The sequence below is a fragment of the Pseudophryne corroboree genome, chromosome 6, assembly GCF_028390025.1.
Source record: "Pseudophryne corroboree isolate aPseCor3 chromosome 6, aPseCor3.hap2, whole genome shotgun sequence".
Classification (NCBI taxonomy): Eukaryota; Metazoa; Chordata; class Amphibia; order Anura; family Myobatrachidae; genus Pseudophryne; species Pseudophryne corroboree.
The window spans coordinates 197,894,303-198,182,660 of record NC_086449.1 but is presented as its reverse complement, the minus strand read 5'-3'; the positions used below and the strand labels follow the sequence as shown (position 1 = coordinate 198,182,660).

Here is a 288,358-nt window from a genome sequence, read left to right as displayed (position 1 = left end):
TCTACTATTCTGATTAAACTTTCATTAATCTTTTGACTGTTTTGAAAAATGTTCATATAACTTTGCTGTTGTCTGTGCTGTTCTTCCATTAGTCTGTGCTGTTCTTCCATTATGCGCTGTAAGTTGCCCATGACCTGTGTAATGTCTGTACGCATGACTTCCATGGTATTGCCTATTCTGGTTGTTTGCTCATTTTGTCGACTCAGATTTCTTGAGATTCTTCTGAGGTGTGATTGTAGGCTTGCAAACATTTGTGTCTGCTTACGCAGGCAATCTTCATTAGTGGCCTGCTGTCTATCCCAAATAGTCCAAAACACCTGATCAGGGCCTTGTGTTCCTGGTGTTGTTGGGCTGTGTTGTGGTGGTGGTGTGCTTTGCTGTGGTGGTGTACTCACAGGTGCTGGGGGGCTCATTCCTTGCATTAATGGCAGCATTTCTAAGATGTTTGCCTCCTCCATGTCACTGTGTTGGTGTTGTTGCGGAGGGATGCTGGTCCCAGGACTCGAAGCTGAAATATTAACATATCTACGTTAGCTATCCATATGTTTGTGAAATGATTAAAAAACACTACACATGGAACACATGTCATTCACTGTTGCTTACAACTATTCTGTCTAGCAACATCATCACTCATAGCTTAAATGCATACATATGCCTGTTTGTGGCAAATGTGTCTGGTTACTTAATTGTGAAAGCAAACACTTTAGTTTTATTGGAGCTCACACATACTCCACCATAAAAAAACATTGGAATACATAATGTGTCACCGTATAGCTTTGTTCCAACAAATATAGTAATGTTTTTGAATGTATTTTGCAATGTAACCTCAAGCACACATGAGAGTTTCAGAACCAAAAAAACTTGTCACAAAAAAAAACATTCTTTTTTGTTGCAGCATCTTATACCCAATGTCATAATGTATGACTCAAGTGGACATACATATCTTTACTGGATGTGGACAAGGACATTTAGTTTGGATTCCATTTCAGCTTTTACTTACTGCGGTAAGTATTTTTGTTTTGGAAGTGTTTTGACTTAATGCGGTTATGACTGATTATGATTATGTTCTGACATTTTTCACTTTGATTCCAGTTTGATACTCACAATCAAGATGAGGGGAGTGTGGATGACGTCTTGGAGGTGTGTCCATAATTTGGAGTGGGGGCACCGAACATACGGACGATAATCTTCGTGGCGGGGTAGCCTGCTGTGTTTGTGCCGGGACAGACGACCTTGCTTTCTTTTCCGCCACAGGTTTCTTGTGGTGATGTCTTCCAGAAGAGCCACTTCTGCTGCTCCATACTTCTTTTGATGGACCTTTTAATGAAAGTGAAATTTTGTTATGGCCATTCCTTTACAAGCATACCCTATACTACAATGGACACTTTACCTGCTTCCGCAGCGTCATCATCATCAGATGTGTTAGGATTTACTGGCCGACGAGTAGTACTGCTTTTTTCAGACACTGTATAAAATGAGATATATTCATAAATCATGCTATTGTGTATACATCCACCCATTATGCTTATAAACAGTTTTACATTTAGAAATGCTTGGTTTTGAATTCAAACAAACATAAGGACCAGAAAGCCAAAAATTAAACACAAAAAACAACCAAAACACATATGAACTATGGCAACATCAAGACAGCCAAACATGTACAGGACACTGACATAGGCCACAAGTTCAAGGAAAGGTTTTTTTGTTTTTTTTTAAAACAACAACTTCATTTTGTATTGATTTAAAAAAAATTACAGATGCAATATCTAATTTGCTCTGTGATGTGGCACTCCAATGACACATTACCAGTATATGTCCCAAAAATTAAAAAAAACTACTTTTTTTGCAAAGAATATTCAGTATGGTGTCACGGTACAAATACAAGACAAATAAAATAATAAAATAAAAAAAAAACAATAACATTCTCTAAAGATGACATTACACATGTAAGTGGTTTAAAAACAACTTTCCAGTACTCCAGCCTCTAACATGACAACGAATTTGTTAACTTAAAAAAAACATGGAACACATATATAAAACATAGTCATGTTTTAAAAATAAAAAAACCCGTAGAGTTCCAGGGGGGCGTGGCTTGAGGCCTAACTGAGAGGAAGTGTCCCGAGAGAGCTCCTGCAGATCCAAACCCCTATAACCCCTCAAGTAGGCTTTTACCCCACCTGTCTCTCCCCTATACCACCCCACAGTTGCCCCTGCTAATTAGGGCACTAAGGGAGTGAGCTGCGGAGCCGGAGCACGGGCTTGCCCTGTGCTTGCGGGTTGCGGCCTTCCCTGAGAGAAGAAGCCGGGGCCTAAATTTATTCATACCCCTGCCCAGGATCGCCCGCCGCCCGGCCGCTGAAACGCTGCCCCCAGACTTACCCCATCATCACACCACCTACCCCTTGCCTGGGGAGGCCTGACAGGGCGGACGAAGAAGGAACGTGTGCTCCTAAAAGTGCAGGGCCGGAGCCGAACAGAATCGCGGAGCTCCGGTGGCGGCGGCCATATTGGGTGTGGCGTCTGACGAGACGCAGACGCTACACCGCTCCAAGAAGCCTGCTGGCCGCGGTAATTGACGGGGGGGGGACAGGCGGAGGCTGCTGAGGGGCCTGGGAGCATTTAACAGTGAAATAAACCCCTGGGGGCGCCGCTATAACTGCCCATAAGAAGTTACACCATATATTAATGACGGCGGCCATCTTGGAGGTGGCAGACCAGGCACATCCTATATCATCTGCACTCTGCTGCCCCTGCTGGAGCTGTGAAAACACAATCTCCCTATTATCATAAGGAATCAAAGCAAAATCTCAACCCAGCAGCTGCTATTTCTTATCTCTTACATCACATCTCATACAACCACGGAAAAGTGTGTTGTAAATCGTGACGCTCTCCCGTGGACTCCTCTCACTGTCTTCATAGGTTAATAGGACCAAAGACCTATAAATGATGTAATTTCACGGATGCCTGACTTCCCCCTCACCCGGACCAACTGTTGAACACGTAACATCCAAGTGGACCGTTCTTGTTACCACTCCTTAAACGGACGTTCTACTTTCACCAGATATTATGAGCAGAGCGAACACCAGAGCAAAAAAATCAGGAGCTTCTCAAGATATCTCACGCCGGGAAAAACCGTCAGAAGCTTCGTCTCCATCCTCACCGATGCCCACCCCCATCATGGATCAGACGGATGCACCCTCAACTAAGGCGGACATCCAGTCCCTCCAGAACATGATACTAGACCTTAAGAGTTCATTTACGACAGCTCTCCAGACAGCGATCGGGGAATTAAAATCTGACGTGGCGGCACTGGACTCCCGCACAACCTCATTAGAATCACGGGTGGACCACCAACAAAATCTCCACAAACAAGTGGGGGAGGACATGAGCTACCTATCCAGCGAACTGGAACTCCTTAAGGATAAAGTTGAAGACAGCGAAAATCGCGAAAGGCGTAACAACTTACGCATCCGCAATGTTCCGGAATCTATCACAGCCTCTGAATTGGAACCATACCTCCAACGCTTGTTTCTACACCTGGTCCCGTCGCTTTCAAATTCTGCCATCTCGATAGAAAGAGCTCACCGCGCCTTGAGACCTAAACCAAAGGATTCGGAGCCTCCCCGCTGTCATGATTAAGGTTTTGTGAACCCGGTGTTAGTGAAGTCTGTGCGGGCGACTGGAGGATTATATGAATACTACCACTGACCTGGTTTGGGACTGTTGTGGACTCTGGGTTTCTTCCGGTGACTGGGAAGAGGAACCGCAGCAGAGATGGCCGAATCTAGGTTCTCCTCATGCAGGATTAGGTCGGCAGACAGGAGGCATGCTGAAGGTCTCTTGAAAGACAGAACTGGAAAGGCACTGATGAATCAGTGAAGAATACCAGGTATAATTGTGCTAAAGGGCACGGGGTGCTTGGAGACACTGAGGTGCTTGCGGACACTGAGGTGCTTGCGGACACTGAGGTGCTTGGAGACACTGAGGTGCTTGGAGACACTGAGGTGCTTGGAGACACTGAGGTGCTTGGAGACACTGAGGTGCTTGCGGACACTGAGGTGCTTGCGGACACTGAGGTGCTTGGAGACACTGAGATGCTTGGAGACACTGAGGTGCTTGGAGACACTGAGATGCTTGGAGACACTGAGGTACGTGGAGGCACTGAGGTGCGTGGAAGCACTGAGGTGCGTGGAAGCACTGAGGTGCGTAGAGACACTGGGGTGCGTAGGGGTGCTGAGGCACGGAGGTGCTGGAAGCACGGAGATGCTGAGGCACGGAGGTACTGAGGCACGGAGGTGCTGAGGCACGGAGGTGCTGTGGCACGGAGGTACTGTGGCACGGAGGTGCTGGAAGCACGGAGGTGCTGAGGCACGGAGGTACTGAGGCACGAAGATGCTGGAAGCACGGAGGTGCTGAGGCACGGAGGTACTGAGGCACGGAGGTACCGAGGCACAGAGATGCTGGAAGCACGGAGGTGCTGAGGCACGGAGATGCTGAGGCACGGAGATGCTGGAAGCACGGAGGTGCTGAGGCACGGAGGTGCTGAGGCACGGAGGTACTGAGGCACGGAGGTACCGAGGCACAGAGATGCTGGAAGCACGGAGGCGCTGAGGCACGGAGATGCTGAGGCACGAGGTACTGAGCCCTGGAGATCCCAACTACAACAGCAGTAAAACTGAAACACGACAGCTGTGGTTTTCAGGGGAGAACACGGAATTCAGTACTGTGCCTTTAAGACGAAACATTGCAGCTGTACCTTTACATTGAGACTCAGGGAAATGGTGAAATCAAATGGCAACACACAAGTAAACCAAACGGTAACAAGGGAGCAGAGTTTCCACGGGAACTTAGGTACAAAGGTTACCTTTAGGGAGCTCAGCTTAAGACCCACACAAGGCTGTATGTGACACAAGGAACTGGCCCAGATTCCAACTCAGCCTCCTGATTTATACTTCCTGGTCCTTGATGATTGGTGGGCAGGATTAGGTGATGTCACTGTCATGTGACTACTCTAGCCAAGGCTGTGATGTAGAATGAGGCCTAGCAGGCCAAGAGAACACTGAAGCCTGGACTTCTGCAAAACACAGGATGCTTGCTTTTAGATTACTGAATTCAGCCTCACACAGGAGATCACCACAGGTGGAGCTGATTACCTCTCAGGCAGAGAACTCAGGAAAACTCATAGTGCTGACAAGCTGTTTAACTCCGTGAGTGAAAAGACACAGGATCCAGGACAGATGGCAGGGGTAAGTCACCAAATATAAACCTACAGTCAGGATTGTGACAGTATCCCCCTCTTCAAGGGTGGACTCCGGACACCCATCTTGAATCTTAGAGGAACTTGATGAATAACTTGTACACAAAGCTTCTAAAAAGTGGAAACCAGAGGGTCCAGAACAAAACTTAAGCTGGATTCTTTAGAAGTCTTCCTGATCTTCATCTTCAGAACAGGTAGACCATCCATCATAGACAAGACTGGAATTTCCTTCATCCGAAAGGACTGAGGAATAAACTGTAGAAGGTTCCTCTCCTCGTTTTGTAGTGCGAGAAGATTGTGCTTTCGAGGCTAGCACTCCACTGAGGCTTAAATTAAATCTTGTTCTATAACGAGGACTTTTCATACAGAGACCTGTAGAGCTTTTTGGTGATTCTGGAACCTCTTCATGCATGGAAGCATAACAGGAAGGAACAGCACCTCCCAGGAAAGGAGTAGCATCATAAACTGGATCAAATTCAGAGTCTGAGTCCAAGTCTAACGGAAAATACGAATCTCCTTTAGATACACAGTTTGAAAATGACCTAGAAGTGCACTGTAACTTTAAATTCTTTGGCGGAGAACTTAGTATTGAGCTAGGAGAGACTCCTACATGACCAACCTGAATGGTCGGATTCCTACGGAAGGAGATACTTGGACTATCTTTGGCAGGCTTAGAGGATGAAACTGAAGAAAGCTTTGGCTGGACGAGTAGGACTGGATTGGATCCGAGGATACTTGAATTGGCTGGAGCCAAAGGAGACGGACCAGGCTGGTCCTGGAGTATTGCTGGACCGGCTGTAACCGGGACGGACTGACCAGGCGGAACCTGGAGTATTGCTGGACCGGCTGGAACCGGGACGGACTGACCAGGCGGAGCCTGGAGTATTGCTGGACCGGCTGGAACCGGGACGGACTGACCAGGCGGAGCCTGGAGTATTGCTGGACCGGCTGGAACCGGGACGGACTGACCAGGCTGGGCCTGGAGTATTGCTGGACCGGCTGGAACTGGGACGGACTGACCAGGCAGGGCCTGGAATATTGCTGGACCGTCTGGAACCGGGACGGACTGACCAGGCAGGGCCTGGAGTATTGCTGGACCGGCTGGAACCGGGACGGGCTGAGCCCTTTCTTCACAGGGCTGGGCTGAGGCAAGAGCCCCCACTTCACGGGGCTGGGCTGAGGCAAGAGCCCCCTCTTCACGGGGCTGGGCTGAGGCAAGAGCCCCCTCTTCACGGGGCTGGGCTGAGGCAAGAGCCCCCTCTTCACGGGGCTGGGCAGCACTCTGTAGAATCTCTGGCTGGGCAGCACTCTGTAGAATCTCTGGCTGGGCAGCACTCTGTAGAATCTCTGGCTGGGCAGCACTCTGTAGAATCTCTGGCTGGGCAGCACTCTGTAGAATCTCTGGCTGGGCAGCACTCTGTAGAATCTCTGGCTGGGCAGCACTCTGTAGAATCTCTGGCTGGGCAGCACTCTGTAGACTCTCTGGCTGGGCAGCACTCTGAAGACTCACTGGCTGGGCAGCACTCTGAAGACTCACTGGCTGGGCAGCACTCTGAAGACTCACTGGCTGGGCAGCACTCTGAAGACTCACTGGCTGGGCAGCACTCTGAAGACTCTCTGGGGCTGGACGCTCTGAAGACGCCCCTCCTGGGGCTGGACGCTCTGAAGACGCCCCTCCTGGGGCTGGACGCTCTGAAGACGCCCCTCCTGGGGCTGGACGCTCTGAAGACGCCCCTCCTGGGGCTGGACGCTCTGAAGACGCCCCTCCTGGGGCTGGACGCTCTGAAGACGCCCCTCCTGGGGCTGTGGACACGGACTCCTCTGTGACTGTAAATGGCTTGAACATTCTTCTCTGGACACCCAACTTGGGATAAGGTCTTTTAACCACCGGACCCCAGTCATAAATTTGAGTCTCTCTCAGAAGAGTAGCCTTCTTGATACCCCCGTCAGCAGCAGAAGGATCGGATACTGTGGATGACTTGTAGACATGAGCACTATGATACTGAGATTTGTCACTATTACCTGGCTTGCGAAGAATGCAGTCTTTAACAAAATGACCAGAATTTCCACAGTAAAGACAGAGATGTAGCTCCTTACGCCGCTGACGTTCAGCTTCAGAGAGCTTGGGCCGTGGATAGCTCTGATGAAAAACTTTCCCTTGCGCAGAGGAAGAGACTCTATTAACTGGATGGGACAAAACAGGATCAACAACGTTGGTAGTATTCCTGAGGAGATCAGGCATCACAGAGAGAATACTAGGCAAAAGTTCTTGTAACTGTAGTAACATCTGGTAGAAAATCTGAAGTTGGTCAGGAGTCATAGAATCTCTGGAGGACGAATTCCGCTGCAGACACTGTGCCAATCGATGCTGAGTCGACTCCAGACCTTCCAAGCGTCCTGCAATATTGCTTAGGAGGTCATGCGTCAGACAAACACTTTCGGCCGGGTCCATGTGGCCAGTTCCTACTGTCATGATTAAGGTTTTGTGAACCCGGTGTTAGTGAAGTCTGTGCGGGCGACTGGAGGATTATATGAATACTACCACTGACCTGGTTTGGGACTGTTGTGGACTCTGGGTTTCTTCCGGTGACTGGGAAGAGGAACCGCAGCAGAGATGGCCGAATCTAGGTTCTCCTCATGCAGGATTAGGTCGGCAGACAGGAGGCATGCTGAAGGTCTCCTGAAAGACAGAACTGGAAAGGCACTGATGAATCAGTGAAGAATACCAGGTATAATTGTGCTAAAGGGCACGGGGTGCTTGGAGACACTGAGGTGCTTGCGGACACTGAGGTGCTTGCGGACACTGAGGTGCTTGGAGACACTGAGGTGCTTGGAGACACTGAGGTGCTTGGAGACACTGAGATGCTTGGAGACACTGAGGTACGTGGAGGCACTGAGGTGCGTGGAGGCACAGAGGTGCTTGGAGACACTGAGGTACGTGGAGGCACTGAGGTGCGTGGAAGCACTGAGGTGCGTAGAGACACTGGGGTGCGTAGGGGTGCTGAGGCACGGAGGTGCTGGAAGCACGGAGATGCTGAGGCACGGAGGTACTGAGGCACGGAGGTGCTGTGGCACGGAGGTGCTGTGGCACGGAGGTGCTGTGGCACGGAGGTACTGTGGCACGGAGGTGCTGGAAGCACGGAGGTACTGAGGCACGGAGGTACTGAGGCACGGAGGTACCGAGGCACGGAGGCGCTGGAAGCACGGAGGTGCTGAGGCACTGAGGCACGGAGATGCTGAGTCACGGAGATACTGAGGTGCTGGAAGCACGGAGGTGCTGAGGCACGGAGGTACTGAGGCACGAAGATGCTGGAAGCACGGAGGTGCTGAGGCACGGAGGTACCGAGGCACAGAGATGCTGGAAGCACGGAGGTGCTGAGGCACGGAGATGCTGAGGCACGGAGATGCTGGAAGCACGGAGGTGCTGAGGCACGGAGGTACTGAGGCACGGAGGTACCGAGGCACAGAGATGCTGGAAGCACGGAGGTGCTGAGGCACGGAGATGCTGAGGCACGAGGTACTGAGCCCTGGAGATCCCAACTACAACAGCAGTAAAACTGAAACACGACAGCTGTGGTTTTCAGGGGAGAACACGGAATTCAGTACTGTGCCTTTAAGACGAAACATTGCAGCTGTACCTTTACATTGAGACTCAGGGAAATGGTGAAATCAAATGGCAACACACAAGTAAACCAAACGGTAACAAGGGAGCAGAGTTTCCACAGGAACTTAGGTACAAAGGTTACCTTTAGGGAGCTCAGCTTAAGACCCACACAAGGCTGTATGTGACACAAGGAACTGGCCCAGATTCCAACTCAGCCTCCTGATTTATACTTCCTGGTCCTTGATGATTGGTGGGCAGGATTAGGTGATGTCACTGTCATGTGACTACTCTAGCCAAGGCTGTGATGTAGAATGAGGCCTAGCAGGCCAAGAGAACACTGAAGCCTGGACTTCTGCAAAACACAGGATGCTTGCTTTTAGATTACTGAATTCAGCCTCACACAGGAGATCACCACAGGTGGAGCTGATTACCTCTCAGGCAGAGAACTCAGGAAAACTCATAGTGCTGACAAGCTGTTTAACTCCGTGAGTGAAAAGACACAGGATCCAGGACAGATGGCAGGGGTAAGTCACCAAATATAAACCTACAGTCAGGATTGTGACACCCGCGATGTTATTCTCCGATTTCTGTCCTTCAAGATTAAAAATAGCATTACTCTGGCGTGCAGAAATTCAACCTCAATTTTATTTGAAGACTCCCGGCTTCAGATTTATCAAGATCTGTCACCAGTGACCATTGCTAAGCGACGTGATTTACGCTCTGTTACCTCCACACTGCGTGACAATGGTTATAAATATCGCTGGGGATTCCCTTTTCGTCTCATTGTGGAGATTGATGGCAAAATTTACACCATTCGCTCTCCTGATGATGGGGACAAATTGCTTCGAAAGTTGCAGCTGACCCCAGCTGCTACCTCATAGACGTGAAGCTCCTGCCGTTTAATTTCAATGTTTTTATAACGTTTAATCTACTCGATTTTGTTCGCAATCTTGCTCAACTGTTATGTAAGCCCTGTTTTAGGTACCGATCCATACGCAATTGCTCATTATCTCTCTTCTTAGAAGGTTCTTGCTGACAGACCTTTATGCCTCACGTAGTACTATGTTGTCGTCTCGCTGGGTTGGTCGGTGGCTGGGAGCCATTGCCGTATACATAGATTAATGGATTGAATCTTTTCCGAAGCCGTGAGGGCTGTCTCTGGCGGCCGACCTGCCCGCCCAGCGATCATACCATTGGTTTTATTGTTAACACTAAATTGTTACTATTTGTTATATGATCACTCATACTATCGGGTTCTATATTTAGGAATATCGCACCCCTGAAGTAGATCTTAGTTTGCTACACAACGGTCCGCCCGACCCGTTTATTAGTGGTTTTGGGTGAGGGGCGTCAGTGTCCTATCTTGATACCTCCTCCCCCGAATCTTAGGGATTAAAGTTATTATCACGCATAGAGGGGCAATACCCTCGTCTGTTATATTGTATTTGTGTCCCGCCAGCGAGCTCTCTCATTTTTCTCTTCTTTGAGAGCTCAACCTTGGCAGCCGAGTATCCTGCCTACTGGATACTACGTCTGCTTTATTCTTTTTTGTTCTTCTTTCTTCTGTTCTCCTCCTCTTATAGACCCCGGTTACAGTATACCTGTATATTGACACCCCTGTAACCACAGAAAGTTTGTTTAATTTAATTTAACTAACATTGTTCGTACACAGAATTATATACTCCTATTTTGCTCTTTTTTTTTTTTTTTGTCTCTTTCGCCCATGTTAGCAGAGTCCGGGACCCTAGAGATCTCCAGCGAATTACCTCCTCTTCAGCTTCAAACATGCCGCTAAAATGCCTGTCCATTAATGTCAAAGGGCTGAACACTCCCCAGAAACGCTCTCATCTCCACAGATCTCTCAAAACATTAAAAGGTGACGTGATTTTCTTACAGGAGACACACTTGAAATCAGATTCCCATCCCTCCCTGACATCTAAACAATTTCCTATGGTCTGGTACTCCAATCATACAGCAAAAAAACATGGGGTGGCTATCTTAATAAGGGGGTCCGTCCCTTTCCAATTCCTAGACTGTAAGCACGACAATGAAGGCCGATGCGTAATGGTGAGAGGAAAAATTGGACACGAGGAGGTTACCTTGGCTAACCTGTACGCTCCAAACACTGCCCAATCCAAATTCTTTCATAAGTTCTTTCATGACCTTTACTCATATAGACGAGGTAAAATACTTGTTGGTGGCGATTTCAACATGGCTCTCATGGGCATGGACAGGTCCGGACCTTTGCGTAGTAGTCAAACCCCGAATTCCTCCGTATTACACAGGGGCATGGCCGAGGCTGGTTTGTTCGATGTCTGGCGATTCCTTAACCCGACCACCAGGGACTATATACCTTCTACTCTAATCCGCACAATGTGTACTCTCGTATTGATATGTTCTTGAGTTGTGCACCTCTCTCCCGCACCGCTCGCTTTTCCTCGATAGTCCCACTTACCTGGACAGACCACGCAGCTTTGACTGCGACATTTGACATTTTTGATATCCCTGACGGTAGACCGACATGGAGACTAAACGAGACACTATTGAAGATCCCTAAGTTTCAGGACTTAATTAAGTTAGAACTTCGGGATTATTTCGCGGGTAACGTAGAAGGTGACTGCAATATAGCCACTATATGGGAAGCCCATAAGGCGGTTATCAGGGGATCCATTATCCAATTTGCATCCCGCCGTAAGAGAGACCGAGAAAGCCAAATTGCCCTGCTAACGGATAATATTGCAACATTGGATCAAGAACATAAATGCACACGCTCTAAAAAAACTCTAGCCGAACTTCAAAAGCACGTGATGACCTACAATCTCTCTTGGCAGAGAATATTGAGCGCTCGCTTCGATGGGCCATTCAATCATTTTACGATAAAAGTAACAAGGCACTTACTTTATTAGCTAACCAATTACGTGCCAAAAAAGCTAATCAATGCATCCATACTATTAGACAACCTTCAGGTAACATTACCTACAACCCCAAAAAAATTAATGGTATCTTCTATGACTATTATAGGACACTCTATAACCTTGATCCTCCGTCCGACCCCTTAGCACAGGCCGATCAGGCACAACAATATTTAGATTCATGCGCTCTCCCTCGTATAGACGAGGAAACTAATTCTGCTCTCAATGCTGATATTTCTGCTGAGGAAATTGAAGCGGCTCTGAAAACCCAGAAACCTTCGAAAGCACCCGGTCCGGATGGCTATCCGATGGTGTATTACAAAACCTTCGCCCCGCAACTCCTCCCTCATATGGCCTCCCTGTTTAATAAAATATTACGGGGTACGCCCTTCCACACTGACTCCACGACGTCCCGCATTATTGTAATCCCGAAACCTGGAAAAGATCCTTCGCATTGCACAAATTACAGACCCATATCTTTGATAAACACCGATCTCAAACTCTTTGCCAAAATACTAGCAACTCGCCTGAACGCTGTGTTGCCATCATTAATAGATCCTGACCAAGTGGGATTTATCCCTGGCCGTCAGGCCTCGGACAACACCAGACGCACTATTAATTTGATCCACCAAATAAACTCGACGAAAACACCAGCGATTGCCCTGGCGCTAGACGCCGAAAAGGCATTTGATCGCATTTCCTGGCCCTTTTTGTTTTCTACTTTATCTACGTTCGGCCTCCACGGTCATTTCATCACTGCAATAGCGGCCCTCTATTCCAACCCCTCATCTATGGTCCTGACCAATGGATTAAGCTCACCTTGATTTAATTTGAAGAATGGTACGCGCCAGGGCTGCCCTCTTTCACCCCTACTTTTTGCTCTATGCATCGAACCTCTTGCGGCCCGTATTAGACTTAATACGGACATTGGGGGGATTGCAGTGGGGCAGAACTGTCAAAGTCAGAAAAATGTCTCTATGCACGTTGCCATATTTGCACCGCACACTGGTCCGTGCTGCGCATGCGTACGCTCTCCCGTGAAGGCGCATACCCGCAATAGCGTGCACTCGCAGGCGCGGTATGCGTATTTACGGTAGAGTTTATGTAGTCGTAGCGTGCGACTCATTCGTTACATATTTTCACAATTAATGTAGTTTATAGATCATGGTCCCTTTGATAGTTTCTGAAAGTTTGGTTAATATAGAAGGTCCCTGAGCTAAGGAGTCCCTCTTTGTATCATACGAAGGGTCTAACAGGAATCATACAGCAGTGTTTGGTACCCATCGGAAGAGTATTTAATTAGCAATATTCCGGTGTTGGTTTGGAGCGTATTAATCGCTCGTGCGAATAGTTATGGACATAAGAAGTTTATGTCCATTTCTATTATTTACCCATACTCAGGTATGCGGCGGGAAACCTAGTTTCCCACCCACCTGAGCTGTTGGAAATCGTCACAGCCCACCTGTATGAATCAACCTATGACCTTTTGTTATGATGCAGGGCCGAATTCCGACGTCCAATGGACAATGGGATTGTAGGGACTGTAGGATTGCATTGTGTGTGGGGCATAAATAGGCAGGCCGACCACATCCAGCTCTCACTCTTCAACGGTTCTCATTGCTGAAAATCGGGTGCTGGATGTCCAGGCGCATGCGATCGTTTACCCTGTGCGTAAGTTTCTCTCCGTTATCATTGTCTTTCTGTGAGCCAATTTCTCTCATCTCTCTCCGTCTCTCTCTCTCTCTCTTTCCCTTCTCTCTCTCTCTCGTATCTCCCCTAGACTAGTATTGTATTGTATTAGATAGTTTTGTTAGTTCTGTGGTTAGGAAGTCTCTGTTATATTGTAGTGTATCATTTGTACTGTTATCCCCTTTTTACAAGTATACTAGATATAATACAGTTAATAGGCTTTGGAACCTAAATCAGTATCTGTGTATTTTCTATAGTGTTAAGTGTTCACTTGAGCGTCGGTGACGCTCAAGCAGCTTTGTAGTCAGTCAGGTTACACAAGGTTGCACGTACACCCTGTATTCACATTAAGGTATTCTGTGTATTTCTTTGGTATAAGGTTTAGACAATAAAGGTATAGCGTTGTGAGCGTCTGCGCCGCTGGTGATCTCCTCGTGGTCTCGAGCGTCCGCTACGCCATAGCGAATCATTACTCTAGTCATAGCCAATAACGTGTCCTGTGATCACTGGGCCGTGAGCGAACGTGACGCTTGAGCGTCTCGCCTACGGCTGAGCGATCGTTACGCAACTAGCGTACCATTACGGTACTTCTTAAGTAAACAGCGTACAGTGTTCTTAGACTTCATAAAGGGTTGTTTATACGACAAGGGAATTTAGAATTGTCAATTGGGGACTCGTCCTATCCTTCTCATATCTGCACTAGGTAGATCAGCAGACATTATCCATCAGCAAAGGGCGGGATCATATTCCTTGCAGTGCTGATTGGATAAGCGTCTGCTTCGCTTAGATAAAGAGTGCTGAAGGAATCCGGGAACCGGAAGTAAGAACAAAACGCTTGTGTCTTTTAAAACTGTTTTATTTTTCTTCTGTCTTGCGTATACACGCACGCATACATTTATCTGTATTTCTTTTTCAAATTTCGTATATCACTATTCCTGTTTGCCAAGTTTTATAGTTGATAGAAAGTGCAAAAAGAGATTTGCTGTTATTCCATAGTAGAGGTAATAGTTAAAGTATAGACCAACACACGGCTTGTCTGGGAGATAAGACAGTCAGTGTGGTGTGCGGTAAATGATCAGGGATCATCTACAGTGATAAAGGTAGAAATTGTGTTACGGTGGATCTTTGTTTTGCGTACACGTGTCCCTAACAAAAGACTTGCGTACGCAATCCAAACGGCAGACGCACGCAGCGTACATTACGCAACGTAGCGTCTGGTTACGCCCACGTAGCTCAAGTCACGAAAAGTTGAATTAGCGCAAAGCGATAATTAGCGCAAAGGCGATAAGTAACGCACAGCGGTAAATAACGCGACGCGGTAAATAACGCAAATCTATTTTTGGAAAATCTGAAATTTAGTTTAACAGATCCTGCTCCTAATTAGTAACACTGTTGGACTGAAGACAATTTCTGCGCAGAAATAGATATAGAAACAAAAGTGTACATGTGTTGAGTGAGTGTGGTTTTGTATACAAAAGTTTATATAACTTTAAGGTGGAACCAAAAGGAAAGTCGGGTACTCGTCAAGGGACACACGTGTAAGTGACATATACGGTGGCTAGGGAGGCATCCCTGGTTAAATAATATTTGAGCATTAGAGTATAGCGGACCATAAGGTAACAGACCAGGAGGTCATTAACAGAAGGTAACAAGACCAGGAGGTCGTAAGGTACTAAAGAGGTCCGCTATAAAAGTCCAGTGGCACAACGCCTGGGGTGTTGGTGCAGAACCCATATAGGCCATAAGCTCTTGCTGAAGGAATCGCGGCCGGAAACATCGATTCCATTGATCTTTCAGTACATGACAAGTAGTGCTTGTGTACTGAACGATTGGACCACACGTAATTGTGTGCAGTAGTTAGTAATCTGACCTAATACCATTAGAGTAAAGTGGTCACAAACGCTATCTGTACATTCTGACGTGATTTGTGTAATTTTTTATTTTTGGAAGGGAAGTTCGCTGGTCACTCAGGAACTATCTAACAACCTCACCTTTACTGGAAAGAGTAAGTGTCCTGCGGGTAACCCTCATATGTTCCAGTAAACTGAAGGTTCCATAGGGGCCCTGTATCGAGTACGCCAGCACCATATCGGTGTGATCAGGTCGTATTGGTCGAGGTGGGCGAGTGAGTGGGGTACTCGGTAAACCGCCACCGCCGGCCTACTGTGGAGTAATTTGGTTGTCTGTAAAGGCTTGCTGAAAACCTTGATACAGAAATCCAAGGAGGACTAAGCAACACCTGCAGACTATGGGGGCCAGTTGCTCAGGTAGGGGGCGATCAACCCTGGTTCAGGTTGATTCTGTGAACCGACCAGTTGGGTCGGCACGATATGTAATGTGTGAAAAATATGGAAGTCACACCGAATCTTTATGTGATGAATGGGAGAGAATGACTGTACAAGACAGGGACAAATTCCCAAGAATAGGTAGCTTCAGTCCAGACGTGTTACAAAATTTAAGGAGGAGGATATGTCTCGTAAAATCATCAAAGAGACGAATTCAGCATCATGATTACTTACAGTTATGGCACCAGGAAGGTGAGATACAGAGAGGTTTGGCTCTGGCGGCGGGATCTGGGGCAGTCAGGAAGCTGATAGCCACAGCTCCACCTCCACCATACATTGCCGGAGAGAAGCTGATTACGGAGAGAAACGCACTGGGTTGTAAAACACAAACTCTTAGTAACCCTGTAAATGTTAATGATGTTAACCAAATAACTCATGCAAGTATTAACCCGTGCAAGATGTACCCTGTTTTAAACCTTCCTCAGGAGTGTGATCAAGAAGAAGATTCGGCAACAATTTCAGCGCTCTCTCTAGCGGCCACCATATCAGAAACCACAGTGGGAACTGCACCACCCACGAGATTAGTGAAGGCCCCTAGCGGAGGGATAGGTGAGGTCGTGTCAACGGGTAAGTACGGCACCATGCACTACACTGAAACAATTGTACCACAAGTTGTAGAATCTACGCAGAATGAGGCTGTTAGAATTGCTCCTGTAAAGGTGATAGTAGTTCCCAATGGGAAAACAGATGCATCAGGAGCCACACCCGTCAGGAACATTGCCATGTATTGCCCGTTCACTAGAATGGAATTGAGGACCATAGTGTCTGAATTCCCAGACCCCAGAAAAGATTTAGTGGCAAGCCAAAAATACATCAGGGATCTAGGAAACACTTTAGAGCCCAATAATAAGGATTGGCAGATAGTGCTAAGAGCTTGCTTACCTTCCAATGTCGACTCAGTTAAATTCTTGGCTGATTGTGGACTAGATAAAGATGTACCGCTTACAGATGTGTACGACCAGGATAATGTAAAAAGGATAAATTTACAGCTAAAGGAGTATTTCCCAGCCGTTGTTAAATGGAATAAAATATTTTCCATTAAGCAAAAGGAGTCCGAAACGGCAGCAGAATATTTCCACCGGGCACTATCAGAAATGGCAAAATACACTGGTATAGAAGACATTAAGACCAACCCAAACCATCGAGAAGTAGCAGTATCTGTACTGATGGATGGTTTGAAAGAAACATTAAAAGCTAGGGTACAGACCACACAACCATGTTGGCGAGGTCTGTCAGTGTCCACCTTGAGAGAGGCTGCTGTTGATCACGACAAAAACATCACTAGACACAGGGAGTCGCAAAGTGATAAGTTGATGTCCGTAAGTATACAGGCGCTGACCACAAGGCAGCCTGCGTATGTACCACCGAATCCTGTGGGTAAGGCAAGTGTAATAACATGTTTTTCTTGTAACAGACCGGGACACTTTGCACGAGAATGTAGAACAAAGAATGTACAAAGATCTTTTCAACCCCCTAGACAACAACACAACACACGACATTGGGAGCAGGGTCCACAGAGGCGGAGTTTTGAGCCACATACAGGGGAAACAAAAAGATATCCCCCGAACAGAGACTGGCAGGCCTCTGGTAGTTCCCAGCTAACTCCCCCACAAGTAGTTGCTGCCAATGGGATTCAGGGAGGTCAGCATACCCAATAGGGGTGTGGCCACACCTGTAATCTGCAGCCAGTTAAATTGATTGCCAGTCTTGGAAGCGAACCAGAGATTGCAATCAATGTAGCTGGTAAAACTTTAAACTTTCTTGTAGACACAGGGGCGGCCAAGTCAGTGATAAATTCGACAGTGGGCATGAGAACCACTGGTAGGACAATTCCAGCCATGGGAGTAACAGGAGTAGTCCAGCACTACCCTGTTAGCAAACCAGCCGAGATTACAATAGGGCCTTTGCATACCAAGCATTCCTTTTTGCTGGCTGCATCGGCACCAACTAATCTCCTGGGGAGAGACTTACTATGTAAAATGGGTTGCGTCATTTATTGTACTCCTGAAGGTGTATTCTTGGACATTCCTGAGAATCACGCTCAGGAGGTACGAGACATGTTAGACTCCCCATCAAAATTAATGTCACATTCCATTATGACAAATAGGAACCCATCCCAAATAGAAGAGATGACATCTCAGATACCAGAGTCACTTTGGACAAAAGATGGACAGGACACTGGATTAATGGCAAACGTAGCTCCAGTAGTTGTACAAGTAAAAGATGGTAGGATAGCTCCAAAAATCCCACAGTATCCTCTGAAGCCAGAGGTGGAGTTAGGAGTTTTCCCAGTAATAGAACGCTTGCTGCAACAGGGCATTCTGGTAAGAACGTCCAGCACAGCCAATAGTCCCATCTTCCCTGTTAAAAAGAGTGGGGGGAGGGGTTACAGGCTAGTGCAGGATCTAAGGGGGATTAACAAAATAGTTGAAAGTCAGTTCCCCGTAGTGCCTAATCCAGCTGTCATCCTAATGCAAATTCCTCCCACTGCCAAATTTTTCACTGTTATTGACCTCTGCTCCGCTTTCTTTTCGGTACCTCTGCACCCTGACAGCCAATATTTGTTTGCATTCACATACCGAGGAGTCCAATACACGTGGACTCGGTTACCCCAAGGTTTCATAGATAGTCCAAGTATATTTTCTCAGGCTTTGCATGATTGTTTACAGTCTTTCCAACCAGACAGTGGATCAGTATTGATACAGTATGTGGACGATTTATTACTGTGTTCAGATTCACTGGAAGCATCTCTGAAGGATACGAAACAGCTCCTGTTTCATCTTTCAGACACAGGTCACAAGGTTTCCAAAGACAAGTTACAATTATGCCAAACTAAGGTAAAATATTTGGGACACTGTCTAACACAAGGACTGAGACACCTGACCGCTGATAGAATCCAAGCCATTAGAGACATGACACTGCCACAAACCCAGCAACAGATCAGGACGTTTTTAGGAATGTGTGGGTATTGCCGTAACTGGATCCCAGGGTTTTCCATATTGGCGTTACCTTTGCAGGAAATGGTCTCTTCAAACAAACCTGACCGGATTTCGCATACAGACGAATCCGAAACAGCATTTGAGAGACTCAAACAGTGCCTAACGCAGGCACCAGCACTAGGTATGCCAGACTATGGGAAACCCTTTGAACTATACGGAACAGAAAGTGCTGGGTGCGCAGCAGGTGTACTAACCCAAAAACACGGTGACGCCAGCAGGCCAGTCGCATACTACAGCGCCCAGCTAGACACGGTAGCGCGATCCCTCCCCACATGCTTGCGTAGCGTTGCGGCGATAGCATTGCTAGTGACGAAAAGCGAAGATGTCGTGCTAGGCCACAACCTCACAATCCATACACCGCATGCGGTATCTGCCTTATTGAATTCTGCCCAAACCAGACACGTCTCATCAGCAAGGTTTACAAGATGGGAATTGGCATTAATGGCCCCAGTAAACATCACCATAAGGAGATGCAGCGCATTAAATCCTGCAACATTTCTCCCAGGTGTGCCTGGTCAGACACAAAGGGTGGAAGGTGAGAGTGATGGGGAAGGAGGACTTAATGCAAAGGGAGATACACATGATTGTATGGAATATTTGACCCAAAATTTTACCGCAAGGCCTGACATCAGTGACAACCCGCTGGAAGATGCAGAACTAACGTTCTACACGGACGGTAGTTGTCATAGACAGTCAGACTCGGGAGACTTGTGTACTGGATACGCAGTCGTAGATGACCAAGACACCATAGAAGCGGAACCGCTAGGCCCACCTCACTCAGCCCAGGTTGCTGAACTGGTCGCCCTAACCAGAGCATGTGAATTGGCTAAGGGTAAGTCAGCAAATATCTACACCGATTCTAGATACGCCTTCGGGGTAGTACATGATTTCGGAGCGCTATGGCGTCTCAGAAATTTCATGACGGCGGCTGGTACACCGATAGCGCATGCAGCTCACATAAAAAGGCTTCTAACAGTGATACAGGAACCCGACAGAGTGGCTGTTATCAAATGTAAAGCACATACATATAGCCAAGACCCAGTATCCCTTGGTAACAGCCGAGCAGACGAAGCCGCAAAGCTTGCAGCTGCTACCCCCATACAGACAGACACCACACAATTGATGGTATTTAATACCATCAACACACAAAAGTTGTGTGAGATGCAGAATTTGTGTTCCACACAGGAAAGAGCAGTCTGGAAGGCAAAGGGATATGGCCAGGAGTCCTCAGGGCTCTGGACGGATGGACGTGGTAAACCAGTGGCCCCCAGGGCATACCTTCCATGTCTGGCTGAAGCAGCTCACGGGCTGACTCATCTAGGCAAGGAGGGGATGTGCAAATTGGTAAGAGCATACTGGTGCGCCCCAGGATTCTCCTCTCATGCGAGTAAAAGAGCAATGTCATGCCTTACCTGTCTGAGAAAGAATATTGGAAAAGCAATACCTACAGAACCATCCCATATCCCACCTGCCGGCGGCCCTTTCCAGGTAATACAAATCGACTTCATTCAATTACCCCCATGTCGAAATTTGAAATATGTACTTGTTTGTATAGATGTTTTCTCGAATTGGGTCGAAGCTTTTCCAGCAGCTACAAATACCGCTATGTTTACCGCTAAGAAAATTGTGCAGGAATTTGTATGTAGATATGGTATCCCTAGAATCATTGAAAGTGATAGGGGTACCCATTTTACAGGTGATGTCTTTCAAGGAATGTGTAAGTTGATGGGAATTGATAGCAAGCTGCACACTCCGTACCGTCCACAGGCGAGCGCGAAGGTCGAAAGAGTGAACAGCACTATTAAAAATAAATTGAGTAAAGTAATGGCAGAGACAGGATTGACGTGGCCAGAAGCTTTACCCATTGTTTTGTATAGCATCAGAACCACTCCCAGGTCCCCTCTTAATCTGTCTCCTTTTGAAATCTTGTTTGGTCGACAACCGCATGTCATGATTAACCCCCAGGATGATTTGAAATGTAACAATGAAGTAACTGTAAAGTACTTGATTAACATGAGTAAGCAGTTGAGGAATCAAAATGATAATCTGAAGTTGGTGATTCCTGATTTACCAGATAGTAATTGTCATGACATTGAACCTGGGGATTATGTAATGATACGAAATTTTCTACGCTCAGGTTGTCTTATTGATAGATGGGAAGGACCATACCAGGTCTTATTGACTAGCACCACAGCATTGAAGGTGGCTGAGAGAGAGACTTGGGTCCATTCATCCCACTGCAAAAAGGTTGCTGATCCAGAGAAGTCCCGTGATAAGGAACAGACGGTAGAGGTTGTATCACTGGAGTGTCTGTTCCAGGAGGACTGAGGCGGCACCTGAGCCTTGAAGACCGAAAGCAGTTGTCGACTCCCTTCTCCCTTTTATTGTTTTTCCTCACTTCCCATCCCCTCTTCCTTGAAATTTCTTTTTCCCCCTTCTCATTCTTCTCTATTTCCTCCTCAAAGATGGACTTGCCCCAAGAGACTGTGATCCGGATTTTGATGTTAACCATGATGTTGACCAGAGCAGTCTGTTCCGGCGAGAGTACCATAGAGGTCGAGAGAGGTTCTGGAATGGGTTCCGATTATGATGATGGAGGCGTAGTTTTCCAAGATCAACCAAACCAACAAGCAAAGGCGAGTATCAGAAAACGATCCGATAGAAGAAATTGTGATGGATTGTTAGCTGAAGAAAATTGTATCTGTAGGCTCTGTGATAATCTGGTTGAAGATGGATGCATAAAGAAATGCCAATCTAGTTTTAATATCCATATAGACCGGCATCCATTGAGTGACTATCACTCCTTAGTGGGTAACGTGTTAAACCAAACAGATTGTTGGGTATGCTCTCAAGTACCTCAGGGTCACAGCAAATCAGGGCTAGTACCATTTCCTTTAACGTTAGGGGAGGTACTTGAGCTAAATGGTGGGAGACCGGTGGACCGGAGGTTTAACATCTCCAGCCCTCCTAGTTTGAAGCTCCACCAATACCATGTGGATAGGTCCCTCTTATGTTTCAATATCTCCAATCCCAGAAAACCGGGAAATTGGGAAGTGTCATGGAGCAACCTTACCATGACCTTTTCACACAGAGCAGATAGAATGCCTACAGATACAGAGCTGGTACGCCACATAGCCAGTAGAGGAAAATCTTTCCGGTATCGATATACCTTAGGAAATAGGATTACTAGAGTTGGAGAGGTATCACCAGGATACTGTGCACATATCGTACAAACTGATACGTGCATTAGGCAGATGGAAGAATTAGGGTCAGGAGATTTCACCTGGAAGGTTTGTAACATGGTCATGTCCTTCTCCGTCCCATATGTTCTCCCCGATGACGCATATTTCATATGCGGGAGAAAGGCGTACAAGTGGCTTGCCCCAAACTCTGAAGGATTGTGTTATATTGGAAAAGTATTGCCTGAAGTGATGACTGTTACACATGACAAAATGAAGGACATACACCGTGGTGCCCAAGCTCCTTATACTCACACTCATTACGAGCACCGAGTTAAAAGACAACTGTCAGAAAGGTTAGAGCATCCGGCCTCTGATCTTATCCATGAATCCACCGGGATTCAGGTTCTGGTAGCGTTAGATTTCACTCGCACCGCTCGAGGAGTGATGAATTATAGATACATTTCCGCACTCGCCAATTTGTTAGATAATATCACTGAAATGTATGATGACACGTTTAGATACACTGGAAGAGAACTTCAAGCTTATAAAACAGAACTAGTTCAGCATAGGATGGTTCTTAATTATCTTACAGCAGTAACAGGCGGATATTGTGTTACATTAGCAACACAGTACGGCATAAAGTGTTGCACGTATATCACAAATAGCACCGAGGATCCGGTAGAGGTCATAGACCAAAAGATGGATGATATTCTCCAATTGAAGTGGGAATTTCGTCGAAAACACAATCTCACCCTTGCTGCTGTAGGTAATGAGCTGACTGGTTGGGTGTCATGGTTGAACCCGCGAAATTGGTTCTCCGGTTTGGGGGACTGGGCTCAAGGAGTCATAATGGATGTTGGAAAGTTTCTACTATGTATCTTGGGTGTCGTTATATCGATTGGATTGATATTTAGATGCGGGCAGGCTTTAATGAGGTGCAAACAAAGTACAAAAGTGATGAGCTTGAGGAGTGAGGAAACCGTAATTAACCTGGATTTGATTTATGACCCAATGATAGAAACCAGGATGTGATGAAAATGCGATTATACGGTCCGTTTCTTTCACCTGTTTTTCTGCTTTTCTCCAAGATACAAAGACCCCCTTGGACGAGGAAGCTGACGAGACGAGATGTATACAGACAACGGATTGACCAAAGAAGAAGATTTGACAACTTTAAATATGGACACTTGATGAACTTTGCCATGGATCCCCAGTTTCCCTAGTACTTTTAAACTCACGCTAGCCCAACATTTTTTGTAAATCTGATGGCTCAGACAAAGCTATTTGCTCATGCCCAAGGAGCAATACAGCGCAAAGAAGACGACTCTCAACAGATACCGAACACAACTTCGACGACAGATGTACATTTCCCTGACATAGAATATCATTGCATTTTCCATAAGTGTTCTTTATCTTCATCTCTACAACCCTCAGGTAATGACACACATAGACGATAGGGAATACAGGCACAGATATCAGCAACCACATACCTCCCCCATTCATGTATCATCAACTAAAATGTGCTCCCCATTTTGTTCAAAATCCGAAAAGAGCTCGGTAAAGTTTGACAGCCCATCCACAGACCTGTACCACAGGATAAGAAGGAATTCAAATGTATACTTCGCAATACCTCGAAGCTTGATTTACCACACGTACGGCACGATGATACATGACCCTCCAAACATGGATTCATACACCCATGCTTCTGCTATCTCACTAGGTCATACCCTCTTCACACCTTCTCCTCTCTCCTCCCTTACCCAACCATGGAAATCAATTAACCCCTGACTTGCATTTTTCTCCTTAAATGTTTTGTGGCAGTTATTATTGACTGCCAAAGGGTGGACTGTCAAAGTCAGAAAAATGTCTCTATGCACGTTGCCATATTTGCACCGCACACTGGTCCGTGCTGCGCATGCGTACGCTCTCCCGTGAAGGCGCATACCCGCAATAGCGTGCACTCGCAGGCGCGGTATGCGTATTTACGGTAGAGTTTATGTAGTCGTAGCGTGCGACTCATTCGTTACATATTTTCACAATTAATGTAGTTTATAGATCATGGTCCCTTTGATAGTTTCTGAAAGTTTGGTTAATATAGAAGGTCCCTGAGCTAAGGAGTCCCTCTTTGTATCATACGAAGGGTCTAACAGGAATCATACAGCAGTGTTTGGTACCCATCGGAAGAGTATTTAATTAGCAATATTCCGGTGTTGGTTTGGAGCGTATTAATCGCTCGTGCGAATAGTTATGGACATAAGAAGTTTATGTCCATTTCTATTATTTACCCATACTCAGGTATGCGGCGGGAAACCTAGTTTCCCACCCACCTGAGCTGTTGGAAATCGTCACAGCCCACCTGTATGAATCAACCTATGACCTTTTGTTATGATGCAGGGCCGAATTCCGACGTCCAATGGACAATGGGATTGTAGGGACTGTAGGATTGCATTGTGTGTGGGGCATAAATAGGCAGGCCGACCACATCCAGCTCTCACTCTTCAACGGTTCTCATTGCTGAAAATCGGGTGCTGGATGTCCAGGCGCATGCGATCGTTTACCCTGTGCGTAAGTTTCTCTCCGTTATCATTGTCTTTCTGTGAGCCAATTTCTCTCATCTCTCTCCGTCTCTCTCTCTCTCTCTTTCCCTTCTCTCTCTCTCTCGTATCTCCCCTAGACTAGTATTGTATTGTATTAGATAGTATTGTTAGTTCTGTGGTTAGGAAGTCTCTGTTATATTGTAGTGTATCATTTGTACTGTTATCCCCTTTTTACAAGTATACTAGATATAATACAGTTAATAGGCTTTGGAACCTAAATCAGTATCTGTGTATTTTCTATAGTGTTAAGTGTTCACTTGAGCGTCGGTGACGCTCAAGCAGCTTTGTAGTCAGTCAGGTTACACAAGGTTGCACGTACACCCTGTATTCACATTAAGGTATTCTGTGTATTTCTTTGGTATAAGGTTTAGACAATAAAGGTATAGCGTTGTGAGCGTCTGCGCCGCTGGTGATCTCCTCGTGGTCTCGAGCGTCCGCTACGCCATAGCGAATCATTACTCTAGTCATAGCCAATAACGTGTCCTGTGATCACTGGGCCGTGAGCGAACGTGACGCTTGAGCGTCTCGCCTACGGCTGAGCGATCGTTACGCAACTAGCGTACCATTACGGTACTTCTTAAGTAAACAGCGTACAGTGTTCTTAGACTTCATAAAGGGTTGTTTATACGACAAGGGAATTTAGAATTGTCAGAACTCATACAAAATATCTTTATTTGCGGATGACGTGCTCTTGACTTTATCTAACCCTTTGATTTCTCTGCCTAATCTACAAAAATAATTGCTACTATACGGTTCCCTCTCTGGTTACAAAATAAACCACACCATATCTGAGGCCCTTGCATTTAATATCCCACCCCAGACCCACTTGATTCTAACCTCCTCTTTCCCTTTTCTTTGGAGACCCTCGGCTATCAAATATCTCGGCATATTCATTACTAAATTCTACACCAGCCTTTACCAAACTAACTATGTTCCTATGATTAAAACTTTCACCGAAGACCTGGATAAATGGGACAGATTATTCATTTCATGGATTGGACGGATTAACGCCCTGAAAATGAATATCCTTCCCCGTATTCTTTACCTATTTCAGACCATTCCGATAATGGTGCCCCGAGTGACTTTGACCTCATTGCAATCATTGTGCAACAAATTTATTTGGGCACACCGTAAATCTCGATTAAGATGAACACTACTGACCAAAAGTGCTACCTCAGGCGGATTGGGATATCCTAACCTCCAGGCTTATTTTAATGCCTGTCACCTTAATCATATGGTGTCCTGGCATTCCCTCCAAGGGAACAGAAAATGGGTCGATATTGAGAACTCAATGTATCAGGCGTCCCGACTCTCTTCTATGGCTCCCCAGGTCCTGCAGACCAGCCTCGGCCTACTCAATCCCCACGATTAAATTCACCCTTGGATTATGGGACAAACTCCGCAGCACCTACAATCTAACCTCACACCCCTCACCTTTAACACCTATCTGGGGACATCCTGCCTTTCCCCCAGGCTGTGAACGAAAAATGGCAGCTCCATGGCAATCACAGGGTATCACAAGATTTATCCATGTTAAAGGCCATTCAGCACCGACCTCTTTTGGAGAATTTCAGGAACGCCTTGGTTTGCCATCCTCGTGCCATTACCATTACATCCAAATTCTTAGCTTTCTCAAATCTCAGCTTAAAACTACATCTTTGAAACCACTCACCTCCTTTGAACATATGTGTTTACTTTCAATTGGCAAAAAAGGGAATATCTCAACAATATACAACTCTATTCTGACCCCAGACCCCCCTGACCGTGAATCCCATGAATTAGCCTGGGAATCAGATCTCTCCCATCCATTGGAAGATGATCAATGGGAAGAAATCAGAATGCGCATTGCTAAAGCCTCCATTAGTGTGGCACTCAGAGAAACATGCTATAAGGTCTACACCAGGTGGTACTTAGTTCCCTCCAGACTTCCTTCCATTTACCCCACGACATCAAATCTGTGTTGGAGACTCTGTGGAAAGGAGGGCACCTTTTTCCACATATGGTGGACATGCCCCTCTATTCGCCCCTTTTGGGAAATGGTAGGAGCACTTATTGCTCAAACATGCGGACATAATCTAGACCTCTCCCCTGAAACTGCTCTTCTGCATGCTCCCATACCATTGCTACCCAAACCCCAAGACAAGCTTACCATGTTACTTTGCATGGCGGCTAAATCTCTGATCGCTAAATGCTGGAAAGACCATAAACCTCCCTCCAAGGCATTACTGATGACCAAGATTAATTATATAGCCAGTATGGAATATATTACAAGCCTGAGGAACAACACAGTGGCCCAGTTCCACAACATCTGGTCTCCTTGGTACCTCGCTCGGTCTTTATTGATGCCCGGACTATATTGAAATTGCTAACTATGCTAATACCTCTATCACTTCTGTTGTCCCCCCCTCTGTTATCAATACAGTGGACTGTTCCCATCCTCTTGCCTCCCGATATGTAATTTTCCCATTGTTTCCCCTTTATTAAGATATATTCTCTAGCTTCTTCTCACCCTCCCTTTCCTTTTGCTTTCCTACTCTTACTCTTCACAAGATTACACTCTGTTTTGGTATAAATTTTATACTATATCGGTAAAATAAAATGAGAAAAGTCAGATACACGTGTAGAGTTATGCAGGGCGCAAATTACTAATACCTATTGGCCTATAATTCCATGAAAATGTCTCTATTGTTCTGTTTTGGTATGTAAAATGTTTGTTTTCATGTTCAATATCATTACCCTGCGCAAGTTTGTTCTTGTTACTGTTTTGATTACTGACCAACCTCAATAAAAATTCTAACTTTAAAAAAAAAAAAAACCCAAAAGGAACACATTATTGCAGGACAAATCAGAGACACACCAAGTCCAAACTACACATGCAAAATATCTGTTTGAAAAACACATAACATATAATAAAGTAAGATGTTACATTGGCTTTTAGCTAACACATGACCCAAAACAATGAATTTGCAGACACACACTTGAAGATGGGAGTAATATGCAACGTCACATGACACAGATTACCAAATAAAACATTTTAACACAAAAAAAAAAAAACATGCTCACCATTCTTCCTTGGCCTATCTGAATCCCGGACATGGGTTGCAGAGACAACTTCAGGAGGTATTACACTCCGCATGGGCTCCTCATACTCCAGATAACTTGCGATATAGGTCTGGCCACCACCGGTTTTCCGAGCAGACTTGGCCTCCTTGGCCATTTTGGACTTGACACGTCGCTTTATGTCATAGTACCGTTTGCGGCATGTGTCCTCCGTCCACTTGACCACCCCCTCACTATTGACAGCAGCAACTACTTTCGACCACAACACCATCTTCCTCCATGTTGGCACCTTGGCAGACTCAGGGCCAAATAGCAGCCTCTGATACTTCATCAGCTCACGCACCAATGCCACATTTTCGGAAAAACTAAATTAACATTCCGCCCAGTCTTAGTAGTGGTGCGTGGCTGCGGAGCACTCTGACTGTCACTGTCACTTGAGGCTGCTGCAGCAACCTCACCCACCTCCTCCACCTCACTAACCTCACTAACACTCACCACCTCCACCTGACCGACCTCCTCCCCCTCACTCACACCCTCCACCTCTGAGTCACACATAATTGTGTGTCTACACAGTTAACACAGGAAAAAAAAAAAGACAAACAACACACTCCTCCACTACCACTGCACAACTCACACACACACACACACACACACACACACACACCCACACACAACCACACAAACACTGACAAGGGACTATAAAGAAAAATAACTTGGACTAAAAATGAGACAAAACCACAAAATACAAGACAACAAGAATGACAAGACGACTTTCAAACACAATACCACACTCAGAAATCGCTACCAACACTCCTCAACAAACCACAAATTCACCTACCTTCACAGCACAACCTCCCTCCTCCTCACCACTAACTAAACCCACGAGGTGCGGACGATTTGGGGCGTATTTATATGGTTGCGCACAGACACTCCTACCATCTGAAACACAACCAATCACGAACAGGGATGAAAATCGAAACTGAAAGTGAAAATGCGGCCGCGGGGAAAAAAAACCCTGCCGCGTTTAACTTAGGAAAAAAAACTGCTAATCCAACAAAAACACGTACGCAAACGACAATGACGGCCGTAAATGTGCCAAAAAAAAACGACTGGCATCGACATCGGAAAACTCGAAAAGCATAAAGTCGACTGCTTTGTAACTTTGCGTATATGGATTCAAAAAGTTGCATGAAAATGCACCCGATACAAAACGAGTTTAAACACTACACAAACCGAATCAAACACGAATATTAGTAAATATTGGCCTATGTGTTCATTGTGCACTATTCGGATTAAATATGTAATGTGTTTTTATGGCTTTTCCATGCGACTACAAACACTACCGTAAATACTCATACCACGCGCTAATGCGCAGGACCGCGGGAGCGACCACACGCAAATTGCGAATATGCGCACGCACGTCAGAACAAGTACGCGCATGGAGGCCATCTGTGTGTAGTTTGTACGTGATGTGTGTATTGCAATATTTTTCGACTTTGGCAGTCACCAATAACTGCCACTACCTCATCAATAAACAGAAAAATATCTATACAATATATACAGAAGCTTGGATGGTCGGGGGAGAGTTGTAGGTGGGAAATGTATGACCTAGTGGGATAGTAAAAAGCATGTATGTATGAATCCATGTCTGGGGGGCATGTATCATTGTGCCGTATATGTTCTAAATAAGCTTCGAGGTATTGCGAAGTATACATTAAATCCTTCTCATCCCATATTATGGGTCTGTAAATGGGACAACAAACACAACAGATCTCTTTTCGGCTTCTTATTCCAACAAATGGGGTGCACATTTAGTTGATGATACATGGAGGGGGAATATATGTGAGTGCTAGTATATGTGGATATCACCTGTCGACTATGTGTGCCATTAACTGGAGATTGAAGAGATAAAGATAAGACACATATATAAATACATTCACATAAACATTTTGGGTAGGGCTGACGTCTTTTCCGGTTGGATGTATCTGGGCAGAGGGGGAGACAAAGAAAAACGGGTGAAAGAAACAGGCCATGAAATTCATTTGCAATCCTTATCATAACGCTGTCTCTATGGATGGATCTTAAAATTAAATCTGCTGCTGTAACAGCGCCCTCGCTCCTTAGACTCATCAAATTTGTGCCGTGCTTGCGCCATGTTAGAATTTGAACACACCTAAATATCAAACCAATAATTATAATGACTCCCAGGATACAAAGGAGAAACCTCCCCACACTCATAATGACATTTTGTGCCCACTCTCCTAAACCTGAGAACCATTTGTGTGGGTTCAACCATGAGACCCAGCCGGTCAGTTCATTACTCACAGTCGCTAAGGTAAGGTTGTTCTTCCTACTGAACTCCCACTTCAACTGCAAGATCTCGTCCATCTTCTGATCGATGATCTCAGTGGGGTCGTCAGTGCTGTTTGTAATATATGTACAGCACTTCACGCCATATTGAGTTGCCAGAGTAACACAGTACCCACCTGTCACAGCTGTGACATAATTAAGGACCATCCTGTGCTGGATCAGTTCCTTCTTGTAGGCTTGTAACTCCCTTCCCGTATACCTGAAGGTGTCGTCATACATCTCAGTGATATTATCTATCAAGTTCGCTAGCGCATGGATATACTTATAATTTATAGTTCCTCTGGCAGTACGGGTGAGGTCTAATGCGAGAAGGAACTGAATCCCGGTGGATTTGTGAATCAAATCAGAGGCTGCATGCTCTGCCCTATCTATGAGGTGTCTCTTGATGATGTGTTCATAGTGAGTATGAGTATAAGGAGCCTGAGCACTGCGGTGAACGTCTATCATTTTATCATGGGTTATGGTCATGACCTCTGGTAGTACTCTCCCAATATAACACAATCCCTCTGAGCCCGGGGCAAGCCACTTGTACGCTTTCCTCCCACATATGAAATAGGCATTATCTGGGAGAACATAGGGGACAAAATGTAACATCACCATATTGCAAACTTTCCAAGTAAAGAAACCAATCCCTAGTTCTCCCATCTGCTCAGTACAAGTATCGGGCTGGATGATATGGGCACAATACCCTGGCGATACTTTTCCAACCCACATGGTCTTGCTTCCACGGGTATACCTATACCGGAAATACCTCCCACTGTTGGCTATTTGGCGTACAAGTTCAGCAGACAATATCCCTTCACAGTGCCTCCGAGCTCCATGACTACCATGTTTCAGATGTATTAAATGAAGACAAACACTGCATGCTAGTTCCAAGTAGTCATGTTGAACAAGGCAGCCTGGACAGGAAGTCACACCCCCATCACAAGCAGCTACATCTATATAACTCACATGGCAACACTAGGTTAGATTAACATTACACAAACATCTTCCTTTTTTTTTTTTTTTTTTTTTTATGCTGCAGATATAACATAACTAACAATGCTAACAATGTCCTCCATTACTTTGTTTATTTTGAAACTATAAATCAAGTCTGTCAGGTGGCCGTGAATGACGGCCACTACGAGTAAAAACAGGAAGTTGAGTCGGAGATGAAGTTCGTTGGGCAGGAGTCTGTATAACTCTAGCGGGTGATAATGATGGACTGCCATCTGGAATGTCTGCATGTTCCATGTTCTCATTTTCTCCAAATTCAGGTATAACAATCTGTGGCCTTTCAAATTCCTGATTCACCATTGGCGCAACCGGCTCCATAATCAAGCCAGGAACGGAATGCCCAACATTCTCATGTAGTATTGTCCCTTCAGCTACTCGCAAATCCACACGATTGCGTCTGTACAAATTACCTTCCACATCCACAAGATATGAGCGTGGTGCAACCTTGCGCACACAGGTACCAAGTCTCCAACGGCCTGTGCGATCTCCAGGAAGGGGCTTCATGCGAATTGGCTCACCAATAGCAAGTTCAGGCAACTCCTTAGAAGATTTATCATACCCCAGCTTAGAAATCTGCTTCCTCTGCTGTAGCAATTTAGGCACACCTTGGACTACACACGGATAGAGCAAAGTGCTGGCAACTGGTAAAGATGTCTTAAGTCTCCTTGACATCAGACGCTGTGCAGGACTAGTCCCAATGCCCTCGGTGGGTGTATTTCTCCAATGTAATATGGCCTTCCATTGGTCTGTATTATCACTGCTAGCTTTTTTGCACAAATTCTTTACTATCTTAACTGCAGACTCAGCTTTACCATTCGATTTTGGATAACGTGGGGATGAAGTAACATGCTCAAACTCCCATTCAGAGGCAAATCGTCTAAATTGTTCACATGCAAACTGTGGTCCATTGTCAGAGATCACTCTTTCAGGCTGGCCATAACGTGCAAATTGTGCCTTGCAGTGCTTTATTGTAGTCTCAGATGATAAGTCTGGGAGAAGCTCAATTTCCCAAAAATCAGAATAATGGTCCACTATTAACAGAAAGTCTTTGCCTGCATAAGTAAATAAATCCATGCTCACAATCTGCCATGGACGCACTGGTATCTCATGTGACATCATAGGTTCTTTCTGTTGTGCATGAGCATATTCATTGCATGCCGAGCAGTTACCAACATAGTTCTTAATCTCACTTTGCATGTTAGGCCAGTACAATGTATCTCTTGCTTGTCTGTAGCATGCATCACCTCCAAGATGGCTGGAATGTATGCGTGCCAGCATCTCGGATCTTAAAGATTTTGGTATGATGACTCTTGGCCCTTTGTACAAAATGCCATTCTGTACGCTGATCTCATCTCTAAATGACCAATAGTCCCTCACTATGATTGGTGTCTCTTCTTTTGAGTCCGGCCATCCAGCCAGTACAATAGACTTCAAAATCTGCAGGCTCTCATCAGTCATGGTGTGCTGCTGATCCTGCTGCAGTCGCCGATCAGTGACATTCAGATAATCTGTTACACAAAGGGGGCGACCCGGCACCGGTCTAAAAATAGTTTTTGATTACAGAAAAACCAAATTTGGACAATTTTCAAGTAAAATCTTTAATATAATGTCCAGTTTGGGGGTGCGCCCAGAGCCAGTGACATATGCATAAACAAAAGGGAGAAAGAAGAAGGCTCTTGTGTGGGCGCACTCATTAATGGTAGTTAAATAACTAAAATGAATAACACTAGGTTGATTAGTCAGCAGATAAAACAAAATTTATTTGGAAATATTAAGAATATAATTGCCCCTGGTTGAGGAGATGTGAATGATCCCAGATAAAAATGTTCTGGTCCTGCCTCAGGAAATGAGATGGAGAGGGGTAGAGACACTGCAAGTCATAAACCCTTTCTCACCCGGCCAGTACAGATGATCTGTGTTAATGAGATCAATTAAGTCAATTGATTTTAGATTCTGTCATAATCCTAATGAAGGAATAACAGCTATTATGGCAATGAGTAATAATAGAAACAAATCAAAGGATATACCAGGGTAAAGAAAGAAAAGGATAGGAACAAATGGTGATGCTGCTGTTGGAGTCACATACCACACATCATATGCAATGATTGATGTTCTACAACACTGAGTATTCCCTGTGAGTCTCCACCTCAGGTACTAACTCAGCCCACACTGTTTCGCTTCCAAGATCGGACGAGATCGGGCATTAGCAGTGTGGTTTGATAGTAGAAGGATTTGGTCAGACGTCCAATGAGAGTGCACCTATATAGGGGGGGATAATTAGCTGGGTCTTATAGATACAGTGTGGATCTGCTTTTTGTGTTAGGCAGGAGACATCAAGTCCCACACCGGTGGTATTGTGTCCCTGGATCACAAATGAGAGTCCACGAAAAAGGAAGATATATAGATTTATGAAAAAAACGAAGATAAATAGATTTATGAAAAAAACCCTAAAAAGGAAAATGGAGATCAATTAGGCTGTAGTTATTAGGAACGGGTGATAAAAATTACCCGTCCGTATAGATACAAATGGATAAGGAAACACGGATCAAGAAATTTTTATATATATGTGTACATTGGTACTGGTGTAAGGAACAGAAAATATGTCAAAGATAATTGTAGATACAAATAAATAGTACTGGTATATGCAATGAAATAATCACTAGTGACATGGGTGTCATTAGAAACACTTTGTGTGAATTGGAGCTGTTATAATCATTAGGATATAGGGAAATAGACATGAAATTCTCATATAACCCATGCAGCAATATGACAACAGGATCTGCAGGAGGAAAGTCAAAGAAGAATGCAGTATTTCTTTCCTATAAAATGCAGTTTTTAATCCTGATGCAATAAACTAAGATGCATAAGCCTGGAAAAAGGCATAAATGAAGCCACACAAAAAGCAGGGAACCTGGGAAGTGAGCAAGCCCCACAGGGGTGAAACATGTTTTCCATTCCAATGGGTCCTGTTTTGTCCAACTGCAAGTGATTCACTCCTAGCCTCAGGTCAGATCATTCCATCCTGCCATTTTGGGCTAATTTTTGCCCAGCTGTCATAGAAATTGTATCTATATCCGTGCAGCTTCATTTATGCCTTTTTCCAGGCTTATGCATCTTAGTTTATTGCATCAGGATTAAAAACTGCATTTTATAGGAAAGAAATACTGCATTCTTCTTTGACTTTCCTCCTGCAGATCCTGTTGTCATATTGCTGCATGGGTTATATGAGAATTTCATGTCTATTTTCCTATATCCTAATGATTATAACAGCTCCAATTCACACAAAGTGTTTCTAATGACACCCATGTCACTAGTGATTATTTCATTGCATATACCAGTATTATTTATCTGCTTTTTGTGTGGCTTCATTTATGCCTTTTTCCAGGCTTATGCATCTTAGTTTATTGCATCAGGATTAAAAACTGCATTTTATAGGAAAGAAATACTGCATTCTTCTTTGACTTTCCTCCTGCAGATCCTGTTGTCATATTGCTGCATGGGTTATATGAGAATTTCATGTCTATTTCCCTATATCCTAATGATTATAACAGCTCCAATTCACACAAAGTGTTTCTAATGACACCCATGTCACTAGTGATTATTTCATTGCATATACCAGTACTATTTATTTGTATCTACAATTATCTTTGACATATTTTCTGTTCCTTACACCAGTACCAATGTACACATATATATAAAAATTTCTTGATCCGTGTTTCCTTATCCATTTGTATCTATACGGACGGGTAATTTTTATCACCCGTTCCTAATAACTACAGCCTAATTGATCTCCATTTTCCTTTTTAGGGTTTTTTTCATAAATCTATTTATCTTCGTTTTTTTCATAAATCTATATATCTTCCTTTTTCGTGGACTCTCATTTGTGATCCAGGGACACAATACCACCGGTGTGGGACTTGATGTCTCCTGCCTAACACAAAAAGCAGATCCACACTGTATCTATAAGACCCAGCTAATTATCCCCCCCTATATAGGTGCACTCTCATTGGACGTCTGACCAAATCCTTCTACTATCAAACCACACTGCTAATGCCCGATCTCGTCCGATCTTGGAAGCGAAACAGTGTGGGCTGAGTTAGTACCTGAGGTGGAGACTCACAGGGAATACTCAGTGTTGTAGAACATCAATCATTGCATATGATGTGTGGTATGTGACTCCAACAGCAGCATCACCATTTGTTCCTATCCTTTTCTTTCTTTACCCTGGTATATCCTTTGATTTGTTTCTATTATTACTCATTGCCATAATAGCTGTTATTCCTTCATTAGGATTATGACAGAATCTAAAATCAATTGACTTAATTGATCTCATTAACACAGATCATCTGTACTGGCCGGGTGAGAAAGGGTTTATGACTTGCAGTGTCTCTACCCCTCTCCATCTCATTTCCTGAGGCAGGACCAGAACATTTTTATCTGGGATCATTCACATCTCCTCAACCAGGGGCAATTATATTCTTAATATTTCCAAATAAATTTTGTTTTATCTGCTGACTAATCAACCTAGTGTTATTCATTTTAGTTATTTAACTACCATTAATGAGTGCGCCCACACAAGAGCCTTCTTCTTTCTCCCTTTTGTTTATACATTCAGATAATCTGCCTGGTTAATCTTTGCAAAGTCAGTCATTACCGGATGCATGGTGCACACTGTGTGATAACTCTGAGCTGCTCCAGAACTCCCATCCATAGCTATTGCTCTACTAAGAGTGTCACTGATATACATCTCAGGGCCTGGCTTGTAGGTGACACAGAGATTGTAATGCTGTAATGTTAACATCATACTCTGAAGTCTTTTAGGTGCACACAGAAGAGGCTTTTTAAAGATGGCAATTAGTGGTTTATGATCAGTCTCCACTGTGATCACGTCCCGGCCGTATAGAAAATAATGAAAACGGGAACAAGCAAAGACAATGCTCAAGCACTCCTTTTCAATTTGTGCATAATTCTGCTCAGTTGGAGTCAATGCTCTTGAAGCAAATGCAACTGGTTGTCCTTCTTGCATCAAGCAACATCCCAGTCCAGTTTTACTCGAATCACTTTGTACAGTTACTGGCTTGGTAACATCATAATACTTCAGCACAGGTGTAACTGTGACCAAATGCTTTATTTCCTCCACAGCTTTATCATGCTTTGGAAGCCAGTGCCATATCGAATCTCTGTCCAGAAGCCTGCGCAGGGGTTCACATACCTCTGAGAGGCGAGGCATAAATTTGGCCAAATATGTCACAAACCCAATCAAACGTTGCACAGACTTTACATCAGTGGGCTTTGGCATTTCCAAGACAGCTCTAACTTTTTCAGGGTCAACTTTCAAACCTTCAGAGGACAGGATATGACCATGAAAATGAACCTCATTCAACTTAAATTGCAGTTTCTTCACACTAAGTCTTAATTTCACTTGTCTGCAACGATCCAATAGCGCTAGCAACTTGCGGTCATGATCAGCCTCCGCTTCCTTTACTGTCTCGCCACAGCCAACCACAAGAATATCATCTGCTATCGGCTCAATGCCGCTAAGTCCAATCAGCAATTCGTGTTGTTTTCGCTGGTAAACCTCAGGTGCTACGGAAACTCCAAAAGGAAGTTTAAGCCATCTTTTCCTACCCCAAGGGGTCCAAAAGGTTGTCATATAACTGCTTTTATCATCCAGCTTACATTGCAGAAATGCATCACGTGCATCAACCAGTGTAAAGACTTTTGCTTTGGGCAGCTTATATAAAACATCCTCCAATGTCGGCATAATATAATGAGATCTTCGCAGTGCTTGATTTAAAAATTTAGGATCAATACAGATTCTTAACTTGTCAGGCTTTGCCACAATGACCATATTGCTAATCCAGTCCGTTGGTTCAGTCACAGGTGCAATATGCCCATCTGCTTCATACTGATCAAGCAAAGCTTTCACTTTCGGTTTGAGGGCTATAGGCACATTGCGTGGAGCACACTGGAATGGTGGAACACTTGGATCAAGTTCAAAATGTACTTCCCCAGGAACAGACTTCACTGGCCACTTGAACACATCATCATAGGCCTCTATTATTTGCTCTTTCCTCAATGGTCCAGACAAATCATGTTCCATCTTATGTAACTCAGAAGGAATAGTAAATTGCATCAACCCCAAACGCTCACATGTGGAACCTGACAATAATGGTTTCTGGTGGGCCTCTACAATTTCAAAAGTAAGCACATGGGTATGTCCACTAACAACGCATTCTGTTTTGAACCGTCCCAATGATTTCATCAGCTCTCCAGAATACAGCTTCAGTTTAGTGTCACTTGGCAGTAATGGAACTCTAGGAGCCAATTTCATCTTATCTTCCAGACTCATAACATCACATGTTGCCCCTGAGTCTAATTGACATGGTTGCCTCTTATTATTCAAAGTCAGATGTGCAAACCACTTTTGGCCTTCTGATCTTATAGTACCAATGCATTCTGTTGAATAAATCACCTCAGCACTATGGGTATCAGCTCCAGGTGTTTCATCTACTATGTGTACTTTCCCTGCTTTATTCCAGCTCTTGTTTGATAAGCACATTTTAGCAAAGTGATTGGTAATACCACATGATCTACAGGTTTTCCCAAATGCTGGGCACTGCTCTTTCCCTAGCCTGTGCCTATTACCACAGTATTTACAGGCCATATATTTGGCTGCTGGTGAGTTCTGCTGCCGATTTGCACACTTTGGGCTATCCAGCAAACCACCCCTGCTGTGCTGTTGTCTGTCTGTAACATTGACATTATCAATCTGTCTGTCTATTGCTCTGATTCTCTGGTCAGTGAGCTCTGCTGTGCGACACATTTCAATAGCTGCTGACAGATCTAAATTCCGCTCTCTCAGGAGACGGCGGCGTGTGTTTTCACAATTTATGCCCAATACTAATTTATCTCGTATAAGTTCATCTTTCAATGTGCCATACTCACAGGTTGCTGCCTTTTCTCTCAGCCGGGTAACAAATTTATCAATGGATTCACCTTCCTCTTGTTTACTGCAGCCAAAAATATACCTTTCATAAATGACGTTTTTTGCAGGCTTACTGATACCAGCCTTTACTCAAGTGATGTGCTGCTCCTGAGATCCTACAAATTCGTACTCGCCATCAGAACCCATTCCAGATCCCTGCTCGACCTTTCTGGGACCCTCACCAAAACAAATTGTCCTGATCAAAAACAGAATTACTAACAGAACCGGAAACGCAGTCTCTTGTGATAGATCCATTTCGTTAGGGGAAAGAAGGAAAATAAGAAGGAGAAAAGAAAGGAAAATGCAGGGGGAGGTGAAAAAAGAAAATGGTGCGACAACCGTCCTAGATCTTATTGCTCTCCGTGCTCAGATGCCTTTCAACAGTCCTGCCTCTCAACTTTCCCGGAACAAACACTCCAGTGATACGAGGTTATCTACACTCTGCTCTTTGTCACGAGTTCTTTCCGGGTCAGCGACCTTCTTGCAGTGGGACGATTGGGCTCTTTCGGCGACCTTCAATGCTGTCGTGCTGGTTAACAAGACTTGATATGGTCCTTCCAACCTGTCTATGAGGCAACCTGAGCGTAAGAAATTTCGAATCATCACATAATCCCCAGGCTCAATGTCATGACAATTGCTGTTCGGTAGGTCAGGAATCACCAGCTTTAGATTTCTTTGTTGATTTCTCAGCTGCTGGCTCATCCCAACCAAATATTTCACAGTCACTTCATTATTACATTTCAAATCATCCTGGGGGTCTATCATTACACGAGGTTGTCAAACAAAAAGAATTTCAAAGGGTGATAAGTTAAGTGGAGACCTGGGAGTGGTTCTGATGCTGTACAACACTAGTGGCAAAGCTTCTGGCCACAACAATCCAGTTTCAGCCATTACTCTGCTCAGCTTGTTCCCATCAGTTTGCACATGACCTGAAAGACTTCACCTGTAAAGTGGGTACCCCTATCACTTTCAGTCATTCTAGGGATACCATATCTACACATAAATTCCTGCACAATTTTCTTTGCAGTGAACGTAGCAGTATTTGTGGCAGCAGGGAATGCTTTTACCCAATTGGAAAATACATCAATACATACTAACACATATTTCAAATTCCTACAGGGTGGTAACTGTATGAAGTCAATTTGTATTACCTGAAAAGGTCCGTCTGTCGGAGGGATATGGGATGGCTCTGTTGGTATTGTTTTACCAATATTCTTCCTCAAGCAAGTAAAACATGTCTCTCTTACCTGCATGAGAAGAGAATCCTGGCGCACACCAGTAGGCTCTCACCAGCTTGCACATACCCTCTTTGCCTAGATGAGTCAGACCGTGTGCCACCTCAGCTAGACTTGGAAGATATGCTCTGGGGGCCACCGACTTACCGTGTCCACCTGTCCAAAGTCATGAGGACTCCTGGCCATATCCCTTTGCCCTCCAGACTGACTTTTCCTGTAGGGAACACAAATTTTGCATTTTAATTTCCTATCGTGTGTTATCAGTTGTGTGAAGTAAACCGTCTCTGGATGAGAGAAGAGAGGGGAAAAATAGTAAAATAATTAAAAAAAAATGTCAGTTTGGCATTCACCAACAGGCTGTCACACCATCATGCATATCGGTGTCTGTACACAGTCTCCCTTCACCAGTATTCTCATTCTCCACCTTTTGAGCCTGACCAGGCACACTGCATAAGTACTGGTGTCCTTGTGCTGGTGAGATATACTGGATTTGGGCTGAACTCTGAAGGACCAAGTAGGCATGTGACGTTTGAACTGTAATCGGGTCCATGTATTGTACCCTCCTGTCGGTGAACGTAAGAGATGAGGAGGAAACTTTGAAGAAAAATCACATAGAGGTTAGTAACAGATAAGTTTATAGAGGCAAAAAGGATTTTATAAAATTTGACAACTGGATTGGGCACTATGGGGAAGTGATTCTCTACTGTCTATACCCCTAAAAAAATTCTATGTGTCATATCTCTATTGGGACTATCCCAGCCATAAATCCAGTGTCCTGTCCATCCTAAGTTCGTAGGGAACCCGGTATCTGTGAGAAAATTTCCTCTACCTGTGATGGACATGCATCTAGAACAGTGAAATGCAATATTAGTCTTCGTGGGTATCCAACATACTTTGTGCTTCCTGGGCGGGAGCACGCTATATGTATACCATATCTAACAAAACTCCTGTTAAGTTAATCAGGGACCATTTCTGCTAGAGAAAGAAGCAAAAGTTTAGAGGCCTCATCTTAACCCCAGCAAGTTTTGTCAAAAGGGTAAAGTTGCATTTATTCCGTTCTTCCCATTAACCGAATCTGTGTTTTCTATATGGCTCGTGATTCCTTACTATATGTCCCTTGATCCCGTCTATGTGTTTAATAATGTGGCTTGTTTTCTCTGTCTAGGGGTCTATATTGACTATGTGTTCTACTACTCCTACAGTCTCTGGCAAAATGCCCTTAATTTCTACAAATGTAACATATTCTCGGTCTTTTCCAACTACCAGGGTTTTGGGGTTTAGGCTGATGAGGCTTTGCTGCAAGAGCCTGTAGACTTATTGTCATCAGCTTCTCCTCCTGTTGTTCTGTGCGCCTAGCAATATTCTTGTGGTGCTCCATTGTGCACTCTCTAAGACAAGCTACTGTGGCCCCTCTCCAATTAGGCAAAGATGTTTGTACCCTGTCCCTTACTGCCTTATTGAGTCCGTCCATTAGCACAGAGACAGCCACCTTCCTGTAATTCGCATCGTTCTCTGTATCTGATATCCCAACGTATCTATCCATTATTTGCAGAGCCCGATGAAAATATTCAGATGCCATTTCATTTTCCCTCTGATTTATGGAGAAAATTTTTCTCCACTTAACAGTAGTGGGGAAATACAACTCTAGTTGCATGTTAATTTGTTCCACATTCTCCTGATTGTATTCATCAGTCATAGGACTATCCGACTCTAATCTACAATGAGTGATACATTTTTTTGTGTCAATATTAGGGGGTAGGCACGCTTTCAAAAATATCCGCCAATCTTTGGGGGTCATTCCGAGTTGTTCGCTCGTTATATTTTTCTCGCAACGGAGCGATTAGTCGCTAATGCGCATGCGCAATGTCCACAGTGCGACTGCGCCAAGTAAATTTGCTATGCAGTTAGGTATTTTACTCACGGCATTACAAGGTTTTTTCTTCGTTCTGGTGATCGTAATGTGATTGACAGGAAGTGGGTGTTTCTGGGCGGAAACTGGCCGTTTTATGGGTGTGTGCGAAAAAACGCTACCGTTTCTGGGAAAAACGCGGGAGTGGCTGGAGAAACGGAGGAGTGTCTGGCCGAACGCTGGGAGTGTTTGTGACGTCAAACCAGGAACGAAACTGACTGAACTGATCGCAGTTGCCGAGTAAGTTTGGAGCTACTCAGAAACTGCTAAGAAGTGTCTATTCGCAATTTTGCTAATCTTTCGTTCGCAATTTTGATAAGCTAAGATTCACTCCCAGTAGGCGGCGGCTTAGCGTGTGCAAAGCTGCTAAAAGCAGCTTGCGAGCGAACAACTCGGAATGAGGGCCTTTGTTAGCTGGTTCATGAGCATTACCCAGATCTCTGATAAACTTTTGACATCTGGCTAAATGCTTCCGGGGATCCGGGAATTCTGAAATGATTGACCGCAGCTCAGCTCTGGACCACGGGCAATACATTGCATTATTCCTGGTGAGGATTACTCCCTGACTATCGGTTTTCCCATTGGGAGTTACTATTTCCAGCACAGGATGTAATCCTACCATTCCGTTCCTAATCTGTTTGCTGTAAGGTGTTGTTGTCTCTGTGCAATGACCTGTCTCACACTTACCGGTAGCTGTGACCTCACCAGTTCTTTTAGTGGGGAATACTGTTACTGCTCTAACTGGATGGATAGGCCTCACCTGAGTTTCCTGCAAGGCGACTGCCTGAATGAGAGCTGCGATTTGGCTGGGTCCTTCATCTTCCTGTGACCTATAATCTTGAAAAGACTTCAAAACAGGATACATCTTGCAAAAATTAGGGTTAATACATTTCTCTTGCATTCTACTATCATTCATAGATATACCATTGACTGTAGCCATCTCTTCCCTCTCGACCTGTGTCGATAATGGTGTGTTTGTGTCCTCATTCCTGCTAGGTTTGGAACCTGCTTTGCGAGTTTGTTCCCTTTGCATTTCCCCCTCTTGTTGCCATAGTTTTAAACAATCGTTATGTCTAATCCTTTGTTTTCTGGATTTAAGCAGACATATTTTACTGCCTACATTCTGCAGTACCTCTGGTTCAAAGCTGCCTACCCTAGGGAATGATACCCTATCGTTGTCAGTCATACGTACCCATTCGTCACAGTAAACTTCAGCGTGTGGACCATATTTTCCACACATAATAAACCTTGCTGACCCTCTCAGCCGCAATTCTGACCTTGTTGGTCCCAACTCTTCTGCCTGAACCCTGGCTACCATACGTCCCTTAGTTGAGCAACTGGCTCCCATAATTTGTGGGTCTTGCCTTCTCGGCTATTCCCACAAATACCAAAATACTCAATATAAGGAGACGGTGAAAGTTCTCCGAGCGCTTCCACCCACTCTCGCCCACGTTGGCCGGTAATACCATACACTGTCGATAGCGAAGGCGATGTACCCAACTTAGGGCTCCTAATTGACCTATATTTACTGGAAGTTTTTAGGAGTAACTTACCCTTTCCAGTAAAATATCTGTCGTTGGAGATTTTCTTGAGAGAGACCAGCGAAAACTCCCTATGCACTTTATACACAAATCACACTTGCGTATGCTCTACACGGCGCTAAAGATACCTTGATTTTACGCAAAAGCTCGTAAAAAAGGGTATCAAGTTGCGCTATATATAGCACCCACAAACGCGCTGTCCAATCGCACAGCGTATGGGTACTTGTTACCTATCCACCCTACGACCACTGGAATCGAATCACAAGCTGCGAAACCTCAGCCGGAGCGTATAAAAAACTATATGGGTCACAACGTTCACAATTCCCTACCAAGCTCCTGTGTAAGTCTCATCACAACTTACGTATTCCAATCTATACTAACGTGAGTCAGCCGCCTCACGCCGCCAAGCCTCCACTCACTTGGTGTACCACACGATGGGATCCCGAAGTCCCGGGGTTCAATACGTTCACTCTTACTTTCACTCACTCAAATATGCTTTGTTTTTCTGTACAGAAAATTTTCACGCGTCCAGAGGCAATACAGTTTAAACAAGTTTTATACTAATCTGCTTTAGAAACCGGATAGTTATGTGCTATTGTAGCATGGCTACTGTCCCACCTTTTAACTGAATAAAAACTATCGTGTAATTTGTACTTATCGTCCGCACTCTTACGAACTTTGCGTAAACACGCAACCGTGCGAGTCTTTTACGCTACGTGCGCTGTTTTGTACTTTGTCTGAGACACGTGTACAAAACCGTGCGTCCGCAATAAAACAAATCCCACAACCTCTATAAATGTGAGCAATGCTAACTATAATCGCTCACAAGCACAACCGCTTGTTCTGTGTAACCTTTAACGAAAGGGCCAGACCTGCGTGTTATGCATTATATTTACTTCCTTAAACACTGTTATTTCAGTTTTAACTATATAGCAACAAATGTATCTGATTTCACACAGATATAAATGAATCTAGCAATCTGAATCTTGCTGCAACAATGTGAGAGGGTATGCAAAGTATCGGTGCCCTTTGGGTACGCTTTTGGCGCCCCCCAAAAAAATTCACAGATTTTTAAATAGCGTTTTTCCTGTTTTACGGGTTCTATCAGCACCTCTGCAGACCAGACAGAGCAGACGCAATCTAACAGCACACAAATAGGGTTATCAGCACATCCATTGACCAGGAAAAGGTTACGTAGGATAACTTTCCGCCCTTTGCTGATAGATTAAGTCTGCTATGACCTGTTAGGCTGTGAGCATGTGAAAACCGGACGATGCCACCAATTGTAAACGCTGGTTTACTTACAGGACTAAAAAGCATATACCTTAAACACACTTGATACACTTTAATATTGAGCCACTGCGGCCGCAGTAATTGACCTTTCACCTTTATATTATTCACAACCCTTACGTACGCAAGGTCGCACAGTGTACGCACTCTACGTGTGTATGCCGAAAGGGCATAGGGACTACACAGTTTGCGTACACAGGCCTATACGCTGTTAGCAAAATGCAGCAGCCCAAGTGGCTGTAAATACACTTTAAACCTTAGCAAGGAAATGGAACATGACACCAATTGTAAATCAAAACTAGGTTGGGGTCTAACCCACCAACGGTTCTTTACTTGCAGGGGGTAACAATATAAACAATACAATACAATAGAATAATGGCTACAATCAATGGTACATACTTGTTTGGTTTTGCCTGCGCTTCCCAGTCTGGTCCTCAGTCATCTAGGTAGATGACCTTTAGAGTCTGTGTTTGACCAGGCATGCAGCTGGCTCCAGCTGGCTCTTTTATACAATCTTCCAAAACCTAACACAATGGATACTGTAATCTCTTTGTCCACTGGACACAGGGATGGTCATTTACAGTACAGGAGAGGTCATAGGTTGGTTTGAATAGGTGGGCGATGTCTGTTCCAGGTGCACTTGCAGGTGGTCTCATCTGGGTTCCCGCCGCATAACAAATGTACAGTAAATAAAGTTTATATTTATATTCAGCTCCTGCGCATAACTATTCGCAGGAGCGTGCGATCTTCTGCAAACCAACACCGGAATATTTCCCTTAATATACCCTACAGCTGGATACCAAACACCACCTTATAACCTTGTTCTGTCCCCTCCTATCCTGTAAAGGTGAATCCCTTTGTTCTGATACCATTTAAACTGTTGTAACTTGCTGGTGTGATGCAGGGAGACTATGTGTTCATTGTGCACTATTCGGATTAAATATGTAATGTGTTTTTATGGCTTTTCCATGCGACTACAAACACTACCGTAAATACTCATACCACGCGCTAATGCGCAGGACCGCGGGAGCGACCATACGCAAATTGCGAATATGAGCACGCACGGCAGAACAAGTACGTGCACAGAGGCCATCTGTTTGTAGTTTGCACGTGATGTGTGTATTGCAATATTTTTCGACTTCGACAAACCACAACTGCAATCTATTTTATAGATCACATACACAGTAGTACAAGTTACTCTATCTCTCAATTTATACAATCTTCCATCATCCATTTTATGTTGAAATTGGGTTTTGGACATATGTTTACAACAAATACAATGGTTACAGGGAAAACAGTCCTCCTGATTCACCAAATGTATCTTACTTGAATTGGTGGACACCCTAATTGGTTTTAATAGACTTGGAGCCAGAATGCACTTGGTCCCCTTGATGAAAGGGGTCCCCTTGATGAAGTCCAGATAGGACGAAACGTGTTGGGTACCATACATACTGTCACGAACCTCGGGCAGCGGCGACCGCGCTTGTCCCTGCGGGTGGCCTGGTCTGCCCGGCGCCTCTCTTCCCCTGTCAGTCTCCGGCTTCAGCGGCGGGTCGGCGCTGCTCTCCGGCGGCTTCCCGGAAGCAAGGGCGCCGCCATCACAAGCGAGGGCAAGGAGGCGGAGCAGGTCTGACGTCACCTGCCTGCTCCGCCAATCAGGCTAGGGCGGGGAATTTAAAATCAGATACCAGGCAGAGATCCGATGCCTGAGTATCTTCGTTTCTCCTGTGGAAGCTATGATCCAGAGCTCCCTCGTCCCTGCAAGCATCCTGTGCTTCCAAGCATCCTGTCCCTGCAAGCATCCTGTGCTTCCAAGCATCCTGTCCCTGCAAGCATCCTGTGCTTCCAAGCATCCTGTGCCTACAAGCAACCTGTGCTTCCAAGCATCCTGTGCCTACAAGCAACCTGTGCTTCCAAGCATCCTGTGCCTACAAGCACCTCCGTGCCTCCAGTTACCTCCGTGCCTCCAAGCACCTCCGTGCCTCCAAGCACCTCCGTGCCTCCAAGCACCTCGTGCCTCCAAGCACCTCGTGCCTCCAAGCACCTCCGCGCCTCAAGCACCTCCGTGCCTCCAGTTACCTCCGTGCCTCCAAGCACCTCCGTGCCTCCAAGCACCTCCGTGCCTCCAAGCACCTCCGTGCCTCCAAGCACCTCGTGCCTCCAAGCACCTCGTGCCTCCAAGCACCTCCGCGCCTCAAAGCACCTCCGTGCCTCCAGTTACCTCCGTGTCTCCAAGCACCTCGTGCCTCCAAGCACCTCCGTGCCTCCAAGCACCTCCGTGTCTCCAAGCACCTCGTGCCTCCAAGCACCTCGTCCCTCCAAACACCTCGGTGTCTCCAAACACCTCCGTGCCTCCAAGCACCTCCGTGCCTCCAAACACCTCCGTGCCTCCAAGGGTCTCCCAGCACTCCCTGTACTCCCAGTACCTCAGTGCCTCCAATACCACAGTGTCTCCAATATCTCAGTACCCCAGCCTTCATTATTTCTACAAGTCTTGTCTTACAGGAGACCTACAAGAATTCCTCTGGGCCTCCCGCCTGCCGTCTTAGTTCTGCATGAGGAAGACCTACATCCGGCCATCTCTACTACGACCCAGTGGCGGTTCCTCTTCCCGGTCATCGGAAGAAGCCCCGAGTCCACAACACTCCCAAACCAGGTCAGTGATAGTATACTCAGGCCTCATGGACTCGGGGGATCGGAACACGGACTCTAGTGCCATCCAGAACCTGGCTTCTCGAGTGCAAAGTCAGGAAGCAGCACAAGGTCAGGTGATGCAGTACCTCCAGCAGTTGTCCGGGCGTCTGGATCAGATTCAGGCGTCTCTGGCCTCAGTAATTCCGGCTCCTGTTCCAGCAGTCGCACCAGTTGCCGTTGCCAGCAATGTTCAACCATCGGCCGGTGTCACTCCACGCCTTCAGTTGCCTACTCCGTCCCGCTATAATGGGAATCCCAAAAATTGTCGTGGTTTCTTGAACCAGTGCGAGGTACATTTCGAGCTACTTGCACACAACTTTCCTACAGACCGGTCCAAGGTAGCATATATTATTTCTCTGTTGGAAGGTTCTGCTTTGGATTGGGTGTCTCCATTATGGGAACGATCTGATCCCATGGTTTCCAACTACACCAACTTCATCTCGTCCTTTCGAAGGATTTTCGACGAGCCCGGCAGAATGACCACTGCTTCTTCCGATTTGCTCCGTGTTCGGCAGGGCGCCCGTTCCGTGGGCCAGTACGTGGTTCATTTCCAGACCATTGCTTCCGAACTACGCTGGAATAATGATGCCCTGAGAGCTGCCTTCTGGAACGGTCTTTCCGACCGGCTGAAAGACGAGCTGGTTACTAGAGATCTGCCGGATCCATTAGAAGATTTGATTTCCCTTTGCGTCAAGGTGGATCTTCGGATGCAGGAGCGTGGAAGAGAACGTAACCGTTCGGATCGTTCCAGGTTCCGGAATCCTACTCCTAGGCCGGTGGCCTCACCTAGCTCAGATGAGCCCATGCAAATTAACCGCTCCCGACTGTCTCCGGAAGAACGACAGCGTCGTCGTGAGGGTAAACTCTGCCTTTACTGTGGAGCCGCAGATCATTTTCTTAAATCTTGTAAAGTCCGTCCGGGAAACGGGCAGACCTAGCTTGTTCCGGAGGAGTCAAGCTGGGAGTTACGACAAAAGCTTCTCCAACTTCGGACTGCTTGCTTCCAGTAACTCTAGTCTCCAATTCAGTCTCCAGGTCTTGTGAAGCCCTATTGGATTCCGGAGCTGCAGGGAACTTCGTTTCTTCCTTCTGTGCCCAAAGTTTGGGTTTAAAGTTACGGCCTATCGAGCGGCCAATTTCACTGACGGCTATCAACGGGACTAGAATTTCCAAAGGTCTCATAATGTGGCGCACGGGGCCAGTTAAGCTGCGGGTCGGGGCTCTACATCAGGAAGATTTGGAACTCTTGGTAATCCCAGAAATGCCCCATGATCTGGTTCTTGGAATGCCTTGGCTGAAAAGTCATAACCCCCACATCGATTGGAAGTCGTCACAAATTCTGTCCTGGAGTTCCTTTTGTCACACTAATTGTCTTACTCCTGTTTGTCCGCTCCGTGTTACCTCCAAAACGGATGAAGAGCACATTCCGGAGGCATATCAAGGGTACAAGGACGTATTTTCGGAACAAGCTGCTGACCTGTTACCACCTCACAGGCCTTGGGACTGCCCTATTGACCTTGTCCCAGGGAAGACGCCACCTCGTGGTCGCACATATCCTCTGTCTCTTCCCGAGACTCAAGCCATGTCGGAGTATATTAAGTCCAATATGCTCAAGGGATTCATTCGCCCCTCTTCCTCCCCTGCTGGTGCAGGCTTCTTTTTCGTGAAGAAAAAGGACGGGGGGTTGAGACCATGCATCGACTACCGCGGCCTAAACGACATTACTATTAAGAATAAATACCCCTTGCCACTAATCACAGAGTTATTTGATAGGGTTCGTGGTGCCCGCATTTTTTCAAAACTCGACTTGAGAGGAGCTTATAATCTTATACGCATCCGAGAGGGGGATGAATGGAAGACTGCCTTTAATACCCGAGATGGGCATTACGAATACTTGGTGATGCCGTTTGGTCTTAGTAATGCTCCCGCGGTTTTCCAGGGATTCGTCAACGAAATCTTTCGTGATATGCTGTATCAGAGCGTTGTGGTATATCTGGACGACATACTGATTTTTTCCAAGAATCTTGTCGAACACAGGACTCAAGTCAAAGAGGTGCTACACCGTTTACAAGAGAATCATCTCTACGCCAAGCTTTCCAAATGTACCTTTGAAGTAACATCTATTCCGTTCCTCGGTTATGTCATCTCGGGGACGGAGCTTCGCATGGATCCGGAAAAGTTGTCGGCCATTCGTGATTGGACTCAGCCTCTTTCCCTGAAAGCAATACAAAGGTTCCTGGGCTTTGCGAACTACTACAGGAAATTCATTAAAGGTTTCTCCACCATTGTTGCACCCATTACTGCCCTGACGAGAAAGGGTTCTAATCCTAGTTTGTGGCCTCCGGAAGCCATTGTAGCTTTTTCTCGCTTAAAGTTAGCTTTCACGACGGCTCCAGTTCTCCAACAACCAAATTTCGAGGAACCCTTCTTCTTAGAAGTTGATGCATCTTCAGTCGGGGTGGGGGCTGTCCTCTCCCAGCATTCCTCTGATAAGAAATTACATCCGTGTGGCTTCCACTCTCGTAAATTCTCTCCAGCCGAACGAAATTACTCTATTGGAGACCAGGAACTCTTGGCAATCAAATCTGCCTTGGAAGAATGGAGATATCTTCTAGAAGGGGCTAAACATGTGTTTACCATCTACACGGATCACAAGAATTTACTGTACATCAAATCCGCACAATGTTTGAATCCTCGCCAGGCGAGATGGGCACTTTTCTTTTCCCGATTCTCGTTCATTATCAAGTACCGTGCCGGGACTCTCAATATTAAAGCAGATGCGCTTTCCCGTTCACAGGTTCCCACAGACGAGGATGAACCTCCGGAGCGGGGTTTAATTCTGAATCCAGTTTCTGTCTCTGCTGCTTTAACTACTCCAGCTCCTCCTCCTGGAAGAATGTCCGTACCAGCTAGATTCCGCCCAGGAATACTACGGTGGGTCCATAACTCCAAGTTTTCCGGTCATCCCGGCGCTCAGAAGATGTACAAGTTTCTGCAAAGGTCTTACTGGTGGAACACCATGAGGAAGGATGTACAAGATTGCGTTAATTCGTGTCCCCAATGTACACAACATAAATCTCCTCGTCTGCCTCCTGCAGGGTTACTTCGTCCTCTGCCTATCCCTGTGAGACCCTGGACTCACATTTCCATGGACTTCATCACTGACTTGCCCTGTTCCAAGGGTTGCAACACCGTTTGGGTTATCGTTGACCGTTTTTCGAAGATGGCACACTTTGTGCCCTTGACTGGTCTTCCGACAGCACCGAAACTGGCTCTATTGTTTATCCGAGAACATTTTCGTTTGCATGGGTTGCCACAAGAGATTGTTTCTGACCGTGGAGTACAGTTCACCGCCAGGTTTTGGAAAGCCCTTTGTTCAACTCTACACATTAAACTTAAGTTTTCGTCGGCTTATCATCCCCAAACAAATGGACAAACGGAACGAGTCAATCAAGATCTAGAGACTTTTCTTCGGTTGTATCTCTCTCCTTCACAGGACAACTGGGTGGAGTTGTTGCCTTGGGCGGAGTTTGCCCATAACCATTTGTTTCATTCTTCCACTGGGGAATCACCATTTTTCGTCAACTACGGGTTCCATCCCCGTGTTCCGGAATTTCCAAGCCTTCCGATAATAGAGGTTCCTGCTGTAGCGTCCACTCTACGACACTTTGGACAAATTTGGAGAAAGGTTCATGCTAATCTTAAGCAGGTTTCTGTTCGGTACAAGTTCTTTGCAGATAAGAAACGGCAAGCCGCACCTCAATATAAAGTTGGGGACAGGGTATGGCTGTCCACACGGAATCTCCGGTTGAAGGTGCCCACCATGAAATTCGCTCCAAGGTTCATCGGTCCTTACCCTGTGCTACAAGTCTTAAATCCTGTGGTCTGTAAACTGGGTTTGCCTGCCCATCTTCGCATACCTAACGCCTTCCATGTTTCTCTACTCCGTCCCCTCATACTGAATCGATTCCACTCAGCACTCCCAAGGCCAACGTCCGTAGTGGCAGAAGCTGGAGCGGAGTTTGAAATCAAAGCTATTCTGGACTCTCGTTATCTTCATAAAAAATTACAGTACTTGGTGGACTGGAAGGGTTATGGACCTGAGGAGAGAAGTTGGATTGGGGCTACTGAAGTAACGGCTCCTCGTCTGATTCGGATCTTCCACTCCAGACATCCGACTAAGCCCGGGAAGTGTCCAGGGGCCACTCCTGGAGGAGGGGGTACTGTCACGAACCTCGGGCAGCGGCGACCGCGCTTGTCCCTGCGGGTGGCCTGGTCTGCCCGGCGCCTCTCTTCCCCTGTCAGTCTCCGGCTTCAGCGGCGGGTCGGCGCTGCTCTCCGGCGGCTTCCCGGAAGCAAGGGCGCCGCCATCACAAGCGAGGGCAAGGAGGCGGAGCAGGTCTGACGTCACCTGCCTGCTCCGCCAATCAGGCTAGGGCGGGGAATTTAAAATCAGATACCAGGCAGAGATCCGATGCCTGAGTATCTTCGTTTCTCCTGTGGAAGCTATGATCCAGAGCTCCCTCGTCCCTGCAAGCATCCTGTGCTTCCAAGCATCCTGTCCCTGCAAGCATCCTGTGCTTCCAAGCATCCTGTCCCTGCAAGCATCCTGTGCTTCCAAGCATCCTGTGCCTACAAGCAACCTGTGCTTCCAAGCATCCTGTGCCTACAAGCAACCTGTGCTTCCAAGCATCCTGTGCCTACAAGCACCTCCGTGCCTCCAGTTACCTCCGTGCCTCCAAGCACCTCCGTGCCTCCAAGCACCTCCGTGCCTCCAAGCACCTCGTGCCTCCAAGCACCTCGTGCCTCCAAGCACCTCCGCGCCTCAAGCACCTCCGTGCCTCCAGTTACCTCCGTGCCTCCAAGCACCTCCGTGCCTCCAAGCACCTCCGTGCCTCCAAGCACCTCCGTGCCTCCAAGCACCTCCGTGCCTCCAAGCACCTCGTGCCTCCAAGCACCTCGTGCCTCCAAGCACCTCCGCGCCTCAAAGCACCTCCGTGCCTCCAGTTACCTCCGTGTCTCCAAGCACCTCGTGCCTCCAAGCACCTCCGTGCCTCCAAGCACCTCCGTGTCTCCAAGCACCTCGTGCCTCCAAGCACCTCGTCCCTCCAAACACCTCGGTGTCTCCAAACACCTCCGTGCCTCCAAGCACCTCCGTGCCTCCAAACACCTCCGTGCCTCCAAGGGTCTCCCAGCACTCCCTGTACTCCCAGTACCTCAGTGCCTCCAATACCACAGTGTCTCCAATATCTCAGTACCCCAGCCTTCATTATTTCTACAAGTCTTGTCTTACAGGAGACCTACAAGAATTCCTCTGGGCCTCCCGCCTGCCGTCTTAGTTCTGCATGAGGAAGACCTACATCCGGCCATCTCTACTACGACCCAGTGGCGGTTCCTCTTCCCGGTCATCGGAAGAAGCCCCGAGTCCACAACACTCCCAAACCAGGTCAGTGATACATACCTTCTCAAAGTTAAGAATTCTATTTATACATTTACATTTTTTATGCTGATCTTATTTCCAATTTTTTAAGTGTTAGGATTTTCGTCCTCTTGTCTTTTACCAGTCTAGTATTAATTGTATATGAATTTGTATACTTGTACGTAGCTCCAGAGACTTTTTACCTATGTAGTATTTTTTATTGTTTTTTATGTGTGGCTTTTTTATTCAGTTCTGTATTGGTGCTAATTATATTGTATTAAAAACATTTTTTTATCACTTTTAAACTTAGTCTCCTTAGAATTCTAAGACACCATTGGTCGCTTAAAACCACTTTAACCACTATCTTTCTCATATATATATATATATATATATATAAAAGAAAAGAAGAAATATCTCTATGGAGCGCTCTTATTCTATAATCTGATATAATTAGATGACTGTTGGTGGATGTTATATAAAGAGAGGATGACCTTACACATTTATACACCCATATTAGAATCACATATATCTCTTTATTAAAAGATTTTGATTTAAAACTTATCATAAAACTTTTCCTTTTCTTTTACATTGGAGATACAATTGTATATTTCAACATTATTTGTATAAGGAAAAAAAACAACAATATAATGAGCTTTCACCCAACGCGTTTCGTCTATATCGACTTCTTCAGGGGTGTTCTTCAGGGTGCAATCCAAAACAAAAAAATATATAAAACAAGCATGAATAAGAAGTAACATTGATGCAGAGAAGAATATGCATATCGCAATATGGTCATATTATCCCTATTTGAACAAACTGATATTGTATGTGACAATGATTTTATGAGTTATACAAGAAACTGCTTACATACTCTCTTGCACATTATTAAAAATTATTTTAAAGACCATCAAAACACATTATGATAATAGTTGTCTGCTGAATCACTCCATAATCAGTAAGCCAGACAATTGACCCATCAGTATAATTGTACTTACTTCTAAATAACAGCTCTCTGTTTATATTGGAAGAACTGTAGTATTCAAAAGGTATGAAGTTCTAATTGAACCAAAGTTGTACCTGAGTTAGAAAAGGGGAGACCAAATCTTAATATAACCCATTTTCAAATATATTGGCTAAATTGTATTTATTTTAATATACTTACTGAAAAATATTTATTACCAAGTTGAAAAAACTTGAAGAAAATTATTCCCAGAATATGATAGCATTTATTGGGATTCCTTATTATAGGCCACCTAATGAATTATATTCATATTTCATTCATTTTTCTTGGCTCATTGGGTTGGCATTTCTAACAAGAACAGAACAATAATTAATTATCTCCTACAATATTCAATTCATAAAAGTTGGAGTTAGTAACTATTTATAATTTATTTATAATTATTTTTAATTTATAAAGCTTAGCTTACCCTCAGTTTTTCAAAGTATCAGTGAAGTCCAACAGAAGGGATCCACTTGTAAACTTAGAATAAAAATATCCCTTTCATTTTCCTAATGGGGACAGAGTATTACTTAACATCTTATTTCTAACCAGACTGCAATCAAGTGAAGAGTGGCCATATTTGCTTACCAGCAGTTGTCCTATAGATCTGCCTGCATAGGTATCCAATATTGGAATGAAGACTAAGCTCACATTCTCCCTATTTAAGCTCCACAGCCTGTTACATCACTTCCTGTTATAGCTTTTTAATTGTTTAATTGATATTTTTACTCTAATCTTTTTGTCACAACTGAGGGCCTGAGCTGACGGGAGGCAGCCTCAGTTGTAGGGGCTGAGATGTACCGGAACCTGGGAGGTTGTATCAGACCCCTGGACATGTAAGTAACATGAATAATAACTGCCCGAAGGCGTGACCACGACAACTTGGATAAAAGTCAAATGATGTTTATTATGACAACTCCGCAACACAGCAGCAGTAAAAGAAAACGTAAAAGTCAGCAAAGAATAAATACAGTTCCTGGGTACTACAGGATGGCAGGAGCCACAGGGCACTGGTAGTGTGAGATAGTTCTTATGATCTTCTAGATGGAAAGTCCTTACCAGGCCCGACTGTAGCAATGGAGATAACCCAGGATTGTGCCAGCTGGTGTTCCAGGAAAAGCTGGGTTGCTGAAGATAAAACAGCTGCTGTGGATACTGGCTGGAACCAGACTGTTGTTAGCACGGAGTGGATACTGGCTGGAACCAGTTAAATAATAAATGAACTTGGGAGCGATGAAATATGAACTGAAATGTAGAACTTGAGAGCGGAGAAATAATAATACCGGTGGAGAGTGGTAAAGTGTAGAAAGGACACCGGCCCTTTAAGGGAAGCTGTACTCTGCTGGAAGCTGAGCTGGAAGCAGGTAATGTTGTAGCTGGAAACAGATGAATCCACAATGGATTGGAGAGTCAGGCTACACCGCAGGTGGAATGCTGGTGCGGGTCTCTATGGTGGAAGTCTTGAGACAGGAGCTGGAACCTGGAAGACAATCACAGGAGAGAGACAAACAGGAACTAGGTTTGACAACCAAAGCACTGACGCCTTCCTTGCTCAGGCACAGTGTATTTATACCTGCAGCAAGGAAGGGATTGGCTAGGCAATTATGCAGATTATCAATACTGAGAACAGATTGGTGGAAATGATCAGCTGACAGAATCCAAGATGGCTGCGCCCATGCAGACACTTGGAGGGAAGTTTGGTTTGTAATCCATGTGGTAATGAAAACAGTAATGGCGGCGCCGGCCACCGGAGACAGGAGGCGCCAGGCTGACAGATGCACATCCAACCACGCGGACACAGCGGAGGCCGCGGCTGACGTAATCGCCACTCAGACACTCTGCACGCAGAAGTTCAGGGACGGCGGCGGAGGCCGCGGGAGACGCCATGCCAGGTGTAATATGGCGTTTACTGTGACAGCGTCCCAGAGTGACAGGAGAGGATACAGGAATGTACACATCAGGATAACAGATGGGATCCGGTCCTGGAGCGCTGAGCCAGCCTTAGGAGGCATCTGATGGGTAAGAAATGGCGTCCAGATACCCGGATCGTGACAGCACCCCCCCCTTTAGGAGTGGCCCCAGGACACTTCTTTGGCTTTTGAGGAAACTTGGAATGGAATCTCCGGACCAAGGCAGGAGCATGGACATCAGAAGCATTGGTCCATGAACGTTCCTCAGGACCATAACCCTTCCAGTCAATAAGATATTGTAGTTGACCGTAACGGTGACGTGAGTCCAGGATCTTGGCCACTTCATACTCAACGCCTCGTTGAGTTTGGACTTTCGGAGTTGGAGGAAGTGAGGAATGAAACCGATTCAAGATCAGCGGTTTCAACAGGGAAACATGGAATGTCCTGGGTATTTTTAAGAAGGGAGGCAACTGGAGTCTGTAAGCAACAGGATTGATGACTTGTTCAATCTTGAAAGGACCGATATAGCGAGGTGCAAACTTCATACTGGGAACTCTTAACCTCAAATTCTTCGTGGATAACCATACCCGATCACCCACCTTGAGAGCAGGAACTGCTCGACGCTTCTTATCCGCAAACTTCTTGTACCTGAACGATGCCTTGAGCAGAGCTGATCGTACGCTCTTCCAGATATTGGCAAACTGATGCAAGGTGATATCCACTGCGGGAACAGAAGTTGCTGGAAGCGGTTGGAACTCAGGGACTTTAGGGTGGAATCCAAAGTTAGTGAAGAATGGTGTTGAAGCAGATGAAGAATGATACTGGTTGTTATGACAGAACTCGGCCCAGGGAAGTAATTGAACCCAGTCATCTTGAGAGGAGGACACATAGATGCGGAGGAAGGCCTCCAAGTCCTGATTCACCCTCTCGGTTTGACCATTGGTCTGAGGATGGTAAGCCGTGGAAAACTTTAGCTTGACTTGGAGGACTTGACATAAACTTCGCCAGAATTTGGCTGTGAATTGAACTCCTCGATCTGAGATAATTTCTTCAGGAAGACCGTGGAGTCGGAAGATCTCTTGTATGAATACTTGAGCCAACTTGGAAGCTGACGGAAGACCGGTGAGAGGAATGAAGTGTGCCATCTTGGTGAACCGGTCAACTACCACCCAGATGGTATTGAACTTGTTGCACATGGGTAAGTCTGTAATGAAATCCATCGACAAGTGGGTCCATGGTCGACGGGGAACGGATAGTGGAACCAGTTGCCCCGCAGGCGACTGGCGGGATACTTTATGTTGGGCACACTTTGGGCAAGATGCAATAAACTCCAAGACGTCCTTTTTCAGAGTTGGCCACCAATAGGACCTAGAGATAAACTCCAGGGTTTTTTGGATACCTGTATGTCCGGCAAAACGGGAAGCATGGGCCCAATGCATGAGCTTCTTCCTTAGCATCGGCTTCACAAAACTTTTCCCTGATGGGGGCGTAGAGTCCATCCCTACCGTGGAGAATGCCAACGGATTTATAATAGGATGCTTGTCTGAAGACTCTGACTCATTTTCTTGCTCCCATGAGCGGGAAAGGGCATCGGCCTTGCGATTCTGAGAGCCCGGACAGAACTGGAGTTTAAAGTCGAACCTGGAAAAGAAAAGTGCCCATCTGGCCTGACGAGGGTTGAGACATTGTGCGCCCTTCAGGTATAAAAGGTTCTTGTGGTCTGTAAGTATGGTGATTGAATGAGAAGCTCCCTCCAACAGATACCTCCACTCTTCTAGAGCGAGCTTGATGGCTAGCAACTCCTGGTCGCCAATGGCATAGTTGCGCTCAGCTGGGGAGAACTTCCGGGAGAAGAAACTGCAAGGGTGTAAATGGCCATCTTTAGCCCTCTGAGATAACACCGCTCCTACTCCAACGGAGGAGGCATCCACCTCTAAGATGAAAGGAGAGTCGATGTCAGGCTGTTTCAGAACAGGCGCAGAGATGAACCTTTGTTTTAAAAGATGAAATGCTTGCATGGCTTCTTCAGACCACTTGGACGGGTTAGCACCCTTCTTAGTGAAAGCAGTAATAGGCGCCACAATGGTGGAAAAGTCTCGTATAAACTTTCGGTAATAGTTGGCGAACCCTAAGAACCTCTGGACCCCTTTGAGGGTTAAGGGTACCGGCCAATTTTGGATTGCTTGTAGTTTCTCAGGATCCATCTCTAGTCCGGAACCGGACACAATGTACCCTAGAAACGGAATGGACTTGACTTCAAAGACGCATTTTTCTAATTTGCAATAGAGATGATTGACACGGAGACGGGACAGAACCTCTTTAACCCAAAAACGATGTTCCTCTAAATCGTTGGCAAAAATGAGGATATCGTCTAGATAGACCACGACATGACGGTATAGAATGTCTCTGAAGATCTCATTGACAAAATGCTGGAAGACAGCTGGAGCATTGCTCAATCCGAAGGGCATGACGAGGTACTCATAATGTCCGTCACGGGTGTTAAAGGCGGTCTTCCACTCGTCACCCTCACGGATCCGGATGAGATTGTATGCACCTCGCAAGTCCAGCTTTGTAAAGATGGTAGCTCCGCTAACTCTGTCAAAGAGCTCAGTAATCAGGGGTAAAGGATAACGGTTCTTGATGGTAATGTCGTTCAAACCTCTGTAGTCGATGCACGGCCGCAGACCACCATCTTTCTTTTTTACAAAAAAGAAGCCTGCGCCGGCTGGAGAAGAAGAAGGTCGAATGAACCCCTTTGCTAGGTTCTCTTTAATATATTCCTCCATAGAATGCGTCTCAGGCAGAGACAACGGATAAGTTCGGCCTCGAGGTGGAACCTTCCCTGGAACGAGATCAATCGGACAGTCCCATTCTCTATGAGGAGGAAGGATATCAGCAGAAGCTTTACTGAACACATCCGTGAAATCTTGATATGGAGGAGGTGGAACATCAGACGACCTGGGGGAGGAAGAACAGACAGGCAATACTTTAAACAAACATGTCTCAGCACAGGAGGAACCCCATGCCAGGATTTGCGTAGTCGTCCAATCAATTGTAGGATTGTGAAGACGGAGCCATGGAAGGCCCAGGACCACAGGATGTGTGGCTCTTGGAATCACTAAAAAAGAAATAAGTTCGGAATGAAGAACTCCCACTCTCAGACGAACTGGTAGAGTCCTTAAAGAAATAACTGCATCAAAAATTTTGCTGCCATCCACGGCAGTTAAAGAAATGGACGAAGGAAGTCTCTCGGTGGGTAGGGACCACCGTTTAACATAGGCTTCGGTAATAAAGTTCCCAGCTGCTCCGGAATCAAGGAGGGCAATGACGTTCCGATAACGTTGAGCAACTTGAAGCGAGACTGGGAGATTACAATCTTGAGGAGATGGAGAGGAGATCATTACTCCTAGCCGGCCCTCTCCTTGGCGAGCTAGGATTTGGAGTTTCCCGGACGTTTGGGACAGGCATTAATGGTGTGAGACGGAGCTGCACAATAGAGACAGAGAAACTCGGAGAGACGTCTTCGGCGCTCAGCAGGAGTTAAACGGGAACGGACAAGTTGCATGGGCTCATCTTTAGATGGTGACAGTTGACGAGGAGGAGGAGCAGAAGATTTTGGAGCAGATGATCTTCCACGCTCAGTTGCTCTCTCTCTGAAACGTAAATCAACTTTCGTGCAGAGTGAGATTAGCTCATCTAACTTAGAAGGTAAGTCTCTGGTAGCTAACTCATCTTTAATACGCTCAGATAAGCCATGCCAGAATGCAGCATACAGGGCCTCGTCGTTCCATGCCAGTTCGGATGCCAGGATCTGGAACTGTATCAGATATTGTCCTACAGTACGTGACCCCTGGCGTAAACGGAGAATCTCGGATGAAGCTGAGGTTACCCGGCCTGGCTCGTCGAAGATGCACCTGAATGTTGACACGAAGGCAGTGTAGGAAGATAGCAGGGTGTCGGACCTCTCCCATAACGGTGATGCCCAATCAAGGGCTGAGCCACTGAGAAGAGAAATAATGTAGGCAATTTTTGTACGGTCACTGGGAAAATTGCCAGGTTGTAGCTCAAACTGAATCTCACACTGGTTGAGAAATCCCCTGCAGAATCTTGGAGATCCGTCAAATTTTGCTGGCGTTGGAAGATGAAGACGTGGAGCAGAAATGGGTAAGGTGGGTGGGGTTATAGCTGGAGTCACTGTGGTTGACGCACCAGACGCGCCTGATCCACGGAGAGTTGTCTGAATCCCATCCAGCCGAGTAGAGAGATCCTGGAGACAGCGGATGATGTGGCCCTGTGCAGCCTCCTGATGTTCTAGTCGGGCTGCCAGTTCTTGCATCGGCCTGGCCGCTTGATCCTGGTCTCCGGCTGGATTCATTAGGTCAGTGCTTACTGTCACAACTGAGGGCCTGAGCTGACGGGAGGCAGCCTCAGTTGTAGGGGCTGAGATGTACCGGAACCTGGGAGGTTGTATCAGACCCCTGGACATGTAAGTAACATGAATAATAACTGCCCGAAGGCGTGACCACGACAACTTGGATAAAAGTCAAATGATGTTTATTATGACAACTCCGCAACACAGCAGCAGTAAAAGAAAACGTAAAAGTCAGCAAAGAATAAATACAGTTCCTGGGTACTACAGGATGGCAGGAGCCACAGGGCACTGGTAGTGTGAGATAGTTCTTATGATCTTCTAGATGGAAAGTCCTTACCAGGCCCGACTGTAGCAATGGAGATAACCCAGGATTGTGCCAGCTGGTGTTCCAGGAAAAGCTGGGTTGCTGAAGATAAAACAGCTGCTGTGGATACTGGCTGGAACCAGACTGTTGTTAGCACGGAGTGGATACTGGCTGGAACCAGTTAAATAATAAATGAACTTGGGAGCGATGAAATATGAACTGAAATGTAGAACTTGAGAGCGGAGAAATAATAATACCGGTGGAGAGTGGTAAAGTGTAGAAAGGACACCGGCCCTTTAAGGGAAGCTGTACTCTGCTGGAAGCTGAGCTGGAAGCAGGTAATGTTGTAGCTGGAAACAGATGAATCCACAATGGATTGGAGAGTCAGGCTACACCGCAGGTGGAATGCTGGTGCGGGTCTCTATGGTGGAAGTCTTGAGACAGGAGCTGGAACCTGGAAGACAATCACAGGAGAGAGACAAACAGGAACTAGGTTTGACAACCAAAGCACTGACGCCTTCCTTGCTCAGGCACAGTGTATTTATACCTGCAGCAAGGAAGGGATTGGCTAGGCAATTATGCAGATTATCAATACTGAGAACAGATTGGTGGAAATGATCAGCTGACAGAATCCAAGATGGCTGCGCCCATGCAGACACTTGGAGGGAAGTTTGGTTTGTAATCCATGTGGTAATGAAAACAGTAATGGCGGCGCCGGCCACCGGAGACAGGAGGCGCCAGGCTGACAGATGCACATCCAACCACGCGGACACAGCGGAGGCCGCGGCTGACGTAATCGCCACTCAGACACTCTGCACGCAGAAGTTCAGGGACGGCGGCGGAGGCCGCGGGAGACGCCATGCCAGGTGTAATATGGCGTTTACTGTGACAGCGTCCCAGAGTGACAGGAGAGGATACAGGAATGTACACATCAGGATAACTGATGGGATCCGGTCCTGGAGCGCTGAGCCAGCCTTAGGAGGCATCTGATGGGTAAGAAATGGCGTCCAGATACCCGGATCGTGACACTTTTATTATGTATTTCAAATTGAAATAAAAGAACCTTTATTAAATGGAATGGTTTTATTCATGATACCTGATTGAAATAACTGTGTTATTAAGTAGAATTAAGTTTATAATAAAGAGTTTAGACCAAATTGATTTTTCTAATTGGCATAGAAGCAAAGAGATGCTTCCTATATGAGTTCCAAGCCTCTTTGTGGCTGGGATGACATCATCGCACATCTTGGCAACTGTTGGAATTGTTTATTACATATCCCCAGTGCAGAAAAATAAAAATAAATAAATAAAAATAAATAATAATAAAAATTAAATAAATATATTAAAAATAAATAAATAATAAATAAATGGGTCAATTGTCTGGCTTACTGATTATGGAGTGATTCAGCAGACAACTATTATCATAATGTGTTTTGATGGTCTTTAAAATAATTTTTAATAATGTGCAAGAGAGTATGTAAGCAGTTTCTTGTATAACTCATAAAATCATTGTCACATACAATATCAGTTTGTTCAAATAGGGATAATATGACCATATTGCGATATGCATATTCTTCTCTGCATCAATGTTCCTTCTTATTCATGCTTGTTTTATATATTTTTTGTTTTTGGATTGCACCCTGAAGAACACCCCTGAAGAAGTCGATATAGACGAAACGCGTTGGGTGAAAGCTCATTATATTGTTGTTGTTTTTCCTTATACAAATAATGTTGAAATATACAATTGTATCTCCAATGTAAAAGAAAAGGAAAAGTTTTATGATAAGTTTTAAATCAAAATCTTTTAATAAAGAGATATATGTGATTCTAATATGGGTGTATAAATGTGTAAGGTCATCCTCTCTTTATATAACATCCACCAACAGTCATCTAATTATATCAGATTATAGAATAAGAGCGCTCCATAGAGATATTTCTTCTTTTATCTATTACCTTTTATCCTTACCGACAAAGGATTCTCTCTGTGTTGAAGCTTGCTTTCCCGTTTGGAAATATAATAGTATTTATGTTAGTAAACTCAGACACTAACTGACATAAAGTAATTAGACATTTCAGTAGTGTATAATAAGAGCGCACTAAGGGAACATACTAATATATATATATATATATATATATATATATATATAAAATAAGATTTTACTTACCGATAAATCTATTTCTCGTAGTCCGTAGTGGATGCTGGGGACTCCGTCAGGACCATGGGGTATAGCGGCTCCGCAGGAGACAGGGCACAAAAAATAAGAATTTACTCACCGGTAATTCTATTTCTCGTAGTCCGTAGTGGATGCTGGGAACTCCGTAAGGACCAAGGGGATAGCGGGCTCCGAAGGAGGCTGGGCACTCTAGAAAGATCTTAGACTACCTGGTGTGCACTGGCTCCTCCCACCATGACCCTCCTCCAAGCCTCAGTTAGGTACTGTGCCCGGACGAGCGTACACAATAAGGAAGGATTTTGAATCCCGGGTAAGACTCATACCAGCCACACCAATCACACCGTACAACTCGTGATATGAAACACAGTTAACAGTATGAAACAATAGAGCCTCTCAACAGATGGCTCAACAACAACCCGATTTAGTTAACAATAACTATGTACAAGTATTGCAGATAAACCGCACTTGGGATGGGCGCCCAGCATCCACTACGGACTACGAGAAATAGAATTACCGGTGAGTAAATTCTTATTTTCTCTAACGTCCTAGTGGATGCTGGGAACTCCGTAAGGACCATGGGGATTATACCAAAGCTCCCAAACGGGCGGGAGAGTGCGGATGACTCTGCAACACCGAATGAGAGAACTCCAGGTCCTCCTTAGCCAGGGTATCAAATTTATAGAATTTTGCAAACGTGTTTGCCCCTGACCAAGTAGCAGCTCGGCAAGTTGTGAAGCCGAGACCCCTCGGGCAGCCGCCCAAGATGAGCCCACCTTCCTTGTGGAATGGGCATTGACAGATTTTGGCTGTGGCAGGCCTGCCACAGAATGTGCAAGCTGAATTGTACTACAAATCCAATGAGCAATAGTCTGCGCAGAAGCAGGAGCACCCAGCTTGTTGGGTGCATATATGATAAACAGCGAGTCAGATTTTCTGACTCCAGCCGTTCTGGAAACATATATTTTCAGGGCCCTGACCATGTCTAACAACTTGGAGTCCTCCAAGTCCGTAGTAGCCGCAGGCACCACAATAGGCTGGTTCAGGTGAAACGCTGACACCACCTTAGGGAGAAACTGGGGACGAGTCCTCAATTCTGCCCTATCCATATGGAAAATCAGATAAGGGCTTTTCCATGATAAAGCCGCCAATTCTGATACTCGCCTGGCCGAAACCAAGGCCAATCACATGACCACTTTCCAAGTGAGATATTACAGATCCACGGTCTTTTTAGTGGTCCCAAGGTGCCACAGGAGGCACAAACGGGGGCTGAATATGCAGCACTCCTTTTATACATGTCTGAACTTCATGTACTGAAGCTAGTTCTTTTTTAAAAGAAAATCGACAGAGCCGAGATCTGTACCTTAATGGAACCTAATTTAAGGCCCATAGTCACTCCTGCTTGCAGGAAATGCAGAAATCGACCTAGTTGAAATTCCTCTGTTGGGGCCCTTTCGGCCTCACACCATGCAACATATTTCCGCCATATGCGGTGATAATGATTTGCTGTAACCTCTTTCCTGGCTTTAGTAAGCGTAGGAATGACTTCCTCCGGAATGCCCTTTTCCTTCAGGATCCGGCGTTCAACCGCTATGCCGTCCAACGCAGCCGCGGTAAGTCTTGGAACAGACAGGGCCCCTGCTGCCGCAGGTCCTGTCTGAGTGGCAGAGGCCATGGGTCCTCTGATATAATTTCTTGAAGTTCTGGGTACCAATCTCTTCTTGGCCAGCCCGGAACCACGAGTATCGTTCTTACTCCTCGCCTTCTTATTATTCTCAGTACCTTTGGTATGAGAGGCAGAGGGGAGAACACATAAACCGACTGGTACACCCACGGTGTTACCAGAGCGTCCACAGCTATCGCCTGAGGGTCCCTTGACCTGGCGCAATATCTTTTATAGCTTTTGTTGAGGCGGGACGCCATCATGTCCACCTGTGGCCTTTCCCAATGGTGTACAATCCTTTGGAAGACTTCTGGAGGAAGTCCCCACTCTCCCGGGTGGAGGTCGTGTCTGTTGAGAAGATCTGCTTCCCAGTTGTCCACTCCGGGAATGAACACTGCTGACAGTGCTAACACATGATTTTCCGCCTATCGGAGAATGCTTGTGGCTTCTGCCATCGCCATCCTGCTTCTTGTGCCGCCCTGTTGGTTTACATGGGCGACTGCCGTGATGTTGTCTGATTGGATCAGTACCGGCTGGTTTTGAAGCAGAGGCCTTGCCGGCCTCAGGGCATTGTAAATGGCCCTCAGGTCCAGAATGTTTATGTGTAGGGAAATCCACCTGACTTGACCAAAGTCCCTGGAAGTTTCTTCCCTGTGTGACTGCCCCCCCAGCCTCAAAGGCTGGCATTCATGGTCACTAGGACCTAGTCCTGTATGCCGAACCTGCGGCCCTCTTGAAGATGGGCACTCTGCAGCCACCACAGTAGAGATACCCTGGTCCTTGGAGACAGGGTTATCAGCCTATGCATCGGAAGATGCGGTCCGGACCACTTGTCCAACAGGTCCCTCTGAAAAGTTCTTGTATGGAACCTGCCTAATGAGATTGCTTCGTAGGAAGCTACCATTTTTCCCAGGACTCGCGTGCCATGATGCACCGCTACCTGTTATGGCTTCAGGAGGTCTCTGACTCGAGATGACAACTCCTTGGCTTTCTCCTCCCGGAGAAAACTATTTCTGGTTTATGTCCAGAACCATCCCCAGGAACAGTAGACGTGTCATAGGAACCAGCTGTGACTTTGGACTGTTTAGAATCCAACCGTGCTGTTGTAGCACTTTCCAAAATAGTGCTACCCCTACTACCAACTGCTCCTTGGACCTCGCCCTTATAAAGAGATTGTCCAAGTGCGGGATAATTAAAAACTCCCTTTTTTCGAAGGAGTATCATCATTTCGGCCATTACCTTGATAAAACACCCTCGGTGTCATGTACAGTCTAAACGGCAGTGTCTGGATTTGGTAATGGTAATCCTGTACCACAAATCTGAGGTACTCCTGGCGAGGATAGTAAATGGGGACATGCAGGTAAGCATCCTTGATGCCCCGGGATACCATGTAATCCCCCTCGTCCAGGCTTGCAATAACCGCCCTGAGCGATTCCATCTTGAACTTGAATTTTTTTATGTATGTGTTCAAGGATTTTAAATATAAGAAGGGTCACACCGAACTATGCGGTTTCGGTACCCCAAACCGTGTGGAATAGTAACCCCGTCCTTGTTGAAGTAGGGGCACCTTGAGTATTACCTGCTGGGAATACCGCCTATTAATTGCCTCTAGCACAGCCTCCCTGCCTGAGGGAGTTGTCAGCAAGGCATATTTAAGGAAACGGCTGAGGGGAGACATCTCTAATTCCAGCTTATACCCCTGAAATACTACTTGAAAGAAACAGGGATCACCTGTGAGCGAGCCCACTAATTGCTGACATTTTTTGAGACGGCCCCCCACCATACCTGGCTACACCTGTGGAGCACCCGCGTCATGCTGTGGACTAACAGGAAGCGGGGGAAGAATTTTGATTCTGGGAACAGGCTGCTGGTGCAGCTTTTTCCCTCTTCCATTGTCTCTGTACAGAAAGGAAGCGCCATTTGACCCGCTTGCTTTTCTGAAGCCGACAGGACTGTACCTTTTTCTGTGAGGAAACCTGAGGTAAAAATATTTCTTCCCAGCACATTGCTGTGGATACGAGGTCCCAGAGACCACCCCCAAATAATTCCTCACCCTTATAAGGCAGAATCTGTATGCGCTTTTTAAGTCAGCATCACCTGTCCAGTGACAGGTCTCTAATACCCTCCTGACAGAATGGACATTACATTCATTTTGGATGCCAGCCGGCAAAATATCCCTCTGTGCATCCCTCATATATAAGACGACGTCTTTAATATGTTCTCATATTAGCAAACTAGTATGTTTGACAGGGTCACCGACCACGCTGCAGCAGCACGATCTGCAGTTTTCAGTCTAGTACCTGAGTGTGTAAATACAGACTTCAGGATAGCCTCCTGCTTTTTATCAACAGGTACCTTCAAAGTGGCCGTTCCTAAAACGGCAGTGCCACCCTTTTTTTGACAACCGTGTGAGCGCCTTATCCACCCTAGGGGATACCTCCCAGCGTAACTTATCCTCCTGGCGGGAAAGGGTACGCCATCAGTAACTTTTTATAAATTACCAGTTTCTTAACGGGGGAACCCACGCTTTTCACACACTTCATTTATTCATCTGATGGGGGAACAAAACACTGCCTGTTTTTTCTCCCCAAACCTAAAAACCCATTTTCAGAGGTGCTTGGGTTAATGTCAAAAATATATAACACATTTTTTATTGCCGGGACCAAGTCACGGCTGTTCCTAGTGGATTTTGTATATGTCTCAACCTTGTCGACACTGGAGTCAAACTCCATGTCGACATCTGTGTCTGCCATCTGAGAGAGCGGGCGTGTTTGAGCCCCTGATGGCCTTTGAGACGCCTGGGCAGGCGCGGGCTGAGAAGCCGGCTGTCCCACAGCTGTTACGTCATCCACCCTTTTATGTAAGGAGTGGACACTGTCGGTTAATACCTTTTACGTATCCATCCACTCTGGTGTCGGCCCCACAGGGGGCGACATCACATATATCGGCCTCTGTTCCGTCACCATATAAGCCTCCTCATTCAACATGTCGACACAGCCGTACCGACACACCGCAGACACACAGGGAATGCTCTAAACGAGGACAGGACCCACAAAAGCCCTTTGGGGGGACAGAGTGAGAGTATGCCAGCACACACCAGAGCGCTATATACTGCAGGGACTAACTGAGTTATGTCCCCTATAGCTTTATATATATATAATGTATACTGCGCCTAAATTTAGTGCCCCCCCTCTCTTTTTTTAACCCTTGTAGACTGCAGGGGAGAGCCAGGGAGCTTCCCTCCAACGGAGCTGTGAGGGAAAATGGCGCCTGTGTGCTGAGGAGATAGGCTCCGCCCCTTTTTCGCGGCCTATTCTCCCGTTTTTTATGGACTTCTGGCAGGGGTATTTACCTCATATATAGCCCCCGGGGCTATATATTGAGGTATTTTTGCCAGCCAAGGTGTTTTTATTGCTGCCTCAGGGCGCCCCCCCCCAGCGCCCTGCACCCTCAGTGACCGAAGTATGAAGTGTGTGAGAGGAGCAATGGCGCACAGCTGCAGTGCTGTGCGCTACCTTGGTGAAGACTGAGTCTTCATGCCGCCGATTTTCCGGACCATCTTCTTGCTTCTGGCTCTGTAAGGGGGACGGCGGCGCGGCTCCGGGACCGAACATCAAGGCTGGGCCTGCGGTCGATCCCTCTGGAGCTAATGGTGTCCAGTAGCCTAAGAAGCCCAATCCGGCTGCAAGCAGGCGAGTTCGCTTCTTCTCCCCTTAGTCCCTCGCTGCAGTGAGCCTGTTGCCAGCAGGTCTCACTGAAAATAACAAATTCTAAGTCTATAACTTTCTAAGAGCTCAGGAGAGCCCCTAGTGTGCATCCAACCTCGGCCAGGCACGAAATCTAACTGAGGCTTGGAGGAGGGTCATGGTGGGAGGAGCCAGTGCACACCAGGTAGTCTAAGATCTTTCTAGAGTGCCCAGCCTCCTTCGGAGCCCGCTATCCCCTTGGTCCTTACGGAGTTCCCAGCATCCACTAGGACGTTAGAGAAATAAAGCTTTAGGATCAGGTGGTGTGCACTGGCTCCTCCCCCTATGACCCTCCCCCAAGCCTCAGTTAGGATACTGTGCCCGGACGAGCGTACACAATAAGGAAGGATAATGAATCCCGGGTAAGACTCATACCAGCCACACCAATCACACCGTACAACTTATCTGAACCCAGTTAACAGTATGACAAACGTAGGAGCCTCTGAACAGACGGCTCACAACAATAACAACCCGATTTTTTTGTAACAATAACTATGTACAAGTATTGCAGACAATCCGCACTTGGGATGGGCGCCCAGCATCCACTACGGACTACGAGAAATAGATTTATCGGTAAGTAAAATCTTATTTTCTCTGACGTCCTAAGTGGATGCTGGGGACTCCGTCAGGACCATGGGGATTATACCAAAGCTCCCAAACGGGCGGGAGAGTGCGGATGACTCTGCAGCACCGAATGAGAGAACTCCAGGTCCTCTTTAGCCAGGGTATCAAATTTGTAGAATTTTACAAACGTGTTCTCCCCCGACCACGTAGCTGCTCGGCAGAGTTGTAATGCCGAGACCCCCCGGGCAGCCGCCCAGGATGAGCCCACTTTCCTTGTGGAATGGGCCTTGACAGATTTTGGTTGTGGCAAGCCTGCCACAGAATGTGCAAGTTGAATTGTGCTACAAATCCAACGAGCAATCGTCTGCTTAGAAGCAGGAGCACCCAGCTTGTTGGGTGCATACAATATAAACAGCGAGTCAGACTTTCTGACTCCAGCCGTTCTTGAAATATATATTTTCAATGCCCGGACCACGTCCAACAACTTGGAATCCTCCAAATCGTTAGTAGCCGCAGGCACCACAATAGGCTGGTTCAGGTGAAACGCTGACACCACCTTAGGCAGAAAATGAGGACGCGTCCGCAGTTCTGCCCTGTCCGAATGGAAAATCAGATATGGGCTTTTATAGGATAAAGCCGCCAATTCTGACACTCTCCTGGCTGAAGCCAGGGCCAGTAGCATGGTTACTTTCCATGTAAGATATTTCAAATCCGCCGATTTGAGTGGCTCAAACCAATGGGATTTGAGAAAATCCAAAACTACATTAAGGTCCCACGGAGCCACTGGGGGCACAACCGGGGGCTGTATATGTAGTACTCCTTTTACAAAAGTCTGGACTTCAGGAACTGAAGCCAATTCTTTCTGGAAGAAAATCGACAGGGCCGAAATTTGAACCTTAATGGACCCCAATTTGAGGCCCATAGACAATCCTGTTTGCAGGAAATGTAGGAATCGACCCAATTGAAATTCCTCCGTGGGGGCCTTCCTGGCCTCACACCACGCAACATATTTTCTCCAAATGCGGTGATAATGTTGTGCAGTCACCTCCTTCCTGGCTTTTACCAGTGTAGGAATGACCTCTTCCGGAATGCCTTTTTCCCTTAGAATTCGGCGTTCAACCGCCACGCCGTCAAACGCAGCCGCGGTAAGTCTTGGAATAGACACGGTCCCTGCTGAAGCAGGACCAGTCTTAGAGGTAGAGGCCACGGATCCTCCGTGAGCATCTCTTGAAGTTCCGGGTACCAAGTTCTTCTTGGCCAATCCGGAGCCACGAGTATCGTTCTTACTCCCCTTTGCCGTATAATTCTCAGTACTTTTGGTATGAGAGGCAGAGGAGGGAACACATACACTGACTGGAACACCCACGGTGTTACCAGAGCGTCCACAGCTATTGCCTGAGGGTCTCTTGACCTGGCGCAATACCTGTCCAGTTTTTTGTTGAGGCGGGACGCCATCATATCCACCTTTGGTTTTTCCCAACGGTTCACAATCATGTGGAAGACTTCTGGATGAAGTCCCCACTCTCCCGGGTGTAGATCGTGTCTGCTGAGGAAGTCTGCTTCCCAGTTGTCCACTCCCGGAATGAACACTGCTGACAGTGCTATCACATGATCTTCCGCCCAGCGAAGAATCCTTGCAGCTTCTGCCATTGCTGTCCTGCTTCTTGTGCCGCCCTGTCTGTTTACGTGGGCGACTGCCGTGATGTTGTCCGACTGGATCAACACCGGCTGACCCTGAAGCAGGGGTTTTGCCAGACTTAGAGCATTGTAAATAGCTCTTAGCTCCAGTATATTTATGTGAAAAGACATCTCCAGGCTTGACCATACTCCCTGGAAGTTTCTTCCCTGTGTGACCGCTCCCCAGCCTCTCAGACTGGCATCCGTGGTCACCAGGACCCAGTCCTGTATGCCGAATCTGCGGCCCTCTAACAGATGAGCACTCTGCAACCACCACAGAAGAGACACCCTTGTCCGTGGTGATAAGGTTATCCGCTGGTGCATCTGCAGATGCGATCCGGACCATTTGTCCAACAGATCCCACTGAAAAGTTCGTGCGTGGAATCTGCCGAATGGAATCGCTTCGTAAGAAGCCACCATCTTTCCCAGGACTCTTGTGCATTGATGCACAGACACTTTTCCTGGTTTTAGGAGGTTCCTGACAAGTTTGGATAACTCCTTGGCTTTCTCCTCCGGAAGAAACACCTTTTTCTGAACCGTGTCCAGAATCATTCCCAGGAACAGCAGACGTGTTGTCGGTGTCAACTGAGATTTTGGAAAATTCAGAATCCACCCGTGTTGTTGCAGCACTAATTGGGTTAGTGCTACTCCGTCCTCCAGCTGTTCTCTGGACCTTGCCCTTATCAGGAGATCGTCCAAGTAAGGGATAATTAATACGCCTCTTCTTCGAAGAAGAATCATCATTTCGGCCATTACCTTGGTAAAGACCCGAGGTGCCGTGGACAATTCAAACGGCAGCGTCTGAAACTGATAATGACAGTTTTGCACCACGAACCTGAGGTACCCTTGATGTGAAGGGCAAATTGGGACATGCAGGTAAGCATCCTTTATGTCCAGGGACACCATAAAGTCCCCTTCTTCCAGATTCGCTATCACTGCTCTGAGTGACTCCATCTTGAATTTGAATTTCTGTATGTACAGGTTCAAAGATTTCAGATTTAGAATAGGTCTTACCGAGCCGTCCGGCTTCGGTACCACAAATAGCGTGGAGTAATACCCTTTTCCTTGTTGTAGGAGGGGTACCTTGACTATCACCTGCTGAGAAAACAGCTTGTGAATGGCTTCCAATACCGTCGCCCTGTCTGAGGGAGACGTTGGCAAAGCAGACTTTAGGAACCGGCGAGGGGGAGACTTCTCGAATTCCAACCTGTAACCCTGAGATACTACCTGCAGAATCCAGGGGTCCACCTGTGAGCAAGCCCACTGTGCGCTGAAATTCTTGAGTCGACCCCCCACCGCTCCTGAGTCCGCTTGTAAAGCCCCAGCGTCATGCTGAGGGCTTTGCAGAACCCTGGGAGGGCTTCTGTTCCTGGGCAGGGGCAGCTTGCTGTCCTCTCTTACCCCTTCCTCTGCCCCGGGGCAGATATGACTGTCCTTTTGCCCGCTTGTTCTTATAGGACCGAAAGGACTGCGGCTGAAAAGACGGTGTCTTTTTCTGTTGGGAGGGGGTCTGAGGTAAAAAGGTGGATTTTACGGCAGTTGCCGTGGCCACCAGATCCGATAGACCGACGCCAAATAATTCCTCCCCTTTATACGGCAATACTTCCATATGTCGTTTAGAATCCGCATCACCTGACCACTGTCGCGTCCATAAACTTCTTCTGGCAGATATGGACATCGCATTTACTCTCGATGCCAGAGTGCAAATATCCCTCTGAGCATCTCGCATATAAAGAAAAGCATCCTTTAATTGCTCTATAGTCAATAAAATACTGTCCCTATCCAGGGTATCAATATTTTCAGTCAGGGAATCCGACCAGACCACCCCAGCACTGCACATCCAGGCTGAGGCGATGGCTGGTCGCAGTATAACACCAGTATGTGTGTATATACTTTTTAGGGTAGTTTCCAGCCTCCTATCAGCTGGATCCTTGAGGGCGGCCGTATCAGGAGACGGTAACACCACTTGTTTTGATAAGCGTGTGAGCGCCTTATCCACCCTAGGGGGTGTTTCCCAGCGCGCCCTAACCTCTGGCGGGAAAGGGTATAATGCCAATAACTTTTTTGAAATTAGCACTTTTCTATCTGGGTTAACCCACGCTTCATCACATACATCATTCAATTCCTCTGATTCAGGAAAAACTACAGGTAGTTTTTTCACCCCCCACATAATACCCCTTTTTGTGGTACTTGCAGTATCAGAGATATGCAAAGCCTCCTTCATTGCCGTGATCATATAACGTGTGGCCCTACTTGAAAATACGTTTGTTTCTTCACCGTCGACACTAGATTCAGTGTCCGTGTCTGGGTCTGTGTCGACCGACTGAGGTAAAGGGCGTTTTACAGCCCCTGACGGTGTCTGAGACGCCTGGGCAGGTACCAACTGGTTTTCCGGCCGTCTTATGTCGTCAACTGATTTTTGTAATGTGCTGACATTATCACGTAATTCCATAAACAAAGCCATCCATTCCGGTGTCGACTCCCTGGGGGGTGACATCACCATTATCGGCAATTGCTCTGCCTCCACACCAACATCGTCCTCATACATGTCGACACACACGTACCGACACACAGCAGACACACAGGGAATGCTCTTATCGAAGACAGGACCCCACTAGCCCTTTGGGGAGACAGAGGGAGAGTTTGCCAGCACACACCCAAGCGCTATAATATATATGGGAACAACCTTATATAAGTGTTGTATCCTTATAGCAGCTTAAATATATAAAATATCGCCAAAAAAAGTGCCCCCCCTCTCTGTTTTACCCTGTTTCTGGAGTGCAGTGCAGGGGAGAGTCCTGGGAGCCTTCCTCACAGCGGAGCTGAGCAGGAAAATGGCGCTGTGTGCTGAGGAGAATAAGCCCCGCCCCCTATTCCGGCGGGCTTTTCTCCCGGAGTTTGAGATATCTGGCATGGGTTTAATACATCCATATAGCCTCAAGGGCTATATGTGATGTATTTTTTTAGCCATAAAAGGTATTATACATTGCTGCCCAGGGCGCCCCCAGCAGCGCCCTGCACCCTCCGTGACCTATGGTGTGAAGTGTGTGACAACAATGGCGCACAGCTGCAGTGCTGTGCGCTACCTTCATGAAGACTGAAAAGCCTTCTGCCGCCGGTTTCTGGACCTTCAATCTTCAGCATCTGCAAGGGGGGTCGGCGGCGCGGCTCCGGGACGAACCCCAGGGTGAGACCTGTGTTCCGACTCCCTCTGGAGCTAATGGTGTCCAGTAGCCTAAGAAGCCAATCCATCCTGCACGCAGGTGAGTTGAACTTCTCTCCCCTAAGTCCCTCGATGCAGTGAGCCTGTTGCCAGCAGGACTCACTGAACATAAAAAAACTAAAAACTTTTTCTAAGCAGCTCCTTAAGAGAGCCACCTAGATTGCACCCTGCTCGGACGGGCACAAAAACCTGAGGCTTGGAGGAGGGTCATAGGGGGAGGAGCCAGTGCACACCACCTGATCCTAAAGCTTTATTTTTGTGCCCTGTCTCCTGCGGAGCCGCTATACCCCATGGTCCTGACGGAGTCCCCAGCATCCACTTAGGACGTCAGAGAAATATATATATAGATATAATGTAAGAAAGGACAACATAGCATGGGCTTTCTCTGGGATACATTTTGTCATGCCCCTTCCCCATGAGGCATGCTTCTTATGTCCCTATTGGAAAAAGGTTGGGGGGGAGGGGGAAGGGTGTCGCCAATTCTCTTTCTGGCACAGGGCACCAAAAAGTCTAGTTACGGCTCTGCCCAGCATATGAAACCCCTGGCAATGATCATGACACCCAACGCATGAAACTCCTGGCAATGAGCATGACACGCAGTGCGTGAAACCCCTGGCAACGAGTATGACACCCAGCGCATGAAACCCCTGGCAATGAGCAGGTAATTAAAAAGTAGTTAGAAGCTTTACTCTAGGGTATAATGTATCATGGGCATTGTGGTGTATGGCATAATATGGTGGAAGGGGCATTACTGCGTTTGGGTTAATATGGTGGATTTTTTTTTTTCCCCTGTGGTGGTCAAGGTCTGTTGTTGCAGGGTCAAAAACTGGGGTATAAGGCAGTCTTTTCCTGCAACCCATGCCTATTTTACTGAGGCCCCACCCATTTTAGCATGGCCACGCCCTTTCACTGTAAGCGGTGGCGCAAAATAGTGTTTTTTTTTTGTCTATGGGGCAATTTTGAATGTCTATGGGGAACATTTTTTTAATGCTCACACTGGGAGCTAGAAACAGCCTTGCCTTCTGGGGTACTCCTGCAGGATACTACAGTAAAAGTCATAATGTATCTGACTAGCTTATTGTACTTTGCCACCTTTTCCCGAACACAGCGATGCATGGGCACCGCCATTTTGTTCATGTCAGTTGACTACAGATAGCCCAATCACTTTTCTCACCTGACCAAAGTTACCAAGAGCATCCTGCCCCTATTTAAAATCCTCTAGTGCGGCTGCTTATTGACAGAAGAATGGGTAATTCAGACCTGATCGCTCGCTAGCTGGTTTTTGCAGTCCAGCGTTTGCATAGTCGCCGCCCACCGGGGAGTGAATTTTAGCTGTGCAAGTGTGCAATCGCATTTGCAGCCAATCGGTACAAAAATACTTTGTGCAGTTTTTGAGTTGACCAGGACTTACTCAGCCGCTGTGATCACTTCAGCCTGGCCGGTCCCGGAATTTACATCCGACACCCGCCCTGCAAACCCTTTGACAAAGCTGCCTGGAGCAGCGAAATGCGTTAGTTGAGACCTGTGTGGACTTCTGTTGACCAGCACCACTATTGCACCACCACTTACAGTCAGGACCTTGCATTTCATCTGCCTCGGTGAACCAGGACTCCACATTGGCATTGCCATTGCCTACCACGTATATAGGAGAACCCACTTATTGGAACACGGAACATCCATTGAACTGTGAACCAGGACCCCTACAATTGCTGCCGTTGCCATACGAATCTGCATCTATGGGAGCCTCTTTAAACGGAACACAGACTTGGTAACCACATCCAATTGGATGAATTATTACACACTTGGTCCGTACTTATGACTGTATTTGTGCTGGTTTTATTCATGCCAATTGGTGCCCTGTACATAAGTTGGTGCTAATACCAATCAGGTCTCAAAGTCCACCAAAGATTCAATAGTGAGATACAGAATTGATGTAAATTTATTTCAGATTGATGTTTTTATTTGTTTAAACTATTTTAATCATTATTAAATACACATTTGTATAGATCTCACTGTGTCAATTAGCGCTGTATACCTCTTGCTTCTTTTTGTTTTTGAAAGGGCTTGACTACCCCTTATTTATTCAGCTGCTAGGATAAGCCACCCATCACAGCGCCTGTATATATACTTGATATATATATATACCCGCCCTGCAAACGCTAGGACACGCCTGCGTTTTTCCAGCCACTCCTTGAAAACGGTCAGTTGCCACCCACAAACGCCTTCTTCCTGTCAGTCTCCTTGCGATCGACTGTGTGAATGGATTCTTCGTAAAACCCATCGCACAGCAACGATCCGCTTTGTACCCATGCGACGCGCCTGCGCATTGCGGTGCATAAGCAGTTCTGACCTGATCGCAGCGCTGCAAAAAACACTAGCGAGCGATCAGGTCTTTGTTCAGACAAGTCACCTGGCTCCTTCCCTGTGCCTCTGCAGCTACCGGCTGGTAAACTCTACATCTCATAAGTACTGCACTCCCTTCACCTTCCCCTGCCCCTCCGTGCAGTACCCAGTTACCAATTAGTGGTCTGCAAGGTTCACCCATTTATATATACACTTGGGTGCATACACACCTCCATGTATTTACCTTGGCAACAGCTACCAGTGCAGGACAGCCTATACAGGCTATACCAATACAGAAGTAAATTCAATTCAGTGCGATATGAATAGCGACGGGAAGGAGGTTCCAGAGCCAGAGTCGGATTTTGGGGTCTGGCTGCCTCTAGGCACAACATTATTGGCCGCTCCCCCCCCCCCCCATAAAAAAGGATAGATAATGCCCCCACAGAATGTTTGAGCTGGTACTGGGCAATGTCACGGTCACCTGAGAAAAATAGCACTCAGAGAGCAGGAGGGCTGGGTGTAGGGAGGCCAATCCCGGGCCAATTTTTCAATTCCGGTATCGGGATTGAAAAATGGTCAATCCCGGGAGTACCGGGATACCCTGGTTTGGCATTCAACTGTGTCCGTCTATCCCTCACGCCCCACCTCTCCCCACCCTCCCCGCAGACATAGATACACTTGCAAACCTGCGGCGGGTGAGTGCAGAGGTAGCCGGCTGCATGCAGGAGGAGGAAGGAGGCGGTGGGGGAGTGCAGGGAGAGCCGGGAGCAGGTGACGGGTGAGTGCAGGGGGAGCCGGGAGGAGGCAGAGGGTGAAGACTGTCGGACCTTCCGGCTCTGCGGCTGCTGACAGTGCACCGTGACCTCACAGTCACATGTCACCCAGCGCGGGGGAGCAGAGAGCAGGGCAGCGTCTGAGCGTCCTGAGGACGCTCAACGCTGATCCCTCAATCCTCGGGATTGGAGCTTCCAATCCCGGGATTGAATCCCGGACGTTTTTGGGCCTAAATCCCGGGATCCCGCCGATCCCAATCCCGGGATTGGCCTCCCTATCTCGGTGGGTGAGACGAGGGTGGGAGAGGGGAAATATAATTACTGGGAGGGTAACAGGAGGAGGACATTAATGCAGGTTGGGTGAGTGGAAGGGGGGTATTAATTCACAGGTGAGAGGAAGGGGGGATATTAATGCAGGGTGTGTAAGAGGAGGCTCATTATTAATATCAGAGGAGAGAGGAGAGGGGATATTAATAGTGGGTGGGTGATAGGAGGGGTATTAATGCATGGTGTGTGTGAGAAGGGGGTATTAATGCAGAGTGGGTTAGAGGAGGGGCGGTAAGGATACAACGGGTAATATAAAATGGTGGCAGGATAAGTGGAAAGAGCAGGCTTGCAGGATGGGATGCAGGACAGTAATGTTGGCTGAAGGGACAGAGGTGAGTGAGGGCAGCGCTGTACTTACGCATGGAGAGATGCTGCCATCTGGACTGACTGCTCCCAGGCACCGCTCCTCTTTAGGTGATTGGGTGACTCAGGCAGCGGCCGGCCCCAGTGGTGCGGTACAGTGATCCCGCATGTGCTGCTCCTGTCCCAGTCGGTGATCCTAGCTGCTTCTCCTAACCCGCGCCGCCAGACCCGGATGGAACCCTTGATGTTCTCCCCAGGTGGTGGACCTCAGATCATGTCACTTCCTCAGAACTAGCCCCTAGGCTTAACGTGACAGACACAGGGCGGTGATGGGTGGCCAGCAGCGTGTCACGGCCAGGGCACAATATGTGGCTATGAAACAGATAGATCTCCAGTCACAGTAAGGAGGACACTGTGCTGTGCCGCCCCCAGGAGGTGCCGCCCCATGGCACGTGCCTAGTGGGAAATCCAGCACTCTCCGGAGCTATTCAGTTGACGCGCTGCTATATCGACGAATGCCGGTTCTCACACCTTAAACTGTGTGTTTAGTTGCGAGAACGGGCATTATCCGCGATGCTGTTTGTGCTGCGCTAAAGGCAGGAAACAGCATTGCGGCAGTAGTTTAGTCGGGTTTCTGCTAGCACTGCTGGAGAGGTACGACAAGAAATCCTCTGGTCGAACATAACAGAACTCTCAATTGAATAGCTCCAGAACCTCCTTAAGGTGCTATTCATATTGGAGAGAGATAAAGTGCAGAGAGATAAAGTACCAACCATTTAACTCCTAACTGCCATGTTACAGGCTAAGTTTAAATGTTTAAAAAAGACAGGAGATGGTTGACTGGTTTATCTCTCTGCACTTGAGGGTCATACTGACCTGATCGCACGCTAGCTATTTTTTGTAGCGCTGCGATCAGGTCCAAACTTGGCAAAACTGCGTATGCACCGCAATGCGCAGGCGCGTCGTATGGGTACACAGCGGATCGGTGCTGGGTGATGGATTTAACAAAGAATCCATTCGCACAGCCGATCGCAAGAAGATTGACAGGAAGAAGGCATTTATGGGTGTCAACTGACCGTGTTCAAGGAGTGGTTGGAAAAAACGAAGGCGTGTCCAAGCGTTTGCAGTGCGGGTGTCTGACATCAATTCCGGGACCGGACAGGCTGAAGTGATCGCAGCGGCTGAGTAAGTTCAGACCTACTGAGAAATGCACAAAACTTTTTTAGTACTGTTCGGCTGCATAAGCGTTCGCACACTTGCAAAGGCGGCGACTATATGATCACAGCGATGCAAAAAAATAGCTAGCGAATGATCAACTCTGAATGACCCCCTTTATCTCTTTCCAAGGCTAAGTACATAGGGCCTAATTCAGACCTGGTCGCAAGCAGGCAATTTTTGTACTGCTGCGACCAGATAGTCGCTGCCTACAGGGGGAGGGGGTATTCACTGTGCAGGGGTGCGATCGGATGTGCAGAGTTTGTGCAGCCTCTGCACAGCCCAGGACTTACTCTTGCTGTGCGATGATCGGGGCCGGAGCTGACGTCAGAAACCCTCCTTCCAAACGGGTGGACACGACTGCATTTTCCCGGACACTCCATGGAAATGGTCAGTTGCCACCCACAAACGGCCTCTTCCTGTCAATCTTCTTGCGATCACCGGTGTGATCACTTTCTTCGTTCATCCTGTCGCTGTCCGGCGATTCCCCGACGCCAGGGGGTGACAGGGGGTGACAAGCCTGCGCATTGCGGTGCATGCGCAGTTCTGACCTGATTGCAGCGCTGCAAAAACAGCTAGCGTGCGATCAGGTCTGAATGACCCCCATAGACCCATATGTGAGGGGAACACTTACCACTGGCTCCTGTCTGCAACAAATAGTCTAATGCCCATTGATCACCACGATTGATAAATTTATGTGTGGAAACTCTTAACATCCCCATTGTTTACCTTAATATGCTATATAGTGATTTACAGCCTGAGCTAAAAACATACATTATCTGGGGAACATTTCAAGATAGTTACTTCACTTGGATTAACCACACCCACAATTAATTTAATTGGATGGCCGTTATGTCAATCATCAAGCATCTTTCTTCCAATTTTTTGTTGTTGCTTTTATTGATTTTTTTCGTATGAAAGTAAACAAAAGGCTTTATTACCATTTTTTAAACTTTTTTTTTTTTAAATAAATATGCACAGATCAGCCATTTCCCACAAGCTCGCTGGTATCCGTTCACATGGTCGACCATGTTATGGTCGACTGTCATTAGGTCGACCACTATTGGTCGACATTGACATGGTCGACATGGACACATGGTCGACACATGAAAATGGTCGACACATGAAAGGTCGCCACATGAAAAGGTCGACATGAGTTTAACTTTTTTTTCTTTCGGGGAACTTTTCCATACTTTACGATCCACGTGGACTACGACTGGAACGGTAATCTGTGCCGAGCGAAGCGAAGGCACCATGCCCGAAGCATGGCGAGTGAAGCGAGCCATGCGAGGGTACGCGGTGCACTAATTGGGGTTCCCAGTCACTTTACGCAAAAAACAACACCAAAAAAAGTAATAACATGGTCGACCATTCATACCGGAACCAAGCTCGCTGCCTAGGTGTCACCCTTGACTCTAAACTGTCCTTTGTTCCACATAGTCAATCTGTCTCCAAATCATGTTAAATGCACCTAAAAAACATATCCAAAATACGCCCTTATCTTACACAAGACACTGCAAAAACTCTAATCCATGCTCTCATCATGTCTTGCATTGATTATTGTAATAGTCTCCTTACTGGTCTTCCCAAACATAGGGTCTCACCACTACAATCCATTTTAAATGCAGCTGCGAGGCTAATCTTCCTCGCTAGATGTTCTTTGTCTGCTGATCCGCTCTGTCAGTCCCTCCATTGGTTACCAGTATTCTACCGTGTTAAATATAAAATATTTTTACTTACATACAAGGCTATTAACCAAACAGCACCTTCTCCTCACTCAGAGCCGGCCATAGGCATAGGCAAACTAGGCAATTGCCTAGGGCATTTGATATGCCTAGGGGCATCAGCAGCTTCTGCTGATTAAAATGATGGGGGTAATTCTGAGCTGATCGCAGCAGGAACTTTGGCCCTCATTCCGAGTCGTTCGCTCGGTATTTTTCATCGCATCGCAATGAAAATCCGCTTAGTACGCATGCGCAATATTCGCACTGCGACTGCGCCAAGTAATTTAACAATGAAGATAGTATTTTTACTCACGGCTTTTTCATCGCTCCGGCGATCGTAATGTGATTGACAGGAAATGGGTGTTACTGGGCGGAAACACGGCGTTTTATGGGCGTGTGGTTGAAAACGCTACCGTTTCCGGAAAAAACGCAGGAGTGGCTGGAGAAACGGGGGAGTGTCTGAGCGAACGCTGGGTGTGTTTGTGACGTCAAACCAGGAACGACAAGCACTGAACTGATCGCACAGGCAGAGTAAGGTTGAAGTTACTCAGAAACTGCAAAGTAGTTTGTAATCGCAATATTGCGATTACATCGGTCGCAATTTTAAGAAGCTAAGATACACTCCCAGTAGGCGTAGGCTTAGCGTGTGTAACTCTGCTAAATTCGCCTTGCGACCGATCAACTCGGAATGAGGGCATTTGTTAGCAGTTAGGCAAAACCATGTGCACTGCAGGGGAGGCAGATATAACATGTGCAGAGAGAGATAGATTTGGGTGTGGTGAGTTCAATCTGCAATCTAAATTGCAGTGTAAAAATAAAGCAGCCAGTATTTACCCTGCACAGAAACAAAATAACCCACCCAAATCTAACTCTCTCTGCAAATGTTATATCTGCCCCCCCCCCCCTGCAGTGCACATGGTTTTGCCCAACCGCTAAAAAATTTCCTGCTGCGATCAACTTGGAATTACCCCCGATATGCGGCATGCCTATATTCTGTATGTAGCATTTCATATGCAGATACAGCCACAGTCTCACAGAGTATATTGGCATGCTGCATATCAGTTTAATCAGCAGAAGCTGCTTGTGCATCCTAGCCACATAGCAATGCAAATAAGATGAATTTTCATAAAAAAAAAGGTGCCCGACGTTAGCATTGATGCAAGATTTGTGAGGACACATTTGTATACAAGCAGAGGCAGAAGTCACAGTGTTAGTGGAAGTGTGAGTGCTGTGTGCACGTGAGGGGGTTGGTTGTGCAGTAGTGTTCGGAATATGTGTAAGGAGCATTATGTGTGTCATGTAAAAATGCATTAATAATGTGCAACATATGTGTAAAGGGCCACTCTGTCTACAACATTATGTGTATAAGGGCATTAATAATGTGCGGCATATGTGTAACAGGGTACTACTGTATGTGTGTCATTATGTGTATAGGGGCACTAATAATGTGCAGCAAATGTGTAGGGGGCACTATGTGTGTCATTATGTGTATGAGGGCATTAATAATGTGCACAATATGTGTAAGGTACATTATGTGTAAAAGGGCATTAATAAAGGTTGTCATAATGTGTAAGGTGCATTATGTTTATAAGGACATTAATGTTTTTCATATGTGTAAGGGGCATTACTGTGTGGAATTGTGTATAAATGCATTACTATGTGTGGCATTATGTGTATAAGGTGCTCTACTATGTGGCGTTGCATATAGAAAGGGCACTACTGTGTCGTCTAATGTGAATAAAGAGCAATAAGGTGTGGTGTAAAGTGAATAAGGAGCTTTCTCTATGATTGTCCTGTTGATTTTGGTTTTGGTATATATGTAAATGACTGTGTGCAGTTTTTCTTTCAAAATGTATTATAGGCCTAGTTCGCTGTTTATATACATTACTGCTGCTGCTTTGGTATTGTCCTTTGCACTGCTCGCTTCTACACACAGTGCCAATGGTAGTGGTGGTGTGCGATGTTATGCCATACCTTTTGTTGCCTATTTTGTAACCCATAAGCATTTTACATGCATTTGTACTGCATTGTTTTTTCTGCTTTTCTTTCTCTCTATGTCTTTATGTGGAAAAATCTAATAAACATATTTTCAAAAAAAAAGTGAATAAGGAGCAATTCAGTGTGATGTAATGTGAATAAGGAGCTCTACTGTGAGGAGTAACGTTTATAAGGTAAAGTGATACTACTGTGGGATGTAATATGAATTATGGACACTATCGCAAGATAAAATGTGAATAAAGTTGCAGTACTGTGTGGCGTAATTGGAATTGGGGTTACTATTGTGTGGCCATGCCCCTTCCCAGCAAGAAGATGCCCCTTTTTGGGCTGTGCGTCAAATGTGCGAACTGTTCCTATTTAAAATATAGGGGGTACAAGGACTGCTATGGGTGAGGGGTGATGGTGCTGGGAAAGAGGTGCAAGGTCAGAGGCAGAACCAGCGGTGGTGCTAGGGGGCACCAGCCAAAATCTTGCCTAGGGCATCATATTGATTAGGGCCGGCTCTGTCCTCACTCATCTCAAAATATCTCCCTACCCGACCTCTCCGCTCTGCACAGGATCTGAGTCTCTCATCCACACGTATTACTTGTTCACACTCAAAATTACAGGACTTTATCCGAGCTTCACCCACTCTGTGGAATGCCCTCCCAAGCACAAGACGACTCTCCTCTAGTCTCCAAACCTTTAAACAAGTGTTTTTCAACCACTGTGCCGTGGCACACTAGTGTGCCCTGAGTAGTCTCCAGGTGTGCCACCACATAAGCAGAGCCAGGCCCATCAGTGTTTTGCTGCTACTGAGGCCCTGGAACGAACAATACTGGTGGGTTTAGTGGTTGCAGAGTCAGCTCTAATTTTGGGCCCGGGCAGTGTTGGGTTCTTCTGGCTTTCTCAGATGTGGCTCAGGCGTTACCTATGGAGAAGCTACGACATGACATCCTAGGACACGCAACTGCACCATCATCACCATTATATTTGAGTGTGCCTTGGCAATATTTAAATCTTGTTCAGTGTGCTGCGAGTTGTAAAAGTTTGAAAATCTCTGCTTTAAACGTTCCCTAAAAACTCACCTCTTCAGACAAGCTTACCAAATTCCAGACCCACCCACATAACCTTCAGTGCTTCCCTATCTAATTACAGTATACATAACCTCACATATTTTGTCTTCCAACATTGCTGGGTGAGCATATCATACAACCCATTAAAAACCTAGCAATCTGGTGGACCATTATGCAACAGGTAGCATCTGTCCTTGTGTATCAGTGCCTATTTCCCTATAGATTGTAAGCTTGCGAGCAGGGCCTTCCTACCTCTATGTCTGTCTGTCTTTGCCCAGTTTTGTTCTATAACTGTTGTTCTAATTGTAAAGCGCAACGGAATAATGCTGCGCTATATAAGAAACTGCTGATAAAATAAAATTTTTTTTTAGTGTTTTCCTTTTGCCCACAAACATCCTTCTATATGGTTCTGCTAAGGAAATGTGTCACTTTTCTGGGGTCCAGAAAAGTCGCTCCACTTTTTCATGCACTTCTCTCACATCGCAAATGGATGACAATTGCAAATCCCCGCTGCAGGTACTGCAAATAGGCATTTTGTAATTCGATTGGAGAGTTCTCGGGATCGTGCATTCATGCAAATGTCTGCAAGTTTCCTGAAACAACTGGCAACCCGCACCTAATTGGAGTGACACAGTGAGTGCGCTGCCTATGACAGGAATGAGAGATGCTGTCATTATCTGTGGTAGTGGGTGCTATGGATGGCCATCGACCATCAATGATTGAAATCATCGATGGTCTATTACTGATGGTAACTACTTTTACCAGCTATGGGGGAGAACCAGATGGTTTCCCACCATCGATGATAAAAAAAAAAAATTCTCTAGGGTGTCAGGGACACAGAGCATAGCTTCACACCCCGAAACATGCGAAGCCACGCCCCCAAGCTCTGAGTAGCCCGCATCCAGTTCATTACCAAAGTAATGATTGGCAAAATCATCGATGGTTCCCATTTAGAGTGTTTCCCACCATCGAGGTTATCCACCGATGGTAACCATCAATGGGTAACCCACCGATGGCCTCACTAGTGGGTGGAACATGTGCGTCTAGCCTGGTTACTTATACCCCTTTCACCCCGCAAATATATCCCGGGATATTGCCGGGTTGAGCTGGTTCGACCCGGGTCGAAGTGCAGTCTAAAAGCACCACTTTTTAATATCCCAGGTCGAGTAACCCTGCATTTCAATCCGGTATAAAAGCAGTGTTAAACACGGGTTGGACCAGGGTCAATGTGCACTTTAAAGTGTCCAACCCGGGTTATTCAACCCTGCATTCATGTAAAAGTGCTGATTGGTTGTTCTTTGTGTGCCTTGATGATGTCAGCAGCCTGAGCCCTGCTACACAAGAGAGAACAGAGAGCATTAGAGCTATTAAGAATTAGGGGTGAGGCAGAGATTGTTAGGCAGCTTACTGCATACCTCCCAACTTATTAAAAGTACAAAGAGGGACCTTGGCGCTCGCTAAGTGCACCCAAAAAGGGTGTGTGACCTATATGAAAGGGGCGTGGCCTCATGGCAGAGCCTCAATCGCGAGTCACGCCCCCTTGTACCGTCACTGAGGGGGCATGCCCAGCGCTCTCTGAGCTGCTGGCATGCCCCCTCTCCCTCTGTCACTTGTGCATGCGCACAGCGTCTATTCACCGCTGCTCTGCTAAGCAGAGCAGCAGTGGCAGGAGCCTCCCAACTACCCCCCCCCCCCCCCCCCACCGCGGGACACTGCAGCCCGGGGGTGGGACAGCGGAACAGTCACAAAAAAACAGGACTATCCCGCGAAAAATCGGGACAGATGGGAGGTAAGTTACTGGAACAGTTAAAGATGTAATTGTGTATAAAAACATAGCTTTGTCAGCCATGATTCCTACAATGCTGTGAGCTGTCCCTTCCCTCTCCTTTTGTCCCCTTCTGCCACCTCATCTTTCGGAGCCCAAAAAAAGTCCATTTAAAAGGACATCCATGGTGTTTTAATTGCTGACCCGGGTTGAGTTAAAAGGAGCCAACCATGCAATATCCCGGGTTGAAAGTGTAGTGTGAAAGGGTCTGACCCAGGTTCAAAATATCGGGTCGGACCCGGGTTTGCGGTGTGAAAGGGGTATTATTTCACACAGATTAACCACACCTCCAATCGAATCTGAGCTGCAGGCCGTAATGCCAACAAACTAAACCTGGTACCACGCCCACTTTTCTACGAGCCACCTGATTGGCTAAGAATGTATAACCTCCGATTGGCTGCTACTGCTGCTCGTTAGCCTGTCACTCACCGCTTGTATAGCGGGGAAAGCAATAACACTTCATATTGTGACTGGAAAATAGTTGTAAATCTGGTCAGTACTCAGCACTGCTGCGAATAGGAGACAACACTGAGATTACCCACGTTAGTAGACACCACGACATCGCGCACTGATGGATTGTCAGGCCATGGTTATTAGTATAGTTTATAGGACGCTGAGCGCGCGGCGGTTTAGATACTATACAGACTGACAGTGACAACACCGTAGGAGCTCATAACGCCCACGCTGCGCGGATTGGCTGGCCACGGTGCCAATCTAACACTACATGCTGGATCGGTTTAGAAGCGCTCTCAATGATTGGTTGGGCCTACTGTCAATCTTTCAATACAAAGCAAGGATAGGTTATCGTCACTGACTGGTGCCTTTCCTTTACACCACCCGGAACTGAGCCTGGGAGCCGGCCTGTGACGAGAAACACGTGGGGGCACCCCCATCCATGCTGCGCTGACACCCACCAGCTGTTCCTTTGATTTCCTAAGGTGATGTTCTAACCTATTTTTGTCACACATGATGTCTGCTCATTGCAGGGCGCCGCTGCTTTGGCGGTACGTCTCCCAGGCATACTCTTGTGTGGAGTTATCGATTATATTCAAAGACTGCGCACTGCAAATATACCCCAGGCGCTTTCACTGCCTACTGGCACACTGCAGGCGTGCACGGTGTAATGCGGCTTTCTCAGCTACACTGCTTGATAAATAGCTTTTCGCAAAAGTGGACATGAATGTTTTCACTTAGAGGCGTCTATTCAGGAAGCTGTGAAAAGTGTGGAGAAGTGATCCAGTGGAGAAGTTGCCCATGGCAACCAATCGGCTGCTACCTCAACCCTGAAGTTGCCATGAGCAGCTTCTCTACTGGCTCACTTCTCTGCTCTTTTCACTGCTTTATGAATATACCCCATAGTTCCCGAAAAGCTCTTGCCAAGAGACGGACTCTGCTAGGACTCTGGGCGCAGTGTGCTAGCATAATGCATTTGTAACCCTGGGTTGGTGGAGAGGGAGCCAGAGGTACCTAAAAAAAACTGCAATTGTACATATGCAAAGTTACAGCTACCAGGAGATCTGAGGGGAGGGGTACTCGTTACCGTGGTCTGGGTCTGTTGGAGGGGTAGCGTCTAGTTTCCCTTCGTGAAGAGGACCTTTCCCATAACCCCCTGGGTCCATGGTTGATTCTATTTCGGAGTGGGAGAAGGGACCTTCTGACGTATCTAGGGGAGGAGACACGTCACCAGGGGGAGGAGCTACGGGCGAACAGGGTACCCGAAAAGTACTCTCGCGGGCTCGCTTCGCTCGCGACCTGATTACTAAAGGTAATAGTTGGTGGCGTGGATAGTAGAGGAACTATCCCGCTGGCCTAGCTCCTCCCCCTTGTGTCGTAACTCCTCCCCCTTATGGAAAAGGTCCCTTAGCCCACTTGATTCTAGCATCTACCCTGGGTCCATGTCACAAAGTATTTGGAATAGTAACCTGTGGCAAGCGGAGGGGAGCGAGACACCGAGCCCGAAGCGCGGCAAGCGTCTAATGGTGCATATAAAAAGGAAAAAAAAAAACCTCACGCGAAGGGAGAACGGAGAAAACATTTAGGTGCTGTAAGGGCGGAAGTTTTCTCCTGCCCTCTTGTTATGTCACTTCCAGGTCCTGATCACGAAGGTAACATTGGAGGGGCCTGTTCAAAGGAGAGCCAGGATACTGCTGCCCACCCTGCTGTGTGCTGGGCTGCGGAGGGTTCAGGAAAGCTGTGGATGTGGAGCAGAAGCAGTCTCCTCTTCCTGGGGCAAATGTATTAAGCCTGGAGAAGGGATAAAGCAGTGATAAGTGGTAGGTGATAATGCACCAGCCAGTCAGCTCCTGTCATTTTTCATATCTGTAATGATTGGCTAGTGCATTATCACCTGCCATTTATCACTGCTTTATCACCTTTACAGGCTTAATACGGTATCCGTTCAGATGGTCGACAATGCTAAAGTTGACACTTATTAGATCGACCACAATTGATTGACATGGACAAATGGTCGACACATGAAAAGGTTGACATGGCTTTTAAAAACAAAAATAGATTTTTAACTTTTTCATAATTTACCATCCACGTGGACTACGATTGGTAACCTATGCCAAGCGCAGAGGTAGCAGAGCAAGGCACCTTCGCGAGCCATGCAAGGGGATGTGGTACACTAATCGGAATTCCTGGTCATGTTACGGAAATAATTACTCCAAAAACATAATAAAAAATCCATGTCGACCCTTTCATGTGTCAGCAATTTTAATGTCGACCATGTCAATATTGACCAATAGTGGTCGACCTAATGACTGTTGACCTTAACATTATCGACCATTCATACCGGCTCCGCTGAATACATCCTCCCCACTGTATGATGTGCTGCTGCGCTGCTATACAGCAGCCAGTAGTAGGAGACAGGTAAGAAGTGTAACGGGGAGCAAAGTATTTTTTTAAACATTTTTATTTCTTTTTGCGGAGGTTCCCTAGCCACATGTACCCGATTTGGCCACGCTGCAAATCATGTCATCATGGCACTGTCTCCCATGGCATGATGCTGTTATTTGTGGTGGTATACTGCAGAGAGTGGGAATTTGATGATGCAAACAGAATGAGAAGATTCCAAAAGTCAACAAGTATATATCTGGGATAAGCACATGAAGTTGGCATCTCTCAGCAGTGGATTAATAATCAGCCAATTGTAAGCAATGCACTATTACTGGTGACCATCATCACTTTAGCTTTACACGTGTACAGGCGGGTCTGTGCCAGTCTGTATCTGTTTGCAAGTACTGGACTTGGACTACTTTGGAACAAATACCCCCGCTTCCCCCCCCCCCCCCCACCATTATGCCTCTCTGTTAAGTGTCAGAAAACCCCTAAATTGCACATGCATTGAGGTGGTTTTCTGGACATGCACAGAGCAAAGGAGGTAATTCCAAGTTGATCGCAGCAGGATTTTTGATAGCAATTGGGCAAAACCATGTGCACTGCAGTGGAGGCAGATATAACATGTGCAGAGAGAGTTAGATTTGGGTGGGTTATTTTATTTCTGTGCAGGGTAAATACTGGCTGCTTTATTTTTACACTGCAAATTAGATTGCAGATTGAACACACCACACCCAAATCTAACTCTCTCTGCACATGTTATATCTGCCTCCACTGCAGTGCACATGGTTTTGCCCAATTGCTATCAAAAATCCTGCTGCGATCAACTTGGAATTACCCCCAAAGTAACTTACTTTACACTGCTCAAACTGATGTTGGTCTGTCTCTGCATTAGCCCCTTAAAAAAAAAAAATATATATATATATATATATATATATATATATATATATATATATATATATATATATATATATATATATATATATATATATATATATATATATATATCTATCTCATTCACTCCAGTTATTATTTTTAAATGCACAAAGAGGGCACTTTGGGCCTAATTCAGACCTGATCGCTAGGGTGCGTTTTTGCATCCCTGCGATCAGGTAGTCGCCACCTACAGGGGGAGGGGAATTCGCTGTGCAGGTGTGCGATCGCATGTGCAGGAAAGCTGCACAAACAGGAGTTTGTGCAGTCTCTGCACAGCCCAGGACTTACTCTTCCAGTGTGATGATCAGGGCCGGAGCTGACGTCAGAAACCCTTCCTCCAAACACCTGGTCCCTCCTGCGTTTTTCCGGACACTCCTCAAAAACGGTCATTTGCCACCCACGAACGCCCTCTTTTCTGTCAATTTCCTTGTGTTCGCCAGTGCGATGGGATTTTTTGCACCATTTTGGCGCTGCAACCCGTTGCGCCTGCGCAATGCAGTGCATACGCATGAGCAGTTCAGACCTGATCTCCCGCTTTGCGAAAACACACAGCAGCGATCAGGTCTGATTCGGCCCCTTTATCGCAATGTGTTCATAGAAATAAGCAAGCACTGCAAAAACACACATTAAAATATATTTCTAGTACTCACAGGGCCTTACCTGAGTTGGACATAAATGCAGGGGTTTTTTTTTCAGCTGCAGTTTGAATTTTTTGTTTGCAAACACGTTTCAAGCGGTCAACCCTTATATCTGCTAGTCCAAGTAAATACCGTATGAATGTCTTCGTTCTGCGTTTGTTCAGTATTGTAGCAATGTTAAATAAAATGTCACTTTGTAAATGTTATATGATTGCACTAAACACAGTCTTAACTTATAATATAGTTTACAGGTCAATACTAAACAAAATGCAAATGAGTGGATTTAATTATATCCACTCATATTTAATTATAGTCCGGTCCGGAGATCCTGATCCCACTCATCCAGCCAAGCGCATCTGGATCTCACATTCCCGGGAAGACACCGTGAAGCAATAAGATCCCAACTACAACGTAGTGCACAGGACCCATCAAACAGACGCGCGGAACGCCGCAGTCTGTAACAGACATCTAGATCTGCATATAGTAACTATATCCACCAGTGTATGGACAATCTTCGCATATACTAGCTGGTTTAAAATCAATTAATTTCCGTACTGACTTTCGGACCCCCCCCCCTCCTCAATTATATCACGAGGAGTGGACTAACTTAACACTCCTCCCCCTCATACAGTTGCTGCATTTTGTGCAGAGCCAAGTTTTACAATTAAACAAACATTTTATTTAATTAAACCACTCATTTTCATTATTTTTAGGATTGACCTGTAAACTATATTATGAGTTAACACTGTGTTTAGTGCAATCATATAACATTCACAAAGTGACATTTTCTCCGGCAGGGTCTACAGGATAACATTGGGATATGATGGAGAGACAGCGGATTGGCACCAAACGATCACAAGCTTTCTGGCCTCCCAGGATGCAACGCGCTCGTCCATATAATCCCGCCACCGACTCAGTCAAATCAGTTTTTTGTTTGGTGCGGCAGGAGCCGGACCATGGTCACAGGGCTGCTGTTTTTTGTCAGCCCTAAGCTTTATTGATTTATTTTTATAGTCTTACTATGTTTTCCGAGTGATCTTTCCTAATAGCGTCTTACACGCATATTGGAAAGAGTCGCTCCAGCAACTCTCCGCCGGGTCGCGACAACGCTTACCCACGGTACAAGTGCTGTCTCGACGGGCGTCTGTGTCGGATGTAACTTGCAGGTCCAGCAGACGTTACCAGGCTGTGGCCGGAGCATGGGGAGAAGGTAAGGCATCGGTTCCGCTTAGAAGGGGAATACTGACACAGCCGCACTGATTTGGGAGGAGACTACCAAACAGTAGCTGGCGTGCCGCCACCACGGGTGCTCCAGCCCTAGGCCTTAGGAAACATAAGGCACCAGGATTAGTTTGAGGCTGCGATCCCTAGGGTTGATGTCAGCAGTGGGGAGTCAGACACTCTCCTGGTCGCCCCTCCCCCCAGTTCATGACCAGTTACCGTGCGTCTCCCGCCATGAACTGATTGCCTCACTTCCGTCTCAGACGCTACCACGAGGGGACTCTGTCGCAGCATAGGCCGCTGCGTCTGTATACACTAAAGTTTACCGCTAAGAGACCAGGTCGCAGACATGAGCGTCTGCATGCACTAGCGTTCACTGAGCGTCTGTGTCCACTAAAAGTTACCGGAGCGGCAGTGTACACTAGTAGTGTCTGGATCCACTCAGGTTTGCTAACGTATTGATCGATCCTGGAAGTGGGGTGAGTCTCCCTGTATCCCACTCTACGGAGTAAGGGTTATACAGCACTAAATTTCTATCTACTTTTTGTCAGTACGAATAGTTAAGTTTAGTGCCTATTGCAATTGCTTCTGAATACGTTAAAATAAGTGTATAGAACAGAATACAGTAGATGTACTCCTACATACTTGAAATGTGTTCGTAGTTGATAATATGCTCATATGACAAATATATGACTAATATATAACATGTGACTGACTGCTAGTGTGATTGCTGACTTTGTCAGTGTTTTTCTTCTGAACCTCAATGCTGGTGCTTGGGTTGGGTTCAGATTGATATCCCTTTTATACATGTAAAGTGATTACAGTCACAGATTGTGTAGTATACTGTGAAAAAGCTGATTGTTTATCATGTCTAAGAGCGGCAATGGTGACGAGGTTACATTAACAGTAACACTAACACTCATAACATGTTTATTCTGCAAGGTGGGGTAATCAACTCAACATCTGGCACACGATGGGTTATGTGCAAATTGTTTTGCGTTTCAGCAGATTGCAAGGCAGATCCCTGTTCAACGACAAATAGATCCACCTTGGGCTGTGTTTGCACAAACCTTATCCAGTATAGCTGACAGGTTGGTCCCTGCAGCTTCAACCTCAGGAATAGGGTACACTATTAACCCATACATGCAGCTCCCATCTTATGGTATAGCCCCTACAGCTTCTACAAATCAACAAGATGATAAACCAAGGGTAAATATATCATCAAATTCACAGGCTACACAGGATGATACAACAGATGATGACTCCATATACTCTACTTCACCATATGAAGAACAGATGGAGGGTTTTAGCTCAGAAGATATAGCTGAGTTAATTGGAGCAATGAAGGCTATTCTGTCTCTAGAGGATTCAGCTGAGCCAATAATAAAAACTAAGACTGTGTTTAAACGTCCCAAAACAGTTAGGGTCAAGTTTCCAGGGTCAAAGGAACTGACGGAAATTATGGAGGAACCTTGGGCTACGCCCAATAGGAAATATAGAATTCCAAAAAAGTGGGATTCTTACTACCCTTTTACAACTCAGGACTGTTTAAAAAGAGAAGTGCCTCCTAAGGTAGATACGCACGTCATTCGATTAGTGCGAAAATCTATTTTGCCTTTGCCATCTACGTCATTAAACAATGTCACAGACAGAAGAGTTGATGGTTTTTGAACACCATATTTTCTCTGTCAGGGGCAGTCATAAGGCCGGCTATGGCCTCAGCCTGGATGGCAAAAGCGGTAGTTGAATGGGCTGAAGAACTGGAAAATGGGCTCTCAGCACCTACTAGGGAGCAGGAGTCCCATGTAGCCCATATGAAACAGGCTGCGCTATTCCTAGAAGAAGCAGCAATGGATATGGGTACGATTGCTTCTAAAGCATCAGCCTTAACGGTAGCTGCTTGCAGAGCAATTTAGCTACGTACATAGAAAGCTGATTCAGAATCCAAAAAGGTTCTGGAAGCTTTGCTTTTTGTTGGGAACATTCTTTTTGGTAAGGAACTAACAGATATTCTGGAGTCAGAAGCTGAATCAAAGAAGGTCAGGTTTCCTGCCAGTTATAACCCTAAGCCTAAGGGCTCGGGACTTCGTCCATTTCGGTGGCAAGATAAAACAAAAGGTAAATATGAATCAGAGCAAACCCAGTACAATAAGTCTGGTAAAGCAATGGGCCACGAGAGGGCCAGATTTCAAACCAGAACAGAAACCATCAGCCTGATGGTGCGGGCCTCCACCTGGGGGACTCCAAGGTAGGGGGCCGTCTTCTTCAGTTTGCACACATATGGCAGCAGTCGATAACAGACGTTTGGGTGCAAGAAGTGGTATCTCTGGGTTATGTTTTCCCTTTCAAGAAGCAGCCTCCTCGAAAGTTTTTTTGCGCCAGCCCGTCTCATATAGAGCCGAAGGCCAGAGCCCTGCAAGAAGCAGTTCAGAAATTGCTCCAGTCCAGGGTAATTATTCCAGTACCCCCGGCACAACGGGGGCAGGTTTTTTACTCCAACCTATTTTTGGTCCAGAAGCCAAATGGGTCATTTCGGCCCATCCTCAATCTCAAAATGTTAAACAGATACATTTGGTCCCAAGGTTCCACATGGAGACATTACGCTCCATAGTTTTGGCCATGGAACCAGAGGATTACATGGTATCTCTGGATATACAAGATGCTTACCTGCATGTGCCGATAGCATTGTCCCATCAGTGTTACCTCAGGTTCGCTATCGTGCAGCAACATTTTAAATTCCAGGCATTACCCTTTGGGTTAGCCACAGCCCCCAGAGTATTTACCAAGATCATGGTGGTTATGGCAGCTTATCTCCGCAAGCAGGGGATAAGGATTTTCCCATACCTCGACGATCTTTTAATCCTGGCACAATCCCAGGAATTGCTCTTGCGCCATCTCCAACAGACAATAACTTGTCTACAGAAACACGGATGGCTCATAAATTGGGCAAAGTCGTCTCTGATTCCGTCACAACGGATGATTCACTTAGGGGCTGTATTGGATTCAAGTCTGACCAGATGGAATGGAATACATCAGACAATAAAGAAACAAATGATGGTACTTCCAGTAAAGGTAAAAAGGTCATTAGCCTGGTGGCTACAGACATCCCATCTAGACAAGGGGAGACCCTTTTGGATATCAGATTAGGAGATCCTGACAACGGATGCCAGTCTTCAGGGCTGGGGAGCAGTGTCCGGAAAATTATGGATCCAGGGACAATGGACCACAGAAGAAAGTTTCCTGCCAAATTAACCTGTTGGAACTCCGGGCCGTATACAGTACATAGCACTGATTCAGGCAAAAGACATTCTGCAAGGAAAACCAGTCCATATCCGCTCGGACAATGCAATGGCAGTAGCGTTCCTCAACCATCAGGGAGGAACTCGCAGCCAAAGAGCAATGAAGGAGGTAAGTCACATACTAAAGTGGGCAGAACTCCATCTTCCAGCATTATCCGCAGTGTTCGTTCCAGGAGTCCTAAACTGGGAAGCGGACTTTCTCAGTCGACACACCATTCGAGCAACCGAATGGGCTCTACACCCGGAAGTATTTCAGACTCTAGTAGACAAGTGGGGGATGCCAGTGGTAGATCTCATGGCGTCCCGTCTGAACAACAAAGTTCCGGCATACGGGACAAGAACAAAAGACCCCAGAGCGATCCTTGTGGACGCATTATCAGTGAAATGGGAATTTCATCTGGCATATCTGTTTCCTCCAATCTCCCTGATACCCAGGGTGGTGAGGAAAATAAAGCAAGCAAAGGGTGCCGTGATTCTAATAGCTCCGGCTTGGTCCAGAAGGCATTGGTACATAGATCTGCAGAGAATGTCGATGGATGCTCCAATTCTGCTCCCTCAACGTCCAGATCTACTAATGCAGGGTCATTGTTATCACAGGCATCTGGATCGGCTGTCTTTGACGGCGTGGCTGTTGAAACCTCTATCCTGAAGTCAAGAGGTTTTTCACAACAGGTAATTCAAACAGTGCTCAGAGCAAGGAAACCCTCCTCGGCTTGCATTTATCACCGAATATGGCAAGCCTATATTCATTGGTGCAGTGAAACAAATATGGATCAAAAATCTTTCAGAGTATCTAGAATCTTAGATTTCCTTCAGGCAGGAATGCATAAGGGTTTGAAGGTGGCTTCCTTGAGAGTTCAGGTTTCAGCATTGACTGTATGCTTTCAAAAGAAAATTGCCACTTTACAGGATGTGCATACTTTTTTCCAGGGAATGCTGCGCATTCAACCACCTTTTGTTCCTCCTGCAGTACCTTGGGATTTAAGTCTGGTCCTCAAAGCCCTTCAAGGGGCTCCGTTTGAACCACTTAAGAAAGTGGATCTTAAATGGTTGACAGCTAAAGTACTTTTTCTACTGACTATGACATCAGCTAGAAGAGTATCAGATTTAGGAGCGCTGTCATGTAAATCTCCTTTTTTTGATATATTTTTTATCCAGATAAAGCAGTTCTCAGAACTAGGTCTGGTTATCTTCCTAAGGTAGTATCTAAGTTTCACCTTAACGAAGAAATTGTAGTCCCGGCTTTTCAGGTATCGGGACTTTCTGCGGGAGAAGCATCGCTGGACGTAGTCCGTGCATTAAGAATCTACGTAGATCGTACCAGTGCCATCAGAAAGACAGATTCTCTCTTCATTCTCTACGGATTTCACAAAAGCGGATGGCCTGCTACTAAACAGACACTAGCAAGATGGCTTTGAATTACTATTTCAGAAGCATACTCTCGAGCTGATCTCCCTGTTCTGGCTAATATCTCTGCTCACTCTACACGTAAGGTAGATCCTTCATGGGCAGCACAACATGGTACTTCAGCAGAATAGATATGTAAGACAGCCACATGGTCTTCCATTAACACTTTCATTAGACATTATGCCTTGGATAACTTTGCCTCTCATGACGCTGAATTCGGGTGAAAGGTTCTCCTGTCTAATCAGGAGCATCCCCACCACTAAAAATTGCTTTGGGAAGTCTCAATGTTATCCTGTGGATAACCTGTGGACCCTGCCGGAGAAATATACGTTATGGTAAGAACTTACCGTTGATAACGGTATTTCTCCTATGTCCACAGGTTTCCACAGGGATCCCACCCTGACGCACCTGATTTGAGAATCTTTATACTCTCTAACCTCTTCCCTCTTGCATGACAGGGTGTGCATGTGTGTTCTTCTCGCCTGAATAGGGTTCTACATAATGCTCCTGCCTAAATGCTTTGGAAACAACTGATTTGACTGAGTCGGTGGGCGGGATTATATATGCATCCTGGGAGGCCAGAAAGCTTGTGATCGTTTGGTGCCAATCCACTGTTGCTCCATCATATCCCAATGTTATCCTGTGGAAACCCGTGGACATAGGAGAAATACCATTATCAACGGTAAGTTCTTACCATAACGTATATTTATTTAACATTGCTACAATACTGAACAAACGCAGAATGAAGACATTCATACGGTATTTACTTGATCTAGCAGATATAAGGGTTGAGCGCTTGAAACGTGTTTGCATATTTTGAATTCACAAGGTGGACTACCTTGTAACCTGAGCAGCACACCCTGTTACAATTAGACCTTGGTGCGCGGTCCACATCTGCATTATAATTACTATTTTAATTTTTTGTTTGCATCTTTTTGCAATTCTACGTTTTTTGTTTTTTTTCAGCCGTAAATGTGACTGGAATAGGCGTGTAGGTGTGGACAGGGGGTGTTCAGATGCAGCCAAAAGTGTGGGCTCATTGTCAAGAATTGCAAGTAATCTGGCCAAAGTGCAGATTTGATTGCTTCTGTCTTTAGCACATACAGGTTGAGTATCCCATATCCAAAATGCTTGGGACCAGAAGTATTTTGGATATCGGATTTTTCCGTATTTTGGAATAATTACATACTATAATGAGATATCATGGCGATGGGACCCAAGTCTAAGCACAGAATGCATTTATGTTTCATATACATCTTATACACACAGCCTAAGGTCATTTTAGCCAATATTTTTTAATAACTTTGTGCATTAAACAAAGTGTGTGTACATTCACACAATTCATTTTTGTTTCATATACACCTTATACACACGACCTAAAGGTAATTTAATACAATATTTTTAATACCTTTGTGTATTAAATAAAGTTTGTGTACATTGAGCCATCAGAAGACAAAGATTTCACTATCTCACTCATAAAATTCCGTATTTCGGAATATTTGGATATGGGATACTCGACCTGTACTTGATTGGCCAAGTGTTTTTATCTGCCATCAAATTCTCTGTTTCTGTTTCTGAAGGTGTTTGACCTGGTGTGATTTGCACACAAAGGATGGTGACGGATGCAGCCGTCTTCTGAATGGACTAAAATGTATCCAACGCACCCATTAAATGCAAATACGTTTACAATGCTGTAATAGTGTTTTATAAGTCCGAATACAATGCAATGAATAGTTTTACACAAATAATTATGCTGCCTACTTTGTTGGTGAAGGCTGCACATATGTTTGAGTGTTTCACACAAAACAAAATCTAGTTACATTTGCCTCTGGTTCACTTAGCAATTCAGATGCTTCTGTCCTCTTGGGTAATTATGTGCATTATAACCCCATTAAATGAAATCACCAGCATACTAAAAAATGTGTTATGCACTAGGTATTTGCCATCATAGTATTAAAATAGAACAAGTGACACATTGAGTAGCCAGCTGTTTGTATGGGTGGACAAATATCTATTTCAAAGCCAAATAAACTGTTGGCAGAGAGGGTCCAAAACAGCTGGGTGCAAAAAAATGACCTTTTCACTTTAGAATTATTTTCTATATTTCCCACGCAAGGAAGAAAGATGATTATATTGAGTCTATGGCCAGCAGCAGTCTCTATGAATGGTTATTTCTTAAAACTCAATGGGGATATTCAATTACACTTCAGTATTCAATTGCGGGCCGTTTCCGCTCGTGTCTTCTCCCATTTTGACCATTCATTTCCTACCTCTCTTATGGGTGAAAATGAATGGTTGAAAACGAGCCTTTTTCCACCGTGGTGGGGTCGAAAACACATGGATGAGTAGAGATTCCGCTTATCCATGTGTTTTTTCGACTTGTTGGAATTTCCGACGGCGGAAGAATGGCACTTCAATTGAATATTGAAGTGTCGGAAAGTTCTGATTATCGTCGGAAAGTGCAGTCTTTCCACCCTGTCGGAACTTCCGAACGTAATTCCTTCCCTGTCATCTCCCCACTCCCCCATCCACATCACACTGAACTCCCTCTCTGCCCACCTCCTGTAATTTCCCCTCCTAGCTCAGGCACCCGCACCATCACTACTCTCTCATCATCCCTGCCCTCAAAGTTAAGCTCACCTCATCGCTGCAGCAATCCTGATAATCTCATTCACATCTCTCCCACAACCTCTTACTCCCTATCCTGTGCCCTCTGGAATGCCAGATCTGTTTGTAACAAACTGGTCCCCACTTATGACCTTTTAATTTCCAACTCCCTGCACCTACTAGCCACTACTGAAACTTGGATTACTCCCTCTGACACTACTTCTCCTGCTGCTCTCTCTGCTGGGGGCCTTGCATTCACACCCCCAACCCCCGACCTGGGGGTCGCCATGAGGGTGGTGTTGGGGTCCTTTTACCTTCTAGTTACTCCTACCAACTCATACCACCAGAACCGTACCTTACATTCTCTACATTTGAGGTCCATGCTATACGCCTCTTTCAACCAGTTCATCTTAGAGTAGCTGTCATTTACCGCCCCCCTGGCATTGCTTCCAAATTCAGCGAAGACTTTGTTTCCTGGCTTCCTCACTTCCTCCCTTCTGACATTCCATCCATTATCCTAGGCGATTTCAACATCCCTATCGACATCCCCACACAATCGCCTGCCTCTAAACTCCTTAACCTCGCCTCTTCACTTGGTCTCTCCCAGTGGACCTCCTCACCCTCCCATGTGAATGGGAGCTCACTGGATCTGGTATTCACTCACCGTTGTGATATTTCTGATTTCTCTTACGTCCTAGAGGATGCTGGGGACTCCGTAAGGACCATGGGGTATAGACGGGCTCCGCAGGAGACATGGGCACTTTAAGACCTTTAATGGGCGTGAACTGACGCCTCCCTCTTTGCCCCTCCTCCAGACTCCAGTTATTTCCTGTGCCCAGAGGAGGCTGGTCACATACTAGGGGAGCTCTACCGAGTTTCTCTAGAAAATAGACTTTGTTAGATTTTTTATGTTCAGGGAGCACTGCTGGCAACAGGCTCCCTGCTTCGTGGGACTGAGGGGAGAGAAGCAGACCCACTTTCCTGGACTGATGGGCTCTGCTTCTTAGGCTACTGGACACCATTAGCTCCAGAGGGTCTGAACACTGGTGTCGTCTAGCTGTTCGTTCCCGGAGCTGCGCCGCCGTCCTCCTCACAGAGCCGGAAGATAGAAGCCGGGTGATTATAGGAAGAAAGAAGACTTCACAGGCGGCAGAAGACATCAGAGCTTCGGAAGGTACCGCGCACACACGAGGCACTGCAAGGGTGCAGGGCGCAGGGAGGGCGCCCTGGGCAGCAAAGTTTACCTCATAAAAACGACTGGCAAGCTATATACACTGCATTGCAGGGTATTTCAAACCCCCGCCAGTATAAATATTAGCGGGACCGAAGCCCGCCGTCGAGGGGGCGGGGCTTCGTCCCTCAGCTCTAACCAGCGCCATTTTTCTCCACAGCTTGGCTGCAGAGACGCTGCTCCTGGACCCTGCCCTGATACCTACAAGTAACAGGGTGCAAAACGAGGGTGGGGGCACAATATTTGGTGCTGATTTTGAGATAGAGATATATATATATATATATATTTCTCTGACGTCCTAAGTGGATGCTGGGGACTCCGTCAGGACCATGGGGAATAGCGGCTCCGCAGGAGACAGGGCACAAAAGTAAAAGCTTTAGGATCAGGTGGTGTGCACTGGCTCCTCCCCCTATGACCCTCCTCCAAGCCTCAGTTAGGTTTTTGTGCCCGGCCGAGAAGGGTGCAATCTAGGTGGCTCTCCTAAAGAGCTGCTTAGAGTAAAAGTTTTATTAGGTTTTTTATTTTCAGTGAGTCCTGCTGGCAACAGGCTCACTGCAACGAGGGACTTAGGGGAGAAGAAGTGAACTCACCTGCGTGCAGGATGGATTGGCTTCTTAGGCTACTGGACACTAGCTCCAGAGGGACGATCACAGGTACAGCCTGGATGGGTCACCGGAGCCGCGCCGCCGACCCCCTTGCAGATGCTGAAGAGAGAAGAGGTCCAGAAATCGGCGGCTGAAGACTTCTCAGTCTTCATGAGGTAGCGCACAGCACTGCAGCTGTGCGCCATTGCTCTCAGCACACTTCACACCAACGGTCACTGAGGGTGCAGGGCGCTTGGGGGGGCGCCCTGGGAAGCAATGAAAGTACCTATGCTGGCTAAAAATACATCACATATAGCCCCTGGGGCTATATGGATGTATTTAACCCCTGCCAGGTTGTCAGAAAAACGGGAGAAGAAGCCCGCCGAAAAGGGGGCGGGGCCTATTCTCCTCAGCACACAGCGCCATTTTCCTACACAGCTCCGCTGCTAGGAAGGCTCCCAGGCTCTCCCCTGCACTGCACTACAGAAACAGGGTTAAAACAGAGAGGGGGGGCACTTATTTGGCGATATTATTATATATTAAGATGCTATAAGGGAAAACACTTATATAAGGTTGTCCCTGTATAATATAGCGTTTTGGTGTGTGCTGGCAAACTCTCCCTCTGTCTCCCCAAAGGGCTAGTGGGGTCCTGTCCTCTATCAGAGCATTCCCTGTGTGTGTGCTGTGTGTCGGTACGTGTGTGTCGACATGTATGAGGACGATGTTGGTGAGGAGGCGGAGCAATTGCCTGTAATGGTGATGTCACTCTCTAGGGAGTCGACACCGGAATGGATGGCTTATTTAGGGAATTACGTGATAATGTCAACACGCTGCAAGGTCGGTTGACGACATGAGACGGCCGGCAAACCAATTAGTACCTGTCCAGGCGTCTCAAACACCGTCAGGGGCTTTAAAACGCCCATTTACCTCAGTCGGTCGACACAGACACGGACACTGACTCCAGTGTCGACGGTGAAGAAACAAACGTATTTTCCATTTGGGCCACACGTTACATGTTAAGGGCAATGAAGGAGGTGTTACATATTTCTGATACTACAAGTACCACAAAAGAGGGTATTATGTGGGGTGTGTGAAAAAACTACCTGTAGTTTTTCCTGAATCAGATAAATTAAATGAAGTGTGTGATGATGCGTGGGTTTCCCCCGATAGAAAATTATTGGCGTTATACCCTTTCCCGCCAGAAGTTAGGGCGCGTTGGGAAACACCCCTTAGGGTGGATAAGGCGCTCACACGCTTATCAAAACAAGTGGCGTTACCGTCTCCAGATACGGCCGCCCTCAAGGAGCCAGCTGATAGGAGGCTGGAAAATATCCTAAAAAAGTATATACACACATACTGGTGTTATACTGCAACCAGCGATCGCCTCAGTCTGGATGTGCAGCGCTGGGGTGGCTTGGTCGGATTCCCTGACTGAAAATATTGATACCCTTGACAGGGACAGTATTTTATTGACTATAGAGCATTTAAAGGATGCATTTCTATATATGCGAGATGCACAGAGGGATATTTGCACTCTGGCATCAAGAGTAAGTGCGATGTCCATATCTGCCAGAAGATGTTTATGGACACGACAGTGGTCAGGTGATGCAGATTCCAAACGGCACATGGAAGTATTGCCGTATAAAGGGGAGGAGTTATTTGGGGTCGGTCCATCGGACCTGGTGGCCACGGCAACAGCTGGAAAATCCACCTTTTTTACCCCAAGTCACATCTCAGCAGAAAAAGACACCGTCTTTTCAGCCTCAGTCCTTTCGTCCCCATAAGGGCAAGCAGGCAAAAGGCCAGTCATATCTGCCCAGGGATAGAGGAAAGGGAAGAAGACTGCAGCAGGCAGCCCATTCCCAGGAACAGAAGCCCTCCACCGCTTTTGCCAAGTCCTCAGCATGACGCTGGGGCCGTACAAGCGGACTCAGGTGCGGTGGGGGGTCGTCTCAAGAGTTTCAGCGCGCAGTGGGCTCACTCGCAAGTGGACCCCTGGATCCTACAAGTAGTATCCCAGGGGTACAGATTGGAAATTCGAGACGTCTCCCCCTCGCAGGTTCCTGAAGTCTGCCTTACCAACGTCTCCCTCCGACAGGGAGGCAGTATTGGAAACAATTCACAAGCTGTATTCCCAGCAGGTGATAATCAAAGTACCCCTCCTACAACAAGGAAAGGGGTATTATTCCACACTATATTGTGGTACTGAAGCCAGACTGCTCGGTGAGACCTATTCTAAATCTGAAATATTTGAACACTTACATACAAAGGTTCAAATCAAGATGGAGTCACTCAGAGCAGTGATAGCGAACCAGGAAGAAGGGGACTATATGGTGTCCCTGGACATCAAGGATGCTTACCTCCATGTCCCAATTTGCCCTTCTCACCAAGGGTACCTCAGGTTCGTGGTACAAAACTGTCACTATCAGTTTCAGACGCTGCCGTTTGGATTGTCCACGGCACCCCGGGTCTTTACCAAGGTAATGGCCGAAATGATGATTCTTCTTCAAAGAAAAGGCGTCTTAATTATCCCTTACTTGGACGATCTCCTGATAAGGGCAAGGTCCAGAGAACAGTTGGAGGTCGGAGTAGCACTATCTCAAGTAGTTCTACGACAGCACGGGTGGATTCTAAATATTCCAAAATCGCAGCTGTCTCCGACGACACGTCTGCTGTTCCTAGGGATGATTCTGGACACAGTCCAGAAAAAGGTGTTTCTCCCGGAGGAGAAAGCCAGGGAGTTATCCGAGCTAGTCAGGAACCTCCTAAAACCAGGAAAAGTGTCAGTGCATCATTGCACAAGGGTCCTGGGAAAAATGGTGGCTTCTTACGAAGCGATTCCATTCGGCAGATTTCACGCAAGAACTTTTCAGTGGGATCTGCTGGAAAAATGGTCCGGATCGCATCTTCAGATGCATCAGCGGATAACCCTGTCTCCAAGGACAAGGGTGTCTCTTCTGTGGTGGCTGCAGAGTGCTCATCTACTAAAGGGCCACAGATTCGGCATTCAGGACTGGGTCCTGGTGACCACGGATGCCAGCCTGAAAGGCTGGGGAGCAGTCACACAAGGAAAAAATTTCCAGGGAGTGTGATCAAGTCTGGAGACTTCTCTCCACATAAATATACTGGAGCTAAGAGCAATTTACAATGCTCTAAGCTTAGCAAGACCTCTGCTTCAAGGTCAGCCGGTATTGATCCAGTGGGACAACATCACGGCAGTCGCCCACGTAAACAGACAGGGCGGCACAAGAAGCAGGAGGGCAATGGCAGAAACTGCAAGGATTCTTCGCTGGGCGGAAAATCATGTGATAGCACTGTCAGCAGTGTTCATTCCGGGAGTGGACAACTGGGAAGCAGACTTCCTCAGCACGACCTCCACCCGGGAGAGTGGGGACTTCATCGGGAAGTCTTCCACATGATTGTGAACCGTTGGGAAAGACCAAAGGTGGACATGGTGGCGTCCCGCCTGAACAAAAACTGGACAGGTATTGCGCCAGGTCAAGAGACCCTCAGGCAATAGCTGTGGACGTTCTGGTAACACCGTGGGTGTACCAGTCGGTGTATGTGTTCCCTCCTCTGCTTCTCATACCTAAGGTACTGAAAATTATAAGACGTAGAGGAGTAAGAACTATACTCGTGGCTCCGGATTGGCCAAGAAGGACTTGGTACCCGGAACTTCAAGAGATGCTCACAGAGGACTCATGGCCTCTGCCGCTAAGAAGGGACTTGCTTCAGCAAGTACCATGTCTGTTCCAAGACTTACCGCGGCTGCGTTTGACGGCATGGCGGTTGAACGCCGGATCCTAAGGGAAAAAGGCATTCCGGAAGAGGTCATTCCTACCCTGGTCAAAGCCAGGAAGGAGGTGACCGCACAACATTATCACCACATGTGGCGAAAATATGTTGCGTGGTGTGAGGCCAGGAAGGCCCCACGAAGAAATTTCAACTCGGTCGATTCCTGCATTTCCTGCAAACAGGAGTGTCTATGGGCCTCAAATTGGGGTCCATTAAGGTTAAAATTTCGGCTCTGTCGATTTTCTTCCAGAAAGAATTGGCTTCAGTTCCTGAAGTCCAGAAGTTTGTCAAGGGAGTACTGCATATACAACCCCCTTTTGTGCCTCCAGTGGCACTGTGGGATCTCAACGTAGTTCTGGGATTCCTCAAATCACATTGGTTTAAACCGCTCAAATCTGTGGATTTGAAATATCTCACATGGAAAGTGACCATGATGTTGGCCCTGGCCTCGGCCAGGCGAGTGTCAGAATTGGCGGCTTTGTCTCACAAAAGCCCATATCTGATTGTCCATTCGGACAGGGCAGAGCTGCGGACTCGTCCCCAGTTTCTCCCTAAGGTGTGTCAGCGTTTCACCTGAACCAGCTTATTGTGGTACCTGCGGCTACTAGGGACTTGGAGGACTCCAAGTTGCTAGATGTTGTCAGGGCCCTGAAAATATAGGTTTCCAGGACGGCTGGAGTCAGGAAAATTGACTTGCTGTTATCCTGTATGCACCCAACAAACTGGGTGCTCTTGCTTCTAAGCAGACGATTGCTAGTTGGATGTGTAGTACAATTCAGCTTGCACATTCTGTGGCAGGCCTGCCACAGCCAAAATATGTAAATGCCCATTCCACAAGGAAGGTGGGCTCATCTTGGGCGGCTGCCCGAGGGGTCTCGGCTTTACAACTTTGCCGAGCTGCTACTTGGTCAGGGGCACACCCTGGCTGAGGAGGACCTGGAGTTCTCTCACTCGGTGCTGCAGAGTCATCCGCACTCTCCCGCCCGTTTGGGAGCTTTGGTATAATCCCCATGGTCCTGACGGAGTCCCCAGCATCCACTTAGGACGTCAGAGAAAATAAGAATTTACTTACCGATAATTCTATTTCTCGTAGTCCGTAGTGGATGCTGGGCGCCCATCCCAAGTGCGGATTGTCTGCAATACTTGTACATAGTTATTGTTACAAAAATCGGGTTATTATTGTTGTGAGCCATCTTTTCAGAGGCTCCGCTGTTATCATGCTGTTAACTGGGTTCAGATCACAGGTTGTACAGTGTGATTGGTGTGGCTGGTATGAGTCTTACCCGGGATTCAAAATCCTTCCTTATTGTGTACGCTCGTCCGGGCACAGTATCCTAACTGAGGCTTGGAGGAGGGTCATAGGGGGAGGAGCCAGTGCACACCACCTGATCCTAAAGCTTTTACTTTTGTGCCCTGTCTCCTGCGGAGCCGCTATTCCCCATGGTCCTGACGGAGTCCCCAGCATCCACTACGGACTACGAGAAATAGAATTATCGGTAAGTAAATTCTTATTATATATATATATATATATATATATATATATATATATATATATATATATATATATATATATATATATATATATATATATATATATATATATATACACATATATAAATAAAACGCGCTATACAGGTCTGGGGTATTGTTATATTTCAGACTGTGGCGGCGTTGGGTGTGAGCTGGCAAACTTCCTCTCTGTCTCTCCAAAGGACCTCCTTGTGGGTCTGTCCCCTATAATTCAGTGTGTGTGGGGGTGTCAGTACGTGTGTGTCGACATGTCTGAGGCGGAAGGTTATTCGAGGGAGGAAGAGGAGCAAAATGTGATAGTGACTGCGTCGGCACCGCCGACTGCTGATTGGGTAGACGTGGAATGTTTTGAATGCAAGTGTGGCTTTATTGCATAAAAGATTGGAAAAAGCTGAGTCTCAGAACCAAGCATGGAGTCAATCCATGGATATTGCTGTGTCTCAGAACCCATCAGGGTCGCAGAAACATCCCTTTATCCAGATAGCAGACACTGATACCGACACGGATTCCGACTCCAGTGTCGACTATGATGAGGCGAGATTACACCTACGGGTGGCCAAGAGTATTCAGTACATGATTGTAGCAATAAGGGATGTATTACATATCACAGAGGACCCTTCTGTCCCTGACACAAGGGTCTGTATGTTTAAAGAGAAGAAACGTGAGGTAACGTTTCCCCCATCCCATGAACTGAACGCTCTATTTGAAAAGGCTTGGGAAACTCCAGACAAGAGGCTGCAGGTTCCCAAGAGAATTATTATGGCGTATCCTTTCCCCTCACAGGACAGGTTACGGTGGGAATCCTCTCCCTCGGTGGATAAAGCCTTGACGCGGTTATCCAAAAAAGTGGCCCTACCGTCCCCGGACACGGCGACACTAAAGGATCCTGCGGACCGCAAGCAGGAAACCACTTTAAAATCAATTTATGCGACTACGGGAGCCCCCCTCAGACCGGCAGTTGCGTCGGCATGGGTGAGTAGCGCTATTGCAGCTTGGACAGATAACTTGTCATCTGACATGGACACCCTCGACAGGGATACTGTTCTGTTAACTTTGGGTCACATAAAAGACGCAGCGTTATACCTAAGGGAGGCTGCGAGGGATATTGGCCTCTTGGGATCAAGGGCCAATGCAATGGCAATTTCAGCTAGGAGGTCGCTGTGGACCCGTCAATGGACTGGTGATGCTGACTCCAAGAGACTTATGGAGGCTCTGCCTTACAAAGGTGAAGTGTTTGGGGATGGCCTCGCGGACCTGGTTTCCACAGCTACCGCGGGTAAGTCTTCTTTTTTGCCTTTTGTTCCCCCATAGCAAAAGAATAGCAAAAGAAAACGCCTCAGTACCAGATGCAGTCCTTTCGATCTCATAAATTTAGAAAGGGGAGTGGATCTTCTTTCCTCTGCAGAGGTAGAGGAAGAGGGAAAAGAACACCAGCTACGGCTAGTTCTAGCACTATCACCGTATCTGGAGGAAGCATGTGTCTTGGTGTGAATCCAAGAATGCTCCTACGGAGGATTTCCAGCTGGGTCGTTTTCTCCATTTTCTACAGACAGGAGTGGATATGGGCCTGAAGTTAGGCTCCATTAAGGTGCAGATTTCGGCCTTATCAATATTTTTTCAGAAGGAATTGGCTTCTCTTCCAGAAGTGCAGACTTTTGTGAAGGGAGTATTGCACATCCAACCTCCTTTTGTGCCCCCAGTGGCACCGTGGGACCTTAACGTAGTGTTACAGTTCCTTAAATCACATTTGGTTTGAACCTCTTCAAATTGTTGACTTGAAATTTCTCACTTGGAAAGTGGTCATGTTATTGGCCTTGGCTTCGGCAAGGCGGGTGTCAGAATTGGCGGCTTTGTCTCACAAGAGCCCCTATCTGATTTTCCATGTAGATAGAGCGGAATTGAGAACTCGTCCTCAATTTCTACCCAAGGTGGTTTCGTCGTTTCACATGAACCAACCTATTGTGGTGCCGGTGGCTACTGATGTCTTGGAGGATTCCAAGTCCCTTGATGTGGTCAGGGCTTTAAAAATCTATGTAGCCAGAACGGCTCGTATTAGGAAAACAGAGGCACTGTTTGTCCTGTATGCGGCCAACAGGATGGGCGCGCCTGCTTCCAAGCAGACTATTGCACGCTGGATCTGTAACACGATTCAGCAGGCTCATTCTACGACTGGATTGCCGTTACCAAAATCGGTAAAGGTCCATTCCACTAGGAAGGTGGGTTCTTCTTGGGCGGCTGCCCGTGGTATCTCGGCGTTACAGCCGAGGGGCTACTTGGTCGGGTTCAAACACTTTTGCAAAATTCTACAAGTTTGACACCCTGGCTGATGAGGACCTCATGTTTGCTCAATCGGTGCTGCAGAGTCATCTGCACTCTCCCGCCCGGTCTGGAGCTTTGGTATAAACCCCATGGTCCTTACGGAGTCCCCAGCATCCTCTAGGACGTAAGAGAAAATAAGATTTTAAACCTACCGGTAAATCTTTTTCTCCTAGCCCGTCCCAGTGCGGACTGAAATCTGCAATAATTGTACATAGTTATTGATAAGATTACACACAGGTTGTGTTACTGTTGCAATAAGGCTGTTGCTGTTTTCTGTGGTTGTTTCATACTGTTAACTGGTTTACTTATACCATGTTGTACGGTGTGTTTGTGGTGTGAGCTGGTATGTGTCTCACCCTTGATTAACAAAATCCTTTTCCTCTAAATGTCCGTCTCCTCTGGGCACAGTTCCTATAACTGGAGTCTGTAGGAGGGGCATAGAGGGAGGAGCCAGTTCACGTCCATTAAAGGTCTTAAAGTGCCCATGTCTCCTGCAGAGCCCGTCTATACCCCATGGTCCTTACGGAGTCCCCAGCATCCTCTACAGACTAGGAGAAAAATATTTACCGGTAGGTTTAGAATCTTATTTTTTCCAACTCCCCATTTCCCCTCTCTGACCACCACCTGCTCTCCTTTAACCTATCTCTCTCTGCTTCCCCATCTCTACCTCCTAAGGCTACCATCACTAAGCGTAACATTGAGGCTATTGACACCATATTCCTTTCCTCCCTGTTTGACTCACTTCTCTCTCCTATTCTCTCTCTCTCATGCCCTGAACATGCCACTTCCATATACAATGCATCCCTTACTTCTGCTCTTGACTCTCTGTTGCTCTACCAACCACTATCCACCCTAGCAAATTAACACCTCAACCCTGGCACACCAAATGCACCAGATATCTGCAAAAATGCTCACGTACTGCTGAGCGACACTGGAGGAAATCTAAGGCAAGCTTCCTCCATTTCAAACTTATGCTCTCATCCTTCAGTGCTGCCCTTTCTCTTGCTAAACAGTCATATTTCAAGAACCTCATCTCCTCCTAGTCTTCCAACCCCCTCGCCTCTTTGCCACTCTCAACTCACTCCTCTGCCCACCTCGTCTTCCTTCCTTCCTCACTCTCTGCTCTTGACTTTGCCACTTACTTCACATCCAAAATTGACTCCATACGTCAGGACATCACATCACACCAGACCATCAATAACCAGTCTCCTCCCATCCCTTACCACTCCTCCCCATCCCTCTCACCAAATCTGACATCTTTCTCCCATGCATCTGGTGAGGAAGTCATGGCCCTCATTCGTTCCTGTCCCCTCACCACCTCCCCACTTGACCCTATCCCCTCCCGCCTCCTCCGCTACCTCTCTCCTTCTGCCTGTTCCCATCTTTCCCACCTTCTCAATCTCTCCCTCTCATCAGGCACTGTCCCCTCTGCCTTCAAGCATGCACTCATCTCTCCTATTCTTAAAAAACCTACCCTTGATCCAAACACTCTCTCCAACTATCGACCCATCTCTCTCATCCCTTTTGCCTCCAAACTCCTTGAGCGTATTGTCTACAACCACCTTACTTCCTTTCTTTCCTCACACTCACTGCTTAACATATTCCAGTCTGGCTTCCGTCCTCTCCACTCCACTGCAGCTGCCCTCACAAAAGTATGCTATGACCTCCATGCTGCTAAATCTAAGGGACACTGCTCTCTACTTATTCTACTTGATCTCTCTGCTGCTTTTGACAGTGTGTACCATCCTCTTCTACTGCAAATCCTTCACACCATTGGTCTGCGTGATACTGCCCTCTCTTGGCTGTCTTCCTACCTCTCTGACCGTTCATTCTCTGTCTCCTCTCAGGACACTCCCTCCCCCTCACTTCCACTAACTGTAGGTGTACCCCAAGGTTCTGTCCTTGGTCCTCTTCTTTTCTCTCTCTATACATCCTCACTAGGTAAGCTCATTAGTTATTTTGGTTTCCAATATCATCTCTATGCTGATGACACTCAAATCTATCTTTCCTCTCCAGACCTCCCCTGCTCTCCTCACTTGTATCTCCAACTGTCTCTCTGCTATCTCTGTTTGGATGTCCCAGCGCTTTCTTAAACTTAACTTATCTAAGACCGAGCTAATCATCTTCCCTCCCTCCCTCCCGCATAACCTCACCTCCTACAATCACATTATCGATTGATAGCACTACTATCTCGCCTTGCCACCAAGTATGCTGTCTTGGAGTAATCCTTGACTCCTCCCTCTCCTTCAAAACACACATTCAGCACCTCTCACAAACCTGCCGTTTTCATCTAAAAAATATTTCCAGGATCAGACCCTTTCTGACCCAGGATGCTACTAAGACTCTTATCCACTCACTGGTCATCTCAAGACTGGACTACTGTAATCTCCTCCTGACTGGCATTCCTGACAAATACCTCTCTCCACTCCAATCTATCCACAATGCTGCTGCCCGGCTCATTTTTCTCACCAAACGCACTACGTCCACCTCTCCAATCTTACAAGACCTTCACTGGCTCCCCTTCCCTTTCAGAATCCATTTCAAGCTTCTCACACTCACTTACAAAGCCCCTGCCCACTCCTCTCCCATCTACATCTCTGACCTTATCTCCCTTTACACTCCCACCCATCCTCTTAGCTCTGCTAATGCAAGCCGACTCTCCTGCCTACGGATTACTTCCTCCTACTCCTACCTCCAAGATTTTTCACGTGCTGCACCACTTCTCTGGAATTCCCTACCTCTCCACCTCTCTACAAAACTTCAAACGGGCTCTCAAGACCCACTTCTTCACCAAACCCAGCCAAATCTCATCCTAACCCTCTGTTCCACGCTCTCTATGTAACCCGTTTGTGTCACCCCTGTCTGTCTACTACCCCCCCCCCCCCCACCTTTAGAATGTAAGCTCTCACGAGTAGGGCTCTCTTCCCTCATGTGCTTATCCTTTTTCTTACTTTAATAATCTGCAACTGCACCAAATCCAGCAGTCTTCTGCCACCTGATACTTATTCCAGTGTCATCTGCTGATGTAGCTATGTTTATTTACCCTGTTCTTGTCCTATATTGTCAACTGTAAGTTGCTGTTTTCCTGTTTGATTATTTGTTTATGTACTCTGTGATTGGGCGCTGCGGAACCCTTGTGGCGCCATATAAATAAAGGATGATGATGATGATAATAATAATTGAATATCCCCCTATGGAGAGATACCTCAGCATGTGATAGTGGGACAAGTGTTTATTACTACCAAGAAGTCCGTGACAGCGACCCCAGCCTATCTCTTAGCTGCCCAGTGGGTGAGTAGATGGGCTTGGTAAGCTTGGGCAGTCAGCGCCTCCCCAGCTCCTATAGAATTGCAAGTCCCAGGATGTTACTGTTTAGCAGGGATTGCTGCAACTTTATTGTTCCACAGGTGTCGGAGAAGCCCTCGGTCTGGCTTCCTATGCGGTGGTATTCTCTCATACACGAATCGGCCATATATGAGGAATGTTTGGGTGTTCTGATTATAATGTCTCTTGTTACAGGATGGAGGCTTCTAGCCCATGTTTCTCCTCAGAATCTGACTTCTGCGCAGACTGTGGCTCAGTGCTGCCTCCTCCTGGTGCTCAGGACACAGTTACCTGCCCCTGCTGCTCTCATCGTACACAAGTGACAGGTACTACAGCCTCAGTGTCTCCTTCAGGACCGTACCACCTGTCTACCTCCTTATTACATATCTTTCAGCAAGACTGTAGGATACTGCTCATTTGCAATCTTTTTATTGGTCACCTTGATTTTAGTATTTGGGTGACAACACATTGTTTTGTCTTTTCCAGTGTTCCTAGACAAGTATGTTCAAACATCAGTTGTATTTAACAAGCTTGACACCATTGCACTATTGAATGAGACCAATGAGACTGGAGTCTTAAAAGGACCAGTGGTAAGCTATGTTCATAGAGAAGATATGATCACTCGTAGCAGAGCCCTCAGCTGCCAAGCTTTATGCTCTATTCAATTCCGCGCAATGTTGGGAAGGATATTCATTTCAGCGCAATGTTATTGCCCGACTAGAAGATTTCTTCTCGCACCCCTCCTGGGGTGCATGCAGAAATCCAACAAAGCTATTGGCGCAATGCTGTTTTCTGCCCTTAGAGTGGCGGAAGCAGCATCACGCCAGGCACTTAAGTCGGAGAATGCCGGTTCTCAGGACTAAACACCATGTTTAAGGGGGCATTTGCTGACATAACAGAGTAATGAATTGAATAGCTCCGGGAGCTCCTTCCCAGCGCTATTTATTTTGCGCTGAATTGAATCAAGACCAATGTTTTCTTGTTACTCTTCTCCAGTGCGTGCCACCCATAGAGAAAAATAATTTCATATATTTCTTATTTTAAAGGACTACTATAGCGTACTGAAATCACCCCCTGTTTTAATTTAAATTTTTTGCTAATTTTGGACATACACTGTGGGGGTTAAAATATTTCAGCCTCCGGCACTGGTGGTCCTTTCCTGACCACTAGCTAAAATATATTGTAATGTAGAGGATTGTGTCTGTGTAGGATCAGCCAGATAATGTACAATGTATGCACGAGACCAGCCCACAAATATCGATTGGACAGACATGCCAGATCGTCCAGTGGACCGGGGAAATGTCTCCTCGCCAGGGAAGGAACCCAGCTATTGTGTGGTCATGATATCTGATGACTGTCGGATAATTTGTCTGTCTGACAGGAATTTTATCTGACTGTGTATGCCCAGGTTAAGTAGCGGTACTCAGTACTACATGTAAAACTGTCTTGGTAGAAGAATGAGTCAAGTTTATGCTACCTAATGAACTCCCGGTGTATTCTATTATCTTGCTAGGATTTTAAATTGTTTTGAATTAAGTAGACTTATTGCAGCCGTCACAAAACCATGTGTTCTAAGTATGCTCAGAATAACGTGGTCACTGACTAAACAGCAAATCACATTCGTTACATTGAATTTAATCTCCCCTTCCATGATTTTCTGAGGATGATTTCCATTTATCGACATATGTTATGCGTCTCTCTCAGCTTGATAGACGCTGCTCCCGCTGTGGGTGTGAGAAGATGGTCTATCACACAAGGCAGATGCGCTCAGCAGATGAGGGTCAAACTGTCTTCTTTACCTGTGTGCAGTGCCGGTGAGTACATCTCCATATCTTTACCTTTGTAATGAAAGTAATAGAAGAAGCCAAAATATTATCAAAGCATCAAATATACATGAATATAGCCTACTAAAAGTAAATTCAAGTAAGAAATCCTACTTATTCTGCAAACCAAATTTTAGTCCAATATTGACGTCCTGATGGGAATGAAGAAAGTGGCGGAGTTCATAAAGGTTCATATATCACAGTCTCTCTTAGTGCAGATGGATTTCTAATAGATAACAAATTTCAAGAATTTCGGGGCATATCAAATTGATCGATTTAGCCCAAGAAATCATTTGAGTCTTACCATCCACTCACATCAGCCTCACAAAAAATAGAGACTTTATTGTGTAATATATCAATACAGTGAAAAGAAACCATAGGGTTTCTTACCTATAGAAGACAGTCTTGGGCTTGACAGAGTGCCTCATTTGGACTTCAGTACATCTCCCCCCCCCCCCCAAAAAAAAAACAAAAAACGTTTTCTACCAATATTCCATAGAAGGGGTTACGTATTCATGTATAACTATATTTGATGTTAATATTTTGGTCCCCTCTATTTTTTTCAATAGATTTCACTCTATAACACTAGCACGATTATTTCTAGCAGAGGCAGCCACATATACTTATTCTTGTACATCTTCTGTACCCAGTGCTAATGTAATACCCGCTACGCACCATATTGCTGTGTATCTGACGCTGTGCAGCGCATGTCTGTCATTTCACAGGCAGACAATTCCCAGCAGCCTCTGCAGCTGCTCAAGTGGTCAGGAGGTGGTTACATGACCAGTGTCAGGAAAGTGACTGTTGAGAGTGAGCAGCAGTTGGGCAGCTGCCATTTTAGAAGGATATGAGCGCTTTGAACCTGCGACCAGCAAAGGCAGAGTAGTAGACTGTCTCTTTGCCGACATGCAGCCAGTGAGTGGTGACGCAGCACCCACACACCCCATAGAGGCAGATTAAGAGGTGGTCTTCTCCTGGACAGACTGTCAGTAGATACCGAGAGGCTGCTGAATAAAAGTGCATCATCTGTCCAGTCTCCAGTAACCAGCTCAGAGCCGAACATAAGCGCCTGGAGAGAGGTCTGTAACCCTGCACATCAGCCCACACACATCTCACATGGCTATTACAGGAAAAGGGGCTGCGACTGTGACATTGAGTAACGTTCAACAATGAACTGCCCCGTTAGTATTCTTAGACCCAGAATGATCATTATGGGTCAGGAGAGATTGAGATTACATTTCTAGACAGGAGAATAGACATAGACTGCAAGTTCTGCACACTTAGTAGCTTTACTACCTAGGAAGAACTACAGTAAGACTGAGCAACGCATCAGAAGACACTCCGTTCTTAGGGGGTCATTCTGACCCGTTCGCACACTGCAGTTTTTCGCAGCCATGCGAACAGGTCACAACTACGCATGCGTGCGGGCGTCGTTGCCCGGTGACAGCAGTCTCCAGGCAGCGACAAGAACAGCGAAGGAAGCGATTGCAGCGGCAAGCGCAAGAAGATTGACAGCAGGGAGGCGGATATGGGTGGCAACTGACCGTTTTCTCGGAGTGGTGAGAAAAACGAAGGCGTGTTGAGGCGTTTGCAGGGCGGGTGTCTGACGTCAATTCCGGGACCTGACAGGCTGAAGTGATCGCAGTGACTGAGTAAGTACAGAGCTACTCAGAAACTACACACAACTTTTTTGCCCCGCTCCCCTGCACATGCGATCGCACACTTGCTTAGCTAAAATACACTCCCCCATAGGCGGCGTCAATCTGATCGCACGGGCTGCAAAAAGTTGCAGCGTGCGATCAACTCGGAATGACCCCTTTAGTACCAAAAACAATATTAAGTTTAACCTCAAGTACAGACAGAAAAGGGAGGAACCATCTGACAAAGACACCTTCTGGAGTAAAGAGAAAAAGAAACATTGGGGGTAATTCCAAGTTGATCGCAGCAGGAAATTTTTTAGCAGTTGGGCAAAACCATGTGCACTGCAGGGGGCAGATATAACATGTGCAGAGAGAGATAGATTTGGGTGTGGTGAGTTAAATCTTCAAACTAAATTTGCAGTGTAAAAATAAAGCAGCCAGTATTTACCCTGCACAGAAACAAAATAACCCACCCAAATCTAACTCTTTGCAAATGTTATTTCTCTATCGTCCTAGTGGATGCTGGGGTTCCTGAAAGGACCATGGGGAATAGCGGCTCCGCAGGAGACAGGGCACAAAAAGTAAAGCTTTAGGATCAGGTGGTGTGCACTGGCTCCTCCCCCTATGACCCTCCTCCAAGCCTCAGTTAGATTTTTGTGCCCGGCCGAGAAGGGTGCAATCTAGGTGGCTCTCCTAAAGAGCTGCTTAGAAAAGTTTAGCTTAGGTTTTTTATTTTACAGTGAGTCCTGCTGGCAACAGGATCACTGCAACGAGGGACTTAGGGGAGAAGAAGTGAACTCACCTGCGTGCAGGATGGATTGGCTTCTTGGCTACTGGACATTAGCTCCAGAGGGACGATCACAGGTACAGCCTGGATGGTCACCGGAGCCTCGCCGCCGGCCCCCTTGCAGATGCTGAAACAAGAAGAGGTCCAGAATCGGCGGCAGAAGACTCCTCAGTCTTCTTAAGGTAGCGCACAGCACTGCAGCTGTGCGCCATTTTCCTCTCAGCACACTTCACACGGCAGTCACTGAGGGTGCTGGGAGGGGGGCGCCCTGGGAGGCAAATGAAAACCTTTTTTGGCTAAAAATACCTCACATATAGCCTCCGGGGGCTATATGGAGTTATTTAACCCCTGCCAGAATCCGTTAAGAGCGGGAGACGAGGCCGCCGAAAAAGGGGCGGGGCCTATCTCCTCAGCACACAGCGCCATTTTCCCTCACAGAAAGGCTGGAGGGAAGGCTCCCAGGCTCTCCCCTGCACTGCACTACAGAAACAGGGTTAAAACAGAGAGGGGGGGCACTAATTTGGCGTTAGAAATATATAAAAAAGATGCTATAAGGGAAAACACTTATATAAGGTTGTCCCTATATAATTATAGCGTTTTTGGTGTGTGCTGGCAAACTCTCCCTCTGTCTCTCCAAAGGGCTAGTAGGTCCTGTCCTCTATCAGAGCATTCCCTGTGTGTGTGCTGTGTGTCGGTACGTGTGTGTCGACCTGTATGAGGACGATGTTGGTGAGGAGGCGGAGCAATTGCCTGTAATGGTGATGTCACTCTCTAGGGAGTCGACACCGGAATGGATGGCTTATTTAGGGAATTACGTGATAATGTCAACACGCGCCAAGGTCGGTTGACGACATGAGACGGCCGACAAACAATTAGTACCGGTCCAGACGTCTCAAAAACACCGTCAGGGGTTTTAAAACGCCCGTTTACTTTAGTCGGTCGACACAGACACAGACAGGGACACTGAATCCAGTGTCGACGGTGAATAAACAAACGTATTCCTTATTAGGGCCACACGTTAAGGGCAATGAAGGAGGTGTTACATATTTCTGATACTACAAGTACCACAAAAGAGGGTATTATGTGGGATGTGAAAAAACTACCGTAGTTTCTCTATCGTCCTAAGTGGATGCTGGGGTTCCTGAAAGGACCATGGGGAATAGCGGCTCCGCAGGAGACAGGGCACAAAAAAGTAAAGCTTTTACCAGATCAGGTGGTGTGCACTGGCTCCTCCCCCTATGACCCTCCTCCAGACTCCAGTTAGATTTTGTGCCCGAACGAGAAGGGTGCAATCTAGGTGGCTCTCCTAAAGAGCTGCTTAGAGAAAGTTTAGCTTAGGTTTTTTACTTTACAGTGAGTCCTGCTGGCAACAGGATCACTGCAACGAGGGACTTAGGGGAGAAGTAGTGAACTCACCTGCGTGCAGAGTGGATTTGCTGCTTGGCTACTGGACACTAGCTCCAGAGGGACGATCACAGGTACAGCCTGGATGGTCACCGGAGCCGCGCCGCCGGCCCCCTTGCAGACGCTGAAGAGAGAAGAGGTCCAAAATCGGCGGCTGAAGACTCCTGAGTCTTCATAAAGGTAGCGCACAGCACTGCAGCTGTGCGCCATTTTCCTCTCAGCACACTTCACACAACAGTCACTGAGGGTGCAGAGCGCTGGGGGGGGCGCTCTGAGAGGCAAATAAAAACCTTATTAGAGGCAAAAAATACCTCACATATAGCCCACAGAGGCTATATGGAGATATTTAACCCCTGCCTAACTTCAAAAATAGCGGGAGACGAGCCCGCCGTAAAAGGGGCGGGGCCTATCTCCTCAGCACACAGCGCCATTTTCTCTCACAGAAAAGCTGGAGAGAAGGCTCCCAGGCTCTCCCCTGCACTGCACTACAGAAACAGGGTTAAAACAGAGAGGGGGGGCACTGATTTTGGCGATATTGTGTATATATATAAAAGATGCTATAAGGGAGAAACACTTATATAAGGTTGTCCCTATATAATTATAGCGTTTTTGGTGTGTGCTGGCAGACTCTCCCTCTGTCTCCCCAAAGGGCTAGTGGGTCCTGTCCTCTGTCAGAGCATTCCCGGTGTGTGCTGTGTGTCGGTACGTGTGTGTCGACATGTATGAGGACGATGTTGGTGAGGAGGCGGAGAAATTGCCTGTAATGGTGATGTCACTCTCTAGGGAGTCGACACCGGAATGGATGGCTTATTTAGAGAATTACGTGAGAATGTCAACACGCTGTAAGGTCGGTTGACGACATGAGACGGCCGACAATCTATTAGGACCGGTCCAGGCGTCTCAGAAACACCGTCAGGGGTTTTAAAAACGCCCATTTACCTCAGTCGGTCGACACAGACACAGACACGGACACTGAATACAGTGTCGACGGTGAATAAACAAACGTATTTCTCATTAGGGCCACACGTTAAGGGCAATGAAGGAGGTGTTACGTGTTTCTGATACTACAAGTACCACAAGAAAGGGTATTATGTGGGAGTGGAAAAAACTACCTGTAGTTTTTCCTGAATCAGATAAAATAAAATGAAGTGTGTGATGATGCGTAGGGTTACCCCGATAGCAAATATTGGCGTTATACCCTTTCCCGCCAGAAATTAGGGTACGTTGGGAAACACCCCTTAGGGTGATAAGGCGCTCACACGCTTATCAAGTGGCGTTACCGTCTCCAGATACGGCCGCCCTCAAGGAGCCAGCTGATAGGAAGCTGGAAAAATATCCTAAAAAGTATATACACACATACGGTGGTTATACTGCGACCAGCGATCGCCATCAGCCTGGAGATGCAGTGCTGGGTTGGCTTGGTCGGATTCCCTGACTGAAAATATTTTATTCATGTAGAGCATTTAATAGGATGCATTCTATATATATGTATGTGAGATGCACAGAGGGATATTTGCTCTCTGGCATCAAGATAAGTGCGTTGTCCATATCTCCCAGAAGATGTCAGGGACACGACAGTGGTCAGGTGATACAGATCCCATACGGCAGATGGAAGTATTGCTGTATAAAGGGAAGGAGTTATTTGGGGGTCGGTCCATCGGACCTGGGGACCACAGCAACAGCTGGGAAATCCAACCTTTTTTACCCCAAGTTACATCTCAGCTAAAAAAGACACCGTCTTTTCAGCCTCAATCTTTCCTTTCCCATGAGGGCATGCAGGCAAAAGGCCAGTCATATCTGCCCAGACATAGAGGTAAGGGAAGTAGACTGCAGCAGGCAGCCCTTTCCCAGGAAAAGAAGCCCTCCACCGCGTCTGCCAAGTCCTCAGCATGACGCTGGGGCCGTGCAAGCGGACTCAAGGTGGGGGGGTAGTCTCAAGAGTCTCAGGGCGCAGTGGGATCACTCGCAAGTTGACCCCTAGATCGTACGAGTATTATCCCAGGGGTAAAGATTGGAGAGTCGAGACATCTTCTCCTCGCAGGTTCCTGAAGTCTGCTTTACCAACGGCTCCCTCCGACAGGGAGGCAGCATTGGAAACAATTCACAAGCTGTATATCCAGCAGGTGATAATCAAAGTACCCCTCCTACGACAAGGAAAAGGGTATTATTTTTCCACACTATATTGTGGTACTGAAGCCAGACGGCTTGGTGACACATAGTCTAAATCTAAAATGTTTTGAACACTTACATAAAAGGTTCAAATCGAGATAAAGTCACTCAGAGCAGTGATAGCGAACCGGAAAAAAGGGGACTATATGGTGTCCCTGGACATCAAGGATTACCTCCATGTCCAAATTTTGTCCTTCTCATCAAGGGTACCTCTGGTTCGTGGTACAGAACTGTCAATATCAGTTTCAGACGATGCCGTTTGAATTATCCACGGCACCCCGGGCCTTTTTACCAAGGTAATGGCCGAAAAGATGTTTCTTCAAAGAAAAAAGGCATCTAAATTATCCCTTACTTGCACGACCTAAAAAGGGCAAGTTCCAGAGAACAGTTGGAGGTCGGAAGAGCACTATCTAAAGTAGTTCTTCGACGGCACGACTGGATTCTAAATATTCCAAGAATCGCAGCTGTTTTCCGACGATACGTCTGCTGTTCCTAGGGATGATTCTGGACACGGTTCAGAAAAAGGTTTTTCTTCCCGAGGAAAAAGCCAAGGAGTTATCCGACCTGTCAGGAACCTCCTAAAACCAGGAAAGGTGTCTGTACATCAATGCACAAGAGTCCTGGGAAAAATGGTGGCTTTTTACGAAGCAATTCCATTCGGCAGATTCCATGCAAGAATTTTCCAAAGGGATCTGTTGGACAAATGGTCAGGGTCGCATCCTCAGATGCACCTGCGAATAACCCTGTCGCCAAGGACAAGGGTATATCTTCTGTGGTGGTTGCAAAAGGCTCATCTATTGGAGGGCCGCAGATTCGGCATACAGGATTTGATCCTGGTGACCACGGACGCCAGCCTGAGAGGTTGGGGAGCAGTCACACAAGGAAGAAACTTCCAGGGGGTATGGACGAACCTGGAAAAGTCTCTTCACATAAACATTCTGGTACTAAGAGCAATCTAAAATGCTCTAAGCCAGGCGGAACCACTCCTGCAAGGAAAACCGGTGTTGATTCAGTCGGACAACATCACGGCGGTCGCCCATGTAAACAGACAGGGCGGCACAAGAAGCAGGAGTGCAATGGCAGAAGCTGCCAAGATTCTTCGCTGGGCGGAGAATCACGTAATAGCACTGTCAGCAGTGTTCTTCCCGGGCGTGGACAACTGGGAAGCAGACTTCCTCAGCAGACACGATATTCACCCGGGAGAGGGGGGTCTTCATCCAGAAGTCTTCCACATGCTAATAAACTGTTGGGAAAGACCAATGGTAGACATGATGGCGTCTCGCCTCAACAAGAAACTGGACAAGTATTGCGCCAGGTCAAAAGATCCACAGGCAATAGCTGTGGACGCACTGGTAACACCTTGGGTGTACAAATCAGTATATGTGTTTCCTCCTCTGCCTCTCATACCAAAGGTATTGAAGATTATACGGTGAGGAGGAGTAAGAACAATACTAGTGGCTCCGGATTGGCCAAGAAGGACTTGGTACCCGGAACTTCAAGAGTTGGTCACGGACGACCCGTGCCCTCTACTTCTGAGAAGGGACCTGCTACAACAGGGTCCCTGTCTCTTTCAAGACTTACCGCGGCTGCGTTTGACGGCATGGCGGTTGAACGCCAGATCCTAAAAGGGAAAGGCATTCCAGAAGAAGTCATTCCTACCTTGATTAAGGCAAGGAAGGAAGTCACCGCGAAACATTATCACCGCATTTGGCGAAAATATGTCGCGTGGTGCGAGGATCGGAGTGTTCCGACGGAGGAATTTCAACTGGGTCGTTTCCTACATTTCCTACAATCAGGATTGTCTATGGGTCTCAAATTGAGATCTATTAAGGTTCAAATTTCGGCCCTGTCAATATTCTTCCAAAAAGAATTGGCCTCAGTTCCTGAGATACAGACTTTTGTTAAAGGAGTACTGCATATACAGCCTCCTGTGGTGCCTCCGGTGGCACCGTGGGATCTAAATGTAGTTTTAGATTTCCTCAAATCCCATTGGTTTGAACCATTGAAAAAGGTGGATTTTAAATATCTCACATGGAAAGTGACTATGTTACTGGCCCTGGCTTCCGCCAGGAGAGTATCTGAATTGGCGGCTTTATCTTATAAAAGCCCTTATCTAATCTTCCATTCGGATAGGGCAGAACTGAGGACTCGTCCGCATTTTCTCCCTAAGGTGGTATCAGCGTTTCACCTGAACCAACCTATTGTGGTGCCTGCGGCCCCTGGCGACTTGGAGGACTCCAAGTTGTTGGACGTTGTCAGAGCCTTAAAAATATACATTTCAAGGACGGCTGAAGTCAGAAAATCTGACTCGCTGTTGATACTATATGCACCCAACAAGTTGGGTGCCCCTGCTTCTAAGCAGACGATTGCTCGTTGGATTTGTAACACAATTCAACTTGCTCATTCTGTGGCAGGCCTGCCACAGCCTAAATCTGTTAAGGCCCATTCCACAAGGAAGGTGGGCTCATCTTGGGCGGCTGCCCGAGGGGTCTCGGCATTACAATTCTGTCGAGCAGCTACGTGGTCGGGGGAAAACACGTTTGTAAAATTCTACAAATTTGATACCCTGGCAAAAGAGGACTTGGAATTCTCTCATTCGGTGCTGCAGAGTCATCCGCACTCTCCCGCCCGTTTGGGAGCTTTGGTATAATCCCCATGGTCCTTTCAGGAACCCCAGCATCCACTTAGGACGATAGAGAAAATAAGAATTTACTTACCGATAATTCTATTTCTCGGAGTCCGTAGTGGATGCTGGGCGCCCATCCCAAGTGCGGATTATCTGCAATACTGTACATAGTTATTGTTAACAAATTCGGGTTATATTGTTAAGGAGCCATCTTTAAGAGGCTCTTTCTGTTATCATACTGTTAACTGGGTTTAGATCACAAGTTGTACGGTGTGATTGGTGTGGCTGGTATGAGTCTTACCCGGGATTCAAATTGCCTCCCTTATTGTGTACGCTCGTCCGGGCACAGTACCTAACTGGAGTCTGGAGGAGGGTCATAGGGGGAGGAGCCAGTGCACACCACCTGATCTGGTAAAAGCTTTACTTTTTTGTGCCCTGTCTCCTGCGGAGCCGCTATTCCCCATGGTCCTTTCAGGAACCCCAGCATCCACTACGGACTCCGAGAAATAGAATTATCGGTAAGTAAATTCTTATTTTTTCCTGAATCAGATAAATTAAATGAAGTGTGTGATGATGCGTGGGTTCCCCCCGATAGAAAATATGGGCGGTATACCCTTTCCCGCCAGAAGTTAGGGCGCGTTGGGAAACACCCCTTAGGGTGGATAAGGCGCTCACACGCTTATCAGAACAAGTGGCGGTACCGTCTATAGATAGGGCCGTCCTCAAGGAGCCAGCTGACAGGAGGCTGGAAAAATATCATAAAAAGTATATACACACATACTGGTGTTATACTGCGACCAGCGATCGCCTCAGCCTGGATGTGCAGAGCTGGGGTGGCTTGGTCGGATTCCCTGACTAAAAATATTGATACCCTTGACAGGGACAGTATTTTATTGACTATAGAGCATTTAAAGGATGTATTTCTATATATGCGAGATGCACAGAGGGATATTTGCACTCTGGCATCAAGAGTAAGTGCGATGTCCATATCTGCCAGAAGATGTTTATGGACACGACAGTGGTCAGGTGATGCAGATTCCAAACGGCACAAAGGTGTATTGCCGTATAAAGGAAGAGGAGTTATTTGGGGTCGGTCCATCGGACCTGGTGGCCACGGCAACTGCTGGAAAATCCACCGTTTTTACCCTAAGTCACATCTCTGCAGAAAAAGACACCGTCTTTTCAGCTTCAGTCCTTTCGTCCCTATAAGAGTCATATCTGCCCAGGGATAGAGGAAAGGGAAGAAGACTGCAGCAGGCAGCCCATTCCCAGGAACAGAAGCGTTCCACCGCTTCTGACAAGCTCTCAGCATGACGCTGAGACCGTACAGGACCCCTGGATCCTACAAGTAGTATCCCAGGGGTACAGTTTGGAATGTCGAGACGTTTCCCCTGCGCAGGCTCCTGAAGTCTGCTTTACCAAGGTCTCCCTCCGACAAGGAGGCAGTATGGGAAAAAATTCACGAGCTGTATTCCCAGCAGGTGATAATTAAATTACCCCTCCTACAACAAGAAAAGGGGGTATTATTCCACACTATATTGTGGTACTGAAGCCAGAAGGCTAGGTGAGACCTATTCTAAATCTAAAAAAATTTGAACACTTACAAAGGTTCAAATCAAGATGGAGTCACTCAGAGCAGTGATAACGAACCGGGAAGAAGGGGACTATCTGGTGTCCCGAGACATCAGGGATGCTTACCTCCATGTCCCAAATTTGCCCTTATCACTAAGGGTACCTCAGGTTCGTGGTACAGAACTGTCACTATCCGTTTCAGACGCTGCCGTTTGGATTGTCTACGGCACCCCGGGTCTTTACCAAGGTAATGGCCGAAATGATGGTTCTTCTTCGAAGAAAAGGCGTCTTAATTATCCCTTACTTGGACGATCTCCTGATAAGGGCAAAGTCCAGGGAACAGTTGGAGGTCGGAGTAGCACTATCTCGGATACTGTTACAACAGCAGGGGTGGATTCTAAATATTCCAAAATCGCAGCTGATCCCGACAACAAGTCTCCTGTGCTTAGGGATGATTCTGGACACAGTCCAGAAAAAGGTGTTTCTCCCGGAAGAGAAAGCCAGGGAGTTATCCGAGCTAGTCAGGAACCTCCTAAAATCAGTGCATCATTGCACAAGGGCCATGGTAAAAAAATGGTGACTTCCTTCTAAGCAATTCCAGTCGGCAGATTTCATGCAAGAACTTTTCAGTGGGATCTGCTGGACAAATGGTCCGGATCGCATCTTCAGATGCATCAGCGGATAACCCTATATCCAAGGACAAGGGTGTCTCTCCTGTGGTGGTTACAGAGTGCTCATCTTCTAGAGGGCCGCAGATTCGGCATTCAGTTTTGGATGTTGGAGGCCAGCCCGAGAGGCTGGGGAGCAGTCACACAAGGAAAAAATTTCCAGGGAGTGTGATCAAGTCTGGAGATTTTTCTCCACATAAATATAGCTAAGGGTAAATTGATCCAGTGGGATAAAACATCACGGCAGTCGCCCACGTAAATAGACAGGGCGGCACAAGAAGCAGGAGGGCAGTGGCAAAAACTGCAAGGACTTTTCGCTGGGCGGAAAATCATGTGATAGCACTGTCAGCAGTGTTTCATTCCGGGAATGGAAACTGGGAAGCAGACTTCCTCAGTAGGCACGACCTCCACCCGGCAGAGTGGGAACTTCATGGGGAAGTTTTCCACATAATTGTAAACCGTTGGGAATTACCAAAGGTGGACATGATGGCGTCCCGTCTGAACAAAAAACGGGACAGGTATTGCGCCAGGTTAAGAGACCCTCAGGCAATAGCTGTGGACGTTCTGGTAACACCGTGGGTGTACCAGTCGGTGTATGTGTTCCATCCTCTGCTTTTCATACCTAAGGTACTGGGAATTATAAGACGTAGAGGAGTAAGAACTATACTCATGGCTCCGGATTGGCCAAGAAGGACTTGGTACCCGGAACTTCAAGAGATGCTCACAGAGGACTTATGGCCTCTGCCGCTAAGAAGGGACTTGTTTCAGCAAGTACCATGTCTGTTCCAAGACTTACCGCAGCTGCGTTTGACGGCATGGCGGTGGAACGCCGGATCCTAAGGGAAAAGGCATTCAGGAAGAGGTCATTCCTACCCTGGTCAAAGCCAGAAAGGAGGTGACCGCACAACATTATCACCACATGTGGCGAAAATATGTTGCGTGGTGTGAGGCCAGGAAGGCCCCACGAAGAAATTTCAACTCGGTCGATTCCTGCATTTCTTGCAAACAGGAGTGTCTATGGGCCTCAAATTGGGGTCCATTAAGGTTCAAATTTCGGCCCTGTCGATTTTTCTTCCAGAAAGAATTGGCTTCAGTTCCTGAAGTCCAGAAGTTTGTCAAGGGAGTATTGCATATACAACCCCCTTTTGTGCCTCCAGTGGCACTGTGGGATCTCAACGTAGTTCTGGGATTCCTCAAAACACATTGGTTTAAAACCAGTCAAATCTGTGGATTTGAAGCATCTCACATGAAAAGTGAACATGCTCTTGGACCTGGCCTGGACCAGGCGAGTGTCAAATTGGTGTTTTTTTTTCTCAAAAAAGCCCATATCTGTTTGTCCATTCGGACAGGGCTGAGCTGCGGACTCGTCCCCAGTTCTCTCCCTAAGGTGGTGTCAGTGTTTCACCTGAACCAGCTTATTGTGGTGTCTTGCGCCTACTAGGGACTTGGAGGACTCCAAGTTGCTAGATGTGGTCAGGGCCCTGAAAATATAGGTTCCAGGACGGCTGGAGTCAGGAAAACTGACTTGCTGTTATCCTGTATGCACCCAACAAACTGGGTGCTCTTGCTTTTAAGCAGACTTTTGCTAGTTGGATGTGTAATACAATTCAGCTTGCACATTCTGTGGCAGGCCTGCCACAGCCAAAATATGTAAATGCCCATTCCACCAGGAAGGTGGGCTCATCTTGGGCGGCTGCCCGAGGGGTCTCGGCTTTACAACTTTGCCGAGCGGCTATTTAGTCAGGGGCAAACACGTTTGTTAAATCCTACAAATTTGATACCCTGGCTAAGGAGGACCTGGAGTTCTCTCATTCGGTGCTGCAGAGTCATCCGCACTCTCCCGCCCGTTTGGGAGCTTTGGTATAATCCCCATGGTCCTTTCAGGAACCCCAGCATCCACTAGGACGATAGAGAAAATAAGAATTTACTTACCGATAATTCTATTTCTCGGAGTCCGTAGTGGATGCTGGGCGCCCATCCCAAGTGCGGATTATCTGCATTACTTGTACATAGTTACAAAAATCGGGTTATTATTGTTGTGAGCCATCTTTTCAGAGGCTCCGCTGTTATCATACTGTTAACTGGGTTCAGATCACAGGTTGTACAGTGTGATTGGTGTGGCTGGTATGAGTCTTACCCGGGATTCATAAATCCTTCCTTATTGTGTACGCTCGTCCGGGCACAGTACCTAACTGAGGCTTGGAGGAGGGTCATAGGGGGAGGAGCCAGTGCACACCACCTGATCCTAAAGCTTTACTTTTTGTGCCCTGTCTCCTGCGGAGCCGCTATTCCCCATGGTCCTTTCAGGAACCCCAGCATCCACTACGGACTCCGAGAAATAGAATTATCGGTAAGTAAATTCTTATTATCTGCCTCCCCTGCAGTGCACATGGTCTTGCCCAACTGCTAAAAAATTTCCTGCTGCGATCAACTTGGAATTACCCCCATTGTTGCTAAATTAGAGAAACTAAAAAAAGTGTCCATTAAGAGTAATTCACAGAGGTACTACTGAAGGAATTGGATTCACAGTCTCAACTAAATGACATAGAATCCTGTTTCAGCGACTCCATGAAATAATATAGGGCGTCAATTAGTTCTGGAGAGTGCACCAATGAGACCGCTTTAGCTGAACTGAGCTATTATAATTTATTGGGCCCCCAATCTAGAGTAATGTATATGTGTCTTTATTCAATTTTAAGATTATAAGGTGTTAATGCTGTTTCCTGGCAATTGTTCATTACATACTAAGTGAATGTTTTACGCTTGGTAATAGGTCAAGTACCTGACCATGAGAGTAGAAAGTTATATTGTTTGTTTGTTACACCAACCAACAATAAGTTTTTCCAGTGCTAAATATCTATTCAGACTAGTTCCAGTTTAATAAACATCCTAAAGAGAGCTTGTGTAATCCATTTCTGTGTGGAATATACTTTGCATTACGTGATACTTCCTACCTTAGTGTCGCACTAAGACGCAATTATTTTTCACACTGTCTTTACCTTTGTTTATGCAAACATGTATGGGCTTGTGCACAAACTCCATTGTTCTGCAGACGCGAATCAGACTTAAATGCTTGTTTGCACTGATTATAATGCAGGTAATGTTTTTATACGTTTATTCTTCAGCCTTGTCTTTATTTTATCCTCTCCAGCTTCCAGGAGAAAGAAGATTCTTGATGCAGCATTTCCCAGAGTATTTCATGTCATATGAGGTCCTCCGTTACTCTTCTTTGTAATAAAGTATTATTTTTGTTACTACTTCTCCTATAGTTACTGCTAATTGCATACATATTGTACATATTCTGCTAAGCAGAATGCCTGATGTCTTAGACTACCTCATTACTAATTATGCTTTATTTCTACCAAAGGCCATGACTTAGAAATTTCTAGGTTTGTTTTTTGAATACATAACTGCTTAGGTATGTTTTGAAATAAGCAATTTGTCCAAGACTGTAAAGGCTTCTGGATTCTGGCATGGGTGCTCATTGCTGATACTGTATACTCAGAAGCTTATTTCACTGTGATCCCTGGCATCGAAGTGTCAAAAAGATAAGTGAGATACGTTTCATAGCAAATATAACGTGAAAAATATTTGTTTAATGTGGACTCCTGCATGTTTTTTTGCTAATGCTCGCTACACACTGGACAAAAAAGTGGATGATGTGGCTGATAACGACATATCGTTCATGATATCGATGCGCTCTCCTGCGCGTCGTCAGCGACATTGCTCGTCGGCCGTACATGCATGTCTGGGCGATATTGCTAGCGAGGGCCATGCTGCGCCTGACCACCGTTGTTCGCGGTACATCGGCAAGTGTGTATGCACTTGCCGATGCTGCCAGGACCTGCCGCACACGATAATGCTGGGTACACTCTCTAGTGTGTATCTATCATCTTGCACAGGTTCTCAAACTCTGTCCTCAGGACCCCACACAGTGCATGTTTTGCAGGTCTGCTCACAGAATCACAAGTGAAATAATTAGCACCACCTGTGGACCTTTTAAAATGTGTCAGTGAGTAATTAATACACCTGTGTACCTGCTGGGTTACCTGCAAAACATGCACTGTGTGGGGTCCTGAGGACCGAGTTTGAGAACCCCTGATCTAGTGTATATCCAGCTTAAGACTAATATGAGAAATTAAAAAAATAATGTTGTACATTCTGAACCAAAAACTTTTTAAGTTTTCTCTTATGTCCTAGAGCAGGTCTGGCCAACCTGTGGCTCTCCAGATGTTGTGAAACTACACATACCTGCATGCCTTGCCACAGTTTTAGCATTCCCTAACAGCAAAACTGTGGCAAAGCATGATGGGACCTGTAGTTTTACAACAGCTGGAGAGCCACAGGTTGGCCAGGCCTGTCCTAGAGGATGCTGGGGTCCATATTAGTACCATGGGGTATAGACTGGTCCACCAGGAGCCATTGGCACTTTAAGAGTTAAATTGTGTGGGCTGGCTCCTCCCTCTATGCCCCTCCTACCAGACTCAGTTTAGAAAATGTGTCCAGAGGAGCCAGTCACAGCTAGGGGAGCTCTACAGAGTTCTCTTAGGAAAAAAGCTTTTTTTCTTTCTTTTCAGAGTTCTTTATTTTACAGGGAGGCTGCTGGCGACAGCCTCCCTGCAGCGAGGGGCTGAGGGGGGGGAGCAGTGTCCGCCCTGCGGGGTCTTGAGCCACTGCTCCCGCTGACTGGACGTTAAGCTCCAGAGGGGTCTCATCGTGCCCCGCCGCAGGGGAACGCTCGCCCCGGCAGCCGGCCGCCACCCCCTCAGGGAGCTGAAGATGTGGCGAGTGAGTCACTGTCCCCCCTTGCAAGCGGGGGGACAGTGCAAAGAAGGCGGACAGAGGGGTAAGGATCGCGGTCTTAACCGAGCTCCTGGAAGGCTCAGCGGTACTGTGGTGCGGCGCTGGGAGGGGCGCCCTGGGCCAGCGTCGGATCCTACACTGTCCACTACAAGTCTGTCGGGGTCTGCGGATCCAGGCCAGCACAACTCCTTCGGCCAGTATAATCTTTCAGTGAGCTGGAAGACAGCGCCATTGAGGGGGCGGAGCTTCTCCTCAGAGCGGACCCTGCAGCGTTCAGCGCGATTTTTCCTGCCTGCACTCACTACCAAGTGGATCCAGGTCCCTCCAGAGCAATCTCCAGCTATCTGTATGGTTTCAAGGGGGTTGTAGAAGTGGTGGGTGGCTGTATACAGGCTGTGTAACCTATTAAGGGACACAGCGCTGGTTAGGGACTCCCTATACCTTTAATAGCGCTGTGTGTGGGTTGGCTCCAATCTCTGTGTCTCTCTGCCATTCTTGGGGTGGAAACTGTCTGCTTAATACCCTGTGTGTTTGTGGGGTGTTTGACTGTGTGTGACAACATGTCTTCCCAGGAGGACTTCATTCCATGTAATCAGGATTGCACTGTTTTAGTGCAGATCCCAGCTAGAGAGCCAGAATGGTTAGTCTCTCTGAGGGGGACTATTTCTCAGATTTCTGATAGAGTTGCTAGGACTGAACATGCCACTCAGGTCCTCCAGTCCTCTATGGTGGTATGGTCTGATCCTGCCTCCTCTGGGTCCCCTGCGGTACATTCTCAAAAACGTGCACTTGCAAGTATGCAGGATGACACGGACACCGACTCTGACGCTGCAGACGGGGATGTGTTGAGGGGGGCGGCATTACTTGCCAAGGGGATGATCGAGGCTGTTAGGGATGTTTTACACATTTCAGACACCACTCCGGAACAGGTGGAGGAGGCCTTCTTTACAGATCATAAGAAGCCCCCTCTCACCTTCCCGGCATCCAAAGAATTGAATGCTATCTTTGAAAAGGCATGGGAAACTCCGGAAAATAAATTCCAGATTCCCAAGAGGGTCTTGGTGGCTTTTCCCTTCCCTGTGGAAGATATGAAGAGATGGGAGTCCTCGCCGATAGTCGAGGCATCTGTCTCCAGGCTGTCAAAACAGGTGGTATTACCGGTCCCGGGATCTACCGCGTTGAAGGACCCGGCAGATCGCAAGGTGGATGCTACGCTGAAATCCATTTACACGGCTTCTGGGGCTATATTGTGGCTTACTATAGCCTGTGCTTGGATTGCTAAAGCTATTGCCAGGTGGTCAATCACTCTGCAGGAGAAATCGACTACGCTGGACAAAGGTGACATTGATTTTTTTTTACGTAATAAAAAGGATTCTGCAGGGTTCCTGGTGGATTCCATGAAGGACCTGGGTTCCATGGCTGCGGGGATCTCCTCCATGTACGTCTCTGTTCACAGAGGTCTCTGACTGCGCAGCTGGTCTGCGGATGCGGAATCCAGGAAGTGTGTGGAGGGTCTGCCATACAAAGGTCAGGCTCTCTTTGGGGAGGCGCTGGATGCGTGGATTGCCACGGGTACTGCGGGTAAGTCTCCTTTTCTCCCCTCAGCTGCAACGGCTACGAAGAAGCCTTTTTCCTCTACCACGTCACAGTCCTTTCTGCCCGCGAGGCCTAGAAAGAATAAGCCTTCAAACACCACCTTCAGAGGTGGTTGTGCCAAAGAAAAGAATCCTGCTCCCGCAGATTCCCAGACCCAGAAGCCCGTTTCTGATACCCCTAAGTCCTCCGCGTGAGGGTGGACAGCTCGGCCTGGAGGAAGGTCAGGTGGGGGCAAGACTCCGGCTGTTCAGCCACGTCTGGGTGTCGTCGGGTCTGGACCCCTGGGTCCTGGATATAGAGTACAGAGGGTACAGACTGAAGTTTCAAGATCCCCCGCCTCACCGTTTCTTCAAGTCAGGCTTGCCTGCCCTGCTGGCAGACAGGACAATTCTTCTGGAGGCCATCAGAAAATTGGTGGTGTCAGAGGTCATTGTTCCGGTCCCACTTCAGCAGTGGAACATGGGTTATTATTCAAACCTTTTTGTGGTACCAAAACCGGATGGTTCGGTACAGCCTATTCTAAACTTAAAGTCTTTGAACCCTTATCTCAGGGAGTTCAAACTCAAGATGGAATCTCTGAGAGCTGTCATCTCAGGACTGACTGAGGGGGAGTTCCTGGTGTCTCTGGACATCAAGGATGCTTACCTCCACATTGCCATTTGGGCGCCGCATCAAGCATATCTCAGATTTGCGCTGATGGACGATCACTATCAGTTCCAGGCGCTGCCGTTTGGCCTCTCCACAGCACCGAGGATCTTAACCAAGGTGATGGCGGAGATGATGGTTCTCCTCTGCAAACAGGGGGTGAACGTAATTGCATATCTGGATGATCTCCTGATCAAGGCGTCGTCCAGGGAGAGGTGGCTGCGGTCCAACACGCTCACGACGCAGCTGCTCAGGAAGCACGGTTGGATCCTGAACCTTCCAAAGTCTCATCTGGAGCCAACAAGGCGGCTATCTTTCCTGGGAATGATCCTCGACACGGAAGTGCAGAGGGTATTTCTCCCGGTGGAGAAAGCGTTGGTGATTCAAACAGTGGTCCGGGATGTCCTCAAGCCTACCCGGGTATCGGTTCATCAATGCATATGCCTTCTGGGGAAGATGGTTGCCGCCTACGAGGCTCTGCAGTACGGCAGGTTTCATGCTCGACCCTTTCAGCTGGACCTATTGGACCAGTGTTCGGGCTCTCACCTACCAATGCACAAGAGGATACACCTGTCTCCGAAAGCCAGGATTTCACTCCTCTGGTGGCTGCAACTTCCACACCTCCTGGAAGAGAGAAGGTTCGGAATTCAAGACTGGATCCTTCTAACCACAGATGCAAGTCTAAGAGGTTGGGGAGCAGTCGCTCTGGGGGAAACCTTTCAGGGACGATGGTCGGATCAAGAGTCACTTCTCCCAATAAACATCCTGGAACTCAGGGCCGTTTACAACACCCTTCTGCAGGCAGCACACCACCTACAGGATCGGGCTGTTCAGGTGCAGTTGGACAATGTGACCACAGTGGCCTACATAAACCGACAAGGCGGAACGAAGAGCAGGGCTGCCATGGCAGAGGTGTCAAAAATCCTCATCTGGGCAGAAAGGCACGCGGTGGCTATGTCGGCAATCTTCATTCCGGGTGTAGACAACTGGGAAGCAGACTTCCTTAACAGACACGATCTCCATCCAGGGGAGTGGGGCCTCCATCCGGAGGTGTTCGAGGAGGTAACCGGTTGGTGGGAGGTTCCCCACATAGACATGATGGTCTCACGCCTCAACAAGAAGCTACAGAGGTACTGTTCCAGGTCAAGAGACCCACAGGCAGTGGCGGTGGACGCACTGGTAACACCGTGGGTGTTTAAGTCAGTGTATGTGTTCCCTTCACTTCCTCTGATACCAAAGGTTCTTCAGCTCGTGAGAAGAACAAAGGTTCTGACAATCCTTTGCTTTGGACTGGCCAAGGAGGGCTTGGTACGTGGATTTGCTGGATCTTCTGCTGGAAGATCCACGGCCTTTACCTCTTCGGGAGGATCTGCTTCTGCAGGGGCCGTTCTCTTATAAAGACTTACCGCGGCTACGTTTGACGGCATGGCGGTTGAACGCCAGATCTTAGCTCAGAAAGGTATCCCGGGTGAGGATATTCCTACCCTGATACAGGCCAGGAAGGGGGTAACGGCTAAGCATTACCATTGCATTTGGAAGAAATATGTTTCTTGGTGTGAGGCCAAGAAGTTTCCGGCGGTGGAGTTTCAACTTGGACGTTTTCTCCTTTTCCTGCAAGCAGGGGTGGATATGGGACTGAGACTGGGCTCCATCAAGGTCCAGATCTCTGCTTTGTCCATCTTCTTCCAAAAACAATTGGCTGTTCTTCCTGAGGTTCAGACCTTTTTGATCCGTGGGATCTTGATGTGGTGTTGCAGTTCCTGCAATCTGCTTGGTTTGAGCCTCTACAGGAGGCTGATCTCAAGTTTCTCACGTAGAAGGCGGTCACCTTGTTGGCCTTGGCTTCTGCACGACGCGTGTCGGAATTGGGGGCTTTATCTTGTAAAAGCCCCTATCTGATCTTCCATGAAGACAGGGTGGAACTTAGGACTCGTTCACAGTTCCTACCTAAGGTTGTGTCGGCTTTCCACATCAACCAGCCTATTGTGGTGCCAGTGGCTACTGACTCCTCAATTACTTCAAAGGCCTTGGATGTAGTGAGGACTTTGAAGATTTACGTGAAGAGGATGGCTCGTCATAGGAAAAGTGACTCTCTGTTTGTCCTCAATGATCCAAAGAAAATTGGATGTCCTGCTTCTAAGCAGTCGATTTCCCGCTGGATCAGGTAAACTATCCAGCATGCTTATTCCACGGCAGGTTTGCCGTATCCGAGATCTGTAAAGGCCCACTCTACTCGTAAAGTGGGCTCTTCCTGGGCGGCTGCCCGGGGTGTCTCGGCGGTTCAGCTCTGCCGAGCAGCTACTTGGTCTGGGTTGAACACGTTTGCCAAGTTTTGCAAGTTCGATACTTTGGCCTCTGATGACCTCAAGTTTGGTCAAGCAGTGTTGCAAGATCCTCCGCGCTCTCCCTCCCATACTGGGAGCTTTGGTACATCCCCATGATACTAATATGGACCCCAGCATCCTCTGGGACGTAAGAGAAAATAGGATTTTGGTTACCTACCGGTAAATCCTTTTCTCGTAGTCTGTAGAGGATGCTGGGCGCCCGCCCAGCGCTTTGTTTTCCTGCATTGGTTTTATGATTCAGTGTTACCTGGTTCCTAGGTAAGTTCTGCGTTTTACTGTTTCAGCAGTTGCTGAGTTGTTCCGGCATGTTGGCCGGATTCGCATGTTTGTGTGAGCTGGTATGAATCTCGCCACTATTTGTGTAATTCCTTCTCTCAAAGTATGTCGTCTCCTCGGGCACAGTTTCTAGACTGAGTCTGGTAAGAGGGGCATAGAGGGAGGAGCCAGCCCACACTATTAAACTCTTAAAGTGCCAATGGCTCCTGGTGGACCCGTCTTTACCCCATGGTACTAATATGGACCCCAGCATCCTCTACGGAATACGAGAAAATGATTTACCGGTAGGTAACCAAAATCCTATTTTCTACAACCACACCAAGACGGAGATGTATTAAGCCTTGGAGAGACATAAAGTGGAGAATTTGCCCAATGCATTCAGCTTCTGCCATTTATCAGTATTTAAAATGGCAGTTTGAAGCTGATTGGTTACTTTGGCCAAATTCTCGCCTTTATCTTTCTTCATAGGGTAGATTTATTACAGCAGTGGTTCTCCAACTCGGTCCTCTGGACCCCAGACAGGTCATGTTTTCCAGGTCACCCATCAGGCGCACAGGTGTATGGACAACTGACATATTCTGAAGATTCACAGATGACCTAGAAAATATGAAATGGTCAGGATCCTGAGAACCACCAATCATATTCTAGCTATCATTTCTCTATTGCATCCCAGAAAACGATAGATTGAATCTGATTGGTTTCTATGGGCAACATCACCACTTTTCATTTTTAGAAAATTTACCCCCAAGGCTTGATATATCTCCCCGCAAATCTGAAAAGTGTGGTTATTATGTTCACAACCTCCAAAAGAATTTATATGCTTGAATATAGTTCTCAGGTCAAAAAAACGAAATGCAATCAGTTTACCGGCTGTCTGGATCCCGGCGTTCAGGAGACCCGACACTTGCCGATAAACCCACAGCCGTCATCCGCCCGTATTTCTCACTCGGTTGTCGGGTACACACAACCAACAGAGTGGGAATAGAACCCGTGGTGTGCAAAGCTCACCACCGGGCCCGAAGCGTGGTGAGCGCAGCGAGCCCATGAGCCGCTGGTATTCCAGAAGACGGGGTGCCGTCTGCCGGGATATCGTATGTATCTCCAAAAAACATGTAATGCGAACGTTGATGTAAATATGATTGGCTGAAGTCTTAACTATCTTGGAAAGATCACATTCCGTTAAAACATAACCGGTTCTACTTCAGGCTCTTGACTATTTGTGGGACACTGCTATACTCTACAGCAGTGTTTCCCAACCTTAGTCCTCAGCAAATACACCTTTCAGACCTATCCTTTCATCTCAGGATTTTGTAGAGGCTTGCGGCTATGATCGATCTTGGCTATGAGTGAACAGACCCGACGCAGTTCGGATGTCCTGAGTCTGTGACCCTGGTTGGTACCAACCCGGGTCTGCTGTAGTGTGAACTGTGTGAGACCTGGGTTTTTAGACCCGAGTTAGGCTGAAAATACTTAATTAGCTGTTTGGGGTGCTTGCAGATGACCTCATCTGCAGGTGCTTGAGCAATGACTCGCACTGAAAGACAGGGCAGACGTTGGTTAAGTGTGAAAGGGCTTGACCCAAGAGTGTAGTGTTCAAATACCCGGGTCAGAGCCCTGGCTCATGTCTGAAATGGTTAGAACACTCCAGGTTTTAAGGCTGTCTATGCTTGAGCATTAATGGTTAAATCAAATTAACAGGTATTAATTAATTACCTGTGCTCAAGTACAAGCTATCCTTAAAACTTGGACGGTTAGCGTGCCTTGAGGGCCAAGATTGGGAACCACTACCCTACAGTGCTGGATTGTGGAGAGATTGATCTGTACATGCATTAGAAGAGGGATACATACATGGTTGGTGAAAAGGTGAAGTCATGAGAACATGGGGGGGGGGGGGGGGGGATTAATTTGCTGGTGAATGATGTCACCTGGCGAATCAGCGCGGCAGCTGCCACACTTTACAACAGCGGGATCGCACACAAAAGTGCTCGCTACCTTATGGGGCAGTGAACACTTTTGTGCAAAGTCCGCACATTCGGCTGGGCGGGCGAAATATGTGAGATTTGGGGGCGGTTGCAGGTATTTACATGCCACGGCATTGGCAATTCGCACCTTCACCTGTAACAGAATTTCTGCAGCGGGATCCACTGTGTTCCACAGGGAATACATCGGGGTGTAGAGTAGATCTTGATCCAGAGGCATCAACAGGCTAAAGCTTTAGACTGTCCCAGAATGCATTACGGTGCCTCTTCTACAAACCTTTGTCCAGGCACTGTGAGCTCCGTTTTAGAGTTGGTGCCTGCATGAATCAGGTCACTTAACAGGGGGACTGCGCTAGGCAGCCCTGAAAAAGCTTTTTTAGAAGACTTCAAGGGCTGCAGCACTTCATGTGTTTGTGTGACATACTGTGCTGCGGCTCCATCACCTCCCCAGCAGCGTCGCATACTCCCACTGGCTCTGTTCCTGGGTACTTGCGGCGGAGGTTTCTAGGCACACCTCCGCAGACGCTCACCTGGATTGCATGGCTGCTACTAAGGGAGGAGGTAAGAGGGTCCCCCAGGCGGGACCCGCCATTAAATTTGGTTCAGGTCGCGGTTTAAGGAGACGAACCGCGACGCTGGCGTGGACACTGTGATGGAGCAGGGGGGACCCCACTATCTCCACCAAGGCATAGGAGCACAGGTCGGATAGTAAAATATCCACTTTAATAAGGCTCAATAGTACCCGGTGGTGAGGACCAGCATAGGGGAAAAGGCGCTGGACCTGTAGCCACTCCCCCAGCTCCGGGTGCCATCTACTGCTGGTGTTCCCGCCCTGGAGCTGCCTCTCACTCTCCCTCACTCCCTGACTGAGAGTCTGGGTGTCATCTTCTCACAGTAGCTGCGACTGGTCTCCGGGACTGCAGGGCAAGGTCTCCTCTGTAAATCCGCCTGATTCATCAGCGCTGTGATTTTACAGACACGTATTCTACATGTCATTTTAAGACAGTGTTCGTTAAGAACAAGTGTCTGACTAAAATAATTAGCTGCATTGTCACTGTGACTGTGTATGCCTGTATCTGCTGTGTGGATTTCACTTTCAGTGTATCCCAGCTATAGCTATCACTATATTCTGTCCCATAGGGGACTAGGTGCGTCAGGGTCTAATATATAGTGCTGCGCAGAATTTACAGTTAAGTGTCGTCTTCTGTGTATTTGAGTCACCTCATACCGCATTTATTCTGTTTGTGTCCTGTATATACTGTCACATAAATTGGGGATTTATTTGCAGGTATTGTATTTGTCTGGCAATATAACGTACTCTTACGCTCTAGGATTACATTCACTATAATGTCTACCACAACAAGCGGGAAATCCACGGACGCTCCTGCATCATGCAGCGCATGCGCCAAGGATTTGCCTGAGGGGGAAGTTTTGAAGGATGGTCTATGTAATATGTGCCATACATCTCCCAGTCAGCCCGCTGCTATGGTAGCCAATCAGGAGCCACCTTGGGCGGCGTTCTCTACTATGCTTAATACGCTTGTGACACGCCTTATGCCCCCTATGAGACCTCCTGTGCCATTGCAGCCTCATATTGTCCCTCTCGTAAATCCGCCCTGGGCGGATGCTCTGTCTAACCAGATACAACAATTGATTCAATCTTTGGTTAGACAAAAACCTACCCCACGTCCCTCTGGGGTCAAGGGGTCATCTAAGCGGGCTGCTTCCTCCTCACAATCCACTGCTATCTCAGATGATACTTCTGATGAGCATGGGGAGTATACTGATCCGTCAGACACTGATACAGTTGCTTCTGACGAGGAATCTACAACTCAGGTTGATGTCCCTGACGTAGTGGAGGCTATTAAGCTGATTCTACAAATCGATGATGTTGTAGATCCCACTACTGCGTCTAACTTTGTGATAAGTTTAAACGTCAGAAGGTAGCTAAAGTAGTCTTACAGCATTCTGACCATTTAGTAGACATACTTCAGGAACCCTGGCCTTATCCAGGAAAGAAATACTCCGTCTAAAATGATGCTAGCTCGGTATCCTCTCCCTGCTGAGTTGTGTAAGAAGTGGGAAAATTGACCACCGGGGGATTCCCATGTCACCCGTCTTGTGGTGTCATCTACTCTGCCCATCGCCACACTGAAGGAACCGACTGATAAGCGTGTGGAGGGATGCCTGAAGTCTATTTACTCCCTTACAGGTGCTGTACATTGACTTACTATAGCAGCCTCTTGGGCCGCAAAAGGAATTGAAGCATGGGTTCAGGCAATAGAGGATGAGCTGCCTCAGGATATATCTGACACTGCCAGACAATATCTGTCTCATATTACCACCGCCTCCCAATATATTCAGGAGGCGTTCTCTGAGGCAGGTGTAATGGCGGTCAAGGCGTCGACTACGTCCATCCTGGCTCGCCGAATTCTGTGTTTGAGGTCATGGAAGGTGGACCTGGACTCCAAAAAGACCTTGGAGGTACTTCCTTTTAAGGGAGACATCCTTTTTGGGGAAGATTTGAATAAGATCGTGACTGCCTTAGCGGCTGCTAAGACTGCATTTCTCCCAAATACTAATCCTTCTGCACAGAAGGTAGAGAGTACCACTTTTTGTTCCTTTCGAACTCGGGGGGAAAACAAAAAGGTCAGACATACCCGAGACAGGCTTGTGCTCCCAAAACCACTAAGCCCAAATCAAAACAATCCTGGGCCGCCTGTCAGCCTGCTTCCAAACAAGACAAGCCTGCTGCATGACGGGGCAGGCCTCCCCCTGGGGATCCCAGGGTGGGAGGCCGACTTCTGCAGTTCACCCAGGTCTGGTTAAAGACCACTTCAGACGCATGGGTGCGAGAAGTCATCTCTCACGGGTACGCAGTCTCTTTCACGAGATGCCCCCCTCACCAGTTCTGCACGACGGTTATTCCTTCGGACCCGTTAAAGGCGCAAGCTCTACACCTGGTTGTGCGTTCCCTCCTTGATACAGGACTGGTAGTTCCGGTACCCCTATCCCAAAGAGGCGGAGGATACTACTCGACCCTGTTTCTAGTCCCGAAACCCAATGGGTCTTTCCGACCTATACTCGACCTCAAATCACTGAACAAATTTATGAGTGTGTCCAAGTTCCGTATGGAAACGCTGCGCTCGATTATACTGGCCATGGAACCCAAAGATTATATGGTATCCCTGGATATACAAAATGCGTATCTACATATACCTATTACCATATCGCATCAGCAATATCTGCGGTTTGCTATTGGCAACCTTCACTATCTGTTCCAGGCTCTGCCATTTTGACTGGCCACGGCCCCTCGGATCTTCACCAAGGTTATGGCCATGATGACGGCTTATCTGTGTCGTCAGGGAATCAGGATCCTGCCGTATCTGGACGACTTGCTGATCCTGGCGATTTCCCAAGATGTCCTCCTCAGTCATCTGCAACTGACTGTACGCTTCTTACAAGCCCACGGTTGGCTCGTCAACTGGAAGAAGTCCTCGCAGGTCCCGGCTCGGAGCATGGGGCACTGCTAGACACACACAGCCAAATACTGTTTCTGTCTCCAGAAAAAGTCCTGAAACTTCAGGACTGGATCAAATACTTCTTCTCTCGCCCAAGAGTGTCGATACACTCGGCGATGCAAGTACTAGGCCTCATGGTGTAGGCTTTCGACATGGTAGAGTATGCTCAATTTCATTCCCGCCCTCTACAGAGGTTAATCCTTTCCAAGTGGGATGGCCTGCCTCATCGGATCGGGTCTCAAATGATCTTGACTCTGGAGTTTCGTCTGTCACTGAGCTAGTGGCTACAGGACCAGCAGTTGAGCAGGGGCCGTCCCTTCTGGATCCCCAACTGGGTCCTACTGACTACGGACGCCAGTCTGAGGGGTTGGAGCATGGTGCTGGAGCAACACTCCTCTCCAGGGTCGGTGGACCAAGGAGGAATCTCTCCTCCCAATAAACATTCTGGAATTGCGGGCAGTGTTCAATGCTTTGACTCTTGCCCTGCCTCTGATACAGAACAGGCCTGTTCAAGTACAATCCGACAACGCCACCAGGGTGCCATACATAAACCATCAAGGCGGCACTCAAAGCCGCATGGCAATGATGGAAGTGTCAAAAATCCTTTGTTGCTGCCATCTGCCAGCAATATCAGCAGTGTTCATTCCGAGAGTCCTCAACTGGGCAGCGAATTTCCTCAGTCAGGACGTACACGCCGCAGAGTGGAGTCTTCATCAGGAAGTCTTTCAACTTCTAGTGGACAAGCGGGGTCTACCAGATGTAGACTTGATGGTGTCCCGAAACAATCACAAGGATCCGGTCTTCGGATCAAGAAGAAGGGATCCTCAAGCAGCATTTGTGGACGCACTGGCAATTCCATGGAACTTTCAGCTGCCCTACGTGTTCCATCCAGTGTCACTTCTGCCCAGGGTACTACGGAAGTTCAAGCAAGGAGGAGGAATACTACTTCAAGTCACTCCAGTGTGGCCCAGACGGCATTGGTTCTCAGACCTGCAGGGTCTCTCGATAGAGTGTCCTCTTCTACTTCCTTAACACTCAGACCTCCTCGTTCAGGGCCTTTGTGTCTACCCAGACCTGGCCAGACTGGCTTTGACGGCGTGGCTCTTGAAGCTTCACTCCTGAGGGCCAAAGGATTCTCTGAGGCAGTTATCCAAACTATGCTAAAGGCCTGCAAACTGGCTTCTGCATGGATTTATTATAGGGTATGGAATTCTTACTTCACCTGGTGTGCTGCTAAGAAATACGATGCTTACAAGTTTAGTACTTCCAGACTTCTGGCTTTTTTGCAACAAAGCTTGGATTAAGGACTTTGTCTGGCCTCCCTCAAGGTTCACATATCTTCCTTGTCGGTGTGGTTTCAGAGAAAAATTGCGTCTATACCTGACGTTCATACATTCACTCAGGGCGTACTGCGGATTCAGCCTCCCTATGTCCCTCCAGTGGCTCCATGGGATTTGTCTGTTGTCCTGAATGCCCTGCAAGAGTCTCCATTTGAACCTCTTGAAATGGTGGACTGTAAGTGGCTCACAGCCAAGGTCCTGTTTCTGCTGGCCATTGCCTCTGCTAGAAGGATGTCAGACTTAGGCGCTTTGTCCTGTTGTCCACCCTTTTTGATATTTCATCCTGACCGAGCAGTTCTTCGAACTCACCCTGATTATTTACCTAAGGTGGTGTCATCTTTTCACCTTAATCAAGAGATTGTGGTTCCGGCCTTCATCTCTACTGAATTGTTCTCCAAAGAACGGTATTTGGATGTGGTACGGGCTCTTTGTATATATGTAGAGAGGACTGCCTCTATCAGGAGGTCAGATATCCTCTTTGTACCGTTTGGTTTCCACAAACGTGGCTGGCCTGCGAATAAGCAAACCTTGGCCAGATGGATTAGAATGGTGATTGCGCAAGCTTATGTGTAGGCTGGACTCCCAGCTCCTGCTGCTATAAAAAGACCATTCTACTCTGTCTGTTGGAACCTCTTGGGTGGCCCATCATGGCGCATCCGCAGAACAATTGTGCAAGGCGGCTACATGGTCCTCAGTGAACACGTTTATAAGGTTCTATGCCTTTTGATACGTCCGCCTCCCAGGATGCTTCCTTTGGACGCCGGGTTCTCATACCTGCTAAGGTGCGTCCCCTCCATTGAGGAACTGCTTTAGGACACCCCCAATGTATTCCCTGTGGAACACAGTGTATCCTGCTGCAGAAAAGGAGATTTATGGTAGACTTACCATGGTTAAATCTCTTTCTGCAAGGTACACTGGGTTCTACAGGGCGCCCACCCCGACGCACTTAGCTCCTTTGAGTTTGTATGACATTAGCCTCTAGTCCCTTCTCCTGTCGTGAGAACGTGGTTCTATGTGACTAACATCTGCCTTCTCTTTTACCTGTTTCTGCATTGGCCTGGTTAACAAAACTGAGCTCACAGTGCCTGGAGGCAGGGTTATAGAGGAGGCCCCGCAATGCATTCTGGGACAGTCTAAAGCTTTAGCCTGTTGGTGCCTCTGAATCAAGATCCATCTCTACATACCAATGTATTCCCTGTGGAACCCAGTGTACCTTGCAGAAAGAGATTTAACAATGGTAAATCAACCACAAGTCTCCTTTTCCGCCATAGTGAAGGATGGGCCTGTTCACAGAGCGAGAGGACAATGCTAGAGTAAGAGTAGTGCATAGTTCAGAGTGAAGATTGGGACATTGGCCGGTTGTTCCCAGTGGGTGATAGCATTAGAGAAGATGTATGTTTTGAGAGCATGTTAAAGTTGTGAAAGATTCTGGGCAGATAAGGTAGGATGTTCCTTTTGTGAGGCGCAGCATGGAAGACGTCTCTGAGGTTTGGCAGTAAGGTTGTATCTGGAGATGAGGTGCAGACAGATCTAATCGGGCAAGCTATTTTATTATGTTCAAGAGCAAAATGTTGATTATGGTGTATAGTTTGAATTGGACTTTAAAGGATATGAAGCCAGTGCAGTGTTGAGCATGGAAGATCAGTCTCCTTGTAACATTTATGATGCATGGAAACAGGCACAGACAAGGTAGGAAATGAGTGTGCTGGTGTATTCGGACAATGGCCCTAATTTATGTTTGTACACAAATGCAATTGCGAAACTCTAGGCTACAGGGCTGCTAATGTTAGCAAGTGAAGCTGCCACCCAGGTGTGAAAAGACTCCCCCCTAATTCATTGCAGCTCAATCAGAAATGCATACACATGAGTAGACTATACACAATTACAGAGAACATTGAAACTAAGGGTTGGTCTATGGCCACGCCGACTGGCCACAGCAGTATACGAACATGAATTATGCCCAATGATGTGAAGGACAAGCCAGCTAGAGGGATTAGATGTGACCACTTAGCATAACAGATGAGATCAATGAAAACGTCTTACACCCAGCCCTTAAGCTAGTTATACAGTGCAGGTGTTCTGGATCTCTTTCGATGAGTACTACTGTCCCAGCATTCTGTCTTACCAGCTGTGCTCTTCACAATATTCATTAATATGAGGCAGAAATTCAGAAATGGTGCATTTTTTAGGAATAGGATAATGGAAGCACACAAATAAGTATCTTGGCAGATTACTAATGAGCCCAGTGTTAAAAATAAGATTTTACTCACCGGTAAATCTATTTCTCGTAGTCCGTAGTGGATGCTGGGGACTCCGTAAGGACCATGGGGAATAGACGGGCTCCGCAGGAGACTGGGCACTCTAAGAAAGATTTAGTACTACTGGTGTGCACTGGCTCCTCCCTCTATGCCCCTCCTCCAGACCTCAGTTAAGGAAACTGTGCCCGGAAGAGCTGACATTACAAGGAAAGGATTTTGGAATCCAGGGTAAGACTCATACCAGCCACACCGTATAACTTGTGATAAACTTACCCAGTCAACAGTATGAACAACAACAGAGCATCAACAATGGATGCCAGCATAACGTAACCCTTTATTAAGCAATAACTATATACACGTATTGCAGAAAATCCGCACTTGGGACGGGCGCCCAGCATCCACTACGGACTACGAGAAATAGATTTACCGGTGAGTAAAATCTTATTTTCTCTAACGTCCTAGTGGATGCTGGGGACTCCGTAAGGACCATGGGGATTATACCAAAGCTCCCAAACGGTCGGGAGAGTGCGGATGACTCTGCAGCACCGAATGGGCAAACACAAGGTCCTCCTCAGCCAGGGTATCAAACTTGTAGAACTTAGCAAATGTGTTTGAACCCGACCAAGTAGCTGCTCGGCAAAGCTGTAATGCCGAGACCCCTCGGGCAGCCGCCCAAGAAGAGCCCACTTTCCTTGTGGAATGGGCTCACACTGATTTTGGATGCGGCAATCCAGCCGCAGAATGAGCCTGCTGAATCGTGCTACAGATCCAGCGAGCAATAGTTTGCTTTGAAGCAGGAGCACCCAGCTTGTTGGATGCATACAGGATAAACAGCGAGTCAGTCTTCCTGACTCCAGCCGTCCTGGCTACATAGATCTTCAAAGCCCTGACGACATCAAGCAACTTGGAATCCTCCAAGTCACGAGTAGCCGCAGGCACCACAATAGGTTGGTTCAAAGGAAAAGATGACACCACCTTCGGCAGAAATTGCGGACGAGTCCGTAATTCTGCCCTGTCCATATGGAAAACCAGATAGGGGCTTTTACATGACAAAGCCGCCAATTCTGACACACGCCTAGCCGAAGCTAAGGCCAATAGCATGACCACCTTCCACGTGAGATACTTTAGCTACACGGTCTTAAGTGGCTCAAACCAGTGGGATTTCAGGAAACTCAACACCACGTTGAGATCCCAAGGTGCCACTGGTGGCACAAAAGGGGGCTGAATATGCAGCACTCCCTTAACAAACGTCTGAACTTCAGGAAGAGAAGCCAGTTCCTTTTGAAAGAAAATGAATAGGGCCGAAATCTGGACCTTTATGGACCCCAACTTCAGGCCCATAGTCACTCCAGACTGTAGGAAGTGCAGGAACCGGCCCAGCTGGAATTCCTCTGTAGGGGCCTTCCTGGCCTCACACCAGGCAACATATTTTCGCCATATACGGTGATAGTGTTTTGCTGTCACGTCCTTCCTAGCCTTTATCAGCGTAGGAATAACTTCATCCGGAATGCCTTTTTCCGCTAGGATCCTGCGTTCAACCGCCATGCCGTCAAACGTAGCCGCGGTAAGTCTTGGAACAGACAGGGCCCCTGTTGCAACAGGTCCTGTCTGAGAGGCAGAGGCCATGGGTCCTCTGTGAGCATTTCTTGCAGTTCCGGGTACCAAGTCCTTCTTGGCCAATCCGGAACAATGAGTATTGTTCTCACTCCTCTTTCCCTTATGATCCTCAGCACCTTGGGTAAGAGAGGAAAAGGAGGAAACACATTAACCGACTGGAACATCCACGGTGTCACCAGTGCGTCTACAGCTATCGCCTGAGGGTCTCTTGACCTGGCGCAATACCTCTGTAGCTTTTTGTTTAGGCGGGATGCCATCATGTCCACCTGTGGCAGTTCCCACCGACCTACAATCTGCGCGAAGACTTCTTGATGAAGTCCCCACTCTCCCGGGTGGAGGTCGTGCCTGTTGAGGAAGTCTGCTTCCCAGTTGTCCACTCCCGGAATGAACACTGCTAACAGTGCTCTTACGTGATTCTCCGCCCAGCGAATAATTCTGGTGGCTTCTACCATCGCCACCCTGCTCCTTGTGCCACCTTGGCGGTTTACATGAGCCTCTGCAGTGATATTGTCTGACTGACTGAATCAGAACCGGTTGGTCGCGAAGCAGGGTCTCCGCTTGACTTAGGGCTTTGTATATGGCCCTCAGTTCCAGGATAATGATGTGAAGGCAAGTCTCCTGCCTTGACCACAGCCCTTGGAAATTTCTTCCCTGTGTGACTGCCCCCCACCCTCGGAGGCTTGCATCCGTGGTCACCAGGACCCAGTCCTGAATGCCGAATCTGCGACCTTCGAGAAGGTGAGCACTCTGCAGCCACCACAGGAGAGACACCCTGGCTCTGGGGGATAGGGTGATTAACCGATGCATCTGAAGATGCGATCCGAACCACTTGTCCAGTAAGTCCCATTGGAAGGTCCTCGTATGGAACCTTCCAAAGGGAATGGCCTCGTATGATGCCACCCTCCTTCCCAGGACTCGAGTGCAGTGATGCACTGACCCCTGTTTTGGTTTTAATAGATTCCTGACCAGTGTCACGAGCTCCTGAGCTCTCTCTATCGGGAGATAAACCCTTTTCTGGTCTGTGTCTAGGATCATGCCTAGGAGAGGCAGATGAGCTGTAAGAACCAACTGCCGTGTTGCCGTTACACTTCCAGAGAAAGTGATATGCTGTTCAGCAACTGCTTTCTTGATCTCGCTTTTATGAGGAGATCGTCCAAGTACGTGATAATAGTGACACCTTGCTTCCGCAGGAGCACCATCATTTCCGCCATTACCTTGGTGAATATTCTCAAGGCCGTGGAGAGACCAAACGGCAACGTCTGAAATTGGTAATGACAATCCCGTACCGCAATTCTGAGGTACGCCTGATGAGGTAAATAAATGGGGACATGAAGGTATGCATCCTTTATGTCCAGAGTCACCATAAAATCTCCCCCTTTCAGGCTTGCAATGACCGCTCTTAGCGATACCATCTTGAACTTGAACCTTTTCAGGTATATGTTCAGGGATCTTAAATTCAATATGGGTCCGACCGAACAGTCTGGTTTCGGTACTACAACATGGTCGAATAATAACCCCCTCCTTGTTGAAGGAGGGGAACCTTGACCACCACCTTTTGAAGATACAATTTGTGAATTGCAGTTAACACGGTTTCCCTCTCGTGGGGGAAAGCCGGCAGGGCCGTCGGTGAGGGGGCATCTTCTCAAAGTCCAGCTTGTATCCCTGAGACACAATATCTATTGCCCAGGGATCTAACAGAGAGTGAACCCACTTGTGGCTGAACTTACGAAGGCGTGCCCCCACCGGGCCCAGCTCCGCCTGTGGAGCCAGCGACATGCGGTGGATTTTTGTAGAGGCCGGGGAGGACTTCTGTTCCTGGGAACTAGCTGTGTTGTACAGCTTCTTTCCTCTGCCCCCGCCTCTGGCAAGAAAGGACGCACCTCGGACTTTCTTGTTTCTTTGAAAGGCTGCATTTGATAATGTCGTGCTTTCCTAGGCTGTGCAGGAATATAAGGCAAAATATCAGAATTACCAGCTATAGCTGTGGAGACCAGGTCCGAGAACCCTTCTCCACACAATCCTCAGCCTTCCATATGCCTCTTAAGCCGGCATCATCTGTCCATTGCATATTCTACAGGACACGTCAAGCAGAAATCGACATAGCTTTGACTCTAGGACCCAGTATACTCCTGTCTCTTTGGGCATGTTTTATATATACATATCTCTTAAGACAGCATCTTTTTAATATATATATATATATATATATATATATATATATATATATCTATATGCATACTAGGGTCTCAATCTCTGCTGATAAGGTACCTGTCCACGCTGCCACAGCGCTATAAACCCATGCCGACACAATCGCCGGTCTGAGTAGTGTACCAAAATGTGCACGCTATCTGCAGGATCCCTGAGAATAGCTAGTGCTACCTTCTGTGCAAACGTGACACCCTAGGGGGAAGATTCCCATCACATCCTGGCCCTAGTGGGGAAAGGATACTGCCTGAGAATTTTTTTTTTTTTGTGGGAAGCTGCAGTCTCTTGTCTGGAGATTCCCGCTCTTTTTCCTCATGAGAGGAGGGAAATTTACCTCAGCTTTCTTCCCCTTAACATGTGTACCCTTGTGTCAGGGACAAATGAGTCATCAGTGATATGCAAATCATCTTTTATTACAATAATCATATATTGAATACCTTTCTGCCATTTTGGCTGTAACTTTGCATTATCGTAGTCGACACTGGAGTCAAACTCTGTGTTTATTTCAGTGTTTATTATTTTGGATAGTGAGCATTGTGAGACTCTGAAGGTCTCTGTGACATAGGGACAGACATAGGTAGATTTCCTGTCTGTTCTCTAATCTTTTGTGCAATAAATTCACCTTAGCACTTACACATATCCAAACAGGTGTCGGCGTTGTCGACGGAGACACCCTCTCACACACATATTTGCCCTATCTCCTCCTTAGGGGAGCCTTTTACCTCAGACATGTCGACACACATGTACCGACACACCACACACACAGGGGATGCTCTATTTGAAGACAGTTCCCCCACAAGGCCCTTTGGAGAGACAGAGAGAGAGTATGCCAGCACACACCCCAGCGCTATATGACCCAGGAATCACACAGTAACTTAGTGTTAACCCAGTAGCTGCTGTATATATTGTTTTTACGCCAAATTTATGTGCCCCCCCTCTCTTTTTCACCCTCTATCGTCTGCAGGGGAGAGCCTGGGGAGCTTCCTCTCAGCGGAGCTGTGGAGAAAAAATGTCGCTGGTGAGTGCTGAGGAAGAAGGCCCCGCCCCCTCAGCGGCGGGCTTCTGTCCCGCGATTTTGTGTAAAAATAATGGCGGGGGCTCATGCATATAACAGTGTCCAACTGTATATATGCTGCTTTTGCCAGGAGGTACTTAATTGCTGCCCAGGGCTCCCCCCCCTGCACCCTACAGTGACCGGAGTGTGTGGGTTAGTGTGGGCGCAATGACGCACAGCTGCAGTGCTGTGCGCTACCTCATATGAAGACAGGAGTCTTCTGCTGCCGATTTTGACGTCTTCTTGCTTCAACCCGCCGGCTTCTGTCTTCTGGCTCTGCGAGGGGGACAGCGGCTCCGGGAACGGACGACCAAGGTTAGGTTCCTGTGTTCGATCCCTCTGGAGCTAATGGTGTCCAGTAGCCTAAGAAGCGCAACCTAGCCGCAGTTAGTAGGTTTGCTTCTCTCCCCTCAGTCCCACGTAGCAGAGAGTCTGTTGCCAGCAGAAGCTCTCTGAAAATAAAAAAACCTAACTAAAATACTTTCTTATTAGCAAGCTCAGGAGAGCTCACTAAAATGCACCCAGCTCTGTCCGGGCACAAATTCTAACTGGGGTCTGGAGGAGGGGCATAGAGGGAGGAGCCAGTGCACACCAGTAGTACTAAATCTTTCTTAGAGTGCCCAGTCTCCTGCGGAGCCCGTCTATTCCCCATGGTCCTTACGGAGTCCCCAGCATCCACTAGGACGTTAGAGAAATGTAAATAAATAATAACAGAAGTACCAGTGATCAGTCACATATACATTTCTTTAATAGAGTGCATCCTATTTCACCTCCTGCGTACGTATTCTTTTTCTACATATATAGCACTAAGAATTTTCAACTTACTGGTTATGGTGGCGTTCTCCACATAAAAACAAATTATTGTGTTGAAGCTGCACTACCACCTCCATGTTACATTGTTGTTTACTTCTCTGGTTATCCCGTCCGCCTTCTCCTAGATTTTTGGCTGGAGCTAAGAGAAGAACTGGAGCACAAGGGGCAGTTATTTTACCCAGGATCTCTGTTTAGACGCGGAAGGACATTGGTAATATGTCTGCAATAGTTCCTGTGAAACATTTATATATTTATATATATATATATATATATATATATATATATATATATATATATATTTCTCTAACGTCCTAAGTGGATGCTGGGGATTCCGTAAGGACCATGGGGAATAGCGGCTCCGCAGGAGACTGGGCACATCTAAAGAAAGCTTTAGGACTATCTGGTGTGCACTGGTTCCTCCCCCTATGACCCTCCTCCAAGCCCCAGTTAGATCTCTGTGCCCGAACGAGAAGGGTGCACACTAGGGGCTCTCCTGAGCTTCTTAGTGAAAGTTTTAGTTTAGGTTTTTTATTTTCAGTGAGACCTGCTGGCAACAGGCTCACTGCATCGAGGGACTAAGGGGAGAAGAAGCGAACTCACCTGCGTGCAGAGTGGATTGGGCTTCTTAGGCTACTGGACATTAGCTCCAGAGGGACGATCACAGGCCCAGCCTGGATGGGTCCCAGAGCCGCGCCGCCGGCCCCCTTACAGAGCCAGAAGACAGAAGAGGTCCGGAAAATCGGCGGCAGAAGACGTCCTGTCTTCAACAAGGTAGCGCACAGCACTGCAGCTGTGCGCCATTGCTCTCAGCACACTTCACACTCCGGTCACTGAGGGTGCAGGGCGCTGGGGGGGGGCGCCCTGAGACGCAATAAAAAACACCTTGGATGGCAAAAAAAATGCATCACACATAGCTCCTGGGCTATATGGATGCATTTAACCCCTGCCAGAATACATAGAAAAACGGGAGATAGGCTCCGCCCCCTTATCGGCTGCCTTATCTCCTCAGCACACTGGCGCCATTTTCCCTCACAGCTCCGTTGGAGGGAAGCTCCCTGTCTCTCTCCTGCAGTCACTACACTACAGAAAGGGTTAAAAAAGAGAGGGGGGGCACTAATTACGCGCAGTATTAAATGATACAGCAGCTATAAGGGGAAAAACACTTATATAAGGTTATCCCTGTATATATAGCGCTCTGGTGTGTGCTGGCAAACTCTCCCTCTGTCTCCCCAAAGGGCTAGTGGGGTCCTGTCCTCTATCAGAGCATTCCCTGTGTGTGTGCTGTATGTCGGTACGTTTGTGTCGACATGTATGAGGAGAAAAATGATGTGGAGACGGAGCAGATTGCCTGTAATAGTGATGTCACCCCCTAGGGGGTCGACACCTGAGTGGATTAACTGTTGGAAGGAATTACGTGACAGTGTCAGCTCTGTATAAAAGACAGTGGTTGACATGAGACAGCCGGCTACTCAGCTTGTGCCTGTCCAGACGTCTCATAGGCCGTCAGGGGCTCTAAAGCGCCCGTTACCTCAGATGGCAGATATAGACGCCGACACGGATACTGACTCCAGTGTCGACGGTGAAGAGACAAATGTGACTTCCAGTAGGGCCACACGTTACATGATTGAGGCAATGAAAAATGTTTCTCTATCGTCCTAGTGGATGCTGGGGTTCCTGAAAGGACCATGGGGAATAGCGGCTCCGCAGGAGACAGGGCACAAAAAGTAAAGCTTTAGGATCAGGTGGTGTGCACTGGCTCCTCCCCCTATGACCCTCCTCCAAGCCTCAGTTAGGTTTTTGTGCCCGGCCGAGAAGGGTGCAATCTAGGTGGCTCTCCTAAAGAGCTGCTTAGAAAAGTTTAGCTTAGGTTTTTTATTTTACAGCGAGTCCTGCTGGCAACAGGATCACTGCATCGAGGGACTTAGGGGAGAGAAGTGAACTCACCTGCGTGCAGGATGGATTGGCTTCTTTGGCTACTGGACATTAGCTCCAGAGGGACGATCACAGGTACAGCCTGGATGGTCACCGGAGCCGCGCCGCCGACCCCCTTGCAGATGCTGAAGAGAGAAGAAGGTCCAGAATCGGCGGCAGAAGACTCCTCAGTCTTCTTAAGGTAGCGCACAGCACTGCAGCTGTGCGCCATTGCTCTCAGCACACTTCACACGGCAGTCACTGAGGGTGCAGGGCGCTGGGAGGGGGCGCCCTGGGCAGCAATGAAAATCCTTTTTTTGGCAAAAAATACCTCACATATAGCCTCCGGGGCTATATGGAGATATTTAACCCCTGCCAGAATCCATTTTTAAGCGGGAGACGAGCCCGCCGAAAAGGGGGCGGGGCCTATCTCCTCAGCACACAGCGCCATTTCCTCACACAGTTCCGCTGGTCAGGAAGGCTCCCAGGCTCTCCCCTGCACTGCACTACAGAAACAGGGTTAAATCAAGAGAGGGGGGGCAAAATTTGGCGAAATTGTGATTTTATAAAAGCAGCTATAAGGGAGCACTTATTATAAGGCTATCCCTGTAAAATATAGCGCTTTGGTGTGTGCTGGCAAACTCTCCCTCTGTCTCCCCAAGGGGCTAGTGGGGTCCTGTCCTCTATCAGAGCATTCCCTGTGTGTGTGTGCTATATGTCGGTACGTGTGTGTCGACATGTATGAGGACGATGTTGGTGAGGAGGCGGAGCAAATTGCCTGTAATGGTGATGTCACTCTCTAGGGAGTCGACACCGGAATGGATGGCTTATTTATGGAAATTACGTGACAATGTCAACACGCTGCAAGCCGGTTGACGACATGAGAGGGCCGGCGAACAAATTAGTATCTGTCCAGGCGTCTCAAACACCGTCAGGGGCTGTAAAATGCCCATTTACCTCAGTCGGTCGACACAGACCCAGACACGGACACTGATTTCAGTGTCGACGGTGAAGAAACAAACGTATTTTCTTTTAGGGCCACACGTTAAGGGCAATGAAGGAGGTGTTACATATTTCTGATACTCCAAGTACCACAAAAAAGGGTATTATGTGTGAGGTGAAAAAACTACCTGTAGTTTTTCCTGAATCAGATAAATTAAATGAAGTGTGTGATGATGCGTGGGTTTCCCCCGATAGAAAATTATTGGCGGTATACCCTTTCCCGCCAGAAGTTAAGGCGCGGTGGGAAACACCCCTCAGGGTGGATAAGGCGCTCACACGCTTATCAGAACAAGTGGCGGTACCATCTACGGATAGGGCCGTACTTAAGGAGCCAGCTGATAGGAGGCTGAAAAATATCCTAAAAAGTATACACACACATGCTGGTGTTATACTGCGACCAGCGATCGCCTCAGCCTGGATGTGCAGAGCTGAGGTGGCTTGGTCGGAGTCCCTGACTAAAAATATTGATACCTTTGACAGGGACAGTATTTTATTGACTATAGAGCATTTAAAGGATGCATTTCTATATATGCGAGATGCGCAGAGGGATATTTGCACTCTGGCATCAAGAGTAAATGCGATGTCCATATCTGCAAGAAGATGTTTATGGACACGACAGTGGTCAGGTGATGCAGATTCCAAACGGCACAAAGATGTATTGCCGTATAAAGGGGAGGAGTTATTTGGGGTCGGTCCATGGGACCTGGTGGCCAGGGCAAATGCTGGAAAATCCACCGTTTTTTACCCTAAGTCACATCTCTGCAGAAAAAGACACCGTCTTTTCAGCCTCAGTCCTTTCGTCCCTATAAGAGTCATATCTGCCCAGGGATAGAGGAAAGGGAAGAAGACTGCAGCAGGCAGCCCATTCCCAGGAACAGAAGCCCTCCACCGCTTCTACCAAGTTCTCAGCATGACGCTGGGACCGTACAGGACCCCTGGATCCTACAAGTAGTATCCAAGGGGTACAGATTGGAATGTCGAGAGGTTTCCCCCCTCGCAGGTTCCTGTAGTCTGCTGTACCAATGTCTCCCTCCGACAGGGAGGCAGTATTGAAAACAATTCACAAGCTGTATTCCCAGCAGGTGATAATAAATTTACCCCTCCGACAACAAGGAAAGGGGTATTACTCCACACTATATGGTGGTACTAAAGGCTAGGTGAGACCTATTCTAAATCTGAAAAATTTGAACACTTACAAGGGTTCAAATCCAGATGGAGTCACTCAGAGCAGTGATAGCAAAGAACAAGGGGACTATATGGTGTCCCGGGACATCAGGGATGCTTACCTCCATGTCCCAAAATTTGCCTTTTCTCACCAAGGGTACCTCAGGTTCGTGGTACAGAACTGTCACTATCAGTTTCAAGACGATGCCGTTGGATTGTCCAAGGCACCCCGGGTCCTTACCAAGGTAATGACCGAAAGGAGGATTCGTCTTCAAAGAAAATGGACGACCTCCTGATAAGAACAAGGTCCAGAGAACAGTTGGAGGTCGGAGTAGCACTATCTCAAGTAGTTCTACGACAGCACGGGTGGATTCTAAATATTCCAAAACCGCAGTTGTTCCGACGACACGTCTGCTGGTCCTAGGGATGATTCTGGACACAGTCCAGGAAAAGGTGTTTCTCCCAGAGGAGAAAGCCAGGGAGTTATCCGAGCTAATCGGGATCCTCCTAAAACCAGGAAAAGTGTCAGTGCATCATTGCACAAGAGTCCTGGTAAAAATGGTGGCTTATTACGAAGCGCTTCCATTCGGCAGATTTCACGCAAGAACTCTTCAGTGGGATCTGCTGGACAAATGGTCCGGATCGCATCTTCAGATGCATCAGCGGATAACCCTATATCCAAGGACAAGGGTGTCTCTCCTGTGGTGATTACAGAGTGCTCATCTTCTAGAGGGCGCAGATTCGGCATTCAGGATTGGATGCTCGTGACCACGGAGGCCAGCCTGAGAGGCTGGGGAGCAGTCACACAAGGAGTGTGATCAAGTCTGGAGAATTCTCTCCACATAAATATACTGGAGCTAAGAACAAATTTATAATGCTCTAAGCTTAGCAAGACCTCTGCTTCAAGGTCAGCCGGTATTGATCCAGTGGGATAACATCACGGCAGTCGCCCACGTAAACAGAAAGGGCGGCACAAGAAGCAGGAGGGCAGTGACAAAACTGCAAGGATTTTTCGCTAGGCGGAAAATCATGTGATAGCACTGTCAGCAGTGTTCATTCCGGGAGTGGACGACTGGGAAGCAGACTTCCTCAGCAGGCACGACCTCCACCCGGGAAAGTGGGAACTTCATCGGGAAGTTTTCCGCATGATTGTGAACCGTTGGGAAAGACCAAAGGTGGACATGATGGCGTCCCGCCCGAAAAAAAAAAAAAAATGGGACAGGTATTGCGCCAGGTCACGAGACCTTCAAGCGATAGCTGTGGACGTCCTGGTAACACCGTGGGTGTAACAGTCGGTGTATGTGTTCCCTTCTCTGCTTCTCATAACCAAGGTATTGAGAATTATAAGACATAGAGGAGTAAGAACTATACTCGTGGCTCCGGATTGGCCAAGAGGGACTTGGTAACCGGAACTTCAAGAGATGCTCACAGAGGACTAATGGCCTCGGGAGCTAAGAAGGGATTTGCTTTCAGCAAGTACCATGTCTGTTCCAAGAGGAACCGTGGCATCGGCCTTTAAGAAAGGACCTGCTCCAGCAGGGACCTTGTCTGTTCCAAGACTTACCGCGACTGCGTTTGACGGCATGGCGGTTTGAACGCCGGATCCTAAGGGAAAAGGCATTCCGGAAGAGGTCATACCTACCCTGGTCAAAGCCAGGAAGGAGGTGACCGCACAACGTTATCACCACATGTGGTAAAAATATGTTGCGTGGGTGAGGCCAGGAGGGCCCCACGAAAAAATTTCAACTAGGTCGATTTCTGCACTTCCTGCAAACAGGAGTGTCTATGAGCCTCAAATTGGGGTCCATTAAGGTTCAAGTTTCGGCCCTATAGATTTTCTTCCAGAAAGAATTGGCTTCAGTTCCTGAAGTCCAGACGTTTGTCAAGGGAGTATTGCATATACAGCCCTTGTGTGCCTCCAGTGGCACCGTGGGATCTCAACGTAGTGTTGGGATTCCTCAAATCATATTGGTTTGAACCAACTCAAATCTGTGGATTTGAAATATCTCACATGGAAAGTGACCATGCTGTTGGCCCTGGCCTCGGCCAGGCGATTGTCAAAATTGGCGGTTTTGTCTTACAAAAGCCCATATTTGATTTCCATTCGGACAGGGCAGAACTGCGGACTCGTCCCCAGTTTCTTCCTAAGGTGGTGTCAGCGTTTCACCTGAAACAACCTATTGTGGTGCCTGCGGCTACTAGGGACTTGGAGGACTCCAAGTTGCTAGACGTTGTCAGGGCCCTGAAAATATATATATATATATATAATTCCAGGACGGCTGGAGTCAGAAAGTCTGACTTGCTGTTTATATTGTAGGCACCCAAAAAGCTGGGTGCTCCTGCTTCTAAGCAGACTATTGCTCGTTGGATTTGTAGTACAATTCAGCTTGCACATTCTGTGGCAGGCCTGCCACAGCCAAAATCTGTAAATGCCCATTCCACAAGGAAGGTGGGCTCATCTTGGGCGGCTGCCCGAGGGGTCTCGGCTTTACAACTTTGCCGAGCAGCTACTTGGTCAGGGGCAAACACGTTTGCTAAATTCTACAAATTTGATACCCTGGCTAAGGAGGACCTGGAGTTCTCTCATTCGGTGCTGCAGAGTCATCCGCACTCTCCCGCCCGTTTGGGAGCTTTGGTATAATCCCCATGGTCCTTTCAGGAACCCCAGCATCCACTAGGACGATAGAGAAAATAAGAATTTACTTACCGATAATTCTATTTCTCGGAGTCCGTAGTGGATGCTGGGCGCCCATCCCAAGTGCGGATTATCTGCAATACTTGTACATAGTTACAAAAATCGGGTTATTATTGTTGTGAGCCATCTTTTCAGAGGCTCCGCTGTTATCATACTGTTAACTGGGTTCAGATCACAGGTTGTACAGTGTGATTGGTGTGGCTGGTATGAGTCTTACCCGGGATTCAAAATCCTTCCTTATTGTGTACGCTCGTCCGGGCACAGTATCCTAACTGAGGCTTGGAGGAGGGTCATAGGGGGAGGAGCCAGTGCACACCACCTGATCCTAAAGCTTTACTTGTTGTGCCCGGTCTCCTGCGGAGCCGCTATTCCCCATGGTCCTTTCAGGAACCCCAGCATCCACTACGGACTCCGAGAAATAGAATTATCGGTAAGTAAATTCTTATTTTTACACATTTCTGATAATACGAGTACCACCAAAAAGGGGTATTATGTTCGGTGAGGAAAAACTACCTGTAGTTTTCCTGAATCTGAGAAATTAAATGAGGTGTGTGATGATGCGTGGTTTTCCCCCGATAACAACTGATAATTTCTAAAATGTTATTGGCATCATATCCTTTCCCGCCAGAGGTTAGGGTGCGTTGGGAAACACCCCCTAGGGGGGATAAAGCGCTCACACGCTTGTAAGGGCTCTACCCTCTCCTGAGATGGCCGCCCTTAAGGATCCTGCTGATAGAAAGCAGGAGGGTATCCTAAAATGTATTTACACACATACTGGTGTTATACTGCGACCAGCAATCGCCTCAGCCTGGATGTGCAGTGCTGGGTTGGCGTGGTCGGATTCCCTGACTAAAAATATTGATACCCTAGATAGGGACAGTATATTTTTGCCTATAGAGCATTTAAAAGATGCATTTCTATATATGCGTGATGCACAGCAGAATATTTGCTGTATTCCCAGCAGGTGATAATCAAGGTACCCCTCCTGCAACAGGGAACGGGGTATTATTCCACACTGTTGTGGTACCGAAGCCAGGCGGCTCGGTGAGACCGATTCTAAATCTAAAATCTTTGAACACTTACATACAGAGGTTCAAATTCAAGATTGAGTCACTCAGAGCAGTGATTGCGAACCTGAAAGAAGGGGACTACATGATGTCTCGGGACATCAAGGATGCTTACCTTCATGTCAAAATTTACCCTTCTCACCAAGGGTACCTCAGGTTTATGGTACAGAACTGTCACTATCAGTTCAGACGCTGCCGTATGGATGGTCCACGGCACCCCGGGTCTATGGCCGAAATGATGATATTTCTTCGAAGGAAGGGAATTTTAGTTATCCCTTACTTGGACGATTCCCTGATAAGGGTAAGGTCCAGGGAACAGTTGGAGGTCGGTGTAGCACTATCTCAGGTAGTGTTGCGGCAGCACGATTGGATTCTCAATATTCCAAAATCGCAGCTGGTTCCGACGACTTGTCTTCTGTTCCTAGGGATGATCCTGGACACAGTCCAGAAAAAGGTGTTTCTCCCGGAGGAGAAAGCCAGGGAGTTATCCGAGCTAGTCAGGAACCTCCTAAAACCGAGCCAAGTCTCAGTGCATCAATGCACAAGGGTTCTGGGTAAAATGGTGGCTTCCTACGAAGCAATCCCATTCGGCAGATTCCACGCAAGAACTTTCCAGTGGGACCTGCTGGACAAATGGTCCGGGTCGCATCTTCAGATGCATCAGCGGATAACCCTGTCACCAAGGACAAGGGTGTCCCTCCTGTGGTGGTTGCAGAGTGCTCATCTTCTAGAGGGCCACAGATTCGGCATTCAGGACTGGGTCCTGGTGACCACGGATGCCAGCCTGCGAGGCTGGGGAGCAGTCACACGGAAGGAATATCCAGGGCTTATGGTCAAGCCTGGAGACATCACTTCACATAAATATCCTGAAGCTAAGGGCCATTTACAATGCTCTAAGCTTAGCAAGACCTCTGCTTCAAGGTCAGCCGGTGTTGATCCAGTCGGACAACATCACGGCAGTCACCCACGTAAACAGACAGGGTGGCACAAGAAGCAGGAGGGCAATGGCAGAAGCTGCAAGGATTCTTCGCTGGGCGGAAAATCATGTGATAGCACTGTCAGCAGTATTCATTCCGGGAGTGGACAACTGGGAAGCAGACTTCCTCAGCACGACCTCCACCCGGGAGAGTGGGGTCTTCACCCAGAAGTCTTCCACATGATTATAAACCGTTGGGAAAAGCTCGACAGGTATTGCGCCAGGTCAAGGGACCCTCAGGCAATAGCTGTAGACGCTCTGGTAACACCGTGGGTGTACCAGTCAGTGTATGTGTTCCCTCCTCTGCCTCTCATACCCAAGGTACTGAGATTGATAAGATGGAGAGGAGTAAGCACTATATTCGTGGCTCCGGATTGGCCAAGAAGGACTTGGTAACCGGAACTTCAAGAGATGCTCACGGAGGATCCGTGGCCTCTACCTCTAAGAAGGGACCTGCTCCAGCAAGGACCCTGTCTGTTCCAAGACTTACCGCGGCTGCGTCTGACGGCATGGCGGTTGAACGCCGGATCCTGAAGGAAAAAAGGCATTCCGGATGAAGTCATCCCTATCCTGGTCAAAGCCAGGAAGGATGTAACCGCAAAACATTATCACCGCATTTGGCGAAAATATGTTGCGTGGTGCGAGGCCAGTAAGGCCCGACGGAGGAAATTCAACTGGGTCGATTCCTACATTTCCTGCAAACAGGAGTGTCTATGGGCCTGAAATTGGGGTCCATTAAGGTTCAAATTTCGGCCCTGTTAATTTTCTTCCAAAAAGAACTAGCTTCAGTCCCTGAAGTTCAGACGTTTGTAAAAGGGGTACTGCATATACAGCCTCCTTTTCTCTATCGTCCTAGTGGATGCTGGGGTTCCTGAAAGGACCATGGGGAATAGCGGCTCCGCAGGAGACAGGGCACAAAAAGTAAAGCTTTAGGATCAGGTGGTGTGCACTGGCTCCTCCCCCTATGACCCTCCTCCAAGCCTCAGTTAGATTTTTGTGCCCGGCCGAGAAGGGTGCAATCTAGGTGGCTCTCCTAAAGAGCTGCTTAGAAAAGTTTAGCTTAGGTTTTTTATTTTACAGTGAGTCCTGCTGGCAACAGGATCACTGCATCGAGGGACTTAGGGGAGAGAAGTGAACTCACCTGCGTGCAGGATGGATTGGCTTCTTTGGCTACTGGACATTAGCTCCAGAGGGACGATCACAGGTACAGCCTGGATGGTCACCGGAGCCTCGCCGCCGGCCCCCTTGCAGATGCTGAAACAAGAAGAAGGTCCAGAATCGGCGGCATGAAGACTCCTCAGTCTTCTTAAGGTAGCGCACAGCACTGCAGCTGTGCGCCATTTCCTCTCAGCACACTTCACACGGCAGTCACTGAGGGTGCAGGGCGCTGGGAGGGGGGCGCCCTGGGAGGCAATGAAAACCTATTTTTGGCTAAAAATACCTCACATATAGCCTCCGGGGGCTATATGGAGATATTTAACCCCTGCCAGAATCCGTTAAGAGCGGGAGACGAGGCCGCCGAAAAAGGGGCGGGGCCTATCTCCTCAGCACACAGCGCCATTTTCCCTCACAGAAAGGCTGGAGGGAAGGCTCCCAGGCTCTCCCCTGCACTGCACTACAGAAACAGGGTTAAAACAGAGAGGAGGGGCACTAATTTGGCGTTAGAAATATATAAAAAAGATGCTATAAGGGAAAACACTTATATAAGGTTGTCCCTATATAATTATAGCGTTTTTGGTGTGTGCTGGCAAACTCTCCCTCTGTCTCTCCAAAGGGCTAGTAGGTCCTGTCCTCTATCAGAGCATTCCCTGTGTGTGTGCTGTGTGTCGGTACGTGTGTGTCGACATGTATGAGGACGATGTTGGTGAGGAGGCGGAGCAATTGCCTGTAATGGTGATGTCACTCTCTAGGGAGTCGACACCGGAATGGATGGCTTATTTAGGGAATTACGTGATAATGTCAACACGCGCCAAGGTCGGTTGACGACATGAGACGGCCGACAAACAATTAGTACCGGTCCAGACGTCTCAAAAACACCGTCAGGGGTTTTAAAACGCCCGTTTACTTTAGTCGGTCGACACAGACACAGACAGGGACACTGAATCCAGTGTCGACGGTGAATAAACAAACGTATTCCTTATTAGGGCCACACGTTAAGGGCAATGAAGGAGGTGTTACATATTTCTGATACTACAAGTACCACAAAAGAGGGTATTATGTGGGATGTGAAAAAACTACCGTAGTTTTTCCTGAATCAGATAAATTAAATGAAGTGTGTGATGATGCGTGGGTTCCCCCCGATAGAAAATATGGGCGGTATACCCTTTCCCGCCAGAAGTTAGGGCGCGTTGGGAAACACCCCTTAGGGTGGATAAGGCGCTCACACGCTTATCAGAACAAGTGGCGGTACCGTCTATAGATAGGGCCGTCCTCAAGGAGCCAGCTGACAGGAGGCTGGAAAAATATCATAAAAAGTATATACACACATACTGGTGTTATACTGCGACCAGCGATCGCCTCAGCCTGGATGTGCAGAGCTGGGGTGGCTTGGTCGGATTCCCTGACTAAAAATATTGATACCCTTGACAGGGACAGTATTTTATTGACTATAGAGCATTTAAAGGATGCATTTCTATATATGCGAGATGCACAGAGGGATATTTGCACTCTGGCATCAAGAGTAAGTGCGATGTCCATATCTGCCAGAAGATGTTTATGGACACGACAGTGGTCAGGTGATGCAGATTCCAAACGGCACAAAGGTGTATTGCCGTATAAAGGAAGAGGAGTTATTTGGGGTCGGTCCATCGGACCTGGTGGCCACGGCAACTGCTGGAAAATCCACCGTTTTTACCCTAAGTCACATCTCTGCAGAAAAAGACACCGTCTTTTCAGCTTCAGTCCTTTCGTCCCTATAAGAGTCATATCTGCCCAGGGATAGAGGAAAGGGAAGAAGACTGCAGCAGGCAGCCCATTCCCAGGAACAGAAGCGTTCCACCGCTTCTGACAAGCTCTCAGCATGACGCTGAGACCGTACAGGACCCCTGGATCCTACAAGTAGTATCCCAGGGGTACAGATTGGAATGTCGAGACGTTTCCCCTGCGCAGGCTCCTGAAGTCTGCTTTACCAAGGTCTCCCTCCGACAAGGAGGCAGTATGGGAAACAATTCACGAGCTGTATTCCCAGCAGGTGATAATTAAATTACCCCTCCTACAACAAGAAAAGGGGTATTATTCCACACTATATTGTGGTACTGAAGCCAGAAGGCTAGGTGAGACCTATTCTAAATCTAAAAAAATTTGAACACTTACAAAGGTTCAAATCAAGATGGAGTCACTCAGAGCAGTGATAACGAACCGGGAAGAAGGGGACTATCTGGTGTCCCGAGACATCAGGGATGCTTACCTCCATGTCCCAAATTTGCCCTTATCACTAAGGGTACCTCAGGTTCGTGGTACAGAACTGTCACTATCAGTTTCAGACGCTGCCGTTTGGATTGTCCACGGCACCCCGGGTCTTTACCAAGGTAATGGCCGAAATGATGGTTCTTCTTCGAAGAAAAGGCGTCTTAATTATCCCTTACTTGGACGATCTCCTGATGAGGGCAAAGTCCAGGGAACAGTTGGAGGTCGGAGTAGCACTATCTCGGATACTGTTACAACAGCAGGGGTGGATTCTAAATATTCCAAAATCGCAGCTGATCCCGACAACAAGTCTCCTGTGCTTAGGGATGATTCTGGACACAGTCCAGAAAAAGGTGTTTCTCCCGGAAGAGAAAGCCAGGGAGTTATCCGAGCTAGTCAGGAACCTCCTAAAATCAGTGCATCATTGCACAAGGGCCATGGTAAAAAAATGGTGACTTCCTTCGAAGCAATTCCAGTCGGCAGATTTCATGCAAGAACTTTTCAGTGGGATCTGCTGGACAAATGGTCCGGATCGCATCTTCAGATGCATCAGCGGATAACCCTATATCCAAGGACAAGGGTGTCTCTCCTGTGGTGGTTACAGAGTGCTCATCTTCTAGAGGGCCGCAGATTCGGCATTCAGTTTTGGATGTTGGTGACCACGGAGGCCAGCCCGAGAGGCTGGGAAGCAGTCACACAAGGAAAAAATTTCCAGGGAGTGTGATCAAGTCTGGAGACTTTTCTCCACATAAATATAGCTAAGGGTAAATTTATAATGCTCTAAGCTTAGCAAGACCTCTGCTTCAAGGTCAGCCGGTATTGATCCAGTGGGATAAAACATCACGGCAGTCGCCCACGTAAATAGACAGGGCGGCACAAGAAGCAGGAGGGCAGTGGCAAAAACTGCAAGGACTTTTCGCTGGGCGGAAAATCATGTGATAGCACTGTCAGCAGTGTTTCATTCCGGGAATGGAAACTGGGAAGCAGACTTCCTCAGTAGGCACGACCTCCACCCGGCAGAGTGGGAACTTCATGGGGAAGTTTTCCACATAATTGTAAACCGTTGGGAATTACCAAAGGTGGACATGATGGCGTCCCGTCTGAACAAAAAACGGGACAGGTATTGCGCCAGGTTAAGAGACCCTCAGGCAATAGCTGTGGGTGTTCTGGTAACACCGTGGGTGTACCAGTCGGTGTATGTGTTCCATCCTCTGCTTTTCATACCTAAGGTACTGAGAATTATAAGACGTAGAGGAGTAAGAACTATACTCATGGCTCCGGATTGGCCAAGAAGGACTTGGTACCCGGAACTTCAAGAGATGCTCACAGAGGACTTATGGCCTCTGCCGCTAAGAAGGGACTTGTTTCAGCAAGTACCATGTCTGTTCCAAGACTTACCGCAGCTGCGTTTGACGGCATGGCGGTGGAACGCCGGATCCTAAGGGAAAAGGCATTCAGGAAGAGGTCATTCCTACCCTGGTCAAAGCCAGAAAGGAGGTGACCGCACAACATTATCACCACATGTGGCGAAAATATGTTGCGTGGTGTGAGGCCAGGAAGGCCCCACGAAGAAATTTCAACTCGGTCGATTCCTGCATTTCCTGCAAACAGGAGTGTCTATGGGCCTCAAATTGGGGTCCATTAAGGTTCAAATTTCGGCCCTGTCGATTTTTCTTCCAGAAAGAATTGGCTTCAGTTCCTGAAGTCCAGAAGTTTGTCAAGGGAGTATTGCATATACAACCCCCTTTTGTGCCTCCAGTGGCACTGTGGGATCTCAACGTAGTTCTGGGATTCCTCAAAACACATTGGTTTAAAACCAGTCAAATCTGTGGATTTGAAGCATCTCACATGAAAAGTGAACATGCTCTTGGACCTGGCCTGGACCAGGCGAGTGTCAAATTGGTGGTTTTTTTCTCAAAAAAGCCCATATCTGTTTGTCCATTCGGACAGGGCAGAGCTGCGGACTCGTCCCCAGTTCTCTCCCTAAGGTGGTGTCATTGTTTCACCTGAACCAGCTTATTGTGGTGTCTTGCGCCTACTAGGGACTTGGAGGACTCCAAGTTGCTAGATGTGGTCAGGGCCCTGAAAATATAGGTTCCAGGACGGCTGGAGTCAGGAAAACTGACTTGCTGTTATCCTGTATGCACCCAACAAACTGGGTGCTCTTGCTTTTAAGCAGACTTTTGCTAGTTGGATGTGTAATACAATTCAGCTTGCACATTCTGTGGCAGGCCTGCCACAGCCAAAATATGTAAATGCCCATTCCACAAGGAAGGTGGGCTCATCTTGGGCGGCTGCCCGAGGGGTCTCGGCTTTACAACTTTGCCGAGCGGCTATTTAGTCAGGGGCAAACACGTTTGTAAAATCCTACAAATTTGATACCCTGGCTAAGGAGGACCTGGAGTTCTCTCATTCGGTGCTGCAGAGTCATCCGCACTCTCCCGCCCGTTTGGGAGCTTTGGTATAATCCCCATGGTCCTTTCAGGAACCCCAGCATCCACTAGGACGATAGAGAAAATAAGAATTTACTTACCGATAATTCTATTTCTCGGAGTCCGTAGTGGATGCTGGGCGCCCATCCCAAGTGCGGATTATCTGCATTACTTGTACATAGTTACAAAAATCGGGTTATTATTGTTGTGAGCCATCTTTTCAGAGGCTCCGCTGTTATCATACTGTTAACTGGGTTCAGATCACAGGTTGTACAGTGTGATTGGTGTGGCTGGTATGAGTCTTACCCGGGATTCATAAATCCTTCCTTATTGTGTACGCTCGTCCGGGCACAGTATCCTAACTGAGGCTTGGAGGAGGGTCATAGGGGGAGGAGCCAGTGCACACCACCTGATCCTAAAGCTTTACTTTTTGTGCCCTGTCTCCTGCGGAGCCGCTATTCCCCATGGTCCTTTCAGGAACCCCAGCATCCACTACGGACTCCGAGAAATAGAATTATCGGTAAGTAAATTCTTATTTTGTGCCTCCAGTGGCACTTTGGGATCTCAATGTAGTTTTTGGGTTCCAAAAGTCACATTGGTTTGAACCACTTAAATCTGTGGAGTTAAAATATCTCACATGGAAAGTGGTCATGCTGTTGGCCCTGGCCTGGGCCAGGCGCGTTTCAGAATTGACGGCTTTATCCTGTAAAAGCCCTTATCTGATTTTCCATTCGGACAGGGCGGAATTGAGGACTCGTCCTCAGTTTCTCCCTAAGGTGGTTTCAGCGTTTTCACCTGAACCAACCTATTGTGGTGCCTGCGGCTACTAGGGACTTGGAGGACTCCAAGTTGCTAGACGTTGTCAGGGCCCTGAAAAATATATGTTTCCAGGACGGCTGGAGTCAGGAAATCTGACTCGCTGTTTATCCTGTATGCACCCAACAAGCTGGGTGCTCCTGCTTCTAAGCAGACTATTGCTCGTTGGATTTGTAGTACAATTCAGCTTGCACATTCTGTGGCAGGCCTGCCACAGCCAAAAATCTGTAAAGGCCCACTCCACAAGGAAGGTGGGCTCATCTTGGGCGGCTGCCCGAGGGGTCTCGGCTTTACAACTTTGCCGAGCAGCTACTTGGTCAGGAGCAAATACGTTTGTAAAATTCTACAAAATTGATACCATGGCTGAGGAGGACCTGGAGTTCTCTCATTTGGTGCTGCAGAGTCATCCGCACTCTCCCGCCCGTTTGGGAGCTTTGGTATAATCCCCATGGTCCTTACGGAATCCCCAGCATCCACTTAGGACGTTAGAGAAAATAAGAATTTACTTACCGATAATTCTATTTCTCGTAGTCCGTAGTGGATGCTGGGCGCCCATCCCAAGTGCGGATTGTCTGCAATACTGGTACATAGTTATTGTTACCAAAAAAAAAAAATCGGGTTATTGCTGTAGTGAGCCATCTTTTCTAGAGGCTCCTCTGTTATCATGCTGTTAACTGGGTTCAGATCACAAGTTGTACAGTGTGATTGGTGTGGCTGGTATGAGTCTTACCCGGGATTCAAAATCCTTCCTTATTGTGTACGCTCGTCCGGGCACAGTATCCTAACTGAGGCTTGGAGAAGGGTCATAGGGGGAGGAGCCAGTGCACACCAGATAGTCCTAAAGCTTTCTTTAGATGTGCCCAGTCTCCTGCGGAGCCGCTATTCCCCATGGTCCTTACGGAATCCCCAGCATCCACTACGGACTACGAGAAATAGAATTATCGGTAAGTAAATTCTTATTATATATATGACCCTATTGGAGGAAAAAGTGGTTACTAACATGGTTATTAGTTAATTTCCCAAGGCTGTAAACCCGTGGCTAACTTGTGTTAAGCCATAGATTCCTGGTTATGTGCCTGGAATCTATGGGTTACCCCGTGCATTAAGCCGCAGGGGGCACATAATGTAGATTTTTCATCACAGCCTCAGAAGCTGCAAAGAAAAATCTGCATTAAGTGGAACCTCTGCGTTTTAACATGCAGGGGTAGGGACAGTAGTTGGATGGCTCAGGCCTGAGCTCATTGAATTTGCCACTAAGAGTACTGTATTTATTTAATTTTGCTAGGTGGTAACTAATCATTTTACTTTGCCCTAACTGATCTTTTCAATTCATCTCCTTTGTTAACATTTTCATTTTATTCTTGACACAACTTTTCAAATCAGCATTCCCAGTGAAGTAATGACAGTGTTCAATGTCTTTTGGTTTCATTTGTGGGATTTAGCCTGTTGGGAATATGAGAGGCTGTTATTTGTGCTCTGGTAGAAGTTCAGTGGACAGAATACACAGCCACCGTTATTTGGTGAAATACCCTGCGAACAATGAAGGGGAAGTCCAGCACTAATGTGCTTCATCCAGAGCCCACAGCAAACTACTAGGGCAGGCATGTCCAAACTGCGGTCCTCCAGCTGTTGAGAAACTACACATCCCAGCATGCCCTGACACAGCTTTAGCATTCTCTGACAGCAAAACTGTCAGGGCATGCTGGGATATGTAGTTTCTCAACAGCTGGAGGGCTGCAGTTTGGACATGCCTGTACTAGGTAGACAGCAGTGATATACTGCAAAGGTATTTTACATATGTGAAAAAAATAAAATCTATAAATGACATTCACCAATAATATATACCCATCACCCTCACCACGTGTGAATAGGCATTCATCGGTCCGGGACGAGCTGCAGAGGCGTCATCCCATATGCAGCAACTTCTGATGACATCATTCCATTCCGCCGTCGCACCGCACACCATGTGTCTATATAAACAACCATCCCCAGGCAACAGACTCCTCATGTATTGCTGTAAAAACATAAAATACATAGGAAAAATAGCTAAATGATAACCACAATTAATAAATCATCATGGGCTTAATGACCACAATATATAGCGAATTACTTGCAGTATGATAATAAAAGAGATCAATAAACATTCATGGCACATCTTTTAGCTAGCGTTATAAACAGATATTCCTTTACACAATTAAAGGGCCGGAAGAAAACCTAGATATATAAGGGCAATCTACTAAGAAACCAATAATCATGAGACATCATAGTTCAGGGTAAAATTACCCAAAATGACCAGAAAATCATCCAAAATGATTTTTAAAAAAAATCATGTATTAATAAAGGCATACTAGTACATTTCCAAATCAGCAGTCTCAATATACTTGAGTAATTGCCCACCGTTAACACACCCAGAGGGACCTCTGATCTGTGTCAAAAGTGTGCAAGCCACTCAGAGCCTACGGAAAAAATTATGGAAAACCTGATAAGCAAATGGAATCATTAAGACCCTTGGGAAATATTACATCAAGCCTGAATATCCATTCAGCCTCTCGTTTCAATAGGGCCCTACCACGATCACCACTACGACTAAATGGTGGAATGTGGTCAATCATTCGATAACTCAATGATGGCAAAGGGTGTTTAAATTCCAGGAAGTGGAGAGTCATTGGTTGGTCACTACTACCACTTGAAATAGCATTTCCTAATGGCATAGCGATGGTTGGCCATTCTCGCCACTGCACTGTGTTTTCCCTATGTAGGAAAGTCCACAAGGGCAAATCAATTGATATATAACAAAACTGCTGCTGCATGTCAGGTGGTGGCGGATTTTAAATTGTTTCCCAGAGTAGGGATGGTTATATATACTGCCCGCTATCATATAATTACAAGTGACAAATGTACATTTAAAACAGCCAAATTGTTTAGATGTCAAAAAGTGTTTTGGGGGCCGTTTTGGATTTAAAATTAGTTTTCACTAGGATATCCCGAAGATTACGACCTCTGGAATAACATTGTATCAGGGTTGTATTACTTAACCCATTTTTCTGGGTCTGATGTAACCAACGGCCAAAGGTTATTAGATACCTTTTGAATTGCTGGAGATAATGGGGTATATGCAATTAGCGGCGAATCACGGCAAATTATCGCCGTTTTTTAATTCGACAGGTGAATTCTGGCAGGTGGCTTCCGGAATTCACCATATTCAATGAAAAACGGATTCGACAGTCCCGCGGGCGAAAAACGGCCGATTTGCCGGATTTTGCCGCGATTGAAAAAAACGAGGAAAAACCTGGGAAAAAATGGCGTGGGGTCCCCTCTCCAAAGCATAACCAGCCTCGGGCTCTTCGAGCTGGTCCTGGTTCTAAAAATGCGGGGGGGAAATTGACAGGGGATCCCCGTATTTTTAAAACCAGCACCGGGCTCTGCTCCTGGTGCTGGTGCAAAAAATACGGGGGACAAAAAGAGTAGGGGTCCCCCGTATTTTTTACACCAGCATCGGGCTCCACTAGCTGGACAGATAATGCCACAGCCGGGGGTCACTTTTATACAGTGCCCTGCGGCCGTGGCATTAAATATCCAACTAGTCACCCCCGGCCGGGGTACCCTGGGGGAGTGGGGACCCCTTCAATCAAGGGGTCCCCCTCCCAGCCACCCAAGGGCCAGGGGTGAAGCCCGAGGCTGTCCCCCCCCATCCAAGGGCTGCGGATGGGAGGCTGATAGCCTTGAGTAAAATTACAGAATATTGTTTTTTCCAATAGTACTACAAGTCCCAGCAAGCGTCCCCCGCAAGCTGGTACTTGGAGAACCACAAGTACCAGCATGCGGGAGAAAAACGGGCCCGCTGGTACCTGTAGTACTACTGTAAAAAAAATACCCAAATAAAAACAGGAGACACACACCGTGACAAGTACAACTTTATTACACACTGCCGACACACATACATACTTACCTATGTTGACACGCCGACTGCCACAGTCTTCGACGATCCGAGGGTACCTGTGAAAAAAATTATACTCACCTGCCAGTGTCCAGAGATAAATCCACATCCAGAGATAATCCTCGTACTTGGCAAAAAAAACACACGAACACCCGTACCACCGGACTGAAAGGGGTCCCATGTTGACACATGAGACCCCTTTCCCCGAATGCCGGGACACCACGTGACTCCTGTCACTGAGGTCCCTTCAGCCAATCAGGAAGCGCTACTTCCGTGGCGCTCACCTGATTGGCTGTGCGCGTGTGACCTCAGACAGCGCATCGCAAAGCCTCTCCATTACTTTCAATGGTGGGAACTTTACGGGTAGCGGTGGGGTTACCCGCGGTCAGCCGCTGACCGCTGGTGACCTCACCGCTGACGCAAAGTTCCCACCATTGAATATAATGGAGAGGCTTTGCGATGCGCTGTCTGAGCTCAGACGCACACAGAGCCAATCAGCAGAGTGCAAGGACGTTGCACTCGCTGATTGGCTGAAGAGACACTTCTGTGACAGCTGTCACGGGGGTGTCTGCATTCGTGGAAAGGGGTCTCGTGGCAACATGGGACCCCTTTCAGTCCGGTGGTCGGGTGTTCGTGTTTTTTTTTTTTTTGCCAAGTACGAGGATTTTATCTCTGGACGTGGATTTATCTCTGGACACTGGCAGGTGAGTATAATTTTTTTCACAGGTACCCTCGGATTGTCAGAGACTGTGGCAGTCGGCGTGTCAACATAGGTAAGTATGTGTGTGTCGGCAGTGTGTAATAAAGTTGTACTTGTCACGGTGTGTGTCTCCCGATTTTATTTGGGTATTTTTTTCCCAGTAGTACTACAGGTACCAGCGGGCCCGTTTTTCTCCCGCATGCTGGTACTTGTGGTTCTCCAAGTACCAGCTTGCGGGGGAGGCTTGCTGGGACTTGTAGTACTACTGGAAAAAACAATATTCTTTCAATTTTGACAAGGCTATCAGCCCCCCATCCGAAGCCCTTGGATGGGGGGACAGCCTCGGGCTTCACCCCTGGCCCTTGGATGGCTGGGGGGGGGACCCCTTGATTGAAGGGGTCCCCACTCCCCCAGGGTACCCCGGCCAGGGGTGACTAGTTGGATATTTAATGCCACGGCCGCAAGGCACTGTATAAAAGTGACCCCCGGCTGTGGCATTATCTGTCCAGCTAGTGGAGCCCTATGCTGGTGTATAAAATACGGGGGATCCCTATTCTTTTTGTCCCCCGTATTTTTTGCACCAGCACCAGGCGCAGAGCCCGGTGCTGGTTTTAAAAATACGGGGGATCCCCTGTCAATTTTTCCCCCCGCATTTTTAGAACCAGGACCAGCTCGATGAGCCCGAGGCTGGTTATGCTTTGGAGGGGGGACCCCACGCCATTTTTTTTTCTGAATTTTACCATTCCATCTAAAAAAAATACAAATATTATTTAAAAAAAATATATAAATAATACTTGTGCCTCCAAAAAAGACAAACCAAGTACCTAATCCCTTCTAATATAAATAGATATGCTATTATCAATAAAAAAAACACACAAAAAAAACATGTTTTAAATTTTTTTTATTAGTTTCACCCACCAAAGTGTGGCGGATTGAAAAAGTCGAATTTACTGTCTAAAAGCACTGTTGTCGAATTTCCAAACTTCAATTGAATATACTTTGGTCGAATTGCAGCACTTGTATCATTGCAGAAAAGTCGAATTTCAAAAAGTCGAATTTTGAAAGTCCGTTTTTTGGACGGAAAGTACTGAATTGCATTGACGATTTTTTTTGGGGGGGGGGCGAAAAAGTCCCGAAATTGTCGAATTCGACAATTTCGGGAATTCGACCGCAATTGCATATACCGCAATGTGTATTGAGTTACCCATGGGAGTTTATTTGAGGTTGTGGTTTGTGTTTTCTTACACAGAGTTGGTCCCTATCCATAGATACCTTTTGCTTAGTTGTCTCAAGAAATTGCCTATTATAACCCCGTGAGACAAATTTCTCAATCAGGTTCAAATAGGGAATAGCATTACCCACATCGCTATTGATCCGAAAGACCCAAGATGGCAACTTTGATATTGCAACAAATCATTTCTGTCTGTAGATTCAGTAAAAAAATGTCGTAGGTTGTACCTTACCTTCCTTCTCAATAGGTGCATCCAAGAAGTCAATGGACTACTGGCTCATAGTGAATGTAAATTTAACAGGACGCTTTGTGGAATTATGTCTCCATAAGCTTAATGAATTTGTCCTGTGAACCCTTCCAAAGGATGAGGACCTCGTCAATGAACCTTGTTTAAAACACGATGTCCATCGATATGTCCACATCTCCAAAGATTATTGAATCCTCAACAAAAAACATGTGTTAGCATAGGACGGGCCCACTGATGAGCCCATGACACATCCTGTTATCTGTTGATAAAATGTACTGTCAAACATAAAATAATTCTTTGTAAGGATAAACTGAAATAATAAAAAAATTTCAATAGCTCTCAAACAACCTTTAGCCCAACAGAGTGAGAAATTATTGTATAGTTATAAACCATAGGTTTTCTGGTAGTGATTTTAATGATCTCAACTTATTCAGGAGCATAGTGGTATCCAAGAGAAAATGCTCTTGTTTTTTTTATTAAAGGCTGCAGTACAGAATCCAACCAAACCGCCACTGGTTGTGATAGTGAGCCCCTCACTGAAATGATGGGGCGGTCCGGTGGGGGGATAATGCCTTTGTGAAACTTGGGTAGTGTGTACATAATTGAAATGATCAGGAACTTGGGACGTAACAACAGAAACATGTTCTCATCAATTAAAGACGCATCTTTAGCCAAACATAAAATATCGCTAAGCTCTCCTAAACACAGATGTTGGATCACCACTTAATTTCATGTAAATATCAGTATCTGCAAGTTGGCGTAAAATCTCATGTGCATAATCAGAGGAATCCTTAAGTACAATCCCACTGCCTTTATCGGCTGGGCGAATAATCAATGTTTCATTATTGGACAGTGATTGTAATGCCTGCCTTTCCAAAAAAGACAGATTAGGATGACTAGGTTTACAAGTATTTGCTTTTTCAGTAACCTCATGGTCCAAAGAACGTATGAAAGTCTTTATAGTCGCATTAAGCGATGTGGGGTCAAAGCTAGATATCTCGCAAAAAATGTCAAATTCGCATTCGAATAAGGTGGCCAGTGAATTGGACAGATCGGAAATAATAAGAATTTACTCACCGGTAATTCTATTTCTCGTAGTCCGTAGTGGATGCTGAGAACTCCGTAAGGACCATGGGGAATAGACGGGCTCCGCAGGAGACTGGGCACTCTAAGAAAGAATTAGGACTACTGGTGTGCACTGGCTCCTCCCTCTATGCCCCTCCTCCAGACCTCCGTTAGGGAAACTGTGCCCGGAAGAGCTGACACTACAAGGAAAGGATTTGGAATCCCGGGTAAGACTCATACCAGCCACACCAATCACACCGTACAACTCGTGATAACTATACCCAGTTAACAGTATGAATAACAATTGAGCCTCACTGAACAGATGGCTCATAACAATAACCCTTTAGTTAAGCAATAACTATATACAAGTATTGCAGACAATCCGCACTTGGGACGGGCGCCCAGCATCCACTACGGACTACGAGAAATAGAATTACCGGTGAGTAAATTCTTATTTTCTCTGACGTCCTAGTGGATGCTGGGAACTCTGTAAGGACCATGGGGATTATACCAAAGCTCCCAAACGGGCGGGAAAGTGCGGATGACTCTGCAGCACCGAATGAGCAAACTCAAGGTCCTCCTCGGTCAGGGTATCAAACTTGTAGAATTTTGCAAACGTGTTTGATCCCGACCAGGTCGCAGCTCGGCAAAGTTGTAAAGCCGAGACCCCTCGGGCAGCCGCCCAAGAAGAGCCCACCTTCCTTGTGGAATGGGCTTTTACTGATTTAGGATGCGCAGTCCAGCCGCAGAATGTGCAAGTTGAATCGTGGAGCAGATCCAGCGAGCAATAGTCTGCTTAGAAGCAGGAGCACCCAGCTTGTTGGGTGCATGCAGGATAACAGCGAGTCAGTCTTTCTGACTCTAGCTGTCCTGGAAACATAGATTTCCAGGGCCCGGACTACGTCCAGCAACTTGGAAGCCTCCAAGTCCCTAGTAGCCGCAGGCACCACAATAGGTTGGTTCAAATGAAACGCTGATACCACCTTAGGGAGAAATTGGGGACGAGTCCTCAATTCTGCTCTGTCCATATGGAAGATCAGATAGGGGCTTTTACAGGACAAAGCCGCCAATTCTGACACCCGCCTAGCCGAAGCCAAGGCCAAAAGCATGACCACTTTCCACGTGAGATATTTTAATTCCACGGTCTGAAGTGGCTCAAACCAATGTGATTTTAGGAAATCCAACACAACGTTAAGATCCCAAGGTGCCACTGGGGGCACAAAAGGGGGCTGAATATGCAGCACTCCCTTAACAAACGTCTGAACTTCAGGCAGTGAAGCCAGTTCTTTTTGAAAGAAAATAGACAGGGCCGAAATCTGGACTTTAATGGAACCCAATTTTAGGCCCATAGTCACTCCTGACTGTAGGAAGTGCAGAAATCGACCCAGCTGAAATTCTTCTGTTGGGGCCTTCATAGCCTCACACCAAGCAACATATTTTCGCCATATGCGGTGATAATGTTTTGCTGTCACATCCTTCCTAGCTTTTATCAGCGTAGGAATGACTTCAACCGGAATGCCCTTTTCCATCAGGATCCGGCGTTCAACCGCCATGCCGTCAAACGCAGCCGCGGTAAGTCTTGGAACAGACAGGGCCCCTGCTGTAGCAGGTCCTGTCTGAGAGGCAGAGGCCAAGGGTCCTCTGAGATCATTTCTTGTAGTTTAGGGTACCAAGTCCTTCTTGGCCAATCCGGAACCATGAGTATAGTTCTTACTCCTCTCTTTCTTATTATCCTCAGCACCTTTGGTATGAGGGGAAGAGGAGGGAACACATAAACCGACTGGTACACCCACGGTGTCACTAGAGCGTCCACAGCTATCGCCTGAGGGTCCCTTGACCTGGCGCAATATCTTTTTAGCTTTTTGTTGAGGCGGGACGCCATCATGTCCACCTGTGGCCTTTCCCAACGATGTACAATCAGCTGGAAGACTTCTGGATGAAGTCCCCACTCTCCCGGGTGGAGGTCGTGCCTGCTGAGGAAGTCTGCTTCCCAGTTGTCCACTCCCGGAATGAACACTGCTGACAGTGCTATCACATGATTTTCCGCCCATCGGAGAATCCTTGTGGCTTCTGCCATCGCCATCCTGCTTCTTGTGCCGCCCTGTTGGTTTACATGGGCGACCGCCGTGATGTTGTCTGACTGAATCAGCACCGGCTGGTTTTGAAGCAGGGGTCTTGCCTGTCTTAGGGCATTGTAAATGGCCCTTAGTTCCAGAATATTTATGTGTAGGGAAGCCTCCTGACTCGACCATTGTCCCTGGAAGTTTCTTCCCTGAGTGACTGCCCCCCAACCTCGGAGGCTAGCATCCGTGGTCACCAGGACCCAGTCCTGTATGCCGAAGCTGCGGCCCTTGAGAAGATGAGCACTCTGCAGCCACCACAGCAGAGACACCCTGGCCCTCGGGGACAGGGTGATCAGCCAATGCATCTGAAGATGCGATCCGGACCACTTGTCTAACAGATCCCACTGAAAGATTTTTGCATGGAACCTGCCGAATGGAATTGCCTCGTAAGAAGCTACCATCTTTCCCAGGACTCGCGTGCAGTGATGCACCGACACCTGTTTTGGTTTCAGGAGGTCTCTGACCAGAGATGACAACTCCTTGGCCTTCTCCTCCGGGAGAAACACCTTCTTCTGTTCTGTGTCCAGAATCCTACCCAGGAACAGCAGACGTGTCGTAGGAACCAGCTGCGACTTTGGGATATTCAGAATCCAGCCGTGCTGTTGTAGCACTTCCTGAGATAGTGCTACTCCGACCAACAACTGCTCCCTGGACCTCGCCTTTATAAGGAGATCGTCCAAGTACGGGATAATTATAACTCCCTTCTTTCGAAGGAGTATCATCATTTCGGCCATTACTTTGGTAAATACCCTCGGTGCCGTGGACAGACCAAACGGCAACGTCTGGAATTGGTAATGGCAGTCCTGTACCACAAAACGGAGGTACACCTGGTGAGGTGGGTAAATTGGGACATGTAGGTAAGCATCCTTGATGTCCAGTGATACCATGTAATCCCCCTCCTGCAGGCTTGCAATCACCGCCCTGAGCGATTCCATTTTGAACTTGAACTTCCTTATATAAGTGTTCAAGGATTTCAAATTTAGAATGGGTCTCACCGAACCGTCTGGTTTCGGTACCACAAACATTGTGGAATAGTAACCCCGTCCCTGTTGAAGGAGGGGAACTTTTATTATCATCTGCTGGAGGTACAGCTTGTGAATTGCCGCCAGCACTACCTCCCTGTCCTGGGGAGTAGCTGGCAAGGCTGATTTGAGGTAACGGCGAGGGGGAGACGTCTCGAATTCCAGCTTGTATCCCTGAGATACCACTTGTAGAACCCAGGGATCCACCTGTGAGCGAACCCACCGGTCGCTGAAGTTCCGGAGACGGGCCCCCACCGCACCTGGCTCCACCAGTGGAGCCCCAGCGTCATGCTGTGGATTTAGTGGAAGCAGGGGAGGATTTTTGTTCTTGGGAACTGGCTGTATGGTGCAGCTTTTTCCCTCTACCCCTGCCTCTGGGCAGAAAGGACGCGCCTTTAACCCGCTTGCCTTTCTGGAGTCGAAAGGACTGTACCTGATAATACGGTGCTTTCTTAGGCTGTGAGGGAACTTGAGGTAAAAATGTCGACTTCCCAGCTGTTGCTGTGGAAACGAGGTCCGAGAGACCATCCCCAAACAATTCCTCACCTTTGTAAGGCAAAACCTCCATGTGCCTTTTAGAATCCGCATCACCTGTCCACTGCCGAGTCCATAATAATCTCCTGGCAGAAATGGACATTGCATTAATTCTAGATGCCAGCCGGCAAATATCCCTCTGTGCATCTCTCATAGATAAGACTACGTCTTTAATATGCTCTATGGTTAGCAATATAGTGTCCCTGTCAAGGGAATCAATGTTATCAGACAGGGAATCAGACCACGCTGCTGCAGCACTGCACATCCATGCTGAAGCAATAGCAGGTCTCAGTATAGTACCTGAGTGTGTATATACAGACTTCAGGATAGCCTCCTGCTTTCTATCCGCAGGCTCCTTTAAGGCGGCCGTATCCTGAGACGGCAGTGCCACCTTTTTTGACAAGCGTGTGAGCACTTTATCCACCCTCGGGGATGTCTCCCAACGTAACCTGTCCTCTGGCGGGAAAGGGTACGCCATCAGTAACTTTTTAGAAATCACTAGTTTCTTATCGGGGGAAGCCCACGCTTCTTCACACACTTCATTCAACTCATCTGATGGGGGAAAAACCACTGGTTGCTTTTTCTCCCCAAACATAATACCCTTTTCTCTGACGTCCTAAGTGGATGCTGGGACTCTGTAAGGACCACGGGGGGAATAGCGGCTCCGCAGGAGACTGGGCACAACTAAAGAAAGCTTTAGGACTACCTGGTGTGCACTGGCTCCTCCCACTATGACCCTCCTCCAGACCTCAGTTAGAATCTTGTGCCCGGCTGAGCTGGATGCACACTAGGGGCTCTCCTGAGCTCCTAGAAAGAAAGTATATTTTAGGTTTTTTATTTTACAGTGAGATCTGCTGGCAACAGACTCACTGCAGCGAGGGACTAAGGGGAGAAGAAGCGAACCTACCTAACTGGTGGTAGTTTGGGCTTCTTAGGCTACTGGACACCATTAGCTCCAGAGGGATCGACCGCAGGACCCGACCTTGGTGTTCGTTCCCGGAGCCGCGCCGCCGGCCCCCTTACAGAGCCAGAAGCAAGAAGTGTTCCGGAAAATCGGCGGCAGAAGACTTCTGTCTTCAACAAGGTAGCGCACAGCACTGCAGCTGTGCGCCATTGCTCCTCATGCACACCTCACACTCCAATCACTGATGGGTGCAGGGCGCTGGGGGGGGGGGGGGGGCGCCCTGAGGGCAATATAAACACCTTGGCTGGCAAATCATCACAATATATAGTCCCAGGGCTATATATGTGATAAATTACCCCTGCCAGAATCCATGAAAAAAGCGGGAGAAAAGTCAGCCGAAAAAGGGGCGGAGCTATCTCCCTCAGCACACTGGCGCCATTTTTTCTTCACAGTGCAGCTGGAAGACAGCTCCCCAGGCTCTCCCCTGTAGTTTTCAGGCTCCAAAGGGTTAAAAAGAGAGGGGGGGGGCACTAAATTTAGGCGCAATATGTGTATACAAGCAGCTATTGGGGGAAAAATCACTCAGTTATAGTGTTAATCCCTGCATTATATAGCGCTCTGGTGTGTGCTGGCATACTCTCTCTCTCTGTCTCCCCAAAGGACTTTGTGGGGTCCTGTCCTCAGTCAGAGCATTCCCTGTGTGTGTGCGGTGTGTCGGTACGGCTGTGTCGACATGTTGGATGAGGAAGGTTACGTGGAGGCGGAGCAGAGGCCGATAAATGGGATGTCGCCCCATTTGGGGCCGACACCAGAGTGGATGGATAGGTGGAAGGTATTAACCGACAATGTCAACTCCTTACATAAAAGGCTGGATGACGTAACAGCTGTGGGACAGCCGGCTTCTCAGCCCGCGCCTGTCCAGGCGTCTCAAAGGCCATCAGGGGCTCAAAAAAACGCCCGTTACCTCAGATGGCAGACACAGATGTCGACACGGAGTCTGACTCCAGTGTCGACGAGGTTGAGACATATACACAATCCACTAGGAACATCCGTTGCATGATCTCGGCAATGAAAAATGTGTTACACATTTCTGACATTAACCCAAGTACCACATAAAAGGGGTTTTATGTTTGGGGAGAAAAAGCAGCCAGTGTTTTGTTCCCCCATCAGATGAGTGAATGAAGTGTGTAAAGAAGCGTGGGTTCCCCCGATAAGAAACTGGTAATTTCTAAAAAGTTACTGCTGGCGTACCCTTTCCCGCCAGAGGATAGGTCACGTTGGGAGATATCCCCTAGGGTGGATAAGGCGCTCACACGTTTGTCAAAGAAGGTGGCACTGCCGTCTGGGGATACGGCCACTTTGAAGGAACCTGCTGATAAAAAGCAGGAGGCTATCCTGAAGTCTGTATATACACACTCAGGTACTATACTGAGACCTGCATTTGCCTCAGCATAAATAGTGCTGCTGCAGCGTGGTCTGATGCCCTGTCAGATAGTATTAATACCCTAGACAGGGATAATATTTTGCTAACATAGAGCATATTAAAGACGTCGTCTTATATATGAAGGATGCACAGAGGGATATTTGCCGGCTGGCATCCAGAATTAATGCAATGTCCATTCTGCCAGGAGGGTATTAGAGACCCGGCAGTGGACAGGTGATGCTGCCTTTAAAAGGCACATGGAGATTCTGCCTTATAAGGGTGAGGAATTGTTTGGGGATGGTCTCTGGGACCTCGTATCCACAGCAACAGCTGGGAAGAAAAATTTTTACCTCAGGTTTCCTCACAGCCTAAGAAAGCACCGTATTTTCAGGTACAGTCCTTTCGGCTTCAGAAAAGCAAGCGGGTCAAAGGCGCTTCCTTTCTGCACAGAGACAAGGGAAGAAGGAAAATGCTGCACCGGACAGCCAGTTCCCAGGATCAAAAATCTACCCCCGCTTCCTCTGAGTCCACCGCATGACGCTGGGACTCCACAGGTGGAGACAGGTGCGGTGGGGGTGTCTCGGGAACTTCAGGGACCAGTGGGCTTGCCCACAGGTGGATCCCTAGGTTCTGCAAGTAGTATCACAGGGATACAGGCTGGAGTTCGAGGTGACTCCTCCTCGCCGTTACCTTACATCAGCCTTGCCTGCTGCCCTCGGAGAAAGGGAGGTAGTACTGGCGGCAATTCACAAGCTGTACTTCCAGCAGGTGAAATCAAGGTACCCCTCCTTCAACAAGGCCGGGGTTACTATTCCAGAATGTTGTGGTACCGAAACCAGACGGTTCGGTGAGACCCATTCTAAAATTGAAATCCTTGAACACTTATATACGAAGGTTCAAGTTCAAAATGGAATCGCTCAGGGCGATTATTGCAAGCCTGGAGAATTTCATGGTATCACTGGACATCAAGGATGCTTACCTGCATGTCCCTATTTACCCTATTCACCAGGAGTACCTCAAAATTGTGGTACAGGATTGTCATTACCAATTCCAGACGTTGCCGTTGGTCTGTCCCCGGCACCGAGGGTATTTACCAAGGTAATGGCCGAAATAATTATCCCGTACTTGGACGATCTCCTTATAAAGGCGAGGTCCAGGGAGCAGTTGTTCGTCAGAGTAGCACTATCTCGGGAAGTGCTACAACAGCACGGCTGGATTCTGAATATTCCAAAGTCGCAGCTGGTTCCTACGACGCGTCTACTGTTCCTGGGTATGGTTCTGGACACAGAACAGGAAAAAAGGGTTTCTCCCGGAGGAGAAGTCCAAGGGGTTGTCGTCTCTAGACAGAGACCTCCTAATACAAATACAGGTGTCTGTGCATCAATGCACGCGAGCCCTGGGAAAGATGGTAGCTTCTTTCGAAGAAATTCCATTCGCCAGGTCCCATGCAAGGATCTTCCAGTGGGATCTGTTGGACAAGTGGTCCGGGTCGCATCTTCAGATGCATCGGCGGATAACCCTGTCTCCAAGGGCCAGGGTGTCGCTGTTGTGGTGGCTGCAGAGTGCTCATCTTCTAGGGGGCCGCAGATTCGGCATACAGGACTGGGTCCTGGTGACCACGGATGCCAGCCTTCGAGGCTGGGGGGCAGTCACACAGGGAAGAAACTTCCAAGGACTATGGAAAAGTCAGGAGACTTCCCTACACATAAATATTCTGGAACTAAGGGCCATTTACAATGCCCTAAGTCAGGCTAGACCCCTGCTTCAACACCGGCCGGTGCTGATCCAGTCAGACAACATCACGGCGGACGCTCATGTAAACCGACAGGGCGGCACAAGAAGCAGGATGGCGATGGCAGAAGCCACAAGGATTCTCCGATGGGCGGAAAATCATGTGTTAGCACTGTCAGCAGTGTTCATTCCCGGAGTGGACAACTGGGAAGCAGATTTTCTCAGCAGACACGACCTCCACCCGGGAGAGTGGGGACTTCATCCAGAAGTCTTCCAAATGGTTGTACACCGTTGGGAAAGGCCACAGGTGGACATGATGGCGTCCCGCCTCAACAAAAAGCTACAAAGATATTGCGCCAGGTCAAGGGACCCTCAGGCGATAGCTGTGGACGCTCTGGTAACACCGTGGGTGTACCAGTCGGTGTATGTGTTCCCTTCTCTGCCTCTCATACCCAGGGTAATGAGAATAATAAGAAGGAGAGGAGTAAGAACTATACTCATTGTTCCGGATTGGCCAAGAAGAGCTTGGTACCCAGAACTCCAAGAAATGATCTCAGAGGACCCATGGCCTCTGCCGCTCAGACAGGACCTGCTGCAGCAGGGGGCCGGTCTGTTCCAAGACGTACCGCGGCTGCGTGTGACGGCATGGCGGTTGAACGCCGGATCCTGAAGGAAAAGGGCTTTCCGGAGGAAGTTATCCCTACGCTAATTAAAGCTAGGAAAGAAGTGAACGCAAACCATTATCACCGCATATGGCGGAAGTAGGTTGCGTGCTGTGAGGCCAGGAAGGCCCCAATGGAGGAATTTCAGCTAGGTCGATTTCTGCACTTCCTACAGTCAGGGGTGACTATGGGCCTAAAATTGGGTTCCATTAAGGTCCAGATTTCGGCTCTATCGATTTTCTTTCAAAATGGAACTGACTTCACTGCCTGAAGTTCAGACTTTTGTTAAGGGAGTGCTGCATAGTCAGCCCCCGTTTGTGCTTCCAGTGGCACCGTGGGATCTCAACGTGGTGTTGGATTTCCTGAAGTCGCATTAGGTTGAGCCACTTAAATCCGTGGAGCTAAAATACCTCATGTGGAAAGTGGTCATGCTGTTGGCCTTGGCGTCGGCCAGGCATGTATCAAAATTAGCGGCTTTATCATGCAAAAGCCCTTATCTAATTTTTTTATATGGATAGGGCGGAATTGAGGACTAGTTCCCAATTCCTTCCTAAGGTGGTATCAGTTTTCATGTGAACCAACCTATTGTGGTGCCTGCGGCTACTTGGGACTTGGAGGATTCCAAGTTACTGGACGTAGTCAGGGCCCTGAAAAGTATATGTTTCCAGGACGGCTGGAGTCAGGAAAACTGACTCGCTATTTATCCTGTATGCACCCAACAAGCTGGTTGCTCCTGCTTCTAAGCAGACTATTGCTCGCTTGATCTGTAGCACGATTCAACTTGCACATTCTGCGGCTGGACTGCCGCACCCTAAATCTGTAAAAGCCCATTCCATGAGGAAAGTGGTCTCTTCTTGGGCGGCTGCCCGAGGGGTCTCGGCTTTACAAATTTGCAGAGCTGTTACTTGGTCGGGTTCAAACACTTTTGTAAGAGTCTACAAGTTTGATACCCTGGCTGAGGAGGACCTAGAGTTTGCTCATTCGGTGCTGCAGAGTCATCCGCACTCTCCCGCCCGTTTGGGAGCTTTGGTATAATCCCCATGGTCCTTACGGAGTCCCAGCATCCACTTAGGACGTCAGAGAAAATAAGATTTTACTCACCGGTAAATCTATTTCTCGTAGTCCGTAGTGGATGCTGGGCGCCCATCCCAAGTGCGGATTGTCTGCAATACTTGTATATAGTTATTGCCTATGAAAGCAGGGGAGAAGAACAAGCGCCATATGGTGTAGTATTTTGAATAAATAGGAGTAATGGATACGTATATATGAAATAAGTACCAGATAAATTCTTGAGATTTATGCCTGTCTGTCTCGCTAAATTCCTTGTGGCTATTCCCCACCTAGGAGACAAAAGATTATCGCCATATGGTGTAGTAACCTCAGATATACCTTGGGGTACCCTCCCCTATATTTTATGCGTACCAAAAGAAGGTTATAATAAAGCATATAGGATATGTTTGTATCCAAGTAGATCAAGTCGGTCCAATAGCTGAATCAATCGACTGCTGCTGCCTTGTATAGTATTATCAGAAAAAAAAAATTTTTAATCCATAAAATAACAATATACAAAAACAGATAAATAAAACAAATCAGAAAATCTTAGCTGATTGGTATAGGCAGTAGTCAGGTCAGTCTCAACGCGTTTCGCCTCCAGGGCTTCCTCAGGAGAATACATCATAACAAAAGGTGCACATATTTATAGTGCTTTCAGTTTCGTTTTGGCCATCACTTCCGGTTCGCGTCATTTCCGGAACCGGAAGTGCTAGGTCCGACATGAATAACAAATGTATACGTGACTGGGTATTTAGCTTGATATTTAGTAGTGGATAACATTGGTGGTTCAGTGTTAATATAGCCTTCAGAGCAAGCTGTATGGCGCAAAACGGACATACAGTCCGTATGTTCCGTGAAACCGGAAGTGACGCGGGTCGTCCCGGCCACTGCCGCGTCACTTCCGGTTCTAGAATAGAACCATCGTGCGTTCCAGCAGTGTTTACTGGGCACTTCCTGTTGGTGGTTGGCAAGCTGGTTGGCGGAAGTAACATAGATATCATAGTGATTGTGTTTTTTTAGAGAAAATAGGGAAGTCAATAGGAATTGGCTTACATAATTGATACAGATGTGACCAGTATGTAAAATTAAGAGTTAATACATGATTGAGAGATAAAGAGAAGCAGGATAAATGTGCCGAATAATAAATAAATAAAAATATAAAAATATCAATGCATAAAAAATATATATACATAAAAAATACATAAAAAATACACATAAATCACACGATTGTAAAAGACATGTAAAAAATATGTAAAAAATATGCATATAAGTAAGCATTAGAAAGGTAATAAAAAATTGTAAACATGTATATTTAAAATTAATGAATATACAGGAGTAAGTGTTAAAATGACACATGGTTATGCACACACCATCATCCCTGATATTTTACTCATGGTGGGATGTAGTATAGGTGCTTGGTCGGATTTTTGCCTGCATTAAGTCAGGTATATTATGCACAGACCCTTAAATGATCCGAGGGAGAATTGGTATTAATCCTAAGAAATACATGGGTTCCTATATTACAAGTTATAAAGATGAGCTCTTTCTCAGCGAGCACGTGGCATAATTCAATATAGCTCAAAGGAAGGGGGCAATCTCATAACCTTCATTATGGCCATGAGGTTGGAGGGTGTTTAGAGTAAAAATCCAGTACATCTCCCTCTGAGATAACTTTTTCAGAAGGTCGCCCCCTCTAGGCCCTAGTTTAACATGTTCAATGGCTCTGAAGGTAAATGTATCCAAGCTGGAGTTATGGGTTTCCGTGAAGTGTCTAGAAAGCGGGTGGCTTTCTATTTTATTTTTGATATTACGTACGTGTTCTTGAATCCGAAGTTTGAGAAGTCTTTTAGTTTTTCCCACATATTTACGATGGCATCCACACTCTATCACATATATGACCGAAGACGTGTTGCAGTTAATGAAGTCTTTCATGTTGAATTCTTTGGTTTGTTCCGAATTAAAAAAGGATCTCCTGTTTGGGTGGACAAATTTACATATAATGCAGTGTCCACATTTGTACATGCCTTTACATCTGGGAAGACTCGTGTTTGTGGTCCCCTTATTTTTTATCATGCTTGGTGCCAAGATCTCCTTTAGATTCTGGGACTTTCTGAATAAAACTTGTGGGCGTTCTGGTAGGACATCTCTCAGTACAGGATCCAATTTAAGAACATGCCAATGTTTTGCAAAGGACTTCCTGATTCTAGTTTCTTCGCAGCTATATTTAGTGATAAATGGTACGGAAAAGTTTTTGCTTGCTTCTTTTTTCTTAGGATGGATAAGGGTTTCTCTGTCTAGTTCTTTCCCACGATCTATTGCCTCTTTGATGATCCTCTCCGGGTAGCCTCTTTCTCTGAATCTATCTGCATATATTAAGGACTGTTCTGCAAATGTTTCCTGCGTCGTGCAGTTTCTCCGTAGCCTGTACATCGTTGAGTATGGGATGTTGTTTTTCCATTTAGTGGCGTGGCTGCTATTGTAGTGTAGATAGCTATTGGTGTCGACGGTTTTTATGAAATTCTTGGTGACCACTTTCTCTCCGTTGCCACTTAAAATCAAGTCCAGAAATTCCATACGGCTGTGGTTTGTTGTGCTTGTAAATTTTAGATTAAAATCATTGTTGCTGATGTATTCCATAAAACCTTTAAAACTCTCTAGATCGCCATCCCAGACCATGATGATATCGTCGATGTACCGTTTATAAAACCGGATATTCTTTTTAAAAACAGCGTTAGTGTAGATAAACTGTTGTTCCCACATGCCCATTAGAATATTGGCATAACTTGGGGCAAAAACTGTCCCCATCGCAGTGCCGCACACTTGTAAAAAGAACGTGTCTTGAAATTTAAAATAGTTATGGGTTAAAATGAATTGGATTAGGGAACATATGAATTCACAATGGTCCTGAGTGATATTTGGATCCCTCTCCAGTGTGTCTCGGCATGCTTTTGTTCCTTTTTCGTGGGTAATGCTAGTATAGAGAGCTTGTACATCGATAGTAGTCCATAAGTACGTGTCTTTCCACTGAAAATCTTCAAGGTGGTTTAAGACGCTCGTGGTATCCTTCAAGTACGACGGCAGACTCTGTACATGTGGTTTCAAGAAAATATCCACATACTCGGAGAGGTGTGACGTCAGTGAATCAATGCCGGCTATGATCGGTCTTCCTGGTGGACAGTCCAATTGTTTATGTATCTTAGGCAAGTGGTAGAAAACTGGAATAATGGGGTTATGGTTCATGAGATATTGAAATTCGTCTTTAGTGATGAGTTGTTTACGCAGTCCTTCAACGAGTATCACCCTAAGTTCTTCCGTAAATCCCTCTGTGGGGTCTTTTGGTTGTTTCTTGTAGGATGCTGTGTCATTGAGTAATCTCTGTGCTTCCTTGAGGTAGTCATCTCTATTCTGTATGACCAGGCCTCCTCCTTTGTCCGCTGGTCTGAGGATGATCTTATCAATATCTTGAAGTTCCTTCATGGCGTGCTTCTCGGAGTTACTGAGGTTGTATTTCTTTATTTGAGGAGTATCTCCTTCGATTAGATCCCTTTTGACCAGGTCATAGAATGTGTTAATATAGGATCCTTTGGATTCCAACGGATAGAACTTTGATGTTGGTTTTAATCCAGATTTCGATGCATTATAGTTCGTCTGGATGGCTGTATCCTGTCTGGCAAAATGCCGTTTGAGAGTGAGGTTTCGGACATATTTATTTAGATCTATAAAAGTCTGAAACTTATCTGGTTTTTTTGAGGGTGCAAATGTTATGCCCTTGCTGAGTAATGAGATCTGTGGCTGCGTTAGAACATGAGAGGATAGATTAAATATGCCTTTGTCTTTTGGATCCATTACTTGGTGTATTTTTTCCTTGGATTTCCGTTTTCTTCCTCCTCGTTTTCCTCGTCTTGTAGTCTTCGTTTTAAGGGTGATGCTGTATGAGTACTTTCCCTTATCCTTCCCTGTTGGTCTCTGTCCCTGTATGGTCTCTGCGGTCTTCGTTCTAAAAAATGATGGTTTTCCTCGCTGTTCACGGTGCTTGTGGTAGGCGCTTCTAAGGGCAGGAAGCGATTCTCTGTTCTCATATTTTCTTGCTTGGATAGAAACCTGGGTTTGTGGTAGGAACCTGATCTATTCCTGGGATTTTTGTCCCTAGACCAATCCCTGGAACGGTACGGAATTCTGCCCCTGTTTTGTAAAGGCATTCTTGACCAATTTTTTACCTTGTTGTTTTCATAATCCCTTTTGTCTCTTATGAACTTGTGTTCTTTATTCTTAATTACTTCTTCCTCTATTTTCTCTAGTTTTCTATTGAGGACTTTTTCATTGATTATGAATTCCTCACTGTCTTTAAATTTATTCAAGATTAGATCTTTATCTTTCAGAGTTTCTTCAATGGAAATAAGTTCTGAGCGTTTTTCTTTAACAATCAGTTTCATGAGGTTGAGTGAGCACTCATGCAGGATTTTATCCCACTCATTCATAAAATCCACTCTATCAGTACCAAATGTGGGGTTCTTATTTATTCTCAGACCTCTAGGGACTCTATTGACCTTAATGTAATGTTCTAGTCCCTTGATGTCCCACCATACCCTTATCTCCTTGACAAGGGTTTTCTCAATGTCCCAAAATAGGGAATCCACATTATCATTAATAGATATATTACTGGAGGTTTTTTTCTCATCAAAAACTCTTTGGCAGAGATCTGATCTCTTTTTGGTCAGGCCACACAAACGCAACATTTTCTAAAAAATGATATACAATAAAAACAGTAACAGTAAATAATAACACTGAAAAATTGGACTAAGACAGCAGCTCCAACCTAGAATACCAAGGAAATGTAGAGAGAGTTTTTTCAGGTCAGTGCGCTCAGTCTCACGTCCAAAAGTTCTTTTAAATGCAAGGGGTCGTCAAAAAAGGTCCTGCTGTTTGGATTAAGTCAGTTGTGAACACTCCGTCAGAAAACACCTCCCAAACTTCTTTGGTGGCTGCTCAGTTCTTCAGAATATGACTTGGGTATGTTCAGTCATAAGATTCTGTGAAAGCAGGGGAGAAGAACAAGCGCCATATGGTGTAGTATTTTGAATAAATAGGAGTAATGGATACGTATATATGAAATAAGTACCAGATAAATTCTTGAGATTTATGCCTGTCTGTCTCGCTAAATTCCTTGTGGCTATTCCCCACCTAGGAGACAAAAGATTATCGCCATATGGTGTAGTAACCTCAGATATACCTTGGGGTACCCTCCCCTATATTTTATGCGTACCAAAAGAAGGTTATAATAAAGCATATAGGATATGTTTGTATCCAAGTAGATCAAGTCGGTCCAATAGCTGAATCAATCGACTGCTGCTGCCTTGTATAGTATTATCAGAAAAAAAAAATTTTTAATCCATAAAATAACAATATACAAAAACAGATAAATAAAACAAATCAGAAAATCTTAGCTGATTGGTATAGGCAGTAGTCAGGTCAGTCTCAACGCGTTTCGCCTCCAGGGCTTCCTCAGGAGAATACATCATAACAAAAGGTGCACATATTTATAGTGCTTTCAGTTTCGTTTTGGCCATCACTTCCGGTTCGCGTCATTTCCGGAACCGGAAGTGCTAGGTCCGACATGAATAACAAATGTATACGTGACTGGGTATTTAGCTTGATATTTAGTAGTGGATAACATTGGTGGTTCAGTGTTAATATAGCCTTCAGAGCAAGCTGTATGGCGCAAAACGGACATACAGTCCGTATGTTCCGTGAAACCGGAAGTGACGCGGGTCGTCCCGGCCACTGCCGCGTCACTTCCGGTTCTAGAATAGAACCATCGTGCGTTCCAGCAGTGTTTACTGGGCACTTCCTGTTGGTGGTTGGCAAGCTGGTTGGCGGAAGTAACATAGATATCATAGTGATTGTGTTTTTTTAGAGAAAATAGGGAAGTCAATAGGAATTGGCTTACATAATTGATACAGATGTGACCAGTATGTAAAATTAAGAGTTAATACATGATTGAGAGATAAAGAGAAGCAGGATAAATGTGCCGAATAATAAATAAATAAAAATATAAAAATATCAATGCATGAAAAATATATATACATAAAAAATACATAAAAAATACACATAAATCACACGATTGTAAAAGACATGTAAAAAATATGTAAAAAATATGCATATAAGTAAGCATTAGAAAGGTAATAAAAAATTGTAAACATGTATATTTAAAATTAATGAATATACAGGAGTAAGTGTTAAAATGACACATGGTTATGCACACACCATCATCCCTGATATTTTACTCATGGTGGGATGTAGTATAGGTGCTTGGTCGGATTTTTGCCTGCATTAAGTCAGGTATATTATGCACAGACCCTTAAATGATCCGAGGGAGAATTGGTATTAATCCTAAGAAATACATGGGTTCCTATATTACAAGTTATAAAGATGAGCTCTTTCTCAGCGAGCACGTGGCATAATTCAATATAGCTCAAAGGAAGGGGGCAATCTCATAACCTTCATTATGGCCATGAGGTTGGAGGGTGTTTAGAGTAAAAATCCAGTACATCTCCCTCTGAGATAACTTTTTCAGAAGGTCGCCCCCTCTAGGCCCTAGTTTAACATGTTCAATGGCTCTGAAGGTAAATGTATCCAAGCTGGAGTTATGGGTTTCCGTGAAGTGTCTAGAAAGCGGGTGGCTTTCTATTTTATTTTTGATATTACGTACGTGTTCTTGAATCCGAAGTTTGAGAAGTCTTTTAGTTTTTCCCACATATTTACGATGGCATCCACACTCTATCACATATATGACCGAAGACGTGTTGCAGTTAATGAAGTCTTTCATGTTGAATTCTTTGGTTTGTTCCGAATTAAAAAAGGATCTCCTGTTTGGGTGGACAAATTTACATATAATGCAGTGTCCACATTTGTACATGCCTTTACATCTGGGAAGACTCGTGTTTGTGGTCCCCTTATTTTTTATCATGCTTGGTGCCAAGATCTCCTTTAGATTCTGGGACTTTCTGAATAAAACTTGTGGGCGTTCTGGTAGGACATCTCTCAGTACAGGATCCAATTTAAGTTATTGCCTAACTAAAGGGTTATTGTTGAGCCATCTGTTGAGAGGCTCAGTTATATTTCATACTGTTAACTGGGTATAGTATCACGAGTTATACGGTGTGATTGGTGTGGCTGGTATGAGTCTTACCCGGGATTCAAAATCCTTCCTTATTGTGTCAGCTCTTCCGGGCACAGTATCCTAACTGAGGTCTGGAGGAGGGTCATAGTGGGAGGAGCCAGTGCACACCAGGTAGTCCTAAAGCTTTCTTTAGTTGTGCCCAGTCTCCTGCGGAGCCGCTATTCCCCCCGTGGTCCTTACGGAGTCCCAGCATCCACTACAGACTACAAGAAATAGATTTACCGGTGAGTAAAATCTTATTTTTAGTGGTACCTGGGTTAATGTCAGAAATGTGCAACACATTTTTTATTGCCGTAATCATGCAACGGATGCCCCTTGTGGATTGTGTATATGTCTCATCCTCGTCGACACTGGAGTCAGACTCCGTGTCGACATCTGTGTCTGCCATCTGAGGTAGCGGGCGTTTTTGAGCCCCTGATGGCCTTTGAGACGCCTGGGCAGGCACTGGCTGAGAAGCCGGCTGTCCCACAGCTGTTATGTCATCGAACCTTTTATGTAAGGAGTTGACACTGTCGTGTAAAACCTTCCACATATCCATCCACTCTGGTGTCGACCCCGCAGGGGGTGACATCACATTTATCGGCACCTGCTCCGCCTCCACATAAGCCTCCTCATCAAACATGTCGACAGCCGTACCGACACACCGCACACACACAGGGAATGCTCTGACTGAGGACAGGACCCCACAAAGTCCTTTGGGGAGACAGAGAGAGAGTATGCCAGCACACACCACAGCGCTATATAAACAGGGATTTACACTATTACAGAAAGTGATTTTCCCTATAGCAGCTATACAATACAGTTTTGCGCCTAAATTTAGTGCCCCCCCTCTCTTTTTTTACCCTTTGAGCCTGGAAACTGCAGGGGAGAGCCTGGGGAGCTGTGAAGAGGAAATGGCGCCAGTGTGCTGAGGGAGATAGCCCCGCCCCTTTTTCGGCGGGCTTCTCCCGCTCTTATATTAATATTATGGCAGGGGATTTTTGCACATATATAGTTTATTAGACTATATTATGTGCTTTTTTGCCAAAGTAAGGTACTCTAATTGCAGCCCAGGGCGCCCCCCCCCCACCAGCACCCTGCACCCATCAGTGACTGGAGTATGTGGTGTGCATAGGGAGCAATGGCGCACAGCTGCAGTGCTGTGCGCTACCTTAATGAAGACCGGAGTCTTCAGCCGCCGATTTCCAGGACGTTCTTCTTGCTTCTGGCTCTTCAAGGGGGACGGCGGCGCGGCTCCGGGACCGGACGACCGAGGCTGGGCCTGTGTTCGATCCCTCTGGAGCTAATGGTGTCCAGTAGCCTAGAAGCCCAAGCTAGCTGCAAGCAGGTAGGTTCGCTTCTCTCCCCTAAGTCCCTCGTAGCAGTGAGTCTGTTGCCAGCAGATCTCACTGAAAATAAAAAACCTAATAAATACTTTCTTTACTAGAAGCTCAGGAGAGCCCCTAGTGTGAAACCGGCTCGAGCCGGGCACAGATTCTAACTGAGGTCTGGAGGAGGGGCATAGAGGGAGGAGCCAGTGCACACCAGTAGTCCTAATTCTTTCTTAGAGTGCCCAGTCTCCTGCGGAGCCCGTCTATTCCCCATGGTCCTTACGGAGTTCCCAGCATCCACTAGGACGTCAGAGAAATTAAAATGCAAGAATAAAAAAGAAAATTAGGACAAAGTACAATTCATAACAACATACAGTAAACATGAAAATATCATAAGGAAGTCGTTGAGAGATCATTGGGACATACTACTGATGGACCCTATTTTGAAAGACTATCTACCAAATAACCCTTAAGACATTTTTTCTTACGTCGTAGAGGATGCTGGGGTCCACATTAGTACCATGGGGGTATAGACGGGTCCACCAGGAGCCATTGGCACTTTAAGAGTTTGAGAGTGTGGGCTGGCTCCTCCCTCTATGCCCCTCCTACCAGACTCAGTTTAGAAAATGTGCCCGGAGGAGCAGGTCACAGCCAGGGGAGCTCTACAGAGCTTCTTTAGTAAAGTTTTTTTTTAGTGTTTATTATTTTGCAGGGAGGCTGCTGGCAACAGCCTCTCTGATTTGTGGGACTAAGGGGGGGGAGTAGTGTCCGCCCTGCGGGGTCTGAGCCACTATCTCCGCTGACAGGACACTGAGCTCCTGAGGGGATAGATCGTTCCCCACCACAGGGGATCGCTCACCCCAGCAGCATGCCGCCACCCCCTTACAGAGCTGAAGGTCAGTGGCAAATGAGCCACCGACCCCCATAGCAAGCGGGGGCCGGTGTGAAGATGGTGGCAACAGGGTAGGAGCGCAGTACTAACTGTGCTCCGGAGGCTCGGCGGTACTTAGTGTGGCGCTGTGAGGGGCGCCCTGAGCCAGAGCCTGAACCCTGCACTGGTCAGCAAGCCTGTCGGGGTCCGTGGATCTCAGCCAGCATTTTACCTTAGGCCAGTATAATCCTTGTGAAGAGCGGGAAGACAGCGCCATTTTGGGGGCGGAGCTTCTCAGAACGGTCCCAGCAGCGTTCAGCGCCATTTTCCTGCCTGCACAGCGCTGTCCAGGAAGAGCAAGTCCCTCCACAGCAACTCCAGCTCTCTCTCACGGTACCAGAGGGTTGTAGAAGGTGGGGGGGGAGGCTGCATTAAGACTGTGTAACCTATTAAGGTGCACAGTCAGCGCTAGTAGGGGTCTCCCTTTACATTAAAAGCGCTGTGTGTGGGTTGGCTCCAATCTCTGTGTCCCTTGCCATTCTTGGGGGTGAAACTCTGTCCTCCCGTGTGTGTGTGTGTGTGTGTGTGTGTGTGTGTGTGTGTGTGTGTGTGTGTGGTGTCTCCATTAAGCAATGTCCAGGGACTCTGTGTCATATGCTGCAGAGGATATGTCCTCTCAGGATGATCCCATTCCATGTGATCAGGATTGCACTGGTTTAGCACAGATACCAGCAAGGGAGCCTGAGTGGTTATCCTCTATCAAATCTATGATTTCTCAGCTTTCAAATAGGGTTGCACAAAATGAATCTGCAACTCAGGCTTTACAGAACTCTATGGCAGTCTGGCCCAGTTCTGGTACCTCAGGGCTCCCCGCTGTATATTCACATAAACGTGCTCTTGCACAGATCATATAGGATGATACGGATACCGATTCTGACACTGCAGACGGTGACGGTGACGTGTTGCGGGGGGCAGCATCTCTTGCTAAAGGGGTGTAGTTGATGATAGAGGCTATTAGAGATGTGTTGTATATTTCTGATACAACACCTGAGCAGGTTGAGGAGGCTTACTTCACTGAAAATAAGAAAGCCTCGATAACCTTCCCTGCGTCAAAGAAATTAAATGCTATTTTTGAAAAGGCTTGGGAAAACCCGGATAAAAAATTCCAGATGGCATTTCCTTTCCCGGTAGAGGATTGGAAAAAATGGGAAAATCCGCCTATTGTTGATGCGTCAGTATCCAGACTCTCAAAAAAGGTGGTTTTACCTGTTCCAGGATCTACCGTCTTGAAAGAGCCGGCTGATCGTAAAATTTATAATACGCTCAAATCCATGTACACGGCTTCTGGGGCAGTACTACGTCCCACTATTGTCAGTGCTTGGATTGTCAAAGCTATAGTAAAGTGGTCAGGCACGTTACTTGAAGACTTGGATACTATGGAGAAATGTGATATTGAATTGTTTTTACGTAACATTCAAGATTTGGCAGGATTTCTGGTAGAATCCATGAAAGACCTGGGTTCCATGGCTGAGGAAACTTCTTCCATGTCTGTATCAGCTCGTTGAGGACTGTGGTTGCGCCAGTGGTCTGCCGAAGCGGAATCCTGGAGAAGTGTGGAGACCCTACCCAGGTCAGGCTCTCTTTGGGGAAGCGTTAGATGCGTGGATCTCCACGGTTACAGCTGGTAAGTCACCTTTTCTTCCCTCAGCTACACCTGCTCCGAAGAAACCCTTTTCTTCAGCTACATCACAGCCCTTTCGGTCTACCAAGCCCAGAAAGGCCAACCCGTCCAACATCTTCTTTCGGGGAGGTCGGCCCAAGTCCAAGAAACCTGCGGCTGCAGGTTCCCAGGAACAGAAACAAAAAAAATATGCTGTGCGCTTGGTGAGTGGTGGTGTATGCGATAGTCAGCAGCAACTTGGAAAGGGAATGCCAATCCCTAATGGATACACTATATACAACAAAAACCAAGTTGCGCTCAACGATCAGAAATTACAAACGTTTATTCAATTAAAAAATGTTGACATCAATTCTCCCGGGAGTATAATAAAACAATTCAATAAAACATTAAATCTGCTGAATACAATACTCCTGTATCTTAATAATTAGTTAATGGGGACTTTCTGTCAGAAACTACCCAATGATGTAAAGTACAAAACCTCAAAAGTGTGATTAGAAAGGAGGTTAAAACAGTAATATGAGACTGTAGAAGTGGACTACAGGTCTGTATGCAGGAGAGTGTAACTCACTTGATCCATGGAAAAAAGTCCCAAAGAATCCTGGGTCTGTGGTAACACGTATCCGTTCCAATGATCCTAGAATGGTATGGGACCTTGGATGGGTTAATGGGACAATGATGGTAAGCAGAAGAGCTATATAAATGGACCCAAAACCGCTGTTGGAATGATGGCAGAGAGAGCCCGGAGTGGTCTTATTATAGTCAGCCGCTGAACCCCTGTGCGAGGAAGGGAGAGCAGGGTCCGCACTAGCCGCCGGGCTGAGATGGAATACAGACGTACGCAATGCTGGCAAATGGCTGTAATGCCCAGGCGGCGGGATGTTACCTGTGCGGCCTAATGTGAATGTGCTCTCACCAGATACGGTATGCCGGGTCTCCCATGGGCAGCTCAGGTGCAGCCTCTCTGCAAATCACCTGTGTGGAGGCGAGATGGTGATGGAGCCACAGTAAGGTTGCGCTGGTTGTATGCTGCGGCCAGCCGTACTGTGGACAGCGGTGTGGTCACTGCGCTTCTGCACAAGGCTCCGGCTGAACCTTGCTGGGGTGCACCCCCGGCGGAATAAGGTGACACCGGTGCCTGGACGTGAGCTGGGCGGTGGACAGCCGAAATGACAGCGCTCGTGATGTGGCTGATCTCCTGTAATAGCTCCAACTGAGCTCACTTCAGATGATATACAGGAGTGTGCAGGAATATTGACGCGTTTCAACGTCAGCAAGGCGTCTTTTTCCAAAAGGCAGGTATGACAGGAACTGGGAGTGTCAGATAGTTATACCTGCTACACAGGTGATACTGATTATAGATAATTACATCAGAACCATAGCCATAATGTGAAGCATTCAATGAGACTAATTTCATGCTATTTCTAAAAAAGAGGCTTTTCCCTATATAGCATATATAATAATAATAATTAATAATAATTTTATTTATATAGCGCTCTTTCTCCAATAGGACCCAAGGCGCTTAACAGATACATAGCATAATATAGTACAGAAAATAATGAAGTACATTTTCATAAAATACAGAAGCATGAAGATACTAAAAGGGACATTATGGAAATGCTTGAGTAAACAGAAAAGTCTTGAGTCTACTTTTGAAGGATTCTATAGTTGGGGCCTCTCGCACTGTGCGGGGAAGTGAGTTCCATAGAGTCGGAGCCGCATGACTAAAAGCTCGACCCCCAGATGAATTACGGTAGATTCTAGGTACTGCTAAAAGTCCTTCATCTACAGATCGCAGTAATCGAGTGGGGCAGTATGGGGTCAGAAGCTGTTTCAGGTACCTTGGGCCTTGGTCATGTAATGCTTTGAAACTCAGTATGCCAATCTTGAACATGATTCGCCATCGTACAGGCAGCCAGTGAAGGGAGAAGAGGATGGGTGTTATTTGGCTAGAACGGGGCTGGTTGGTTAATAGCCTGGCAGCTGTGTTTTGCACCAGCTGTAAGCGCTGCAATTCTTTTGCTGGTAGACCAAGGTAGAGGGCATTACAGTAGTCTAAACGAGATGATACAAATGCATGTATGACTTTTGGCATATCATCTGAGGGAATTAAGTGCTTGATTCTGGCTATGTTCCTCAGGTGAAAGAATGAGGATTTGATTGTGGCTGATATCTGATGTTTAAGTGTCAAGCCACCATCCAGGACAACGCCAAGATTCCGCACACGATCACTGGTCTGTAATTCTGAACCCCACTACAGGGTGCAGGGCGCGGGGGGGGGAGCGCCCTGGGCAGCAAGAAAAATACCTCAAACTGGCTAAAAGGGGGCATAAGTTGCCGCTGGCACAGCCCTACCCCCGCCAGTATAAATATTACAGTGTTTATATGAGTGTAAGGACGTGCCATTACGGGGGCGGAACTTCTTCCTCAGGCAGCCAGCACACTATTCAGCGCCATTTTCTCTCAGGCTGCAGAGAACACGCTGGTCCTCTCCTCCACTTCTGACAAGTACAGGGTGCTATTAAGGGGAGGGCACAAAGCGATTGTGGTGCATTTGATAGTGTATATTACTATTTAAAAAGCGCTGTTAGGCTGTGGACATATTGTGTTCACAGGAAATACTGGCGCTCGGATTGTGAACTGGCTGCTCCTATCCTGTGTCCCTCTGACAGATTTTACTGTGGGTCTGTCCCCAAAATAAGTCCCAGTGTGTCTGTTGGTGTTCTGTACACGTGTGAGGCATGTCTGAAAGAAATACACAGCAACTATTAGCGCTAGAGGGAAAACCACATCCACCAAGCACCAGGCATGTCTGAGGCAGGGAGTTCCTCCCCGGAGGAAGCCATTTTAGGGACACAGAGTTGTAATGTGGTGGCGCTACTAGCACACCAAGAGCCTGCATGAGTGAAAGAGATACGTGACAGTATGGATCTGATTAACCGTAGATTAGATAAGTCTGAATCTAAGGCTGCATGCTGGAGAAAATATGTGGAAGATGTGGTTTTTCAGGATGCTGTTATTCCTTATGCGGGCGGCCCCTCTGGGTCACATAAGAGACCATTTGCAAATATTGTAAACACTGATACCGACACGGATTCTGACTCTTGTGTCGACGATAGTGAATCCAGAGAGATAGATCATAAATTGGCAAAAAATATACAATATATGATTGTGGCTATAAGGGACGTGTTGGAGGTTACAGAAACCACTCCTGTACCTCAGGAGAAGGCGTATTTATGTAAGGAAAAGAAGTCCAAAGTCACGTCGTCCCCCCCCCCCCCCCCCCCCCCCCCCCCCGTTCACACGAACTAAATGCTCTGTTTGAAGGGATGTGGGTGAATCCTGATAAAAGATTTCGTATTCCCAAAAGGATTCACATAGCTTACCCTTTCCCGGCTGAGGACAGGAAAGAGTGGGAGTCACCCCCTGTGTTAGACAGTGCACTTTCCAGGTTGACAAAGAAGGTAATTCTCCCTGCTCCTGGCACGGCTTCTCTTAAAGAGCCGGCAGACCGCAAAATGGAAACGACATTGAAATCCATTTATGTTACCAATGGTACACTGATTAGGCTCACTATTGCCTGCGCATGGGTGAGTCGCGCTATTGAAAAATGGTCAGAAAGCGTGTCATCAGAAATTGACACGATTGATAAAGATGAGATACTCCTTAAGGTAGGGAATATCAAGGACGCTGCCGCCTACATGCTGGAAGTAATGAAGGATATTGGACTCTTGAGTTCACAGGCCGCTACCATGGCAGTTTCGGCTAGGCGGGCGTTGTGGATTCGCCAGTGGAATGCGGATGCAGATTCCAAAAGAAACATGGAGGCTCTCCCATATAAAGGTGAGGCCTTATTTGGCGATGGCCTGGATGCGTTAGTCTCGGCGGCTACCACAGGTAAGTCGACATTTTTGCCCTCTGCACGTGCACCGGCAAAAAAGACCTATCACCCGCAAATGCAGTCCTTTCGGCCCAATAAATACAAAAAGACGAGTGGTTCCCCCTTCTTTGCAGGTAGGGGAAGGGGAAAGAAGCCCACAGCGGCTCCAGGTTCCCAAGAGTAGAAGTCTACCCCTACTTCTGCCAAATCCCCAGCATGACGCTGGAGCTCCCTTGCGGGAGGCTGTTCGGGTGGGGGCACGTTTCAGACTCTTTAGCCAGGATTGAATTCTGTCTGGCCTGGATCCCTGGGTGTTGCAAATAGTATCCCAGGGGTACAAGCTGGAGTTTCAAGACGTTCCCCCATGCCGATTTTTCAAATCGACCTTGCCAGTTTCTCCGTCAGAAAGAGAAGCAGTAACAGCGGCAATCCAAAAAGTATGTCAAGACCAGGTCATAGTCCTAGTACCGTTGTCACAACAAGGGAGGGGTTTTTATTGAAGCCTCTTTGTGGTTCCGAAGCCGGACGGCTCGGTCAGACCAATACTAAATCTAAAGGATCTGAATGGTTACCTAAAAAGGTTCAAGTTCAAGATGGAATCACTTCGGGCAGTGATTACCAGTCTAGAGGAGGGGGATTACTTGGTGTCGGTGGACATAAAGGATGCTTACCTGCATGTTCCCATTTATCCTCCTCACCAAGTTTGTCTGAGATTCGCGGTTCAGGATTGCCATTACCAATTCCAGACGTTACCTTTCGGTCTCTCCACGGCGCCGAGGGTATTCACCAAGGTGATGGCGGAGATGATTGTTCTCCGTCAGAAAGGAGTCAATATAATTCATTATCTGGACGACCTCCTGATAAAGGTGAGATCCAGGGAGCAGTTGTTACAAAACATATCACTCTCTCTGTCAATACTCCAACAACACGGGTGGATCATAAATTACCCAAAGTCACAGTTCGAACCGACGACAAGGTTGTCTTTCCTCGGGATGATTCTAGACACAGAAATTCAGAGAGTATTTCTTCCGCTGGAAAAGGCTCTGGAAATCCAGAAAATGGTAAAACAGATATTAAAACCATCAAGTGTGTCGATCCATCAGTGCATTTGGTTGTTGGGGAAGATGGTGGCGGCCTATGAGGCCATACCGTTTGGCAGGTTCCATGCCAGAGTATTCCAGTGGGACCTGTTGGACAAGTGGTCGGGGTCACACCTACACATGCACAGAAAGATAATCCTGTCGTCAAAAACCAGGATTTTGTTCCTGTGGTGGTTACACAGCTATCACCTACTAGAGGGAGGCAGGTTCGGGATGCAGGACTGGGGCCTGGAAACCACGGATGCAAGTCTCCGAGGCTGGGGAGCAGTCTCTCAGGGAGAAAACTTCCAGGGACGTTGGTCACAACAGGAAGCCTACCTTCACATAAACGTTCTGGAGCTAAGAGCCATTTACAACGGCCTTCAACAAGTGGTACATCTTCTTCAAGACCGTCCCGTGCAGATCCAGGCGGACAATGTAACAGCAGTCGCATACATAAATAGGCAGGGCGGAACGAAAAGCAGAGAGGCAATGGCAGAGGCGACAAAAATCCTCCGCTGGGCAGAAAAACATCTACAAGCTCTGTCTGCAATATTCATTCCGGAAGTAGACAACTGGGAAGCAGACTTCCTCAGCAGACACGATCTCCATCCAGGAGAGTGGGGCCTCCACCAAGAAGTCTTCGCAGAGGTGACAACTCTTTGGGGAGTTCCTCAAATAGACATGATGGCGTCTCGTCTCAACAAGAAGCTTCAGAGATACTGTACCAGGTCGAGAGACCCTCAAGCAGTAGCAGTGGATGCACTGGTGACCCAGTGGGTGTTTCCGTCAGTGTATGTCTTCCCTCCACTTCCGCTGATCCCAAAAGTACTCAGGATCATAAGAAAAACAAGGGTTCGAGCAATCTTCTTTGCCCCAGACTGGCCAAGGAGGGCTTGGTACCCAGATCTTCAGCAGTTACTCATAGGAGATCCTCGGCCTCTTCCTCCTCGAGAGGACCTGCTGCAGCAGGGGCCGTGTGTGTACCAAGACTTTCCGCGGCTACGTTTGACGGCATGGCTGTTGAGCGCCGTATCCTAGCCCGGAAGGGTATTCCCGAGGAGGTCATCCCCACCCTTATTCAGGCCAGAAAGGGAGTAACGTCGAAACATTACCACTGTATTTGGAGAAAATATGTATCTTGGTGTGAATCCAAGAAAGCTCCTACGGAAGAGTTTCATTTAGGACGTTTTCTCCATTTTTTGCAGGATGGTGTGGAGGCGGGCCTCCGATTGGCATCAATCAAGGTCCAGATTTCTGCCTTGTCAGTGTTCTTCCAGAAACAGTTGGCCTCTCTTCCAGAGGTTCAGACCTTTGTGAAAGGGGTTCTGCACATCCAGCCTCCATTTGTGCCTCCAGTGGCACCATGGGACCTTAACGTGGTATTGCAGTTCCTTCAATCGGATTGGTTTGAGCCTCTACAAAAGATAGAGTTGAAATTTCTCACTTGGAAAGTGGTGATGCTTTTGGCTTTGGCATCCACAAGGGGGGTGTCTGAATTGGGGGTCTTGTCTCACAAGCGCCCTTACCTGATCTTCCATGAAGATAGGGCAGAGTTGAGGACTCGTCAACATTTTCTTCCGAAGGTGGTTTCATCTTTCCACATAAACCAACCTATTGTAGTGCCAGTAGTTACTGACACATTCACTGATTCAAAATCTCTAGATGTGGTTAGAGCTTTGAAAATCTATGTAGCTAGAACGGCTCGTATACGGAAAACAGAGACTCTATTTGTCCTGTATGATCACCACAAGATTGGTTGACCTGCTTCCAAGCAGACTATTGCACGTTGGATTAGAAATATGATTCCGCAAGCTCATACTACGGCTGGATTGCCATTACAGACGTCGGTAAAGGCCCACTCCACTAGGAAGCTGGGCTCATCCTGGGCGGCTGCCCGGGGGGTCTCGGCATTACAACTTTGCCGAGCAGCTACTTGGTCAGGGTCAAACACATTTGCTAAGTTCTACAAGTTTGACACCTTGGCCGATGAGGACCTCAAGTTTGGTCAATTGGTGCTGCAGGGTCATCCGCACTCTCCCGCCCGTACTGGAGCTTTGGTATAGACCCCATGGTCTTGATGTCGTCCCCAGGATCCTCTAGGACGTATGAAAAAATAGGATTTTGATAACCTACTGGTAAATCCTTTTCTCCTAGTCCGTAGAGGATGCTGGGCGCCTGTCCCAGTGCGTACTTTACCTGCAGTTTAGTTATTAGAGTTACACAAGTTGTGTTATCTTGGTTTCAGCATGTTGCTGCAATTGGTTCATGCCTGTTGGTGTGTGTTATGTTGAATGCCATGTGTGCGGCATGGTTGAGGTTGTGAGTTGGTAGATATCTCACCACTAGTTAAGTAATTCCTTTACTCGAAATGTTAGTCTCCCTGGGCACAGTTCCTACAACTGAGGTCTGGAGGAGGAGCATAGAGGGAGGAGCCAGTTCACACCCAATGAAAAGTCTTTAGAGTGCCCATGTCTCCTGCGGATCCCGTCTATACTCCATGGTCTTGATGTCGTCCCCAGCATCCTCTACGGACTAGGAGAAAAGGATTTACCGGTAGGTTATCAAAATCCTATTTTTTAGAGTTGTCATTATCCTTCGTATCTTTCTTGATTGAATTACTATGTATGATATCTGTATTATCCGTATTATCATCAATATGAGCATAGCTTTGTGTCTCTATCTCTGTGGAGGGTTTGCTCTTTTTAGAAAAAAGGGTATCTATTCTGTCTAACTTTGAAGCATATACCAAAGTTTCATCAAGTACTCTTTGTGGATATTCGCAATTTTTGAAGGTTTCTACCAAATCCGTTACCTGTACTTGATATTTTATATCAGATTTCTTCTAATTCTGTGTACTTGGCTCTTAGGTACATTCCTGAGCCAACTCTTGGTATGATTACTAGAATAGGGTATATAATTGCATACATCTACTGGCTTCTTAAATGGAGACACCGTAACAGTATCCTCTACCACCTCCACCGTGACATCCAAAAAATTAATCTGTGAGGGGTGGTGAGTGCAAGTGAAAGTTAAACCATAAGCGTTATTATTGATATAACTAACTAACTCAGTGACAGATAAAGAATCCCCCTTCCAAACAAAAAATAAGTCGTCGATATAGCGACCATAGAGGACCAGGTTCTTTCTGTGTTGGTTTCATTTATGTATTTCATTTTGTCATTTCCCCATGTACATTGGATATCTTGGACTTAGTCCTCTAGATATGGTACACGTCTTCGTGTACCCCCCCTCACTTTTTTTCTTAGGGATAACATCATAGTATTCTTTTTTTGTTATATTATTTAGGAAGTGAAATAGTAAACTAGAATGGGTTAATACTCTGAATTAAATATAAGTCTATATAAGTCTATTCCTAAACAAGAATTTCTCTATGAAGATAGATTATAAATATCACAGTAGTTAGATAGAAACCATATATTCCCAGTCTCATGTTCTATATATACTTTTTCTGGATATTATCATATGATGCACTTATTGTTATTCTGATATAAATAATAAAAAAGGAAATAATAATAAATTAATTAAAAAAACCTTGTACTGTTAGAGATGCATGTATATATACATGTATGTATGCATACGTGTTTGCTCTATGTATTTTTTTATGTTTTATTTATGATATCTGCTATATAGGGAAAAGCCTCTTTTTTAGAAATAGCATGAAATTAGTCTCATTGAATGCTTCACATTATGGCTATGGTTCTGATGTAATTATCTATAATCAGTATCACCTGTGTAGCGGGTATAACTATCTGACACTCCCAGTTCCTGTCATACCTGCCTTTTGGAAAAAGACGCCTTGCTGACGTTGAAACGCGTTAAGGATACAGGTTATTCTCCCTCAATATTCCTGCACACTCCTGTATATCATCTGAAGTGAGCTCAGTTGGAGCTATTACAGGAGATCAGCCGCATCACGAGCGCTGTCATTTCGGCTGTCCACCGCCCAGCTCACGTCCAGGCACCGGTGTCACCTTATTCCGCCGGTGGTGCACCCCAGCAAGGTTCAGCCGGAGCCTTGTGCAGAAGCGCAGTGACCACACCGCTGTCCACAGTATGGCTGGCCGCAGCATACAACCAGCGCAACCTTACTGTGGCTCCATCACCATCTCGCCTCCACACAGGTGATTTGCAGAGAGGCTCCACCTGAGCTGCCCGTGGGAGACCCGACATACTGCATCTGGTGAGAGCACATTCACATTAGGCCGCACAGGTAACATCCCGCCGCCTGGACATTACAGCCAATTGCCAGCATTGCGTACGTCTGTATTCCATCTCAGCCCGGCGGCTAGTGCGGACCCTGCTCTCCCTTCCCCGCACAGGGGTTCAGCGGCTGACTATAATAAGACCACTCCGGGCTCTCTCTGCCATCATTCCGACAGCGGTTTTGGGTCCATTTATATAGCTCTTCTGCTTACCATCATTGTCCCATTAACCCATCCAAGGTCCCATACCATTCTAGGATCATTGGAACTGATACGTGTTACCACAGACCCAGGATTCTTTGGGACTTTTTTCCATGGATCAAGTGAGTTACACTCCTGCATACAGACCTGTAGTCCACTTCTACAGTCTCGTATTACTGTTTTAACCTCCTTTCTAATCACACTTTTGAGGTTTTGTACTTTACATCATTGGGTATTTTCTGACAGAAAGTCCCCATTAACTAATTATTAAGATACAGGAGTATTGTATTCAGCAGATTTAATGTTTTATTGAATTGTTTTATTATACTCCCGGGAGAATTGTTGTCAACATTTTTTATTGAATAAATGTTTGTAATTTCTGATCGTTGAGCGCAACTTGATCCCAGGAACAGAAACCTGTTTCAGGTACACCAAAGTCCTTCGCATGATGGTGAACTGCAAGCCCCGGAGGTGGGGCCGGTGGGAACGAGACTCAGGCATTTCAGTCACGTCTGGGTGTCATCCAGCCTGGACCCCTGGGTGCAAGATATTGTGTCTCGGGGTACAGGCTGGATTTTCAAATTCTCCCTCACCGATTTTTCAAATCAGGCTTGCCAGCTCTGCTGGCGGACAGGACTGTCCTGCAAGAAGCCATCCAGAAGTTGGTGGAGGCACAGGTCATTGTGCCAGTACCACCTAATATGCAAAACAAAGGTTACTATTCGAACCTTTTCGTGGTACCGAAACCGGATGGTTCGGTCAGGCCCATTCTGAACTTAAAATCACTAAACCCCTTTCTCATACGTCCTAGAGGATGCTTCAAGAACCGTGGGGTATAGACGGGATCCGCAGGAGACATGGGCACACTATAAGACTTTGAATGGGTGTGAACGGGCTCCTCCCTCTATGCCCCTCCTCCAGACTCCAGTTAGATTCTGTGCCCAGTGAGACTGGATGCACACTGAGGAGCTCTCCAGAGTTTCTCAGAAAAAGACTTAGGTTTATTATTTTCAGGGAGACCTGCTGACAACAGGCTCCTTGCATTGTGTGACTGAGGGGAGAGAAGCAGACCTACTTCTCCGAGTTCAAAGGCTCTGCTTCTTAGGCTACTGTACACCATTAGCTCCAGAGGGTTCGATCACTTGGTACGCCTAGCTGCTCGTTCCCGGAGCCGCGCCGTCACCCCCCTCGCAGAGCCAGAAGACAGAAGCCGGGTGAGTAAAGGAAGATCAGAAGACTTCAGTGACGGCAGAAGACGGCTTTTGAGGTACCGCGCAGCGCGCCATTCTCCCAGATAAGTTCGGCACTGCAGGGCACAGGGGGGACGCCCTGGGCAGCATATGACCCTCAAATAGCACTGGCAGATTTGTAAACAGTGCCTAGGCACTAATTACGGACCCCCGCCAGTATAAATATGTAACTTAAGCGGGACTAAAGCGCGCCATTAAGGGGGCGTGGCTTAGCCCTCACAGTTCTGACTAGCACCATTTTCTCTTCACAGAAGCTGCAGAGACGCTGAACCTGGCCTCCCACACTACTGTACAAGTAACAGGGTGCAAAACGGGAGGGGGGGGGGGGCACAAGAGATTTGGTGCTAATTATTTAAATATAAAAGCGCTAACAGGTCTGGGCAGTCTTTTACTCGCTTCGGTACCGGGATAGGCACTGGGTTGTGAGCTGGCAAAACTCCCTCTGTGTTTCTCTAACAGGCTTTGTTGTGGGTCTGTCTCCTATAGCTCCAGTGTGGTTGTGGGTGTCGGTACGTGTGTGTCGACATGTCTGAGGCTAAGTGCTCTTCCCAGGAGGAGGCTGGAGTGGGGACAGAAAAGACTGTGAGAGTGACCGTGTCGGCACCGCCGACGGATGATTGGGTAAATATGTTGAGTGTTTTGAATGCAAATGTGGCTCGGTTGACTAAGAGATTTGATAAATCTGAGTCTAAGAGCCAGACATGGAGGAAGTCCATGGAGTATGCATTGTCACAGCTCAGATCCCTTCGGGGTCACAGAAACGCGCATTTACCCAGATAGCAGATACGGATACCGACACGGACTCTGATTCCAGTGTCGACTATAGTGATGCCAGATTGAATCCTAAACTGGCTAAGAGCATTCAGTACATGATTGTGGCAATAAAAGAAGTGTTGCATATAACAGAGGACCCTGCTGTTCCTAATACTAGGGTCTGTATGTATAAAGGAAAGAAACCTGGTAACGTTTCCTCCCTCTCATGAACTGAACGCTCTTTTTGAAAAGGCTTGGGAAAATCCTGACAAGAAGATACAGGTTCCCAAAAGAATTCCAGTGGCATATCCGTTTCCCACTGGGGACAGGGAAAAGTGGGAGTCAACCCCCACGGTAGACAAAGCTTTATTGCGTCTATCCAAAAAGGTGGCGCTTCTGTCTCCTGACATGGCAGCCCTAAAGGATCCTGCGGATCGTAAGCAGGAAAATACACTAAAATCCATTTATGTCACATGGGTGAGTAGCGCTATTGAAAAGTGGGCAGATAACTTGTCATCTAAGATAGATACCCTAGACAGGGATAGCGTGCTTTTGACTCTGGGTCATATCAGGGATGCTGCAGCATATTTAAAAGAAGCTGTAAGGGATATTGGCCTTTTGGGATCAAGGGCCAATGCCATGGCAGTCTCAGCAAGGAGAGCATTGTGGATTCATCAATGGAATGCTGATGCTGACTCTAAGAAGGCGATGGAGTCGTTACCGTTTAACGGTAGTGTCCTGTTTGGTGACGGCCTCACTGACCTGGTGTCTACGGCTACCGCGGGTAAGTCATCATTTTTACCTTATGTTCCTGCACAACAGAAGAAAACGCCCCAGTATCAGATGCAGTCCTTTCGGCCTCATTAAATAAAAAAAAGGACGAGGGTCCTCCTTCCTTGCTGCGAGAGGAAGAGGAAGGTGAAAAAGGTCACAGGCTGTGGCAAGTTCCCAAGAGCAGAAGTCCTCTCCGGCTTCTACCAAATCCACCGCATGACGCTGGGGCTCCTCTGCGGGAGTCCGCACTGGTGGGGGCACATCTCAAACTTTTCAGTCAGGTCTGGGTGCACTCGGACCTGGATCCTTGGATATTAGAGATAGTAACCCAAGGGTACAGATTAGAGTTTCAAGACGTGCCCCCTCACCGATTTTTCAAATCGTCCTTGCCAGCTTCTCTTCTAGAAAGGGCAGTAGTATGCGCTGCGATACTAAAGTTGTGTCAAAATCAAGTAATTGTCACGGTACCCCCGTCACAACAGGGGGAAGGCTTTTATTCGAGCCTGTACGTGGTCCCGAAGCAGGATGGCTTAGTCAGACCGATTTGAACCTAAAATCCCTCCATTTCTTTCTAAAAAAATTAAAATTCAAGATGGAATCTCTCCGAGCAGTGATCTCCAGTCTGGAGGAGGGGGATTTTATAGCGTCGGTCGACATAAAGGATGCCTACTTACACGTCCCCATATATCCTCCACATCAGGCTTACCTGAGGTTTGCTGTTCAGGATTGTCATTACCAATTTCAGACGTTGCCGTTTGGTCTGTCCACGGCTCCGAGGATTTTCACCAAAGTAATGGCGGAAATGATGGTTCTCCTGCGCAAGCAAGGAATCACAATTATCCCGTACTTGGACAATCTCCTCATAAAAGCGAGATTCAATGAGCAATTGCTGAAAAATGTTGCCCTTTCACTGACGATTCTGCAACAACATGGTTGGCTCCTAAACTTGCCAAAATCACAGTTGGTTCCGACGACACGGCTGTCGTTCCTGGGTATGATTCTGGATACAGAATTGCAGAGAGTTTTTCTCCCAGTGGAAAAAGCTCTGGAAATACAGAACATGGTAAAACAGATTCTGAAACCGGCAAAGGTGTCAGTTCTTCACTGCACTCGGTTGCTGGGTAAGATGGTGGCGGCCTACGAGGCCATTCCGTATGGCAGGTTCCATGCCAGGGTGTTTCAGTGGAACCTGCTGGACCAGTGGTCCGGGTCTCACCTGGACATGCACCGGAAAATAATTCTATCTCCCAGGACCAGAATTTCCCTTCTGTGGTGGCTGCACAGTTCTCACCTTCTGGAGGGACGCAGGTTCGGGATTGGATCCTGGTGACCACGGATGCAAGCCTCCGAGGCTGGGGAGCAGTCACATAGGGAAGAAACTTTCAGGGAAAGTGGTCAAGCTAGGAAGTTTGTCTACACATAAACATTCTGGAATTAAGAGCCATCCACAACGGCATACTGCAAGCAGAACATCTTCGAGGTCTGCCGGTCTTGATTCAGTCAGACAATGTGACAGCAGTGGCGTACATAAACCGCCAAGGCGGAACAAAGAGCACAGCGGCGATGGCCGAGGCCACGAAGATTCTTCGCTGGGCGGAAAGACATGCCAGTGCTCTGGCAGCGGTCTTTATTCCAGGAGTGGACAACTGGGAAGCAGACTTCCTCAGCAGACACGATCTCCATCCAGGAGAGTGGGATCTTCATCAAGAGGTCTTTGCAGAAGTGACAAGTCATTGGGGAATTCCTCAAATAGACATGATGGCGTCCCGCCTCAACAAGAAACTTCAGAGATATTGTTCCAGGTCAAGGGACCCTCAAGCGATAGCGGTGGACGCCCTAGTGATACCGTGGGTGTTTCCGTCGGTATATGTGTTCCCTCCGCTTCCACTCATTCCAAAGGTGATAAAGATTATAAGAAGAACAAGGGTTCAGGCGATTCTTATTGTTCCGGATTGGCCAAAAAGGACCTGGTATCCAGATCTTCAGGAGTTGCTCATAGAAGATCCCTGGCCTCTTCCTCTTCAGGAGGACCTGTTACAACAGGGGCCGTGCGTGTATCAAGACTTACCACGGCTGCGTTTGACGGCATGGCGGTTGAACGCCAAATTCTAGCCCGGAAGGGTATTCCCAGTGAAGTCATTCCCACTCTTCTTCAGGCTAGAAAAGAAGTAACGGCAAAGCATTACCACCGTATTTGGAGGAAATATGTGTCTTGGTGTGAATCCAAGAAGGCTTCTACGGAAGAATTTCAACTGGGGCGTTTGCTCCATTTTTTGCAAGCAGGTGTGGATGCGGGCCTAAAGTTAGGCTCTATTAAAGTACAGATTTCGGCCTTGTCAATCTTTTTTCAGAAAGAATTGGCCTCCCTTCCAGAAGTTTAGACCTTCGTGAAGGGCGTGCTGCACATCCAACCTCCATTTGTGCCTCCTGTGGCACCGTGGGATCTTAATGTGTTATTGCAGTTCCTGCAATCTCATTGGTTTGAACCTTTGCGTAAGGTTGCGTTAAAATTCCTTACTTGGAAAGTAGTCATGTTGTTGGCCTTGGCATCCGCAAGGCGGGTGTCTGAGTTGGCGGCTTTGTCTCACAAAAGCCCCTATTTAATCTTCCATGCTGATAGAGCGGAGTTGAGAACTCGTCAGCAATTTCTGCCAAAAGTGGTTTCATCATTTCACGTGAACCAGCCTATTGTGGTGCCAGTGGCTACTGACGCCTTGGCGGAATCGAAGTCTCTCGATGTGGTCAGAGCTCTGAAAATCTATGTCGCCAGAACGGCTAAGATTAGGAAAACAGAGGCTCTGTTTGTCCTGTGGGCTCCCAACAATATTGGGGCTCCTGCTTCTAATCAGACTATTGCGCGCTGGATCTGTAATACGATTCAGCAGGCTCATTCTACGGCAGGATTGCCGTGACCGAAATCTGTGAAAGCCCATTCTACCAGAAAGGTGGGCTCATCCTGGGCGGCTGCCCGAGGGGTCTCAGCATTACAGCTTTGCCGAGCTGCTACTTGGTCGGGATCAAACACCTTCGCGAAGTTCTACAAGTTTGATACCCTGGCTGAGGAGGACCTCTTGTTTGGTCAATCGGTGCTGTAGAGTCATCTGCACTCTACCGCCCGTTCTAGAGCTTTGGTATAAACCCCATGGTTCTTGAAGCATCCCCAGCATCCTCTAGGACGTATGAGAAAATAGGATTTTAATACCTACCGGTAAATCCTTTTCTCTTAGTCCGTAGAGGATGCTGGGCGCCCGTCCCAGTGCGGGCTGTATCTGCAGTTTTGTTATGATTCCGCTCATGTTGAGTTAAGTTCAGTCAGTCTGTGACTGATGTTGGTCATGCCGTTGCATGCGTTGTTGTTGAATGCCATGTTGTACGGCGTGTTTGAGGTGTGAGCTGGTATGTATCTCACCTTAGTTTTGAAAACAAAAAACATTAAATAAATCCTTTTCCTCGAAATGTCCATCTCCCTGGGCACAGTTCCTATAACTGGAGTATGGAGGAGGGGCATAGAGGGAGGAGCCAGTTCACACCCATTCAAAGTCTTATAGTGTGCCCATGTCTCCTGCGGATCCCGTCTATACCCCATGGTTCTTGAAGCATCCCCAGCATCCTCTACGGACTAAGAGAAAAGGATTTACCGGTAGGTATTAAAATCCTATTTTCTGAGGGAGTTCAAGTTCAAAATGGAGTCTCTAAGGGCAGTGATATGCGGTCTGGAGGAGGGGGAATTCCTGGTATCCCTGGATATCAAGGATGCGTACCTCCACATTCTGATTTGGCTGCCGCATCAAGCTTATCTTCGATTCGCACTGTTGGACTGTCATTTTCAGTTCCAGGCCCTGCCATTCAGCCTCTCCACAGCACCGAGGGTATTCACCAAGGTTATGGCGGAAATTATGATTCTCCTCTGCAGACAGGGGGTGAACATAATTCCATATCTGGACAATCTGCTGATAAAAGCATCATCCAAGGAGAAACTGTTACGGTCCATAGCTCTCACGACCCAGCTTCTCAGGGAACATGGCTGGATCCTGAATCTTCCAAAATCACATTTGGAACCAACCAGGAGGTTGTACTTTCTGGGAATGATCCTCGACACGGAAGTGCAGAGGGTGTTGGTGATACAAACAATGGTCCGGGATGTCCTGAAGCCAACCCGGGTGTCAGTTCATCAGTGCATTCACCTTCTGGGAAAGATGGCCTCTTACGAGGCCCTGCAGTACGGGAGGTTTCATGCTCGGTCCTTCCAACTGGATCTCATGGACAAGTGGTCGGGATCCCATCTACACATGCACCAGAGAATACGTCGGTCACCAAAGGCCAGGATTTCACTCCTCTGGTGGCTGCAACTGCCTCACCTTCTGTAGGCCACAAGTTCGGGATTCAAGATTGCATCCTTCTAACCATGGATGCAAGTCTCCGGGGCTGGGGCACAGTCACTCAAGGGGAAACCTTCCAAGGAAGGTGGTCAAGTCTGGAAGCCGGCCTGCCGATAAACATTCTGGAACTGAGAGCCGTCTACAACGGTCTTCTTCAAGCGGCCCATCTTCTGAGAAATTGGGCCGTTCAAGTGCAGTCGGACAATGTGACAACAGTGGCTTACATAAAACGACAGGGCGGAACGAAGAGCAGTGCTGCAATGTCAGAGGTAACAAGAATCATCCTCTGGGCAGAAAAACACACGTTGGCGCTGTCAGCAATCTTCATTCCGGGAGTAGACAACTGGGAAGCGGACTTAGTCAGCAGACACGATCTCTATCCAGGGGAGTGGGGTCTCCATCCGTAGGTGTTCAAGGAGGTAACAGATCTTTGGGGCGTACCCCAGATTGACATGATGGCCTCTCGTCTCAACAAGAAGCGGTATTGTTCCAGGTCGAGGGACCCGCAAGCAATGGCGGTGGACACACTAGTGACTCCGTGGGTGTTCTAGTCGGTGTATGTGTTTCCTCCACTTCCACTCATCCCAAGAGTTCTAAAGCTCATAAGGAGAACAAGGGTTCAAGCGATCCTCTTTGCTCCAGACTGGCCTCGAGGTCTTGGTACGCGGATCTACTGCAAGAAGAGCCGAGGCCTCTTCCTCTTCGGGAGGACCTGCTGCAGCAGGGGCCGTTCGCCTATCAAGACTTACCGCAGCTACGTTTTACGGCATGGAGGTTGAGCACCTGATACTAGCTCAAAAGGGCATTCCGAACAAGGTTATTCCTACCCTGATACAGGCTAGGAAAGGAGTAACGTCTAAACATTACCATCGAATTTGGAAAAAATATGTATCTTGGTGTGAGTTCAAGAAATTTCCTGCGGTGGAGTTTCAGCTGGGATGCTTTCTCCTCTTCCTACAAGCCAATGTGGATATGGGCCTGAGGTTGGGATCTGTGAAGGTCCAGATTTCGGCCCTATCCATTTTCTTCCAGAAACAATTGGCTGCCCTCCCTGAGGTTCAGACCTTTTTGAAGGGAGTTCTGCACATCCAACCTCCCTTTGTACTGCGACGGCGCCTTGGGACCTTAACGTGGTGTTGCAGTTCCTCCATTCAGACTGGTTCGAGCCTCTACAGGCGGTTGAGGTCAAATTTCTTACATGGAAGGCTGTCATGTTGGCATTAGCTTCTGCTAGCCGTGTGTCGGAGTTGGGGGCTTTGTCCTGTAAAAGCCCATACTTGATCTTCCACAAAGATAGAGCTGAGCTCCGGACACGTCAGCAGTTTCTTTCCGAAGGTTGTGTCGGCATTTTATATCAACCAACCTATTGTGGTGCCAGTGGCTACTGACTCCTCAATTTCATCAAAGTACTTGGATGCTGTAAGGGCTCTGAAAATCTATGAGAAGAGGACTGCTCGTCACAGAAAATCGGACTCTGTTTGTCCTGTATGATCCCAAGAAAATTGGGTGTCCTGCTTCTAAGCAGACGATCTCTCGCTGGATCAGGTTCACTATCCAGCATGCGTATTCTACAGCAGGATTGCCGTGTCCTACGACTGTCAAGGCCCACTCTACTCGTAAGGTGGGGTCTTCCTGGGCGGCTGCCCGGGGTGTCTCGGCTTTACAACTTTGCCGAGCTGCAACTTGGTCTGGGTCGAACACGTTTGCAAAGTTCTACAAGTTCGATACTTTGGCCTCTGATGATCTGAAGTTCAGTCAATCAGTTCTGCAGGAGCCTCCGCGCTCTCCCTCCCATTCTGGGAGCTTTGGTACATCCCCATGGTACTAATGTGGACTCCAGCATCCTCTAGGACGTAAGAGAAAATAGGATTTTGGTTACCTACCGGTAAATCCTTTTCGCGTAGTCAGAGGATGTTGAGCGCCCGCCCAGCACTTCGTTTTCCTGCTATTGTTATTTGGTTCAGTACAACTTCGTTTTAGTTGACTACTGCATTGTTACTTGGTAAGTAATGTTTCAGCGGTTGCTGAGTTTTCAAGCTAAGTTAGCTTGATGTGCCTTGTATGTATGAATCTCGCCACTATCTGTTTTAAATCCTTCTCTCGAAGATGTCCGTCTCCTCGGTCACAGTTTCTAGACTGAGTCTGGTAGGAGGGGCATAGAGGGAGGAGCCAGACCACACTCTCAATCTCTTAAAGTGCCAATGGCTCCTGGTGGACCCGTCTATACTCCCATGGTACTAATGTGGACCCCAGCATCCCCTACGGACTACGAGAAAAGGATTTACCGGTAGGTAACCAAAATCCTATTTTTAGAAAATCAAAAATTCTCAGACATTCTGCCACCAAACATTTTCCAAGATAAAAAACAGAAAACAACTGTGCCCAAATGCACAGGTTGTTATAAATGCGGACAGTGCAACATTTGCCGCTATTTACATCCGGGGAAAAAAATAATAATAATACAAAAGCAGGTAAAGAATATAAAATAAAGCAATTCAGTCATTGCAATACAACCTGAGTAATTTATGTGCTGGAATGCCCCTGCAAACTGAAATATGTAGGCAAAACCAAAAGACCAGTCAAGCTCAGAATTCAAGAACATGTCCAGAATATCAAGCATCAAGTATTTACACATGCAGTCTACAAACATTTTATCAGAGGCAGAACTCTGGGAGGCAATGGAGTCATCTGCCACCGGGCTCTTGCTCTGAAGGGGGGCTCTTCTCCCCCCATTCTGTGACACCATTGAAGTAAGTTAATTGATGGCTGCTGCTATCTTTTCACTATATGAAGTTACTTCTCTGACAATTACACATAACTTCATATAGTTACAATTCTCATGCTACCTGTACTGGAGCAAATAGCTCCATCAGTAAAGTGTCTGCTGTCAGTGGGTTCTAATCCTGGGTATGACCACTAAGAAATGTGTGATTTAAAATAAAAGACAAAGAAATGTATATATACAGTATATTAAAAAAATTCAGAACGCTCCATACACACACACACTTACATATATGCACACATACATACATCTAAATATAGGGGGGGGCAACTGTTATGAACTTGCCTCTGGGCAATTGTGACGAACTTACGCCACTGCATTTTATAACACATCATAACTCGGACCCAGACGAACTGACATTTAAAGGCACTGAACTAGTAACCCTGGGAACAAGGGTAGGAGACCTCTTTAACTTGCTATTGAAACGACAGATGTATTGGATCTTTGAACTGGACACACTTTTCCCAGCTGGTTTTAATGAGAGCTACAAAGTAGCACCGTTCCTCTGATCCATGAAAAGGGTGCTGTTGCAGCTCACACACCTCCATAACATCCCAGTCCTACACATGTATACTTCATATATATTTTTATCTTATTTTTCCTCGGATCCCAATTAATGTATAATCATGGTCTAGATTGTACCATAAACATAATGTTTGATTCTCAGTGATCGGAATAAAATATATTTGTCTGTGTACTGTTTTCTGTGTGTGTATATAATCATTCAGATTACTACAGGTTGAGTATCCCATATACATATATTCCGAATTACGGACTTTTTTGAGTGAGAGTGAGATAGTGAAACCTTTGTTTTTTGATGGCTCAATGTACACAAACTTTGTTTAATACACAAAGTTATTAATAATATTGTATTAAATGACCTTCAGGCTGTGTGTATAAGGTGTATATATGAAACATAAATTAATTGTGTGTATGTACACACACTTTGTTTAATGCACAAAGTTATAAAAAATATTGGCTAAAATTACCTTCAGGCTGTGTGTATAAGGTGTATATGTAACATAAATGCATTCTGTGCTTAGATTTAGGTCCCATCACCATGATATCTCATAATGGTATGCAATTATTCCAAAGTACGGAAAAATCTGATATCCAAAATACCTCTGGTCCCAAGCATTTTGGATAAGGGATACTCAACCTGTACAACCAAACCACACTTGTCATGCCCAATCTCATCCAATTTTAGAAGCTAAGCCAGAGGTTCCCAAACTGTGTGCTGTGGCTCCCTGGGGTGCCTCGGGACACTTGCAAGGGTGCCCTGGGTTGGTGGTCCGGGACCAATTAAAATTATTCATGGTCAATATAATAGGCAAAACCAGTGCTGGTGGCTGCCAGTCATAAAATATGTGGCCAAACAGAAGCAAATCTTGTCCCTCACCACACAACTGACCCTAAGGATGACCTATAAACGCAATCTACTTAATGTAATATTTCTTTCATAATTTCTCAATAAGAAATTTTTGGCCTAGGGGTGCCTTGAAAAAAATTCTGATATTCTAGGGCGCCGTGATTCAAAAAAGTTTGGAAACCACTGAGCTAAGCAGTGTTGGGCCAGGTCAGTACTGAGATGGGAGACCACCCGGGAAGACCTGGGGGTAAATTTACTAAGGTGGGAGATTTTTAGAACTGGTGATGTTGCCCATGGCAACCAATCAGATTCTACTTACCATTTATCTAGCTGCTTCTAGCAGATAATAGATATAATCTGATTGGTTGCTATGGGCAACATCACCAGTTCTAAAAATCTCCCACCTTAGTAAATTTACCCCCTGGTGTTGTAGGACACATATGGGTGACGTATACTCATTTAGTATACAGTTTACTAATTAATATATCCATTAGTAAACATAACATATTACGCTATGCATCTATAAAATTACCATCTTTATGGTATAAGCACATTAGAATTGGATTCATATCATATACGAATATCTACAAATAAATCAGTTGGTCCAATGATATAAAAAAAAAAGTTAATTTTCCTATTTTTATTTATATGTGTTTTTTTATTTTATTTTATAAATATGGTACCTAGTCATTAATATCATAAGATTAACGGAAACCCATGACCGGAAGTCGATGTGTGGCCCAGATGCGTTCCACTTGAACAGGAGCGTGGAAGTCATCCTTGCAAAGGACTGCACATGCTCATTCCGCCCCACGGGACACCAGCAGAAGTGAAGCAAGCGCTACTGAAACAGGAAGTCCTGTTTTCAGAAGTGTTTTGTAATGTTTAAAGTTACTTAAAAGAATTGTTTCTTACATTTGTCCACACAGACCTAGCGCTCTGAGGTTTCTAAAAACCTATATGCAGTTTCAAAGTGTTAACAGTCCCTTACAAACACCAATTTGTAACGGGAAGTGAGGTCAGCTACCTCCTCCTGATTAATGTTGGTCTAAATATCAGCCTGATGGCAGCTACTCTCCACCCCATAACAAAGTCTATAGAACAAAACGCATTGGGGACCCTGACCCTACTTCAATACTGAAAGATAAGCATTGTTTATGATCTTTATTGTCTCTCTTTTTTTTTTTATCCATCATTTATTTCAAATACTTTTCTAGTTTTTCCTTGTAAGATATTCAGAGGCGGATTGGCCATAGGGTTCACAGGGAAGATTCCCGGTGGGCCGACGCACCCGTGGGGCCTGTTTAGTTTGAGGACATGTGGTCCTTTTTATAGACATAATGAATAAGATGCTAAATAATTTGCATATATGAAAATTACTTTGCCACTTAGCCTGTGATTGCAGATGATCTAGTGTATGCTCTGTCTGCCTGCTTGGCTGACATATAAGATTGAGTGAATAGTGATTGGGATACGGTTGGTGTAATAAGCAAGAAAATATATATTTCCAAAGAATGATATAGTTTATTAAATTCTGAAGGTGTATCATATAATGTGCTCATAGTATTTAATTTTATTTCTTTTTAACTTCCCCTTTGATGCTGGACATGCCCACTATCTGGAAAGTCTTGGGGGGAGTGTGCTGCTGCCATGGCCCATGGCTAGACCTTACACCTCTGGTGCTGCCCATGTGGGGCCACTAGTACAAATTTTTCCAGAGCCGCTTTTTGTTCCCAATCCGCCCCTGAAGATATTCATTTTGTTTTTCTCACCAAAGATAGTTTTAACCACTTGAAGGCGTATTCTCATTGCATATTTTCTCTATTTTAGTGGAAAGCTGGTGGTTTTACTTTCACATCCAAGAAATGTGCGACTTGTCATATAATGCTATAAAATCACACTGATTAAGCATAACTTTAATGATATCTGAATCAGACCAACGCACAGCGGAACTACAACAGTACTTATTAATCACCTTTTTTCATGTGTATTTGTCACTTCTATTGTATTTTATGCCCATATTATTTGATGTTATAAATTGTAAAGTTCTTTTAATAAATACATAATAAAAGTTCCATATTAAACTAGTGCACCACATTAAGTCAATTTCTGTCCTTTTTTTTGTTGTATAGAATCTCTGACTTGTCAGTTTATTTTGTAGCCAGCAAAACCCAGTGTTGATTAGTATTAATTATTGTGGGGATCAATGTTGTTGTGTCAGACACGAACAAGAGCATGACAGCAAGTCATTAATAAAGATAACTTTGTTTCAATTGTGCCTATTGTAATACCCTTGTAGCCAGTCTCCTGCTGCAGTGCAATGCGATAATGAGATGCATGACTGTGCATCCCTGTCTATTTCCCTGCTGCATCTGAAAGGGGGTTGGTACGCGTTGTCAAAATGGTCATAATGTCAACATTCATCATGTAGACAGAAATGAAGAGTTGACATTTCGCATGTTGTGGCCCACCTGTGATTTACCTGCTGGCAGTGGTGACTTCCTGATCCCAGTGATTATGTGACTGTCACTAGGTCAGACTTCTGATAATAAAACTGGTAGTCATCTGGCTCATCATGCAACACACCAGAGAGGAGAAGACCTGGGTAGATTGTAGAGGCAGAGGCAGAACTATGGGAGGCAACGGAGTCATCTGCCGCCGGGCTCCTGCTCTGAAGGGGGGCACCTCTCCTCCCATTCTGTGACACCATTGAATTAAGTTAATTGATGGCTGTCGCTGTTTTTTCAGTGGCCGACTTCCTCACTGGTCCCTGCACTTTTCAAATCACACCCTCGTTATTATACTGAATATACTCCTTTTACAAGTATCACACCCAGGATTAGAAACCACAACCTATTACACTGGAAGCAGACACCTTACTGATGAAGCTATTTGCTCCTGTATAGGAAATATGAGAATTGTAACTATATGAAGATACTTACTTCTCTGACAATTACACGTAACTTCATATAGTTAGAATTCTCATGCTTCCTCTACAGGAGCAAATATCTCCATCAGTAAAGTGTCTGCTGCCAGTGTAACAGGTCATGGCTTCTAATCCTGGGTATGACTGCTAAGAAATGTGTGATTTAAAATAAAATACAATTAAATGTATAAATACAGTATATAAATTGTTTTCAGAACACTCCATACACACACACATATATATATATATATATATATATATATATATACACACACGCACACATACATACATACATACATACATACATACATACATACATACATATATTTATCTTAATATAGGAAATAGAGGGGCACCAATATTTATCTTGCCTCCGGGCGACTGTGATGAACTTATGCCACTGTGTAGAGGTACTTGTAGAAGTCGCAAAAAAACATGATTTCGCTTGGGTCATTTGTGAAAGAGTAGTTAGACTTGATCTTGTGGATCAGACCAGTTGCCTTCTATTCTGTAATTGATTAGATATCAAAGTTTAGCTTTGTCATTGAAACGTTGACTGCGTTTTTTGAGCGTATTAGCAGCACAGCATAAAACAATGGTGTTTAGTTGGCCTTTCAGAGCATCGATCTGATCAAGAAGGTGATGAGCTAGAGATATATAATGTTGGAGCAAGGAAATCTGGGTTTCCAAGGTAGACACTTATAATTTGTCCTGTTTTTCTAACATGGGGGGCTAATTTGATGAGTTTGCCTTGAATAGTGGCTTTGTTAGCTTTCCACACAGCACAATGTCAGCTGTTTCATAGTGTGACAAACTCTGTCAAAGTGGAGGAAATGTCCAAAACCAAATAGGCTTTAAGAATGAGGAATCATCTAGATGCCACCATGGACATCGTGGAGGAACCTTTAAGAAGTCTAAAAATACATAAATCCCTGTATGAAACAGGTACTATGGGCAGACCTGTCCAGAGTTGGTTCCAAAATGATAGTAAAGGCTTCATCAGTATCACTTGTCCTTGCGCAACTCGCTTAATCAGCATGACCACTTCAGAGCAAATGGTGCCGATAACAATCAGGAGTCTACCCAGATTCAAAATAGAATTGGTGAGAGTAATTAGAATCTTGTTATGAAACAAGATTGTCAGGGCCCCTCCCCCTCAGGTCCCTTTTCTCTTACGTCCTAGAGGATGCTGGGGACTCCGTAAGGACCATGGGGATAGACGGGCTCCGCAGGAGACATGGGCACTTTAAGAAAGACTTTAGGTCTGGGTGTGCACTGGCTCCTCCCTCTATGCCCCTCCTCCAGACCTCAGTTTGATACTGTGCCCAGAGGAGACTGGGTGCATTACAGGGAGCTCTTCTGAGCTTTCTGACAGAAAGTATATTTGTTAGGTTTTTTATTTTCAGGGAGCCTGCTGGCAACAGACTCCCTGCATCGAGGGACTGAGGGGAGAGAAGCAGACCTACTTCTGTGAGTTTCAAGGCTCTGCTTCTTAGGCTAATGGACACCATTAGCTCCAGAGGGAGTCAGAACACAGGTCTCACCCTGGAGTTCGTCCCGGAGCCGCGCCGCCGTCCTCCTCACAGAGCCAGAAGATAGAAGCCGGGTGTGTATGAGAAGAAAAGAAGACTTCAGAGGCGGCAGAAGACTTCATGATCTTCACTGAGGTAACGCACAGCGGTGAAGCTGTGCGCCATTGCTCCCATACACCTCACACACGGCAGTCACTGTAAGGGTGCAGGGCGCAGGGGGGGGGGTGGGCGCCCTGGGCAGCATATAAACCTCTTTTCTGGCAAAAATAGTATATATACAGCTGGCCACTGTATATATATAAGAGCCCCCGCCAGTTTTCAGTATATTTGAGCGGGACAGAAGCCCGCCGCCGAGGGGGCGGGGCTTCTCCCTCAGCACTCACCAGCGCCATTTTCTCCACAGCACAGCTGAGAGGAAGCTCCCCAGACTCTTCCCTGCTTATACCACGGTTAAAGAGGGTTTTAAAGAAGAGCGGGGGCACATAATTAGGCGCATATATACATTTATACACAGCGCTACTGGGTAAACATATGTTTATTGTGTTTTTTCCTGGGTCATATAGCGCTGGGGTGTGTGCTGGCATACTCTCTCTCTGTCTCTCCAAAGGGCCTTGTGGGGGAACTGTCTTCAGATAAAAGGATTCCCTGAGTGTGTGGTGTGTCGGTACGCGTGTGTCGACATGTCTGAGGTAAAAGGCTCTCCTAGGGAGGAGGGGGGACAAATGAATGTGGTGTCTCCGTCGACAACGCCGACACCTGACTGGATGGATATGTGGAATGTTTTAAGTGCTAATGTAAATTTATTGCACAAAAGATGAGAATGAACAGCCAGGGAGTCAACCCATGTCTGTCCCTATGTCGCAGACCCACTATCCCAAATAGTAGTCACAGATACCGACACGGATTCTGACTCCAGTGTCGACTACGATGATGCAAAGTTACAGCCAAAATTGGCTAAAAGTATTCAATATATGATTATTGTAATAAAAGATGATTTGCATATTGACAATGCTAAATTCCTTTGTCGTATAAAGAACCCTTTATGAAGCTAAGAACACTGTACGCTGTTTACTTAAGAAGTACCGTAATGGTACGCTAGTTGCGTAACGATCGCTCAGCCGTAGGCGAGACGCTCAAGCGTCACGTTCGCTCACGGCCCAGTGATCACAGGACACGATATTGGCTATGACTAGAGTAGTGATTCGCTATGGCGTAGCGGACGCTCGAGACCACGAGGAGATCACCAGCGGCGCAGACGCTCACAACGCTATACCTTTATGTCTAAACCTTATACCAATGAAATACACGGAATACCTTAATGTGAATACAGGGTGTAAGTGCAACCTTGTGTAACCTGACTAACTACAAAGCTGCTTGAGCGTCACCGACGCTCAAGTGAACACTTAACACTATAGGAAATACACAGATACTGGTTTAGGGTCCAAAGCCTATTAACTGTATTATATCTAGTATACTTGTAAAAAGGGGATAACAGTACAAATGATACACTACAATATAACAGAGACTTCCTAACCACAGAACTAAACAATAAATACAAAAAGACAATACTACACTGACCTAAATGCAATACAATACAATACTATAATACAATGAGAGATATATGAGAAGAGAGAGAGAGAGAGAGAGAGAGAGAGAGAGAGAGACGGAGAGAGATGAGAGAAATTGGCTCACAGTAAGACAATGATTACGGAGAGAAACTTACGCACAGGGTAAACGATCGCATGCGCCTGGACATCCAGCACCCGATTTTCAGCAATGAGAACCGTTGAAGAGTGAGAGCTGGATGTGGTCGGCCTGCCTATTTATGCCCCACACACAATGCAATCTCATAGTCCCTACAATCCCATTGTCCATTGGATGAAGGAATTCGACCCTGTATCACAACAAAAGGTCATAGGTTGATTCATACAGGTGGGCTGTGACGATTTCAAACAGCTCAGGTGGGTGGGGAACTAGGTTTCCCGCCGCATACCTGAGTATGAGTAAATAATAGAAATGGACATAAACTTCTTATGTCCATAACTATTCGCACGAGCGATTAATACGCTCCAAACCAACACCGGAATATTGCTAATTAAATACTCTTCCGATGGGTACCAAACACTGCTGTATGATTCCTGTTAGACCCTTCGTACAATACAAAGAGGGATTCCTTAGCTCAGGGACCTTCTATATTAACCAAACTTTCAGAAACTATCAAAGGGATCATGATCTATAAACTACATTAATTGTGAAAATATGTAACGAATGAGTCGCACGCTACGACTACATAAACTCTACCGTAAATACGCATACCGCGCCTGCGAGTGCACGCTATTGCGGGTATGCGCCTTCACGGGAGAGCGTACGCATGCGCAGCACGGACCAGTGTGCGGTGCAAATATGGCAACGTGTATGGGGATATTTTTCTGACTTTGACAGTCCACCCTTTGGCAGTCAATAATAACTGCCACCTTCTAAAACATTTCAAAAGGAGAAAAATATATGTCAGGGGTTAATTCATTTCCATGGTTGGGTGAGGGAGGAGAGAGGAGTAGGTGTGAAGAGGGTATGACCTAGTGTGATAGCAGAAGCATGTGTGTATGAGTCCATGTTTGGAGGGTCATGTATCATCGTGCCGTACGTGTTGTAAATCAAGCTTCGAGGTATTGCGAAGTATACATTTAAATTCCTTCTTATCCTGTGGTACAGGTCTGTGGATGGGCTGTCAAACTTTACCGAGCTCTTTTCGGATTTTGAACAAAATGGGGAGCACATTTTAGTTGATGATACATGAATGGGGGAGGTATGTGGTTGCTGATATCTGTGCCTGTATTCCCTATCGTCTATGTGTGTCATTACCTGAGGGTTGTAGAGATGAAGATAAAGAACACTTATGGAAAATGCAATGATATTCTATGTCAGGGAAATGTACATCTGTCGTCGAAGTTGTGTTCGGTATCTGTTGAGAGTCGTCTTCTTTGCGCTGTATTGCTCCTTGGGCATGAGCAAATAGCTTTGTCAGAGCCATCGGATTTACAAAAAAAATGTTGGGCTAGCGTGAGTTTAAATGTACTAGGGAAACTGGGGATCCATGGCAAAGTTCATCAAGTGTCCATTTCTCAAGTGGTCAAAACTTCATCTTTGGTGCTAGTCTGTTGTCTGTATAGCGTCTCGTCAACTTCCTCGTCCAAGGGGGTCTTTGTATCTTGGAGAAAAGCAGAAAAAAACAGGTGAAAGAAACGGACCGTATAATCGCATTTTCATCACATCCTGGTTTCTATCATTGGGTCATAAATCAAATCCAGGTTAATTACGGTTTCCTCACTCCTCAAGCTCATCACTTTTGTACTTTGTTTGCACCTCATTAAAGCCTGCCCGCATCTAAATATCAATCCAATAAATATAACAACACCTAAGATACATAGTAGAAACTTTCCAACATCCATTATGACTCCTTGAGCCCAGTCTCCTAAACCGGAGAACCAATTTCGCGGGTTCAACCATGACACCCAACCAGTCAGCTCATTACCTACAGCAGCAAGGGTGAGATTGTGTTTCCGACGAAATTCCCACTTCAATTGGAGAATATCGTCCATCTTTTGGTCTATGACCTCTACCGGATCCTCGGTGCTATTTGTGATATACGTGCAACACTTTATGCCGTACTGTGTTGCCAATGTAACACAATATCCGCCTGTTACTGCTGTAAGATAATTAAGAACCATCCTATGCTGAACTAGTTCTGTTTTATAAGCTTGAAGTTCTCTTCCAGTGTATCTAAACGTGTCATCATACATTTCAGTGATATTATCTAACAAATTGGCGAGTGCGGAAATGTATCTATAATTCATCACTCCCCGAGCGGTACGAGTGAAATCTAACGCTACCAGAACCTGAATCCCGGTGGATTCATGGATAAGATCGGAGGCCGGATGCTCTAACCTTTCTGACAGTTGTCTTTTAACTCGGTGCTCGTAATGAGTGTGAGTATAAGGAGCTTGGGCACCACGGTGTATGTCTTTCATTTTGTCATGTGTAACAGTCATCACTTCAGGCAATACTTTTCCAATATAACACAATCCTTCAGAGTTTGGGGCAAGCCACTTGTACGCCTTTCTCCCGCATATGAAATATGCATCATCGGGGAGAACATAAGGGACGGAGAAGGACATGACCATGTTACAAACCTTCCAGGTGAAATCTCCTGACCCTAATTCTTCCATCTGCCTAATGCACGTATCAGTTTGTACGATATGTGCACAGTATCCTGGTGATACCTCTCCAACTCTAGTAATCCTATTTCCTAAGGTATATCGATACCGAAAAGATTTTCCTCTACTGGCTATGTGGCGTACCAGCTCTGTATCTGTAGGCATTCTATCTGCTCTGTGTGAAAAGGTCATGGTAAGGTTGCTCCATGACACTTCCCAATTTCCCGGTTTTCTGGGATTGGAGATGTTGAAACATAAGAGGGACCTATCCACATGGTATTGGTGGAGCTTCAAACTAGGAGGGCTGGAGATATTAAACCTCCGGTCCACCGGTCTCCCACCACTTAGCTCAAGTACCTCCCCTAACGTTAAAGGAAATGGTACTAGCCCTGATTTGCTATGACCCTGAGGTACTTGAGAGCATACCCAACAATCTGTTTGGTTTAACACATTACCCACTAAAGAGTGATAGTCACTCAATGGATGCCGGTCCATATGGATATTAAAACTGGATTGGCATTTCTTTATGCATCCATCTTCAACCAGATTATCACAGAGCCTACAGATACAATTTTCTTTTTGAGCTAACAATCCTTCAAAGAAAATGTTTACAGATAACATGGTTGTTAGATCGTGCCCGGTACTCGCCTTTGCTTGGTGATTGGGTTGCTATTGGAAATTTACACCTCCGTCTCAGTCATTAGAACCTTTCTGGATCCTTTCTCGACCTCACTGGTACTCTCACCGAAACAGACTGCTCTGGTCAACATCATGGTCAACAGGAAAATCCATATTGCAGTCTCTTGGGGCAAGTCCATCTTACAGGAGGAGAAAAGAAGAAATTTGTAAAGGGGGTATAAGAAAACAGTTTGAGGGGGAGAGAACTTGTTACGATAATAAGTTCTCTCGTCTTGTTGTTCTTCTTGTTCTGCTGTCTTCTCAAAGGTGCTGTCTCTCAGTCTTCCAAACGAACATTCTGGTGATGCAATGTTCATTCCCAACCGACGATCTTTCTGTAAGGAGCAAAAATCTGGCATTACCATTGGTCCAACTGAGGGGTGACATACCATCTTTAAACCATGGAAACATGAGTGGGAAGAGAGAGACAACAAAAAAAAACAAAAGAGGTAGAGAACAATTCATGTGCATATATACATTACATAACTCGACAATAACCATTAATAAGAAAAGAGAAACAAAGCATTTTTAAACATTGTCAACATTAAGAAAACATTGTTAGCATTAGAAAATCATTGTCAGACTTATTAGGCTGTCATATCTATGTGTCTACTGGTCTCCTTGAGCAGTCCCTCCCCATCAGCACCTGCATTACTCCACTGTCTGTATCTGGCCAGAAATACATTGTGGCGGAGGTCATGCTGGGGTTTGGTAGACTTCTGCAAGGACCAAGTGGATATGCAATGTGTGAATTCTTACCAATACTAGTCAGAGATGGGGATAGAGAGAGAGAGAGAAAAAAAAAAAACATTTTTCACAAATACATTTACAACTTTTCACCTGGTCATTCCGGTGTCTTCAGTGAATGACCTCCCACTTTATTAACCGTTACCTCAGGCTTGCCTCCATTCCTAATAATCACCTTTCCTGCCTATGTGATCCCTGATTATAATGGTGTGTATTGTAATTTTGCTCATTTCTTGGTCTAGGGGGTCTAACTTTATGTGGGTTATTACAGTTGCTAGCATAATGCCCTTCTCTCCTACAATGATAACAAATCCTGGGCTTCCTCCACGTGTCAATGACCTGAGGTTTTGGTTGATTTGATGCCTCCTCAAACGCTCGGATGCTCATCATCATCAATCGTTTCCCCTGTACTTCCCTGATTCCTTGGATTTTATGATTATGGTGTTGTCTTTCTCTTGATCTACAATCTCTTGCAAAGTGTCCCTTTTTATGACAATTGTAACAGACTTCCATATCTGGATTTCTCACAGGGGTGTGGGGCTTTTGTTGGGGTGGTCTTGTGTTTTGGGCCTGTATATTTGCTGCCATTAACTCATCTCTTTGTGACTCTCTGTATCTGGTGATATTCTGATCATGATTAATGACGGCCTCTCTTAGTGCGGTCACCGAGATATCTCTCCAGTTTGGGTTGGTGGTCTGTACCCTTGTTTTTAATTCATCTTTTAAACCATTCATTAATACCTTAACCGCTATTTCTTTATGTTGTGCATTTGCCTTGATGTCTGCGATCCCAGTGTTTCTAGCCATTATTTGCAGTGCTCGATTGAAATAATTAGAAACATTTTCCCTTTCGTTTTGCCTTATGGAGAGAATGTCATTCCACTTGACAGCAGCTGGGAAATATATTCCTAACTGTCGGTTAATCTGCCTAATACATTCCTGATTGTGTTCTTCCATACAAGGTACCTCCGTGTTTAATTTACAATCAGCAATGAACTTTTCAGGGTCAACACTGGAGGGCAAACATGCCCTCAGCACTGTCCGCCATTCTTTGTTGGTGGGTTCTGTGGCGTTTCCTAGTTCTTTAATAAACTTTTGACATTTGACTAGATTTTTCTTAGGATCAGGAAATTCAGACACAATTGATCTCAATTCGGTCCGGGACCAGAGACAGCGCATTGCACTGTCCTTGACGGGAATGATTCCCTGATCGTCAGTCTTCCCATTGGGGACTGAGATCACCCTGGCCAGATCGAGCTCAGTTACATCATCTTGTGTTGGTCTTATATTTTGGGGTACATCTGTTTGTGCGTGATATAAAACATTGTACGTACCTGTGGACACGACCTCACCTGACCCTCCGTTAGGGGGTTCGATTATTGCCTTTACCAATTTGGTCGCGTCCACCTGGATGGCTTTTGTGATGGTTGCTGGAAGAGGTGCTGACATCGTTCTGGGCTCACTTTCTTGTTTGTATTCCTGAGGGAAGTTTGACATGGGGTGCAACTTGCATAGGTTAATAGTTGTACATTCAACAGTATTACAATAATCATTGTTACATTTATTACACTTATTCTTATAATCTATATTACAGTTGCTAAGAGCGTTTTTATTGTTCACCCTTGTGTTTTTCTCTCCGCAACCAACTCCTCTCCCGATGCCACTGTCTCTCCTCTCAAGATAAGATTCAGAAAAGTCAATTGACTCTCTTTGTAATTCACCTTCCTGTTGCCCTAACTGCACATAATCATAATGTTTACTTCGTCTCTTTGTTGGTTCAATGAGACATATCCTCCTCCTTAAATTTTGTAACACGTCTGGACTGAAGCTACCTATTCTTGGGAATTTGTCCCTGTCTTGTACAGTCATTCTCTCCCATTCATCACATAAAGATTCTGTGTGACTTCCGTATTTTTCACACATGATGTACCTTGCCGACCCAACGGGTCGGTTCTCTGAATCAACCCGAACCGAGGTTGATCGCCCCCTACCTGAACAACTGGCCCCCATAATTCTGCAGGTGTTGCTTATTCCTCCTTGGATCTTTATCTCAAGGTTTTCAGCGAACCCTTACAAACAAACCAAGATGTCCTGGGCAGGCCGGCGGTGGCGGTTTACCGAGTACCCCACTCACTCGCCCACCTCGACCAATACGACCTGATCACACCGATATGGTGCTGGCGTACTCGATACAGGGCCCCTATGGAACCTTCTGTTTACTGGAACATATGAGGGTTACCCGAAGGACACTTACTCTTTCCAGTAAAGTTGGGGTTGTTAGATAGTTCCTGAGTGACCAGCGAACTTCCCTTCCAAAAATAAAAAATTACACAAATCACGTCAGAATGTACAGATAGCGTTTGTGACCACTTTACTCTAATGGTATTAGGTCAGATTACTAACTACTGCACACAATTACGTGCGGTCCAATCGTTCAGTACATAAGCACTGCTTGTCATGTACTGAAAGATCAATGGAATCGATGTTTCCGGCCGCGATTCCTTCAGCAAGAGCTTATGGCCTATATGGGTTCTGCACCAACACCCCAGGCGTTGTGCCACTGGACTTTTATAGCGGACCTCTTTGTCTATTTTACCTGTTACCTTATGACCTCCTGGTCTGTTACCTTATGGTCCGCTATACTCTAATGCTCAAATATTATTTAACCAAGGATGCCTCCCTAGCCACCGTATATGTCACTTACACGTGTGTCCCTTGACGAGTACCCGACTTTCCTTTTGGTTCAACCTCTTAAGTTATATAAACTTATGTAATAAAAACACACTCACTCAACACATGTACACTTTTGTTTCTATATCTATTTCTGCGCAGAAATTGTCTTCAGTCCAACAGTGTTACTAATTAGGAGCAGGATCTGTTAAACTAAATTTCAGATTTTTCCAAAAATAGATTTGCGTTATTTACCGCGTCGCGTTATTTACCGCTGTGCGTTACTTATCGCCTTTGCGCTAATTATCGCTTTGCGCTAATTCAACTTTTCGTGACTTGAGCTACGTTGCGTAACCAGACGCTACGTTGCGTAATGTACGCTGCGTGCGTCTGCCGTTTGGATTGCGTACGCAAGTCTTTTGTTAGGGACACGTGTACGCAAAACAAAGATCCACCGTAACACAATTTCTACCTTTATCAATGTAGGTGATCCCTGATCATCTACCGCACACCACACTGACTGTCTTATCTCCCAGACAAGCCGTGTGTTGGTCTATACTTTAACTATTACCTCTACTATGAAATAACAGCAAATCTCTTTTTGCACTTTCTATCAACTATAAAACTTGGCAAACAGGAATAGTGATATACGAAATTTGAAAAAGAGATGCAGATAAATGTATGCGTGCGTGTATACGCAAGACAGAAGAGAAATAAAACAGTTTTAAAAGACACAAGCGTTTTGTTCTTACTTCCGGTTCCCGGATTCCTTCAGCACTCTTTATCTAAGCGAAGCAGACGCTTATCCCGTCAGCACTGCGAGACAACCTCCCACCCTTTGCTGGGGGGATAATGTCTGCTGATCTACCTAGTGCAGATATGAGAAGGATAGGACGAGTCCCCAATTGACAATGCTAAATTCCTTTGTCGTATAAACAACCCTTTATGAAGCTAAGAACACTGTACGCTGTTTACTTAAGAAGTACCGTAATGGTACGCTAGTTGCGTAACGATCGCTCAGCCGTAGGCGAGACGCTCAAGCGTCACGTTCGCTCACGGCCCAGTGATCACAGGACACGATATTGGCTATGACTAGAGTAGTGATTCGCTATGGCGTAGCGGACGCTCGAGACCACGAGGAGATCACCAGCGGCGCAGACGCTCACAACGCTATACCTTTATGTCTAAACCTTATACCAATGAAATACACGGAATACCTTAATGTGAATACAGGGTGTAAGTGCAACCTTGTGTAACCTGACTAACTACAAAGCTGCTTGAGCGTCACCGACGCTCAAGTGAACACTTAACACTATAGGAAATACACAGATACTGGTTTAGGGTCCAAAGCCTATTAACTGTATTATATCTAGTATACTTGTAAAAAGGGGATAACAGTACAAATGATACACTACAATATAACAGAGACTTCCTAACCACAGAACTAAACAATAAATACAAAAAGACAATACTACACTGACCTAAATGCAATACAATACAATACTATAATACAATGAGAGATATATGAGAAGAGAGAGAGAGAGAGAGAGAGAGAGAGAGAGACGGAGAGAGATGAGAGAAATTGGCTCACAGTAAGACAATGATTACGGAGAGAAACTTACGCACAGGGTAAACGATCGCATGCGCCTGGACATCCAGCACCCGATTTTCAGCAATGAGAACCGTTGAAGAGTGAGAGCTGGATGTGGTCGGCCTGCCTATTTATGCCCCACACACAATGCAATCTCATAGTCCCTACAATCCCATTGTCCATTGGATGAAGGAATTCGACCCTGTATCACAACAAAAGGTCATAGGTTGATTCATACAGGTGGGCTGTGACGATTTCAAACAGCTCAGGTGGGTGGGGAACTAGGTTTCCCGCCGCATACCTGAGTATGAGTAAATAATAGAAATGGACATAAACTTCTTATGTCCATAACTATTCGCACGAGCGATTAATACGCTCCAAACCAACACCGGAATATTGCTAATTAAATACTCTTCCGATGGGTACCAAACACTGCTGTATGATTCCTGTTAGACCCTTCGTACAATACAAAGAGGGATTCCTTAGCTCAGGGACCTTCTATATTAACCAAACTTTCAGAAACTATCAAAGGGATCATGATCTATAAACTACATTAATTGTGAAAATATGTAACGAATGAGTCGCACGCTACGACTACATAAACTCTACCGTAAATACGCATACCGCGCCTGCGAGTGCACGCTATTGCGGGTATGCGCCTTCACGGGAGAGCGTACGCATGCGCAGCACGGACCAGTGTGCGGTGCAAATATGGCAACGTGTATGGGGATATTTTTCTGACTTTGACAATATCAAACCCCCTGTCCCTGACACGAGGGTACACATGTATAGGGTAAAGAAACCTGAGGTAAACTTTCCCCCATCTCATGAACAAGTTATTGAAAAGGCTTGGAAATCTCCAGACAAGAAACTGCAGATTCCCAAAAATGGATTCTTAGGGCGTATACTTTCCCGACTAAGGACAGGGGCCCTCAATCCGAGTTGTTCGCTCGCTAGCTGCTTTTAGCAGCATTGCACACGCTAAGCCGCCGCCCTCTGGGAGTGTATCTTAGCATAGCAGAATTGCGAACGAAAGAAGAGCAGAATTGCGAATAGAAATTTCTTAGCAGTTTCTGAGTAGCTCCAGACTTACTCAGCCATTGCGATCAGTTCAGTCAGTTTCGTTCCTGGTTTGACGTCACAAACACACCCAGCGTTCGCCCAGACACTCCCCCGTTTCTTCAGACACTCCCGCGTTTGTCCCAGAAACGCCAACGTTTTTTCGCACACTCCCAGAAAACGGCCAGTTTCCGCCCAGAAACACCCACTTCCTGTCAATCACAGTACGATCACCAGAACGATGAAAAATCCTCGTTATGCCGTGAGTAAAATACCTAACTTTTGTGTAAAATAACTAACCACGGGGGTAATTTCAAGTTGATCGCAGCAGGAAATCTTTTAGCAGTTGGGAAAAACCATGTGCACTGCAGGGGGGGCAGATATAACGTGCTGAGAGAGTTAGATTTGGGTGGGGTATTTTGTTTCTGTGCAGGGTAAATACTGGCTGCTTTATTTTTACACTGCAATTTAGATTGCAGATTGAACTCACCACACCCAAATCTATCTTTCTCTGCACATGTTATATCTGCCTCCCCTGCAGTGCACATGGTTTTGCCCAACTGCTAAAAAATTTCCTGCTGCGATCAACTTGGAATTACCCCCATCATGCGCTCTGCGAACCTTGTGCATGCGCAGTACGCGACTAATCGCAATATAGCGAAAATCGTCAATGAGTGAACAACTCGGAATGAGGGCCAGGATACAGTAAGAATCTTCCCTAAGAGAGAAAAAAGCTTGGACACGCTTATCCAAAAAAGGTAGCGCTGCCATTATGGCTACCCTCAGGGATCCTGCTGATCGCAGACAGCAGGCTACCTGGAAGTCCATTTACACAATCTAGTACCTTACTCAACCCGGCGTTAGTGTCGGCTTGGGTTTGTAGCGCTGTAGCAGCAAGGATAGGTACCTTATCGACGGAAATTAATACCCTGGATAAGGATACCGGTTTATAGACCCTGGGTCATATTAAAGATGCTGTCTTATATATGGGAAATGCTCAAAGAGACATTGGCCTACTGAGTACTAGAAATCACCGCTATGTCGATTTCTGCTAGACGAGTCCTATGGACCCGGCAATGGACAGAAGGCATATGGAGATTATACCTTACAAGGGTGAGGAATTGGTTGGGGAAGGTCTCTCGGACCTGGTCTCCACAACTACGGCAACTGAATAAAATTTTTGCCATGTATTTCCTCACAGCCTAAGAAAGCACCACATTAACACATGCGGTCCTTTCGGTTATATAAAAAACAAGAGAGTACGAAGATAGTCTTTTCTTGCCAGAGGTAAGGCCAGGGAAAACAAGCTGCCAACCACAGCTAGTTCCCAGAAGCAGAAGCCCTCCCCGGCCTCTATAAAATCCACAGCGTGATGCGGGAACTCCGCTGAGGGAGTCCGCCACAGGGGGGGCACGTCTTCGACTGGTCAGCCACATCTGGGTTTACTCACAGGTGGATCCCGGGGCGATAGAAATTATTTCCCAGGGTTACAAGCTGGAGTTCGAACAAGTGTCTCCTCGCCGGTTTCTCAAATCGGCCTTAACAGCTTCTCCCCCAGAAAGGGAGCGACTGTTAAATGCAATTCACAAAGTGTATCATCAACAGGTGGTGGTCAATGTTCCCCTACTTCTACATGAGAAGGGGTAGTAAATCAACCCTGTTAGTAGTCCCAAAACCGGACGGTTCGGTCAGACCCATTTTACATTTAAAATCCTTGAACCTATACTTGAAAAGGTTCAAGTTCAAGGTGCAATCGCTCAGAGCGGTCATCGCCAGCCTAGAAAGGGGGAGATTTTATGGTATCCCTGGACATAAAGGATGCATACCTTCATGTTCCCATATATCCACCTCATCAGGCGTACCTAAGATTTGCGGTACAGGTTGTCATTACCAGGGTTTTCCACCAAGGATTCTCACCAAGGTAATGGCGGAAATGATGGTGATCCTGCGCAAGCAGGATGTCGCAATTAGTATCACTTTCACTGAAGGTGTTACAGCAACACAGCTGTTTTCTCAATATCCCGAAGTCGCAGTTGATTCCTACAACTGGTCTTTCTTGGGCATGATTCTGGATATGGTCCAGAAAAGGGTTTATCTGCAGATAGAAAAGGCTCAGGAACTCATGACTCTGGTCAGGAACCTATTGAAGCCAAAACAGATGTCAGTGCATTACTGCACTCGAGTCCTGGAAAAGATGGTGGCGTCATACAAAGCCTTCCAATGGGACCTACTGGCAAGTGGTCCGAATCACATCTACAGATTCATCAGTTGATCGCCCTGTCCCCCAGGGCCAGGGTATCTCTCCTGTGAGGGTGCTCATCTTCTAGGGGGCCGCAGGTTCGGCATTCAGGACTGGATTCTGGTGACCACGGACGCGAGCCTCCGAGGTTGGGGAGCAGTCACACAGGAGAAAAGCTTCCAGGGTCTTGGGTCAAGTCAAGAGACTTGTCTTCACATCAACGTCCTGGAGCTGAGGGCCATATACAACGCCCTTCGTCAAGCGGAGACCTTGTTTCGTGACTTACCAGTACTGATCCAATCAGACAACATCACCGCAGTGGCTCATGTAAACCGCCAGGGCGGCACAAGGAGCAGAGTGGCAAGAAGCCACCAGGATTCTTCGCTGGGCGAAAAATCATGTAAGCGCACTGTCAGCAGTGTTCATTCCAGGAGTGGACAACTAAGAAGCAGACTTCCTCAGCAGACACGACCTGCATCCAGGAGTGGAGACTTCATCAGGAAGTCTTCACACAGATTGCAAGTCGGTAGGGACTGCCCCAAATAGACACGAGGACGCCCTGCCTCAACAAAAAGCTGAAAAGATATTGCGCCAGGTCAATAGACCCTCAGACGGTAGCTGTGGACGCCCTAGTGATACCGTGGGTGTTCCAGTCGGTCTATGTGTTTCCTCCTCTTCCTCTCATCCCAAAGGTGTTGAGAATAATAAGAAAAAGAGGAGTGCAGACAATTCTCATTGTTCCAGATTGGCCACGAAGGGCCTGATATCCGGATCTACAGGAGAATGCTCACAGAAGATCAGTGGCATCTTCCTCTAAGACAGGACCTGTTGCAACAGGGGCCCGGTCTGTTCCAAGACTTACCGCGGCTGCGTTTGACGGCATGGCGGTTGAACGCCGGATCCTAGCGGAAAAGGGCATTCCGGATGAGGTCATTCCTACGCTGATAAAGGCTAGGAAAGACGTGACAACTAAACATTATCACCGTATATGGCGAAAATATGTTTCTTGGTGTGAGGCCAGGAATACTCCTATGGAAAATTCCTTCTGGGCTGTTTTCCTTCACTTCCTAGAAATTGGAGTGAATTTGGGCCAAGAATTAGGCTCCATTAAGGTTCAAATTTTGGCCTTATCCAATTTGTTTCAAAAAGAATTGGCTTCTCTCCCAGAAGTACAGACTTTTGTGAAGGGAGTGCTGCATATTCAGCCTACTTTTGTACCTCCGGTGGCGCCTTGGGACCTTAACGTGGTGTTGAGTTTCCTTAAGCCGCACTGTTTTGAACCACTTAAAATGGTGGAGTGAAAATATCTCACTTGAAAGGTGGTCATGTTGTTAGCCTTGGCTTCGGCTAGGCGAGTGTCGGAATTGGCGGCTTTGTCTCATAAAAGCCCCTATCTGTTTTTTTTCCATATGGATAGAGCGGAATTGAGGAACCGTCCTCAATTCTTGCCTAAGGTGGTGTCATCTTTTCATATGAACCAACCTATTGTGGTGCCTGTGGCTACGCGTGACTTGGAGGATTCCGAGTCCCTTGATGTAGTCAGGGTTTTGAAAACTTACGTAGCCAGAACGGCTAGAGTCAGAAAAAACAGAAGCACTGTTTGTCCTGTATGCAGCCAACAAGGTTGGCGCTCCTGCTTCAAAACAGACTATTGCTTACTGGATCTGTAACACGATTCAGCGAGCGTGAAACGGCTGAATTGCCGTTACCTAAATTGGTCAAGGCCCATTCCACTGGGAAGGTGGGCTCTTCTTGGGCGGCTGCCCGAGGGGTCTCGGCTCTACAGCTGGGCCGAGTGGTTACTTGGTCGGGTTCAAACACCTTGCGAGGTTTTATAAGTTTGATACCCTGGCTGAGGAGGACCTTCTGTTTGCTCAATCGGTGCTGCAGAGTCATCCGCACTCTCCCGCCCGTTTTTGGAGCTTTGGTATAATCCCCATGGTCCTTACGGAGTCCCCAGCATCCTCTAGGACGTAAGAGAAAATAAGATTTTAAACCTACCTGTAAATCTTTTTCTCGTAGTCCGTAGAGGATGCTGGGCGCCCGTCCCAAGTGCGGACTACTCCTGCAAGACTTGTATATAGTTTTGCTTACATAAGAGTTATGTTATAATTTTCATCGGTCTTGAACTGATGCTATGTTGTTTTCATACTGTTAACTGGGTAGTATATCACAAGTTATACGGTGTGATTGGTGTGGCTGGTATGAATCTTGCCCTTGGATTAACAAAAATCCTTTCCTCGTACTGTCCGTCTCCTCTGGGCACAGTTTCTCTAACTGAGGTCTGGAGGAGGGGCATAGAGGGAGGAGCCAGTGCACACCCATACCTAAAGTCTTTCTTAAAGTGCCCATGTCTCCTGCGGAGCCCGTCTATCCCCATGGTCCTTACGGAGTCCCCAGCATCCTCTACAGACTACGAGAAAAAGATTTACCGGTAGGTTTAAAATCTTATTTTTTTGTTGTATAGTAGAGGCAGCGAGGTCCCGAAAAATGTGAATGTGCATGTCACTAAAGTCCACAATGGAAGCGTGATGAGTAGCTGAAAGAATCCGTCTGTAGTAATAGAGCAGGCCTGGCCAACCTGTTGCTCTCCAGCTGTTATGAAACTACAAGTCCCAGAATGCCCTGCCACAGTTTTGCTACTAGGGAATGCTAAAACTGTGGCAGGGCATGCTGGGATGTGTAGTTTTTACAACAGCTGAAGGGCCACAGGTTGGCCAGGCCTGTAATAGAGACTGATAATTATGTCACGAGAATTTTGGTTTGCTGTGGTTTTGGCTCTCAGAGCTGTATGTGCACAATCAATCATATTGGTGTCCGAGATATCATGAAGAATATGGTGAGACAGCTCGATCTGGAAATCAAAAATATGTGTGTTAGTAACTGTTTTAACAACCTTAGATTGTTTCAGTAGAACCTATTTTCTCCTACGTCCTAGAGGATGCTGGGGTCCACATTAGTACCATGCGGTATAGACGGGTCCACTAGGAGCCATTGGCATTTTAAGAGTTTGAGAGTGTGGGCTGGCTCCTCCCTCTATGCCCCTCCTACCAGACTCAGATTAGAAAATGTGCCCGGAGGAGCCGGTCACAGCTAGGGGAGCTCTACAGAGCTTCTTTAGTAAAGTTTATTTTAGAGTTTATTATTTTACAGGGAGGTTGCTGGCAACAGCCTCCCTGCATCGTGGGACTAAGGGGGGGAGTAGTGTCTGCCCTGCAGGGTCTGAGCCACTATCTCCGCTGACGGGACACTGAGCTCCTGAGGGTATAGAACGTTCCCTGCCACAGGGGATCGTTCACACTGGCAGCATGCCGCCACCCCCTTACAGAGCCAGAAGATCAGTGGCGAGTGAGTCACCGGCCCCCCTATCAAGCGGGGAGCCGGTGTGAAGATGGCGGCATGGAGCGCAGTACTAACTGCGCTCCGGGGCTCAACGGTACATAGTGCGGCGCCCTGAGCCAGCGCCTACACTGACCTCTCAAGCCTGTCAGGGTCCCGGGATCGCTGACAGCACAGTTCCCCAGGCCAGTATAATCTCCAGAAGAGCGGGAAGACAGCGCCATTAAGGGGACGGAGCTTCTCCTCAGACAGTACCCAGCAGCGTTCAGCGCCATTTTCCTGCCTGCAGAAACGCTATCAGTGAAGAGCAGTCCCTCCACAGCAACTCCAGCTATCTCTTACGGTACCAGGGGGTTGTATAAGGGGGGGTGGGGTGGAGGAGGCTGTGTAAAGACTGTGTAACCTATTAAGGTGCACTGTCAGCGCCGGTTGGGTTCTCCCTACACCATTGAAAGCGCTGTGTGTGGGTTGGCTCCAATCTCTGTGTCTCTCTTGCTATTCTTGGGGGTGAAACTCTGTCTAGTCCAGTGTGTGTGTGTGTGTGTGTGTGTGTGTGTGTGTGTGTGTGTGTGTGTGTGTGTGTGTGTGTGTGTGTGTGTGTGTGTGTGTGTGTGTGTGTGTGTGTGTGTGTGTGTGGTGTCTGTGGTCTCCATTTAGCTATGTCCAGGGACTCTGTGTCATATGCTGCAGAGGATATGTCGTCTCAGGATGATCTCATTCCATGTAATCAGGATTGCACTGTTTTAGCGCAGATACCAGTAAGGGAGCCTGAAAGGTTATCCTCTATCAAATCTATGATAACTCAGATTTCTACTAGGGTTGCACAGAATGAATCTGCAACTCAGGTTTTACAGAACTCTATGGCAGTTTGGTCCTGTTCAGTTTCCTCAGGGCCCCCTTCTGTAGGTTCCCATAAATGTGCTCTTGCCCAGATTATGCAAGATGACTCAGATACTGATTCTGACACAGCAGACGTGATGGGGATGTGCTGCGGGGGGGCGCATCTCTTGCAAAAGGGATGCAGTTGATGATAGAGGCTATCAGGGATGTGTTGAATATTGCTGATACAACACCTGAGCAGGTTGAGGAGGCTTACTTTACTGACAATAAGAAAGCCTCGCTAACCTTCCCTGCGTCCAAAGAATTAAATACTATTTTTGAAAATGCGTGGGAAAACCCGGAGACAAAATTCCAGATCCCTAGAAGGGTTCTGGTTGCTTTCCCCTTCCCAGAGGAGGATAGTAAAAAATGGGAAAACCCACCCATAGTGGACGCGTCTGTATCCAGACAAAAAAGGTGGTTTTACTTGTCCCAGGATCTACCGCCTTAAAGGAGCCGGCTGATTGCAAAATTGATATTACGCTCAAATCCATATACACGGCTTCAGGGGCGATACTACGTCCTACTATTGCCTGTGCATGGATTTCCAAAGCTATAGTAAAGTGGTCAGGCATGTTACTTGAGGATTTGGATAAATGGATAAAAGTGCCGTTGAATTGTTTTTACGTAACATTCAGGATTCTGCAGGATTTATGGTGAAATCCATGAAGGACCTGTGTTCAATGGCTGCAGAAATATCTTCCACGTCGGTCTCAGCTCGTCGAGGACTGTGGCTGTGCCAGTTGTCTGCCGACGTGGAATCCAGGTGAGGTGTGGATAACCTACCCTACACAGGTCAGGCTCTCTTTGGGGAAGTGTTGGATGCGTGGATCTCCACGGCTACTGAGGGTAAGTCACCTTTTCTCCCCTCAGCTGCACCTGCTACGAAGAAACCGTTTTCTTCAGCTAAATCAGTCCTTTTGGGTTGCTAAAACAAGAAAGGCCAAACCGTCCAACACCTTCTTTAGAGGAGGTCGACCAAAATCCAAGAAACCTGCTGCTGCAGGTTCCCAGAAACAGAAGCCTGCTTAAGGTACGCCAAAATCCTCAGCATGACGGTGGACCGCGCGGCCCGGAGGTATGGCCGTGGGGGCGAGACTCAGACATTTCAGTCACGTCTGGGTGTCGTCCGGCCTGGATCCCTGGGTACAAGATATTGTGTCCCAGGGATACCGGCTGGAATTTCAGGATCTCCCTCCTCAGCGGTTCTTCAAATCAGGCTTGCAAGCTTTGCCGGCAGACAGGGTACCCTACAGGGAGCCATCCAGAAGTTGGAGGAGGCAAAGGTTATTGTCCCAGTTCCTCCCCAGATGCAACACAAAGGTTACTATTCAAACCTTTTCGTGGTACCAAAACCGGATGGTTCGGTCAGGCCCATTCTGAACTTAAAATCACTAAACCCCTTTTTGAGGGAGTTCAAGATCAAAATGGAGTCTCTAAGGGCGGTGATATCAGGTCTGGAAGAGGGGGAATTCCTGGTATCCCTGGATATCAAGGATGCGTACCTCCACATTCTGATTTCGCAGCCGCATCAGGCTTATCTCCGATTCGCACTGTTAGACTGTCATTTTCAATTCCATATCCTGCCATTCGGCCTCTCCACAGCACCGAGGGTATTCACCAAGGTGATGGCGGAAATTATGGTTCTCCTCCGCAAACAGGGGGTGTACATAATTCCATATCTGGACGATCTGCTAATAAAGGCATCGTCCAAGGAGAAGCTGTTACAGTCCGTAGCTCGCACGACCCAACTTCTCAAGCAACATGGTTGGATCCTGAATCTTCCAAAATCACATTTGGAACCAACCAGGAGGTTGTCCTTTCTGGGAATGATCCTCGACACGGAAGTGCAGAGGGTGTTTCTTCCAGAGGAAAAAGCATTGGTGATACAAACAATGGTCCGGGATGTCCTGAAGCCAGCCCGGGTGTCGGTTCATCAGTGCATTTGCCTTCTGGGAAACATGGTGGCATCTTACGAGGCTCTGCAGTACGGGAGGTTTCATGCTCGGTCCTGGATCTCCTGGACAAATGGTCGGGATCTCATCTACACATGCACCAGAGAATACGTCTGTCACCAAAGGCCAGGATCTCATTCCTCTGGTGGCTGCAATTACCTCTACTTCTGGAGGGCCGCAGGTTCGGGATTCAGGACTGGGTTCTTCTAACCACGGATGCAAGTCTCCGGGGCTGGGGCGCAGTCACTCAAGGGAAAACCTTCCAAGGAAGGTGGTCAAATCTGGAAGCCGGCCTGCCGATAAACATTCTGGAATTAAGAGCCGTCTACAACGGACTTCTCCAAGCAGCCCATCTTCTGAGAAATTGGGCCACTCAAGTGCAGTCGGACAATGTAACAACAGTGGCTTACATAAACCGACAGGGCGGAATGAAGAGCAGAGCTGCAATGTCAGAGGTAACAAGAATCATCCTCTGGGCGGAAAAGCACGCGTTGGCGCTGTCAGCAATCTTCATTCCGGGAGTAGACAACTGGGAAGCAGACTTCCTCAGCAGACACGATCTCCATCCAGAGGAGTGGGGTCTTCATCCGGAGGTGTTCAAGGAAGTAACAGATCTTTGGGGTGTACCTCTAATCGACATGATGGCCTATCGTCTCAACAAGAAGCTTCGGCGATATTGTTCCAGGTCGAGGGAGCCGCAAGCAGTGGCGGTGGACGCACTAGTGACTCCATGGGTGTTCCAGTCGGTGTATGTGTTTCCTCCACTTCCACTCATCCCAAGAGTTCTAAAGCTCATAAGGAGAACGAGGGTTCAAGCGATCCTCATTGCTCCAGACTGGCCAAGAAGGTCTTGGTACGCGGATCTACCGCAAGAAGAGCCGAGGCCTCTTCCTCTTCGGGAGGACCTGCTGCAGCAGGGGCCGTTCACCTATCAAGACTTACCACGGCTGCGTTTGACAGCATGGAGGTTGAACACCAGATACTAGCTCGGAAGGGCATTCCGAACAAGGTTATTCCTACCCTGATACAGGCTAGGAAAGGAGTAACGTCTAAACATTACCATCATATTTGGAAAAAATATGTATCTTGGTGTGAGTCCAAGAAGTTTCCTACGGTGGAGTTTCAACTGGGACGTTTTCTCCTCTTCCTGCAAGCAGGTGTGGATATGGGCCTGAGGTTGGGATCCATAAAGGTCCAAATTTTGGCCCTGTCCATTTTCTTCCAGAAACAGTTGGCTGCCCTCCCTGAGGTACTGCACATCCAACCTCCCAGGGCCGGTGCAAGGTCTCTCTGCACCCTAGGCAAAGCATCAACCTGGTGCCCCCTAACCTGCAACCCTCCTGCAGGAGGTGCATTATGGCTATGAGGAGCCGCCATGGGGGCGCCTCTCGGAAGCCATAGTTACATCCCCCTCCTATGTGCCTTCACATGACTTGATGTTACACGTGTCGGCACAGAGAAAGCGCTGAGGCACTATGTGGTACAGCCTGATAGGGGTGGCTGCACCTGGTTAGACCTGCAGCAGCAGGTAGCACAGTGTAAAAAGAGGAGGCCGCATACAGAGACATCTTTCAGTTTTTTGCTAGATGAAATGAATTCAGTGACGCCCTCCAGGTGCTGGCGCCCCTAGGCAGCCGCCTAAAGCTGCCTAATGGTAGAGCCGGCCCTGCAACCTCCCTTTGTACCGCCTATGGCGCCCTGGGATCTTAACGTGGTGTTGCAGTTCCTCCAGTCGGACTGGTTTGAACCTCTACAGGAGGTTGAGGTCAAGTTTCTCATGTGGAAGGCTCTCACTTTGTTGGCCTTAGCTTCTGCTAGACGTGTGTCGGAATTGGGGGCTTTGTCATATAGAAGCCCATACTTGATCTTCCATGAAGATAGAGCTGTACTTCGGAAACGTCAGCAGTTTCTTACGAAGGTTTTGTCGGCATGTCTTATCAACCAATCTATTGTGGTGCCAGTTGCGACTGACTCCTCAATTTAATCAAAGTCCTTAGATGTTGTTAGGGCTCTAAAAATCTATGTGAGGAGGACTGCTCGTCACAGAAAACCAGACGCTCTGTTTGTCCTGTATTATCCCAAGAAAATGGGGTGTCCTGCTTCTAAGCAGGTGATCTCTTGCTGGATAAGGTTCACTATCCAGCATGCGTATTCTACGGCGGGATTGCCGTGTCCTACATCTGTTAAGGCCCACTGTACTCGTAAGGTGGGTTCTTCCTGGGCGACTGCCCGGGGTGTCTCGGCTTTACAGCTTTGCCGAGCGGCTACTTGGTCTGGGTCGAACACGTTTGCAAAGTTCTACAAGTTCGATACTTTGGCCTCTGAGGACCTGAAGTTTTATCAATCAGTTCTGCAGGAGCCTACGCACTCTCCCTCCCGTTATGGGAGCTTTGGTACATCCCCATGGTACTAATGTGGACCCCAGCATCCTCTAGGACGTAAGAGAAAATAGGATTTTGGTTAACTACCGGTAAATCCTTTTATCGTAGTCTGTAGAGGATGCTGGGCGCCCGCCCTTCGCTTCGCTTTCCTGCTATCGTTATTTGGTTCAGTACAACTTCGTTTTAGCTGAGTACTGCAGTGTTACTTGGTAAGTAATGTTTCAGCGGTTGCTGAGTTTCAAGCTAGTTTGCTTGATGTGCCTTGTATGTGTGAGCTGGTATAAATCTCGCCAGCCCACACTCTCAAACTCTTAAAGTGCCAATGGATCGTGGTGGACTCGTCTATACCCCCATGGTACTAATGTGGACCCCAGCATCCTCTACGGACTACGAGAAAAGGATTTACCGGTAGGTAACCAAAATCCTATTTTTTCGCACAATTGCTGCGTACACATTCACAGCTGCTGCAGCATTAGTGTACATCTATGCATCAAGCACTGCATCCCTTCTTTGATCCAAATCAGATCATTTTCCCTCTTTTCAAGTTGCACCAATAGAATTGTCAGCAGGTAATGTGCTGAATTCATCAGTTTCAAAGAGAACACAGGCTGCATCTTGTTCATCATCAGTGAGAACCAGCTGATCATGTTCAGCATTCTAGAGTAAATCAGCAGACACTGATCATGCTCTTACACCTGGAAGCAATGTGGATCTACAATTGGACATGATTCCATTATGGTATTTTTCTGGACACGTAATATTTCTATATAGGAATCCTATCAATATGTGATACATATGGTCCGACCACTGCCCGATCACTGTCGATCTCCAATGTATTGCCCCCCGTCCTCCTCCTACCTCTTGGCGATTGAACGATTCCCTATTGCATATCCAGGAAGTTACTAACCAGATTAAAAGCTGCCTCACTGACTATTTTCTTCTTAACAACCTCCCGGAGACTTCACCTATTACTCTATGGGAGGCACATAAGGCTGTTTTACGTGGTCATTTGATTAGTCAGGCATCTAGGTTTAAAAAAGACCCAGGAAACTAGCTTCCTTTCCCTTTCCACTAAACTTCAGGCCCTTGAGCGCCAGCATAAACTATCCCCTACCCCTTCCAACCTAGAGTCCTTGCTGGAAGCGAGGTCTGCAATGTCGCTCTCTCTGTCAGAGCGTACGGCAAAGACTCTCCAGAGGCTTAATCAGACCTTCTATGAGAAGGGTGACAAAGCCGATAGAATCCTGGCATCCCGCCTTAGAGCACAGCGGTCACAGAATAATATTCTGGCGGTACACACCGAGTCTGGTGAGGTCACATATGCCCCAGAGGGTATAAACAGGGTGTTCCGGGACTAATATATTAAGCTCTATAATTTAAACTCAGCTGACTCAGGCCCCTGTCCCCCTGATGTCTTAATATCAGAATTCTTGCATCGGGCTAATCTCCCTCGGCTATCTGAATTCGACTCTTCGGAGCTGAATAAGGATATAACTGATGAAGAAATAGCTGCCATTCTGAGGAATCTCAAATCTTCTAAAGCTCCAGGTCCTGATGGCTTTTCGGCCTCATACTATAAAAAATCTGCCTCCATTTTGGTCCCCCATCTCAGGGTACTGTTCAATGCTGTACTACATGGCACCCCATTCCCAAGTAATATGCTGGAGGCCAGAGGTATAGTTATCCACAAGGAGGGCAGGGATCCTCGAAATTGCGCTATCGGCCGATATCCCTATTGAATTTGGATATTAAACTCTAAGCAAAAATTTTGGCTACTCACCTCAATGGTGTGCTCCCTGGTCTCATACATTATGACCAGGTGGGACTCATCCCTGGACGTCGGGCCAGGGACAACACTAGGAGAGCGATTGATCTTATTCAGTTGTTGAATTGCAGACAAACCCCATCTATTATCCTTTCTCTCGGGGCCGAAAAGGCGTTCGATCGTATTTTGTGGCCTTTCTTATTTCAGACACTGCAGGCGTTTAGGATATCAGCTGAATTTTTGACAGGAGTCTCTGCCCTCTACTCCTCCCCTATAGCTAAAGTCCTCACTAACGGAATTTTATCCCCTCCCTTCCCGCTATCCAATGGCACGAGACAGGGGTGTCCTCTCTCCCCCCTGGTGTTTGCCATGGTCATTGAACCCCTGGCCGCTATGATTCGAAACTCTGACGGAATTCGGGGAGTGAAGGTGGGCTCGCAAGGAGTCTAAGATTTTGCTCTTTGCAGATTATGTATTGTTGTCTCTTACTCAGCCCAGATTATAGAGGAATATGGTTCCCTGTCGGGATATAAAATAAATGTAATTAAATCCGAAGCTATGTTATTACATGTACCTGGAGATCTCAAACGCTCCCTGCAGTTCTCCTATGACCTTCGCTGGCAGGCCACTAAGATTAAGTACCTCTGTGTTTATATTACTTCTCACTAAAACTCTCTGTACTCTAAAAATTTCCCACGGCTATTGACCAAGATCAAATCTGATTTGGCAAGATGGAGATCACATATTATATCCTGGCTGGGTAGGATTATTGCCCTTAAAATGACAGTCATGCCACAACTTCTCTACCTTTTTCAAACTCTACCTGTGAGGGTTCCGGAGAGGGTTCTTAGGGATGCCCAGGCCTCATTCGTGAAGTTTGTCTGGAACGACAAACCCCCACGGATAGCCTTTACTGTGCTCCGGCTCCCTCGCTTGGAGGGAGGCCGAGGATTTCCCGATGTTAAATTTTATTACTTGGCTAGCCATCTAAGTCAAATGGTGGCCTCCTTTGCACCCCGTGGCTCTATTGCCTGGGTTGACTTTGCAGCACTTTCTTTGGGACTTCGCTCATTGGCTTCGTTATGGGGTCTGGGCAAACCACATCAGCTCACTCTGACTAACACCTCTCCTTCTCTTAAATTCCATCTTTCTATTTGGCATAAATCTCTCACGAAATGTAATCTGTCCTCCTCAAGCTCCCCTCTAACACCCCTCTGGGACAACCCTGATTTTCCCGCTGGGGTCTCAGCCTATCGGTTCACACCCTGGTTTAGCGCCGAGATCCATGTGGTGCATGATATCTCAAGGCCATTGGATGTCAATAGACGATATCAAATGTAAGTTTTCCTCGCTATCCCCTCCCTTTTTTTAATATTTTCAGCTCCGTCATTTCCTTCTCTCCCTGCCTCAAGCTGACGCTCTGCGGGATTTTACTACTTTTGAGTCTCTATGCACTACAAAACCCATATGTAGAGGGCTAATCTCGCTGATCTATTCTATGTTGGTTGGAGTTTCCTCGGGGCCACAGACTCGCCATGAGCGGGAGTGGGAGAGGGACCTGGATCCCCCACCAGACGATACCTGTTGGGAGGAAGTACGGGAGGGTATTGCTAAAAGCTCTATCTCTACCCGACTCAAGGAGACATCCCATAAACTATATTATCGGTGGTATTACACCCCGGACAAACTATCTAGGATGTTCCCCTCTGCCGCCCCAGTTTGTTGGCGGGGATGCGGTCAACGTGGAACTCTCTTCCATATTTGGTGGACCTGTCCACGTATTGTTCACTTCTGGAATAGGGTACTCGATATACTGAACTCCTTATCTGGATTAGCGCTCGAACTGGACCCGTGGATGTTTTTATTGGCCAGTCCACATCCAGATCCTGACCCTCTTTTGAATAAACTGTTTTCCCATATATTAGTGGCTGCTAAATCATTAATAGCTAAAAATTGGAAAACCTATGCTGCTCCTACTATCCCAGCTTTAAATAATTATATTTGGTTCGTTGCTAATATGGAAAAAATCACTTATTATCTACATGACTGCCCCCACAAATTTGAACTCGTTTGGGGCCCCTGGTTGCTTGCGATGTCTCCCCCAATTTGATGTTCAAACCGTTCTTTTGTCCCCGTCTTCTGAATTTCTAGCCATGCTGTACCTGGACCCTCCTTCTGGACGCCGTCCTGTCCTCCCTGGTCCTTATTTGTTATTGAGCAGTACCTAGCCCGAGTGTCTATATCTACATTGTACTGTGTATGCACTATTCATAGATGCATTTGTTGTTCTTTCCCTCTCATGGCATAGATCGGTCCTGTTGTTCTTTTTTTCTGCATCTGCCCTTCTCCTCTCTCTCCCCGTTACCCCCTTTTCCTCTCTTTTTTTATTCTTCTCTGTTCTTTTCTTTTTATGCATATGGTTCCCGCTTGGGGGACATCTTTGTTTGTTTGACTAAATGTGCACAAAATTATTTGAAAAAAAAAAAAAAAATTCCGTGGAGACTGATTTTCACCTTTTATTATGCAACTGAATCTGTATTGTATACTTCTTTGTTTCTCCTGGTATAAATAAAGAGTTTAAAAAAAAAATATGTGATACATATGCATTCTTACTTTTTATTATTTATTAACATTTATTTTTCACACTTTTTTCTGATTTTTATATTTTCTGAGTTCGTGTACGATCTTACTCTTTTGGATCCTGTGTAGTCTGTGGCACCAGATACCATATGTCAGGATGCGTGACCGGCATCCGCATCCTAAACACTCACCAGTGTCAGTTCAGGTGCGGCGTGTGGTCCGTCGGGTCCTCTGATAGGAAAACTCCGGCATCTGGCAAGCTATGATGATCCTCTGCAGATCTCCTGCGGACTCGTGTTTGCTGTGCATACTAGTTTCAAACTGCAGCACCTTCCCAGGCTGATTACACAGGTGCACGGAATCCTGATTGCAGCAATGTCCTCAGACCAGTTTGTAACCATTTGTGTGCCTGAGGTTTATTCAAGCTCATGTCTATGATATTTTCTGAAATTGCTGCATTCCATCTTTAACCATTTGTGTGCCTGAGGTTTATTCAAGCTTATGTCTATTATATTTTCTGAAATTGCTGCATTCCATCTTTTCTAGCTGATCTCCACTTCACCAACCCAAGTCTCAGTCCATCCTGCCAGTTACCCTGCAGCCAATCACAGCCCAGCAAGGGGTTTAAAGGAAGTCCAGCTGCAGCATTCTGGGCCTGTGCAACTAGTTACATTGTATGTGTGACAAGTGAACCTGCATTTTGTCTTCTGTGCAGTTACCAGGTCGATTGTCATCTCTTCAGCCGGTAGCCAGTCTGGTTCAGCTGTATTTCTCAGTTGGCAGCCAGTCCGGTCCAGCAGCATCTCGTCAGCTGGTAGCCAATCCAGTTCAGCTGTATTCCTCAGCTGGTAGCCAGTCCGGTCCAGCAGCATCTCATCAGCTGGTAGCCAATCCAGTTCAGCTGTATTCCTCAGCAGGTAGCCAGTCTGGTCCAGCAGCATCTCTTCAGGCAGTAGCCAGTCCGGTTCAGCTGTATTCCTCAGCCGGTAGCTAGTCCGGTCCAGCAGCATCTCTTCAGCCGGTAGTCAACCGGTTCAGCTGCATTCCTTAGCCGCTTGCCAGTCCAGTCCAGCAGTGTCTCTTCAGTCAGAAGCCAGTCCGGTCCAGCTGTATTTCTCAGCCGGTAGCCAGTCCAGTAGCATCTCTTCAGCTGGTAGCCAGTCCAGTTCAGCTATAATTCCTCAGCTGGTAGCCGGTTCCGGAATAAAGCCACTTGGTGGTTCATTACCTGAAATCTATACCAACGGCAGTTCTCACTGCTGCCCAAGTCCCATGCAAAAGAGCTGTATACAGCTTCCTCAGTTTCAGCCCAGAGTCGCAGCCGCTGGACACCAGTTATCACCTGAAGCAGGTAATACTGTTCATCATATGTTTTTGTATCTATATTATATGTATATACCTGTGGCTTAACTCTGTGACACTTAGTGGGTGCTGATTGCTCTATTTGGATAAATGCCTTTCATGATCTATTTGCCAACTAGCACACCCCAATTGGGTGGTGCTTTCAATTAACCTATGAATCACACCACTGGTTCGCATTAGGTATATTTTTGGTACCTGGAGCATTTTAAACTTATCTTGACAAAGGTCTGTGTGGGGACCAAAATGTCGGCATGCTACTTATCCTATTCACCTGAATCAACTGCAAATCTTTTCAAGCCTGGTGAGTGCACCCCTTATTCTGCTTTTTGTGTCTGATGGAGGTGTTTAGTCTCCGACTATGGGTAGCTACCCAAGAAAATAATACCAAGTGGCGTGAGTGTGGACCTGATGGACTCATATTATTACAGTGTGTATGTATGTGTATATATATATATATATATATATATATATATATATAGTGGGGCAAAAAAGTATTTGGACAGCCACCGATTGTGCAAGTTGACCCACTTAAAAAGATGAGAGAGGTCTGTAGTTTCCATCATGGGTACACTTCAACTGTGAGAGACAGAATCTGAAAAAAACAAAACAGGAAATCACATTGTATGATTTTTAAACAATTTACTTGTGACTTCCGGGGGCGGAGCCAGCGAGTATGGCTGCTTTTTAACGTGGCTCCCTGAGCTAAAACTGAATCCTCCATGATCCCCTAATCCTGGCAGTAATTGGGACTTTTAGAGTTCACATTTTTATTGCCGACACCTCAGGGATCTCAGGTGTACCAATATTGTGGAGGAGGATTGCTAATTGCCCCGGAGTCAGGCCATCGGGAGAGACGGCCAGCATGTTCACCAGCATGGCGTGGGCGCGAAAATGGTGCCAACTGTATAGCTAGGCATACGTGACCTAAAGGCTCACCTCTATTGTGGAATCGGAGCCCTCTCATCTTGCAGCCCCTGATGACCTGAATGTGAACAGTTCTGCGAAAGACGGACCCGGGGAGCAAGTCGCAGGAAGGGACTTCACCAGGTCAAGCGGGTCGAGCGCGCCACATCCCGGATGGGTGACCTCCCCTCTGATAGCGCGGGCACATGCTGCTTTGCCTGCGGGTCTCCAAGGAAGCCAACCACCTGTACAGATGGAGACTGTGTGACCGCCTACAAGCTGATCCCTGCCAAGCCTGCAACACGCTTGCCGAACGCTGCTGAGACCTGTGGAGGATTCACAGCGCCCACACACATCGATACGAAGCGGCAGTGCTACCCGGCCGTTGACTGTGACAACCGCGGAGTGGTCGGAGCCCGGCTTGATATATGGCAGTGTGAGCGCCCATGCAGCGCTCCTCCGTGGTCCACGATCTGCAAGCCTCTGATACTTTTCTTTTACTCAGGTACTAATTCTGTCTGTATAACCCCCCTTTTCCTTTCCATTAACACTTTTTGAAACTGCCTGCGCCCTCCCTGCACTTCAATCTGTTCCCCCCTTGTGTGTTTCCCTTACACCCCCCCCCTCCCCCTTGCTTCCCCTCCTCACCTCACGATCCCTTTTGCTGTCCCCCCTTCCTCTGATCTCTGCATAACTCCGGGACAATAGAGTTTTCACTGTGACTGGGCTACTGCCACTTCATGAACTGTGATCAAAGGGAACCGCAAGGAGGGCTGCTATGAGCCATTCTCTGAACTGATTATAGCCTGGATCTGATTTCTCCCCACATCTACCTGCATGAGTGGACTGCCCGATGCACTAGTGGAATATATACTTGATCTCTGGCAGTGAAAGACTTTGTGGATCCCCTTTCCCTTTATTTATTTATTTATTTTTTTATTTCCTCTCTTATCTTAAGGCCACAGAGATAGTAACACTCTCAGTTGTGACCGTATTGCCACCTTGTGGCTGGACTGTAAATAATTCTTATCAGAATCCCACTCATATGCTACCGCCCTCGTTTTAGCATAACTACTTCTTATAGGGTCCGCATTGCTGTTACGCTACGCGCTATCCTGGTACAAGTTGAATAATTCTATTCATTTATTTTATTTTTATACATTTTTATTTATTTATTTATTTATTTATTTATTTTTCTCTCTTTTTTTTTCTCCTCATCTCACGAACCAATATAATCCTTGCTTATGTTATTAGGCTATGTTGTAGAGTTAAGTATCTGTTTTGTGAGAGGCAGCTGACAAGTCTTTGATTTGCTAATCATTTCCTTCCAAGTGCTGGGAAGACTATTGGTCTTCTCACCTCTGGTTTTGTATATCTATAAAATACCTTTCCAGATATAAGTTACACACTCCGTGTTAACATGTAATTAACACTACACCTTCAGGGTCTAACCTACACATCTAAGTAAGATTTATGTATGCATTTTAGTGGTTATTTTACTACTGCAGTAATTATTGTTTGAATCTGCTCTGCTCCTACCACTGGTCCGCCGTGGTATGGACAAATATTTGTCTAAACACCAAAATCCACCCGCAGACATGCCTAGCTCCGCGGCTAAATCTGGCTTTAAGCACCAAACCAACCAGAAAACAAGTGTTTCTCACCCGTCTTCTCCTCCTCCATTATCGGGAGGGGATGAGAACTCACATTCTGGCCATATAGCAATTCCGTCACCAGCGGATAATGCCAAAGAAGTTATTAACATGCTAATGCCCCTCATTGATAAAAAAAAATTGAGGACTTACATGCTCGACTTGACACTTCTCTAGCTAAGATAGAATCGAACACAGCTAGAATAGACACTCTAGAACAACGAACCAGTGACGCTGAGGACTCGGTTCACGCTTTACAACAAGAACTAGCGATTAAGTCTCAAACTATACACACCATGGTCGAGAAACTCGATGACCTGGAAAACAGGAACATGAAATGTAATATACGATTTATTGGCATTCCGGAGGAGATTGCTGACACGCAATTGCAGAATTACGTCGGCAACCTCATCCCGGCTGCTCTAGGTTTGCTAGACTCTGACTTGCCATTGCCAGTAGAGAGGGCGCATAGGCTAGGTGCAATTCGTAGGGATAGAGGTAACCAATCTAGGCCTACTATTGCTAAATTCTTAGATTATAGGGACAAGGAAAAGTTGTTGCAGGCTTACCGCGCTGCCCCTGAGCTGCGAGTAGGGGGTCAAAAGATCTTGGTGTTCCAAGACTTCTCGGCCTTGGTCTCACAGAAGCGTAAGGCATTTTCGGAGGTCTGTAAGTTCTTGGTGGACAAAAAAATTAGATTTGCTTTACTTTATCCGGCCAAATTGAAAGTGACTGAAAATGGCCACACTCAGCTGTTTACTGACCCCCAACAAGCGAAGTCACATTTCCTTAGACGTGATACCCCCTCGCCAGCCCGCTCTAATGCCAGTTCTCGGGATTAAATATGTTACACTCACTTAACCTCTAATTACTTTTTCTTGTCACGGGGGGAGGGTGCTTGGCCGTATCCTCTTGGTAGCCATACCCTTACAACTTTAGTTAATTTCTTTGCTACTGAGTCAATGAATGGGGGGGCTCCAGGGGTGTGTTTAGCCGGGCACACTTCCCCCTTATGCTAGGTCTTACCAAAGATTTTATTATTTATCTAGACTCTGATTGACGATTCTTTTTTTTTTTTTCTTCTCTGTGTTTTTCATTAATGATGTTTCATGGATTCTCTACGACTGTTCTACAATATTTGTTGTTTGTATTGTTTTTGTTTTATGGACTGAGCATTCTCTCCATTGCGGTGGGGAATCCTCAGTTTGTTGACATGGGCCAGTTGGACGACCCATGTTTAGTTATATATTTAAAAAATGGATATGTATTGCTTCACTTAACCTTACTAAATGTGATAACCTGTTGTGTCTCCATTGCGGCCTCTCTGGGCTATGTGGAGGGAGGAGGGGGCTGGGGCCTGAACGCCATAGACTTTAGGACCCTTACTGTTATACTCTTTGAGAGGGAACAGTTTCTCCCCATTGGGGATGTTTGGGACACGTCGGGATACCCCTTTTACCTCTCTACTCACAATGATGGCGGATAATAGTGGCCACACATCTCCTAGTCATGATGCCACACATTGTTCCATACTGTCTTGGAACGTTGGTGGATTAAATACCCCGATCAAAAGAAAAAAAGTACTTATTCACCTTCGCCGGAAAAAAAACATCTATTACCTTCCTCCAGGAAACTCATTGGAGATTTGGTGATGAGTCTACTTTACATGCCCCCTGGATAGCAGAATGCATACAGGCCTCTTACTCCTCAAAGTCCAGAGGGGTGGCAATCTTGTTTCACAAACACTTGAGATACGAGATTCTCCATACCCTGGCGGACCCGGAAGGCCGATATTTAATTCTTGATGTAGTACTTGAGGGTAAAAAATTTACCTTAGTGAATTTATATGCACCCAATGTGGCAACCTGGGAATTTTTACGTAATCTTACACAAATTTTAGCAAGCAGAACTAATTACTCTTTAATAGTTGTCGGGGACTTCAACACGGTTGATGATCCCATACTGGACAAGTCGTTCCATATCACTAGACTGACCTCCCCGTGTTGGCAATTTATACAGGAAATGAAGGAACTCTTAGAACTGAGTGACCCATGGCGTTTATTACATCAAACTGACAGGTCTTATAGTCATCTTTCTAGGGTGCATGGTTCTATGTCCCGGATAGATTATATATTGCTGGCCAATCATCTATTGGATCAGATGAAAAATGCTGCATTGGACGATATTGTTATCTCGGACCATGCTATTGTACGATTGGAGCTTTATGTTGGTACCCGGGGGGCTGCGGACTGCCTTTGGCGTTTCCCGGATCACCTTTCTAATTCCGAAGACTTTAAGAAGTTTCTACTACATGCCTGGCATAACTATGTAGATGATAACATAGAACACTGGGATGATACGGTGCTGTTTTGGGAGACATCGAAGGCGGTGTTGCGGGGTCATATAATTGGCTATGTAGCAAAATTGAGGAAGGATAGCTCGAGGCAATATCATATTTTACACAACGCGATGTCCCGGAGCTTCAACATTTATAAATCCATTCCCTCGGAGGAACATTTAGAGGGATATGTAAGAGATAAAAACTTACTTGATGCCTTTTTGACGGCTCAAGCGCAACAGCGCTAGGACTACACCAAATTTCATTATCACAAGTGGGGCAACAAAGCTGGTAAACTCCTGGCCACAATGTCTAAACCGAGGAGACAACGCTCCTTTATAGCGGCTTTGAGAGACAACTCCCGGGACAAAACCTACACAACGACGGATGACATTTTAACACACCTGAGTGATTACTACACGGACCTTTATAGCCCCATATCCCCACATGAGGAGTTGCAGAGGGAATTACTGACTAGGGCGAATTTACCTCAACTGAGTACTGATCAGCAAGAGGTGCTCAATAGAGACATAGAGGAGGAGGAAATAAGGGGGGTTATTGCTTCTTTACAGCCACATAAATCACCTGGACCCGATGGATTCACAGGGACTTATTATAAATTGTTGCAACGGGAACTAATACCGACATTGCTAGAACTTTTTAATAAAATCTACAGGGAACACCCAAACTACTCTTCTTTTTCTCAGGCATTCACAACCCTAATTCTCAAACCAGATAGGGATTTACAGTTAGCCGATTCGTATAGGCCCATTACTCTTTTAAACTCTGATTTTAAGATTTTTACGAAAATAATGGCCAATAGGTTACAACTAATTCTCCCTGACCTACTGACGGATCACCAATATGGCTTTGTTCGGGATCGCCAGTCAGTTAAAGCCATCCGAACAGCCATAGCGGCCACAATTGCATCTAGGAGTTCGCCCCTTTCAGAACATATCCTCTTAAGCCTCGACACACACAAAGCTTTCGACACTGTGGCATGGCATCATTTATTTCACGTGTTGGAATGCAGGGGCTTCAGCAACAGGTTTGTGAGCCTCATTAAATATTTATACACTGCCCCGAAAACATCGTTATTGGTTAATGGCAAACGTGGCTCTCAAATAACTATGCAAAGGGGCACTAGGCAGGGTTGCCCCTTGTCCCCTCTTCTTTTCAATTTGTCTATAGACCCCCTCTTCCGAGTTTTACAAGACTCCGCTATTTATGAGGGTATTCCTATTGGAAACATGGAGATAAAATTATCTGCTTTTGCGGATGATGTCCTATTATATATAGGGAACCCGAGGGAGTCTTTACGGGATACTTTGGGATTGTTAGACGATTTTGGTAAAATATCGGGCTTTCAGGTTAACTTGGCCAAGTCTGTGGGTTTATATTTAAAAACAGGGAAAAGAAGTCCGGGATGGGGAGGTCAGTTGCATATCAAGTGGGCTCCCACATGTATCACATACTTAGGTGTCAAACTTCCTAAATATCCGTCGGACTTATATAGGCTAAATGTTAAGGCGGCAATTGACGACATAGCAAAAGAGCTGGAAGCTTGGAAGGGCTTGATGCTCTCGTACCTGGGACAAGCTAATTTGATCAAAATGTGTACGTTCACCAGACTGTTATATATCCTGCAATCCCTCCCTGTACTGCTTAGTAGATCTGACTTGGCACACATAACCAAATTGTTCAGACAATTCATATGGAAGGGCAAAAGGCCACGTATTGCTATGCATAAATTGCAACCGCCTAAGGCTAATGGGGGAATTAATTTTCCAAACATTCAGAGTTACAACCATGCTTCTTTATTGAGATTTTTAAGAGACTGGTTACATAATAGTGATACTTATGCTAATACACAGCTGGAGGCACAATTTGTAGGGTCCAGTAACCTGATATCTTTCCTTCACGGGGTGGAAGCGGAATTCGAATAAGACTTGAGAGATAACCCTCTTCTGTGGACGGTATATCGATTGTGGCATATTCTTAGACGTGCTAGGAATTTAGGTGGACACAAATCCTTGTTTCTGACATTCCTGGGCAATCCGGAGTTCCAGCATGGGGAGGCGGTCTTTCCTTTCACGCTGTTCAGTAAAAGGGGCCTGCAAAACATACGACACGTGATTGATGAGGGCGGAAGGAAACCATTAACGTTTGTAGAGGCGCGGGAGATTTATCCACACATTTCTGCTTTCCCGTTAGCATTTTTTCAGATGCAACATTATGCCAGCTCAGTGCTTACAACTCTTTCGGCGGCGGACCTCACTAACGATTTAGATACTATGCTACTGACCCCTCCTGCCACGAAACGAGCTATGTCCATACACTATAGAAAACTTACCACTCTATTAGATCATTCTATATCACAATCTGGGATGCAAAAATGGACATCTGATTTCCCTAGGCTTACCTGTGAAATGCTTTTAAACAGCTTGCTTCAATCCTGTAATTTACTGCCTTCGGCACAGTATCAGGAAATGTTCTATAATATTATCCATAGGGCCTATTTCTCCCCGTATAGGCAATATATGGCAGGAATGACGGATTCGGATAGATGTCTGAAATGCCGTACACCCAAATCTGATCTCATGCACTGTTTTTGGCTGTGCCCAATGATCCGCCATTTTTGGCTGCAAGTACGGCGATATGCCATGGATGCGCTGATTAATTTTATTCCCTTCACTGCGGAATGGGCAATTTTCGGGATACTCCCGTCGGGGCAGAGGGTTACTAAGGGATGCAAACGGTTACTCTTGGCAATAAGTGCGGCTGCTCGAAAGGCGATTTTACAGTCCTGGATCCACAAGGATCCTCCCACCCTACTTCTATTCAAAGGGAAATTACACCACCTATTTCAAATGCACTGGATTGAAACTACTATTCAAAAAGACAAATTGGTGGGGCAGTTTTTTGAGTCCTGGGAAAGCTACATCGCCACCCTCCCCACTGATTTTCAAATTAGAATAAAGAATTAATTGAAAGGAACAATGTGGTATGAGACTAGATCGGCTATTGGTGACCCTCCCATAATGATAGCAAATTGAGGACTGGTGGTGTTGTATGGTCCCGGTCTCCTCATGGCCCCATAGCATGGAGACTAGCAGGGTTTTTCTTTTGTTCTAATGCTTGTGACCTAATTACATTGATATGCAACTAGGGGTATTACGATGTGTACATGACACTGTTCATTACCGCACCTGATAGTACACCGTGGATCTAGTGTTAATTGACACTGATGATCTTTCTACTCATTGTATTTGGTTACTTGTATGTATTTATCTATTTTTTCTCATTGTTGAAACTGCTGTTCTTTTACTGTGAAGTGATGCATTGACAATAAAATTGTTACGTTAAAAAAAACAAAAAAAACAAAACAATTTACTTGTATATTCTTGTGAAAAATAAATATTTGGACACCTACCAAGCAGCAAGATTTCTGGCTCTCACAAACCTGTTACTTCTTCTTTAAGAAGCTCTTCTATCCTTCATTCGTTACCTGTATTAATGGCACATGTTTGAACTGGATATCTGTATAAAAGACACCTGTCCACACCCTCAAACAGTCAGATTGCTACCTCTCCACCATGGCCAAGACCAGAGAGCTGTCTAAGGACACCAGGGACAAATTGTAGAGCTACACAAGGCTGGGATGAGCTACTCGACAATAGGCAAGCAGCTTGGTGAGAAGAGATCAACTGTTGGCGCAATTATTAAAAAATTGAAGAATTACAAGATCACTGACAATCTCCTTCGACCTGGGGCTCCATGCAAGATCTCACCTCATTGGGTATCAATGATCTTGAGAATGGTGAGGAATCAGCCCAGAACTACACGGGGGGACCTCGTCAATGACCTCAAGAGAGCTGGGACCACAGTCACAAAGGTTACCATTAGTAACACAATACGTCGTCATGGATTGAAATCCTGCAGTGCCCAAAAGGTCACCCTGCTTAAGCCAGCACAAGTCCAGGCCCGTCTAAAGTTTGCCAGTGACCATCTGGATGATCCAGAGGAGGATTGGGAGAATGTAATGTGGTCAGATGAGAGCAAAATCGAAGTTTTTGGTATAAACTCCACTCGCCGTGTTTGGAGGGAGAAGAATGATGAATGGCATCCCAAGAACACCATACCCACTGTGAAGCATGGGGGTGGAAACATCATGCTTTGGGGCTGCTTTTCTGCAAAGGGGACAAGGCGACTGATCCGTATTAAGGAGAGGATGAATGGGGCCATGTATCGTGAGATTTTGGGGAAAAAAACTCCTTTCCTCAGTAAGAGCATTGAAGATTGGACGTGGCTGGGTCTTCCAGCATGACAATGACCCCAAACACACCACCCGGGAAACTAAGGAGTGGCTCCGTAAGAAGCATTTCAAGGTCCTGGAGTGGCCTAGCCAGTCTCCCGACCTCAACCCAATAGAAAACCTGTGGAGTGAGTTGAAAGTCCGTGTTGCCCGGCGACAGCCCCAAAACATGATAGATCTAGAAAAGATCTGCATGGAAGAGTGGGCCAAAATACCTGCTACAGTGTGTGCAAACCTGGTCAAGAACTACAGGAAATGTCTGACCTCTGTAATTGCCAACCGAGGTTATATTACAAAGTATTGAATTAAACTTTTTGATTGTCCAAATATTTATTTTCCACAAGAATATACAAGTATATTGTTTAAAAATCAGACAATGTGATTTTCTAGTTTTTTTTCTTCAGATTCTGTCTCTCACAGTTGAAGTGTACCCATGATGGAAATTACAGACCTCTCTCATCTTTTTAAGTGGGTCAACTTGCACAATCGGTGGCTGTCCAAATACTTTTTTGCCCCACTGTGTATGTATGTGTATGTATATATATATATATATATATATATATATATATCTAGAGAAAAAGACAGAGGGGGCGCTCCATAGTGCAGTAAGGTTTAATTCATAAAAGCACAGAACTCTTGTTAAAATCACAACGTTATTGCTCGTACCAAAACAACCTCCGCTGTGGGCTTAATACCACATGATTTAAAACACACACATCCCCAGCAATACTGCAAACCTCCGGTGATCATCCAGGACAGGACCTCAAACTCGTGCCGCTAAACCGCTACAGTCAGCCGCCGCACGCCGGGACACCGTCACTCGCCGATACCAGGGAAGGCAGCAGGGGGCTCAATCGCACACGTCAGCAGGCCACGCCCCTACGCGTTTCGTCACAGACTTCGTCAGAGGGCTGACCTGCTGCCCGTGTGCCCATCCTTTTACAGCCGGCTACCGCCAATCAGCTACTTAGTTTCACTAACATCATTTACATATTTACAATGTATCCTTGGTGGACTTGTTCTACCACTATGTTTACTAATACGTAAATGACTTCATTCACAACAAAAATATAATAACAATATAGGTGCGCAAATAGAACTTTGTTATTTTACGTATAAAAAGAAACCAGTTCAATAATGATCATTAGCTTTAACCTCGGCATTCCAGCCCGCACCTGATAAATCTAACCAGATCATTAGACACATCTTTTCAAAAGGACTTTCATTTGGCAAGAATAGCTACCTTAGTAGCCACTAGAACCAGTCTAGCATGGATACATTTTACACATAAAAGAACCCTCATCAAATATTTTTACATTTTTTTACCATTTTAGTGCGGCTTCTGTTTATAACAAATTGATTAGTAATAATATGCTATTCATAGCATTTTTCATATAAAAACAAGAAAAAGAAATAAACATATGTAAAACTGAGAAGGAGAGGAATATACCATACATGATTTTATATTCGCATTTTTCAGTCTTATCAATTCCTAACATATATAGGCAGCATGATAAAGAGAAGGCGGAACATTTTTATATATCACCTAAGGACTAGAGAAATAGGGACATAGAGAGTAAAAGCACCAGCAACCCCTAGTCAAAGGAGATGCTATCTTTCTTCAGTATATGGAATTAAATGCATAAGCAACATAACATAGAGATGGACAAATATCCGTATATATAGTACCACCAAATAACAAGAAAAAGTAGGAAATAAACAGGAAGTAAAAGCACCAGCGAACCATAACCACAGAGGATACTATCTTTCCTCAATAAATGGAGTAAGTTCATAGTTTTCATTTAACCCTTTTGGTATTAGAGTATCTAGTGTTACTATCCAGTAAGTTTCTCTTTTAATCAATTTCCTATCCCGATTCCCTCCTCTTGGATCTTGCACCACTTGCTCAATCCGTTTAAACTTCAGGGTTCTTTTATGTGTAAAATGTATCCATGCTAGACTGGTTCTAGTGGCTACTAAGGTAGCTATTCTTGCCAAATGAAAGTCCTTTTGAAAAGATGTGTCTAATGATCTGGTTAGATTTATCAGGTGCGGGCTGGAATGCCGCCGAGGTTAAAGCTAATGATCATTATTGAACTGGTTTCTTTTTATACGTAAGATAACAAAGTTCTATTTGCGCACCTATATTGTTATTATATTTTTGTTGTGAATGAAGTCATTTACGTATTAGTAAACACAGTGGTAGAACAAGTCCACCACGGATACATTGTAAATATGTAAATGATGTTAGTGGAACTAAGTAGCTGATTGGCGGTAGCCGGCTGTAAAAGGATGGGCACACGGGCAGCAGGTCAGCCCTCTGACGAAGTCTGTGACGAACCGAGTAGGGGCGTGGCCTGCTGACGTGTGCGATTGAGCCCCCTGCTGCCTTCCCTGGTATCGGCGAGAGACGGTGTCCCGGCGTGCGGCGGCTGACTGTAGCGGTTTAGCGGCACGAGTTTGAGGTCCTGTCCTGGATGATCACCGGAGGTTTGCAGTATTCCTGGGGATGTGTGTGTTTTAAATTATGTGGTATTAAGCCCATGGGGGGGGGGGGTTTGTTTTGGTACGAGCAATAACGTTGTGATTTTAACAAGAGTTCTGTGCTTTTATGAATTAAACCTTACTGCACTATGGAGCACCCCCTCTGTCTTTTTCTCTAGATGTCTTTTTCCCGTGGAATTCCGGGCCATATGTGACGGTGGGGAGCAACGGTTTAATAAAGAAAGGAACACTAGTGCTTTCACTCCCTATTTTTATATAGGAGTAGTGATTTTAAAGTCTTAAAGTGAGAGACTGATCCCTGTTTTACTGAGCGCACCTGATTATCTTTCTATATGTTATATATATATATATATATATATATATATATATATATATATATATATGCAAATTTAGAACGCACACACCTTCAGTAATTTTAGTTGGGTGCTCGGTTAAATTTAACATCCAGACATTGTGACAATAATCCACAAGAACCAGCACACCTTATGCAGCAGTAGATAATTTACTGAGTTTTCATTTTAAAGTGCACCGTGCAAATAATAATACAAAGTGAATACTTAGCAGTTCAATGCATATTGGCAACTCCGCATATTGGCAACTCCAACAGCTGTTTTGGTGCAGCAGCACCTTCGTCAGGGAGAGCCAGCAGTATAACTAACCATCACCAAACACCACCTTTATATACACAGAATCAAATACAAACAATTACATACACCTGTTCATTCTAATCAAGTTGCAAGTCATGTGATCCTATGGTCCAATCACGGACCAGGGTACTACCCACTTCTCCGGCGCCATGGCAACACAATACAAAAGGTGTGTATACTTAACCATAAGCTCTCGGCCGGCGGGACATATGTCATTCAATCACACCTGTCAAGTGGCGGGACGCGCCTCACCCGACGCCACAACAACACAGCCACATTAACTGTATGCACCCAAAGCCGGCTACTTCCGGCATGTGGAACCAATTCAGTGCAGCAAAGTTGGCGGGGACCTAGCAGCGGGACGCGTCACCCGGAAGTGACGCGATCTCGCTGGTGTTGTGGAGGCATCGTCCCCATGGCAGTGGGACGCGTCACCCGGAAGTGACGCAATCGCGCTGGTGTCATAAGAAATACCATCCCTTAGCCAGCTCTATATGTATATTATGGTGCACACCGTCATGGGAAAACCATCCAATAGCGCAACATATGGGACGTGGATAGTAAAAAGTAAATAAACAGATAAAAACCAATCCTCCTGACTCCGTCAACCGGGCCAAAGGATCACACGACAGACTTGTAAATCACAAAATTATAAATACATAATAAATCTTACAATAAAACATAAACAAAAAAGAATGAAGTGTGGTCATAGATATCATCACAATAAGGCCAAGCTGACTGTGTCTCTTACAGCTCAGTGTAGAATAATATATTAGATCATCACCAGGCTACAGCAACATAGATATACTGGGTCCACCAGACTAATAAAATAACCAATGCAAAAAAGGCCTATAAAAAAGGCGTAAAGGACAGTTCTTCATTTAACCCTCTCGGTGCCATCGCCTCCAGATTATAAATCCATTTGCATTCCTTTTGCAAAAGAGCTTTGTTCCTATCTCCTCCTCTACGTGAAGGGGGAACTTGCTCTATGGGCATAACTTTCAAGTCCTTTATCGTGTGCTTAGCTGCTGCAAAATGACGAGCTACTGGCGGTGTGCTGGTGTCAATTTTTATTAGTGCTTTTTTGATGGAGCTGCGGTGCATTGCCACTCTTTCCTTGAGCATTCTCTGGGTTTTGCCCACATATATCATTTTGCACGGGCACCAAATAACGTACACGACATATTTGGTATCACATGTCATCCGTTGTTTAATTTGATATTTCTTGTCAGTGATGGGATTGATAAAAGTGGTCCCCGTATTCATAAAGCTACAATTGGCACATCCCGTGCACTTGTACACTCCTTCTTGTAACTGCAGCCATCCACTTTTAATCATAACTTTTGGACTAATGTCAGAATACACTAGTCGATCCCTCAAATTGGTGCTCCTCTTATAACAGAACAACGGCAAGTTCTTACAGGCCTGTCCCAGAGTCGGGTCACTTTGAATGATGTGCCAATGGGATAGTATTGACCGTCTTATGGCTCCTGATGTGATCGAATATATGCTGGAAAGCATCAATCTGCCGGCTTCCTCTGCCTTCTCTTTAGGAACCAGCAAGTCTTTCCTATCCAATTGGAGGCATTTTTGTATCGCATCGTCTACCTCATTCTTTCCATACCCTCTGTCTAGGAATTTTTTTCCCATGTTCCATAGGGATTCAGGCAATTTATCGGAATCGGAGGTGGTTCTAACCACCCTCACCATTTGTGAGTAGGGTAGACCCCTCTTCAATGGCTGTGGGTGGAAGCTGTCAAATTGTAGCAGTGTGTTTTTATCGGTTGTTTTGCGATAAATTTCAGTCATAAAATGCCTTTCCATAATGCTCACTCTAACATCTAAAAATTCAATAGTAGATGGACTACTATTGTAAGTAAATCTGATGGACCCCTCAATGTTTTTGAGCCTGGTGACAAATTCGTTCAACTTATCACTATCTCCTGTCCAAATAAGGAAAAGATCATCTATAAAACGGCAATAACATTTGACATATTTAGAAAATTCAGGGTCACCGTGAATATGTGCTTCCTCATAGTTGTACATAAACAAATTTGCGTATGATGGGGCCATATTTGACCCCATCGCGGTCCCGCAAAGTTGCAAATAAAATGCATTGTTAAATAAAAAAATAATTTTTGAGCAGTACAATTTCCATGAGGAGCATCAAATATTCTATCGGTGGACCACTGTAATTGGTACTAGAAGAAATCACTGTTCTAATTGCATCCATACCTTCCTTGTGATTGATATTAGTATAGAGACTACACACATCTAGTGTCACCAGCAGACAGCCTTCAGGCGGTGTTCCATAAGTCTCCAATTTGTTCAAAAAGTTTGTCGTATCCCTTAAATAATAGGGAGTATTTTGAACAATAGGTTGTAGGTGCACGTCAACATATTGTGATAAAGGTTGACTTAACGAACCCCTGGATGAAATTATGGGTCTTCCCGGGGGCTTACTTAGTGATTTATACACTTTCGGCAATATGTAAAGAACAGGGACTCTGGGGAAATCTTGATGTAGGAAACCAGCAGTTGACTCATCTATCCAACCATTGTGAGTGCCCATGGAGATGATGGAATCAATCTCACGCTTATAGGCACCTGTCGGATCAAAGGTCAATTTCTTATAACACAAGGTGTTATTAAGTTGTGACATCACTTCTTCAATGTAATCAGATCGGTCAAGGAGAACAATCCCGCCACCCTTGTCTGCCGGGCGTATTATGATCTGGTCATTATTCCGTAAATCCTGTAAAGCTTTAATCTCTTGTGGATTTAAATTTTGATGTTTCTTTTTCATAGAATTAATAATAGGCAGTGTATCTCTCTTGACCAATCTGATAAATGCATCGATAGAAGCATTGTTACTTGGGGGGTCAAACATACTCTTAGATCTAAAAGGTCATTCCCGTACCTCACCCGTGCCTTGTTTACTGAAAAAATCTCTGTCGTAGTTGCCTATAAAAGCGGTACAATTCAGTCTCCCATTCAAACGCAGTTTGTTTGAATGTCGGTACAAACGTTAACCCTTTGGATAGTACAGTCATTTCAGCTGGTGCTAGACTGTAACTAGACAAATTAAAATCTACTATCTCCTGTTCCCCTTTGTGTATGTCCTTTCTTGGCCCCTTTCGGTGTTTAATCCCCCCTCTTCTACAGGGCCTTTGCCTCTGCCTACCTTGTATCGACTTCTGGTGTACACTCGATCCCTTAAAAAAGGCTGTCTGCTGGTGGAGGGTTGGTCTGAGTCACTGGGGGAGGTTTGGGAATCAAGGTCCGTATATGACCTGTCCCCCCTCCTCCTTCAACTATTACTCTGGCCCCTCTCCACACTCGCCTGGCTCCTGGATTCGTGAGCCAGGGATACACTCTCAGCTCCTTGTAGTCTTCCTTAACTTTTCTAAACTTGTCTCTCTTAAAAGATAATAGTTCAGATCTAAAGGAGGAAACGCTATCTTCTAATTTAGTAAGCCAATCACAACCTACATCAGATTGTAAAATCTCAACCCCTGTCGACTCACAATCAGCCAGCTCCTTATTGAGAACCTCGATCTCAGTGTTAACCTGTTGGATAACTAAAATCATCAAATCGAAACTACAATGATTTAATATAAGACACCACTGTCTACAGAATTCTGCGCTGTTGCGCCCAATGGTAGGCTGATTTTTGATACGAAAGCCCCTAGGAATATATTTAGCTTTATGGTACTGTGATAGAGTAAGTCCATGTAATTCCAACTCCGTTAATCTTTTCTTGAGTTTGAGTAGATCAGCAAAAACTTCTGTCGGACTGTCCATATCAAAAGCCAATTCTTCTGTTGCAGTGAAAAATATTTTAGAGATATCCTTTTCCAAAAATCTCTTAGTGCCTGTTAAATCACCGACATCTTTATCCATGACCACAAAGGTGTATGTAAATAATATATACTATGACAAATCCATATAAATAAATATCACTTTCATAGAGCTTTTGATGTATAGCTTGGTGGTGCAGTCCATAAACCACAATACAATGGCCTATAATCATATGCAAATTTGGAACGCAGACACCTTCAGTAATTTTAGTAGGGTGCTCGGTCAAATTTAACATCCAGACGTTGTGACAATAATCCACAAGAACCAGCACACCTTATGCAGCAGTAGATAATTTACTGAGTTTTCATTTTAAAGTGCACCGTGCAAATAATACAAAGCGAATACTTAGCAGTTCAATGCATAGTGGCAACTCCGCATATTGGCAACTCCAACAGCTGTTTTGGTGCAGCAGCACCTTCGTCAGGGAGAGCCAGCAGTATAACTAACCATCACCAAACACCACCTTTATATACACAGAATCAAATACAAACAATTACATACACCTGTTCATTCTAATCAAGTTGCAAGTCATGTGATCCTATGGTCCAATCACGGACCAGGGTACTACCCACTTCTTCGGCGCCATGGCAACACAATACAAAAGGTGTGTATACTTAACCATAAGCTCTCGGCTGGCGGGACATATGTCATTCAATCACACCTGTCAAGTGGCGGGACGCGCCTCACCCGACACCACAACAACACAGCCACATTGACTGTATGCACCCAAAGCTGGCTACTTCCGGCATACGGAACAAATTCAGTGCAGCAAAGTTGGCGGGGACCTAGCAGCAGGATGCGTCACCCGGAAGTGACGCGATCTCGCTGGTGTTGTGGAGGCATCGTCCCCATGGCAGCGGGACGCGTCACCCGGAAGTGACGTAATCGCGCTGGTGTCATAAGAAATACCATCCCTTAGCCAGCTCTATTCGATCACATCAGGAGCCATAAGACGGTCAATACTATCCCATTGGCACATCATTCAAAGTGACCCGACTCTGGGACAGGCCTGTAAGAACTTGCCGTTGTTCTGTTATAAGAGGAGCACCAATTTGAGGGACCGACTAGTGTATTCTGACATTAGTCCAAAAGTTATGATTAAAAGTGGATGGCTGCAGTTACAAGAAGGAGTGTACAAGTGCACGGGATGTGCCAATTGTAGCTTTATGAATACGGGGACCACTTTTATCAATCCCATCACTGACAAGAAATATCAAATTAAACAACGGATGACATGTGATACCAAATATGTCGTGTACATTATTTGGTGCCCGTGCAAAATTATATATGTGGGCAAAACCCAGAGAATGCTCAAGGAAAGAGTGGCAATGCATCGCAGCTCCATCAAAAAAGCACTAATAAAAATTGACACCAGCACACCGCCAGTAGCTCGTCATTTTGCAGCAGCTAAGCACACGATAAAGGACTTGAAAGTTATGCCCATAGAGCAAGTTCCCCCTTCACGTAGAGGAGGAGATAGGAACAAAGCTCTTTTGCAAAAGGAATGCAAATGGATTTATAATCTGGAGGCGATGGCACCGAGAGGGTTAAATGAAGAACTGTCCTTTACGCCTTTTTTATAGGCCTTTTTATGCATTGGTTATTTTATTAGTCTGGTGGACCCAGTATATCTATGTTGCTGTAGCCTGGTGATGATCTAATATATTATTCTACACTGAGCTGTAAGAGACACAGTCAGCTTGGCCTTATTGTGATGATATCTATGACCACACTTCATTCTTTTTTGTTTATGTTTTATTGTAAGATTTATTATGTATTTATAATTTTGTAATTTACATGTCTGTCGTGTGATCCTTTGGCCCGGTTGACGGAGTCAGGAGGATTGGTTTTTATCTGTTTATTTACTTTTTACTATCCACGTCCCATATGTTGCGCTATTGGATGGTTTTCCCATGAGGGTGGGCACCATAATATACAGAGCTGGCTAAGGGATGGTATTTCTTATGACACCAGCGCGATTGCGTCACTTCCAGGTGACGCGTCCCGCTGCCATGGGGATGATGCCTCCACAACACCAGCGAGATCGCGTCACTTCCGGGTGACGCGTCCCGCTGCTAGTTCCCCGCCAACTTTGCTGCACTGAATTGGTTCTGCATGCCGGAAGTAGCCGGCTTTGGGTGCATACAGTCAATGTGGCTGTGTTGTTGTGGCGTCGGGTGAGGCGCGTCCCGCCACTTGACAGGTGTGATTGAATGACATATGTCCCGCCGGCCGAGAGCTTATGGTTAAGTATACACACCTTTTGTATTGTGTTGCCATGGCGCCGGAGAAGTGTGTAGTACCCTGGTCCGTGATTGGACCATAGGATCACATGACTTGCAACTTGATTAGAATGAACAGGTGTATATAATTGTTTGTATTTGATTCTGTGTATATAAAGGTGGTGTTTGGTGATGGTTAGTTATACTGCTGGCTTTCCCTGACGAAGGTGCTGCTGCACCAAAACAGCTGTTGGAGTTGCCAATATGCGGAGTTGCCAATATGCATTGAACTGCTAAGTATTCACTTTGTATTATTATTTGCACGGTGCACTTTAAAATGAAAACTCAGTAAATTATCTACTGCTGCATAAGGTGTGCTGGTTCTTGTGGATTATTGTCACAACGTCTATATATATATATATATATATATATATATATATACAGTGCAGAAATACGGCGGCACTCATCAGGCTGACCAGCTAGATTCCAAGTGATGTCATTTTAATAGACCAATAGGGCCCTATTGGTCTATTAAAATGACATCACTTGGAATCTAGCTGGCCAGTCTGATGAGTGCCGCCGTATTTCTGCACTATATATATATATATATATATATACATACATACATACATACATACATACATACATACAGTGGGGCAAAAAAGTATTTGGACAGCCACCGATTGTGCAAGTTGACCCACTTAAAAAGATGAGAGAGGTCTGTAATTTCCATCATAGGTACACTTCAACTATGAGAGACAGAATCAGAAAAAAAAACCCTAGGAAATCGCATTGTATGATTTTTAAACAATTTATTTGTATATTCTTGCGGAAAATAAATATTTGGACAATCAAAAAGTTTAATTCAATACTTTGTAATATAACCTTGGTTGGCAATTACAGAGGTCAAACGTTTCCTGTAGTTCTTGACCAGGTTTGCACACACTGTAGCAGGTATTTTGGCCCACTCTTCCATGCAGATCTTCTCTAGATCTGTCATGTTTTGGGGCTGTCGCTGGGCAACACGGACTTTCAACTCCCTCCACAGATTTTCTATTGGGTTGAGGTCTGGAGAATGGCTAGGCCACTCCAGGACCTTGAAATGCTTTCTTACAGAGCCACTTCTTAGTTGCCCGGGTGGTGTGTTTGGGGTCATTGTCATGCTGGAAGACCCAGCCACGTTCCATCTTCAATGCTCTTACTGAAGGAAGGAGGTTTTTGCCCAAAATCTCACGATACATGGCCCCATTCATCCTCTCCTTAATACGGATCAGTCGTCCTGTCCCTTTTGCAGAAAAGCAGCTCCAAAGCATGATGTTTCCACCCCCATGCTTCACAGTAGGTATGGTGTTCTTGGGATGCCATTCATCATTCTTCTCCCTCCAAACACGGCGAGTGGAGTTTATACCAAAAACTTCGATTTTGCTCTCATCTGACCACATTACATTCTCCCAGTCCACCTCTGGATCATCCAGATGGTCACTGGCCAACTTTAGACGGGCCTGGACATGTGCTGACGTAAGCATGGGGACCTTTCAGGCGCTGCAGGATTTCAATCCATGACGACGTAGTGTGTTACTAATGGTAACCTTTGTGACTGTGGTCCCAGCTCTCTTGAGGTCATTGACCAGGTCCCCCTGTGTAGTTCTGGGCTGATTCCTCACCGTTCTCAAGATCATTGATACCCCACAAGGTGAGATCTTGCATGGAGCCCCAGGTCAAGGGAGATTGTCAGTGATCTTGTATTTCTTCAGTTTTTTAATAATTGCGCCAACAGTTGATCTCTTCTCACCAACCTGCTTGCCTATTGTCGAGTAGCTCATCCCAGCCTTGTGCAGTTCTACAATTTTGTCCTTGGTGTCCTTAGACACCTCTCTGGTCTTGGCCATGGTGGAGAGGTAGCAGTCTGACTGTTTGAGGGTGTGGACAGGTGTCTTTTATACAGATAACCAGTTCAAACAGTTGCCATTAATACAGGTAATGAGTGGAGGATAGAAGAGTTTCTTAAAGAAGACGTAACAGGTCTGTGAGAGCCAGAAGTCTTGCTGCTTGGTAGGTGTCCAAATATTTATTTTCCACAAGAATATACAAGTAAATTGTTTAAAATCAGACAATGTGATTTCCTGTTTTTTTTGTTTTCTTTTAGATTCTGTCTCTCACAGTTGAAGTGTACCCATTATGGAAATTACAGACCCCTCTCATCTTTTTAAGTGGGTCAAATTGCACAGTCGGTGGCTGTCCAAATACTTTTTTGCTCCAGAGTGTGTGTGTGTGTGTGTGTGTGTGTGTGTGTGTGTGTGTGTGTGTGTGTGTGTGTGTGTGTGTGTGTGTGTGTGTATATGTATAAATATGTAATAAGAATAATAGTAATCAAACGAGTTGCTTATACCATGCCAATAAAATTTTGTTCTCATCTGAAGCTTAATTAAAAAGAAACCAAAGTATTTCATGCAAAGATATATCATGCAAAGATATAAAGATATCTTAAAGGAGGTGGAGTGTATCAAGATTAAATCTCTTTTACAACTACTTCATATTACATTGGAAGCTTTTATAAGTCTCTCCAGAGCACTTATGAATATGAAACCCCTTTAGTTCATACCTATATCAGAGTCTTTATATAGATGAGACCAGCATGTGTTTTCTTTGCTCCAGGTACGCTATGCAGTGTGGGTTAAAAGTCCTCTGTAACAGTCATCAAGGATATCCCAATATGTCCTACTTACCAGCAACTAATGTGTAAATATGCCCGGAGCACAGACCTTAATAAGCTCCACTGTGGGAGTTTCAGAATCATGGCAAACAGGTATATGTGCATGCGGCTGCAGCCAGCTTCACTGGCACCTGGTTAGCGCTTCTTTCTCACGGGTCCTTAGGGGATAGCTTCCAAGGGTATGTACAGCGGAATAGTCTCTTAACATGTATCGCTCCTATAGATGGGGGCTTTATCAAGTGAAAGGATAGATTGGGTAGAGTTGAAGCTCCAGACATCCGCCATTTTGATGGTAATGGATGAGGAAAAGTTACCAAGACACCGAATAATTTCATTATTTCCAAATTTTTCTTTCTCTTAAATCAACTCCCTTTTGTGCCTGTAAAATCAGGACCCCATTGATAACCTGGTTTTGCTCTCTTGGAGGAGCAGATCTTCAAAATTCACACACCAATATTGTTTATTGCAGAACCCACATAGAGTAAATATTGTTAGGAACTACTTGCCACTTAGGTCGGTATCCAATTAGCTGTGGTGATTTAGCTCAGCTAATGGATTGGACCTAGGTTACCAAATTAGCTACGATAAGTGGCACTTATTGGGGATTGCATAATCTGCGATAAGCACCCGCCGGAGACCAGTTTTTGCACATTAATGCAATGGGTCCAGTAACTTATCCTAGATCCCATGTGTTATTGGCCGAAAACAGGTCATATACCGCACAATAAAAATGGGCTATAATTGGATAGCCTGATATAATATTGAGCTATTTCAGGCCATTTTTGCTATGTGGTAAATTACCACATGCAATTGAAAACCGACCTTAACTTGTTAATTCGTCTAGTCTGAACAATGGGAAAATAAATATTGTGAGTTCTAAATAAGAACATGAGAGGGGTTCGGTATGCTCTACCGCCGCTCGGGAGGCCGAATGTCAGTATCCTGACATCAGCATCCCGAGCAGGAGAATGCCAGCAGGGGGGCGAGCGCAATGAAGCCACTTGCGGGCTCGGTGGCGAGCGTCAGGTTCTAGTCTCCCTCTATGGGTGGTGTGGACACCCATAGAGGGGGAATCACCTACCTCGTCGGTATAGTGCCCCTGTTGGGATCCCAGCGGTGGTATTGTGACAGCCGGGATCCCGACGAGCGGTATGCTAACCGTATACCCTTAAGAGTTCTACTTTAAATTGACACTGGCAGATGAGTTGCACAGTAGTAGACAATGTAAAACCATCAGATATCTAAAAGGGGTAAAACTAAAAACGGCAAAAGACAATTTTTATTGCAATATAAATACTTCCTTAGCAAGTTTTATCTTTCCTCCATGTTATCTCTTATCATTGCTACAGCTCTCTGTAGATGAAAGATTGAGTTGTTTAGCTCTGGAGATAAGTTATATTTTCCTGAGCAAACATTCTGACTAATGATGACTACAGGGAAAACTTATCATTCAGGATACGTTCTGTGGCCAGAGCGGGTCTTATGTGGTAAAAATGGTGGCCAAACATTGCATGTTTAAATGTATAGACTATGCGCTTATAAGGAATTTATAAGGAATTTGACAGCATATAACCACTTGGCCCATCCAATCTTCCCCTTTTTCAACATATTTTTACCTTAAACCTTATTCTTATTTCTTTGTAAGGATATCCTTATGTCTATCCAATGTATGTTTAAATTGGTTGGGTACGAGTGACTGGCGGTTGGGATCCCGGTGATCAGCATACCGACGCTGGGATCCCGTCCGCCAGAATTCCGTCAGGGGGGCAACCGCAACGAAGCCCCTTGCGGGCTCGCTGCCTTTGCCACAGGTTCTGTTCCCACTCTATGGGTGTCGTGGATGCCCATGAGTGGGATTAGTCCTGGGCCCCCTGCCGGCATTCTGACGGCTGGGATCCCGGCGTCAGTATGCTGACCACCGGGATCATAACTACATCCTGTTTAAATTGCTCTACTGTCTTAGCTTCTACCACCTCTGATGGAAGGCTATTCCACCTGTCAAAGTAATTTTTCCTCATATTTCCCCTGATCCTACCTCCCTTTTTAAAATGTATTTTATTTAATAAAGTTGAAAAAATATTTATTAAAATATTTAAACCAGTAGGTAACCAAAATCCTATTTTCTCTTACGTCCTAGAGGATGCTGGGGTCCACATTAGTACCATGGGGATGTACCAAAGCTCCCAGAACAGGAGGGAGAGCGCGGAGGCTCCTGCAGAACTGATTGACTGAACTTCAGATCATCAGAGGCCAAAGTATCGAATTTATAGAACCTAGCAAACGTGTTCGACCCAGACCAAGTTGCTGCTCTGCAATGTTGTAACGCCGAGACACCCCGGGCAGCCGCCCAGGAAGACCCCACCTTAGAGTAGAGTGGGCCTTAACAGAATTTGGACACAGCGATCCTGCCGTAGAATAAGCATGCTGGATAGTGAACCTAAGCCAGCGAGATAAAGTCTGCTTTGAAGCAGGACACCCAATATTCTTGGGAACATACAGGACAAACAGAGAGTCCGATTTCCTGTGACGAGCAGTCCTCATCACCTAGATTTTCAAAGCTCTCACAACATCCAAGGACTTTGATGAAATTATGGAGACAGTAGCCACAGGCACCACAATAGGTTGGTTGAAACTGTGGAAGAAACTGCTGACGTGTCCGGAGCTCAGCTCTATCTACATGGAAGATCAAGTAAGGGCTTTTACAGGACAAAGCCCCCAATTCCGACACACGTCTAGCAGAAGCTAAGGCCAACAATGTGGCAGCCTTCCATGTAAGAAATTTGACCTCAACCTCCTGTAGAGGCTCAAACCAGTCCGACTGGAGGAACTGCAACACCACGTTAAGGTCCCAAGGCGCCATAGGCAGTACAAAGGGAGGTTGAATGTGCAGAACTCCCTTCAAAAAAGTATGAACCTCAGGGAGGGCAGCCAATTGTTTCTGGAAGAAAATGGATAGGGCCAAAATCTGGACCTTCACAGATCCCAACCTCAGGCCCATATCCACTCCTGCTTGCAGGAAGAGGAGAAAATGTCCCAGTTGAAACTCCACCACAGGAAACTTCTTGGACTCCCACCAAGAGACATATTTCTTCCTACGATGGCAATGTTTAGACGTTACCCCTTTCCTAGCCTGTATGACCTTCTTCGGAATGTCCTTCAGAGCAAATATCAGGTGTTCAACCCCCATGCCGTCAAACGTAGCCGCGGTAAGTCTTGATAGGTGAACGGCCCCTGCTGCAGCAGGTCCTCCTGAAGAGGAAGAGGCCTCGGCTCTTCCTGCAAGAGAGTCAGAAGATCCGCGTACCAAGCCCGCCTTGGCCAGTCTGGAGGAATGAGGATCGCTTGAACTCCTGTTCTCCCTACGAGCTTTAGAACTCTTGGAAAGAGAGGGAGTGGTGGAAACACGTACACCGACTGGTACACCGACTGGAACACCCACGGAGACACCAGGGGGTCCACTGCCACTGCTAGTGGGTCTCTCGACCTGGAACAATAGCATTGAAGCTTATTGTGGAGATGAGAGGTCATCATGTCTATTTGGGGTAACTCCCAAAGGTCTATTATTTCCTTTAACACCTCCGAACGGAGACCCCACTCCCCCGGGTGGAGATTGTGTCATGAGGAAGTCTGCTCCCAGACTTCACCATCCTCCTTGGAAGATTCCCCCTGAGTGACTGCGCCCCAGCCCCGGAGGCTCGCAGCCATAGTTAGAAGGACCCAGTCCTGAATCTCGAACCTGCGGCCCTCCAGAAGGCAATTGGAGCCACCAGAGGAGTGAAATCCTGGCGACAGAAAATTTTCTGGTGCATGTGTAGATGAGATCTTGACCACTTGTCCAGGAGATCCAGTTGGACGGCCCGAGCATGGAACTTACTGTACTGGAGAGCCTCGTAAGAGGCCACCATCTTTCCCAAAAGGCGAATGCATTGATGAACCGACACCCGAAGCTGGCTTCAGGACATCCCGGACCATTGTTTGTATCACCAACGCCCTTTTCCTGCCGAAAAAACACCCTCTGCACTTCCGTGTCGAGGATCAACCCCAGAAAAGACAACCTCCTAGTTGGTTCCAACTGTGAATTTGGAAGGTTCAGAATCTAACCGTGGACTCTGAGTAGGTGGGTTGTGAGTACAATGGACCACAACAACTCCTCCTTGGATGATGCCCTTATCAGATATGGAATGATGTTCACCCCCAGTTCACGGAGTAGAACCATCATCACCGCCATCACCTTGGTGAACACCCTTGGTGCTGTAGACAGGCCGAATGGCATGGCCTGGAACTGGAAATGACAGTCCAGTCATGCAAAATGGAGATAAGCCTGATGCGGTAGCCAAATCGGAATTTGGAGGTACGCATCCTTGATATCCAGGGATACCCGGAATTCCCCCTCTTCCAGACCTGATATCACCGCCCTGAGAGACTCCATTTTGAACTTGAACTCCTTCAGAAAAGGGTTCAGTGACTTTAGGTTCAGCATGGGCCTGACCGAACCATCCGGTTTCGGTACCACGAAAAGGTTTGAATAGTAACCCGTGGCTTGCAAATGAGGAGGCACTGGCACAAAGACTCGTGCCTCCACCAACTTCTGGACTGCTGCTTGTAGGACAGTCCTGTCCGCCAGCAGAACTGGCAAGCCTGATTTGAAAAATCGGTGAGGAAGAGTTTGAAAGTCCAGCCTGTATCCCTGGGACACAATATCTATCACCCAGGGATCCAGGCCGGACGATACCCAGACGTGACTGAACTGTATGAGTCTCGCTCCCACTGGCCCCACCACCATGCCGCGCGGTCCACTGTCAAGTGGAGGACTCCGGCGTACTGGAAGTAGGCTTAGTTACCTGGGAACCGGCAGCAGCAGGTTCCTTGGATTTAGCTCGACTTCCCCTAAAGAAGGTATTGGATGGTTTGACCTTTCTAGGCTTGTTAGACCGAAAAGACTGTGATGCTGATGAAGAAAAGGAGCAGGTGCAGCTGAGGGAAGGAACGGAGACTTACCCGCTGTAGCCGTGGATATCCACGCATCCAAAGCTTCCTCAAAGAGAGCCTGACCTGTGTAGGGTCTCCACACTTTTCCTGGATTCCGCGTCGGCCGACCACTGGCGCAGCCATAGTCCCCGACAAGCTGAAACAGACATGGAAGAGATCGCCGCAGCCATGGAACCCAGGACTTTCATGGATTCTACCAGAAACCCTGCTGAATCGTGAATGTTACGCAAAAACAATTCAACATCACCCTTATCCATTGTATCCAAATCCTCAAGTAAGGTGCCTGACCATTTTACTATAGCTTTTGCAATCCATGCACTAGCAATAGTGGGACTTAATATGGCCCCCGAAGCGGTGTACATTGATTTAAGTGTATTATCAATTTTACGGTCAGCCGGCTCCTTTAAGGTGGTAGATCCTGGAACAGGTAAAACCACCTCTTTTCAGAGTCTGGACACAGATGCGTCAACAATTGCGGGCTTTCCCATTTTTTCAAATTCTCCTCAGGGAAAGGAAACGCCACCTGGACCTTTTTAGGGATCAGGATTTTTTTCTCAGGGTTTTCCCATGCTTTCTCAAATATAGCATTTAATTCCTTTCACGTAGGGAAGGTTAGCGAGGCTTTCTTATTTTCAGAGAAATAAGCTCAACCTGCTCAGGTGTGGTATCATTAATATTCAACACATCCCTGATAGCCTCTATCATCAATTGCACCCCCTTTGCAAGAGAGGCAGACCCCCGCAAGACATCCCCAGTACCGTCTGTGGTATCAGAATCGGTATCCGTGTCATCCTGCATGACATGAACAAGCGCACGTTTGTGCGGGTATATAGCGGAGCGTCCTGAGGTACAAGAATCAGGCCATACTGCCATAGAGTTCTGTAATACCTGGGTTGCGGATTCATTACTTGCAACCCTATCTGAAATCTGAGAAATCCAAGATTTGATAGAGGAAAACCACTTAGGTTCCCTTGCTGGAATCTGTGCTAAACCAGTGCTATCCTGATTAGATGGAATGGGATCATCCTGGGAGGACATATCCACCGCAGAATATGACACAGTGTCCCTGGACATAGCTAAAGGAGACCACCAAGCACTCCACACACACACAGGGGAGGGCAGACAGAGTTTCATCCCCAAGAATGGCAAGAGAGACACAGAGATTGGAGCCAACCCACACACAGCGCTTTAACCAAAGGGAGACCCCTTGTCAGCGCAGACTATGCACCTTAATAGGATACACAGTCGTATTGCAGAATCATGCCACTAATATCCCACCATCTCTCCTTCCCTGGGTTACTAAATGTCCCAACCTTTCACATGCCGCCACATTGGGACTCTCTCAGTTGTTGGAAGGGGATGCAATTAAAAAATAAGATTTTACTCACCGGTAAATCTATTTCTCGTAGTCCGTAGTGGATGTTGGGGACTCCGTAAGGACCATGGGGATTAGCGGCTCCGCAGGAGACTGGGCACAACTAAAGAAAGCTTTAGGACTACCTGGTGTGCACTGGCTCCTCCCACTAAGACCCTCCTTCAGACCTCAGTTAGGATACTGTGCCCGGAAGAGCTGACACAATAAGGAAGGATTTTGAATCCCGGGTAAGACTCATACCAGCCACACCAATCACACGTATAACTCGTGATACTATACCCAGTTAACAGTATGATAACAACTGAGCATCTCAACAGATGGCTCAACAATAACCCTTTAGTTAGGCAATAACTATATACAAGTATTGCAGACAATCCGCACTTGGGATGGGCACCCAGCATCCACTACGGACTACGAGAAATAGATTTACCGGTGAGTAAAATCTTATTTTCTCTAACGTCCTAAGTGGATGCTGGGGACTCCGTAAGGACCATGGGGATTATACCAAAGCTCCCAAACGGGCGGGAGAGTGCGGATGACTCTGCAGCACCGAATGAGCAAACTCTAGGTCCTCCTCAGCCAGGGTATCAAACTTGTAGACTCTTGCAAGAGTGTTTGACCCCGACCAAGTAACAGCTCGGCAAATTTGTAAAGCCGAGACCCCTCGGGCAGCCGCCCAAGAAGAGCCAACTTTCCTCGTGGAATGGGCTTTTACAGATTTAGGGTGCGGCAGTCCAGCCGCAGAATGTGCAAGTTGAATCGTGCTACAGATCCAGCGAGCAATAGTCTGCTTAGAAGCAGGAGCGCCCAGCTTGTTGGGTGCATACAGGATAAATAGCGAGTCAGTCTTTCTGACTCCAGCCGTCCTGGAAACATATATTTTTCAGGGCCCTGACTACGTCCAGAAACTTGGAATCCTCCAAGTCCCAAGTAGCCGCAGGCACCACAATAGGTTGGTTCACATGAAAAACTGATACCACCTTAGGAAGGAATTGGGAACGAGTCCTCAATTCCGCCTTATCCATATAAAATACAGATAAGGGCTTTTTCATGACAAAGCCGCCAATTCTGATACACGCCTGGCCGACGCCAAGGCCCACAGCATGACCACTTTCCACGTGAGGTATTGTAGCTCCACGGATTTAAGTGGCTCAACTCAATGCGACTTCAGGAAATCCAACACTACGTTGAGATCCCACGGTGCCACTGGAGGCACAAACGGGGGCTGACTATGCAGCACTCCCTTAACAAAAGTCTGAACTTCAGGCAGTGAAGCCAGTTCTATTTTGGAAGAAAATCGATAGAGCCGAAATCTGGACCTTAATGGAACCCAATTTTAGGCCCATAGTCACCTCTGACTTGTAGGAAGTGCAGAAATCGACCTAGCTGAAATTCCTCCTTTTGGGGCCTTACTGGCCTCACAGCACGCAACATATTTCCGCCATATGCGGTGATAATGGTTTGCGTTCACTTCTTTCCTAGCTTTAAATAGCGTAGGGATAACTTCCTCCGGAATGCCCTTTTCCTTCAGGATCCGGCGTTCAACCGCCATGCCGTCAAACGCAGCCGCGGTACGTCTTGGAACAGACAGGCCCCCTGCTGCAGCAGGTCCTGTCTGAGCGGCAGAGGCCATGGGTCCTCTGAGATCATTTCTTGGAGTTCTGGGTACCAAGCTCTTCTTGGCCAACCCGGAACAATGAGTATAGTTCTTACTCCTCTCCTTCTTATTATTCTCATTACCCTGGGTATGAGAGGCAGAGAAGGGAACACATACACCGACTGGTACACCCACGGTGTTGCCAGAGCGTCCACAGCTATCGCCTGAGGGTCCCTTGACCTGGCGCAATATCTTTGTAGCTTTTTGTTGAGGCGGGACGCCATCATGTCCACCTGTGGCCTTTCCCAACGGTGTACAATCATTTGGAAGACTTCTGGATGAAGTCCCCACTCTCCCGGGTGGAGGTCGTGTCTGCTGAGAAAGTCTGCTTCTCAGTTGTCCACTCCGGGAATGAACACCGCTGACAGTGCTAACACATGATTTTCCGCCCATCGGAGAATCCTTGTGGCTTCTGCCATCGCCATCCTGCTTCTTGTGCCGCCCTGTCGGTTTCCCTGAGCGACCGCCGTGATGTTGTCTGACTGGATCAGCACCGGCCGGTGTTGAAGCAGGGGTCTAGCCTGACTTAGGGCATTGTAAATGGCCCATAGTTCCAGAACATTTATGTGTAGGGAAGTCTCCTGACTTTTCCATAGGCCTTGGAAGTTTCTTCCCTGTGTGACTGCCCCCCAGCCTTGAAGGCTGGCATCCGTGGTCACCAGGACCCAGTCCTGTATGCCGAATCTGCGGCCCCCTAGAAGATGAGCACTCTGCAGTCACCACCACAGCGACACCCTGGCCCTTGGAGACAGGGTTATCCGCCGATGCATCTGAAGATGCGACCCGGACCACTTGTCCAACAGATCCCACTGGAAGATCCTTGCATGGGACCTGGCGAATGGAATTTCTTCGTAAGAAGCTACCATCTTTCCCAAGGCTCGCGTGCATTGATGCACCGACACCTGTATTTGTATTAGGAGGTCTCCGTCTAGAGACGCCAACTCCTTGGACTTCTCCTCCGGGAGAAACCCTTTTTATCCTGTTCTGTGTCCAGAACCATACCCAGGAACAGTAGACGCGTCGTAGGAACCAGCTGCGACTTTGGAATATTCCGAATCCAGCCGTGCTGTTGTAGCACTTCCCGAGATAGTGCTACTCCGACGAACAACTGCTCCCTGGACCTCGCCTTTATAAGGAGATCGTCCAAGTACGGGATAAGTACTTCGGCCATTACCTTGGTAAATACCCTCGGTGCCGGGGACAGACCAACGGCAACGTCTGGAATTGGTAATGACAATCCTGTACCACAATTTTGAGGTACACCTGGTGAAGAGGGTAAATAGGGACATGCAGGTAAGCATCCCTGATGTCCAGTGATACCCTGAAATTCTCCAGGCTTGCAATAATCGCCCTGAGCGATTCCATTTTGAACTTGAACCTTCGTATATAAGTGTTCAAGGATTTCAATTTTAGAATGGGTCTCACCAAACCGTCTGGTTTCGGTACCACAACATTTTGGAATAGTAACCCCGGCCTTGTTGAAGGAGGGGTACCTTGATTTCACCTGCTGGAAGTACAGCTTGTGAATTGCCGCCAGTACTACCTTTCTCCGAGGGCAGCAGGCAAGGCTGATGTCAGGTAACGGCGAGGGGGAGTCGCCTCGAACTCCAGCCTGTATCCCTGTGATACTACATGCAGAACCTAGGGATCCACCTGTGGGCAAGCCCACTGGTCCCTGAAGTTCCCGAGACGCGCCCCCCACTGCACCTGTCTCCACCTGTGGAGCCCCAGCGTCGTGCGGTGGACTCAGAGGAAGCGAGGGAAGATTTTTGATCCTGGGAACTGGCTGCCTGGAGCAGCTTTTTCCTTCTTCCCTTGTCTCTGTGCAGAAAGGAAGCGCCTTTGACCCGCTTGCTTTTCTGAAGCCGAAAGGACTGTACCTGAAAATACGGTGCTTTCTTAGGCTTTTGTGAGGAAACCTGAGGTAAACATTTTTCTTCCCAGCTGTTGCTGTGGATACGAGGTCCCAGAGACCATCCCCAAACAATTCCTCACCCTTATAAGGCAGAATCTCCATGTGCCTTTTAAAGGCAGCATCACCTGTCCACTGCCGGGTTTCTAATACCCTCCTGGCAGAATGGACATTGCATTAATTCTGGATGCCAGCCGGTAAATATCCCTCTGTGCATCCTTCCTATATAAGACGACGTCTTTAAAATGCTCTATGTTAGCAAAATATTATCCCTGTCTAGGGTATTAATATCATCTGACAGGGTATCAGACCACGCTGCAGCAGCACTATTTTGCTGAGGCAATTGCAGGTCTCAGTATAGAACCTGAGTGTGTGTATATACAGACTTCAGGATAGCCTCCTGCTTTTTATCAGCAGGCTCCTTCAAGGTGGCCGTATCCTAAGACGGCAGTGCCACCTTTTTTGACAAACGTGTGACCGCCTTATCCACCCTAGGGGATATCTCCCAGCGTGACCTATCCTCTGGCGGGAAAGGGTACGCCATCAGTAACTGTTTAGAAATTACCAGTTTCTTATCGGGGGAACCCACGCTTCTTTACACATTTCATTCATTCATCTGATGGGGGAACAAAACACTGGCTGCTTTTTCTCCCCAAAAATAAAACCCCTTTTATGTGGTACTTGGGTTCATGTCAGAAATGCGTAACACATTTTTCATTGCCGAGATCATGTAACGGATGTTCCTAGTGGATTGTGTATATGTCTCAACCTCGTCGACACTGGAGTCAGACTCCGTGTCGACATCTGTGTCTGCCATCTGAGGTAACGGGCGTTTTTTGAGCACCTGATGGCCTTTGAGACACCTGGGCAGGCGCGGGCTGAGAAGCCGGCTGTCCCACAGCTGCTACGTCATCCAGCCTTTTATGTAAGGAGTTGACATTGTCGGTTAATACCTTCCACCTATCCATCCACTCTGGTGTCGGCCCCACAGGGGGCGACATCACATTTATCGGCCTCTGCTCCGCCTCCACGTAACCTTCCTCATCCAACATGTCGACACAGCCGTACCGACACACCGCACACACACAGGGAATGCTCTGACTGAGGACAGGACCCCACAAAGTCCTTTGGGGGGACAGAGAGAGAGTATGCCAGCACACACCAGAGCGCTATATAATGCAGGGATTAACACTATAACTGAGTGATTTTTCCCCCAATAGCTGCTTGTATACATATATTGTGCCTAAATTTAGTGCCCCCCCTCTCTTTTTAACCCTTTGAGCCTGAAAACTACAGGGGAGAGCCTGGGGAGCTGTCTTCCAGCTGCACTGTGAAGAAAAAATGGCGCCAGTGTGCTGAGGGAGATGGCCCCGCCCCTTTTTCGGCGGACATTCTCCCGCTTTTTCTGGAATACTGGCAGGGGTAATTTTACATCTATATAGCCTCTAGGACTATATATGATGTAGATTTGCCAGCCAAGGTGTCATATATTGCCCTCAGGGCACCCCCCTCCAGTGCCCTGCACCCATCAGTGACCGGAGTGTGAAGTGTACATGAGGAGCAATGGCGCACAGCTGCAGTGCTGTGCGCTACCTTGGTGAAGACCGAAGTCTTCTGCCGCCGATTTTCCGGACATCTTCTTGCTTCTGGCTCTGTAAGGGGGACGGCGGCGCGGCTCCGGGAACGAACACCAAGGTCGGGTCCTGCGGTCGATCCCTCTGGAGCTAATGGTGTCCAGTAGCCTAAGAAGCCCAAACTACCACCTGTTAGGTAGGTTCGCGTCTTCTCCCCTTAGTCCCTCGCTGCAGTGAGTCTGTTGCCAGCAGATCTCACTGTAAATTAAAAAATCTAAATATACTTTCTTTCTAGGAGCTCAGGAGAGCCCCTAGTGTGCATCCAGCTCAGCCGGGCACAAGAATCTAACTGAGGTCTGGAGGAGGGTCTTAGTGGGAGGAGCCAGTGCACACCAGGTAGTCCTAAAGCTTTCTTTAGTTGTGCCCAGTCTCCTGCGGAGCCGCTAAATCCCCATGGTCCTTACGGAGTCCCCAGCATCCACTTAGGACGTTAGAGAAATAAGATTTTACTTACCGGTAAATCTATTTCTCGTAGTCCGTAGTGGATGCTGGGGACTCCGTAAGGACCATGGGAATAGACGGGCTCCGCAGGAGACATGGGCACTTTAAGAAAGAATTTAGATTCTGGTGTGCTCTGGCTCCTCCCTCTATGTCCCTCCTCCAGACCTCAGTTAGAGAAACTGTGCCCGGAAGAGCTGACAGTACAAGGAAAGGATTTTGGAAATCCAGGGCAAGACTCATACCAGCCACACCAATCACACCGTATAACTTGTGATAAACTTACCCAGTTAACAGTACGAACAACAACAGAGCATCAGATCAACCCTGATGCAACTATAACATAACCCTTATTTAAGCAATAACTATATACAAGCATTGCAGAAGAAGTCCGCACTTGGGACGGGCGCCCAGCATCCACTACGGACTACGAGAAATAGATTTACCGGTAAGTAAAATCTTATTTTCTCTAACGTCCTAGTGGATGCTGGGGACTCCGTAAGGACCATGGGGATTATACCAAAGCTCCCAAACGGGCGGGAGAGTGCGGATGACTCTGCAGCACCGATTGAGCAAACACAAGGTCCTCCTCAGCCAGGGTATCAAACTTGTAGAACTTTGCAAAGGTGTTTGAACCTGACCAAGTAGCCGCTCGGCAAAGCTGTAATGCCGAGACCCCTCGGGCAGCCGCCCAAGAAGAGCCCACCTTCCTTGTGGAATGGGCCTTAACTGATTTAGGCAGCGGCAATCCAGCCACAGAATGAGCCTGCTGAATCGTGTTACAGATCCAGCGAGCAATAGTTTGCTTTAAAGCAGGCGCCCCAAGCTTGTTGGAAGCCTACAGGATAAACAAAGATTCTGTTTTCCTGACCCTAGCCGTTCTGGCTACATAAACCTTCAAAGCCCTGACCACATCAAGTAACTTGGAATCCTCCAAGTCAGTAGTAGCCACAGGCACCACAATAGGTTGGTTCATATGAAAGGATGAAACCACTTTCGGCAGAAATTGTGGGCGGGTCCGCAATTCTGCTCTATCCGCATGGAAAACCAGATAAGGGCTTTTATGTGACAAAGCCGCCAATTCTGACACACGCCTAGCCGAAGCCAAGGCTAGTAGCATGACCACCTTCCACGTGAGATATTTCAATTCCACCGTTTTGAGTGGTTCAAACCAGTGTGATTTCAGGAAACTCAACACCACGTTAAGATCCCAAGGTGCCACTGGAGGCACAAAAGGGGGCTGAATATGCAGCACTCCCTTTACAAACGTCTGAACTTCAGGCAGAGAAGCCAGTTCTTTTTGAAAGAAAATGGATAGGGCCGAAACCTGGACCTTAATGGAACCCAATTTTAGGCCCAAAGTCACTCCCGACTGTAGGAAGTGAAGGAAACGGCCCAGCTGGAATTCCTCCGTAGGGGCATTCCTGGCCTCACACCAAGCAACATATTTTCGCCATATACGGTGATAATGTTGAGCAGTCACGTCCTTCCTAGCCTTTATCAGCGTAGGAATGACCTCATCCGGAATGCCTTTTTCTGCTAGGATCCGGCGTTCAACCGCCATGCCGTCAAACGCAGCCGCGGTAAGTCTTGGAACAGACAGGGCCCCTGTTGCAACAAGTCCTGTCTTAGAGGCAGAGGCCACGGGTCCTCTGTGAGCATTTCTTGCAGATCTGGATACCAAGTCCTTCTTGGCCAATCCGGAACAATGAGTATTGTTCTCACTCCTCTTTTTCTTATGATTCTCAGCACCTTGGGTATGAGAGGAAGAGGAGGAAATACATAGACCGTCTGGAACACCAACGGCGTCACCAGTGCGTCCACAGCTATCGCCTGAGGGTCTCTTGACCTGGCGCAATACCTCTGCAGCTTTTTGTTGAGGCGGGATGCGATCATGTCCACCTGTGGCAGTTCCCACCGACTTGCAACCTGCGTGAAGACTTCTTGATGAAGTCCCCACTCTCCCGGGTGGAGGTCGTGCCTGCTGAGGAAGTCTGCTTCCCAGTTGTCCACTCCCGGAATGAACACTGCTGACAGTGCGCTTACGTGATTCTCCACCCAGCGAAGAATTCTGGTGGCTTCTACCTTCGCCACCCTGCTCCTTGTGCCGCCTTGGCGGTTCACATGAGCCACTGCGGTGATGTTGTCTGACTGAATCAGAACCGGTTGGTCGCGAAGTAGGGACTCCGCTTGACGTAGGGCGTTGTATATAGCCCTTAGTTCCAGGATGTTGATGTGAAGGCAAGTCTCCTGACTTGACCACAGACCTTGGAAATTTCTTCCCTGTGTGACTGCCCCCCACCCTCGGAGGCTTGCATCCGTGGTCACCAGGACCCAGTCCTGAATGCCGAATCTGCGACCTTCGAGAAGGTGAGCACTCTGCAGCCACCACAGGAGAGACCCCCTGGCCCTGGGGGATAGGGTGATTAACCGATGCATCTGAAGATGTGATCCGGACCACTTGTCCAGCAGATCCCATTGAAAGGTCCTCGCATGGAACCTGCCGAAGGGAATGGCCTCGTATGATGCCACCATCTTTCCCAGGACTCGCGTGCAGTGATGCACCGACACCTGTTTTGGTTTTAATAGGTTTCTGACCAGTGTCATGAGTTCCTGAGCCTTCTCCATCGGGAGATAAACCCTCTTCTGGTCTGTGTCCAGAATCATGCCCAGGAAAGGCAGACGAGTCGTAGGAATCAACTGCGACTTTGGAATATTTAGAATCCAGCCGTGTTGTTGTAACACTTCCAGAGAGCGTGCTACGCTGATCAGCAACTGCTCTCTTGACCTCGCTTTTATGAGGAGATCGTCCAAGTATGGGATAATTGTGACCCCTTGCTTCCGCAGGAATACCATCATTTCCGCCATTACCTTGGTAAATATTCTCAGTGCCGTGGAGAGACCAAACGGCAACGTCTGGAATTGGTAATGACAATCCTGTACCACAAATCTGAGGTACGCCTGATGAGGTGGATAAATGGGGACATGAAGGTATGCATCCTTTATGTCCAGCGACACCATAAACCCCCCCCCCCCTTCCAGGCTTGCGATGACCGCTCTGAGCGATTCCATCTTGAACTTGAACCTTTTCAAGTATATGTTCAGGGATTTTAAATTCAGTCTGGGTCTGACCGAACCGTCCGGTTTCGGTACCACAAACATGGTCGAATAATAACCCTTTCCTTGTTGAAGGAGGGGAACCTTGACCACCACCTGTTGAAGATACAATTTGTGAATTGCAGTTAACACTATTTCCCTCTCTAAGGGGGAAGCTGGCAGGGCCAATTTGAGGTATCGGTGAGGGGGCATCTCTTCGAATTCCAGCTTGTATCCCTGAGACACAATCTCTATTGCCCAGGGATCCACCTGGGAGTGAACCCACTTGTGGCTGAAATTTCGGAGACGCGCCCCCACCGGGCCTAGCTCCGCCTGTGGAGCCCCAGCGTCATGCGGTGGATTTAGTGGAAGCCGGGGAGGACTTCTGTTCCTGGGAACTAGCTGCGTTGTGCAGCTTCCTTCCTCTGCCCCTGCCTCTGGCAAGAAAGGACGCACCTCGGACTTTCTTGCCTTTTTGTGATCGAAAGTATATACAAAAGATTGGCGCTCTACAGTACACACACTATATCTGGTTGGATTCAGACGGCTGCTCACCAGTTGTGGGCGGGCTGCCCCAACAATAGATCAAAATGGATATGAAAAAAGAAAGAATGGGAGCGCTGGATGAATCCAATATGTATTTTTTATTAAAATATTGTTATATCAACCACATAAAAATACAGTGCATGAACTAGCCTAAAAATAATGAACAATTAATAATGTATAAATGTATACAAGACTGCCATATCTCCTGAACCAATATGAATAAGAAAACCTTTAATAAACCCTAATTAAGGGCTGCATTGGTGCTTCATGAAAATCAGCCGTGCGTCCACGAGCTGAAATATTTGTAAGAAGGAGACTGATGAAAAGTACCTCTGTTATAAATCACTGTTAAAGTGTACACTCTCTTCTCCTTGTACACAAAAGAACCTCATTGGCAAAGAGTATCCCAGTATTGAAATTGCGGACAACCGTGCTGTATTATTAAGTGGCAAATAGACAGTGATGGTCAAATTCACTTGTAGTATATCACCTGATGTGAGAGCATCTCCGTCAAAGGCGCTGTACTGAGCCGGGTTTGCAGCGGCTCTGTGCAGTGAAAGTACAGCTGGTCACGTCACCAGTGAACCATCCAGACGAACACGGTTGTTTTCTCCGTTGAAGGGTACTGTACCAATTTGAATGTGCAGCAGTGCAGAAAGATTGGAGCAGCAGATTCCCCAGCCGCTGGTGAAAAGTCCGTTTTAATTGCGGCTACGGTCCACTCGATATATACGGCTCACAGAGTGTCAGGAGAATGCAGCAGTCAGATGAAGTCCTTCAATGGAGTACCTTAACGCGTTTCTCGGCCTACAACGCTGGCCGTTTCATCAGAAGGAAATGAGTTTATACATTATTAATTCATTATTTTTAGGCTAGTTCATGCACTGTATTTTTTATGTGGTTGATAATAAGAATTTACTTACCGATAATTCTATTTCTCGTAGTCCGTAGTGGATGCTGGGACTCCGTCAGGACCATGGGGAATAGCGGCTCCGCAGGAGACAGGGCACAAAAGTAAAAGCTTTAGGATCAGGTGGTGTGCACTGGCTCCTCCCCCTATGACCCTCCTCCAAGCCTCAGTTAGGATACTGTGCCCGGACGAGCGTACACAATAAGGAAGGATTTTGAATCCCGGGTAAGACTCATACCAGCCACACCAATCACACTGTACAACCTGTGATCTGAACCCAGTTAACAGCATGATAACAGCGGAGCCTCTGAAAAGATGGCTCACAACAATAATAACCCGATTTTTGTAACAATAACTATGTACAAGTATTGCAGACAATCCGCACTTGGGATGGGCGCCCAGCATCCACTACGGACTACGAGAAATAGAATTATCGGTAAGTAAATTCTTATTTTCTCTGACGTCCTAGTGGATGCTGGGACTCCGTCAGGACCATGGGGATTATACCAAAGCTCCCAAACGGGCGGGAGAGTGCGGATGACTCTGCAGCACCGAATGAGAGAACTCCAGGTCCTCCTCAGCCAGGGTATCAAATTTGTAGAATTTTGCAAACGTGTTTGCTCCTGACCAAGTAGCAGCTCGGCAAAGTTGTAAAGCCGAGACCCCTCGGGCAGCCGCCCAAGATGAGCCCACCTTCCTTGTGAAATGGGCATTTACATATTTTGGCTGTGGCAGGTCTGCCACAGAATGTGCAAGCTGAATTGTACTACACATCCAACTAGTAATCGTCTGCTTAGAAGCAAGAGCACCCAGTTTGTTGGGTGCATACAGGATAACAGCAAGTCAGTTTTCCTGACTCCAGCCGTCCTGGAAACCTATAATTTCAGGGCCCTGACAACATCTAGCAACTTGGAGTCCTCCAAGTCCCTAATAGCCGCAGGTACCACAATAAACTGGTTCAGGTGAAACGCTGACACCACCTTAGGGAGAAACTGGGGACGAGTCCGCAGCTCTGCCCTGTCCGAATGGACAATCAGATATGGGCTTTTGTGAGACAAAGCCACCAATTCTGACACTCGCCTGGCCGAGGCCAGGGCCAACCGCATGGTCACTTTTCATGTGAGATATTTCAAATCCACAGATTTGAGCGGTTTAAAATGTGATTTGAGGAATCCCAGAACTACGTTGAGATCCCACAGTGCCACTGGAGGCACAAAAGGGGGTTGTATATGCAGTACTCCCTTGACAAACTTCTGGACTTCAGGAAGTGAAGCCAATTCTTTCTGGAAGAAAATTGACAGGGCCGAAATTTGAACCTTAATGGACCCCAATTTGAGGCCCATAGACACTCCTGTTTGCAGGAAATGCAGGAATCGACCGAGTTGAAATTTCTTCGTGGGGCCTTCCTGGCCTCACACCACGCAACATATTTTCGCCACATGTGGTGATAATGTTGTGCGGTCACCTCCTTCCTGGCTTTGACCAGGGTAGGAATGACCTCTTCCGGAATGCCTTTTTCCCTTAGGATCCGGCGTTCCACCGCCATGCCGTCAAACGCAGCCGCGGTAAGTCTTGGAACAGACATGGTACTTGCTGAAGCAAGTCCCTTCTTAGCGGCAGAGGCCATGAGTCCTCTGTGAGCATTTCTTGAAGTTCCGGGTACCAAGTCCTTCTTGGCCAATCCGGAGCCACGAGTATAGTTCTTACTCCTCTACGTCTTATAATTTTCAGTACCTTGGGTATGAGAAGCAGAGGAGGGAACACATACACCGACTGGTACACCCACTGTGTTACCAGAACGTCCACAGCTATTGCCTGAGGGTCTCTTGACCTGGCGCAATACCTGTCCAGTTTTTTTTTTTTTCAGGCGGGACGCCATCATGTCCACCTTTGGTCTTTCCCAACGGTTCACAATCATGTGGAAGACTTCCCGATGAAGTCCCCACTCTCCCGGGTGGAGGTCGTGCCTGCTGAGGAAGTCTGCTTCCCAGTTGTCCACTCCCGGAATGAACACTGCTGACAGTGCTATCCCATGATTTTCCGCCCAGCGAAGAATCTTTGCAGTTTCTGCCATTTCCCTCCTGCTTCTTGTGCCGCCCTGTCTGTTTACGTGGGCGACTGCCGTGATGTTGTCCCACTGGATCAATACCGGCTGACCTTGAAGCAGAGGTCTTGCTAAGCTTAGAGCATTGTTTTATGTGGAGAGAAGTCTCCAGACTTGATCACACTCCCTGGAAATTTTTTCCCTGTGTGACTGCTCCCCAGCCTCTCCGGCTGGCATCCGTGGTCACCAGGACCCAGTCCTGAATGCCGAATCTGCGGCCCTTTAGTAGATGAGCACTCTGCAGCCACCGCAGAAGACACACCCTTGTCCTTGGAGACAGGGTTATCCGCTGATGCATCTGAAGATGCGATCCGGACCATTTTTCCAGCAGATCCCACTGAAAAGTTCTTGCGTGAAATCTGCCGAATGGAATCGCTTCGTAAGAAGCCACCATTTTTCCCAGGACCCTTGTGTAATGATGCACTGACACTTTTCCTGGTTTTAGGAGGTTCCTGACTAGCTCGGATAACTCCCTTGCTTTCTTCTCCGGGAGAAACACCCTTTTCTGGACTGTGTCCAGAATCATCCCTAGGAACAGCAAATTGTCGTCGGAAACAGCTGCGGTTTTGGAATATTTAGAATCCACCCATGCTGTCGTAGAACTACTTGAGATAGTGCTACTCCGACCTCCAACTGTTCTCTGGACCTTGCCCTTATCAGGATATCGTCCATTTTCTTTGAAGAAGAATCATCATTTCGGCCATTACCTTGGTAAAGACCCGGGGTGCCGTGGACAATCCAACCGGCATCGTCTGAAACTGATAGTGACAGTTCTGTACCACGAACCTGAGGTACCCTTGGTGAGAAGGGCAAATTGGGACATGGAGGAAGCATCCCTGATGTCTCGGGACACCATATAGTCCCCTTCTTCCTGGTTCGCTATCACTGCTCTGAGTGACTCCATCTTGATTTGAACCTTTGTATGTAAGTGTTCAAATATTTCAGATTTAGAATAGGTCTCACCGAGCCGTCTGGCTTCAGTACCACAATATAATGTGGAATAATACCCCTTTCCTTGTTGTAGGAGGAGTACTTTGATTATCACCTGCTGGGAATACAGCTTGTGAATTGTTTCCAATACTGCCTCCCTGTCGGAGGGAGACGTTGGTAAAGCAGACTTCAGGAACCTGCGAGGGGGAGACGTCTCGAATTTCCAATCTGTACCCCTGGGATACTACTTGTAGGATCCAGGGGTCCTGTACGGCCCCAGCGTCATGCTGAGGACTTGGCAGAAGCGGTGGAAGGCTTCTGTTCCTGGGAATGGGCTGCCTGCTGCAGTCTTCTTCCCTTTCCTCTATCCCTGGGCAGATATGACTGGCCTTTTGCCCGCTTGCCCTTATGGGGACGAAAGGACTGAGGCTGAAAAGACGGTGTCTTTTTCTGCTGAGATGTGACTTAGGGTAAAAAAGGTGGATTTTCCAGCTGTTGCCGTGGCCACCAGGTCCGATGGACCGACCCCAAATAACTCCTCCCCTTTATACGGCAATACTTCCATGTGCCGTTTGGAATCTGCATCACCTGACCACTGTCGTGTCCATAAACATCTTCTGGCAGATATGGACATCGCACTTACTCTTGATGCCAGAGTGCAATTATCTCTCTGTGCTCTATAGTCAATAAAATACTGTCCCTGTCAAGGGTATCAATATTTTCAGTCAGGGAATCCGACCAAGCCACCCCAGCGCTGCACATCCAGGCTGAGGCGATAGCTGGTCGCAGTATAACACCAGTATGTGTGTATATACTTTTTAGGATATTTTCCAGCCTCCTATCAGCTGGCTCCTTGAGGGCGGCCGTATCTGGAGACGGTAACGCCACTTGTTTTGATAAGCGTGTGAGCGCCTTATCCACCCTAAGGGGTGTTTCCCAACGCGCCCTAACTTCTGGCGGGAAAGGGTGTACCGCCAATAATTTTCTATCGGGGGAAACCCACGCATCATCACACACTTCATTTAATTTATCTGATTCAGGAAAAACTACATGTAGTTTTTTCACACCCACATAATACCCTTTTTTGTGGTACTTGTAGTATCAGAAATATGTAACACCTCCTTCATTGCCCTTAACATGTAACGTGTGGCCCTAAAAGAAAATACGTTTGTTTCTTCACCGTCGACACTGGAGTCAGTGTCCGTGTCTGTGTCTATGTCGACCGACTGAGGTAAATGGGCGTTTTAAAGCCCCTGACGGTGTTTGAGACGCCTGGACAGGTACTAATTTGTTTGCCGGCCGTCTCATGTCGTCAACCGACCTTGAAGCGTGTTGACATTATCACGTAATTCCTTAAATAAGCCATCCATTCCGGTGTCGACTCCCTAGAGAGTGACATCACCATTACAGGCAATTGCTCCGCCTCCTCACCAACATCGTCCTCATACATGTCGACACACACGTACCGACACACAGCACACACACAGGGAATGCTCTGATAGAGGACAGGACCCCACTAGCCCTTTGGGGAGACAGAGGGAGAGTTGCCAGCACACACCAAAACGCTATAATTATACAGGGACAACCTTTATATAAGTGTTTTCCCTTATAGCATCTTAATATATAATCATATCGCCAAATAAGTGCCCCCCCCCTCTGTTTTAACCCTGTTTCTGTAGTGCAGTGCAGGGGAGAGCCTGGGAGCCTTCCCACCAGCAGTTCTGTGAGGGAAAATGGCGCTGTGTGCTGAGGAGATAGGCCCCGCCCCCTATTCCGGCGGGCTCTTCTCCCGGTTTTTCTGAGACCTGGCAGGGGTGAAATACATCCATATAGCCTCAGGGACTATATGTGATGTATTCTTTTTAGCCAGAAAAGGTATTAACATTGCTGCCCAGGGCGCCCCCCCCAGCGCCCTGCACCCTCAGTGACCGTTGGTGTGAAGTGTGCTGAGAGCAATGGCGCACAGCTGCAGTGCTGTGCGCTACCTCATGAAGACTGAAAAGCCTTCAGCCGCCGGTTTCTGGACCTCTTCTTACTTCGGCATCTGCAAGGGGGTCGGCGGCGCGGCTCCGGTGACCCATCCAGGCTGTACCTGTGATCGTCCCTCTGGAGCTAGTGTCCAGTAGCCTAAGAAGCAAATCCATCCTGCACGCAGGTGAGTTCACTTCTTCTCCCCTAAGTCCCTCGTTGCAGTGAGCCTGTTGCCAGCAGGACTCACTGAAAATAAGAAAACTATCAAAACTTTTACTCTAAGCAGCTCTTTATGAGAGCCACCTAGATTGCACCCTTCTCGGCCGGGCACAAAAACCTAACTGAGGCTTGGAGGAGGGTCATAGGGGGAGGAGCCAGTGCACACCACCTGATCCTAAAGCTTTTACTTTTGTGCCCTGTCTCCTGCGGAGCCGCTATTCCCCATGGTCCTGACGGAGTCCCAGCATCCACTAGGACGTCAGAGAAATAACAATATTTTAATAAAAAATACATATTGGATTCATCCAGCGCTCCCATTCTTTCTTTTTTCATATCCATTGTGATCGAAAGGACTGCATTTGGTAATACGGTGCTTTCTTAGGTTGTGAGGGAACATATGGCAAAAAATTTGACCTTCCAGCAGTAGCTGTGGAGACCAGGTCTGAGAGACCCTCCCCAAACAATTCCTCACCCTTGTAAGGTAAAACCTCCATGTGCCTTTTTGAGTCGGCATCACCTGTCCATTGCCGAGTCCACAGGACCCTTCTGGCAGAAATCGACATAGCATTTATTCTAGAGCCCAGAAGACTAATGTCTCTTTGAGCATCTCTCATATATAGGACAGCGTCTTTTATATGCCCCAGGGTCATTAATATAGTATCCTTGTCTAAGGTATCAAGTTCCTCAGATAAGGTATCCGTCCATGCTGCTACAGCACTACACACCCAGGCCGACGCAATTGCCGGCCTTAGTAAGGTACCTGAATGTGTATAAATGGACTTCAGGGTACCCTCTTGCTTTCTATCCGCAGCATCTTTTAGGGTGGCCGTATCCTGTGACGGCAGGGCTACCCTCTTGGATAAGCGTGTTAAAGCTTTGTCCACCCTAGGGGAGGATTCCCAGCGTAACCTGTCCGTTGGCGGGAAAGGATACCGGAAAAGGGGATGTGGTCACTCAAAAGGGGGCGTGGTCACTGAAAAGGGGCGTGGTCTTCAGTGTAGTTTACCACACTATACACCCCTTATACGCATTATGCACCACAATAGTAGGACCCCTTATACTATCTAGTACTGCTGCCCCTTTCACATTATACCACACAGTATGAGCCAAAATTCACATTACAGCACCCGGTATGAGCCGAAATTTACATTATATGCCCCCGATAGTGCAGTGCCAGGTAAACAATTGCCCCCACAGTGCCAGGTAAACAATTGCCCCCACAGTGCCAAGTATACAAATGCCCCCACAGTGTCAGGTATACAAATGCCCCCACAGTGCCAGGTATACAAATGCCCCCACAGTGCCAGGTATACAAATGCCCCCACAGTGCCAGGTATACAAATGCCCCCACAGTGCCAGGTATACAAATGCCCCCACAGTGCAAGGTATACAAATGCCCCCACAGTGCCAGGTATACAAATGCCCCCACAGTGCAAGGTATACAAATGCCCCCACAGTGCCAGATATACAGATGCCCCCACAGTGCCAGGTATACAGATGCCCCCACAGTGCCATGTATACAGATGCCCCCACAGTGCCAGGTAAACAATTGCCCCCACAGTGCCAGGTATACAAATGCCCCCACAGTGCCAGGTAAACAATTGCCCCCACAGTGCCAGGTAAACAATTGCCCCCACAGTGCCAGGTATACAAATGCCCCCACAGTGCCAGGTATACAAATGCCCCCACAGTGCAAGGTATACAAATGCCCCCACAGTGCCAGATATACAGATGCCCCCACAGTGCAAGGTATACAGATGCCCCCACAGTGCCATGTATACAGATGCCCCCACAGTGCCAGGTAAACAATTGCCCCCACAGTGCCAGGTATACAAATGCCCCACAGTGCCAGCCAATTGCCCCCACAGTGCCAGGTATACAATTGCCCCCACAGCAGCCAGTGCTGCAGCTACTTACCGCTGCTGCACTGCTGCTGCTGCTGCTGCTGCTCCTCCTCCTCCGGGCTGTGAGGGACGGGGGTGAGAGCGTCGGGCGCCCGCCAGCTGCCCGCTGTGTCTGGCGCGGCAGCGTATAGCGTTCAAACCAGCCGCCGGTTCGTGAGCCAATCAGAGCTCGCGGACCGGCGGCTTCTGATTGGCTGCCGGTCCGCGAGCTCTGATTGGCTCACGAACCGGCGGCTGCTTTGAAGTCCGCTATACTCGCCGCGCCAGACACAGCCGTGCTGGCGGGCGCCCGGCGCTCTCATCCCAGTCCTCAGAGCTCTCCAATCCTGACAGCTGAGACGCGCTGCCGCCGGACTGAGCGGCAGCGCGTCTCAGTGACCGCTGGACCGGCCCACGTGGCCATCGGCCCTTCTGGCATTTGCCAGAAGTGCCAGATGGCCAGTCCGGCCCTGGTGTCAACAATTTGGGATAGTGGGCGCTTCTGAGACCCTGACGGCCTCTGCGACATAGGATCAGGCACGGGCTGAGACCCTGACTGTCCTAAGGCTTCAGCTTTATCCAACCTTTTATGCAAGGAATCAACATTATCATTTAAAACCTTCCACATATCCATCCAATCAG

The 288,358-nt window shown here is 46.7% G+C and overlaps 2 protein-coding genes and 1 long non-coding RNA gene across 4 annotated transcripts in view; 1 reads left to right on the top strand and 2 right to left on the bottom strand.

The window, feature by feature from the left end:
• Positions 1–1,464, bottom strand: part of LOC134935127 (putative uncharacterized protein DDB_G0268364) — a 2,202-nt gene extending 738 nt beyond the window's left edge. The window contains exons 1-3 of the mRNA XM_063930392.1: positions 1,391–1,464; positions 1,105–1,317; positions 1–508 (exon numbers count right to left, since the gene is read on the bottom strand). The exon at positions 1–508 is cut by the window's left edge and continues 738 nt beyond it. Coding sequence (XP_063786462.1) covers positions 1–508; positions 1,105–1,150 — 554 coding nt within the window. The 5' untranslated portion in view covers positions 1,151–1,317; positions 1,391–1,464. The remainder of the gene's footprint in view (positions 509–1,104; positions 1,318–1,390) is intronic.
• An 83,280-nt stretch (positions 1,465–84,744) lies between these two features.
• On the top strand, positions 84,745–125,955 carry POLR1H (RNA polymerase I subunit H). Its single transcript, XM_063925587.1, has 5 exons — positions 84,745–85,218; positions 110,205–110,335; positions 110,496–110,599; positions 111,714–111,823; positions 125,850–125,955. The coding sequence occupies exons 2-5, from the start codon at positions 110,206–110,208 to the stop codon at positions 125,872–125,874; spliced, it is 369 nt and encodes a 122-aa protein (XP_063781657.1). The 5' UTR covers positions 84,745–85,218; position 110,205; the 3' UTR covers positions 125,875–125,955.
• Positions 111,629–244,008, bottom strand: LOC134931836 (uncharacterized). 2 transcript variants are annotated; one of them, XR_010179182.1, is made up of 3 exons: positions 243,833–244,008; positions 147,160–147,298; positions 111,629–111,847 (listed from the first exon to the last, which is right to left on the bottom strand). It is a non-coding gene; the product is annotated as an uncharacterized LOC134931836 (long non-coding RNA). The 2 variants fall into 2 exon arrangements; XR_010179183.1 differs by lacking the exons at positions 147,160–147,298; positions 243,833–244,008 and adding an exon at positions 112,508–112,628.
• Between the last annotated feature and the right edge of the window lie 44,350 nt (positions 244,009–288,358).

Excerpts from the sequence above, each read along its gene's own strand:
- POLR1H (XM_063925587.1), top strand. The coding sequence starts at position 110,206 with ATGGAGGCTTCTAGCCCATGTTTCTCCTCAGAATCTGACTTCTGCGCA. Across the intron at positions 110,336-110,495 it reads TCATCGTACACAAGTGACAG|TGTTCCTAGACAAGTATGTT; the intron begins GTACTACAGCCT and ends TGTCTTTTCCAG. Across the intron at positions 110,600-111,713 it reads GAGTCTTAAAAGGACCAGTG|CTTGATAGACGCTGCTCCCG; the intron begins GTAAGCTATGTT and ends CGTCTCTCTCAG.